Here is a 288358-nt window from a genome sequence, read left to right on the forward strand (position 1 = left end):
ATACTGTAAGGTTATCGTCTTAAATACACTGTAATTTTAAACAATATTGCTATTGAATTTAAGCTATAGTTTGCTTATTCTGTCTCTTGAAATAAATTAACAAAATATTTCAAAGCAATAAGAACAGAAAAGATAAAAAATACCAACATTATTTTAAAGAAAACAGTTATCTGGTCAGTTAAAATCCAACAAATATATTTGTGAAACTTTTAACAACTTTATATCTGTTCTTCACAGTTGTCTTTGAACATTATGGTAATTGTTACAACTATTACAAAAAATGACATTATAATAATGTCTATTAACACACTGTTCATTTATTCACTTATTTCAAAGAAGCACAAAAGGATAGACTTGAGTATTTAACTCACTAGGTTAATAAAAGAAAGTTCATAAGTCTGTAATGTATGCGCACAAACAAAAATATTAAAATAACAAAAATAGAATAACAAGCATAATGTAAATATTAAATTTGTGCTTATTGCTTTTCTTCTATTGGAATTTACTTTTCTACAAGATCACAAAAATATTTTGAGACCTCATTTTTCTTGCCCTGTTTCATGTATTCCTTGACCACAAATCTGTAGGATACACTGAGGTTTTGTACATCTCTCAAGTTCTCCTCCAATAGCTACCACATTTTATGAAATATAAGAGACTTAAGATTTCCAAAGGTATTATAAGCATTTTTTTTCCTAGCCCCTGGGATATAGACTGGCACACATAATGTAGCTCTGTCTTAGTATATGAATGGGTATATCTAAATAGATAAAACAGAAGATGACAGCAGGAAAGATTAAGAGAACATCAGTTCAGAAAAACTATAACCTGAAGGTTAGAAAACTGCTTTGAAAAAGTGGAAGCCGAAGCGCAAATTTCTGTCCAAAATCAAGAAATGTTTCTTGAGTCTTCTACATTTGGGCAAAAATTTCAGCCCAAAGGGTTAGAAGTGAGCTTACTTCTTTGTACTAAAAGACAATTAAAAGAAAACAAAAACCCCAAAATATTAATACAATAGTAGAAAAGATGTTTAATATGCATACCTACTCCAAAGGTTACAACCTACAATGAATTTATTTTTAAAGTCTTTTGATCATGGAACCTCACATACTATATGCAATACCTAATTTTGGCTAATTGCTTGCCTACATAATGGCTTCCTATTATTTTGAGACAAAAAATATTTCCTTTCTTTTGTTAAGTGTTGAATATTAGTAGTTACTGTTAAACTTACTTAAGCTTTACTTCATTTGAGCAGTTCACCCTGGCTAATATCTAGATTAAAGAACCAAAACACCCAAATTAAGATGTTTACCACTATTTTTTTCCCTATAGATAGATGGAAACTGATGGCTAATAAGGAATGAGAGTCTTCACATGATTTAATTAAAAACAAAAACAAAAAATAAAACCAAAACCAACCAAACACACAACAAAAAAACAACCCAACACTTTATACATAAAGGCTCTGTCTTCTGAATGCCCTGTCATTGGAAGTATTCAAGGTCAGGTTGAACAGGGCTTTGAGCAACCAGTCTCATGGAAGACTAGATGATCTTCAAAGGTTCCTTTGAAACCAAACCATTCTATGGTTGTATGATTCTATAATTATGTTTTTAACAAAGGGTATACTATTCCTTACACATCCTACAAGAAATGATTTGCAAGTAAATAACATTTCCAGTCAGTCTAAACATTGATCTTCCGGTTGTCGGACTCTCGGCTTCCTTGCATTGTATTTATTTCTGTATAAGAGCTATCGGATCAAATCTACAGCTGTCTGAATTCCTGTACGTCTAGTGTTACTTATAATGACACAGAAAATAAGGACAATTTGCAGCCCTGGCCTTTAATATCTAGAGGAATAGAGGGGATTTCCCCCTTTCTTCTTGATCTGATAATAGTTTTATTAGTAAGTAAGAACTGGGGATAATTGTTCCATGCTCTTAATTTGTAGCAACTCTTCTTTTCTTGGGGTTTATTAAAGCAGATTGGCTTGAACTCTAGATCGTGGGGGTTTTTGTTTGGTTTGGAGGTTTTTTGTTGGGTTGGTTGGTTGGTTGGGGTTTTTTTGGTGTGTCTTGAAAGATTTCTCAGCTATTTCTTGAAATCATGATGCTTGGATTAAAAAAAAAAAAAAAAAAAAAAAATACCAGTCAGGGACAGGTTTTGCAAAATGACTCAGATTAATAGAGCCAACTTTCCTATTTGTAAACTGAATGATAAGCATTGTACTTTATAATCACACTTCACAGGTGGATCAATTACTCCCTTACTTCTAGAGACAATAGAGTAAGCATATTAAAAAAGCCCTAAACACCACAATAAAAATCTCTTCTAAATAGCCTCATTTCTATTTGCTAAAACAGCATTAAAATGAACATGGAAAACAAGCTACATGAACTTCAAACAAACAAATTAAAGAAATTCTTTTTTGTGTGCTTTTGAATACATCAATCTATGTATCTAATTACTACAAACCAAATTCACTCAATTACTACAGAAGACAAAAAACATATAGTTCAATCCTTCTTCATGTCGGATGACACTGTGTGTTAGGGAGAGTTCTTTCCATTAAACATCAGGTTATGTTCATCTCATCATGCTGTCTTTCTCCTATATTTGCTTTAGGCACATAAAGCTCTAGAGTTGAGCTGGATCAAGGGGCAAATACACCAAACTATTCTGCCCCAAGGGCTGGGCATAGATAGGTTGCATTTCATACCAGAATTGTTCAAAAGCACAGCTGAGTCATATAATGATTTTACTATCCATTCTCTTCAGATCTGAATATTGATTGCCCTATTTGCAATATTTTTCCCTCATTTGAATCTGTTGGTTGCTACTTCTATGTTGGCTGTGTATGCACCAAGTTCTGACCCTGTTAAAGTGTGTGTGAGCTTCTTTGAATACTGCGTAGGCTTATGCAGATTCAACATGTTTCCATGGATTGCAGCCTTTTTTCATTTTTTCTTTTGTGGTACACTGTGATAGATAACCAAAGAGAAAAGGTGAAGCAAAGAGCAGTACTCCCAGCTTGTGGATAAAACAGAGGGGCAGAGAGAAGAGGGAAGGTTAAAAAACCCCACACAAACAAACAAACAAAAGACAACACAGGAGGCTCGGAGAGGCTAGTATATAGTCAATATTTTTTAAAACATCAAAAAGGATGAAAGGAAAGACAAGAAGGGTTATAAAAAGGAGTATATGATAATGGGGAGGAAACATAGTATTTCTACTGTATACTACTCATTCCACAGTTTGAGATTTCATGGTTTAGCACAGTTTTATGGACATTTCTGAAGTACATCACTTGAAACATATGTTTCCCTGTCTTCTTCTGTATTTCCTTAATGCTGCAGTTCTGGAGGAGCCTGAAGACCTAAATCCAGATTATTACCTGTGTTACTAATTTAGCAGGTCCAATTTTTTTAGGTAACTAAAAGCTCTTTACTCACCTGCAGTCATGGTTAAAAATGGATAAGGAGTGGTATCTATGCTTTCACACAAGTATAAACACAATTCAGACATCATGTATTGGCACGTTTCCTCTTGTTAAAGCATGATTTTCTCTCTAGTTTTACCAAAGTGCCATTCTGAGCTTGCCATCTGAAGGGCAGCTCCATTAATAATTACTCTTTGAATCTAAGTTCAGAGTTGAAAACAAAGTTCATTAGCTAAGATTGAACCAGATAGGCCATTTTTAACATCTTTGAAAACAGTTTATGCAGATGTTATTTCCTTCTCTGTTCATTTGAGACTCTGAAGTGCTGGTCCCTTTTGTTAAGGGTTAATTGAATAGGCCATATGGGAAATAGCTGAATTAGAGATCCATTAAAAATTGTTAATTGTGCAGAAGTTAATTGTTCAAAGTTATGACTTTATTTTAACATCAAGTTCTCAACATTTTACACTAGGTGATTATCATTTGTCTCATGGTACTTGCTAGTTATAGTATTCTCCCATGGTTGGAAAGAAACCTAGTGGTAGAAAGAAAATAACTTTGTATTCAGAGTATGAGTTCAGATTCTTTTCTTGATGTGAATCAAGGATAAATTTTTATACAACCTGGGAAAATACTCAGAGAATTTAAAATCATCTTAGTGGGATTTTTCTTTCCTCGGGATGTAGGAGGAGTATGATAAAATCCAGAAGATAACAAAGGGTTAACAAAGGGTTGACAAAGCTGAAACAGGTTGCCCAGAGGAGCTGAGGATGCCCCAACCCTGCAAGTGTTCAAGGTTAGGTTGGATGGTGCTTAGAGCGACCTGGTCTAGTGGAAGGTGTCCCTGCCCGTGGTAGGGGAGTTGGAACTGGATGATCTTCAAGGTCCCAGGAAAAAGTATTAAAAGTTGAATAATAACATATATAAAAGAAGCATCTCAGCATTACAAAACAACCCCAAAAAACCACAAAAATCAAGGTCCACCCCAAAAAAACAAACAAAAAACCCAACCAACCAACAACAACAACAAAAAAACCCAAACCAAAACGACAACGAAAAGTAACAAGAACAGAATAGAAAGCATGTGAAGAATCTACTATGTAAGAGTAAAAACATATGATTTCCAAGACAGGAAATCTTCTTTACATCTCCACTATTAACTACAAATAATGTATTTATGGGAGAAAGAAGCAAAAATAGAAAATATGTCACAACAGAAAACTCTAATTTCCTAAATATTAAAACCCACCATTTAATTAATAGATAGCTCTGGAAAACAATTATTATCAGTTTTTTCTATGAAAAAAACAATAGATCAACTGCAAGACTTACTATTTTAATCTTAGCAGTGAGTATCATATCAAAGCACTATTCCCACATAGCAATGTTGACAACAGTAGTGGTTGTGATTCTATTGAACTTCTCAGTTTAGTCCTAAATAAATCTATAATTTATTACTTCTTTTAGTAGTGTTGTAGAAGGGAAAACTTAGATTACTTGAGGAAACAGGTATTGAGGTCAACATAAATGGAGACTGATTAATATGATCCCTTTTGGAAGGGGTAAACCAGAGCAAATTAGGCTTTGAAAGTTGTTTCTCTTTCTCAAATTAAATGAGATCTGATCTTTGAATTTTTGGTACATTATACATCAATCATACTTTTTTTTCTATAAAATTCTTTCAATTCTTTTTTCTGTCTTAAACTTTTCAAAATGCATACCTACTTACTCTGCCATGTATGACAGTATTTCAGCATAAAGAATAATTGCTTCTTTCTATTGTTAAAAATGTCTTTCAAGAGTTTGGTGATAAATCTTCCTTTAGTTTTCATCAGTTACAAATATCAGAAAGAACTATAACGTTGTCCTACCTTAGATTAGATAAAATTGCTGTTGATTAAAAATTTAAAAAAAGCGTGAATTGAAAAAGGGTAAGACAAGTAGGTTTCCTACTTTCTAGCACCCTCCAGATATAATTTTAGGAAACTCACTAAAAGTCCCTATAAATTTGGAATACTATGACACTAAGGAAAATATCTTTGCTTGTTTGTTTGTTTTTTAATCTTTTATCTTTAAAAATCTCCTTGTGGCTTATAGTTCTGGATAGCTTGTGGTCTCTAGGTAGGTTAAAAACTCTTAAGTTATTTGCTTGTCATTCCACAAAATTTGGTTCCATAACCCAAATGACCTCTGTTAATCTCATGTTGTACTTTCAAAAAATGTAATATGTTGAAAAAACACAAAAGCCACAATCCCCAAAATAGTATACTCTTTATGAAACAAAAGTTACGCATGATGTTTGACAGTAATGTATTATTTACATTAAAAACTCCTGAGTTCGTGTCATGAATAGATATAAAAGGGATTAATCTAAGAAAGAAGAGCTGGTGTTTCAACTCAGGTGTTACTTTATGTTATTTTGAGGTGTTATTTTAAAATTATTTGATGGAAAGACCAGGAAAACTTCCTGTCTCAGATAAAGCAGGAAGACCAAGTGCAATCAAGTAATTGTTCACCCAATACCATCAACACGTAGCTAACTTTGAAAGGTGAATCTTATGAAAATGCAGAGCAATTTTATTTTAGAGTTTAAAAAGAGTGCCAGGCATGCATAAACCATGATTCTTGTGAAGTATTTAAATATTAAAAAGTCAAAATCCTTCGTTTGACAGTGTCTGACCTTTAAGATTATCTGCTCCTAAAATACATCTTACCTATCAACCCAAACTTTAATCACTTTCTCATTTCAGATATTGAAAGAAAGATTCCATTTAAATCAAGCAAAGGTCATCTTTATTTGAAATATATATTACTCACCTGCACTTTTTAAAGAAGTGAAGACTCAGGAGAAGTAACTCTGTCTCCACAGTGACAAAGTACTGAGTCAGCAGTAGAAAGGATTAAACATAATTACGCATAACTCCCAGAGACTGTAAGGTCTGGCCCAGAAATGAAACGCAAATCAGTTTCAAAATGTATGAGCTTCATACAGTGAAAAAGAAATAAAATGTTATATTCTTCAGCCTCGTTAAATGACTTCTTAAACTGCAGTTTGGCTAAAATGGCACCAGAAACATCAAGAGATAAAAACAAATGGGTAATTTATCTGAAACCACTTGAGATGAAGATGTTTTCTAACCTCTGTTTTATCACTTACATGCTAAGTAAATTACCATCTTGTCTTAACTCTTATATACACATTTTTACTAAAGTATTGTAATACATTTTAATGCTTCACCCCAAATACCTGCAAAATTCCAGCATTTCAACTGTATTCATGATGTGATATCTGTGAGTGTCTGAATGACAGAACTGAACATTTCATCGAGAAAAATAGCTTCTGCTATCTAGTCTTATAAAACAAATTGTAGCAGAAGAGCTACCTCTAGGATTTACCCACATCTGAGAATCTGAGTTTTTAGTTTATTTGAACTCATATATGTGAACAAGGTTATTTTAAATAACACGAAAACTCTAATATTAACATGTTAAGAATTATAATATATTTGGAATAGTAATTTGCTTTTGCTTTAATTTTGCACTGTAAAAGCTATGGAACACAATATGAGAAGGTGCTGTAGAGGTAACTGACTTCTCTAGCTTGAAAGAAGGCTCTCCATACTGCCTACATTGCTTACAATGAACATTCTACAGTGATGGGTAGCAGACAGTCATTCCCCACATTTTCTTGATCAATGCAATATGATTGGAATGCCAATTTGAGAGTATATTGGACTTTTAAAAGTTGGGTACTGATGCACAAGACAGTCTGTTAGTCCAAAATTATGAATACTAAATAAAATTTCTTTATACAACTCTTACAGAAGTGTCTCTCACCCCCGCCCCGCAACACTGTACTACCCCTGTTCTCAATCAGTGCTGTGATAAAAACTCGGAATATAACCCCTTTTAACTTGATTTTTAATTATAATTTGTTCCCAGTTTTCTAGAATGCACAATATAGAGTCACAGAAACCTTTGCTTCTAACAATACAAAGAAATGATAAGTTTGCAAAATTTACTACTTAATTCAGTTTGAAATTAAATAAATAATCTTATTCCAATATTTGCAAAAATATACTCAACAAGGAGTTAATAGTTTCAAACACTTCAGAAACTACTAGCTCAATGAGAAGAAACATGAATAAGACAGGATTTTTAAAAAAATGATTTATCTGTAGAACAGTTCCAGTTTCCAGTATTTTTCTTAAGTATGAATGCTACAAAGTGTTTGTGGAAATACATCTAATGAGAAATAGCATTTTATAGCTTTAAAGAATGATAATTTTTCTTAGAAAAATATGTCTTCTGACAGAGTATACAAATCTGAAAATGTTCACTGTTTTTTATATAGAATAGACTGGATTCTTATAATGCTGGGGCACATAAAAAAACATAGTATGTCTTCATATATTCAGAATTTGTTATTTCAGATAAAAGATTATATCTCACCTGATTCCAGAAGTCATCATGTGTGTTGTTACTATGGATGTTGAACAAAGAGTTCTAGCTTTAAAGACTGTTGGTGATAGCATGGTTTACATCCTCTATAAAAGATCATATACAAAGTAGAAATCACAATAATAGAAAATATAAACAAAAATGATTGAAAGATAGAAATCTTAACTGCCTTTTTGTATTTTTATTTTCCTGTTCAGGGCAGTAAAACCTCGTGTGCTGTTTTCCTCATCTCTGTCATTGTTATAGAAAGTATTAATTACATTTGAAGTTTCAAGTCAGCATAGGTAACTCATTAAAATTCATTAAAGAAAATAAGCCTGTGTACAATTAAACTGTCCAACACCACAGGTAAAAAAAAAAAAAATCAGTGCAGAAATCTCATCAATATCAATAAAGCCATCAGCAATAGACTATTAGTGGACATTTTTAGACAAGAATAGACATTTATAACAGCTATTTTTGTATTGGTATTAAAGTTCCAAAGCCATGAGCAATACAAAAAAAATATTACCTTGATCTAACTTTCCTAGGCTAAATCAGTATCCATAAAAACTTTCTAGTTTTTGAGGCACAGTTTAACTGAAAAAACGTGACCAGAATCAGTATTTCCAGAGAAAAGTTTCATTTCCATTGTGGTTAGTAGTTTCTGTTACCATTGCCCTCCAGTAAGGATGACTTGAAATATATGCAACATATGACTTGGAGTTAATCCTTTACTATCTAAGCATATTGGCATTATTACTGTATTGCTATCTAACATTTATCAGATCAAACATCAGTTTAGAGTCCATGACCATAAACTGATCGCATCACACTTCCTCATTGGAGATGATCTAAGCACTGAATATATACATATCCTTAGTAAATCTGAACATGCTAATGTTTCCCAGCATTAGTCCAAATTATTTAATCACTATGTTAATGCTGGAATTTGATTGAGTACGATTCTGCTCTGAGAGATCTTATACTGTGCATACATGCACAGAGTTTGGGAAATAAGGACTGAATATCATATTCCATTATTTGAGTACCAACAGATTGTCATTTAATTATGGACTAGTCATGAAGACAATGACTAGAAGTTCATTTATGTAACGTTAATTTTGCCATTTTATGTCTCCTGAATGTCAAGTTATACAAGTTATTTCTTTTTTAGCATACTGTTTTAATAATTATGTAAATAAGGAAAAATGTAAATGTTGGATGCATGCATTATTTTCAGCTTGCAAATTGTCCAATTTTTCATCATCCAAAATGGATAAGAAATATGCAAATATTTAGTAAATAGAACTATTAAATTAAAGGAAAACAAATCTTTATCACACCATGGAGCTCATGAAGTTCACAGTATGTAGAATTCTTCTGTTAATACTGATACATTTTGGAATACTAATACATCTGGTACTGGGGGATTTTAGTCAATCACAGCAGATGAACCAAAAAGTATTTTGCAATTATATTGGTGAAGTTGCTTTCTTATGACTTCACCAGTTTGTTATTTTTTTCTTTAACTTTAGAGAATAGAATTATTTAAAAACTAAGAAATGCTTTTGTCTTTCTCAGCAAAACATGAAATTTTCCCTACTTCTGAAGAGTTTCCACAGTTAGAACTCATAAATTATTCTGATTATTAAAAAGTATGTGAGCTACTCTAAGTAGCTACTCTAAGAAGTGTAACTTTATACTTATCCAGGTAAAGATATAGTTTGGTCTTGATCTAGATGTCACTCATATAAAATACTTAAGTATAAGCACAGCTACATAAAAATGAAAGTAACCTACACAGGGAAAATATAAACCATGTGTCACTGAGATAAGTCCAAGTGTGACACCACCTTTTCTTCAATAGCTACATGCCTGTTGTTATGAATAGCTAAAGGGTTTAAAATAAGCAGTGTGTATAACCTGACTGTGGAGGGTTGACTCCAACCAACAGCCAAACACCCACTCACTCACCTGTCCTGCAGGCAAGGAGAAAATATAAGTGTATGGGAATGTAGCGGAAGATTTGGCGAGGGGGTTAGTTAAATGTAAATACGCTCAAGTGACTTGCACCTGTCTGTAGTAAAAGCACATACATCACACTAATTGTTTTACTGACCTTGTGTGCTTGATGAGTAGAACCTCTGTGTTAGATAACATAGGCCTGTGAGAAACTCTAGGCACCTTATCACTATGTCTGAGATTCCTGCTTTGTTGTGAGCAAGAGCGGGAGGCTGCGCCTGCCTGAAGCCTTGAAATACAGGCGGGCTCAGCAGGCCCAGCGATCTTCCAGCAGGGCTGAACTCACCAGCGCCTGCATCCCTGCTTGTGTTACCTCTGCCTGGGAACTTAGGTGCGACTTCGGAGATCCCCCAGTAGAGAGGTAACTAAAATAAAACTTGCCCTTTGCAATGCATTCGTGGCCTCTGGCTCTTCTTGCTATGTGCCTGTGTATGTGTACACAATAAGGAAGGAAAGAAGACTCATGGGTAGAGATAAAGACAGTGTAATAACAAAAGCAAAAGCTGAGTTCACAAGAAAAGCAAAAGAGGAATTCCTTCACCATTTCCCATCAGCAGGAAGATGTGCCACTTCCTGGAAAGCATGGCCAAAACATGCAAAACAGTTGCTTGTGAAGACAAATGCCATAACCGTTAATACTCCCCCTCCTCCTCCTTTCCCTGAGCTTTTATTGCTGAGCATGATGTCATGTACTATGGAATATCCCTTTGGTCATTTTTGGTCAGTGGTCCTGGCTGCATTTTCTCCCAACCTCTTGCATGCCCCCAGATGACTTGCTGAAAAGAGTGATGGTGGTGGGAAGCTGATGCTGTGCAAGCACTCTTCAGCAGTGACCAAAGCACTGGTGTGTTATCAACACTGTTTTAGCCACAGATCCAAAGCACAACACCATAGAGGCTGCTATGAAAAAAGTCAACTCCATCTCAAACAGACTCAGTACACTAGTGAGTGAAGTAGGAATGGGAAAGAACATTTTTCCCTGTATACTTTAAGTTAATGTTCTGTGTCAAGTTTCAAGGGAGTCTAACTAAGAAGGATGGACATTCAGAACCATCTTTGTCTTTGTTTAGTCTCAGCCTAAGCCCCAGCTAATAAACAAATTACTTACAGAGGTCTCTAGCTACTTCAGTCGGTCAGTCAGCATTGGTTATCAAATGAGTAATGCTGAGTACACCATTCTCTAGTCATGGCCTACCACCCCAAACCTAAAGAATGATGACGTAGCTGTCTTCATAAGCTCTTTACCAGGCAGAGGTACAGGATGTCAGTAAAATTTCTTATATAGGCATCTCAAATAGACTGATGAAAAGTAAACAATGTATTCCCCTGACAAATTAGAAACTGTTAGTAATATGCTTAAGAGTCAGGAAATCTGAGTTCTGATTATACTGATGTTAGCTTTCTAAGAGAAATTTTCTGTATTATTGGTCAAAGCATTAAATTGTCTCAGAATCTAAATTCCTGGAATACCTCATGAAATGTTTAACCTCATAGTAAGAAAATTATGGTTTGTGGAAGTCAAAATTATCATTTTTTTATTAGACCAATATTTTTCTTTTTTTTTTTACTGAAATTTTACTAAAATCTGTCTACTTTGGATAATTGTTTTATAGATGTGTCCATTTCTGGGCTACCCAGCTGATCTTTCTTGAACAAGATCATTGTACTAAATGACCTGCCAAAGTCCCTTCAAGTCCAAACCACTCAGTGATTCTGTGAAATACTTCTTTTCAACATTATTTGTGAGGTAATGTGAAAAATTTCAATAAAAGTAAATCAGTCCACTATTTTCACTACACAAAATATTCACGTTCCCATTTTCCATACTTCTTATTGAAATAATTATGCTAATAAAATTTTTGTTAATATGAAGTCATTTAAAATGGAGTTTCAGTTAACAAAAAAGGTAAAAAATATATTATAATTTTGTCATTTAAAGTCTCAGTCATAAAGAATATTCATTAAAATACACATTAAATTAGTTTAGACAAAAAAAGTATTTGCAATTGTGTGGTAAAGTGCAACATTTTCAAAGATACAATTCATAAATAAGACTATCTTCTTCAGGAATTCTGTCTCATTCTGAAGAAATATTTGTATATTCAAACACAGAGGATCTTACTGTCCTGATTTTCTCCTTTTTTTCTGGGATATAAAGCTTGTGAACTGGTAGCATATTTTTATAGCAAGTGGCCTTGAGCCATGAGAAAAATAGGATATAGTGAGTGGCTGCTCATTACATTACCTTTACAAGCAGCTTGTAGCAGAGCTTTTGAAGGAATGAATTACACCAATCCCAATAAAAAGAACAGGAAAAAAAGAACAGTAGTACCACATATCAGTAGGCTAACATCATTTTAAAATCATAAATATGTAAAGAATGAAAAAAGAGATAAGAATTATTTTCTCCAGACAACAGGTATCTCAGTTGTATTTTTCCATCTTGTTTGTATAAAACGTATATATTTTGCAATGATATTTATTATGTTATCTATAATGTAATTTTATAGCAGTTAATTAGAACACACATAATTTTCCATATTATCAAGCAATAGTGTGAAACTAGTTTTGTTAAAATGCAAAACCAAAAATGGGCATCAATGTCAAAGCTCTATTGAATTGAATGTGGAACTATGGCAATTTACATAAAGCAAAGAACTCTCCTAAGAGGCAAAGGTCCTTAATTCAGCAAAATCATTAAAAACAACCAGGTGTGAAGTGAATGAAAAGTTCTATTAAATGTAAGAATTTACAATCCATTGCTGAATGTGTGTCTGAGAAAAGAACAAGCGTTGACAAAATACTGTAAGAAAGAACAGAGAATTGTGACAGAACGATCACGGAATAAGATAGAAATCTTTACCAAATAGATGTATTCTCCAAGAGATATTTCCACGAGAGTTGTTTATTTTCCCCCTAGGGATAACTGTAATCTAAAAATCCAGTATACATAATTAGATCTTGAAGAATACTTCAAGATATTAAAAAAAAAATAGAGAAAATGACCAATAGAAACATTAATATCACAAGTGGGGTAATTACTATGCACTGGGCTTATTGATTTGCTTGGGAGAAATTCCTGGCTGAAAAAAAGCCAAACAAACAAAAAAACAAGTATTTCTGTTATATAAGATACAATACCTTATAATTTTAACAGTATTAAAATAATCCATTATAATATATAATCACATAAAAAAACAATGTTTTTTTCACCAGATCCTCTTTTTCTTGCTCTGTCTATACAGGCTTATACAGTTAAACACACAGTTTAGCTCATTTCTCTCTATCTAGCACACACAACAACTGATTGCCCCTCCTTCCATCCATCCTGAGAACTATTATGTATATTCCAGTATATATTATGTAGTATGTAGTGTATATATGATATATAGTATATAGTAGATACTACATATAGTAGAATACACTACCCTTTTGAGAGCAGTGTGCTGACTGGTTGTTTTCTGTATGAAATATGAAGTGAATTACTTTTCCTTGCATGTTCTAAAGATGGTGGTGTGGCTCCCATGTTGAGATGTAACACACACAAATTACATACATAGTTTGTCAGCACAAGAAAGAGACACACTGAAGCCAAACAGAGACTGTATTTGGTATTCTGACTCACTTGGTGGCTTTACCACTGATATTAAAATGTGCTGAAATCTTTAGCTATGGAATGAAAAGATTCCCAAGAGTGTATCATTACAGTGACCTGTCTTGATTCTTTGCTATTAGTTTCATCTTGTGAGAAAATTTAGTCAGTGTATTTTATTCTAAAAGTACAAATTACGATATTTATTATTTGTTCTGAGCTTAGGTGACTATATATAGATGTGACTATATATGTACTTTGTCCACCTTTTCAAATGAATATTGCACTGTAGTCTTAAAATAACATGAAGTATGAACTGATTAGAATTTAGTCTATCTTCTACTTCAATCTAGGGTATTTATATATCTTTAAGTTACTTTATATTTACAAGTATTGAACAGAAACCTGAAAACAATAATAGCAGTAAAAATAATTAAAAAAAATTATTCACAGAAAGGCTTGTCAGGCATTGGAACAGGCTGCCCAGGGAAGTGGTGGAGTTACCATCCCTGGAGGTGTTTAAAAGGCATATAGATGAGGTTCTTAGGGACATGGTTTAGTGCTAGAGTTGGGTTATGGTTGGACTCGATGATCCTGAGCGTCTCTTCCAACCAAAATAATTCCATGATTCTGTGTTTCTATGAGCATAAAAAGGAATCATCCATTGCTGTTTAATCTATTATTTCAAAAAGCAACCGATCCAGTATTGTATTTGTCACAGCCGTTGCTGAAGTCTGCTTTTTTCTTGTGTTAGCAACTGATGACTGCACAGATAGTCAATTAAAGTTTCAGAATACAAAATTAAGAATAGTCCTGCTACAAGTGAAATAAATTTAGTCTGCTTGCAAATACAGAGATCTTTATCAACGAGCATGTGCACACTGGAAAATGTTTACCCTTCCAAATCGAATTTGTCATCTAATATCTGAAAAAATCCCAAACTAATTACAAGTTGAGCTACATAACCCTAGTTTTCTTGGTTTAGAATCAAGATAAATAACAAATGAACATAATTGGCAGCAGGAGGCAGGGAAGAGGGAGGGCGTTTTTTTCTTTTATACTTGTTAATATTGCATCTAAACTCCTTTTGCTTTGAATAACATGTAACCTTGTTGCTAGACATTTTCTGTTGCCTGTATCTTTTCTCAGAAAAGTTTCTCAATTTCTTTATTCAAAGTACTGGGAATACAAATCTCTCTGTTTCACAAATCACATACTTCAATATTTATTACAAAACCAGCTAAGAGACTAAGAAAAACATAATTGGAAACCAATTAACTTCTGCAGCCAAGTTTCTAGAGGCCTACAAATTGAAGGGCGGACCGTTCAAAGCATTTGAGGGCAGGGCTACCATCCAGGAGAATCGAGTCAGGCTGGTGGAATGAGCCGCCCGGTTTGCAATCAACTTAGAAACTAGGCATGAGTCAGCAGTGTGCCCTGGCATTAAAGAAGCACAAGAGCAATCTGGGCTGCAGTAATAGGAACATGGGCAGTAGATTGAGGAGAGTGGTCATTCTTCTCTCCTTGGCTTTTCTGAAACCATGTTTAGAGTCCTCCATCCAGTTTTGGGGGTCCCAGATAGAGAAAAGATGCTAATGAACATGGGTGAATTCGGTGGAGGGTCACCAAGCTCGTTGGACTGAAGCACTTGCCCAGGGAGGAGAGGCTGATGGAGCTAGGCCTGTTCAGCCTGAGGAAAAGATAGCTTGGGGTGGATCTAACAGCAGCCCTCCAGCTGGGGAGAACCTTATAAAGAAAACATTATGAAGAAGACAGAGAGAGGCTCTCTACACTGGTACATAATGAGAAGATTATAAAGAACAGTCATAAATTGAAATGAGAGAAATTGAGACTGGGTTCAAAAAGAAACCTTTTCTCTTTGAGGACAGTCAGACACTAGAACAGACTTGCAAAATATTTGTGCAGTCTCCATCCTTGAAGATTTTTGAGATCCACACATCAAATCCTACGCAGCTTCATCTGATCTCGCAGATGATTGTGGATTGGGAATCCTGAAATCCTTTTCAACCTGAGTTTTCCTGTGAGCTTATGTTTTTTTCCAATATTTTGCCTTAGAATGCATTGAAGGAACAGACCCTCCCAGCATCATTTTAAGAGGAAGAGGAAAAGGAAGTAGGATTGAGAATGATTGTGTGTTTCCTCTCAGTGAGATGAATTGCAATGTCATTGCAGAATGAACTGCAGCAGTTCATCATGCTCCTGAGGTCTGTATGAGGACTGTACGAGACCTTCTTGCTGACTGGTGGAACTAAAGTAGAGATGAATCTGAATAACAAAGCCTGAATAAGATTCTAGCACATGGAAAGGTAAAGGTAAACTCCCCATTGACTTCAATGGAATACATTTTTTACTTTCTGCATCTAAATTATAATTCAGGTAGAGTTCAAGTGAGAAACCTAGATATGAAAACAATTCTAACCTGTATTTCCCCACAGTTTATTTATGTATAATGACCTTATAAAAAGTTAAGAAGGCTGTGCTTTTAATAGAAGAAGAACTTTAGGAAAGTAATTATTTTAATACAGGTTTGTTGGGTGTGTAAACTTAACATTTAAGCACTTTAATGACTTTGAATCTAACACAATGATTTTAGGATATAAATCATACTTTGGATGTTTGTATTGGCAAAGCTATCTATACCCCATCAATGCTTATTTTCCCCTTCTAAACATGGTTTGTAACATAGTCATATGGAACATACAGCAAGTATAACTTATTTCTCAAATCTTTACTGTGATTATTTGATCATTTAAAAAATATGTAATGTCTCTATTTACTTTTCATTTACATTATTATGTAAATGGGAAAATTTCCATATTAACATTCTTATTAATACTTCTATTACTCCTAATTGCTCAGTCCATTCATAACAGACAGCATGAAGTAAAATAGTTTTTGACAAAATGTTTATTTTTAGAAGCTTATGAGCGAGAACATGGATTGACTGAACAATCCAGAACCACTTCCAGATTTCTATGCATTTCTTCAAGTTCCGAACTATCTTTAAAAGAGAAAGGATGATTTAAACAGCAGTTGTGATTTTGACAAGTGCAGCACTGAATATCCAATAAAATATTTAAAAACCTATGCCTCTAAAGAAATATAAATATTGATAATATTTTTTCTTTTTCTTTTCTACTTTGTTTTTATTGATAATGGTGATAGCAAGCAGTTAAAAATACTTAAATGCCATAAAAAATAATTAGAAATAATAAATAACTAACCCTCAAGCCACCAGCATCTCAGAAGCTGAAACAGTTAACAAGATTAAAAAATGTTTGATTGCCAAGAACATTATCATCACTGCTGTTTAAAGGTAAGAGTATGGTGCCATGGGATAGGATGAGTATTTCAGATTACTCTGGATGTCAAGGAATGTTCCTCCTCAAAGCTAAAAGAACATATTTTACCAATTATACATGAGTATATAAATACTTTTAATATAAAAATACTCAGGTAATAGATTAGTTCTGTAAGTTACAGCATGTAATTTCAAATAATTTTCAGAGAGCATGCTATAATACTGTCCAAGACAAAAGCACTGAGGTTTGCTCTGGACTTTTTCGTCCATTCCCTGTTCACCCAACTGTCTCTTCTACCTTGCTGTCCGTACTCATTCACTCATTCACAGAAGAAATCAAGGAGATATCTACAAGAAAGGTAGGAAGAAAAGATTAAAAGAGAAAGATTATATGGCAACATAAATGTTGAACCAAAGTCCAAGCTCCTCAAATCAGTTGGTGATGATGTAGAAGAAAGACTGAGAGAGTGGAGGTTGTTCAGCCTGATGAAGAGAAGGTTCTGGGGAGACCTTATTGCAGCCTTTCAATACTTAAAGGGGGTTTTTAAGGAAGATAGGGACAGACTTTTTAGTAGGGCCTGTAAAAATGGGAGATGAGGTAGTGGATTTAAACTAAAGGAGGGGAGATTCAGACTAGATATAAGGAAGAATTTTTTTTTACAGTGATGGTAGTGAAACACTGGTAAAACTTGCCCAGAGAAGTAGTAGATGCCCCATCCCTGGAAACATTCAAGGCCAGGCTGGATGAGGCTCTGAACAGCCTGATCTAGTTGAAAATGTCCCTGCTCATCGCAGGGGCTTTGGCATAGATGACCTTTGAAGGTCCCTTCCAACCTAAAGTACTCTGATTCTAATATGCTAAATGTTGCTGGGTATAAGAAAATTGTGTCTCACACTAGAGTTTTCTTAGATGACAATGATATATTTAGATCACAGCATACCTACAAATATTAGTTCAGCAGCATACTCTGGATTCTTGTTACTTCACAGTGTTGTTTTTTTTTCTGAAGAAGGATTTAATACCAAAGATGGATCCATTATCCTCTATTATTTCTCAATGGTATCATATTCATAGTCTAATCTTTATTCAACAGACCACTGTTACAGGGCTGAGTATCCTGCTTTGAGCAGCAGATTAGACCACAGTACCTCCTGAATTTACTTCCAAATGGAATCATTTTTTGATTCTAAGAACTGATCAAATTTTAGTATTTTTAAGGAGATATGGAGCCAGTGCTCCAGAGTGATAACAGGGCCAAATTTCCTGCACTGTATAATTATGTTTCTCTAAGACTGATTCTCAAATATGTATACACATACACACACAAAGTTATAAACAAGCATTGCTATGCATACATATGCGTAGGTACATGTCTAAAATATATAAATAATTGTATATACTATATATAATTACATCTCATAAAAATGAGTATTATATTGTAAAATTATTATTAGTTGTTGACTTGTTAAGAAAAATACCTATAATGCTTTTAAGTTCTAGTTATGACAAAGCTTATATTTTTTTCTTGGTTTTGAAAATTGTATTTCCTTAGCTTATCTAGAACGGAATTTGAAAATTCTGAATATAGTCACAATAAGATAATCCCCAAATTCTTTGTTAAATGGTTTGGGAAGAACAAAAAACCAACCAAACAATAAGCATTCTACACTATCTCTCCCCTTATTGTCTCCTTCCACATGTTTACATTTTCATCTGCTGTCTGATGGTGCAATGATCTGATTCCTGATACCAGCAAAGAAGATACAAAAAAGTGTATGTCTCCTCTTGTGCCCACCAGTGCAGTGAATGTTCTTATATTAAATGATGCATTTGCTAGCTATATAGCATCTCCATTCAGATAGATATTGCATCTGTCCCTACATGTAGTAGATTGAACTATTTTTGGTTTACATCATTTTGTGACATACACATAATAATTATTTTTTATTTTTGATAGCAATTCTTCACATAGCGTGATACCACAAATACCCTGTAATCCAAATACACATCATTACAGTTCACTAAAATCATATCAAAGCTTTCTGTGAATTTACAGTAGAAAGAGACCAAAAAAAAAAAAAAAAAAAAAAGAAGATAAATACAACTCCCCATACCCCTACCCCACTTCCTTAAAACACGAAGAAAAAAAAACCCATGTTGTTTGGCTTTGGTAGTTCTTACCCTGAAAATCTGCGGGGTATTCTTCATCCATTTCATTTTTATAAATCTTTTGCACAGCACTCTACCAAGTAATTATGACTCCAGAGGGCTGATGTTATTTTAGGACTCAGTTCTTAAGCAAGTATTCTAAGGATGGTACAGTTAAGATACCTGATTCGTAAATAAGAAAAGCATACACGTAACCAAATACTTTCAGTCTCTTGGAAGGACCTCCGGAAATAAAATCTAAGAATAAGAAAACAAAGCAATAAAAATATTCTTTACTAGTACAACACTTTTAGACCATTAGTATTAACTATTACATATATTTCTGTTCAGGTAAAGAATTAATTATAGAAAACATGCACAAATTTTCTGGATTTAAAAATAATCTGTACTATTTACAAGTCCATAAGACTTAAATTGATAATAAAAAATTTGTGAACAAAAATAAAGAAAAGCACACACCAAGGTATGATCCACTGTAGCAGTCTAACAGTTAGACATCCAGTTTAGCCGAGGCTGTGGATGGCCAGCTGTGACTAGCCTGTGGTCTGGCTTTTGTCTGTGTTTGGTAAAAAAAGAAATGAAGAGAGAAGAATATGCTCTCAAAGAACTATCTCAACTTCCTGAGATGTATATCTTAGGATATGAAAAATTATGTAAAAATCATATTTTTTATCCTGATGCAATGCATATCCAACATACATACATGCACATAGAGTTCAGCATTCCATTTCTAATACTAGGAAAACTTCTATTTCACAGCTGGAGACTGACGCTATCTGCAGAAATCATGTTCTTTCAATTTCTCTGTGTTGCATGAATAGGCTTTTATCTCTAAAAAAGGTATTTACCATAGATACATCCTATATGGTCATCTCCATGTGCACATAGGTCTCTCCATTGAACCCCAAACCAATGGTCTGACTTGGACTTGCTGGCCACTCCAGTAGCCAACTCCTAGACTGTGTTGTCTCCAGTATCCAGCCCAGATTTGTAGTCATTTCAATACAATGGTTCCTAAGCCTCTTATCTTGCTTGCCAGCTACCCCAGTTAGATTTTTGATAGTGATTACATACTAACATCTGCCTATACAATATGCACATACCCTGATCATGACAAAACACCATAGGCATGCAGGCCCTCTGGCCTGTGGTCTGACTCTTGTCACTGGGACTCAGACCTCCATACATGCATCTGCATACACAAGAGATCCCCTCATCCAGAAAAACAGTTAATAATGGAGGACAGACTGTGATGAAAGGTGCAGGCATGGCCAGACGAGCATTCTGATCAGCAACACTTAAATGCAACACAGTCCTTTTTATCTCCTTATCCATCAGTTTCACCGTGTGAGCTCCTCCTCTAACCACTTTGATCCCTCCTTTTCCCCACCTTTGGTTCATCCTTTAAACATCCCATAACAAGTCTTGTGCAATCCCAAGAGGCTGTTCCCTTGCATCTCATAAAAAGTCCCACACCACCAGAAAGTGACCTCCCTCAGGCTGAAAAGCATTCCTGAGAGCTGCTCGCCTTGATTCACCCGGTGGGTTTCACTTCTAGCCCATGGGGCTCACGGCTCCAGCGTGACACCCCAATTGCTCTGATTAGGTTTTCGGGTTTCTCCAATCTGCTATTGTTCTTTTGAGTTTTGGTTTGTTTGTTTGTTTGTGGTTTGGTTTTGGTTTTGGTTTTGGTTGGTTGGTTGTGGGTTTTTTTGTGAGTTTAAGAGGGGAGTTTGTTTTTTGGTTTGATTTGGTTTGGTTTTTTTGTTCATGTGTACAATTCTTTAATCACATAACAAATGCAAAACATTTTATTTCATAAGCATTTTTGCAGTAAGCATATTGAGGTAGATTTCTTTGTAAACTACTAAGTTTTGATCACAAATATCATGCATATATGTTTTTCAACGTAAATAAAATAATTTCAGTTAAAAACAAACACCTCTTTGGAGGTGTATTGCAGTTTCTTAGTTCTTAGATTTTATTGTTGAAAGAATAATACCAACCAAACATTTTAGATTCTGAGCCATAGAATAATATTGTCACACAAATTACAACATGAAAATGCTAACAGTATACCATGGATTTAGGAATGTAAATAGTCACACAGAATTCAGTAGTACTTATTAATACATTTAAGCTAAGTGCATGTATCTTCTGATCAGAGGTGTCAAACTCATTTTCACTGGGGGACATGCCAGCCTCGCAGTTGCATTCAAAGGGCCAAATGTAATTGGTGAAAATGAGTTTGACACCCCTGTTCTAGTGTGTTCTAGTGTGTTTTTCTAGTGCGTTACCAAATATTTTTCCAATGTGTCACATCATGTATAAGATCTGTAATGGTCGTATAGATTAATAAATCTCTGAAAGGTTAAACAGCAAGATTGACTCCCATATATTTTAGACCGTTAATACACGAAAAGGTGGTAAATATTGTATGTTATATCTACAGAAGATATTGTCTTTAAAATCACATCTAATGCCCACATAGAAGCTGCAACAAACCTTAATTGTGAACAAAGAAGGCCACCAATATCAAAGATGATTCAAATGATATTTCTTCTTCTTTTTTTTTTTTTTTAATGTGTTTATCTGAGTTCTGATTTCATCAATACAAGTCTTGAAAATAGCAGATTTGCAAATATGTTTTCCTCTTTTTTTTTTTTTTGTAGTCACCTTCAAGGAAACAAACAACTCTAACAATGCAGAAAATAGAACAATATTGACATCACTGTACCAAATACAATATTAGCTAAATTAAATAGAAACCAATTAATCAATTTTAAAGCAGTGCAGAGTAAACTGTTACATTTCATATCGATGATTTTTTTTTATTCCATATTAAGTCATACTTACTTGAAACCCTTTTTTAATTTGCATGCTTTGTATCATGCTCTACTTTTTGATTCCTATCTGATACTTTCACCTGGAGTTAATGTGAAGCTACTGCTCTCTTCAGTGCAAGTCCAGTCCTGGTGTAGTGCAAGGAACCTATTTTTGCCACTACTAGTAAAAGCCACAGGATTTGCTGTGACCTGACAGTGCCTGAAGAAAGACCAGAGGACTCAAAGAGACATTTACAAGGAAGACTCGAACACAGACAGTAAGAAACTTTAGTATAAACATATGGATGGTGGTATTACTGGTGGTTTTCTGTATTAATGAGGTAGTCTACTACAGTGTTAGAACATTATCTGGACTATGAGCATATTCTTTGCTGTATGTATATGGTGCATTCTCTTTTGCCTGTAGAACGATTTTGTATGTAATACCAGTCACAATGTAGTGAGCCTAAACAACATGAGAATTCTCAAAACCAGGAGAAAAGCCTTAATAAAAGGTGCTGTAAAAAGAGACCCCAATATTTTTTACATGTAAGGCAAGAAACTACAAGACAGTAAGTTTCAAGCAAAGCTGTGTGACTGCTGACAGTACTGAGAAGAATCCTTAGCCTGTCCAGTCAACATTAAACAAATTTTACTCTCCTACCTGAGCTTTCTTACATTCTCATGTATGACAGCACTAGGCAATGGTAATTTCCATTAATTTAAATAAATTTAAATAATTTAAATGTTGTGATATCTATCTATTTCAACAGCAGGCATGGAATACTGACAGCATTCAGGAGAAACTTCCATGAATAGACTATGAGAAAACACAGAGAGGGTTCCACACACGTGGTCCAGTGTGCACTGTAAATACAGACTAAGTACAGCTCAGTACCAAGATTTTCTGTACATTTGCTTTGTGTTAGGAGGTACTGAATGAAATTACGTACATAAACACACTTAGAGAGAATAAGGTAAGCACAAGAACAGTTTATAAATTTGAGCTCAATCCAGACTGTTGAATACAAGACAAAACCACAATGCATCATTAGAACACAGGCATATCTGCCTATGGCTTTGAGTGTAAAGGCACACACTCTAAGAAACTGTTATGTGACTAAAAGATAGTCAGCCAATTTGGAGATCTAAGTGCTCAGAAGAAAGAAATAAATTTAAATAGTTTTCCACTAGAAACTTTGAGTGCCACGCACAAATTCTGAAACTCCAGAACATCTGTGGAGTGGATGCATAAAAAATGAAGTCACACAAGAATCTTCCCTCCTTACTGCTTTTCACTAGCAACTCACTTTCCTTATGTTTCTTGTGGGCATGGCTGAGTATCTGTATCCATCTCAATATATTTTTTTCTCCTTTAGAATTAACACTGTTTCTTCTCCATTCTTTTATTCACACAACTATAACCAAAGCATTCCTCCACAGAGCAATCTGCACATTAGGCGAGAATTTGAATCTGAAAACTTATATGAGTTCATATTTGGGCAGTACTTTCCCATTTCATGGCTATGTCAAAAAACCCCCAAACTAAAACCAAACCAAAATAAAACAAAACAAAAAATCCCAAACCAGCAAAACAATACCTTTAAAAAGTTCCTCTTCTTTCGTTCAATCTTGATGAAAAACATTAACTACAGGCAGCACCTTTCTGTGAGATGATCCTGTTGTTCAACTTTCAGCACAGTGATTAAGTTTTTAATTGGCAGTAGGAAAGTATATCAGCATAATTACTAGTGCCACTTAAAAAATATCAAGCTAGTCTGAAAAATGAACACAGCTGTAGAAAATCTCTTATATGGTTAAAAAATGCAATTATTAAAGTTGTTTATTTTTACCAAAAGATCCCTTTTCACTTAGAGCTCTAACACAATGATAGGATGGCATGTAAAGAGCAAAAAGGTAAGATAAATTTGGAAGGCTGTATAAAGAAAAAAGATACATGTTTAGCAAAATCTTTCTATTCCTTTCCAATTTGTTGTATTTGTTGTTTATAGCACCAGGTAGAATTACCTATTTTTTAAAAAGTGTTTTCTTGTTTGCTATCTACTGAGTTACAAATTTTCTACTAGCTTTTATCATCTTTACTATCTTTTTGCAGCAAAGTACTGTGTATTTTTTCCTTAAGCAGACCTACCAAAAATGTCTGTGGCAGAGAATTACAAAAATTTACCTATGACCTCACTTTGTAGAAAAAGGCAGTAAGCGGTCAAATGACTGTTGTTGAGAAGAGAACAGCTTAAAAGGTACACTGAGACAGAATTTTCCTACAGCATATACTTCACAATCTCTTTTATAGGACACTACACAGAACAGAAAAAGATGTTCTTTTTCCCATTGATCAGAGTGCCACATGCAACATTTCAAATACAGTGGACCTCAATAGTTCAGGAAACTTCAAGCTGGTATTAAGTGGTTGAATCCAGCCCAAGACTAGGTCTCTTCACTAGTGACCTCAGTCATTGAACTATGCAAAACTGAAGTATTTCAGCTGTCCAGTGGGAACATTTACGAGTGCTTTTGTATCCAAAAGGAACAACTGTAAAATGTAGTTGACTCCAAAAGCAAATTGCAAAATAACTCAGCAGTTTTAGAACATGAATATGATACACAGTTCAAGGGTGGTTTTATTTTTTTCCTTTTTGTTTTCTTTTGGTTTTGTTGCTAGTAGAGGACCTGAAAAATACAGATTTCTTGGTTGAAGTTCTGCTATTTCTGTAAAACAACAAGTGTAGCACAGAACTAATATGTCTTAAAAAATGAAATGTAAGATAAAATGTATCATTAGCAGATGTTACAGTCTTCATAAAAAACAACAGCATATACTAGTTTGTAACTTAAAAACTCTTTGCTTAGCAAGGCTCTCTGCCAGTAACTATTATTTATGTTTTGAATGATTGAAGTCTATAATAATAAATGATGACATACCACAGTTTTGTCAGTACAGATGTTATTTTGTTTCCCCCATTTGGATAACAACTAGGTTTGTAAGAAAAGAAAAAAAAAAAAAAAAACAAAACTAATTGTTTCTAACAGAAAGTTGCCTGTAGGCATAGATAATTTAAAAATTGAAGTGGTCCTTGACCAATGTCATGTGATGCTTTCTTACAAAAGGTAAGGTATACAGTGAAAACAGATGTGCTATGAAGGGAAATGCAAAATGAACAAATCCCCGCTCCCCCAAAAAACAAATCAAAAAGTAAAGTAAAAATAAGGATCTGAGTTGGCACACTGGGATCTGGAATTACAGATCATACTCTGCTAATCTTGAAGCACTGTATATCATATTCATGTACTGTACTATACTATAGGATAATTACCATTAATGTGTATATTAATAATCTACAAAAACCTAGGAGAGCATGGCTACTGAAAATGCTCATTGACTACTGATCATTTTGATGTAGTTTTTACATATTTCAGTACAGCTGGCTCGGAAAGACCTGCTTATCAGAAAAAATGAGGACACTTTTTGATGTTAAACTGATTAGTCAAAAACTGAGGCAATTTATAATGTCAATCATTATTAATACTTTAGAATCTATAGTATCAGTTAGTTTTGGAAAAAAAAAAAAAAATTTCTTTTATGTCCAAAAGATAACATGGACATAGCTATATTTTTACAATCCCTAACTCTTTCAAGTAATTTTATATAGCCTCTCTTATTGCTTTTCTTGTCCTAAATTGCAGGCCTTTTTTTCTCTTATTTTTAAGCTGTCTGTTATGCCTGTGATTTCTCTCCCAGTGTCTCTCTTTTATTCAAAATAAAATTTCTACACATTAATCTTTTATTTGTCTGCAGGGTTTTTTATTTCTGGGATAGGCAGGTTTCACAAAGATAAATAGTCAGATAGGTTTTCCAGTATCTGTATGGAAAAATCTTTCAGATTGTTTTCATCATTATTAGTTTGATTCCTGAATTCTGGTTGTTCCCTTTCAAAACTTTCTGCAGATTGTCAGACCTATGGACCACATGACTGGATTCAAAACTCCTGCAGAACATAAAACCAATTTGCTTCCTGCCTTCCAGAGCTTTTCATTGTGTTCTTATTTATATATTCTGCAGCTCAGTACTTGGGGAAAAGAAAAAAAAAACTGAAAATAGCTAAGATGTTAGTGAAGTTCACAAAAACTTATTGTTTTCAGAGAGATGCATCAGAATAATTTAAGATGAATTTTAAACCACTATAGGTTTAAGCCACTGATTTGAGACATAATGTGGACCCCATATTTCAGTCTAGGTTAATTGTTTATAAGTCTGAAACGATAAGAAAATAAAAAACGTGCTCAAACAAAAACTATCTACCTAGCAAGCTGAACTTGATGAACAAGACTGGTTTTAAGCAGATACAAGTTAACATTATATGATTTCTCAATGCAAACATCAGCTTCTCCTGCCTTGAGTGACCACCATAACTGATGGAGCCCAAGTCATGGACATTTGGATGCACATTTGATGCACATTCATTCAATGGGCATAGTCCATAGACAAAAGGAATGATAACACATCAAAGGACAGGGAAGAATGTGATGATACATGTATTGGATAGTGCAAGACCTGAGAATGATACAAATGGTATGAAATAAATGGTGAGAATTGAACTGAGACTGACTGGAGTGGAGTTAGTTTTCTTCTTAGCAGCCTGTATGGCAGCGTTTTGGATTTGTTAGCAAAAGTGTTGCTAACAAACCAATGTTTTGGCAATTGTTGAACAGTGCTTTCACAACGTCAATGCTTTTTCTTTTTCACACTTTGCTTCCCCAAACCTCCCTCCCCTCCAGTGAGTAGGCTGGGGGTAAGCAATAACTGGGAGGAGAAACAGCTAGGACAGCTCATTTGAACTGACCAAAGGGATATTTTGTATCATATGTTACCCTCAGCAGTGAAAGCTTGAGGACATTCACAGTCATCATGTTCGTCTTCCCAACTAACTGTTACATGTACTGAGACCCTGTTTTCCAGGATGTGGCTAACATCTGTCTGCTGATGGAAGGGATAATAAATTCCTTCTGTGCTTTGTTTGCACATGTAGCTTTTGCTTCACCTTTTAAACTGTCTGTATGTTAATCCATGAGTCTTCTTGCCTTCAACCCACAGGAGAGGGAAGTGAATGAGTCATTCTGTGGATGCATGGCTGCTGGGTGAGGACAACCAACCACAGCAGCTTTGTAATAAAAGCAGCAATTACTTTAAATATGGGAATGTGGGATTTTATAAATTGCATTTTCTAGTATAGAGGGACCCAAACATGAGAAAGTATATGAGTAAATAAGTAGTTTTTTGAATTCGTTCTTGCAAAAGTCCCATTTAAATATTGCTGAACATTAGTCTTTGAAAGAACCGAACTAACACAGTTGACTTCTTTGGGGACCTCTACAGCAATGATGATGCCGAATCAATAAATTAGAACCCTTCACTACAGTCCCTGATATAGTTCCAGGACAAGGCAGGATAGCAAGTTACTGCAGGCAAACTTTTATCAAGTCAGTTTCTGTAATTGTGTTCTGTCCTCAAGAAAACAGGATGCTTTTTACATTATTACATTTCTTTAAGGTTGATTAGGTTTTCTATTAGAAAAAAAACAGCTAAAGACAATTTTTTTTCAGCTTTCTAATAATAGCCTAGATAAGACTGGACTGTGCTATCCTAGTGAAGGAATAACCTTGTAAAAGGTCTACTATGTCTATACTGAAAAACTGTGTGACCCAGGTAACAGAAGGGAGATCTTCTCTTCCTGTCCTCAGAATGTTTTCATTTCTTGGTCTGTTTAAGCAAAGTGTCATCACATTACCAGTAATATTACATGATCACATCATGTTTGGGGCTTGAAGTACAAAACTTAAAGAGAAGTTGATGTGCTTAGCAGAAAACTGGTCTTCAAGGAAGAATGTTTTAAGACTCTTGAATCCTTCTTATCTGACTGCAGCTGGTTTCAAGCAGGCCCTGAAAGCTTTCTTTATGATCATTTTTCTTCCATTTAATCAAGTTTAAAATACTGAAATAGTACCCAGATACTCAAGGTTATTTTGTTTATATTTATTTAAGAACAAATAAAGCTATTACCTCCAACACTGAAAAACAGCAATTCATGACCCTGAGAGTTCCTTAAGCTTCACTTTGCAAATATGGAGTTACAATGTAGTTTAAAATAGAATCTTCCCTGAGTCTATAGGCCTAAGGAATATCCCCACTGCAAATGAGATTCAGAATATCATGCTCCACTCATTGCTGCAGGAAATTTATATTTTTAGAAATCCAGGACTTTAAGACATTCATTTTAAAGAAGTTTTTAAGAAAAAAATGCCTGTGAAAAATGAACAAATATTTCCCTCAATCTTTTCTCATATGAAACTTTGGAACAAATCATTGCCTCTTTTTTTTTTTTTTAACTGACATTTTCTTCCAACTCCTTGCTATTAATCAATAAATATTTTTAGTGGAATCAACTCTGCAAGGAGTGTAATCAGTCTTGATAACAGAATCATTTGCTGTGCCACTGTGTAATAATAACAAGCAGAAATTACAGTGCAAGGCCAAGTGCAAGGTCCTGCACCTGGGTCAGGGCAACGCCTGGTATCAGTACAGGCTGGGGGATGAATGGATTAAAAACAGCCCTGCCAAGAAGGACTTGGTGGTACTGGTGGATGAAAGATTAGACATAAGCCAGCAATGTTTGTTTGCAGCCCAGAAAACTAGTCGTATCTTGTGCTGCATGAACGGAATGTGGCCAGCAGGTCCAGGGAGGTGATTCTGCCCCTCTGCTCTGCTCTGGTGAGACCCCACCTGGAGTCCTGCATCCAGCTCTAGAGCCCTCAGTACAGGAAAGGAATGGACCTGTTGGAGGGGGTCCAGAGGAGGCCACAAAAGTGATCAGGGGGTTGAAACACCTCTTCTATAAGAACAGACTGAGATAGTTGGGGTTTTTCAGCCTGGAGTAGGGAAGGCTCTGGGGAGACCTTATTGTGGCATTTCAGTACTTAAAGGCAGCTTACAAGAAGGATCGGGACAGACTTTTTAGCAGGGTCTGTTGCAACAGGAAAAGGGCTAATGGTTTCAAACTAAAGGAGAGGAGATTCAGGCTAGACATGAGGAAGAAATTTTTTGCAATGAGGGTGGTAAAATACTGGCCCAGGTTGCCCAGAGATGTGGTAGATGCCCCATCCCTGGAAACATTCAAAGTCAGGCTGGATGGGGCTCTGAGCAACCTGATCTAGTTGAAGATGCCCCTGCTCATTGCAAGAGGGTTGGACGAGATGACTTTTGAAGGTTCCTTCCAGCTCAAACTATTCTGTGATTCTTTGATTCTACTGCTGTTCAAAACAATGTATAAATTATGTCTTATTTTTGAGAGGTTTTAGCAAACTTTTATTAATCATTGATCTAGTAGTGTGTTGTGTGGCACTTTTGAAATGCCGTTACTAAACTTTTGTGAACTGTTGCATAGTACTGTACAAAATCCTGAAGAGCTATGACTACAGACTAGTCTGTTGCTATCAGATTTTCACTTGACATACATATATCATGACGCAACGCAACAAGGGAAAGAAATTAATTTTCCTGCAGAATGTTAGCTTTCATGATCTGTTACTCTCATAAGAATATCAATTGATAACAAATTAGAAACCTGATGATTTAGAATAGGAAAATTCTACAAAATGAAGCCCATATATACAGTTTTCTGGAACAGTGGGGCCTCTTTAAAATGTATCATATCTAAGAGACCCCTACTGATATTTATTTGTTTTCTGCTGCTTTTAGTACAGTCCTTGTGTGATTTGCTATAGCTCCTAATTCCTTAAATGTAACTGTTGTAATGATTCATTCTGCATCTTCTTGCATGATACTAATTTCAGTATGTTATAGTTGCCATTAAAAAAAAAATCATCTGCTACTGCATGTCTGTAAATCTTCTATATACTGGACAGGTTTACCAAAGGAGCAAAATCCTGCTGAGATGGGAGCTTTGCTCTTATTCTTAAAGAGTGAGATTTTCATTAAAAAAAAAAAAATCAAATAAAGGCAGAAAGAGAAGATCCTAGACCCATGCCTTTGTGATACACTGCCTACATATTGCAATCATTTATATGGATCACTGATAGTTCACTTACCTATAGTACCAGTAGGTAAGGCAAAATTTCAACCACTGAAAAACAAGGGAAACAAAAACTTAACTAAACCACCAACATCTGGGAAAGTATCAAATATGGTGTTTATTAGTAGTGTTCTGTATGTTTTGCACTGTAATTGTAAATCAGAAGAGAACAGCTACAGAATGTCGGAGACAATTTCGATACCACATATCCAAGAAGTTTAATTGTTCTGGATGATGTCCAAACTTTGGTAGTAAAATTGAATTTAGATGTTTTGGGGTAATGATATCACAATAAAGATTCAACACTATCTCAACAAAAGAGATGCTGCCTACTTATTTTTTATTGGATTGTAAAATATGATGATATTTCCTAACACTGCATAAAAATATTCCATAAATTTAAACTCTTTGATATCATGACTTTATAATGATATATTGCAGAAAAAAGTACATTTATTGTAAGCATTATGAGCTCATACAGGCAGAAGATAACAATTACAAATAAGCTTTGTTGCTACAGCTGAAAAACATTTCCTAATTTCTTCAAGGAGAAAAGAAACATTCCATTATTTAAAGGTGCAATATATCTGTCTTAGTTAATGAAAAATATAACTGTTTACACTTCATTTTTCTACCATGCTGGTGATACCTAAATCAAACATACTTTAATATTAATAGAAATCATAAATATTTCTTCTAACACAAAGCCTTAGTTTCTAGATGAAATTTGCACTGTTTCTGCAGACTCCAGTCAAACATTTAGGACTTGATTTCACTACCTTCTTAAGTCATGTGAAGAATATCAAAAAGATTCCTGGAGTGTGTAGTTCCTGGAGTGTATGGAAGACAACCTCCTAACACAGGTGGTCAGTGAGCCAACTAGGAAGGAATCCCCTTGAACCTGTTTTTTGTGAACAGAGAAGGACTTGTGAGCTACGTGATCACTGGAGGTAATCTTGGGCATAGTAATCACAAAATGATAGTTTTTTGTTCCTGGAGAATTAAGGAGGGGTGTCAGCAGAACTGCTACCATGGACTTCCAGAAGCAGACTTCAACCTGTTTAGGAGGCTGGTTTACAGAGTCCCTTGGGAGACAGTCCTGAAGGGCAAAGGAGTCCAGGAAGGCTGGTTGCTCTTCAAGAAGGAAATCTTAGAGGCGCAGGAGCAGACTGTCTCTGTGTGCCAAAAGATGAGCCAGAAGGGAAGAAGACCAGCCTGGCTGAACAGAGAGCTTTGGCTGGAACTGAGGAAAGAAAGTTTATGATCTTTGGAAGGAGGAGTACGCAACTCAGGATGGCTATGAGGATTATGTGAGGTTACGCAGGGAGAAGATATTCATTCGAAGTGCTAAAACTTTGGGGGGGAATTTTCAAAGATTTAAGTATATTTACTTCTGTATGTTTACTTCTGTTAAGCCTTCTTTCTTAAAAAAATCTCAAATTACGAAAATATTTTTAATAATTTGTTGTGGTTTTAAACAGTAACATGTTCTGATGGCATGCTTTCCACAACTCATGTACATCGAGACTGAGTAATTTGGATTAAGCCTTTAAGTTTAATTTCCTGAACAGGCATTTCTCGGGTTTTTTTGTTTGCTTGTTTGTTTTGTTTTGTTTTGTTGTTGTGGTGTTGTTGTTGTTGTTGTTTTCCTGATTTACTTTGAACTTAAGGTAGAGCTCATACGTCATTTTAGGATTGCACAGGCCACCTCTGTAGCTCAGTGAAATGTCACTAAGAGGCCTTGTTTCTAGCTCTAAAATCTATCTAATGTCATTTTCATATATATTAATGCTTTCCTCCAAGACCATTTCATCCACCCAAGTGAATACCAAAGAAGACCACATTTAGGGAATCTGGACCAACCTCCACAGAGGATATAAGAAGAAAGTTCCTATACACTGTATACATGTGGGAAGCTAATCTGATTCTCATGCTGTCACAGCAATTTATCTGGATAGTACCTATATCTATATAGTCCAATGCAGTCACTTTGCTTTCTATTGTTTACTAATGGTGCACATCCTCAAGTGCAGATGAGAGTCAAAACCTTAATTCAGGTTAAGCGGAGGATGCAAAGCCCTGCTATTTTCTGCTAGTTTGAAAAACTGCAAACAAATGTCCTTAACTGTCTCCTCCAAATAATGGGAAGAAACTGTTCTGCTAGGAAAATGTTGTTTCATATAAGTCACTTCCATAGTCTTGTAAAATATAATTAAAAAGTTTACAAGGAAGGACTTTCAGGAACATATCCACCTCATTGATACTTTTAATTATGACCACATTTCTATTGGTAGTTCTTTAAAAATGTTAACTCCTGACTAGGTAGATTAAAAATCTGTTGAAACAAAGTTATTTTTGTCTTTGGAGATTTGTTGGTTTTGATACATTTTTACTTCTATTTCTTATTCACCAATCCAGCATACTTATGAAAATATATCTGCTTCTTTTTGCAGAACTTGTATATATTAATTTCTAATTTAGCTCAGGATCTTTCACAGTGCTAATAAATATTACTTTATAATTTCCGTGTTCAATAACGTGGCAATTGAGCTGTTAAGCTGATTCATGCTTATCCTAGCAAAAAAACTCAGTAAGTGGCTTTGAATCTTTCGGTAATGCTGCAGGAAGAATTCTAGCCCAGCATTTGCTCCCTACCTCTTTCTCATCCCCTGTTATTTTGTGTCATGATGCATCATTACAGACTGATGTTTGTCTCTGTACAAGTCAGCAAAAAAAAATTACATAGCCCACACTGGCCTCCTTTCTTTGCATTAACTGTCTCAGTTTTGATTTGTTATTTTTCAGAATGTTTCAGACACTGCCAACGTGAAGGATTTTATCTTTATAGAAAAAAACACCTTTTTTTTTTAAATTTGGGGGCTGTGTTAAATTTTTATTGTCACTTCCAGAAAAGTGAAAAAAAAAAATTAATTTTGCAATATTGATCCTTATCAAGAACATTTTATGCAAGATACTATGAGATAGCATGTCCTATGCTTGGAATACAGGTTTTTCATGAGTTTATATTCAGCTTTTCTCATTATAGATAGAACAGCTGAAGATCAGTGCTTCTCGGTTTGTTTTCAAACAAATATTTAAATTTATTTACATGGAATGTTAGTTGACTGAAATGTATTTAGTAAAGAAAACCCTGAGATACATAGTATATATATATGAAATATTTGATTTCAGTCATGTTAATAAATCTGGCTGTGATAGTTAAATTTCTTCTAAGTAGCTTGTATGAGGCTGTTTTTTGGATTTATGCTGGAAATAGTGTTGATAACACAATTATGTTTTAGTTATTGCTGAGCAGTGCTTAGACGGAGTCAAGGCCTTTTCTGTTTCTCACAGCACCCCACCAGCGAGTAAGCTGGCAGTGCACAAGAGGGGACACAGCTGGGACAGCTGACCCCAACTGTCCAAAGGGATATTCCACACCATGCGATGTCATGCTCATCAATAAAACCTGGGAAAAAAAGGAGAAAGGGAAGGATATTCAGAGTTACAAAATCATAGAATCATTTGTGTTGGAAAAGACTCTTAAGATCACTGAGTCCAGCCGTTAACCTAACACTACCAAGTCCACCACTAAGCCATGTTCCTAAGCATGTTTTGACATTTGTCTTTCCAAGGAACTGCTACATGTGATGCAGCTCTGCTTTTCTGGAGATGGTTGAACATCTGCCTGCCCATGGGAAATATTTGATGAATTCCTTATTTTGCTTTGCTTACACAGCTTTTGCTTTACTTATTATACTGTCTTTATCTCAACCAATGAATTTTCTCACTTTTACCCTTCCAGCTTTCTCCTCCAGCCCATTGAGGGGGAATGAGCAAGAAGCTGTGTGGTGTTTGGCTGCCTACTGGGGTTAAACCACAACTTCTGTTCGTTATAGTGCTTAGGTATAAGTATCTAAGTAAGGTAGGACTGGCAGAGAAAATACTGAACTTTTTTTTTTTAATTCCTTTCTAAGAATTTGTCTTGTTTGGATTTTTTGTATATGGAATAAAAAATTAATTTTTATTAAAAAAATAAAATTTGCTGGTTTTTTTTAAATCAGAGTATCTCGAGACGTATATTAAAAAGTCAAAGACTGTGAAAATACACCTTTCTCAATAAACTTAAAAAAAAGTGGTTTTGGAATCAATTCCTCTTAGGTATGAATGATCCCTGGCGAAAATTAAAGGAAAGGCCTCTTAGAGGGGAAGAGCAGGGGAATAAATCCCCGTATTCTTCTTGCTGAGTCTACCAAATGGAACATAGTTGTTAGTGTTGCAGTGAATCTCGAAGCGCCTCACAGACGATGCAGAGTCAGTTGGACTTGTGATTGAGGCATGTGAAACATTTGACATTAATTCTCCAGAAGAACTAAAGCTTCTTAGAGTCATTGAACTTTTAAAGACTAGCCAAAGCACCTAATTTAATTGCATGGACTAGCATACTGAGGAAATGGTGATGTGCCTGAGGGTAAAGATTGGGTGGGGACCGCAGAAGAACATCAAGCCTGTTGCTCCCTTGCAGTCATTGGTGTTAGGTGTTTCATAACAGGCTAAGTAAGATGACTGTAGAAACAGATATCTTATAAGTCTTGATAAAATTTGTCATGCTTTAGAGACATTGGCAGTTGAGTACTCCCTAATAGAATCCTCTCAATGTATTTAAACTTGCCAATCTCTGATTTTTTGTGGAACAGAGACATTTTTTAATCTGACACACATATTATGGATTCCTGTGAATTCTAACTGATAAGAAAAAGGAGGATTTATGTTTTGTTTATTTACAATTTTGTCCTTCACTTCTAATTGAATGGATTGTACTGGGTTTTTCTGAATAAAACATGAGGACTTTTCCTTTGTCATCGAGTTTGTAGTTACACATTTATATTAATTACATTAATACTAAAGATCTCCTTAAAGAGCAATATTCATATAAGTTCATACTTAGCTTACAGCTATGCGGAGTGTGGATGCCTTCTCTTTTCCAGTTCATATTATGCTTTCTTTCCCTTCAATAGAATTAAACAAGATCCTGTCTAGAATTCTATTTCAGGCAATCGTTGCTGGATAATTCAGAAAATGCCTTTGCTTTTGTCACTGTTAGAATCAAAGTTATCCTCTTCTGGCAGCGAGATTTGAACATAATACTTCAATACTCATCTTTTCATAATGAGTAAGGAGAGAAATAAAAAGTGCCTGTTTTCTTTTTTATGTCTCCATTACATGTCAATTCAATTTTAGCCAAAATTATTTTCTCTTATGAAACAGATTTGCAGTTAAAGCTTCTCAAAAAGGGCTTTCCCTATCGCCTTTTTTGCACTGCCCTCCCCCCCGCCAAGTATATTGACCATCGTCCCCTATTTTTTTAGAGTTTTAAATTATGGTTGTGATGTCATGATAAATTGTTTAAGTAAGAATGCAGCAAAGACAGGTTGCAATTTCAAGGTGACATTCTTTCAAAGTGATAGGAAAGATGGAGGGTGGGTGGCAATCCAAGATTGCTGAACCACCGGACAAGTCATTAGTAGTGCTTTGAAAGAGAGAATGAGTTTACAGAGAGAAGTATCCAACATCTCATTTTCGTGGGCAATTTCTTAGCTGTCAGTACTTTCTAATAACTATTACTTGAGGTGTATGTTAATGGTTATTTTATGAGCATGTATAGTTACAAGCTTCTTGTCACTAAACATGTATTACCTGAATGTACCTCAATACAGTTTCTCAAGTTTTTATCCTTTCCCTGTTGAAAATCATCAAATATGCAGAGCATCTTTGCTATGTATTTTGGAGTTACTAAATTATGAGAAATATTTTGGTGAGAGAAGCATCTTCCACAGCAGATGAAAGTCAGAAAGCTCCTGATTAGATCTGGAAGCTGATTTAGGCATCTAACCATTCTTTGATTTTGATGCACCATGACAGTATTTGAGTAAGGTGTTCAATAAACTTGCTCAGCTGCATTTTATTCAGTATTTCTGACGATCCTGTCTTTTGCTATAGATAGAAACAGAACCTCTGTGTCTGTGTAAGGCTTTTCAGTCTTGCAATTTGGTGGCTCACATCAAAAGATATTCAATCACTTTATTATTCACAGTGGCAGTTGAATAGAAAATTTTATTTCTTGATGTCAGTTCACTCATTTCATGCTTGAAGTACTCTATACTTTAATCTTTGAAATGACTGTACTATGCTTGGACGAAGCAACACAGGCTGCATGGTTTTAAACTCACTATTTAAGACTTTTGTTTATCCTTATATTAAAAATTTTTAGTTCTTACCTAATGCAGTACAAGTGAAGTCCACCTGGATCTACATCAGGTATAAATGCTGTTACATGGTTTTTCTTTCTAGCCAGATGGATGGGCTACATAGTCACTTTTTACCAACCTCTTGTGCTGAGCTAATTTTGAGACTCTGTTCATTCAGATTAACAATTTTGTCACATAGTAAGTTTGAACTGAGACTTCATGTTTCCTGTCTAAAGCCGTTGACCCATAGGTTAACAGAGCAAACAAGATCCTCAGTAAGTAGAAAAGAGAGTAGCGAATGTAATTATAACAATGCTTTTCTTACCTTTGCAATGATTAACCTAGCAAGCAAGAATCAATGCCAAAGGGCTGCAATGAGTAGTGTCAGATTGTGATGAAAAAAGTGAAACGCATTAAAAATAAAATATAATCCTGGTGGATCTTACAGAAGTTAATCATTTTAACTTGACTGTGCAACTGCCAGTATAGAAGAGACAGCCACTGTCTGAAAATCAATGCCTACATCCCAGCACAGATACAGAATACATGCTGCTGTTGCTTGATTTTCTCCATCACCTTTTGAGATTCAAAATAAATAGTCTAAGGACCTTAGAGGTTCACAGGTCAAAGGTTAAAAATGTTGACCTCACTGGTCACTTGGCCACCAGCCAGCTGTACAAACAACTTAAAACCAGCTCAGAAAAAGGCAAGCCCAGACCAGCCCTGGGTTCCCGCACTGTCAGGTCGGTACAAAGCCTGTGGGCTTTTACTAGTAATGGACAAAACATTTACAGGGCTACATTCTTATCACTGTCACTGATTTCTAGAATTTGTTCCTGAAATTCCTTTTGGGCTGGGAGCTGGAGGGTGGAAGAGGGCAATGCAGAGACGGAGGTCTTGTTTGTTTTGATTTACACCTAAGTTGTCTATCCTTAGGGGTTTTTTTTTTTGTTGTTTTAGTTTTGGTTTCTTTCACAAAATCACAGCAATATTTTTTGGAAGAAATCTCAGAAGTCTTCTGATCCAATGTCCAGCCTGAAATAGGATTGTTGCCAACCTGAGGTCTGGTCACTGTGACTTTGGTTAGTTGAGTCTTAAAAACCTCATAGGATGCAGATTTTACACTACCCTGTGTCAACCCTTTCCAGTGCTAGAATACCATCCCAGTAAAATATATTTCTTTTCCTAAGATGCAACCATAGCCTCTCAAACTGCAACTTGTGGCCATTGTCCCTTGCTAAAACTATGCTGTGCTTGTAATTACTCCTCACATAGCTGTAGGTTCCTAACAGTGTACTCCTTAACCTCATCTTCCGATTAAGCAAGGCCAGCACTCTCAATCTCTATTTTTAAGTTGTGTGCTCAAAGCCGCTAACCATTCAGATATGACCTTTACTTGTTTTGTTTTGGTTTGTTTTCTTCCTTCCTTTTATTGCCTTTTTTTGGCCCTGACAATGCTTATCCCACATACCTCATGGTCACTGTTTCAGAGCAGGTCTTGAACTCTTACACTTTGAACTAAGCCTGAGTGCTAGGGAAGAGTTGTTTCTTCCCACGGAGGCTCTCTAGTATCTCTCACTTGAAGTTACAATACCTAGAATTGGAGTATTTGCATTTTTCTCTGGTATGATAGCTGCCTAGTCTGTCAAATTGTCTACCAGCCTATCAGTTTAGTGATTTTCAGCAGAGCAATTTAAAAAAATATTTTAAAGCCCCTTAATAATGAAAAAGACTCAAAATAGATCTCAGACTACAGGTATTGCTATTCCTGAATTCCCAAAAGGAATTTAGCACTGAAGTTTTGAAAACTGGCATTTAATTCCACATTTCAGTGTGAATAGAGTGTAACCTCAAAATGGTTGTTCAGATCATTAAGAATCAAATGGTACGAGTTGTAGGAGATTTTACATTTTAAAAATAAAACCCACCTTGCTTCAAAACCAGCAATTTTTTGCCTTTCAGAACCATTTCATATGTTTATTTCCTTTGAATATGCTACTTGGACTGCACATCAGTTTTCATCCAATTTAAGAAATTTTACAATTTGAATAATATATCATTAAATTTAACCCTTTTAAGATTCTAAAACGAAAAGAAAATAGCTGGATATTTAAAAATAATGTGAATTCAATGACGATCCAGTAAAACTGTAAAATTTTAGAAAAATATGTGCCCAAGTGCTATACTAATAGTTGTGATATATGATAGAACAAAATATTTCCAGATTTTTTTCTCTTCGTTGTAATACAAATGGAAAAATAATAGTTTGTGTGTAATTCCTTTTAAAATGCTTTTTCTTACCTTGCTGCTATAACAGCATAATTGTCAAAATAAATTATGTATCAATGTCTTTCGTTTCTCAGCATAGCTTTTTTTTCCTTTTTGCTCTCTACTAGAATGGAATAGCATACTTTAATGAAGTCTATCTTAAATGAGTGCCCTAGGCAAAATGCAATTTAAGTACAAAGAATAAAATAAAACCTTAATATGTGTCACTAATCAAGAATGTACAAATGAATCCCGATTTTTGACAAGAGCTGGTACAAACAGCCTGTTGTCTCAGGAAGATAGCACTCTAACCTAAATAATTTTAGAGAACTGTAGTGTCATCAGCATGACTATTTTATATCATATGCATTTTCATTCTGAACTCTAGAGGCGCAGTTCAGCAACAGGTAATGCTGTTGCATTCTCTATGTTTTTTTCTCCCCAGATTACTGGATTAAAAAAGAAGTGGAATTATACTCAAGTATGTTTGCACTCATGTTTATTATCACTTTCACCCTTTGGAGTTTATTGTCTCCTCTTTTACATGAGAACATTTCAGTTTGGTAGAAGAAATCCCAGGGAAGGAAAAAAGAGAAAGCTGCTCACTCTTCCTAATCTAATGATAAAGACCAAAACAGACCAGCCTTGCTTTTGTAATACAGTATTAACAAATTGCCCACCATGTGAATTGATACTTCGCTAATGACCAAATGAGTATCAATTCCCCAATATCCAGTGGTTCTTCATATCCAGACAGTTAGTGGTAAAACTACTTTTTTTCCTTTTTTCTAAATATCTTGAGTGCCAAGAAGTTCATACTCATGCAAAACTGAAAATAAAATCTATATTAATATTCCATACTTTGTGAACACATTTTTTTGTCTTAGGATAACATACATAAAGCTTTATTGTATTATTAAAATGAGTAGTTAATTAGTCTTTTGTTAAATGGCAGATAAATTAAAAACTGGGGTTTTTTCCTGCACTTTTTTGCATTCCAAACTACTATACTGTTACGTTTTGAAAGGTGTTTCAGTAGTGTGAATACCACATGCTGCTTCCCAGTAAGAAATTTGCTAATGGAAGGTGTATTTCTATGACGATACATAACAAGACTGTATCATCACATATTCAGTGATCACGGCAAATCGATGGTTGAACTCACACAAAAAAACCCTTTTTATTTTTAAAAGTTCTAAGTCATATTTTGCCAAGCTTAATTTTGGTGAGATTATTTACGTTTTCATACTATGGTTTCTATTCGCTACTAACAGGAAAACAGAAATTCAAAAACATTTCCAGAAATAAAATCATATACATTGTTTATGGATTTTCTTACATTTTAAATTATAGATTCATATTATTTTTAAGCAGTTCTGGATGGTTTTATGTCTCTTAATCTGAGTAGCCTAAAAGTAATATGTTGGACTTTAAAGTGGTAAACTTTAACAGAAGCCTTTGAGTTTTAAGTAAGTCAACAAAAATAAATGTAAAAAGTGAGTCCCAACCACATGAATGTGTCCTTTAGGTTAAAAGGATTCAGGAATTAATAACTCTAAAAGTCTGAATATTACAGGGGTTTAGGTGTCTTAGCCTTATAAATTATAATATGTAGCTTACATATGATTAAATCTTCAACCTGTCTTTTTCTGCCTATGTATACTTCTGTTTATTAAATTATTTTTTATCAAGTAAAAGAGAAATATCCTTAAGTATAAAATAGGATTAATACTGACAGAATGTTGAGAAACTCCAACAACAAACTTTATACACTAAACATGAAGAGAAAATGTCATACTGCTTTCCACTTCAAACAATAGAATCAATGTCCTTTTCTTTAATAGGAGAACATTGAAAATATATCTGAATGACTGAATGCTCAGCAACGTGAAATTTCTGAAACTTTGCCATTGCTAGAATTATTTCAGAACCATTTAGTATATTTCCCTTTGCAATGTTACTTCTTCACAAAATACATTTTACTGACACTTGAATTATTTCTGCTAGTTACTGGGTTATGTTCAATCTGTAGTATTGACAAAAAGGCCTAAAGGCATTATAATGATAAAGAATGTATTATAAATGTTGATGTTATTCATGTAGTCAAATGTATGGCTTGTTATGTTTTTTTTTATGCTAGAACAACTTATCAGAAAACATGAAGCTAAACAACTTCCGACAAATCTTTAGTGAATATCTTCTTTAAAGGCTTACAGGAAACATGAGTGAAACTTATTAAGCTCTCAAGGAGGTGGTGTATGAAATATGTAATTTACATGTCAAACCACAACAGGCTGAATGTCCTGAACAAAGACGAGATACAGTGTATAACTGTTTACTTAATCTGAAATACCTATTTGAAGATTCAGCCATGGATGCAGCTGTGGATTAATTCATTGCCTTGAAGTTAGGATAGAGTTATATTTTTAAGTGAGGTAAGGGGTCTATGCTTTAATTCCCTTTTTTTCCTAATGAGATATAGTAGAATCACAGAATGGTTGCAGTAGGAAGAGAACCCCTGGAAAGGTCCCATCTAATCAAATCCTTCGCTCAAAGGAAGGTCAGATATAACAGGCTGTTGAAGGCTGAGTCCAGTTGGGTTTTCAATATCTCTGTAGATGGAGATTCCACATCCTCTCTGGGAAACCTGTTCCAGTGTTTGACCACCCTCACAGTTAAAAAGTTTTTTATGTCTAAGTGAAAATTTCTGTGTTTCAGTTTGTGCCCGTTGCCTCTTGTCCTGCCACTGAACACCGTTGAGAACAGTCTGGCTCCATCTTCCTGACTCCACCCCATCAGGGAATCAATAGTCCGAAATACTATCATGTTGCATAGCAGTGTAACACAAGTAATATAAAATGTGAATAGCAGAATCTAGCCTTGAAAAAGCTATGTACTTATTTTATGCTTTTTTTAACTAATTTTTTATTCCTTCAGAAGTTAAATGCCTATTCATAAAGAATATTATAACATATTCTTTGCATTTTTCTTCTTTCACTTTATTTTCTTGTTATTCTGTGTAGATGGAATTGCTCTTGGCATTTCTTCTTGTTGTAAAGGACTGCTGCACATTATTGGAGAGTATTAAAGGTGTAAATAGCTTAAGGATGCTCAATTGTAAACAGACAATAGACTACTTACAATTCTGGATTTTGTGGAGGTGTGCCTGTATTTTAGTTACTAAATTTACTTATTTCACATGTATTCTAGACCTGAAAACATTTTTATGACATTCTCTTATTTGTAATTCTGTAACTTACTAATAATTCTGTAAGAGTACTTATATAGCTCAGCTGCTGGTAAGTCAACAGATGCACTCATCTGACCTAAATGACCAGGCCTGTTTATCATCACTTCTTCCAAAATTTGAACAAAATTTCTTAAATCCACTACATTATTAGTATTAGAAGAGTAATTAACTTCACCATAAAGTTCAGATCATTAATTTACCCTAAAAAAGATTGCTACCTCTTTTCAATCCACACATACAGCTGTATTTGATGTCAATGAAATTTGATGTCAATGAATTTGATGTCAATGTCTTGCATCTGGGCAGGAACAACCCCAGGTTCCAGTACAGGTTGGGGAATGACCTATTAGAGAGCAGTGTAGGGGAAAGGGACCTGGGGGTCCTGGTGGACAGCAGGATGACCATGAGCCAGCACTGTGCCCTTGTGGCCAAGAAGGCCAATGGCATCCTGGGGTGTATTAGAAGGGGGGTGGTTAGTAGGTCCAGAGAGGTTCTCCTTCCCCTCTACTCTGCCCTGGTGAGACCTCATCTGGAATATTGTGTTCAGTTCTGGGCCCCTCAGTTCAAGAAGGACAGGGAACTGCTGGAGAGAGTCCAGCGCAGGGCCACAAAGATGATGAAGGGAGTGGAGCATCTCCCTTATGAGGAAAGGCTGAGGGAGCTGGGTCTCTTTAGCTTGGAGAAGAGGAGACTGAGGGGTGACCTCATCAATGTTTATAAATATATAAAGGGTGGGTGTCACGAGGATGGAGCCAGGCTCTTCTCGGTGACAACCAACAGTAAGACAAGGGGTAATGGGTTCAAGCTGGAACACAAGAGGTTCCACTTAAATGTGAGAAGAAACTTCTTCTCAGTGAGGGTGACAGAACACTGGAACAGGCTGCCCAGGGGGGTTGTGGATTCTCCTTCTCTGGAGACATTCAAAACCCGCCTGGACGCCTTCCTGTGTAACCTCACCTAGGTGTTCCTGCTCTGGCAGGGGGATTGGACTAGATGATCTTTTGAGGTCCCTTCCAAACCCTAACATTCTGTGATTCTGTGATTCTGTGATTCTGTGAAATTTCTACTACAGGCTAGAGTTGGAAATATGCCAGAAGTATTAGGAATCATAACTGGAACATATGCCAAATGATCTATCTTTTTTATTGAAAAGAATCAAGAGTTAAAACAAAGATATGCAGAAGCCAGTGTCCTTTATATAGTATTTGTCTAGGATTTATCCAGACATCTAAGCATAAGTTTTTGAATAGACTGGTTTAAAAATAAATCAAGACTACAGGGAGATACCACAAGGAAGGATCAAAAAGCTTGGTGAGGGGGAAAAGATACTGGATTTTGTGAAAAATTATTATATTTCCTGAAAAAGAAACAAAAGTGAGGGTAGAGAGGCCTGGGAAGGTATTAGATTCTTGTTCAAGAGCCTGTCTCTGCAGAAAAGATTTTAAAGATCTGAAATCTTTACTGAGATAGGGAAACAAAAGCTCAGCACCAAGTGGTGGTTTTTTTGTTGTTGTTGGGTTTTTGTTTTGTTTTTTGTTCTTGTTGTTGTTTTGGTTTGGTTTGGTTTGGTTTGGTTTGGCTTGGTTTAGTTTGGTTTTGTTTTTTTCCTGGATTTGATTTAAAAAATGGATGGTATTTGAGAGCTAATCAGGGCTTTGGTTTTGAGAAGCAGAGGAAATATTGTTGATCTCAAAGATCCAGATTTCCTGAAACAGTATTAGACAGCTGATAAAAGAATTTTGAGGAGAAAGAAAGAAAGAAAGAAAGGAAGAAAGAAAGAAAGAAAGGAAGAAAGGAAGAAAGGAAGAAAGAAAGGAAGAAAGGAAGAAAGGAAGAAAGAAAGAAAGAAAGAAAGAAAGAAAGAAAGAAAGAAAGAAAGAAAGAAAGAAAGAAAGGAAGAAAGAAAGAAAGAAAAAAGAAAGAAAGAAAAAAGAAAGAAAGAGAAAGAAAGAAAGAAAGAGAGACGGAAAGAAAGACGGAAAGAAAGACAGACGGAAAGAAAGAAAGGAAGGAAGGAAGGAAGGAAGGAAGGAAGAAAGAAAGGAAGAAAGAAAGAAAGAAAGAAAGAAAGAAAGAAAGAAAGAAAGAAAGAAAGGAAGGAAGGAAGGAAGGAAGGAAGAAAGGAAGAAAGAAAGGAAGAAAGGAAGAGAGGGAGGAGGGAAGGGAGGAAGGGAGGGAGGAAGGGAGGGAGGAAGGGAGGAAGGAAGGAAGGAAGGAAGGAAGGAAGGAAGGAAGGAAGAAATAATTCCCTCCCTACGAGCATAGCAGAGAGAAAGATGCATTAGCATAGTCGGACATTTTAATTGAAGAGATATTGTCACTATATTATATTAGCAAAACCAGTATTGTTTTGTTTTGTTTATAATCTTAATTATGCTCTTTAAACAGCTTCTTGACACTACAGAATAATTATCATCTTAGATAAACACCCAAAAGGTCACATATAATATGAACATCTTATGCTTAATTAAAAAATCCAAAGCCCAATAAAATTGTGTTGACACAGATCAAATACATCATGTAACATGTCCACAAAGTCTACCAGTTAATTTATTCTAAAAATGTCTTTCTGCCAGTTCATCTAATGGTAGTTTCTCTCATCCTACTTCATAGAGAAAAATTATTTGAAATTAGGAATGGGCATTTTTCCATTTCAACAAATAGTATTTGTCAATGAGCATTTTTGTTAATAATATTATTATGGATAAATTTTTGTGATGTATTTGACTTTGAAACTGGAATATCTTTCAGGAATATCACAACAAATTATTATTTGCAATGTGATCTATTTAAAATACTGCTTCCACAATTCAGCTCGACTGTTTTAAAGAAATGTAAGATAAAATGTTGGAAGAAAACCCACAAAATGTGGTTCAGAATTCCGTTTCTATGTAGAATATAACATTCTAGGTATTATAGGTAATATATAGAAGACATTACTTTAGATATATTCTGATAGTAAACATACTGAATTCAACAAAAGTACATGTAATTTGCCATAATCTGGGATGAACTAACCCTTTGAAACAGTATAGGCCTGGAGATGAATAACTAGAAGGCAACTTTGCAGAAAAAGGTCTGAAGATTGTTGTGAATGTGTTGAATACAAATCAGCAGCATGCTCCTGCAGCTGGAAAGGCCAATCTCACAATGGTCTGTTTTAGAAAGAGTGTGTTCACCTCTGTTCACCACTTGTGAAACTGTATGCAGAGTGCTGTGTCCAGTTTTGGCATCCCCAGTGCGGGAAAGACACTAACATACTGGAGCAAGTTCTGTGGAAGACCACCAGCACGGTCAGAGGGCTGGAGCACAGAATGAACAAGCCTAGAAACTAGACTTGGAACATGAGAAAATCTGAGTTGATAAAAAGAAAACATCTACTGTGGTACTAGTCATACATAGGAATAGGTTTCCTGAAGGGGCTGTGAATCTCCATCCTTGGAGGTTTTCAGAACTAGACTGCACATTGCTCTGACCAGCCTGTTCTAACTGGATGTGTTTTGTGCTGCAGGTAAAACTATACAATTGCTGGATTTCCTTTCTAAAGTACATGATTCTATGATTCAATACAGTATGAATTAAACCTGGAAGGTCAGATTTATCCCTGGTGTCTTGCATTCACAAAATCACTGAAATTAATTTGAGAAGAGGTATCCAGGTATATTGCAGGCTTACACTAATTAAAAGTGTTACCTAGATGCAAACTCCAAGTGTGGTCTATCAGGTAGGCTCCCCCCGTGGGGACTTTAACTTCTGCTGTAATACAGTTTATTCGTTCTGTTGTTTTCTTTAGTTCCTTTAGAAGAGACACAATAAAGGAAACATGTTTTATAGGTATGTTTTAAAAAATCTTGTAGAAACTGGAAGAATTTAATGGTGAATTTATATAATTTGGGGTAGATAAAATGGATAAGAAAATCCCTATGCTGAAATGAGCTGCTTCTCAGTGTGCTGCAGGTAGCTTCCAAAAAAAAAAAAAATCTCCCAGCACAATTATGTTTTCTAAGATTTAAAAGGAATAACATTCAAAGTTTCTATTTGCCTTAGGCACTGCAGAACTTGAACAGCAGTAAGGCTTCAAATCCATTTTCCTTACTACTTCATGCAATGACTAATATAAATTTTTCCTCATCTTTTCACAAATATCTGCTTTGCTGCAGGTTAGGTCTTGCAATAGCGGTATCAGAAGAGTGAAGAAATACTTTAAGTTCAGTCAGTGAGGTTATACTGTGGACCAGTCTTCAGGTACAGCAAGCTTCATTAAATAATTTGCACAAGCCCCCAAACATTAGGTCCTACTCTCCAGCTGCTGAAATGCATCTCATGCTAAGGGTTGTTCTCTGGCTTTCCCAGTTGTCATGAACCAGTATCCTCAACACTGACACTTGTAATGTTCCAGAGAAAAACATCTACCTTGCAAAATAATGCATTTGTGAACTCCCTAGAATTATATAAAAGAAAAAGAAAAAAAAATGAATTCACCTAAAATTTCAGTGTGCTTCAACTTATTAAATATACTCAGCAGTAAAAGACACTGTGGGCGATCCTGGCCAGAGAATCTTGAGACCTTAAACCTACAAGGCTAATGACCCAAGTGAATAGAGTCAATGCATCTGTTTAGGCGAAAACAAATTAAAACCTTATAATTAGAACCAGTTAGAATAAAGGCTCTTATTTTCTTTGAGTACCAACCAGAAGAGAAATTAAATGAACTACTTTGCAGGGGGATCTAGTATATATTTCTTTTTCTTTCCTTTTGGAATTTAGATATTTGTTTATTCTAGAATGCAAAGTTACTCTAAGTGTTTTGATTACTGAAATGGCAGAAGGTTTGAAAATAATTAAAATTCTTATGTTTAAATATTATTTTCAGTCAAGTGAAATTAAGCACAGGAAGAGAAAGTACTATGCCACTTTATTTCAGGAAGATTTATTAGAATAATATAGATAAAAGATATAGTTCTAAAACCATTTATTGTAAAAAAAGGATTTTACTATAATGTACCTAGTTTATGATTCTGAAAATAGTTTCAGTGGCTAAATAATGTTTCTGATAGAACAGCTGAAAGTACTATAATATACTTAAGCTCCAGTTATTATTCTGGAAGTGAAAGAAGGATAAAGTAGATATATGCCAGGAAATATATGGAAAAAAAGGATGAAGAAGAGAAGGAATGTAGGGTTGCTACATAAGATAGAAAAAGATGTCACTAGAATAATATTTGACTAATTTAAATGAAAACAAACAAAAAACCCCAAAAAAACACTTTTAAGAGAAACCAGGAATATGTATATATACACATTGTAATAGAATCTCAAAAGTGTAAAGACAGGAGGAAAAAAAAAGGATTTTCTCCTGCCATCTGTATGGGTAATTTCTTTCTATGGAAGAAATCTCAGCTACTTCCCTCCATGAATAAGCATAGGCATACAGAAATAGTTTTCTTGTATTCTTATAATATTTAAGGATATTCTTATTTTCTAAGTTTCATGAAACTATTAGATGTTTACAACATTTCATATTTTGAGCGGTATTTATGGAAGTACTCTAATTTGGAGAAAAAATCCTCAATAGAGATTAGCCAAAATCACCAATCACCTTCTGTACTCAATATGGAAAAAGTATAGGTCAGAGACAAATCTCAGCTTAAGTCTCTAGTTTCTCAGCACAGGCAGCATTAATGTATTGTTTTAATTCTGGAGATTGTCACATCTAATTCTAGAGATGTCAGCCACCACAAGGGTAACTCAAACCATTAATATGTATTATATGTAGTTTCTCTGAATATTAATTGGCAATAAATGAAGTTATTTTTCTCGAACTCAAGTTTGGCCCACTGCAGTAATTGGTAAGTTACCTCTTCATCTTTATCTCACTCCACAAGCTTTCTCATCCCTGTTCTTCCTACTCTCTCTCCATTCTAGCTGAGGTGAGGGGAATGAGAGGCAGGGTCAGTGCTTAGCTGCCAGACAGGATCAATTCATCATAGTACTGTTCTGCAATTTCAGCTCCCTCCGAAGAGGGAATACTGTGGAAGACTATGAAATTCACAATGTAAGTAAAAAATGCTTACAGGAAAAGTCACTAAATAATGAGAAGTGGTAGTCTATAAATGGAGAAATGCTAATCATAACTACTCCAGCAGCTCTTCATCTATGATTTCAATACTATGCATCTAGGAAGGTTTATCACAAACTTCTGAAGAACAACTTCAGACTGTAGCTATCCATCATGTCTAGTAAAAACAATGAAAAGAAAAAAAAAGTTTCATCAACCTAATAGGTTTTTACCACCACATCAAGTAGCCAGAACTTAGGGAGGCACTCCTGAATTAATTTTGATGCCCAAGAACAAAATTTAGCCATTAGTATGTTTTCATATAGAGCAAACTCACTGACTTCAATGGAATTACACCCAGTTTACCGTCAGGTGAAAATCAGATCCTTATTATATTTTTTTTTAAATTCACTTCCATTAGTAATATATTGAAGGGTATTTAGCATATTGACATTATTGATGTAAGTATGGTCACATGCTTTCAAAATGACAGAATATGGGCTTGATTTATCCCTACTAAAAGACTTTTTGAGACTGTGACTGAAAGCGTAGGGCAGAAAACTACATTTCATACAATGAATGCCTGGTGATCTCTGCACTTTTATGGTATATTTTTCTAGGCAGCCAGAATGTGAATCCATAAACACATTCCTTTATCAAGAGGCAAGTTGTTAAAACTAGACAACATATTTGCATAGACATATAGTGCATATCTTTGCTGTTAAAAACCAATATTTTTATTGAAAAGAGAAATCCATCTTCTTCAATAAACAACGCATCTAATCTCAGAGACAACACGTGTAGAATAGCCAATATGTCTATATCAAAAAAGTGAAGAACTTGTTTCAACAAGCAACATTTCTAATTTGATAAGAAATTACTTTGGTTTGTTAGTTGACACATGGTATCTGTCTCAATATGAAATCTTTCTTATTTACAGGTTTGAGCAGATGATACATGTAGTATGTTCTGATAGTCAGCATATATGTTTCAATAAGAAACATAACTGATTCAAGTACAATGTATCTGATTCAAGAGGAAGACCATGTCATGTGATGGATGTCTTTCAAAAGATGATATATCTATGATCTATATCAAATTTACTGAACAATGCAATTTTTCAATGTGTGGTATGTAAGATTTTCTTGATCTCAGTAACTCATGTTTTATATTTCTGACAGTGTTCTAACATATCCATATCACTTGTACTTTTGCAAGTGAACAAAAAATAGATGTTATAAGAAACAAAAAGACACTACAAGTGCAATAAATTCAATCTCAACTCCATTTCCAAATCAACTGTGATACTCTGATCTCTCAATTAACACCACAGAATTGTACTACCTGACTGAAAGCAGTATTAGTACTTTTTCAACTTAAGCACTTTGCAAATATTTACTAGTTTTATAAGGTAAAGTATATGTTAACGAATAATGTAGAAAAATAAGGGAAATAGTGTTCCTAAAAATATATATGCTTGTATTAAATTTGACCAACATTTGCTCAAGTTTTCAAAGCAGCCTTAGGCAGTTAAAGGTCTGTCTTCTACATTAAACTCAAACTTTTTAATAATTCAGGGAACAGCTTTTATGATCTCACATATTAGAACAATGGTATCAATCAGTCATTTTAAAATTTGTCTTGGAGAATATTAGTAGGTATTTATAGGAACATTTTAACTTTGAAGTTAAAGAAGATCGACTCTAGCCCTTGGTGGGTGATTTTGATATCACTTATATTGATCTGAGGGGACAGTTTTGCTACCACTGAAGTTGAGTGCAATGAGAGGAATACCTTATTCTGAGTTTAAATGACAAATAATTTCTGGTGACATTTGAAAAGATCCTCAGCATGTGGATTCAGTCTGTACAAACACTGTGTTGTCAGAAATTGATGGGACAGTATTCAGTCTTACACTCAGAACAAAAGGCAGACATGGATTTTCAGTCACAGTTTGCATAGAACAGTCCCAATTTTAAGGAAAACTGAGCAGTCACAGAAAGGTACAGATACCATATGACCTGAAAGGAAGTAAAAGTTCAAAGCTTTTAAAGTAACACGTAAGTCTTCTTCCTCTTCTTTTGTTGCTGTTGTTATTGTTCTGTTTAACTTGTTTCTCTTAAGAAGCAATAATGTCCAAATTTCAAAAGAAATATTAAACTCACATGGCATCAGTCATGGTCACGTGGCAGGCTGTTCTTTCTGAGCCTCTGTTCCAGATGCCTGAATGTATTTCAAGTGAGAGTTCTGGTCACTAATTATTTTTGTGATGGGACCTTATTGTTTAACTAGCTGTTCCAGACTGGGCAACTGGATTACCTGTGCAGTCTTTAGCAGTCTCTATAGGTTAAACAGATCTTAGAGTTTCCTTGAAGTGTCTAAAGAAACAGGACACAAGTGGCAGCAGTAAGAAACAATGGATAAGTGGGTGAATAGCAGGAATAACATCCAAGCCTGTTGTTCTAAATAACAATAGTCCTTCTAAATGGTAAAGAAAGAAAAAAGGTAGCTGTACCTCAAGGAAATTAAATCATGACCATCTGAGAGTAGAAGAAGAAATCATTCCATAGAGGTTTATCAGGTTGATGAAAAAAACCAAGAAGACAGACAAATGTTTTAGAAAAAGACAGAAACTTGGTTTTCATGGAAAAACTGTGTGCTCAAGACATAATATAATTTATTGGGAAATAAAAACCTAAAAATTATTGATGAATATAGTAGAAGTACTTCTGTAATATCATAGCTTTTCATAACAGTTTCTTCTCTTTCCTGCTTGTCTTATGTTTATATTTCAGCTCCCAACACAAGAGGCTGGTTACAGGAATGACAGAACTGCCTCTTGTTTTGCGCTGAGACCTGTGAAGTCTTCTGTGAATTAAGACTTACATTGTTAATCTACTGCTGTTCCATCTTAGGCAGTGAGTTGCCTTACTTCTGAGTATCAAACATCAAACTGCTCAATTTCTGGAAACCCTGTCTGATTAGATACTGAAGATTCCCTGTTGACAAGTTTCTGTTTATCAGTATGTGTGCAAAAGCTGAAGAAAGTAACGTAAGCAGCAAGCTGCCTTTATAGCTTATGTTTTATCTGTACTTGAAATTCATTTTTTAGTGGTAGTGCTTTGGATTATTATATAGAGTACTGACATGGGGCTAGTGAGGTTTTCTAAAGTGTCTAGAAAAAATTTAAAATGGAACAGCATTAAAATGTTATCTTTTCCACAATTTTTATACATGGATCTACTTTCAAAACATTAGCTGACTTTTTTTGGGAATAATTTGGATTTTTTGGAATAATTTTCCTCCAAAGAGTAGTTTAGTGTAAAAATGCTTATTATTAAGTATTTTTAATAGTATTTGAGAACAAACATTCAAGCAGACTCCATTTTTAAAAGTTTGCCATGCATTTCAGTTACTAAAAGGCATCAGTAACACATAATATGACACTAGTTCTTAGCAAACTACAATGAGAAAATGACAGTGAACTTTTAATTATTTCAAATTCTAAAATTTAAAATTAATAAAATGTTTTCTTATTCAGAAGACAATGTACATAATTGGTTCTAAACCAGAATACACACATTTAAGAATGTGCATTAAGCTGTCTCACTTAATGCAGGAGTGTTTCTGCCATTAGAGCTTACCTGCATGAATTTTATAATATATAGCTCATCAAGGTTTCCTTAAAGGACTGTGTTCTACTTTTTTTTTCTGAATAGCCTGGATGATGAAGAATGAAAAAACTCAAAAAAAGGAAAAGAAAAGCTGACTACCAACAATTTTAAATAATTTCGTATGCAGGAATAGAAATAAAAAGCAAAGCACAATTCCTTATTAGCCCAAAAACTATAGTAATCTTTGTAGACGGACAATTATCTAATGAAAAAATATAAATAAAAAAGTAATTCAGATGATCAGCCAAAGCCAGTATTAAACCAGGAATGAGTTATTACAGTATCTTCAAGCACCTTCTATATGTTTTTCTTTGTTTACTTGTTTGTTTTCATTAGGATATCATGAATTTCTGTAAAAACAAATAATAAGCACATAATTCACCAAATTTTTGACTCCTATGTACAATTCAGAATTGAAATCCATGGTCTCAATCTATTAAAAAAAAAAAAGTAAAGAATTGAAGTATAGAAGAAATGCCTTCGATTTCTGTTAAATATGAGCTGAGTGACAAAATGTCGGGGGCCCGAAGGTACTTCCAGCCCTCACTGTCCCTGCCCAGCCTTCTGAGCACTCCACACCCTGCACATAGCCCAGGACTCCATTTTAGTCCCTATAGGACAATCAGTCCCTGCCACAGTGTTGCCACAGAAGGGGTCATTTCCAGCTCCCCACAGACCTGGCCCTTAAGAACCTCATCTGGTTGAATCACCATCCCTGGAGGTGTTTAAAAGATGCATAGATTAGGTTCTTAAGGACACGGTTTAATGGTGGACTTGACAGTGTTAGGTTAATGGTTGGACCCAATGACCTTAAAGGTCTTTTCCAAGAACATGATTCTATGATCTACGTGTCTTTTAAACACCTCCAGGGATGGTGACTCAAACAGTTCCTTAGGCAGCCTGTTCCAATGTCTGACAAGTTTCCATGAAAAAATTTTTTGTAATATCCAATCTAAACCTCTCCTGGCACAACGTGAGGCCATTTCCTCTTATTGCTTGCTACTTGGGAGAAGAGACCAATACCCTCCATGCTACAACCTCCTTTCCGGTAGTTGTAGACAGCAATGAAATCTCTCTTCAGCCTCCTTTTCTCCAGGCTAAACAGCCCCAGCTCCTTCAGCCACTCATAAGATTTGTGCTCCAGACCCTTCATCAGCTTCATTGCACTTCTCTGAACTCTCTCCAGCACCTCAATGTCTTTATTGTAGTAAGGGGCCCAAAACTGAACCCAGTATTCAAGGTGTGGCCTCGCCAGTGCTGAGTACAAGGGGCTGATCACTTCCCCACCCCGCTTCAAAAACAATAATTAACACTATGTCTCAGCTATCTCCAGTTCTAGAAATAGCATAATTATAACGTAAGATGTCAATACAATTGTTTGTATATTAGACAATGTCACTACATCTGAATGAAATATATAATCAGGCTCATTGAGATACGATTTTTGATCAGTTATAATCAAGAATAATCAGATTATTTTTGTGGAGGTGAAAGTATTAACTGAGGTGACAGAAACTAATTGAAAATATTGACACAAGCATGCAGAGAATAATTTATTAGCTGAGGGTTCACTCTCCTACACATACACAAGACACACACACACTTTTGCAGCAAGCAAATCTTGATAAATAACTGAAGAATCATCTCCAAATCACCAAATACTTGCTGTTCTTAGAGGGAATCTCTTTTCCTGTTGAAAATTATAAACTTTATATAGAATATTTAAATTATATCGGTGCAAATCAAGAAACAAGATGAAGGAGAGGGGAGGGAAGGAAAGGAGAGGAAAGCAGAGGGAGAGGGAGAGGAGAGGAGAGGAGAGGAGAGGAGAGGAGAGGAGAGGGAAAGGGAAAGGGAAAGGGAAAGGGAAGGGAAAGGGAAAGGGAAAGGGAAAGGGAAGGGAAGGGAAGGGAAGGGAAGGGAAGGGAAGGGAAGGGAAGGGAAGGGAAGGAAAGGAAAGGAAAGGAAAGGAAAGGAAAGGAAAGGAAAGGAAAGGAAAGGAAAGGAAAGGAAAGGAAAGGAAAGGAAAGGAAAGGAAAGGAAAGGAAAGGAAAGGAAAGGAAAGGAAAGGAAAGGAAAGGAAAGGAAAGGAAAGGAAAGGAAAGGAAAGGAAAGGAACGGAGAGCTATTGAATTATGCAGGACATCATGCTAGCTTGATTTAAAAAAAAACCAAACATTAGTGATGTCTTTCTACTGCTAAACTCATATCTCTTTATGTTCATTTGTGTAACAATGTCCATTTTAATATTATATTGCTGTGTAAAATATTTACATGAATGTGATACATGCAGAACTTTATCTGGTATAGTAAGGGAAGAAACATAAGTGAAGCTAAATTAGATCAGAGTAAAGATCTGCTTAGTTGAGTTTGCTCATCCATTTTTGGCAATGGCCTTGCAAAAAAGCCAAGGCAACTATGGAATAAAAAAACATGCTGTATTCTTTCTCAGAATGCTTTCCCAGTCCCTAATACGTTGCAGTTCAGATATTTTTCAAGTCAGATGTTGTATGCTTGCATTTAATAGTCCCTGAGAGACTTTTCCTTTATTAATTTATTATTCAGTAAATTTCTGAACATATGTAAACTTCTGCATTCAGAGTATCCTATGGTATATTAGAGGTGGTTAAGCCTACAGTAATACCTCATGCTGTTTCACAGCCTCACATTTTATGTGATGGATCATGTTTCTTTGTTGTTTTCTTTTTTTTTTTTCTGAATCTACCTCCTTATAATTTCATTTTATGCTTCAAAATTCTGTAGTAGAAGAGACAGTGAACAAAGACTTCTTCCTGTAAAAAAGGTTTTACTATTGCAATTAATCCTTCTAGCATCTCTGTAATGAGAAATACTAGTTCCTCTTTTTGAGATTAAACATAACAACAGTGAAGAGAAATGTAACTTTCCCAGTTTAGGTAAATAAGAACATCAAAAAAGCAATGATGGATGTCACTGACTATGTCCACTTTGCAGAGTATAGCCATACCAGCTGCCCTCAGGGTTGACTCCTGTGTTTGCAATTTACCATTTTTATCTGCACATCTGCAAGGAGTTATGGGTACACATCCTCCACTTCATGGAGTTGTATTTACTTTGGAAAGACAACTATATGTGCAGACAGACAGGGAGTCAAGTATTTCCCAACAGGACAACTAGGAGATTGTGACAGTGTATGCATTACGGATGGTACCTGCTCTGTAGTAGATAAAAGTACTGGTGGTGGATTGAACTTTTTCTTCCAGACACCCACCCGTCTGCTCTTTCACTCCCCCACCTCAACAGCACAGAGAAGAAAATAGGATGGAAAAGCAAATGGGTAAAGACAGGGAGATCACTTGCCAGTTACCACCACGGGCAAAACAGACTCAGCTTGTGGAAAATAAGTTAACTTTATTGCCAATTAAAACAAGACTAGAATGGTGACAAACAAAGTCAAAAACTCCAGTATCTTTACCCCATCCACCTTTCATCCCAGTCTCAACTGCACTTCATTCCCGACTCTCTGTTTCCTCCCCTTTCCCCAAGCAGTGCAGAGGAAAGGAGAATGATGGGTTGCAGTCATCCATAACAGTGGAAGCCAAATATTTCTCTGCTGGTCTACTAAGGCTGGAAAATGGGTGAGGCAGGTAACAATGTGCTTCAGCACTCTGAAGGTACACTGACATCTGACCCCTTTGTCATAGACTACATTAGCTCACATTGCCCTACATGAAGCTGTGCCCGAGATTGCTTGTATATCATGGAACTCTAGACGCTTCGTAAGCAGCTATAGCATGATATGAGTGATGTAATCTGTGACATATCAACAAAAACCCCCCACCCCAGACAGTATCTGGTATCGGGAAGCGATGGAGGGAAGAAGGAGTCACAATTATAAAATAAAACAAAGAGGACTCAAATGCTTCAGAACTGTCCATTTATGTTTCATGATCATCCCTATTTTGGCAAGGGTTTACCAACCAAGGAGAGAAAAGGATGAATTCAAGATGTGAGAGCTCTCCTACAATGTCACCTTCATAAAGCAAAACAGAAAAACAGATAAACATGCAACCTTTTTTCATCTAAGCTACTTTTTCCTTTGTTATTGTGTTGTTTTATTTTGTTTGAACAGGACTGTTGATTCTGAGATTTTGCCCATCCTGTAGCTTAACTTGTTCGATGAACAATTTTTGGGCTCTTAAGTCATTTGTCTTGTGTCCCCCAAATAACTTTTTAGATAACCTTTCTACATTAACTGCATTTACATAAGTTGTTTCTGCCAGCACTGCTACATCACTGAAAGATTAGGTATTTAAAATCATGACACCAGAGCTATGCTGCAGAGTAGAACTGGGTGTATGTTCATTGTGTCAACTCTAATAAATGGGAATACAATTGTTTTGATAGATTGAACTAACTGCTTGTTTATGCATACGCACAAAAACCTGTCTTGCACTTTTTCTCATAAATTATTCAGGATTATCATCTCGACATGACTTTCCCTGTCTGACACACCCAATCTTTAATTTTTCTCCAATGCATGGGATTGATTCACATTTCATAGGTCTGAAACAAAAAGCTCACTCTACTGTGTGAATAAGAACTCCAGTTTCTTGTATTAGTCAACAGTGTATCATTGCTCTAAAAAATCCCCCATAAACGGAAATCAAATGCCTGAGACCAGGCAATAGAATCTGTACTTGGCTGAAAACAGTGTAAGTGACTAGAAATCCTTAGTTTTTGGACTGTTAAGTCCTAAAAAGAAAATCCAAAATGTTTTGAGGTTACACAACAAGAATTTGTTAAATTCTTGATTGTACAGCTAAAGTGAAGATGTGTTATTGTAGAAAAAATAATTGTGCTTGCAATCTTCTTTTCAGTTTCAGGAAAGAGTTTAAATGTCTTTTAGTTCTAGTCAAAATAGAAAAAAAATAAGCCAGATAGTTATGTTAGTTTGTTTGGGGTTTTTTTTAATCAAAATTAATTATGCAGTCTATAAGCTCCATAAACACCAAGTTGCATCAAAGAAACAGAGGCAATTATTTAGTCCCTAGATACATAAGAAATTTGGAAAAAGAAAAAAACTAAACTTTTGGAAAAAAAATTGATTGGAAGTGGGCACACATCACTAATGATGTTTCAGTGTGCAGCCTGGAAATATGCTTCAAGGGAAGAACAGGGGTACATTTTTCTTTGAAGCCTTTTAGGATGCAGAATCCAAATTAAAGATAGAAGAATGCAACACTTCTAGCTGTCTTTTATACGTTCCTTGGAAGGGAATACTTTGCAATTTTAGTAGTGCAACAAGCAATTTAAACGTACCTTTTTAGCAGGCAATAATGCAATTTAGGATTAAATTTATTTCAGTGGAAATACCTTTCCTAAAATAATATTTTAAATGCTTGGTAAAGTTATTTGAGAGGAGGGAGAGGTGGAAAACTAATACAAATATTATATAAAATAGCTTATAGATTGAGATAAAAACAGTTTAATCAGTGAAGGAAAGAGAATAAACCCAAAGTGATGCAAAGGTAACTAATGACCACCTTCAACAAGAAGACTGATGCCCAGCCAGCCTTCTGACAATAGCTACTTTGGAAAGACTACCCCCAGTTGTGTCGCCATGCATGACATTATATGGTATGGAATACTCTTCAGTCAAGCTGGGTCTGCTGTCCCAGCTATATCCACTTCTAACCTCTTGCCAACTCCCAGCCTACTTATTGAGGAGGCAGAGTGAGAAAAAGAGAAGACTTTGATGTTGTGTAGGCACTGCTCAGGAAAAATCAAAACATTGATGTGTTATCAACACTTTTGGTCACGAATCCAAAACATAGTATCATACAGACTACTGTGAAGAAAATTAAGTCCATCCCAAGCAGAACCTGAACACTTATGTAATACAATCTTTATTTAAATTGGCAGTTCTAAAACCATTTAATAAATAAACCTGAAAAACAAATCAAAACAATTAAACAAGTTCTCTTCTGATCCAGTATCTCTAGCATTTTGAATTAATAAATTCTTTTGGTCATTTCTCATGACCTTGTAGCTGTGATATGTATGAAAACTAAATAGAAGTGTCACAAAGCCATTTAATCTACTAAAGGTCTTTTTCTTTGTCTCCCCACCAATAAGGTTATCTTAAAAAAAATCTGTATTGTGAATCATGTTCACTGAACTGTTCTTCCCACATCATAGCTTGTGTCTACTATGATTATATTCTTTAGCGCTCCTCTTTGGATAATTTGCTGCCAAAACCTCCGTTGTTCCTGCTTCTGACAATCACCATGATAGCATATGAGATTTGACCTGTCCCGTGATGTCACCTACAATAGCCCTTAAAGAGTAACTATTAAATAGAACCCCTAAACCCCACAGAAACCTATGTTTAAGCGGAAATCAAAGCTGAATCTCCAAGTTCCTTTTGCTAGATGCAGATAACAGTACATAAGAAACTTCTGCTTTTGTTGTGGAAAGCTCTTGTGGAAAAGGAAGGCACTGTCATGAATAAGAGCTAGGTGACCAAATTCTGCTCTATGAGTTTAGTTACATAGAGGGTAGCTCTGTTTTTTCAAAGTCCTAAAGTCCTAATGGTAGCAGCAGAATGAAATGTACTATTTTAAAGTTTCCAGGAAGGAAACTATACAGAGGTGTATTTTTGACATTCTGACTCTAAATGCCATTCAGAAAACTGAATTTTCAAACAAGCTGAACAGTCTGTCCTTTAAATGGTGACAAAATTCAGTAAGAACACTCATATAAAATATGATGTACAGCATATTTTGAGCTTGGATGCAGTGAATTTCTCTTACTGTTTTTAGAATTGTACATTGTGGAAACTGTTACACCATATAGTGTTCTCATACTTAGAACATTGATTATGCAAAAGACAGAATTTAGTTATTTTTTAAAGATTTTTACTCAACTAAAACTTTACTTGTTAAAAGCAATCATACTCTTCTTGGTCATGAACAGATCAAAATTTAGTCAGTCCATTTTTTGTTGTATTCAAGTTATTTTAAGGACAGAATGTTCTAAATTGTAGGCAGAGGTGAGCAAATACATTAATTGCATTTTTCCTCACTCAACGTGGAAGAATTGATTAAAGGAATATGCTGCATAGCCTGCTTTAAGAGAACTGTGATGTTACAGAGACAGCAAATGACACGATTATCTCTAATAATTTTCAGTAAATAGGGTGGACAAGTGTAATAATTTCTTGTGGAGCTTTGCACTACAGTAATCCAGTGGCTATTTCATAGTTGCAGGATATAAAAGTTTTAATTAAAGATTCATGTATCGATAGCTAAAAACAAACCAAACCAAACCAACCAACCCCACAAATTCAAACCCCCACAAAGTATCTAATGATAGACCATAGGTATAGAGATTGTACATATGTTCTTAAGAGGTCAAATCAATTTATAAGAAAAGATTATTGAATATAAAGGTTTCCCTATTAACCTCTTACACTTTATGTAGCTCATTGAGACATTATTTCAATTATTGATTGTAGACATAGAAGTGTTTTCTTTTAGCTTAGCTATGTGAATTCATATGCTAATTCCAGAATCTAGAAGAAAAAGTGAAGTAAGTTACTTACAGAAATGTGTGAGGGAAAAGTTTCAGAACACAAAGTCTCCCTAAATCTGCTAGGGTTTTTTGTTTGCTTGTTTGTTTTTGGTTTTGTTTTGTTTGTTTTTGGGGGGGGTTTGTGTGGATTTTCAGGATTTGTGTGTGTGTGTGTGTGTATTTTTTCTTTTCTTTTTCTTTCTTAAAGGAAATTAAAACAAACAGAAAGGCCTCAAAGACAACAAAAATCCCATGGAAAGACCTTTCAATATCTTTTTCTGGCAACTTTCTCACATTTAATACTCAGAAGAAGATAGTGAACTTTATTCTGTTTCCAGTCAGGATTACAATTAAGAAAGCACACAGAGTTAATGTGTTTTCATGCTCCAGGCTACATGCATTTTAATGCAGATCAGTAGAGAAAGAAGAAAACAATCAAAAACCAACCAAGCAAACTGAACTTTCAGTGTTCTCTTGAGGGGGAGAGAGGGAGTGTTGATCGTTAGGGGTTTTTTTTGCTTAGAAAGTTAACTTTACTGAAATGGCATTAAAAACAGTACAAATTAGAAAGCAATATATTTTAAAAATAGAAGGTTTGCTAACTTTGATTTAAAGAATTACTTCAAAGTTACAGCTCTGTGCAATCATTTTCAGATACAAGCTCTGCAACTTCCATTCTCAGTAAGTGCAGGATTTGTGAAGAAACTTAGAGCTTGTTTTCTCACCACTTCAATAAATACAATTCTAAAGTAAAATCTAACAAACAAGAAAATGAAGACTACACAGTTAGAAATGCCTTGAGTGATATGATTAACATCAATTAGGTTTTGTAACAATTTCCAGGATAAAATCCAATTCTTCAGGTACAAGGAGGATGAAACAGTCCAATAAAGACAATTAGAACAAAGATTAAAATGACTTTCATTTGATAATGCTAAGGGGTTTTTTTCATGTCATTGTGATTGTGATTTATGATGTATTTGTGATGGATTTGAGACTATTTCATAGAAAACGAATCTGTAACACTTAGTCTTGTTTCTCTTTCTATAAAGAAAATTCAATGGATTTCATTAACAATAAACTTAGATCAAAATTAAAAATATGTGGTTTTCGGTGAATAACACCAGAATCAGCCACTTATCATTAAAGTGAATCAGAGGTAATGTTGCATATCTGAGCATCAAATACTTGACGATAGTGTTTTCCACAATAAATTAGTTTGAAAGTCACCTTGTCCAGACAACACACAATCTCTATCCCAAGATGCCTTATTATACATTGTTTGAAAATATTTTAAACTCATAAAGTAGTACAGTTTGGATACAGTACATTTCTAGAACTATTCACTATTATGGAAGTAAATCCTTTTCCCCTAGTATGCAACACCCTACGGTTTTGGTATTTTCTTTTTCTTTCAAAAGAAAATACCATGTTACAACAAAAGAGGCATCAATGACAGAAATTTTCACCAGTACCAATATCAGAAGACTAAAATAATCCAAGTCTTATTTATAGTTCCTATAATTATTCATGTGATTATGTGAGGATTCTCAACTACAGCAAAAAATTAGATCACGATGTTAGATATTAATAATCCTATCTTTCCCATTCTTCTTCTTTTACACTGCTTTTAGTCTTGAACTTCAGGTATTGTAGTGTAGAGTGCTATCAAGAGCTCTTACAGAGATACTGTAGAAACTGTCCACAGCCATTGAAAACAGTTCTGCTTCTGGATTCTCTGAACATCTCACAGAAAAAAGAAAATGCTTATGGGAAATACTTTAAGTGGAGTTTTGTTCTGTCTATCTATCTATCTATCTATCTATCTATCTATCTATCTATCTTAACAATTTACTAGTGAAGTTTCACATAGCTATGTGTATGAAAACTGTAAGCTGTTCCTCTTTGTGCAGTTTCCATTTTCTTGAAAATCAGCACATATAAAACGAACAGGCCATCTTCATGTATGACCGTTTTGTTTGACACTTCTTTGCATCATGTTTTTTGTGCATCTGTACTACAGAGGTCTATTGGCTGCAACGGTTTCTGACATTGTGCTAAAGCTGTTGGGAAGTAAGTTTAAAACAGAATGTATGGGTTTATACATCCCTTTACTATTATCAGTTGCTAACATTCTTTTAACTTTTCCTAACAGTAAAATCTCCCGTGCATTTGAACTTCCACAACAATGAAGAAAATGAAACAAAACCAACATAGGTAGCTTTTATGAGACTAGCAACACACACTCAATCTTGTTTCCAGCTTTCATATTAATATTGTCCTGGATAGATAAAGAAACCTGCTAGAGGCTTGGCATACTGAGAATGCTGCACAAGTCCTATGCTTAGCTCCAATGACAATAAATGCAGCGTATCATTTTGAACGTCCCCTTCCAGAGAGCCTACAAAAAGAGATGGCAAGCATCATTACAGGAAAATAACTGATAATTTATTAAAGGGGAAACTGACCCTTTTGAAGAGGATCCTAATAATGCTTACATGGAAAGGATTGTTAAGAAGTCTGAAACTGATCTCATGTCAGATTTATTTACACTTCTTGCAAGACAAAGAGAGTATTAAACTTTCATTAAATGTATAATATTTTTGAGGTTAGGGGAACAGATATACTTTAGATGTTTTTAGTTTGTGGTGGATTATTTTTTCCAGAAGTAGAACACGAACACATACTAAGTAGTATTTCACAAGTGATTACAGTTTTTGAAAACCTGTTACCTGTTTTTGGGGGGTTTTTTTGGTTTTTTTTTTCAAGTGAGAATGGAAAGCAGAAATTAGAGGGCAATTCCATGTAAGGGTAAAGGGAATCAATTCACTCAAATGCTAAACAGCTGCTCTTCTCTTGAATGGGTAGATATTGTGAATTAACTAAAAAAACATTCTCATCTGAGGCTAGACATGAATTTTTGGAGGGTGGGTCAGGAAAGGTGTGAATTTTTGTTTGGTTTAAAACATTTTTTAAGGCCTGTAAATCTCTTATAATTAATTTTCATTAATTTTTATTATCACACCTTTTATTTTATTTGCACTCATTCATTTGCTACAGTTTTTTAATTATTTTTTCTTCTCTTTTTTTCCTCTTGTTTGTTTATTAGTAAACCTGTTAGATCATCTGAAAATTTTGTTTGTTTAATATCAAGCAGCTTTTATTTTTTTCCTCAGCTATAGGTAATCTAGGTGTTTTCAGAGACTTTTTTATCTTCTAGGCTTTCTCATTTGCTTCTGTTTGAAGTCCAAGGAGCTTTCAAAGTGCTTAGTTAGTAGCATACTTCGGATCTCCAGATCAGGTCTGGTATCCCATGGCCATTATAGAATCAAAGCTCCATTTGCCAGTTTTCCTGTTAGCTGATTCTATGTGCCACCATCAGCCAACAAAACTACTGAATAGTTAAAGAATAAATCATTAATGATCATTATATTGAGACTACATTTTCATATTTGATTGTAATATTTTAACTGTGTATGCTTTAAAATTTGTTTTTTAAAAATTGCCAGAGAGATATTCTGTTGGATGGCTTCTGGTCAGCATTCCTGAAGAAGAAATTTGTATGCATTTAAGCCAGATATATCATTATAAACTACAGGAAAGACTACGCTTATTTAAAGTCTGTCCCTTCAAGTTGTCCCTTCAAGTTATCTCAGAGCTGATGATTTTGACTATGAAATGCTAATTTGTTTGTTTTACTAGGGCTTCAACAGGGTGACCCAGCATTGTGTAGGTCAGTGATGCCTTGGCTTTCAGCCTCTGCATTTTATATGCCTCTAAATCTGCCTGTCAAGAGAAAGAACAGAAAGGTAACAACTACTAGTTAAATCAAATGATTTTGACTAAATTTGACAAATTTGGTTAGCCTCTGAGGCACCCTGGCCCAGGTCCATGTCAGCAAGAATGATTGTGTTCGATCAAGGATAAGATCACGGGTGAATAAAACACAGTCCAAGAATACCACAGAACATGATTGCTGTAAGCACATTTTTATATGGACAAAAGAATGTTACTCAGACTTAATGTAGAGATGTGGCTGGAAACAAGCACTAGGATTTTTTCGTTATAATAAGTATTAGAGAAGAGTCTAAACCAAATAAATTTAAAAAAATCTGCTTATTTTAAGCATGACTTTCAGATTTTCAGTATATCAATCTTAAATTTATATCTCTAATATTTTTTATTTTCTTTGAAATAAATATGTAATATTAGCAGAAATACCCAATGTAGTTTGATCTAGAAATCACGGTTTCGTTGTTTTAATATAGGCTACCAGTAAATAACATTGTGTTTATCAGTACTTCTAATCTTGCACCTTTTCATCAGTATTATAATTCTTGTAAATAGCTGGTATATTAGCCATGCTGAAAGCAGGATTTCCCACTGTGAGGACATGATCTGTTTAACAGAGTAGTTACACTTCACAACGTTTTACTATAGGCATAGGAATGAAATAGGTATACTAAATTTAACTGATGGTATGAGTGAAAAGGAGACATTTAAGTTGACCTAGTTTAATAATTTCAAAACAAATTTAATTCAGACATGATTTTTTTTAACTAAGGTTTTAAGATCTTTTTTAAGTTTCTATATAAATTACACTGCAGTCCTTTAAAACCAAACCAAACCAAACCACAAACAAAAAAACAAAAACAATGAAGAAATAACAGAAATATGACACTTTAAAACAATGACCCATGATTAATAATCTCATTTTTGTTATCATCTTTCTTTCAAGCTAGGCCTTAACCTAGCTCTGTTCAGTCTTGCCTTGCTGTTCAGAGCATACAGAATCTCTGACAAGACTCATTTATTATACTTGCTGAGCCACAAGTCTTCTGTCTTCATGTGATACAGTTTTAATGTTAAAAAGGTAACATTTTCAGCTATGCAATGATATGATTACCATGGCATGCAATACAGCCTAGAATCAACTAATACAGAAGTATGTGGCTTGCTGAATGTTAGAAGACCAAGCCTAGCATACATTCAACCTCTCCATCTTCTTCACCTACAGGAATGTGCACGGAGTCACATTACAAAATAAAATTTAAAAAGAAAAAAGATAAACACAGGTTTATAAATTAGCAAATCAGGAAAAGATCATGCATTTTCCATAGCAAAAAAAGAGTGCTAATGAGCAGGTCATAGTGAGTGTACTCTCCACACGTAAGAAGGCATGAGAAGTTAATACTCATGTTAGAAATCAATCAATATATAAATAATATTCAGTGGATCCTTTACCTTTCCTAAGATCCTAAAGCTTTTCTAACACCATTGACCTTTTCCCCTACTTTGTAATGCAGAAGCTTTTCATAGGTATTAGTGATGACATTAAGTGTCTTTCCTCCAAGACTGCAGTTCATCTACCTTGTGGGTTATAGGTCTGACAGAAAGACAGTAGTGACCAAGTCACAAAATTGCAAGCCTGTCCTCAAAATTTTGTTGAGACCCCAATTTTGTATTCCATGTAGGTCAGGGAGAATAGAAGCTTTGCTTGTGACCTCAGTACCTTCATAAATGTTTTGCAAAACCCAGCGAGCACTTGGAATAAATGTGTAGAAGACAGAGTACTGGTTGTTTAAGCCAGCAGCTAAAAATAATATCTGTGAAAGTCAAATATGTCACGAAATAAAAATCCTATAAAATGTCACAGAAAAGTTCAGTAGCAGTTATAGAAAAACAGCCTGTTTTAATAAAGAGAGATGTTATGTAAAGAGCATATGCAAGACAGTTTGAAGTGGTCTATTGGATGTCCATGGCAGCGGGGGCTGCAGGGGCCTCTGTGAGGAGCGGCCAGGGCTGCCCTGTGCCAGACACAGCCAGTTCCAGATGGTTCCAATGGACCCACTGCAGGACACAGCTGAGCCCCTCAGCTAAGCTGGTGGTTCCTCTGCAAAAACATTATTAATAAATCAAACTTTAACTAATAAATCAAAAATCCATTAAAAAGGAGGTTTTAAGAATTGCCTGATTTAGCTATTCTTGAGCACTCAATCAAGAGCATGTTTTGCTTTTAATTTGCTGTCCTGCTTTGGAACTTTCAACATATGACCAGCAGAGATATTCCTCAGACAATCTTAGAGAACCTGGTTTGTATAAAACTAGTTCCGTGATCTGCTGTTTTTTTCCATGAACTGCTTGAGGAAACCAGTTGTTCTGGTGAAAGGCTTGTCTCTCTGGTTGTACTTTCCTGATTTATTTCTCTTGAAGAAATTAGATGCAGAAAACCCACGTAATGTTCAGTTCTCTTGATATTTTCAGTTGATGTTTTGATCATAAATAGAATATGTATGCTGCAAAAAACCCCACTGGTAAGTTGGAGGAAAATAAATGAGAACTGTTTCTTAAGTGAACACACATACAAACACTTGGTATACAAAAAGAATAAACATGACATGCTGACCTTTGGAGAGTTGTTTATGATATTTTTAGGAGACCAGCTACAATGCTCCGACCTTTCAAAGAAACCAAGCATGAATACAAATATTTAAAGAATATAAATTGATTGGAATGTTTCAATTATTTAAAAAATAAATCATTCCTGAATTGTCAGTGGACCAGCTAGTGCATAGATCACTGTATTAATATGTATTTTTACCAGTTCCTAAACATTGAAGATGTACATCTGGTAGATCTTGTTACAGAGTATGTTTTTAAATGCAGATTCAGCTGCTCAAAATAAGATCATGTCATAATGACGGGTATTTGTGCACTGATATTAACCTTGGTACACCCACAGGGTTAATAATCTGAAACTTAATATTTGCTTCCTGTATAATTTTCTCCAAGATGCAAGGAGAACATCTTGTCAAATATCACCCAAAAGACTGATGTGGACTAAAAGGCAATGTGATCCCCAAATAAGAAAACAGGTAAACCACTATTTCCATGTCACATTTTTCAAATAATTTGTTTCTCAAATAAAATCTGCATGTCTTTTAAACCTTCTCCTTTTAGTTTTTTAAGTTACATAACTATTCTAACGATGAACTAATCTGCTGATATTTTAGAAAGCATGTTATTAAAGAGAGCTATAAGCAATACCAGTATTTTTTCTTCTATGAGCTCCAACAAAATTCATAAATATTTTGCATCTTATGAGATGAAGCAAGGAGTGAGATTAATTCCTTGCTGCTGTCATGCTATGAACAGACCGCAAACGTAAAACATTCAGAAGTACAGTTGAAAGAAATTAAAAAACAAAGACATTCTGTTATACTTTACCCATCAAATAAACCCTGTATTTTATGTCAATGTACACAGGGTAATTACACAGCTTTCCATCTCTACATAAAGCATTACAGTTACCATTTAGCCTTGAATAAACATATGAACCTAACAGGGCCATAAAAACCCCACAAAATTTATGTCAAGAGTATCCCAGGGATAACACATACTATCCAGTACAGAAGTTAAATGAGCCAGTATTTATGGATGTTTTATAAAGATATCCACTTTAATCTTCTGAAGCTGTAATTCAGAGATCGTGGAAAAAAGTTTTAAATCTTCCTCATTTTGTTTGCTTTGCTCCAGAATTGAGATCTTATGTTTTCCAAATATACTAGCATTTGCCTTGAACAATACTATTTAACTCAAGCACTTCAAATTAATATGAAAAATGAATCATCAAGTTCTATTTCAGAGTACCAAAGCAAATCTAACAGGAGCTGTTCCCTTTCTACAGCTCCTGTTTTCATTTTGTTGTTTTTCCTTAAGTTTCTGTTATGTTTTTACTCATTGAAATAGCTCTGATTGCCATATCTAAACCTATTTATTTTCTCTATCTGTTTAACAATAAAATAGTACTATAAAAACCAGGGTATTTTTCACATAAAGACACATTCACATCTGGCAAAAAACTAGTCAGCCTTCTGCTTTTTAACAATATCTGAAGGCAAATTGATCAAAACAACCTGATATATGCTAACAATTACTTTGGAGACATCCTCAGGAGACCATTCTAAGCTATGAATCTTAAATGGACAGGAGGTTGCTACCTTGGAGCTTCAGGGTACATCAGCACAATATCACTGTGGTTGGTGCAGCTCTAAGCCTACAATAACAAGCCCTACTGAGAGACAGAATATAATTGCATAAACTTACTACAAACTTTACATGCAGACACGGTTCACTTTGTAAGTCCAGACCCAGCTTTCTTCTGCTGGCAAAATAACACACAGTCTACCTTAATAGGAGATCTTCAGAAGCTGGCTTTGCTTCACCCTCCGTATTGTGTGAGCACATGCAGCCCACTACCATATGTGCTGCTGTGTGTTTCCACCATGATTTGCTTAACTCTCCCTAAATCTAGTCGAAACAATCCAGATACTTTTCCCGCTCTTTTAGATTCCAGTCCAGGTATGTTCAACTTAGACAACACTCCACAGAATAGCATACCACTTCAAAATGCAGGCGGGGACCAGGGAGGGTGGGTGCAGAGCGGAGCTTCCTCCACATGACTGAGGATGAAAAGGGACTCAAAAGAAATTGAATGTTCTGAAAATAAATAGGTGCACTAGCTTTACAACACCACATAGTAGATCTGCCTATAAAACTTGTTCTTAAAAATTGGTCTTATTATTTTACTTTCTTCTTACTGTTCTGCCTTACTGCAAAGATTTTTAATAGCAAAATTAACCACCACGCTCTGTATGGCAACAGTTACTTACTGTCTACCTGCATGAATAAATCAAAGACTGTGTAGCTGTCTGGCGCCTATTGTCAGTCAATGACAAGGAAGAGGTTGAAAGATTCAAAAGCTTGTAAACTCCATAGAAAGATATTGGAAGCAAGGTATGATCATTTTTGTTTAAGCAAGCATCTAATTAAGAATGTGTTGCTATACTATACAATAAAGTAATATAATATAGTACTTCCAAACCTAGTGTGACATGAAAATGCATTAGCACAATATTTTGTCCTTTGCCAGTATTAGTTCAGAGTGTACTGCATTATGGTTCTTGCATTATTCCCATATACATATAAATATTCATTTAAAACATTTTTGGTTTAATGTTTTATTTGTAAATATAATTCTTTATAATGAGATACTGTTATGTTACCAGATTGCTCACATAAAATATTTAAATAATTTATTAATAGCTTCTCAGCACATTCTTGAGCAAGACAAAAATGTGGATAAATTTAAATGTCTGATTCTTGTACAAAGTAGTATAGAAGCTCTCTCACTTTTTGTGGTTTTAGAACTCACTGTCTATTTTCCATATTTTTTCTCTCTCCCACAGCCACCTCTGCATCATCACTTTATGAATACTGAAACACAACATTGAAAGAAGCAAACACAGTTTAGCAAATGTTCCCTAAGCACTGAGCCGGTCAAACATTTCTGATCACAGTTCTTGCCAGCAGTCAGCCTTCAGCTGTTGAAAAGTGTAACACACAATTTTCAACTCTTCTCTGTATCTTCTCACATCACTTTTTAAGGTTAAGTTCAGAACAGAATTATAAAAGTGATTTGAAGATGATCCTGCCATTTTTTTTCATGTAACTAGCCCCACACTGGCTTGCAAGACCAAAGCTTAAGAACAGTGTTCTTGCAAGATAAAATAACTACTATATATGTTCGCAAGGAAATTTCAGAAGATACTGTCTCTTTTCAAGTAGATGTGGTCACAGTTCTTTCTGAAGAATAAATTACTTAGATTGTTTTCTTTAATATAAGGTTTAAATTACAGACTTTGGAAGATAAATAAGAGTCTTTCAGATCACATTTGATAGTATTATTCAATGTCTTTATTTAATCGCATCTCAAAAGTAGGTAAAAATTAAGCATGTTAAGACACACCACTTAGTTTTTCAGCTATTATTTTGAAGTTTACTTAAGTTAAGGAGTATTAACAACCTTCAGAAGAAGACTAGCATTGGATAAATATTTCCAAAAATGTAAATTCACTTTAAAAGCCACGCTTTCTAATTTTTAAACATTTTTTTAAAAATCTGCTTCTTGCCCCTTTTTATGTACCCTGTGAATCTTCTATCATTAGATTTTATTTAAATAGAATTAGGTATTTTTCTTATTTCCAGTTTGACTAGTCTGAGGAAAAAATATTTAATATTTTCAGTATTATAACTAGTTTTTTTTAAATAATGTAATTATTGTTGAAAAATGAAAATGTCAATGAGAAGTTAAGCTAATTTATTATTGTTTCCTGCTTTTTTTTTCCCCAAAAAAATGGCTTTGCATAAAACAAGGGGCATCTAATTAGAGTTGAGTTTGAATTGCCATTTAATAATTGTAATTTTTATTTGTTCCTGAATAACTTTAACATTGAAATTGTTTATTGTGTGTTTAAAACTTACTTAAAATTATAAAGCAGAAAATACATGTTGGTGACATTAATGTCTACTCATTTTACAGCATTGTTTCACCATGGTAATGTACATCAAAAAATTGAAAAAAATTTTGCACCTATAGGAAGAAGACAATGCAAACATTTGTGCAGTATGTATATGTTTTATTCTAATTTAAAACTGTGGTTTTGTCCTTTTTATCATAGTCCCTTAACCAAATAGCTCTTGTGAGGTTTGCTTTTTTTCTTTTCCTAGCCGTATTAGCAGATACAGATATTAAAGAAGGAATTTAAGGGCAAGAAAGCAAATTTGATGAGCTAGTATGTTTTCATGTGTGAGCTGAGACAGAATATTTAATGTCTAAGGCCAGAGTGAAACTAGATATTTAGAGATGTGGAAAAACTGATGGTAGTAGAGAAGATTTCCAATTAACATGAATACCATATTTCTAATTTATAAAAATGCACAAATACAAAGAATATATACTTTAGCCCAGAAATTTCCTAAAATACAATTTAAACACTCACAAGGGACTACTGCTAATTTAAAACTTGAAAAAATTGGTTTTGCTTTAAACAGTCGGTGTATAAATACATAGTTTTTCAGTGAGAACAGTTACTTGTGTATCTACAAAAATGACAATGTATGCAGTTGACAAATGCAGTTTCAGGCAAAAAGAAAGTGAAATACTGAGGTGTCTGTCCCAATAGAAAATAAATTTTACACATTTACTCTGAATAATTTGTAAACAGCCTAGAGTGTTGTTTGCTGAAGATACACGGCTAAGTCCTAACCATGAATTTTTTGAATCTTTAGAGATATACTTAAAGATAATTTATGCACTGTTAGAAGCATAACTGAAATTAAATATTAAATTATGAATAATAAACAAAAAGCTGACATTGATAATGGTGAAGAACAAGAAAATAATTAAATACATATGTTAACCAACCCTAGTTGTCACAGAAGTAAAATAAAAGTCAGCAAAACCATTTGCAGACAGGGAGGCAGACCAGGCCAGGCGGAGAGGGTGCTAATCAGTGTCATGAAGTCCAGTTGAGACCAGAAACTAGTTATGTATCTCAGAGGCCAATAATTGGTCCAGTCCCATTCAATATCATCAATAATAATCTGAATAATAGACAAGTAGATGAGGTGGAGCCTTGGTTGCAATTACCATGAGACAGGATGTTTTGAGATCCTGCAATGTTTAAGATCCTGAAGTGAAATGAGCAAGTAATCTAAACCCCTAAACAAAGACCCCTGGCTTTGTGAGGGTGGATCTCCACTTGTTCAGGCAATTGGCAATGAAGTTCCTGTGCATGGCAGCTCTAAAGAACAAAGGAGCCTAGGAGAATTGGTTAGTATTTGAAGACAAGTTCCTCCAAGCACCAATTCACCTTTGTTCATGAAACATGGTAGAAGGCCAGCTTGTCTAAACAGGGAAGTCCTTCCTGTACTCAAACACAAAAATGATGCATATGGGAGGTAGTAGCAGGGACAGACTATCAAGGATGAGTACAGATGCAATCTCAAGCATATAGAATGAAAATACAGCCGAAGCTGAAACTGAAGAGATATGTTAGGTGTAACAACAAACCTGTAGAAGCACAGGTATGTCAGTAGCAGAAGGAAGACCAAGGAAAATGTTGCCCTATTGTGGGATAGAGCAAATAATCTAAAGACTAAGGAGACTGAAAAGCTGGAGGTGCTTCATGCCTGCTTTGTCTTAGTCTTTATTAGAAAAGTCTACTGTCAGACCTCCCAAGTCTCCCTGCTAGTCGCAAATTGTGAGGGACAGGAATACTATTCATGAGAGAAGAGGACTGAATTAGGGTGACTTAAGTAAATTGAATGCACACTAGTCCACGGGGTGAAAGAGATGCATCTAAAATTGCTGAAGGAGATGGGTAATGTCATTGCAAGGCAGCTGTATACCATCTCTGAAAGGTTACGTGAATTGCAGTGGTCTCTGAAGTCCAGAAAAAGACAAATGTATCAGTTGTCTTAAGGAAAGACAAAAAGGAGGATCCAGAGAACTGCGGGAGGGTCAGTCTTGTCTCAGAACCTGGGAATTTTATGGAGGAAGTCCTCACATAACCCATCTCCAGGCTCATGAAGGACAGGAAGGTGATTATTCTATGATCTGTGGTGTATTGGGAACCTTGCCGAAGACATCCTATTTGAGGATCTTGTGAGTTTGGGCAAGTCAGGTCTATTGGACCCTTTACTTAAGGCTTGAGAAATCCAAATGTTAGCATGAGTAATTGCTGTTTAGCTCCAATGCTGTAAGGGAATATGCTGGAATGCCCCATACTGCTCTGTGCTGTGCTCCAGTGCATAGCATGAAAGTGATAGCATTTCTACCAGTCAGAAGATATGTGGCTTGGTTTGTTACATAAAATAAAAGGCAACAAGGCACAGGAGAGAAGTAGAACCTCTCAATGGATGGGATTTGCACAGCATGCCATGGGAATTCATTTGGATTAGGCCTGATGCTGTGTAACGGAGGGGCTCCCAGAAACTGAGGGCACATGATTTACTCACTATCTATATTTTTATTTCTATTTTCATCCTATTAACGCAATTCTGGTTTTCTATTTGCTGTCAGGCTTTTCTTATTGAGGTCTGGAAAAAGCTCTGCACTTCATCCAACCCATTGGTGCAGAACACATGTTCACAATCAGAATTTTTTTCACACATTTATTAAATCAGTTGTTAAAATTAGCACTGCCTTCCTTCCAACTACACTGATTTTTTCAAACCTTTAAGGTGCCTAAGACTATCAGAAATAGATAATAAAGCAATAGAGTAGTGCACTGTTGCTAAGTTTGTTAACTGCTAACATAACTTCTTAACATATATAGCAGAAGAAGTAAAAGAATAAGAAAATTGGAGTTTGAGTAGAAATTTAAAAATATATATATTTTTTTAATCTGAGTCATTCAGAGAAAATCAGAATATTTCTAAAATATAACCTAAAATCTGGCAATCTAATAAAAATTAGATTTGACACATTTTTTGATGAATACTTTTATATTTGTATTCCCTCCATGAAATGTGCAGTGTTAGCTACATCTTACTATTGCTAGAAACAAATATTTGTAATATTGTGGAATGTCTAATACTTACACAAATAACATTGTCTTATTCAAATAAAAATATCTCAGTATGGATATATTTATCTGTATTCTTATTTTAAAATGTTAAATGAATCTTGTTGATAAGAAAATTGATTGATGATATATTTAATAAGTTTAGTCTTTGAATAATTTCTTAATCGAGGATACTGTTATCTTACATCATTATCACATCCTCAATATTACAGCAAGGTTCCTGCAGGCACAGCTCTGTTGCTGTGGACATATGGCACATATGATGAGCAACACGAATGCCTTAAGCCATTTTTTAAATGCCCATTAAAAGCATGGTGAACGGCTGACAGGTAGGCCATTGAAGTCTTGTAAGGACATGCTTAAGGCAAATCCTCAGCTGTCTGGTACCAGCTCCACAAAGTCGGAAACTACAGCTAAAGACCATCTGTTATAGCAAAGAATGTGCACCATTGCCCTGTGAGAGCCTTTGAACAAACCTGGAATGACAGAATGACTCTGTGTCGTACTGCAGCTCTTTAGAAATGCAGACATAGTGTGTTTAGAAGAAAACATCTGTGGCATTTGCGACTGCTAACATTCTGTGACAATCTGACTGCTTTTTCATCAACCAAGCTACAAAACAAGGAATCCTCAATTATTAAAAGAAAAATATACTTATTTTATATTTTTCACAAAGATTTTCCCATTCTAAGCAGATTAAATTACCATCCACTGTGTTTAAATAGAGCCCTATCTAGCAGTCCTTTGCAAGCCTATGTCTCAGAATTTCAACTGAGTTCTACTCATCAAGCACCCTGAACATAAACTGAAAGAGCTGAAGTTTTGAAAACAACTGGAAACACAAGTATTAGGTTGAACATCTTCAGTTAGTCAGGATGTGTACTTCTTTACGGTCACAGTGGATTATATGCCATAAAAGTTTGTATTTGAAATTATATTTTCAGATGGCATTATTATCACTGGTAATTTAACTTATATAAACTGCCTTTCAAACAACTGAGTATCCATCGACACTATTCAAAAATGTTTATAATTTTGAACATTTTAAAACTAGATTTTTATCTAAGGGAAGATGGGCTGATTTTTTTCATAGATTCTATGATTCATGTATCTCTTTTCTATATTGAATATCTTTCAGCAAAATCCAGAAGAGTGAGTAAGCATGGCAAGAACCATGTTTAGGTTTAAATTTTCAGTCTCTTAGATCCCAGTGAGAAAAGCAGATGAAATTTTCCCCTCATGGAGCAAATAATTAGTGATATGAATACAGTAGACAGAAAGAGTGAAGGTGATCATTGTTAGCAATCAGAAAGGGAGGTATGTATATGATGGAAAAAAAAATCCTTAAGCACTGACTTTAATGGAATGCCATTCAAGAAAATAATGTGATGCTATTTGAGAAAAGATTGTATACGTTAGTGTACCATTCCAGCAATCCTAATTTATGTTGATGTATTGTGCAGTCAGAAAGGCTCAAAAAAATATATCACTTTTCTTTCATGTCTCGTACTTATGAATGGTCAAGATTCTAATTTAAGATTGAAACTTTGCAGGAAAGTCTGTAGGCTGGGTTTCTGAATTGGATTTTATTAGATTATTAAATCTAATGTTCGGACATTGAATGCTTGGATTTTGTTGAAATGTTTTACTGCAATCAGACAGATATTACCGGTTAGAAAGGTACGATGCTTCCAAGCAACAATTTTGTGGAGTGTCTTGGCAGCTGAGGGGATATATACCATTTCTGAAAGAAGCATGAATAGAATAAAACACTGGAGAATTCTTCCTGATCCAATGGATTTTTTTAAGAATTAATTTTATTGGAAATTTAAATATGGAATAAGATGCCTCTAGTAGTCAAGGAATAGTTATAAATTATCCTATTCTGATTATATACATTCAGAGGCATAAAAGAGAAGCAATTGCATATATTGTATGTATGTTTTTCCAAACCCTTTAAGTAATATATAATTACCACCACCTCAGCTCTCTAAAAAAAAAAAAAAAAAAAATTAATCTCTGTCTCACTAACTAGTGACAAGCCTGTAGTAGCTGGGGACCTAAAGAGGCAAAAAGTAAGATTTTACAGGAAAATATTTACTGAGTGCAGTACCCTTTCACATCAGTGATATGTCACAGAGCAGTTCACCAAGGAGTATAATTTTGAGCTTTATTATTATTATTATTATTATTATTATTATTATTATTATTATTATTATTTTCCCTGTGATTCTTATAGCTTAAAGAAGGAAGTTTACAACTGCTTACAAAACCACAGTTATTCTGGGCATGACTATTTATTCCAAGTCAGTGCTAGACTAGGTAATTTCCACAGGGCCTGATTTATTTCAGCTTGTTTGTCACTATTCTCGAACTAGATTGATTCTCCTTTTAGAAAGCAAAGCAGATCTCATCCTCAAGTTAAAGCTCAACTGTTTTCCATAAAAGTAGAACGCTTTGGTAGGCTTCTTCCCCATGGACAATCAGTCTGCTTCAAGAGCAGCAGTCCAGACAAATAATTTATGAATAATATAAATAAAGCAGAAATAGAGGAAAATATCTCAAAAAAAACCCCCTATAACATGTCTTCACTACTGCACCCTGGTTGGTTTATTCTATCTCTTGCAGAAGGTCTACAAGCTGTTGCAGTTGGCTATCTGTGGGAAATCCTCAAGCTGTTCATGAAGAATTCAGGTAAGTAAAATTAAAAAAATTGTTTTTCCCCTTCTCACTGGTTAAGATGCTTCCACAGAGATTTGCTTAACTACCTGTATATTTTTTTAATATTTGTTGGTGATTTTACAAGTATACAAATATGGTCTTCCCCATAACAAAGAAAAAATATATTTGTGATCTAAATTCACCTGTCTATCCATTAATCTCATTCATGCATAAATATGTTTCCAGTAAAAATAACTTGTATACAATTTTTTGACAGAAATATGGAAAAATATTTATTTAAATTGCCTATTACTTTCAGCTAACTAAATTTTACAGAAATCATTCATCTTGAGCAGATTTATTGCTGATTTGAAGTTTGGCTGTTTTCTTCTCTTCAGTATTTTGGCTATGATAATATTTACTTGCTTAGGAACCAAGCCAAAGTGTCCATCAGACTATAGAAAGTGACTTTGTGCAGTTTTTGTTTGTTTGTTTTTTCTGTTTGTTTGTTTTTCATTTTTATGGATTGGGATGCCCAAAGATTGTCCTAAGCAGATCGAATAAACTTGCCAAGTCATTCAGAGATGATCACAGTTATGTCAACTGCATTAAATGACACAATATTTGGAGTGATGTTTATTCTCTGTCCTGGTCAGTGAGTCATGTCAAATGATAGACAACCTGATTTAAAATTTCCCACGTACACATATCAGATTGTTTTGATTTCAAAAAGTATATTGTGAAGTGATTACCATGTTGTCTAAAGCTAAGAACACCTCACAGTCACAGAGGTTTTAGAGTGATTTCTGCAAGGGACCTACATTATCTGGTCAATGGCTATGACTTATGCAGTAATTTGTTTTCGCTCTCCATTTCCCCTTCTCCCAAGTTCCCTTTGCCTTTAATTTCTACTTATTTCCCCAGACAATCTTTTGTTGCTGACACAGCAATACATACGCAACCAAAGGACTTAAACATAGATCAATTTCTTAAGAAAGTGAATCCCTCATATTATCTATTACGTCAAGAAGGAGAAAAACAGTACAGAACACAAGTGCTTGAACTGAATAGGCTTATGTTAGAAAATGTCAGTCAGTCTTCAGTAAAATGCAGAGTAGGTGGTAGCAGGATTAACTGTGCTATGGCTGATGGCATTGCAAAGTCACTCTCGATAAACGTTGAATGACAATGGCAATTAGGAGATGTTGCTGAGGACTGGAGTATATTGTGTTTGAGTGGTAGTGGGGGGGCTACAGGGGTGGCTTCTGTAAGAAGATGCCAGAAGCTTCCCCCATTTTTGATAGAACCAGTACCAGCTGGACCCACCACTGGCCAAAGCTCAGTCCATCAAGAGACAGCAGTAGCGTCTCTGTGATAACATACTTAAGAAGGGGAAAAAAACCTGCTGCACAACAGCAGCTGGGAGAGAGGAGTGAGAATATGTGAAACAGCCCTGCAAACATCAAGGTCGGTGAAGAAGGAGGTAGACGAGGTGCTCCAGGCACCAGAACACAGATTCCCCTGTAGCCTGTGGTGAAGACCATGGTGTGGCAGGTGTTCCTGCAGCCCATGGGGGTCCACAGTGGACCAGATATCCACCTGCAACCCATGGAGGATCCTATGCTGGAACAGTTGGATGCACTCGAAGGAGGCTGTGATCCTGTGGAGAGCTCATGCTGGAGCAGGCGCCTGGCAGGACTTGTGTCCCCGTGGGGGATGCGCACTGGAGCAATCTGTTCCTGAAGGACTGCACCCTGTAGAAAGGTTATATGCTGGAGCAGTTAATGAAGAACTGCAGCCTGTGGGAAGAACCTGTGTTGGAGAAATTGCTGGAGGACTGTCTCCTGTGGGTGGAACCCCATGCTGGAACAAGATAAGAATATGAGGAGGAAGGAACAGCAGAGACAATGTGTGATGAACTGATTGCAATCCTCATTCCCCATTCCTCCACACCACTCAAGGGGAGGAGGTAGAGAAGCTGGGATGAGTGGCTGATACACCATTGGGTCATGCTGCCATCCACAGGGAGGCTGGAGAAGTGGGCTGACAGGAACTTCATGAAGTTCAGCAAGGGGAAGTGCAAAGTCCTGTACCTGGGGAGGAAAAACCCTATGCACCCCACTATGCTGGGGACTGACTAGCTGGAAAACAGCTTTGTAGAAAAGGGCCTGAGAATTCTAGTGAACACCAAGCTGAACCTGGTCCAGCAATGTGCCCTTGCTGCAAAAGTGGCTAATGGTATCCTGGGCTGCATTAGGAAGATTCTTACCAGCAGGTCAAGCAAGGTGATTCTTCCCATCTACTCAGAAGTAGTAAGGGCAGACCTGAAGTGCTGTGTCCAGTTCTGGGCTGCCCAGAACAAGAGAGACGGCTATACTGGGCAGTTCCAGGAAAAGGCCACTAAGACGATGAAGGGCTTGAAGAAAGACTGAGAGAGCCAGGTTTGTTTAGCCTAGAGAAGAGAAGGTTCAGGTGAGATCTCATAAAATATCCAATGGGAGGGAGTAAAGAACATGGAGCCGGGTTCTTTTCAATGGTGCCCAGTGACAAGGCAAGAGGCAATGGGCTAAACCTAAAACACAGAAGGTTTCATCTCAACATCAGGAGACCCTCTTTTACTGTGAGAGTTACTGAGCACTGGAACAGGTTTCCCAGAGAGGTTGTGGAATCTTCCACGGCCAGTATGAAAGTGCAGGGACTTCCTTTTACTGAGCAATGCTACTAATTTCTCATTCATTTCTGCTTCTTTGAATTAGCCCACTAATTTGAATACAGGTATTTAAGAACATAATGTAAGTATATCTATAACCTTTCACAGTAAGTATAGATGGTTTTCCTACACTTTTGCATAAAACTTATTGGATAGTTTCTCTACCCCAAAAATAGATAATATACTTTCATTATTTTCTGCTTGTTATTTACTTTCTGTTCTACCTTTCTAGAAGGTACTTTCAGTTCTTATCTTGCTGATTTATTAAAGGTTTGGTTTAGAGACTTGCAGCAAACTTTGACAGAACGTTCAATTTAAGCTCACTTGAACCCTGTCATACTTCTGTGACTTTTGATATTTCCATCATTGCCAATGAATATGTGATTTATTTCAGAAGTTACTTTACTGCATCAGAAATTTTAAAAGATTTGGTGAGGAAATATTTTCTTTAGCTACCTGGAAATGAAACAGCTCAATAAAACACAGTAGAAACAAGGCGGAAACTGAATTTTCTATGATTTTTAAATGAAAAACACCTCAAACTTTTTTCAAAAGAAAAAGAAAATGAAACAAAACCAAATGAGAGCTTTTGAAATTAACCAAACTTAGCAAGTAAACTAACTTTTAAAAATATTTACTAATTCACATTTTCCTAATCCAGCTACTCACTAAATAACACATTTTGTTGACATTCACCACATTAATTCTCAATGTCAGGCAAGAGTTTCCAAGAGGGAACATCATTATATAGCTTGGCTGCTAGGATGTTTTGGTGGCTTGGGAAGCCCTGGATTTCCTGCCATCCTAACTTTGCACTCTCCTAGGCACATGCCTTGATTATACTTTACAAAGCAAGTAATTTGTTTCTATGGTTATTGGTCATTGCTAAAGGCGATATATTGTAATAACTTTTGATCCCCAGGTAGAAGGAATTGGGTAAAGAGGGCAAGAGGCTGGCATGGCTGACTCGAGACCTGCTGGTCAAACTAGAGGTCAAGAAGGAAATGCACAGGCAGTGGAAGCAGGGACAGGGATCTTAGGAAGAGTATAGGGACACTGCCTGGTTGTGCAGAGCTGGAGTTGGGAAGGCTAAGGCATAGCTGGAGCTGAACTTGGCAAGGAATGCAAAGAAGAGCTTCTACAGGTATGTCAATCAGAAAAAGAAGGTCAAATAAAGTGTAGCCCACCTGATGAACAAGACCGGCAAACTGGTAACAATGGACCAGGAGAAGGCTGAGGTACTCAACAACTCATTTGCCTCACTCTTCACTGGCAAGCTCTCTTCCCACACTTCTCAAATGGATGAACTGCAAGACAGGGACTGGGGGAGCAAAATTCCACCCACGGTAAGTGAGGATCTGGTTCACGACCACATAGGGAACCTGAACGTATATAAGTCTATGGGACCTGATGAGATGCATCCCAGAGACCTGAGGGAACTGGCTGATGTAGCTGCGAAGCCACTCTCCATGATATTTGAGAAGTCGTGGCAGTCAGGTGAAGTGCCTGGTGACTGGAAAAAGGGCAGAAAAAAGGACCCCGGGAACTGCCGACCTGTCAGTCTCACATCTGTGCCTGAGAACAGAACCTCCTAGAAGCCATGCTAAGGCACATGGAGGACAAGGAGGTGATTTGAGACAGCCAGCATGGCTTCACCAAGGGCAAGTCCTGCCTGACAAAACTAGTAGCCTTCTATGATAGAGTAACTACATCAGTGGACAAAGGAAGGGCTACAGATGTCATCTATCTGGATTTCTGTAAAGCCTTTGACATGGTCCCCCACAACATCCTTCTCTCTAAATTGGAGAGGTATGGATTTGACGAGTGGGCTGTTCAGTGGATGACGAACTGGCTGGATGGTTGTACCCAGAGAGCAGTGGTCAATGGCACAATGTGTGGATGGACATAGGTAACAAGTGGTGTCCCACAGGGGTCTGTACTGGGACCAGTACTGTTTAAAATCTTCATCAATGACATAGACAGTGGGATCGAGTGCAGTCTCACCAAGCCTGTGGATGACACCAAGCTGAGTGCTGCAGTTGATGTGCCTGAGGAATGGGATGCCATCCAGAGAGACCTGGACAAGCTCAAGAAGTAGGCCCATGCAAACCTCATGAGGTTCAACAAGGCCAAGTGCAAGGGTCTGCACCTGGGTCGGGGCAATCCCTGGTATCAATACAGGCTGGGGGATGAAGTGATTAAGAACAGCCTGCCAAGAAGGACTTGAGGGTACTGGTGGACGAAAGACTGGACATGAACCTGCAATGTGCGCTTACAGCCTAGAAGACAAATGGTATCTTCCGACTCAAACTATTCTATGATTCTCTGAACTTTCCAACCAGCCTTCTAAAATAAAAAACCACCTTTTCTTGTTTTATTTTCCAAGTTACCTGGGTAATTCCTTACTATGAAGTCTCCCTCCTGTTTTAATTTTAAATATTTTGAAAGACTTCCATCTAACGGTAAAACCTGTTGTATTCCTCACTGGAAATCTGAAAAAGCTTTTTTACCTTCAGTATTCTGGTTTGTCTTCTAAGGATAAAGACTACTGCCTCATATAATAACTCAACACTTCAAGGTGCTCTTATGGGCTATTTTGTCAATGATTCACAAATTAAGGTCTCCCTAAGAAATCTTTCACATGATAAGATATAACAGGTACAACAGAGATATTATGGGCAATCACGTCAGCTAACAGCAGTGCTCCACTGAAATTTCACTGGAAAAAAACAAGAATGAATCCAATGAAATATATCTGATTAAAAGCAAACAAAATAACTAGAACTTATTTCTAGCTTCACAGGGAGGATATGCTTGTCCTGGTACCCTCCAACTGAACAGAAAATATCTCAACTCTCATCATATCACAGAATCATAGAACGACCTGAGTTGGAAGGGATCCACAAGGATCACCGAGTCTACCTCTTATCCCTTCATATGACAACCCGACAGTTCACTGGATAGGTTTTGGGACTGGCTACTCAAAACTCTCTCTGAGAAAATAACTGCAGCTAGAAATGAATACTCTGGAACATCTGGCTCTCAAATTCCTTATTTATAAACCTGAATTTTTGCCCTTTGTTTATGCATTTTCACAGATAATCAGTTCACCTCAAAATGAATTATTTCCTCAGTGAAGAAGAGAGCAAACAGACAAAACCAAACCAGAACTTTCTTTAGTTATATGACCTAAATGCACAGATCTTTTACAAATGGATGAACAGCTTTCACTGAAGGATGTGAGCCTTGGCTCCTTAGAAGGACTTAGACCATACCACTGTCATCTGCAACCTAAGCTAGGAAATACTAGGTTGGTGCAAAAGTAATTGTGTTTTTTGCATGGTTGAAATTTGCCATTTGATATTGGAATACATTCTTAAATAAATGTGTTTATATTATACATCATTTTGATGTGCTTTCCTGGCTTTATGTTTTTTTGCTACTGACTTACTACTTGCAGTTTATTTTATATTTATTCTAGACTATGGAAACAATGTTAGACAAAAAGCAAATTCTAGTGATTTTCTTATTCATGTTCAAGATGTGTCCTAAAGCAGTGGAGAATACTTGCAACATCAACAATGCATTTGGCACAGGAACTGCTAATAAACCTACAGTGCAGTGGTAGTTCAAGAAGTTTTGCAAAGGAGACGAGAGCCTTGAAGATGAGGCATATACTGGCCAGCCATTGGAAGTTGACAACAACAAGCTGAGAACAATCATCGAAGCTGATCCTGTTACAACTACATAAGAAGTTGCTAAAGAACTCAGTGTCAATCATTCTATGGTTGTTTGGCATTTGAAGCAAATTGGAAAGGTGAGAAAGCTCCATAAAGTGGATATCTCATGAGCTGACCAAAAGTCCAAAACCTGTTATTTTGAAGTGTCATCTTCTCTTATTCTATGCAACAAAAATGAACAATTTCTCAATCGGATTGTGACCTGCAGTGAAAAGTGGATTCTATACAACAACTGGCGATGACCAGCTCAGTAGCTGGACCAAAAAGAACCTTGAAAGCGCTTCCCAAAGCCAAACTTGCACCAAAAAATGGTCACGGTCACTCTTCGGTAGTCTGCTGCTGGTCTGATCTACTACAGCTTTCTGAATCCTGACGAAACCGTTCCACGTGAGAAGTATGCTCAGTAAATCTATGAGATGCACCAAACACTGTAACACCTGTAGCTGGCATTGGTCAACAGAAAGGGCCCAATTCTTCTCCATGACAATGCCTGACCACACGTCTCACAACCAACACTTCAAAAGTTGAACGAATAGGGCTATGTAGGTTTGCCTCATCTGCTATATTCACCTGACCTCTTGCCAACCGACTACCACTTCTTCAAGCATCTTGGCAACCTTTTGCAGGGAAAATGCTTCCCCAACCGGCAGGATACAGAAAATACTTTACAAGAGTTTGTCAAATGTCGAAGCAATGGATTTTTATGCTACAGAAATAAACAAACTTATTTCTCATCAAAAAAACTGTGTTGATTGTCATGGTTCCTATTTTGATTAATGAAGTTGTGTTTGAGCCTAGTTATAATGATTTAAAATTCATGGTCCAAAACCACCATTACTTTTGCACCAAACTTACAAGTCAGTATGTGAGCAGCACCCTTCTGCTTGCTTTTCTCACATGCCACTTAGTAATTAACACATTCTAACAAAGTGGACACGTGCAGACTATCTTCCAAGTACTAAATATTTGATCAGTCTTTTAAGGGATTTTTATTTGCCACATACACATAAACTTCTCTTTCTATATACGTATACAGAGGTTTGTGTTAATGTACACACTTATCACAATGCAGTCCATAATGCTTGCCTCAGATGTGTGGAAATTTTGGCAGCACAGTGTTTTCCTGACTTTGAGGCAGGGAGGAGGAAAAAAGGTTGAGGAGGAAGGGAGAAGAGATACTGAAATAAACAGAGTCTTTCAACCTATGTTAGCCAAATCAAAAAGTTGCTTTTGAAAGGTCCCAACATAGCCAGGAGTTTTACCATCTACTGACAGTATCTGTAAGCAGGTGTGAAAAATGAGGACATTAAGAAGAATGGCTTATTAAAAAAAAAAAAAAAAGCTTCTAAATTCTATAATTTCCCAAAGTTTTCTGTTGTTTCATGGGATAAGTGCAATCTGAAATCCAATTCCTTTTTATTCTACCCTAAGAATTGGTTGTTCCCAGAAAAAAATTCTGAGTATTTGTCCTAACACTGATCTATGAATTTCTTGTTTTAGAATAATTGTATGAGAAAATAAAAGATAGAAGTCCTTCTCTTCAGAATGATTCGTTACATTAATAATTTAGTCTGTAGTATTGCAGATTTGCAATTGTTAGATCTGACAGGATATTAGATATTAGGTTTATATTCCAGTTTCTGTAAAACATGACCTGTCGTGTAAATAGTTGTATGTTGAACCTTTAGTCTTCATGTAAATATTATGTAAAGATTTTTAGTCATGTTCTTCTCAAAATCTATAAATTTGATATTTAGGTGTTATAATCTGTCACTATTCCTTGCAGTTAACTACTGTAATTACTGTCAGCTAGAATTGTTTTTTTAAATCTTTTTTCAAAGCAATGGAAGTTCCTGTTTGTCTTTGGACCAAACCCATGGTACTTAGCACTGTACTGTTGTAAGTGTTCCAAAACCAGATCGCTTTGTAAATGAAATATCTTTTTTATTTTTACTATGAAAATATCTAATTCAAATTTGATGTGTTTATCACAAAAACGTGTATTTCTCTGATTTATTTGTTTCAAATTTTTCAATATTTCTTACATCATACAACCTAAAATGTTGCCATAAATTATCTTAATTTCTTGTTCCTCAACCAAAATAAACAATTCTTCTCATTTCTTTTTAATAACTATAAAATTTTAAAAAGTATGTCCCATGCCATTGTTACCTATTTGATACTTGTTTCAAATTGTACCCATTGCTTAGGTAAATACTTTAAGTACATTTTTTTCAAAGTTACAAAAATTTTTAGTTGTATCAAATCTATGAGACACTTGAAAGTTCCTTAGATTTCATTAATATCTCCCCTCTCTATTGAGGTAAAGGAATTCCAGGGCTTTTGGAAAAGAATTCTAATAAAATACATATAAATGAAAAATGAAATCTGGTAAATATTTTATCATTCGTATATGACAGAAGACATTCTGCAACTCTTAATATTTTCTCTGAATATATTAGAAAAAATATGAAAGCTGTTATATAAACAAAGAAATAATTTGATTACATAAATTAAATGCAATTTTATAATGAAGGAAATAATTTAAACAAAAATCATGTAGGGTAACATTTGAGCTGCTAAAAAGGGAGAGAACAAATGACACTGCAGGACTGGGGGTGGTGACTGCAATGCTCTTCTACAGAGACATAAGTATGCGATCCCAGGATGCTATTTCTAAGAATGAAATGTTTGAGTTCTGTTTAGCTGTATGAAATTTCCTACTGGGGAATCACAGTGATGTCATGAAGGAGAACTTGTTTTTCACCAGTACTATGTGTTCTGAGGATCTGTACTTTAACAGGTGAGATAATATCAAAAACTGACTCTGGATGAGTCAAAGTTCCATGCTGCCAGACTTCCCTGATAATTTTGGTGGAATATATGATTTTTTTTTTTTTTTCACTCTTAATATTAATCAAACTTCCTAGGGTAAACAAAAAATTAGTAACAATTTCCCTGAATCTATTCAAACAAATAATTACTGAAATGCACCAGCCCAGTTTGTGCAATCTTCTTTAATTCCAGAATTCACTCAGATGAAAATAAGTCAACGCCCAGTCATTTACAGCTTCAGTGTACAATATATTGAATCCTGAATGTAAAGTTTATATGTGTACCTTTGCACAAATTTATGTGTGGGACATATTTACTTGTTTAAGAAATATGTATTATATCCTTCCACAGCTCTGAAGAACTCATGAAATGGGTGAGGTGGCTTCTGAAGTAAATGAGTGTGTTCAATTTAGAGCCTAAATCTATGGTCCTATGTGCTTAAACATGTTAAGAAGCAATGCGAAAAGCAAAGCTGTTTTATATTTCTCAGCATTCAAAAGTGATGGCAACGAGTCCTTCAGCTTTACTAATTTTTTGTCCAATGTGCACCCTTACATCACAAAGTAAGAAGGTTCTTTGGGATTAAATCTTTCAAATAATACACACAGATGTTCAAATTGCCTCCTACAATAACATCAGGTTTCATATGCTACAAAATACTAATTACAGCCCAAAGGAATAATTCTTTAAAAATTGACCTCATAAATTCTACTTAAGGGTTCGAAACTAACAATCCTTTGTAGTTTATGATTAACTGTATGCATAAATGAATAATAATAAAATGGTTACATATTTTCTGAGGCTTACCAACATTACTATACATGAAGAATAATGCATTATTCATCACTTCTGTTCTGCTAACATAGGGCAACTCAGGATACAAAATTTGATTATATTTCAAAGGAATAACATTATTGCTTAGAGTTAAATTCTTTTACAATGCACATCCAAAACTTCTGGGTTTTTGTATTCCTTTTTGGATAAATATATATTAGGATGAAGAAGAACAAGAAAATTATGTGATGTTATTAAAGACGTAGCTTTGGATTATTATAATTTTAATGGGCCATCCAGAATACTTTTTAAAGGTAATATTTCATCATTATTAATGTTCTAGGATCCATCATGCTATGTGTAAAACTTTTAAGGTAATATTATTAGACAATGAATGGATAAAAGGAAAAAACAAAACAATACTGTTACGACTATCCTTGCAGCACTGTGTCTTTAGTATATGTTGTTAGAATAGCCAAATTGAGATTGTTAAATAAGACTATTTTTACCATGGTTTATTTGAAAAAATATCCAAATGAAGCAGTTTTCCTTCCTTCACTGTCTATATTGGATGGGTGAGTTAAATAAATAGTACTAACTGGGTTTTACTAACAGGGTATCATTGAGATGGTCTTAAAAAAATTCTCTTTTTCAGGAGTGTCCCAGAGGCCCATTGTCTGTTATCATTGAATTTCACAAGTCTCATTCTGCTCTAAAAATATATTTTAAGGGAAGAGGGAAGAGGGAAGAGCAGAGAGGGGAGAAGGGAGAAGAGTGGAGAGGGAAGGGAAGGGAAGGGAAGAGAAGGGAAGGGGAGGGGAGGGGAGGGGAGGGGAGGGGAGGGGAGGGGAGGGAAGGGAAGGGAAGGGAAGGGAAGGGAAGGGAAGGGAAGGGAAGGGAAGGGAAGGGAAGGGAAGGGAAGGGAAGGGAAGGGAAGGGAAGGGAAGGGAAGGAAAGGAAAGGAAAGGAAAGGAAAGGAAAGGAAAGGAAAGGAAAGGAAAGGAAAGGAAAGGGAAAGGGAGAAAAAAGAGAAGGCTTATTAAGCATGTCATCAGAACAGTCACTACAGAATAAAATTAATAGCCATAGCTATGATAGCTGCATTATAACCTAAATTAGAAATAGCATGTTTATAAATGGAGAAGTTGTTTTTTTCCAACTTTCCCAATGCCATTGTTTGTTTGTTTGCTTGTTTGTTTTCTTTGGGAACTAATTTAGTGAAAAATAGTTCTGGCTAAATAGATGAGCGTTTTTATTTTTTGAGAGATCTGCTGGATTATATTAACATTTTTTCATCTTTCTCTTAATTGTTTGGGATTTTATTAATGGGATCTTGAAATATAGTAAAATAAGATTATTCTATGCTTATGGTGTTGGAAAGAAAATCAATAAACCAGTAATAAGTAATAATTACTTTGTCAATAGTATTTGAAATTAAGATTAAAGTAATATTCATAGTAATACAGTTATGGAAAAAGGTGGGAAGGGTGTGAATGATTAAGACTGATAACTTCAATGATACAATTTGGTGTAGGAATCTAATTTATTTAGAGTATAGAACAGTGAGAGAGAAGGAGACAAAGGGAGCAGTAGAGGTTTTTAAGAATGTTTATGTTAAAGTCCTGCTCTGTTCAACTGATTAAAAAGGGCTTGTTCGGGAACTTTTCTCCTAATTCAGGCACATAACTTAAATATGTGGAATTATTTGGTATAAATATTCATGAACATATTCATCTTGTAAATATGTTATTCTGCCTCTTCATATTTCTAGAACAAATTATTTATAAACATTAGAGAAAACAAAATGTGTAATGTATTAAAGTAATAGAGGTCTCGAAAAAAAATGAGTATTGTATCTTAGAGATATTACATATCCACTTACCCATTTGAAAATGATAACAGAGATTAGTGACTTAATATGACACCTAGGGATAAAAGTACAGCATAAAACTCTTAAAAAAAAAAAAGAGAGAAAGAAAGAAATTAAAGACAGCAAGCTACAAAACAATGGTGTAGAATGGTGATATAGAATGAATGCTCTTTGTTCTTCCTCTTTTGTGACTTATGACAGAAAAAAATGCCCTTCCTTCAAGTGCTCGCTGGCCAAAAAAGGAGCTTTATTTTGGCGTGTCTTTTAAAGAAAGGAGGAATAAGCTGTTTATGTCACTATTTGTGTGTTCAACTATTCTTCCGTTTCACTAAAATTGTGTAGTTCAACCATTTTAGACTAGTGTTGTCACTGCCAATGCGTGTGTGAAAAATTCCCTGTGATAAAACTTGAGAGAACTGTCCTCTCTCTTGTACTGGTCCTTCTTGTCCTCACTCATGTTGTCAATGAAACTTTCTTTACTATCTCTTTTTGTATCATAAATGCATTTTTAATATATTCAAGAAAACTTTTTACAGCAAATGAAGCGCTTAGTGTTTCAGATTAAAACATCAAAAAAGATATGCTGATAAACATATTTCTTTCCTCCAGGAAATTAGCTTTTATACTTGACCTAGCAACAGGACACCAAATTAATTGTTTTCCATAAGGGCTATTAATCACAACTGTGACAATTTCCCATAATACACTGCTACAGTAATTGAATATTGCCATTCACTTTGAATACAATTTAAATCACAGAGCAAAGTTAAATGTTGCTGACAGAAAAGAGTGTAAGCTTTTGAAGATGATCTGTGTACTAATTGCTAAGCTGTGATGGCATCTTCATTTATTATAGGTTGCTCAACCATTAATTGTGTGTGGTGATACAGTTCACCGGAGTTTCTTGTTGAATAAGTTACAAAGGTTAACTGCATTTGAGTTTAAAAAAAAAAAAAAAAAAGTAAATTGAAAAATAAATAAATTACACAGTAATATTAACTCATTGACAAACTATACATATAATAAAACTACAGAGATTATTCAGTACTCTGTAAAATTGCCCACAAACATTAAATAAATAAATCTGATCCTTCATGTCTGATATACATAAACCTTTTAGATTTCTTTCACAAATATTTATTTCGCAAGCTAGTGCTCAGAACTAAGTGACAGCTAGCCCGAGTATAACTCTTTAAGATTTCTTTTGGTATGCTACTGAAACCCAATGTACTACATTGCTTCATGCTAGATAATTTCCTAGTTAATACCTGTTATTAAACATAAAAGTATATTAAAAGCACCCTGTCTCCAGTTCCTGAACCTAAGATACTTAAGGTACCTCAAAGATATTTGTGTACTTTGAAATATGAGGCATTCTGTGAGAGTTTCAGCATTGTAGTTTTAAGAATGATTACTGATAACTGCATTTCAGATCATTTAATTTGTTTAATATGAAACAAATTCTAATGCCAGAATAATGCTAATATTTGAAATTCATGATGTAGTCTATTTGTAACAGTGGAACAAAATTTTAGAAGTATAATCTTTGTTTTTATTTATGCATAGCTGAATAAAGACAGCTGAATAAAGACAGCTATCAAATTTCATAACTGACCATAAGTATTGGAACATTGTTTTACTTAATGCAGTGATATATAGACTTTAAAAACAAAACAAAACAAAACCTCTGAATCTTTTGAGGCTATTTTAAACATGATCTGGGATCTTGAATCTATTTTATTCTAAAAGAAAATACGTTCATTTTTTTAAAACTTTGAGGTGGTCATATATATTTTTAAACCTATCAATTTTAAAAATGCACTGAGCTAAAGTATTCATCAACACAGACAAGCAAAACTGAAAATAAATTATATGCCGAAGCGAATGTCTGTGACTGCGGTTTAGATCAGAAGTAACAATGTCAAGACAATCATGTCTAAAGCATTAGAAATAACTCAATACATATTTCAGCTTCAGTCCTACCTTTGCAAACATTTATCTGTTGACTTCATAAGTTTTGTAGTTCCTTCTCTCATTTATATTGCCTGAATCATGAAGTCGGGATGATTTTAACTTTTTCTTTTTTTTTTTTTTAATCTTTCAATAGTAAACAATCTTTTGGGGTTTTAATACGCGATATGTGCCTATATCAATTATATTGTCTACTTGTTCCTGTTTACCACAGTGGTCTACTATATCGAACCTGTCTCTTGAAACCACTGACCTGACCCATCGTGTCTCTTCTGTCTTGTCATTGAAGCTGATATTCTGCTCTCTGCTTTCCTGTGTTTCAGTCTTCAGGGTTATTATTTTAAAGCTCCTTGTAAAGCCTGCAGTGTACAACAGTATACTAGCTCATTCCACCAGCCAAAGTGAAATTACAGAAACATAGGAAGTCATGGCTATGAATAGAAAATATCAGGAAAATCACAAAACTCAGGACTCTGGTGACAGCTGTTGTGACAAGTATTCATCCTTTTTGATGAGGAAGCTCTTTCTTACCTTTTTTAGCATAGTATTGAGTCTGTTATATACAGTATCTGTCATGAGCTTTTATGTGATGGGAATAAAATTAATTCTTGTCACACTTTATGTAGTGCTGGGCTTGATATTCAAATCTAGTGTGTTCTTCACCAGTTGATTATGAACTGTTTATAATATCTAGTAGTGACTTGTAGAAGATGCTAATTAAGTACGTTAGCCCTGACTGTCCTAGCAGCATTAAATCTCTGAGTACCTGCTTGCTGAGTAAAACATTTCACAGATGTTTCCATTACAACAAGGCTTTCAGAATGAGGCCTTAACTGCAGTACAAAATCTATTCTCACAATAATGTCAGGTGCTAGATGTGTGAAGAAACAGGTATACATCTGGAAAATCTGTATTCAAAAAAGGAATAATACCTGTTTTCTAATTCAACTTTGTTTTAATTAGATATAATCATCAGTTACTGTAAACATTACCTGTGATATGTAGGAGGTTAGATTAGTAAAACATAACAAGTCTTCCAGTTTTATCTAATAAGCTATAAAATGTATATTCTAGATATGCCATTGTGAGGATTATATTTTCATTGGGGAAGAATCAAATAACAGCTGAAGGTAAGAACAAATTGACTGTAACCTAGTAGGCACATAACATTTCTTATCAGTTTTCTCACACTCACACATAAGTAATGGCACTCCATAACCTTGAAAGTATGCTTTGTAGATCACCATATGGTGAAGCCCCTTTACTGTTAGAAAAAGGCAAGATACTATAGAGACCATTGTATCTCCAAAAGACCAATGCACATACTGTTTGAAAACCTATTGACTTACGTGTCTAATCCTAATAAAATTTGCCTTTTCTATATGTAATGATTTTTTTTTTTTTTCTTTTTTGCTACATCTTTATATGGTGTCTACTTTTTTCAGATTGAGTATTTATGTAGCAATGCATGGGATGGGGAAGGAGTAGGTTTTGGTTTTACAGAAATGTTACATATTAGAATAAAATAAAACCATTTCAGTATTTAGCCCCAGTGAAATGAAAGGAAGACCTCCAACTAACTTCAGCATCAATAATATTTCATTACAAAAAGGCTTAGCAATAGTGGACTTCGCCAGCCTCCATCATAAAGCAGGATCAGCTCTGAGATCACACAAGTCTGGTCAGGGCTTGGTCCTGTTGGATCTGAAAACCCTCCACGGATGGAGACTGGACAACCTCTTTAGCAGTCTATTCTACTGCTTGCCTGTTCTCTTGCGGAAAATGTTTTTCCTTGTATCCAGTTAGACTGCCTCTTTTTTTTAAATTTATGCCAACACCTTACATTCTTCTGCCACCCCTCACACCTTTCTTCTCCAGGCTAAAAAAGCCCACCTCAGCCTCTCCTGATAACCCTCTGCTACATTCACCCAGCCTATCAATGTCATTCATGACTGAGGTGCCCCAAAACTGGGCACAGGATTCTAGATGCAACCTAAAGAACAATGGGGAAAGTGGCAGAATCACTCCTCTTGATTTCCTGACTGTGCTTCTGTTTGCACAGCCTAGAAGCCCCATGGTCTTTGCTGCCTGAGCACATTGCTGGCTCAAGCCCAGCATCACCAGGTCCTTCTCAACAGAGCTCCTCCCCAGCCAGTCAAGCCTCAGCTTGTGACATTGCAAGGGAGTTTCTGTCTACCCAGGAGCAGGACTTAGTCTGTGCTGAATTCCATGAGGTTCTTGAAAAGCCATCCCTTCAGCCTGTCCCCCTACATGGCAGCCCTGCCATAGAGAGTATTGACTGGTTCCCTTCCTTCTCCTTCCTCTTTCCCCTACCATTTTGTTGTCATATGCAAATGATGAGGGTACATGCTGTTACTTCTTTCAGGGCATTGATAAAGGCAAAACCCTCCAACATTTTATGACCTTTAGGTAGAATAATACCAATTAACCATTTTGCTCTGAGACAAATCCTCTGAACTGTTTTTTTTTACCCATTTAGCAGTCCACCCATCCAGACCAGAACATTCTATCTTGGATGGAAAATTATCTGGGATTTAAGAACAATAACTTCTTTAAGCCAAGTACATACCAATTGAAGCTAACTGGAACTGCAGAAAAGATTAGCAAAACATAATAGTGTCAGGGAAAGACTGCAAGAGAAAAAATAATGTGATTTTCATCTTCTATCTGAAAATATTAATATGGAATAGTTTAATCATAATGGCTACCTAAAATAAAAAACTAAAGCCTCTGAAATATTGCAGGTTAGTAGTACAATTACATATACTGCAAAATTACTTATATTTATATATTTTTAAAGATAAATTTATTGGTAATAAACCATAGATCATAATACTTTTATTGAAACTTAACATTTATCAGACCAAGGATATTGTTCATTTATGCGGTGCAGAATAAGTAAGACGGTCACTTCCCTAAAACAAACACAAAACGAAATCATCCCATTGTCTTGGCTTCTGAATTCAGCAGAAAATTTTTTAGGAACCTGAACCATCTTTTCCTGTGTTATTTGGCCAGAACAGAATATTTCAAAGCAGTCACTGATTTAACATCGCATACTTCCATAGCCTGTGTTATTCTTAAAGGGTTATTTTTGAAGGACATGTGGTTGGGGCCTTTAAGGTGCCACTGCAAACATATGGAAATGCAAACATTTGGAGACAGAATCTTAGACCAGAGTTTGCAGTATGAAATGCAATTTGGGTTTATTTACTTAGGAATTTATTGAGTTTCATTGATTTTTCACGTGGAGTTACTTCCAGTTTTGAGAAGAAGTGAGATGATGTCTGACCGCAGGAGAACAGCATTCAAACTTCATAGTTTTGCCATGCAACCAGATGAAGCTCAGTGCTTTTGGCCAATTTTCATTTTGCATTTTTATTTTTCTCTGAAAGAGAAACTCAAAGTGAACCTTGAAGAAAGAGTGGAATAGAAGGTGCTAACCCACATGGATCAAACCCTAAGAAAATATTCACACCAACATCTGTGAAACAAAACTGTAAACTTTCACACACAGCTGTCTGCAGAATACATTTTGTCAAGGCACAGAAGCGTCAAGCTTTTTTTTTTTCTTGGATTGCATTTAATGTCTCTGTGTCATCTTTGTACACTTCCTGTTATCTACTAGAGACAATTAGGCAGATTTAAAGGAATCTTGATGTAGTTTTGAGAATAATGTTTTATCAAAAGCAAAATAATAAAATCTAATTGAGTTCACACTGAAACTTTTGAAGAAAACTTGGCAAAAGTTTGCAAAAAGCTAATAATTTGAAAAATATTTTTGAAAGTCAGATGCCATAACTGTATTTTTTTCTTCACTGAATCCTTTCCTTGACATAGAAAAGACTGGAAACTCTTAAGTAATTAATCTATAACATTATCATATTGTCAAATGAACATAGACATACTCACTTTTACACAGACTGTTGGACTTTTGCAATCAAATGCACCATATATATCATATATTGCTTAAACAAGGGCATTGTCATATTTGAGCAAACAGGTTTATTTACAGATACTGCAGATAAAGCTAATCATGGTGCTAGGGAGTGCAGAAAGGCAGAAAAAAAAGTTTACAGGTTGATTTCAGATGTAAGAAAGAAAGGATATGATCTGGAAACCACACAGCTTTGTTAATCAAGTGGTAACAGAAATCTCAAACATAAAAAATCTTGTCCTCTTAAAAAGAAGGCTTTGGCTAAAAAAAAAAAAAAAAAGAAAAAAAAGAAAAAATCAGAGAAAACTAGTTTTGTGGAACAATAACTGAAGTAACTGAAAATAAGTTCATTGTCTGCTTTTTGATAATTACAAGATTTAATTGATTACTGAACAAAGGCTCCAGTGGGTTGCTTCTTACTTTTTGTGGCTTAGTATTTGATTTGAAATATTTAATAAAATTTTAGTTAGAGAATCTGTGATTAAACAAAAAGCAAGATTAAGAGGTGTGAAGTCTTTAATAGTCTAGAAGTGATTAAAACTCACAAAGTTTTCTGTTTAGCAGTAAATTAACTGGGATTGGTTTTATTCTTTGTCCTTATTAATGTATAATCTCTGGGTTTTCTATTTCATTATATTGTTGCTAATTTATTTATCAAAATACGAGAACTTAGATCCACTTAGAATCATTAAAAAATAAAGCTTTAATTGTCCCTATGTTACTGTACTTCATATATGACAAAAATATTGTGAATTTTATCACAGTTGTTGCACCTCATTGCAATTATTCAGAATAAATCTTCTTACATTCACTGTTTGGTTCTATTTCCTATATTAGCAGCTCATTACTTGTATCCATATATATAATCTTCAAAATACTAGATGCAGGAAGCTTAAGTAAGTTCACAATATAATCTCTTAGGTTTCTGAGTTATTCGCTCCTTACACATTTAGTTGTCTGCAAGTCTAGAACACCTTTGTATGGAATCCAGACTTAATATAGTTCAAGTCACCTCTGGTTAGATTTTTTCTAATTGCTCCAACCCAGTCCAAAAGGGGATTTTTGTATGATAGTCCTGAGCCCTGAGATGTTTTTCTTTTAGCATAGCTGACATATCGGAGCAAAGCCTTATCAAAGCCAAGTACCTAAGTTTAGGCTTAGCAAACAAACAAAATAAAAACAAACAAGCAAACAAACACTAAGAAGAGAGCCTTTTAGAGACCACTATGTAAATAATGAGCTAAGTCTTGATTAGCAAGGAAATGTGAAATACTGTGTTTTAAATCCTTTTTATACTCATTTTAACCTGACTGGCAGGGAAAGGCATTGATCTTTATTCGTTTTCATCAGAAGTTAAAGAGAAAGAGAGAGTTTACAAGAAGACTAGAGAGAGATGTTTTTCTTCTTTCTGAAAGGCTTGTATCCAACACTTCACACCTGTAAACATCTGTCATAAAAAGAATTTGTAGATAATTTGTCGAGACAAGCAATCTTGAAACCAAAGATCGACTTCAGGCTTAGTCACTAAATCTTTAGTCTGCAGCATGAGGCCAACAATATTCCAATTAAGAGACTATTTCCGCATTTTACTTTAAAGCAGGAATAAATTAATTGAATACAGGCCTTCAGAACTGGAAATGTCATTATTATCTTCTCTTCCAGAGTCATTTAAAAAGAACTTGATAGCTACCATTGCATTTTTCATGGGTTCAACTCATTAAGCTTACTTGAACACTCTTCACATCAAATGTTTTAGAAAATAGAGATATAGGAATAATTATTTTCAGAATCCAGTGACTATTTGGCATGAGTAAAACATTATGTTGTCGAGGTGTGTTAATACCTCTGTTCACAAGCAGTTACTTCTGTAACTAGACTCTTTTTACATGTGAGCACCACTGTGTAATACAGAACTCCCAAAGCAAATGTAAATGATCTCCAAAGTAAATTGGAAATTTTGGGGATCATAATTTCTAATGTAAGTGTCCATGTCTCTTTTTGAAATATTTTCTTTCCTCCTTTTCTAAAATCAAACCTGTTTAACACAAATTTATTTTAAAACATTTTCCACCTTTATCTCCTCCCACATTTTTTTTTTTTCCCCAGAAATGGAGGCTTCGTATAACTGTAGTCAGCCTAATCATTAACTAACCTGGATTTTTCAACAACGCCATCCTTTTAAACATTTTATCCTACGCTTACGCTTGCACTGTGAGAGAAGCACAAAAGAGCCTCAAGGCTCTATGACTATTGCTGTGAAAAAGGCAATTACCATTTACAAGTGGTAGTTCCTGCTTAGAGTCTACCAAGGACTGAAATGAAAGAAAATAATTCAAGTCTGAAACCCACAAAGGTCACTAAATAAATTAAATTTAGCTTTTTCTCTTTGAGTAAACTAAGAGAACAGCATTCAGATCACAGCTCCCTCCTAAAGCTAATGCTAATTTAGGTGAATTATCCCTGAGAGATTCAGAGGAAACTGATTCCACGAACTTTAGAACTAATAGAATACATTCTTAATGCTGATATAAATGCACCATCTTCCTGGTTCAGCTTTGTCCTTTTCCAGTATAAAGGTCCTTTTATCACCTTTTGGTCTCATAATCCCAAACCATGCTGAACACTTAAACCATTCCATTAATTCTTGCTGTCTTTTAAATAACCTGAAATTGCTGATTGCTTGTCTCCTTCAAATTCTGTTTTGAAAAAAGCAAAAGGGAAGTTGGGTGATTTGCCATTTTAGGTGTTCGTTGCTTATATTTTTGACTATACAACCAATAAAAAGCATCAAATGTGTAAAAAAATTTCCCTGCAAAATGTGAATTAATAAAAATTAGAACATGCTGAAGCTACACCAATTGCTTAGCAAAAAAAAATGTACTTGTTTAAGAAAAAAAGGGGGTTGTCTGCTGGATTAGATTCAGATTCTGTATCAAACTTAGTTAATTCAACACTTTCATTAAACATGTGGTTGATATAAACTGCTGTTATCCAACCTTCATAATTTCCTCAAAAAAAATAGTTTATTTGAAATGGAAAATTTTCATTATTAATCCCAAGAAAGGAGTTATGTGGTTTTTTGTTTCGTTGTTTTTTGGTTTTTTTTTTAATTATTATTTCTGAAGTGTTCATTTTTAATTATTGGAATTTTAACAAACTCAGTGAATACATTTTCATACTCAGGCTGAAACATTCTGTGGTAAATTTCAGCAAGACTGAAATCTTATGGAAGAATTAAAATTCTCTGGTAATAGAGTTTTATAATGAAAGTACTGTCAGATCCTAGATTATTGCTATGCTGTTGGGCACATAATGAATATTGTATTCTGGAAACTAAATAATGACAAATATACTAAGCAATGGATGTTTCTATGGAGACCATGTCGTACTTATATGGTATATTAAATAGCTGTTAGTACAATGAAGCTTAGATTAAAAAATATACTTAATCATCATTCTTTAGAACAAAGTCTCATTGACCTGTGACCTCCTCAAACAAAGCTAATAACAAATCCATGACAAAAACTATAAAAATCCCAATTAAATATGTAACTAATGCAAGTTTTCCAGACTTTTAGCTGTTAATTTAACAGTTTCCTGTAACTCAGTTTCAGTGCTATTAGGCTCTGGGGAAGGGGTGGACACAGAAGTTAGGGTTTTTTCCTGTCTCTGAGACTGTACAACTACATAAAGAAAAGAAACTTATAGAAAAGTTCACTGTGAAGACTACAGGCCATAGATGCTCACTGTAAAGAAAATAAAGTTTTTAAAATAAAGTGTTTCAAACCGAGGTTCTTCACCTACTCAGTCATCATCTTTCTATTGTGCTTAAAGAGCATGTGGACAGACCAGGTCAGATGTCCTGCCAGCAGTTCAGGGGTGAATGCTTGAAATCGTCTCTGAATTTGTCTTGAATTTTTGCCCCTAGAGGCTATGACAATGAAAGCACTTCTAAAGTATGTGATGGAGGCACCCCAAAGTCAGTTTTAGATGGACAACAAGTTCCAAAACTGACTTTATTTTAGCCGGAAAAGCTTAGCCAATAAACCGACTAGAAACAGGGTTTATACAGTTATTTAGCATTCCAACAACATAAAATACAGGTTCAGATACCAGTTGAGGAGATTATTGGGATGTGACAATGTAAGAATAATGAGGATCCACAACGTGCAGTCATAAACTCACAAGAAACAAAATTGGAGGCCTCTTGCTCCAGGATATCCACAAGAAATAATGACTCGCCTGGGTTAGGCGAGGGCTTACACGTGCCTGGGTTAGGCAAGGACTCATTCAAGGATATATCCAGCAAAGGAAAACAATCACTCACCACCAGAGGAATGAGGCGCTCTCAATCCTGAGAAGTCTCATTAGACAGCATCCCAGTCTAAGGGGAGGGCTCCAGTTCACAGACCCGCTGCTCCCAGAAGACCTGGCTGTGGACATTACAACACGGTCCAGAAGCTTCTCAGCTTCTATGGGCACCTCCGTTGTTGAGGACCCTGTCAATTGACTGAGGGTCCCACCCCTCCTGCCCCCCCAGCTGGTGGAGGTGAAGTCACCCTGCCCCGGGGTAGGGGAGGATGTGACTGACAGCAACTTGGCACCACTTTCAATGTGTAGGTTGGGACAGTCACAATGGGGCATAAAAGGTGCTAAAGAGCCATCAACTGTCCTATTGAATGCTACAGATCTCAGGGGGATGTGCAACTGACACAAGGTGATAAACCAAAGCTCTTCTTCTTTGAGCATTCAGCTAGTTAACAGGAAACATGAAGTTCTCCACATCAGATTGATGGATTGATGAAACTCAGTCATAACCTTTCATAATATATTTTTTATTATTAAGGGAAGCATTTAAGTACATGCTTACCATTAAATTTATCCTAAATTTCTTTAAAGAAAAATGAGAAGAAGACATGCTTAAAATTGAATAGTATTTCATGCAGCTTTGTAAAACTGAGAGAACACTGAAAAGAATCTGTATGGCTTACAATCACACATATAATATGAGAAATTTTATTAGAAATACAGTGTTTGTAGGTAGTCTTTGTGATGATACATCTTATCTAAAATTCTTAAGTTCCAGCATGGGAAAACCAGAGTGTAGTTTTAAATAAATTTAAACAACCAGTCACAGAAGTGAACACATGAAATATGACATGTTTAGGCAAAACATGTAAGATGTTCTTCTATGTAAGCCAGATATTTACTATTCTAAGCACATAGATTTTCTTTAACTGAATTTGTCTTCTCAAGGACTGAATACATTCTGTTAATGTTTGAGTTCAGAAAGGTTATACATTCACAGAATCACTGAATGGTTGAGGTTGGAAGGGACCTCTGGAGGTCACTTTGTTCAACCTTCATGCTCATGCAGAGCCACCTAAAGGTGATTACCCAGGACCATGTTCAGATGGCTTTTGAGTATCCCCAAGTTGGGAAACTCCACAACGTTTCTGGACAACATTCTGAATCAGCACATAATCATATCTATTATTTATTGACTTAACAATTTCAACCACATATATATGATAATGTGTTTTCAACACCCTAAAAGGAATTCTATACTAACACTTAGGTTTCTCTGAGTAGAATCACAGAATCACAGAATGTTAGGAATTGGAAGAGACCTCAAAAGATCATCTACTCCAATCCCCCTGCCAGAGCAGGAACACCTAGATGAGGTTACACAGGAATGTGTCCAGGTGGGTTTTGAATGTCTCCAGAGAAGGAGACTCCACAATCCCCCTGGGCTGCCTGTTCCAGTGTTCTGTTACCCTCATTGAGAAGAAGTTTCTTCTCAAAGTGGAACCTCTTGTGTTCCAGTTTGAACCCATTACCCCTTGTCTTATCATTGGTTGTCACCGAGAAGAGCCTGGCTCCATCCTCATGACACTCACCCTTTATATATTTATAAACATGAATGAGGTCACCCCTCAGTCTCCTCTTCTCCAAGCTCAAGAGACCCAGCTCCCTCAGCCTTTCCTCATATGGAAGATGCTCCACTCCCTTAATCATCTTTGTTGCCCTGCGCTGGACTCTCTCCAGCAGTTCCCTGTCCTTCTTGAACTGAGGGGCCCAGAACTGGACACAATATTCCAGATGAGGTCTCACCAGGGCAGAGTAGAGAGGAAGGAGAACCTCTCTCGACCTGCTAACCACCCCCCTTCTAATACACCCCAGGATGCCATTGGCTTTCTTGGCCACAAGGGCACGGTGCTGGCTCATGGTCATGCTGCTGTCCACCAGGACCCCCAGGTCCCTTTCCCCTATACTGCTCTCTAATAGGTCATTCCCCAACCTATACTGGAACCTGGGGTTGTTCCTACCCAGATGCAAGACTCTACACTTGCCCTTGTTGTATTTCATTAAATTTTTCCCTGCCCAACTCTCCAGCCTGTCTAGGTCTCGCTGGATGGCAGCACAGCCTTCTGGCGTGTCAGCCACTCCTCCCAGCTTGGTGTCATCAGCAGACTTTCTGATAGAACACTCTATTCCCTCATCCAAGTCATTGATGAATATATTGAATAATACTGGTCCCAGTACTGACCCTTGAGGCACTCCACTAGATACAGGCCTCCAGCTAGACTCTGCCCCATTGACCACGACTCTCTGGCTTCTTTTCTTCAGCTAGTTCACAGTCCACCTCACTATCTGATCGTCCACACTTCCTCAGCTTAGCAGCAAGGATGCTGTGGGAGACTGTGTCAAATGCTTTACTGAAGTCAAGGTAGGCCACATCCACTGCTCTGCCATCATCTATCCACCTCGTTATGTCTACATAAAAGGCTATGAGGTTGGTCAAGCATGACTTCCCCTTGGTGAAGCCATGCCGACTGCCCCTAATGACCCTCTTATCCTTGATATGCCTTGAGATGGCACCAAGGATAAGTTGTTCCATCACCTTCCCAGGGATGGAGGTGAGGCTGACCGGTCTATAGTTACCCGCGTCCTCCTTCTTGCCCTTTTTGAAGACCGGAGTGACATTTGCTTTCCTCCAGTCCTCAGGCACCTCTCCTGTTTCCCAAGACTTGGCAAAGATAATGGAGAGTGGTCCAGCAATGACCTCAGCCAGCTCCCTCAGCACCTGTGGGTGCATCCCATCTGGACCCATGGATTTATGGATGTTCAGATTGCTTAATTGGTCCCTAACCCAGTCCTCATCAACCAAGGCAGACTCCTCCATTGTCTTGCCTCCCTCTGGGGCCTCAGGGGTACGGGGCTCCTCAGGACAGCCTCCGGCAGAGTAGACAAAGAAGGCATTCAGTAACTCTGCCTTCTCTGTACCCTCTGTCACCAGGGCACCCACCCCATCCATCAGTGGGCCTACATTGCCTCTGGTGTTAGTTTTATCTGCCATGTATTTGAAAAAGCTCTTTCTGTTGTCCTTGACCCCTCTTGCCAGGTTTAATTCTAAGGAGGCCTTAGCTTTCCTAGTTGCCTCCCTACATCCTCTAACAACAGCCTTATATTCTTCCCAAGTGGCCAGCCCCTCCTGCCATGATCTCTAAACTCTCCTCTTCTTGAGGAACTTACCCAGCAGTTCCCTGTTTAACCACACAGGTCTCCTGGCTCCCTTCCTTGACTTCCTACGTGTCGGGATGCTCTGATCTTGAGTTTGGTAGGAGCAGTCCCTGAATGCTAACCAACTATCTTGGGCCCCTTTACCTTCAAGCAGCCTTGCCCATGGGATTTCCCCTAGCAATTGTGTGAAAAGGCCAAAGTTTGCCCTGCCAGGGCAAACCTGTCCAGGGTTGCAATTCTGCTTGGTATTCTGTTCCAGCCACACGAGATCCTGAACTCCACCATTTCATGGTTGCTGCAACCAAGGCAGCCCTCCACCTTTACTGCTTCAACCAGACCCTCCTTTTTAGTGAGGATGAGATCCAGCAGTGCACCTCTCCTAGTCGGCTCCTCCACCATTTGCATCAGAAAGTTATCAGAATCTCCATTTATTTTCTGTTGGATAATCTGTGATTTAAAAAAGAAAAAACTAAAATAATTAAAAGTTGTTCTGTTCTCTTTTAATGTGGAAGATAAAGAGTTATTTCTTATGCATAGAAGTGTAAGCTGCTTATGTAATAGACAAAAAGTTCAGAATAACTTTAATTTTTAAAATGTAATGTTGCAGTTGAGAGAACAACAGGCTTTTATCAGTTAACCTCATTTACAATTAGTATTTGATGACACTTTTAAAAATCATACATTTTGAATTATAATAAAATATACATTTATAGATTAGCTTTTTTTTATTTTCTTATTGCCTATGCTTTTTCTTTCATTAAAACATAAAGAACTGCATCAACATACTTTTAGACATTTTTCTATTTAAATTGTTTTAAATATCTTATTATCCTCAAAAACATTGCAAACACTTTATAAAAAATGAATTATGAGTCAAAATTTTTGTCTTCAAAGAGCTTTTATGTTTACATTATTCTTACTTTGTCTAGGTTTCTGTACAATTTTAATATGTGTTTATTGCAGTGCTTGCTAGTTAACTGTCAAATAACAGTTTAGTGGACAATTAAAAAATGTATTCACATAATCTTACATGTCTGTGTTCAAAATTGTTATGGCTAGATTGAAAAAAATGTGTTTAAGAGACACGGTCTTCACAAGCCGTACTTTTAGGCAGCTAACTACCGAAAGGGATATCCCTCCCTAGTGTGTGTGTACAGAACACCAAAACCCCTGCATGAATATTGAAGTGTTGCTTCAACTATTGAATAGAAAATCATAAATAGAAAGGTACACCTTAAATCCAGTCCCTTTCTGAGACTTATTGGCCTTTCCCTAGGCTTTGGGTAAATACCAAACTTTATCAAGGCTTTGAGTTCCTATAATTTTAGCCACATTTGCTTTTTCTCACAAATGGAAGCCTGACACGATTCTGTCTACTTTCTAACCAATATCCCACAGGCTATTATTTTCCTATGAGGAAGTAGTTCCCCTTCGCATTCCTTCCTGTGCATGAAGGATTTGAGCAGATCCTGGTTATCTGTCGATGAATTCTGGAGGATGATCTGTATCATCAGCATGTTTGTGTATACATGCATACATCTTCAGTTCAATTTTTACCAAAGTTCAGCAGGGGTGCTAGAATCAACGAAAAACTATATCTTCACACCATGGTTACAAATTGAAACTTACTCCTCTTAGTTTAATATTTCTACAGATACTACTCAAAAGACCATTTAAGCCAGTATCTCTTGACAATGGCCAGTAACAAAAGCTTAGAGGAAGAGAATAAAAGAAAAAAAGAGCATGAATAGGATTATACTTTTCACAGAGATAACATCCCGAGAGTGAAGTAGACAGTGGCCTAGGGATTTCCTGAGCTGAAAGTTTCATCAGGCTGTTCTGTTTCACAGTTTCTGAATGAAATGTTCTCAAAGATTTTTTAAAATTATCTATGGCAAACAGTTCCCAGCTCAGAATTTTTTTTTTAATATTTCTAACCTAATGTCTAATAATTTCATTGAACAGAAATGATCTTTAACTAGATCTTAAAAAATAGTTTTTATTTACCTCTTTTCTGTTCACAGTTTTATGCACTTCTGGTATATCTGGTCTTTATTTATCCTTTTCACAAGGTGAAGAGTTCTAATCTACTTAGTTTCTCTTCCTCTGGAAGCCATTCCTCTGGAATGTACTCTAAGTTGTACTATTATTTATTGTTATTATTTCAGGGTTTGCTGACTAAATGACATATAAAAGTATAACCTATCATGGATTTTTAATTTTTTGCCAACTTTTTCTTTAATTATCTTATTTGTTTTGTTTTCTTTTCAGATAATTATTTAATAGGTTTTTTATTTTTTGATCGATAGTTTCCTCTTTGCCCTTGGCTTTATTTTTTGCATGTCTCTTGCAATGTCAGTGAGGATATAATGCGTCCCACTTCCATACCCCATTCCCTCACATATTTCAGAATGGGATTTCAAAAGGCCACGAAAGTATCTAATTTGTTGAGTACAGTATATTGTAACTGAAATTTTATTTGCAATCCAACCCTTGCTTCAGTTACCAGAAATATGAAAATGGTGGTTCTGTTGTATTAAAAAACATCAGTACATTAAATGAATGAAAACAATGTTGGAAAGATCATGCAAGCTGTTCACACACCAAAAAAAAAAAAAAAAGAGAGAGAAAATAAATATAAATGTATCATACTTCTTTCTTTATTCTCCTTTTGCATGGGTAGTTTTTGATGATGTGACCATAATGCAAAAAGTGTATTTTTAAAAAAAATTTCAAGATACCAACTGAAAACAAGTTTTTTAAAATAGTAAACTTAAATTCAAAAAGAACAGATGCCAGAATGCTGCAATTAAATGAATAACTTTAAATTATGTTCGTTAATCTACAGCCTTGATTTAGACTGGGATAATCCTAGGTTTCGGACTTAAAGCCAAAGAGGCTTTGCAGATTCATATTAACCTTCTAAAGGGCATTTCGCAAGGTCAGAACCATGTCACAAAATGAATGTTAGTGTAAGTGGAAGCTGTGGAATGAAGCATTGCTGTCATTGATTTATTGAGAACATCACTTAAAGGAGGCCTTATTGGAAAAGATATAGCAAGTAGTTGTTAGTGCACAGCAGGAGCTAGAGACTCCATGGGGACCAGGATGCTGGGAGCCATGGGGGATGCTCCCAGGGGCAGCAGGGCTGGACCTTGACAGCCAGGTCTGGTTCTACAGCTCCAGACAGGGAGCAGGGCTGACCCCCATGGGCAGGAGGTCGGTCCTGGCCACAGCCTAACCCTTTGGGCACCTGGGAGCCTCTCCCCTCAGCAATTAGCAGGATGGGACTGCCTATGGCTGCACTAGTGCTGAGCTGGCTCCCAGCCCTGGCACACAGGCCCCCAGCGGGAGGGCTCTCAAAACCCTTACTATAATAAATACAAGATTTTACACAGACAAACTGCCTCATGTTACATCATATAGCTGATACACAGGAAAATTTGTGACCAGAACTGAACAAGAGCTCACTGTCCTCTCCACGGCTTCATGAATGTTAGTAGTTCTTTCATGGAATAACATCATACACATCAGAAGTGGGAAAAGAAGAAAAAATTAAATATCTGGCAAATGTGTAAGATAAACATGTAACCATCATCCTGGCACTATTCTGTTATATACAATATCCCCTTAGAAAAAGATTGCTATTATTCTAGCACTGGAAGTTTTCAGTTATCAAGAACTTGTTAAAAAATTAGAGTTACATAGGTATTTAAGTGAATACTAAAATATTCAGAAAAAAATCATAATCTTGTATTGTGAGTATTCAAAAACTTATATTTAAAGACCTACAGAAAACCTTTGTACAGTCTTTGGGTCATCAGATCTTAATTATCAGCCACTCATTTGATGAAATACTTTCAGTATCTAGTAACTTGCTAAAAACAAATGTTGAAATTCACGAAGTTTGACAGTAGTCTTTAAACATGAGAGTGGATGTGAAAGTAACACATTCAAAATTTAAATCCTGAGAATGCATGTATTTTAAGATGTTGCTGGACTAGATTTCTTACAGAAAAAATATATTGATTATAAGTAAAACAACAACTATATGGATCTAAGTGCATTTTTCTTGTGGAAGCTTGTTAAACCTTGGTAATTTCAAAAGGGCTGGGCACCTCACTACTTTTCAAGATTTTGCCCTTAATTTATTTTCCAGGTTCCACTATTAAATCTGATTCTGATAAAAATAAAAAGGAGTACCAGGGAGCATGAACTGGCTCTATCAGTTCTTTGCTTTAATTTTGCACTACAGTGGAACACCCTTTACATAAACTATTACACTATGCTCTCAATTCCATCACTTTTACCTATGAAGGGGTGACGTACTGTTATTTTTGCCATATCCTTCCTATGCATTTGTGTCCCAAAGAAAAACTGCTCAGTTTAGGTAGTTTAAATCAAATCAAAATCAAAACTTTTTATATATTTATTAACAATCCATAATTAAACAGGAATCAGTGAACCACATGAGAAGGATCAGTATCAGTATTAGAACAGATATATCACAATACTAGCCACCTATGAAATGTTAATGAACACCTGCAGATCTCTACACAGCCTTCTATAAACCCTTCCAGTGAATTCTAATCCTACACAAATATTCATTCACATTGATGTGGCCACACACACACTCTCACAGGGCATGTGGGCTACAAGCTGATGTCCCTCTCCTGGGACTATGGGGTCCCCTACTAGCACACACCTCTGTTGGAGAAGTCAGTACTCCACCTTTATATGTACCCATGCTGCTCCCCATACTGCGGTAATGTGAATGCCAGTGACAAAGCCCCACAGAAGGCCACATACAGCCCCCCCAGGCTGTGAGTCCCCACACGCTGCAGCCAGTACCATCACTCCAGAAACAGATGCAGGCTGCTCACAGCACTTGATGGAGAGGCTGTTCTCTTCTGTCTAGGCAGAAGTTCTGGTAGTATCAAACCAGCTTCACACTGCTGCTCTTTCCTCTACATGGTCTCTACTCCCATGTTACTGATTTACATGTTTCTTTTATACTGCCTTTCATATTTACTCTCAGTTTGTTTCAACAGTCTCCTCAGTATTCACTGGTTACTGTTTAATCTTGATTGTCATTTTCCTCTTAACAGCATCAGTTGGGGGCTGATGGTCATCTTGCTTTTTAACCTGATCAGTTTTTGGTAAACATCCACAAGACATTTTTTTCTATATGATCCACATATGCACTACGTACATTCACATTTCTACTTTTACAGATGTTGTCTGAAAGATGTTCTAGATTGGGAGGGTCAGAGTCTTAGCAATTTTAAAACTAACATTAATTCATTGAGGATTAATGGCAGTTTAGTGTAGGCAACTCTTCAAGATTTTCTGACATTCATTTCTTCTTTTAAGTAATAGTTTCCAGCTAAACTTATGCAGACCATCCTTATTCATGGTCAGCTGGCAGAATATAGCCTTATGGAAATACCCACCAACATAAGGACCAGTTGAACTGTCTTACTTCATATGTGAATATGACTAGGCTAGTAATTTTAGTCTTCCATGAATGTATGTTGCTCTCTAATCCACAATAGCTGCTTACATTAATACCGGTAACTCCAGTGCTGACTGTCCGTTGGTATAAATTGCACTATTTGGCAACTTGTCTTTCATGTACAAGCCAGTATCAGTGCTTCATGGAAATACTGAATCTAGATCCATTAAAATCTCATTAATTTGGCAAATAACTATACTAAATGAGGTTACTTTTTCACAGTATTAATCACACAGAAATGTTTTGTAAATCCATTTTGAGGCAAACCTGCAATTGTTGGAGAGTACATAGGCTCTGTCCCATTAAAAAAAATCAGTGTTTTTTTCTTTAAACAGCAATTTCACACAGCAGCATCAAAACCAATAAAAGCATTTTACTGCATCATTAGCTTGGATGACATGATAAGAGTGATGACAGAGATGCACAACTAAGCACTCCTAGCTACAAAAAAAGCATAGTTACTCTGACAGGTACACCTCCCACTCCCCCCCTCAAAAGCATCAGAAATTTCTGGGACCATGGATGTGTATGCACTCCTTGGCTGACAGATAGGGCCCTTGACCAATGAAATGCTTTGGTTGAGAGAAGTTTCTAGACCACTACCATAAATAACCACAAGCTCAGATTCAATTATAGTATAAAAGGAGCTCACCAGAGACCATCAGAGTTAGTGTTCCTTGGAGTATTAGATCTGGAGTTGAAGACTTTCTTATTCTGTATCATATATAAACTCCAAAATGGCTGGGGGAATTCCTAGGTTGTCACTATATTTCTAGGGCTCAGACTCTTAAAAATGCCCAAATATGATAGCTTTACGTATTTAATAACAAGGTTGTTTTACTGGTTGCTATCTACTCTTTTATTAGACTGTTACCTCACAAAATATGTTTCAGTGAGGGAAGAAATATTCAATTTAAAAACTAGGCATATAGGGGTTTTGCCTTAAATTTTCATAAAATATTTTTTTCTTTTTGTTATTTACTTCACTTTTATTCTTTCTTATTCTTTTATTCTATTTTTGATCTTTCTCTTTTTAGTACTTCAGGAGATTTAAGTCAAGGGCATTATTGTCTGATTTTCCTCTTCACAAGTAAATGACATTATTTTGAGCTTGTTTTCTTCACTCATTGAGTCCTCATCTAAGTCTGTGAGCCAGATGAAAAGTGGCACTTCAAAGATTTTAGTGTGGTTGGAATTTAAGCCATGTTTGAAAATCAGCAACAATACTGCAGATCTGCCTGTATCCCTGAGAGTCAATAAGCATAAGAGTTTTGGATGTAAAGTTACTTAAACACTGAAAGTGTTGCATTTTTTGAAGTCATTTTGTCAGAGTTGGGCAGCTCTAGATCTATATTTCATCTCCAGCCAACTAAGTTTCATTGGTTTGAAAAAATATGGCCATGGCATGTCAAATGCCTCATGCAAAATACATACCTTTTTACTTTCAAGACATAAAAGAAAAAGGATAGAAACTTAGTATGCTAAATCAATAACTATTTACTCAGCAGTATGAACTTTCAGTTTCTTTTTGGTCTGAAATTATATCAGTGTATATCGAAAAAGAAGCAGTTAATCACACATAGGCAAGGCTGAAGAAGAAATTGTTCTTTATCTTTTTGTTGAAGTTGTTCCACTGTGCAGGAAAAAAAAAAAAACCATAAAATTTCTGTGACAGTTTGAAATCTAAGTGTCCATAACTGGCTTTGAGAATTCACAGGGCCAGGCAGAGAATTAATCATTATGAGACCAATCATCTTCATGCCTGGGAGTCTTTGTGAACCTCATCTCCTAGCCTTTCACAAAAACACTTACATATCTTTATGTATTTGATCCTGTCTTTCTGAAGAAAAAAGTAAATATTGTGCCGTATATAAATGAAGATACAGAATAAAAAATGCAGGACTATCTAAGTGAGCGTTCTATACTGAGGTTGCTTCAAATATTATAGCTAACATGTAAGATAATTCCTCGATTGAACCCACATGTTAGAATGGGTTTATTGTCTCTTTTAGGAAGCTTTATTTTTCAGTGTTTTAATTTCTAGCCTGTGTGGGCATTGATTAAAATGACGTTTTGTTGGGCTTTGTCTTTCAGCATTTTGCCGTTGTTGAGTGCTTCCTTAAATAATGTTACATTTGAACTTTTGTCTTGTAGGGATCACAGACATCTTAAGGAAACCAATTCTAAAAGTCCTTGGTAAGCACACATTGTATATAGCTTCTTCAGCTCTGTGCTGTGATACTTACGATATTTCATAGGAGGGAGCCTACCAGTCATTTCAGATATCTCCATAGAGCACTTTGTAGAACACTCCTCCAAAACTACCCCTGGGGAGAAAGAAAATATATTTCCACAATGTCATTATCTTTACAGTTTGATTATAATGACTACAGCTATAGTTCTATTACTACTGATGCTACTATTACAAGTGTAATATACCACAGCAAAGTGTGACATTTCCTAGGCTATTGTAAAGCCTCTAGAAGCCATCAAGGATTTGCTTAGTGTACTACAGAACATGTCTGAGCAATTAATTTTATGAGACAAGGCACTACTGTGAATAAAACCACCTCCAGCTTTCAAAGTGAATGCTTTGTACCCAGTGTGATAAAGCAAGAATTTAGTTTAAGCCAAAAGAATATCAGGAACACTTTATTTTCCCACATACCACATTTTATTACCACAGACAAGAACAAACTATGTAAACTGAGAATAAAAATTATCAGTATGTATTATGGGTATGCCAAACTTTTATGTCTGGAGAGTAAATTTGGGGTAGGAAAAGAAACGCTGCTGTGCAATTCAGTTTTGTACATGAATTTACTAAAATTATGTAGGATTGAAGCTTGGACTTCTATTTTGTTAGTACTCAGTTTGTATTTCTTTTAGAAAAAAAATTCTGAAAAAATATATATTAAAATGGACTGAGAAAACATCAGTTAAAACTGATCAAAAATAGAAAAATGGAAAGGACAAGAAAACAAAATATTCATAACAAACAAATTGAGGAAGGGACAGAGAAACAATGAGGTAATCAGCATAATTCAAGTCTAGGTATACTTGCAGTTCTCTACATAATTTCTAGGTACAATCTTTATACTTGCATATTTAAATTAAGATTGCAGTAGTACATGAACATTAGAAAATTCCAGCCTTATGTCTTTTTTCTTTATTTTATTGTTTTCTCTGAGTTTATGGATTTTACAATACAAAAAGTATGTTAGGACATTTTGGTTTGATTTCCTGCATTATGTGGGCTAAGCAATCTGATTTAAAAACATACTGGTTAAAGAATTATGACTTTATTTCATTATGGATTAATATTTAGAATATGGAAGGGAGTTCTAAAGAAAAATAATCCAGTAAAGTCTTTATTTTCCTTTTTCCCACTTTAAACTTTTCAAGAAATGTAATGTCTGAAAGGCTGTTTCTATCCCTTGCAAGATAAACTAGAACATAGTTACTTACATGGTTAGAATAATGTTTTAATTTTCTTGAAGAAAAATAGCCTTTACCCCTTAATGGAAAGTACCATAAATTCCTTTAAATACAAAAATCTTGGAGAGTGAAAATAATGTCTCTTATCATCCATGGAAAGGAGACTTACAGTGAAAGAATACCTTTTGTTCGCCTATGAAAATGTTGAAAATACTCTGAATGCATCATAGTTAATTCAAAATAATCCTTGTGATTGCTAAGAGCAAACATAATCAGTCTTTCCATATAGCATGCTCACATCAAAATGTGGTGCAAATCTATAGTTTTGCAAGGAAGTTACTGTAGCTAGGATTTTTTTTTCTTCTTTTTTTTTACTGTGTTGTGTGGTTCACCATCTGTGCAAAGGGGCTGTCAGTCTGGACTACTCACAGACTATGCTTTTCATGTAAAAATAAAAATTTAAGGTCTACATATCTTCAACCTCTTGAACTGCCATTTCTGTAACATGTTAAGAGTCAAATATAGAATGTATCCAAATATATATATACAAAAATTTTGGGTTTAGATTGAGAACATTTACTTTTACTGCAGTAAGAGGTATCCTATAAGTAAGATATATTGTAAAGATACATCTTTAAAAACAAGCATTCAAGATGTGAATATGGAAATAAACTCTCGCATACGAATTCCTTACAATTCTTTTTCTATAAACTTTGAATGGATCATCTTTATGTATTATGTGTTTTCCCAAAGTGATTTTTTTTTTTAATGCTATCACTAAATGCATGGTAAGCAAAATATGTCAGAAGTGTTATAGGTGAAATTAGTGTTTACTATTCTTAGCTGTTATTGAGGACAAAGTTAGTTTCCCATATTATTATTTCTAAGCCATCTGATATTCTGAATCAGTTGCTCCCAGAGCTGGTTTACCCAGGAATGTGTCTAATATTCAGGTAAGGACACCAGATACATGACTGGAAATTCAGATCAGCAATATCTTCCAACCAGTGTAACAAGCCCTCTTTGTTGCAAAACATTCCCTAAGGAACATATGACTTTCTTGCCTGCATTGGGTGGCAGTTCAATTTCCCTTCCCTAGAAGTTAGAAAAGAGATCTTTAGTTCCATTCATGTTTCTTATGCACCAAAAAAAGTACAAGATATCTCATAATATTAGGCATTTCTGCTTCAAAAGTGTATAGACAGTAATCAAAACATAACACCATCTTTTGAAACCTACTGTTTTGTTCAAATAAGCTTATTTCCTAACACTATTGGTATTCCTGTGGATAATACTCTTAAATAGTCCTGGAAAACATGTCTGCATTAAACAATGCATTTCCTCTTACACTGAACAATGCATTTTCTCTTTATTTTTGCAACCTGCACTTAAAGAAGTGGTTTCATAACCTCTGTGTGGTGAAGTCAAAAGCTCTTGAGAGCAGCATTGGGAAGTCTAGCATAACACTCTACTTCTATGCTATTGGTTTTCAGCCAGAACAAAAATGTGTCTGCAGTAGCAATTCCAGTCAAAGGAACATAACAATTCATTTCTTAGTAGTATCTTTAGAAAAATGAATGTAGTTATAACACATTGCAAAAAATACAAGATAAATGGCTAAATACATATTTATCACTATTTTATTTATTGATGAATAATAATTATCCAAACCAACTAATTAAAATACATTAACATTTGTTTTTTGCAACAGTCATGCCCTAAGAGAGAAATGAACAATACTCTGTACAAACATACAACAACCATTAACAGCAGCAAACGTATTAATATTGTCCTCATTAATATTCTTTTCTATTTCTGTGATTTATATCTAAGCTATGAAAATCTTGGACTGTTGTTTCCCATATCCTCCTAACAGACCAATAATCTAAAACATTTTCTGCAATAACTACTAGAGCTTTGATCATGCTGTGCAAAATTTCAGAACCATTGCATTTCTATTCCAGAAGTATTTGGTAGCTGCCCTGCATTATTATAACTCTAGGCATTTGCAGATATTTGGTAGTTTTACTAGCATTAATTTATTTTAATTGCATAAATCATAAATAATAATTTCAAATAATTGTAGAAATTGCTAGCTAAAACCTATAGTCTATAACATGCAAAAGTTTGGGATACAGCCGTATATGAATCTGTGCTTCCCTATTAACTTTCAGATTATTTATTCTGAAACAATCTTTGACTTAAGTATCGAAAATGCCAGAGGGAACACATTGCTGGTCACAGTGCAGATCCGAGAAATAAAAAGATACTTTGGTTTAACTGTCACAGTTAGGAGCAGCATTATTGTTGTACCTAAAAAAAAAAAAAGGAAAAATGCATCAGATTTCACTCTGATAAAACAAATAAATAAATCTGATTATGAGGGTAAGTATTTATGGAAAAATAAATACAAATATCTATTGTGTTATACAGTTATGAATAGGAAACTAAGTGGATAAATAAATGCCTATGGACTGCAAAGAGTAAAATAAATACTTGTGTATAAGTGAAAGACTGAAAATTGAATTATCTGGGAAGTTTTCTGTTAAGTTTTCCATAACTGTAAGTTCATAATACTTTCAGGCTAATGGTCTACACACTAAAATTTCTAACAAGCAACTTGACTGAGCAGCTCATCCCACAAATAAAAGAGGGTATCATCAGTTGTTACTTGGAGGCCACACAAAGATATAAAAACCTGTACAATTCTCAAGCTTAATCAACTTTATGAGCTTCTCAAGTAGTTAAATCTCCCGCTGCAGCGTCAGCAGCACCTTCATTTTGTTTCTCATACAATTTAAGTCAGTTGACAGAATCAATGCTTAAAGAATCAATACTAGTACTTGTTAATAATAATAATCATCAGATTCAAAAAACCAAAAACTTCTTACAAAATTCTATGATGTTCATGAAGACAAACAGTGAAACACCTAGATGAAATGCTTATTAAACTTACGCAATGCCTTCTAATCTGTTGCTAAATACTAGAACTGGTAGAACAGCAATTTAAAAAAAAAATCCAGTTGGGATTTTGGACAAAAAAACCCCAGTGAACCGTGCATATCAGCTTTATTCCTACAAACCGTACTATAAGAAAGAAAAAGTGTTGAAATATTTTTTTACTGTGTGCTTTTGGAAGTTTCTTCTGTTTGTTTATTTCCTTGAGAAAATAGGAAAGCAAAAGATTAAGAGTTTCATTCTGATAAAATTATATTAATCAACATCCTCTGACTATGATTTTATTTGTAGATGGATACTAGTTCAAGGTGAGTATTAGTGAGACAAGAAAGCTTTTTCCATAATTTGGTCATGTGAACTTAACTGTTTTTACACCCTGAGACAATTCTTTCATTCTTTCTGTTATCAGTATTTTAAAAATATTATCTTTCACTGACCTTTCATACCTCACATTTTTTATCTTCTGCTGGAAATACTCAATATTTAAGATTTGAAATAGTGAAATTATCAAAAATTGTGACCAACTGTTTGACAGATCCATGTACCAATTTGCCTTTTTCAGACTTTTATACTTTCTCACCACAAGGGAATTATGTTTTGACCAGACAACAGCCGCTACCAGTAGTCAAGTTAAGAAATAAAAATAAAAATAAAATAAAAGACTGAAAAATATTTCATGTCCTCCTTTTTCAAAAATTCAGTCATCCAGAATATTATTTTGTAATGCCCAGTTCATAAAGAAAAGGGACTTATCTCAAGGGAAAAAAGTAAAGTAAAATAAGAAAGTAAAACAAGATAAGTAAAATAAAATAAAAAGCCCTTCTCCAAGGTTTCAGAAAGAGACGTTCTATATCATTCTTTTGGTGGGTGAAAATAAGTATTTATCAAATTAAATATATAGTACATAAAACTGCTCTGTTGGTCCACTTCCTGTTCTGACTCTATAATTTTGTACTTAGGTAGCTTCAAACGTAATGATCATTACAATGTTATCACGTCTGAGAGAAGAAAAATCATAGTGCTTTTTTAGATTGCTTTTTTTCAATATAAAACTTAATGTAATTAAAGTATAGTGTTCTAGAAGAACTTGCTAATAATCTCCTTGCTAGTTATAGTTTCAAATATTTGTCTGGTTTGTACTTCTGTCACTCTCCTACCACAAATGGACACAGGTTATGAAACAAAATTTAAAAGAGTCAAGCAGCTGCAATCAGAAGAAATGTTTTCATCTGTGTTCCCTGGGACATCCTTTTGTCAGGTACAAAGATTGCAATTACACTGCAGATAACTACCTCTTTTAAGAACACTGATTTTTATACTAAGACTTCGTGATAAATTGTAACAATGAGAAAATTACAGCTAACTGGAAAAGAAATCTTTTTATGTAATTTCTAGAAACAAGACATACTATACCACAAATTAGTCTGGAAAAGGCAAGAAAGACACCTGTATTTGGGTTTATTTTCTTTTTCTCTTTGAAATTATTACAGGTTTTCACCATGAGTAGATAACAAAAAGGCCCTATTAATATCTTGCAAGAGAATCTAAATGATCTAGATTTGCTGCAAACAGAAACCAGCATTTTCAGAGTTCAGACTCTGAATGAGATAATGCACCAGCATTGAAATGTTAAACGTGATCCAGTGAAAAAAAGAAATTGTTTCATCAGTGTAATATTTAATCTTTTGTATCATTTAATGATAGCTGCTAAAGAAATGTCCTTACTTAATAAGATTTTTTTTTTAAGTTCTGAGTAAAATGTATTAGAAACTAGAAATCAACAGAACTGATTTCAAAGAGTGCAGGATATAATAACAGAATGTATTACAGAGCTTTAATAATATTAAAACATTTCCCTTATGTTACATTATGAGGGAAACTGCAATAACATTCTAATTAAAAACACCAACCCAACAAACAAAACCAACCAACTAACCAAACAAAAAGAAACCAGAGAAACTGACTCTAAACTGGTTTACTACAAGTAGGGGATTTTTTGCAGGTTTTATTTGTTTGGTTTTGTTTTTCAAAAACATGCAAGTATTTCTTACTAACGCAGCAGAAAATTATTTCATCTCTTACTTCAGCAGTATAAAACATATGAAAAGCTTTTGGAAAGAATGCCCTGCTATAGGGAAATACTTGCTGGCACAAATCTTACAGAGGAAATTCTGTATCTCCTATCAGCACAGCCTCTGAAGTAAGATGGGGAGAAGGAGATGAGAAGATAAGTGCAGTATAGTATTTTTATCATAGAATCAGATCTTTCGGTAGTAAAGAAGCTGAATAAAATCTCTGAACTCAAAGTGATGTCCCCAATTTCTTCAAAATACTGATGCTCGTCCAATGTATAGCATGTTTAGCTCTATTTTAGATACTGAATAGTAAATAGTACTCTTCCTCAACTAAATATTGACCTACATAAAACTTTTGGTACAAATTTGAGTCTCGATTCAGAGAATATTATCATCCTGCAAGTGGTCTTTACTTACTGATATCATCACCACAGAGCATACAACTGATCAGACTGGAGCAAATTACTAGGCAAGGTGGTTGAGGAGTTGGGAATGAGGGAGTGAAGTTGAGCCTGGGAAAAGGTCAGGTTGGGGAAAGGTCTTGTTTTAAATTTGGTTTTGTGTCTTACTATCTAAATCTACCATAATTTGCCCTAAATTCCCCAAGTTTTCTGTTTGTCTGTGACAGTAAATGGTAAGTCATCTCCTTGTCTTTATCTTGAGACATGACCTTTTGTATCCTTGTCTTACTGAGGAGGGGAATTGAGAGTTTGACTAATGGGTATTTGGCAGCTGGCCAAAGTCAACCCATCACAAGAACTGGTGTGCATTGATCAATGGCAGAGGGAAGAAGATGAAGATATTAAAAATTGGAAGTGTCAGAAATATATTTGAGAGGTTGGAGGGGGAAGAGGTAATGGTAAATAAAAGGCAGAGTTAGCATTTATCAGTGCGCAGAAGAAAGGTCTCCATGGAGACAGTGTTGCAGCCTTTCAATATATGAAAGGGGCCTATAAAACAGATGAAGAGAGAATTTTTACTAGGGCTTGTGGTAACAGGACAAGGGGAAACAGTTTTAAAGTGAAATATGGTAAGTTTAGATTGGACACAGAAAGAAATATTTTGCAATGAGGGTGGTGAGACAGTGGAGCAGGCTGTCCACAGAGGTTGTGGTGCCCCATTCCTGGAAGTGTTAAAGGCCTGATGAGGCTTTGAGCAACCTGGTGTAGTAGAAGGTGTCCCTGCCCATGGCAGGAGAGTTGGACCAGGTGGTCTTTAAAGATTACTTCCAATTCAAACCATTCTATGATTCTATGAATAACTTAAAAAGAGCAGTTATGTTTACCAAGCAAGACAGAGGGAAAAAGCATGAGTGTATATCTATGTATATACAAATATATATGTTCCTATTTTTCAAACAAATACATGTCAAATAAAAACGCACAGTTCCTGCAACTTCTAATAGCCAACTTCAAGATTTGTTTTCTCAAAATTTTTGAAATAGACTGTATCAGGAAGTAATGCAAAAACTGACAAAACCTCATGGAAAGCAATTTAGTGACGTGGACAGTATTTCTTTGAAGTCTGAAACATGGTAAATATTTTCTTTATTAATAACTACAGCAATTTAGCCTGAGATATTCTGCTTGTGAAAATCAACACAACTCCATTGACCATATTGCTTTTGGAATACAGACCTCTTCTCTTTTAGAGCAGATAAGAGTTCAATACTTTTAACATTGTGCTCACATTTTTCAAATTGAAGATTTTCTCAAGCATCCATATATAGTTAGACAGACTAGCTCTGGAGGTTTATACACGTGAAAATTAAACTGCAGAAAACTGCAGGAAGAATAAGAGAGTCGGATGTCTCAAAGGTAAGATTGGAAGTGTTGGCTTTGAATGGAAATGTTTTCCCCACAACTGCAGACATCAATTGTGAAAAGGGGAATTTGCATTTCCACTTACCTTAGAAGTTTTGTCTTCCTACATTTTCCATCAAGAAGACTATAAATGTAGATATCTTTCCTGACATTTTACCATCTGAGATAAATAGCTTGTGAACTATCAGAAATGGGAAAAAAAATCAAGTTTTGGAGCAGACAATTTCAGAAAGGAGCAAGAAAGTGATGGGACTTAACAACAGTGTTGTTATTGTAACATGTAACAAGTAGTCCCACAAAGACATATTACAACAAGAACAACAAAACAAATGCACAAACCCCAAAGGAATTGAGAATAATTCTGAAGAGTACTGTATACTTTGAACATGGTTATCTTGCATTTTCAGCCAAGGAAATAAACCAAACGACTTTTAAATACTTTCTTGTAAATGTTTTTTCTTCTTCACTCTTAATCAACATTACAATATATTCATTACTGTATGAAAATTAACATAATATTGACTAAAGGTTGCTCATTTTTCTTTTAGGTACAATGCATATTTTGTTACTGAATTTAATACCATATTATTTGTTTGGAATTTACAGGTATTTTATAACTGATAGTAAAAATATTCAAAATTAAAGATTTTGATACACTTTTAACTAAATACTTTCTCATTTCTCATTCATTGATTTAGCAATATAATACTTTGCCAAAGTAGGAAATGTATCAAAAATAATTAATAATAGTAATCAAAACTTAAATGGCTCATGGAAACATGGTTTTGGCTTAGAGATAGATGGGTATTTTTAGAATTATCTGTTACTCTGATTATGCAATGAATGTGCTCTGAAAGCAGTGTGTGCTAATGCACTCACTGAACAGTACTGATGAAAGTAAAAGTTCCCTCATGTAAGAGAGAACAAAATAACTGTTAATTAGAAATTGTAAATATAGTAGAAACCAGATAAATAACTGCACAACACTGGAAAAGCTGTTAAATAACATATTGAAAGTTAACATATGCTTACATTAAAAAGAAATCTTGTAAATCATATAACCTTTCTACAAAACATGTGGATAAACATGGACAGTTAGAGTCATTTGATCAGAGGTTGCAAAAGTGTGCCTAGAGGTTCTACAGCCAATATACAATTAGATTGAAGCTTCGTTATTCTTTAACGTGTTATGTTTCCCATTAGACAGGAATCAGAGAAAAAATACTAAAGGAGATCTGTTGGATGCAAGATTGACTACAGATTGATTCAGCAGTGCAATCACTGTTTGGTGCTATCTCAGCAGGAATGGAGTCCCCAGAGAGCATGTTGCTATCTGATAGCACTACAGTAAGGGAAAAATCAAACTCATTTAGAAAGTAATTGTTTTGGGTTGCTTTACACAGGAGAGGATATCTCGGATTGTCATTCTTCCTGGCATCCAAAAGTAGGGTTCTAAAAACGTTTTGGTTTCAGCTGTACATAAAACCCAATACCAGAAGTCTTCGGTTACTCTAGCTGAGCCATCAGAAACAACATATTTATTTGTGTTATTGTGATAGATTCAGTTAATAGTTTTTCTCGTATATAACTTAAAATATCTTTATTTTAATTTTTGGTGCATCTTAATTTTCCTTGTATATAGTTATTTCCTGTTTTCCTTCTTGATTCTCCATTACCCAATAAAATCTCGTATCTGGAACACTTACTTAGACATGAATTATTTGTTCCAAGCACAGAAGTGACTGACGTTGTAAGGCACCAGTGTAAATTATCTGCTGTTATGAATTAGGAAGCATCCTCTGAATCAAATTCTACAGCTCTGTTAACATCAGACATGTATTTTTCGTTTAAAGCAATAGTAAGCAAATTAACTCCAGGAATATGATTCCTCAATAACAGCTCCTACATTTTGAGGTGTAGAAGTCCAAAGTTTAAAATTACGAAGGAGCCTTGAAGCCCTTTGGCAGTAGAGTGCTGGCAAATTAATCTCCTAGTAATGACTCTCTTAGAAAATTTCTATTTCCTTCAGAAAGTTATAGACATTTTGAAAAAGAGGGAAGAAGAACATTTTCTTAGAAGTTTGCTCTTTTTTTGTAGCAAAGGTTTGTGATTGAATGCTGTACTATACTTTTCACTGCATTATGGCACAAGTTCTGTGTTTAATTCTTTAGGCCATTACATGTAATGCTCAAAGTGTTTTACAAAAGTAATTATATTGATTTCTGTACATTTTGCTTGTTTTGAATGAAGCTGTTTAAAAATCTGTGCTATAGAACTATGCACTTTGTTTCTGTATTCTTAACACTCGACTCTGTAACCCCAGTTTGGAGAGAAATGAGGGAGAATGAAAGAGAAACAAAAGCTGCCACTGACAGATCTTCAATCAGTGGAGAATGCTTAACATCTGCACTGTTCACAGACGGTTGCAGAAAATATATGTCCCATTTTTACTTCCTCAGTGTGTACACATACGCAGGCACATGGCAAGAAGAGCCAGAGGCCACGAATGCATTGCAAAGAGCAAGTTTTATTTTAGTTACCTCTCTACTGGGGGATCTCCGAAGTCGCACCTGAGCTCCCAGGCAGAGGTGACACAAGCGGGGACACAGGCACTGGTAAGTTCAGCCCTGCTGGAAGATCGCTCGGCCTGCTGAGCCCGCCTGTATTTCAAGGCTTCAGGCAGGCGCAGCCTCCCGCTCTTGCTCACAACAAAGCAGGAATCTCAGACATAGTGATAAGGTGCCTAGAGTTTCTCACAGGCCTATGTTATCTAACACAGAGGTTCTACTCATCAAGCACACAAGGCCAGTAAAGCAATTAGTGTGATGTATGTGCTTTTTCTACAGACAGGTGCAAGTCACTTTGAGCGTATTTACATTTAACTAACCTCCTCGCCAAATCTTCCGCTACATTCCCATACACTCAGTAAGAGAGAAAAGGAATGGCAAATGGGGAATATAATATACAAATAAAATGCAGCATCCATTTGAAACTACCCTTTAGCAGGAATGTATAAAATATACATTTTAAGAAGAATGTCATCAATAGAATTGAACAACTAATTGAAAAACTCCATTGAATTGAGAGGGTATTTAGTTTCCAAACTAGCCTTTTATTTTTAAAAATACATTTGATCTCAATAAACAGCTTACCTTTTAGTTGAATACAGTATCACTTACTAAAGCACTTTTGAACATTTTGCAGCATCAGGAATACTGCAGTGACTTTGCAGTTTCTGCCCTTTTCTGATAAACAAACCTTAGTATGCCATTGTGAAGAGCTCATATTTACTGTTGATCCTACTTTTAATTAATAATTATATAATCCAGTTTACAGACTATTTTATCTATTATTTATGTTAGTTTTATAGATTGCTTGACAAGGGATACTTTTTTTTTAATCTTGTGGTATTTATATTAATTAAAAATACTTTTCTTTTTATTGTTTTTCATACTTAATGTATGTATGTCATCAAACACATATGTATGTATAGCATGTGCTATGTATAGCATCAAACACATCAAACCCATCAAAAACACTCACGTTAAAAGGAAAAGAAGGGTAGTTGTCATAGGTGATTCCCTTCTGAAGGGAACAGAGGGTCCAATATGCCGACCAAAACCAACCCACAGGGAAGTCTGCTGCCTCCCTGGGGCCAAAGGAAGAGATGTGACTCAACAACTCCCTAGGCTGCTAAGGTCCTCAGACTATCACCTGCTATTGGTTATTCATGTTGTCAGAGAAGAGGTAACAAAGAGAAGCCTAAAGGCAATCAAAAGGGGTTTCAGAGCCTTGGGGTGGTTGGTCAAAATATCAGGTGCTCAGGTAGTTTTTTCTTCAAACCTTTCAGTAGACCACAAGAATATAGAACTGAACAGGCAGATCCAGCTGATCAACACATGTCTCTGAGGCTGGTGTCACTGGCAGAAGTTTGGGTTTTTTGACCATGGGATGGTCTACTCTTCACCAGGTCAACTGACATCTGATGGGACACACTTCTCTCAGAAGGAGAAAAGGGTTTTTGCTCAGGAGATAGCAGGACTGATTGATAGGGCTTTAAACTAGATTGGAAGGAGGAAGGGGGCATTACCAGGCTAGTCAGTGACAAGCAATGGGATGGCATGCCAAAGCTCGAGGAGCTGTGTGCTAGTGAGATCCTTCAGACTGCACCATGAGGCGATGAGCACGATGAATCACACTTGAAGTGCTTCTACACTAATGTGTACTGCATGAGGAAAAAGCAAGATGAGCTTGAAGCCTTGGCCCAGTCCCAGGTATATGATATCATTGGCATTAGTGAAACCTGGTGGGATGAGTCCTGCGACTGATATGCAATGATGAATGGTTACAGGCTGGAATACATGGAGCTTGCAGTTGGTGATGGCAAAGTTGAGAGCCTATGGGTAAGGATTAAGAGACAGACAAATAAAGTGGATGTTGTCGTGGGAGTCTGCTGTAGGCCACCCAGCCAGGATGATGACACTGATCAATTATTCTTTAAGGAGCTAAGGGAAGCCTCTAAGTCGTCTGCCCTCGTCCTTATGGGGGACTTCTATTTGCCAGATGTCAACTGGGAATATCACACAGCTGATACAAAAAGGTCCAGAAGATTCCTAAAGCATCTGGATGATAACTTCTTGGTACAGGTACTAAGGGAACCAACCACAAAAGATGCCTTCCTAGATTTGCTTCTCACTAACAGGGAGGGTCTTGTGGGCTAAATGGCAACTGGTAGCTGCCTTGGCCACAGAGACCACAAAGCAGTCAGGTTTAAAATCTATGCTTACAGGAGGAAAACTGCCAGCAAGACCTCAACTCTGGAAATGAGGAGAGCAGACTTCAGGTTGCTCAGAGAACTACTTAGTAAGGTCCCCTGGGATAAAGCTTTTGAAGCTGCTGGGGTCCATCAGTGTTGGTCATTTTTTAAGTACCACCACCTAAAACCACAAGAGCAGGTAATTCCAGGGTTACCCACCTAGTTGAGCAAGTGAACCAGTCAATGTGATCTTTTCGGATTTCATTAAAGCCTTTGATACTATCTCTCACAGTATCCTCCCGGACAAGATGTCCAGCATACAGCTGGATATATTGTGTGAGCAATTGGCTGATGGGCCAGACTCAAAGGGTTCTAGTACATGGGGTGTCACGGAGGCACCCCAAAGTCAGTTTTAGGCAGACAACAAGTTCCAAAAGAGACTTTATTCTAGCCGGAAAAGCGTAGCCGATAAACCGACTAGGAACAGGGTTTATACAATTATTTAGCACTCTGACAACATAAAATACAGGTTTGGATATCAGTTGAGAAGATTATTGAGGTATGACAACATAAGAATAATGAGGATCCACAACGTGCATGCATACACTCACAAGAAACAAAACTGGAGGCCTCTCACTCCAGGGTACCCACAAGAAATAATCACTCGCCTGGGTTAGGCGAGCGCTTACGCTTGCCTCGTTAGGCAAGGACTCACTCAAGGATATATCCAGTAGAGAAAAACAGCCCCTCACTCAGATGAGGAGGTGAGGCACTCTCAATCCCAGGAAGTCTCCTTAGATGGCGTCCCAGTCTAAGGGGAGGGCTCCAGTTCACAGACCTGCTGCTCCGAGAAGACCACTCCAAGGGGGTCTTCGGCAGGCACCCTGTTTTATAGCCTGGTCTAATCTGGCTGTGGGCATTATAACATAGTCCAGAAGCTTCACAGCTTCTCTGGGCACCTCCTTTGTTGAGGACCCTGTCAACTGACTGAGGGTCCCACCCCTCCTGCCCCCCCAGCTGGTGGAGGTGAAACCATCCTGCCCTGGGGTAGAGGAGGATGTGACTATCAGCACCTTGGTACCACCCCAGATGTGTATGTGGGGACAGGTACAGTGGGGCACAAAAGGTGCTAAAGAGCCATCAACTGCCCCATTGAAGGCTCCAGATCTCAGGGGAGTGTGCAACTCCCACACATGGGGTTATGTCAGGCTGGTGATGAGTCACTAGCAGGGGTCTTCAGGGATCCATCTTAGGGCCAGTACTCTTCAATGTCTTCATAAGTGACTTGTACGTGGGACTTGATGGAATATTATGTTTACTGAAAATTGGGAGGAGCTTTGACACTCTCAAGGGCAGAGAGGCCCTGCAGAGGAATCTGGACAAATTAGAGAACTGGGCAATCACCACCCGCATGATGTTCCAATAGGGCAAGTGCTGGATTTAGCATCTGAGAGATGACAACCCTGGCTGTACATACAGACTGGGGAACAAGGTGCTGGAGAGAAGCTCTGTGGAAAGGGATCTGGGGGTTCTGGTCGATGGCAAGTTGACCATGAGCCAACAATGAGCCCTGGCAGCCTAGAGGGCCAACTGTGTTCTGGGGTGTATCAAGCACAGCATTGCCAGCTGGGCAAGGGAGGTGATTGTCCAACTCTGCTCCGCTCTGGTGCAACCTCACCTGGAGCACTGTGAACAGTTCTGGGCACCACAGTATAAAAAGGACATAAAGCTACTGGACAGTTTTCAGAGGAGGGCTATAAAATTGACAGAGGGCTTAGAAGGGAAGCCATAAGAGCAGTGGCTAAAATCACCAGGTCTGTTCAGCCTGGAGAAGAGGAGACTGAGAGGAGCTGTCATCGTGGCTACAGTTTCCTCACAAAGGGAAGGAGGAGGAGTAGGTGCTGATTTCTTCTCTCTGGTGACCAATGTTAGGACCTGAGAGAGTGGCAGGAAGATGTGCCAGGGGAGATTTAGGTTGGGTATTAGGAAAAGGTTCTTCACCCAGAGGGTGGTGGAGCACTGGAACAGGTTCCCTTGGAGGTAGTCACGGCCCCAAGCCCAATTGTATTCAAGAAGTGATTGGACAACACCCTCAGACATGTGGTAAGAATTTTTGGATCATCCTATGCAGGGACAGGCATTTGATGCAATGATCCTTGTGGGTTCCTTCCAACTCAGGACATTCTATGATTCTATAGATATCTGAAAGAAGAAATTATAACTTGCATCTACTAAATATCTTTAATATCTTTATCCATGATCTGGACAAGGAGATCAAGCGCAGTCTCAATAAGTTTGCAGACAACACTGAATTGGGCAGAAGTGTTGGTCTGCTTGAGGGTAGGAAGGTTTTATAGATGGATCTGGAAAGGCTAGATCAATGGGCTGAAGCCAGCTGTATGACATTCAACAATGCCAAGTGCCGGGTCCTGTGCTTAGGTCACAACAACCCCATGCAACACTACAGTCTTGGGGAAGAGTGGGTGGAAAGCTGCTCAGAGGAAAACAACCTGGGAGTGTTGGTTGACAGCTGGCTGAATATGAGCCACCAGTGTAACCAGATGGCCAAAAAGGCCAACAGCATGCTGGCTTGTATCAGAAATAGTGTGGCCAGCAGGACTAGGGGAATGATCATTCCCATGTGCTCAGCACTGGTGTGGCCACACCTCAAATACTGTGTTCAGTTTTGGGCCCCTCACTACAGAAAAGACATAGCAGTCCTGGAGTGTGTCCAAAGATGGGCAATGAAGCTGGTGAAGGGTGTAGAGCACAAATCTTATGAGGAACAGCTGAAGGAACTGGGGCTGTTTAGCCTGGAGAAAAGGAGACTGAGGGGAGACGCTATCACTCTCTACAACTACCTGAAAGGAGGTTGTAGTGAAATGGGTGTATGTTTTCCCAAATAACAAGTGACAGGATGAAAGGAAATGACCTCAAGTTGCTCCAGGAAAGGTTTAGATTGGATATTAGGAAAATCTTATGCACTGAAACGGTTGTCAGGTATTGGAACAGGCTGCTCAGGGAAGTGGTTGAGTCACCACCCCTGGAAGTACTTAAAAGACATGCAGATGAGGTTCTTAGGGATGTGGCTTATAGGTGGACTGGAGAATGCTAGGTTAATGGTTGGACTCAATGATCTTAAGGATCTTTTCCAACCAAAACAATTCTATGACTGTATGTTATGGGAAACTCTACATGTCATTGCTTTTTTTTTCATTCCTCGGGAGAGAAAAATGTCAACATTACAGAATAGCTGCTGAAATGGAACAATCTGTTTCAATGCCTACCAGCCAACCTTTCCCCACCTAGATACTTGTAGAGTTAGGCCAATATACTCAGCTAGACATAAGTACAACTTTCCAGCTTGTGAAAAAGCAGAAACACTTCTAAGCCACATGAGAAACAGATAGCTTTCCCTTACTCAGCAACATAGCTGGGTAACTAACAAGGAAGTCAGACAGCTTGGGATTCTGAATAGCAGGACAACTTAAGGAACCCTTTGGACTGTTGAGAAAAGCCAGCTGGGCAGGTGGTATCTTGAGGAGCTAGCCAGGTTTCACAACAGCCAAGGATGACAGCTGGGTACTAGGCAAGCTGGGAAGACAAACATTCTGGATGATTTCTAGCTAGCCCTCCAGCGTGGGGTCCAATTGGCATGATAGCTGGTGAGCATACTGGCAGAAAATCAGATAAACTAGCAGCTGTCTGCTTGGTCAGCCTATCATCCTTTCTGATTTTCATTGTTATTTTTGACACAATGTACATGTTCCCAAACAATAATTCAGTTCAATTTAGTCAGCTTTCTTCCTATTAAAACCTGTTCAAAAATTACCTCACCAGGTCTAGCATTTAGTAGAAAGAGTAAATATATGGTGAACAATATTTTTATACCACCACATGATCACATCCAAATAGTTTATTGGAAATCTCCATTAATTCTTTCTTTATGAGATTTCCAGGTAACAAGGATAGGTGAATTCCTCATCTGTCAGAAAATGTTTGGTTTAGGCCTATTCTTCTGTAGTAGCTTGTATTTTCAAAAATAGCGGCTATATTCTGCCTACTTTTAATCTTCCTGAATTCCTTAGTGCTCAGAGTCTTTCTGTAATATAATTTAAAAATTTCTTTTTACTTTTTTTCTTCAGGGAACATATTACTGGAGATGGATCTATCACATACCCCTCCAGCACCTTAGTATAAGCTTCCACCAAGTTTTTATTTTTCGTATATTGTGACTTCTTTTATCAGGTCACTAAGATACTTCACATAATCATTTAACAATCTATGTCTGTGCCAAATTTTTAAATATCATTTTAGGATATATTGTAGCAAACATCTTAAAGTGCTTCCTTTTCAGTTATGACTCTGAATTTTTACAAAAACTAATAAACTTAATGTTATGTTTTGTTATTCTAATTATGTTGCCAATTTCAAGTTTGACTACAGCCAAACTTATGTTTTATTGTCAAACTTAGAGAAATTTTTTCTCTTATGTAAATTATTGAGAAAGGAAACATTATCTAGACTGAAAGGAATCACCAGCTGAAAAGAGTAATGTATTATTGGTAGGGAAACCTTTAAACCTTTAAAAGGTATTTTTGTTTCCTGGATTCTCCCAATTTCTCATATGTTGGGATGTCATTCCATTGTTATATATAAGTGGTGGATCATATTCACGTTATAGGTTACTTAATATTCATTAAGAATACACAACACCGAGAAAGTGAACTGTGTATATGCAAATATCCCATATATTGTTTCTTGCTTCTCCCAATAAATAATATAAATATGAAAATTATATTCCTAACTATTACATTTATTGTTTTTATGAGGTATTTGTTAAATAATATATTACATTTTTATTATGTAGATGGTCTAGTGCAGCAACTATAATAAAAGTTCCCATACACCTGAAGAACGTTTTGACTGCAAAATTCTCCCAAAGTTTTGTGAGGTGGAGTTATATACAGAATTATCTAGCCATGACCAATGGCTGTCAGCCTGGGAATTGACTTTCTTAGCCAGAAATGAGCTCCCACAGTCAAATGGGTGTAACAATCCCATGATAAAGCACCATGATACAGTACAAATAAGTGAACAGTACTGAGGTATGCCAGGATACTTCTTTCAATCAGATCAAAAGAGATCATACCAAAGAAGATCAAATAGATTAGCCTTAATTTGATTAAATGAGTCACTGTCTGTGTATTTTGTTCAAGTACTATCAAATAAGATTGCTGTCAAGGAAATGAGAACTAGAAGAGCTATGTAGGTGTGGCTTATTTGGATTCAGGATTGTGGCCAAACTTTGGTAGCATTACAACTCATTAGGAAAGGCACCACTGAAAGAATATTCACCCAATGCTTTCATGGAATAAAAAAGTTTACCATACCCACCAGATTCAGTTGAAGTCAGTGTCACTGTCTCTGTTGTAATTGAGTAAATTTGGACCACAACTGAAGCCATTTCTAAAGTGTGAGAGAGGTGGACTAGGAAGGGATAATGCTGTACACATCAAGCTAGAAGATTTTACAGAGAGTGAAATAGATCTGGGGGCAAGCACGAGGTCTCTGTTGATTGCATGTCTTTTGGGGACATAAATTTGTGACTGAATAAAAGAATAGGAAATTACTTGCAAGCCCTTAAATAGTAACTTTTATAGTAAATTTTATGTGAGAACTCCAAGGCCATCCTGTTCAAAAAGAATAATGACATACAAGCAACTTGCTACAGATTATAATCAGTTTGCAAAATCTTAGAATCTTGTTCAGTGGTGGTGCACTGCCCTTCAGACTACATCGGAGAAAGAGATCTAAATCAGGGGTGTCAAACTCATTTTCACCAGGGGCCACATCACCCTCTCGGTTGCCTTCAAAGGGCCAAATGTAATTTTGGGACTGTATAAATGTAACTACTCCTACATTTATACAGCCCTAAAATTACATTCAGCCCTCTAAATAGCTGATGTGGCCCCTGGTGAAAATGAGTTTGATATCCCTGATCTAAATGTTGGTATTTACTTATTTGATCAAAAGACTTAACAACCAAGGGAAGACTTGAAGACTTGGACCAAGTTTACTTGCTGAGGTTACACTGTTAAGTGTCACACGAGTGACAATTTGGAAAGGAAACAAAATTTAAACTATCAAGTCTTTTTTCTAATATCCCAGTTATAAGCAAAAAGCCATAGGAAAGGCCAGCACCTGGTAGCAATATGCCTTAGCTTGATATTAGAGTAAATTTATGAATTACAGTTTACAACTTTACAATTTACAAATTACAAGAAATTTCATTCAGATAAGTGGAAGAAATTCTTGAAACACAAATATTGTTTCTTTTTTTTTTCTACTTTCCTTCAAGTTTCCTGCTTCTCCATCACTTCCAGAGAAAGGGGAAAAAGAACCTCAGAGAACTAAAAAATAATCTCGGGTTTCCAAAAAGATGTAAAACCTTCATGCCAGACATGGTAAGGCTGGTTGCTACAGAAATGAAATAAACAAGTAAATGGTAATATAAGTGTTCTCTCCTTGTCTTTGTCTTTTAATAGATGATGACACATTACAAAACATTTTTCCCCTGTAAAGAAACTACAGTTTTTCTTCCCTAATAGTTTTTCTCATTAATTTAGTTTCTTCCAGATTAACACCCAACTTGACACAGTTATTTAGGTTAGATACCTGTTTCTAACTTTGTGAATTATCCTACTGATCTTATTGGAACAACTGGCATAAACAGACGTACATAATTATATGAACTGCAGCTGTAGATATTTAAGATCTTTCATAATCTTATTTGTCCAAGAATATATTTACATACAACATTTTATGTTTTTCTTTTAATTTGTTAGAATTTATTCCTTCTAAAATTTAGGTTTGGGAGGGTGTTCTCTTGCTGTCTTTGATGATTAGAATAGTTTATTTTACTTACAACATTCATCAGTCTATGAATGATTTGCTCATATACTTACTGTTGATGATTTTTTCTCTTTTCTCCATGTTGAACTGATTTTGTGTGTTTGGCTCCCTCCTTTTAATTGCTATAGCACAAACTATCTAAAATGTGTACAGTGTATTACTAACATAAGCAAGCTTCCTGTTTCACAATAAAAGTAACCAAACCCAACCCAGCTAAACACACCTATCTTACATAAAAGCTCTTATTAAATGAAAAGCTCTAGCTTTAAATCAGAACATAGTTTTCTCTTGTTCTCAATCTGTAAGCAGTTCTAAACCACTCTCACTGCGTTCTAATACACTGAAATGTCCACATGGCTTAAACTAATTAAACTTGTCTACTATGATAAAATGGACATGTTTGAATATGTATGTGTGAATATGTCTGTCTTCATTATCTGAGTCACCTTCTTTGAAGCTTTACAGATTTTTAAAACAGATTTCATGGGTGAGATTATTGGTTTGTTTGGAATGCTTGGAGTTTTTTAACCAGAAATATGTAAACATCTGCTAATAGAACAAAAAAATGGATTTAAAAAGTCTACAAAATGAACGTGAAGCAGAATGTGCTGAACTGGTGAGTAGCAAAGAATAAGACAAGCTAAAATAGGCAATTATTCATTCAGTGTCCAGGAATTCAATACTTTTCTGTTTGTCTCTTCTTCTATACTATGTACTCAGAAGAAGTTTTGTTACCTATGCAATTGATAGTATACTTTTATTATTGTTAATCTTAACATCCCAAGTAACACAGATAAATCTTCAATAGATGTAGAAAGTCCTCAATGACGGGAATTTTCTGTTAAGCCAGGACAAATACTAGAACCCTAGTTAAACAGCTTCAGGTGTTAGGGTCCACATCAGCATAACAGGAAGAATTATTTTTTCCTGTTTTCCTTTTTTCCCTTTTGAAGAAAAAAAACCTGCTTTGTGTAAGGCCAATAAAAATGCACAGGTGATGTGACAGAAGATAAACAGGTATCTGTCACGTATGTGATGTATGTAAGGTGTTAGGATATTTTGTTATCCATCCTGAAATGAACAACAACAAAAAACTGTTCAAGGAGGTCTGAGGCAAAACTTGGTGCAGCTTTTACACTGTTAGAACTACTTCAGATTCTAGTTTGTGACAACATTAAAAAATAACCAAAGGCTATATCCCTCCCTCTGGCTCTGTGAAGAGACAATAGCCAAACCTACTAGAATTGTTAAAATGGGCAGAAAAGAGGGAGAACAGTTAATTAATAGCATGTTCCTACATTCATTGGGACTCACTGAGAGCCTCTCTAACAGAGTTTCACTGGATCATTGGATTAAGAGGCAGGTGGAGGAAAAAAAGGTAGAGGAAAGAAACAGGCGCTCTCTGCAGCTTGATCCCCTGCTGATCCCACAGATAGAACAGCAGATGCTTGTGCTATTGCAAACAGTTATAAAGAACACACGGATTTTCTTGGGCCACCTCTGTACCACTCTATTGAAATGGTAAAATTGACTTTTTATCTCCCACAAAACTTATCAAAAGATTGTATGACACATTAAAATTTAATAAGTTCTCTCTTTTTCTGAATCAGGACAATTATTTTAATGGAGAAAATCTCCAGATCTCTGCCCTGTCATAACTCAGATGTTTGGACCATTGCACTATTCACCCTTCTTCTATAAGGCTGTCTCATGGGAACTTCAGTCTTGAGCTTGAGGTGCCTTTCCTGGTGAAAAATTTATCAAAATGCATTCCTCTGAAAGACTATATTTTTGACTATGTCATATTTCTTGACCAAAAATCATAACTCCTTGAAAATTGTTTGTCACCTCTGGTAGTACAACTAAATAACTTGTGCAGTTTCTTGAATATATAGTTATTCAATATATAGTTATTGAATATTTGACTGTTCTAGATACTTGTTTTATGATCAATCACTTATTTTTGTATTATTTAATTCCATGAAGCTAAACAGAGACAACTACTTGTTTTTATTTTATTCAGCCTCACAATGATAAATATTATATAAATGCAGGCACAAATATTTAAATGCTGATAGTGCATTCATATGTGTTTTTCTTCCTGAAAAAAGAAACATTCTCCCAGCTGTTAATTATTTACTTTTTTTTTTTTCACTGAATAGAAATTACTGTTCCTTCAGAGTCGCTAACTTTTCTTTTGTGTGAAACTTCCCAAGATTTAGTCAAAAGAGCCACATGACCTGAAAGTGTTTAAATATTGAGTGTTTGCTAACCTTTGGAAGTGTTTGACTGAAGTAAGTTAGATTATCCATGTAGCTGACCTAGAAAATTAGAAAGGTAATCTAAGTGTATTCTTTGACTCAGCCTGAAAGGGTATTATGGCCGCCTTCTCTGACACTTTCACTTTGCAGTAGCATTACAGCAGTGCTTAAAGCTGAATATTTGCCAATACGGGTCCAAATCAGAACCGGAAGTTTTAATGAAGAGAGAATATTTGATTAATGGGAGGATTCATTTGAAATTCAGAGATTCAATTTGATCTTTGAATAGTTTTTATTATTTATGTGAATAGATAAGCATACATTAGTATTACTGGCAAGTTGCAGAATAAGCAAAATTGTTCTCATGCTCCAAGTTTTCTGTGAGATCTCACCCCCACTGAAAACAGCAGAGTCAGAACTCTCTTTATTTCTACTGATATTGTTCTCTCTTACTCACCATGAGAGAGTTTCTTTGTTTCTCTAATGGGAGTAAGACTAATAAAAATAATGACAAAAAAATTATGTGGAAATCCTTTTTTACTCTGAAAATTCATTTATAATAGAAAGAAGTTGCCAGCAACACTTATTTCAGATAGATTTGAAGGGAAATTATGTAGTTCAGAAATATGAGAACAGAACCACAATAATTAGCCCTATAAAGTCTCAAATTTATTAAGTGGGATGCATGTAACATGCGGATATAAAGATTTATTTTAAGATATCTATCCAACAACATAGAGGTGCTGCACAGAATACATACCAGTCAGGACATCCAGTCTGGTTGTGACCAGCATAAGGAATTCAAGGAAAGACTAACAGTGAGACATCACAGTAACCCCATCCATACATCTCAGTTCTATCTCCAGTTTAGACAAATAACAAACACCACTACCAAGAACCATTCACAGACAATTAGTTTTCTCCTTATTTAGACAATTAGTGGTCATTATCTGGGCCAGTATCACCTGCTGGATCCTCCCCCAAATGCATTAAATATATGTAAAATTGCTAATAGCTCATTTGTGCTTCTTTCCCAAATACACCTAAACTATTAGAGAGGGCAGATGTAGTCTAGAGATTTCAGATAAGCATCCCACACAGTTATTACCTTTTCTCTGATTGCTTTGCCAACCCATAACAGGATAATCCAATGAATTAGAGCTGTGCAGATGTAGTTAACATCTCATTTTATCACAGAAATACTGTTGGGTAGGTGTCATGGTTTGATCGTGGGGAGACAATCAAAAACCGCAGCAGATGTATTTTCCTTAACCCTCTTCCCCCCTCTCGTTTTCCACCCCCCCCCTTCCTCCCCCTTTTTCACTAAGGACAGGTGATTTTGAGAGGAAAGGAAAAGAAGAACAGAGAGAAGAAAGCTGGAAAAATTGAAAACGTTTTACTAACGCTACTAAATAAACATAGAAAAAAATAAAGCAGAACCAATATTATAGAACCAGTCTTGCAATTCCCAGCAGCTGCTTCGGCAAGATCCTTCAGCCAGCCAGAACTAGATTCAGTCTGTCACGAGGCCTCAGCTTGCAGGGACAGCAGAAAAACGCAGAGACGAAACAAAGCAGCAGGAGACCCAGCAGAAGAGAGAAAGAGTCCCTCGGGTCCACCTTTTGAATCCGGGAGGTTGTGAATGGGATGGAATACTCCCATTGGTCAATTTGTGGTCACCTGACTCAGACCACCTCCTCTCGTTGCCCCCCTCAATGACCCAGGACAGTAGGTTTTACCTGTGAAAAATTGAGAGGACTTATTTGCTAAAAATAACGAGTTCAAACTAGTGTCTTCCCCTTTGCCACTCACTTCAGCAATATTTTGAACAAAGAGAAGATTAGATCAAGACAGTGAGTGTCAAATCACAGTTTATCTGAGACTGTAGACTATGGATGAAAGGTGTTTTAGGATTTTTTTAAATGTAGTCACTGTGTTGACAACTTTAATAATGAAGGAATTGGTAGAACAACAAAAACAAAAAAATCACTACTTTATTCTCTGTGGGTAAAATAGCACAGAAGAGCAGAACTCATTTCATTGATGTCCCTCATTATTTTCCTTGAAACAGTAGGATAATCTGGGTTAGTTTTCCACTCAGATGGAGAAATAATACTTTATCTCTTGTCAGTGATAGTCAGCAAAGTCAATATATACTACCCTATCCTAGAATATACAAAATACGTATTTCTCTAACTTATCTATGTGTTTTCATATCTGAAAAGGCTTACAGGGGCAAAGAATGCATTATTTGGCATTGCCTTCTACAACTTGGCATACACACTTTTAATACTTCTAACTAGAAGCTTTTGTTTTATTGTGATGTGGGCAATGTAAAACTTCTACGGGCCAAGGAAGTTTATTAATGTCTATGTATTAGACCATTTTTAGGTGAATGCATTGCAAGTCACTGTTGTCAAAAAAAATAAGAATCATTGCCTGGGGCCTGGAGCAAAAGGTAATAATATATTCAGTAATAAGGAAAAAGCTGCTTGTCAAACAGTAAACAAAGAACTTTGACAGAAAAAAGACTGAGTGAATTTCAGCTGCGCTGAGCTGCTGTGTATGCACACTTGTGTATATACATAGCCCAGATAAACTAAAAACATTTTCATTTCCTTTGATGACAATTTATTAATGCTTCAGCTATCTCTATATAGGAACTTAATATATTGATTGAAATGTTGTAATAGATTTTCTTTGCTGACCTCTTGTATTCTGATACCAGTTTTAGCAGCAACTTAACCATCTTCCTTATTGTGTCTATAATACTGCAGAAAATCAAATGTCACTTACACTATTTGTCACCAGTAACACGAAATCATAACAATCCTATTCGCTCATGCATATTATATTCATGTATCGATCTCAAAATAGGTATTCTCTTTTCCTCATCATCAATGCTGACACTATCATAGCATTTCCAAAGTATATTGGTATAACATTTAAAAACTGAAGCAGCAAAGACCTAAATAATAATACATTACTGTTATTCATAACATAACTGTGTGTAATTTTTTTTAGCATCAGTGTCTTTATCCGTCTAGTAACTTATTGCTGTGACAGTTACTGATACATGGCCTGACAGAAATGAAATTTTCTAGACAGCCTGACAGAGCAGTTGAGCACTCAACAGTTACTGAACGGAATGTTTCCTCTCCAGAATAAAGCCATGGGGAAAATAGGCATAATCCCTGTCAAGATCCAGCCCTAGTAGTTTATCTAAACAGTGTATTATTGGCACATAAACCTGCAATCTCAGATACTAGTTGGAGTAAAACCATTGTGTTAATCTTTGAGCCAGTTAATTGTCCCTTATCACAAATTTGTGCCATTTTTTTTTTAAGATAATACAGATGTCACATTAATTAGAGGTTTTTTATAACATTTCATAAACACTTTAAAAAATCCATACTGGTTCTTCAAGCCATTCAGAAATGAGATGGTGAATTCTGGGAACTGGTGCAGGATACCAGAGATAAGTTTATTCCTGCACAGTTCTGGTATCCTGTTTCTTAAAAAGTTTTATTTGGAAAATCAAACAGTATCTCGGACTTTTATATATTCCATATCTATTAGGACTATTCAGACCAAATAAAACTTAGTGACTTGTGTGATCAATCAATCCCTACAACGGAAGAAGGCTCGGAGCAGATGGGCACAGACGATGTACTTACAAAATAGCTGTATAAGTTGAGTGGATCAACTGACTATATCAGATGAGTGGATGACCTGGTTGTGTAAACAATGTTCCCTGAATTAATTAAAAAAAAAAAAGGAACAGTGAATGTCTTTAGTGAATGTCTTTCTGAACCAGCAAGACTAGCATGGGCAAAATGTATACATCACTCAGCTCAACACAGAATATAAAAACTGAGAAACCAACAACATGAACTTTGTAGAGAGTAATCAGCTTTAGTTGGCTTCAACTCATATATTCCTTCCTGGTGACTGGGGACACCCAGTCTCATGCTGGTGAGCATATTTTAGACTGACAATTGGAATCAGGTTTGTATTGTGATCCAATGCATATTGTGCGTGTGTTGTGATTTTTAGCACATTGCTGAGTCACCCTGATAAATCAAAATCTTATATAATGTCCAATACCTTCAATTAAGTAAATTTTGTATTAAGACATTAAATCCTCCATGAGTGGAATATCTAAAAGAATTTGTTCAGAGAGTTTTGGACACTGACAGGTTTTTAAGAAATTGTTGCCAAGAAAATCGCTGAACTACGTACTGTTGCATGTATTTATAATGTGGTGTCACAATTTTGACAGACCAGGGATGATAATTGATTGTTAAAACTAAGGAGATTAGTGGAATGGCCCAGATTTATATTAATGGACTTTCAAAGTCAGTCCCGAAAGTTTTTTTCTGAAGTTTTGAGAAACAACTTCTTGGAAATAGTCAATGATAGGTATTACAGAAACCTCTCAACAGACAAAAAATAAGCCATCTTTTGCAGCAACAAGGACCTAGTTCAGTTAGAAGACTTACTGAAATTAAAAACCAGCCAACCAAACAAACAAACAAGTAACAAACCAGTTGATATCTTAAAAGTAGGCGGGTACCTAAAAACTTCAAAAAAATAGAAACTCTAAAGAGACATGTATTTACTGGTCTGTAATTGTTGTGCATTCTTCCCTAAATGAAAGGTTAGAAATTTTATTTTGATGCCTTCAGGAGGAACTAAAATTTAAGTATATGCATAAAAGAAAGTGCTTGAAAACATCAGTGCTCCATTGGTGTTTTATAGATGGAGGACTATTAACTCAATCATCATCCAAAACCACATCTACTTTGCAAATAATGTAGAATAATAGAATCACTTAGGTTGGAAAGACCATCAAGATCATAGAGTTCAACCATTAACCTAGCACTACCAAGTCCATCACTATACCATGTCCCTAAGCACTTCATCTATACGTCCCTCCAGGGATGGTGACTCAACCACTTCCCTGAGCAGCCTGTTCCAGTACCTGACAATAACAGTCAATAAATTTTTCCTAATATCTGATGCAACCATCCTCTGACATGTATTGAGGACATTTCCTCTAATCCTACCACATGTTACTTGGGAGAAGAGACTGACATCCACCTCACTACATCCTCCTTTCAGGTAGTTGTAGAGAGCGATAAGGTCTCCCCTCAGCCTCTTTTTCTCCAGACTAAACAGCCCCATTTCCCTCAGATTTCCTCATAATGTTTGGGCTCTAGATCCTTTACCAGCTTTGTCGCCCTGCTCTGAACTGTCTCCAGTACCTTTATGTCTTTCTTGTCGTGAGTGGTACAAAACTGAACACAGTATTTGAGGAGCAGCCTCACCAGTGCCACGTACAGGGGGATGATCACTTCCCTAGTCCTGCTGGCCACACTATTTCTGATACAAGCCAGGATGCTGTTGGTCTTCTTGGTGACCTGGGCACACTGCTGGATCATATTCAGCCAGCTGTCAAACAACAAGCCCAGGTCCTTTTCCTCTGGGCATATTTCCAGCCACTCCTCCCTAAGCCTGCAGCATTGCATGGAATTGTTGTGACTCAAGTGTAGGACCCAGCACCTGGCCCTGTTGAACCTCCATACAATTGCTCTCAGCACATTGATCCCACCTGTCTAGCCATCAGTATAGCTGTTCCTAGCCACATTTTGCATATTATCTAAATTATTGCATTGATACAGAAAATGGAAAATAGCCGAGACTTATTTTAGCACTTAGTAGCTATATACGAAAGAATATTCTGCTAGAGCCATGCTGTCTGCTAGATTGAATCAACAAGCTGATGAAAACGCAAGAGCTGCAGAGCCATAATGAAGACAAGGATGAGGGAATATACGTCACTAAACCATTTCAGCACTTTTTGACTGCGCTGAAATGCCTCCTCAGTGAGGCACTGTGAATGTCAAAGGAGGTATGAAATATCTCTAGTGCTCACCCTTACAGGATGCATGAGAGTGATTAGTTGATCGAAATCCATATACATTCTTAACATTTTCTATCTCTCTGTTTAGCTAATTGCTCTCTAATATTCCCTGCTTCACATATCTGTGGCAAATGTATTATGGAACAAGAGTCACTTTAAAATCAGTATATTATGTTAAAAAACTTTGCATGTTTTCCATGCTGCTTCTGTGCCTGATTCTACTTTTGTCTGGCTATGATGTGGTAACTACAGAGTAGAGCTTATGCATTATTCTTTAATTCTGATGGGCTAAGCTTCATCTCAACTATTAGCAATTTAAAAGCGAGTCACATACCTCTGATTAATCATACTGGCTCCTATGTTCACTGTTGAATGACACTGAGAAGGTGACAGATTCAATCTCAGACATCAGTCTTACAATGGGATGACTTGCCTTCTGAAAATGCTTTCTCTCTCCCTCTCTTTTTTTCTCTCTCTGTACTAACTAGAGAGGATGTTTTTAAAAGAAGAATGAGTAGCTTTGACTGCATTACATAGAAGGATGTTTCAGGAAATAAGATGGAAGATGACAAGTCAGCAATGGGCTAAGAAGAAAATAACACATGCATATTAGACTCCAAACATCATATATATATATATATAAAAAAAAGAAAAGTGAGTTAAGTGGTAAAATCAGGCTAGATGTAGAAAATCCACTTAATTGCAACTTCGGTCTTGGAATAAGTCGCACATTCTGCTTTTGTTTGATGTTTGTTTCTTTCTTTTTTGGAGAGTGGGCTACTATTTGTTCCCTTAAATTGAATGGATATTTTTACATTTTCTCTTCATTTAGCTCAACACTGATAGGTCAGGCAGAATGTCCTGTATGTTTGCAGTGCAATAGGCACAGGCACAGGCTGGTGCTTCCCAGGTAATGATCTACTCATTTCAGCTTTGTGACATTTTATATGAACAGTTCCACTTCACCTTTGCCATCTCCTCTTCCCCCACTGGAGAAGTACTGATAGAAGGGCTGTGCCAAGCTTTCTTCCTGTGCAGAGGGTACAGACACCACCAAACTCCCCAATGCAGCCTGTACTCTATTTCCTGTTTCCACCCTAGTTTTGTCCAGCCTAGTCAGGGTCTGCCTTCTGTATCAAAGAGATCCTGAAAGGACAGTGGTGTCAGCAGCAATTTTTTATAGGGATCAGGATAAAATATTTACATATGACAGGAGCTTCTATTTTTATCACAGACCCATTTTTTTTCTTATTGTATTTTGTCTCTTCCCCCTCCCTTTTTTAAAGGAACAACAACAATAACAATAACCAGTTATTACATATTTTCCCAAACTTTCATTAATAAGAATTAAGAACTGTAATACTCTGAGGCTTTAGTAATTATTATATGTTTACTGAGACTGGTGCAGATAAAATAGTTTTTCAAAGTTCATTACTTTTCAAAGACAGTAACACAGACAGACTGCTCCTCTTTATGTTTTATCTGCTCTTTTCCTATATAACCAGGAAAAAATAGATTAATTATTCAAAGATTCAGAAAAATGTTTATAAAATGTGTCATATGTCCTAGTGGTTATTTATAGAAATCATATCAATACTAAAAATCATAGACATGCAGAATCCTAAATTAAGACCAAATAAGGCATGATATCATATAGTTTGAAGTAAATGAATGATATTTTTTTTGTGATCAATGACTGATATATTCTGTGATATAGCAGCGTCTACAGTTATGAAATTAGTATGCAGTACCCGTTTTACTGAAGAGCTGCAAAATATACCCATTCTCTCTCACCGCAATGTACTTTTAGGAAAAAGTAACGAACAATAACTAAATGCTTTTAGAAGGACCTTTCACCATTTCACAAATGCCTTAATTGTATTTAGATTAAAAAAACCCCAAAACAACAAACCCAAAAAACAAACAACAAACCCAACAACTTACAAATGATATTATAGGATGACACAGGAGGACTTCTCTACTCTTACAACTCAGATCATTATTTTAAGTGTATTTTCATTTATGATTGTCAGAAATAACTAGGTTGTTTTGAAAATGCACTGAAAACAGATTTCTTATATTACCACTTTCAGCTGTTTTAAATTCCAGCTGATTCTAAGCATAGGCATGAAGCATAAAAGTGGTTATTTTAATTAGCTTTTAGGATAATTTTTGCTATAAGATAATCTAGGCTATCAAAGCTGTAATGAAATGTTTCAGAACAATGACTTTTTATGTATTAGGTGATAGAAGCCTGTGTCGTCTCATGCTCATTAGATAAAGCAGTTAAGGAAAACAAAAAAAAAAGTAGTATGTCCTTAGCACCTCCATAATGATGTATCTTTTCACCACTACCGAAATGCATCCACTAACTGCTTAATAGCTATTCTAATACGAAGGTAAACAAAAGCCAATTAAAATTTTCAGCTGCATTTCTTAACATCAAAATATTCTTAATTCAATATAAAATGTGCAACATTGATTTTCCTTAAAGAAGTATGGAAACTTTGTGACCCAATTCTGTAAATATATCTGTTTTTCATTCACTGGCTGCTCAAAAGACTGAGTGCCTTGGAGACCTCTCAAGTGTATTGATGGAACACTCTCCTGAAGTCTAATGTAAGCTGCTGCATGTTAGACCAGACAATGAGAACAGAAAAGAAACAAAAAGATAAAAATTTATGTGGAATTCAATTTCAGATTTTTAAGCAGTTGGTTTTTACACAGTACTTATTTATAGTAAGTATTTATAGCATAGCACTAAATTACTAACTAAATATTGAAATTATTTTGATACAATATTAGTAAGTATTGCTAATTATTTCTTTACAAGAATGAAAAATAAAACATACAGCAAAGATAAGTCAGTAGTACACCCATCACCTGTACATATGCAGAAGTAATGACACAATTCTTCTGAGGACTTGACTGAGAATATGTAACATAGTCTTTCAAGCAGCCTACTGTACCTGTTCTGACTTCAGCTCTTTCCAGTAGAGTGATTTTAAATTATTTAAGAATTATTTAAGAATTATTTAAAAGTTTTAGAAAGCATATCCCACTCATTTTATCTTTATATTCCACCTTCATGAAAATTATTCAATCATCTTTGATACTATTTCAATATAAGCAAAAGATGACACTTGCAATATAGTTTCCAGCAAGGTCACATTGGCTCATGACTGTAGACACTGAGGGTTTTTACAATGTTTCCAATACCCAGGATTTTGTGGAGATTAAATACCCTGGTTTATGGAGTCAAGAGAATACATAATTAATTTTTAATTTGTATTTTAAATAGGTTTTTATTCATATTATTATTGAATTAATATGATTATTGAAGGTACAGTTGAAAAATAGAGTGCCCCTTATCAAGATAAAACCAAAGCCCTAAAGCCTAAGTTTGTAACATCACTGGCAATAATATTATCATTGCCTTTGAGTCTCTTAGAGTACAATGTTATACTCCCCTCATTCACAGTTGACTTCCTCAAACCAACCTATTGATTATTTCATACCCTTGAAACTCTAACATTCTACAAAAAATTCACTAGCATTTTTCCCATGAGAAAAAAGTGACTTGATAATTTCTGAGCACCTCTAATTACTTATTTGGTCAGTAATATGTTTTCTTGAAACTGTTGCACTTAAAATCTTGATATAGGCAAAAAGAAACATACCATATATGGAGTTAAGAACTTACTGTTGACCAATATATATTTTTTTAAAACTTAGTCTAGTAGTCCAAATTATTGAATTCAGATGGAAAGCTTCATTCACAGTAAAATGAAATTGTCATACAACTCCCTCTCCTTCCTAGTATTTATGTCTGTCTTGTAGTATAATGGTCACTCTCGCAGTCTTCCTCTGTCTCCCAAGGCTGGCACTTCAGTCTTTCTCAAGCAGACTGGCAAGGGGAGATTATGACAAGACAACACCATCTTGATGTCTTCACTGAAAAGAATATGATGTTCATATGTAGGGGTTACTTTCTCCTCTTTCCTGAAAATAACATTTACTTCTTCCTTAGTCTAGCAGTCTGCTTATGCCTATATTTTCATTTCCTTAATACATTTTGCTTCATTCTCACCATTGCTCAATTTAAAAGTTGCACAAGGTCCCCAGCCTCAGTTGACAGAAAGGATATTTGTTGTGTTGAGTTAGTTGGAACTTTACCATGGATAGTGTTCACAGAAATTCAGCTAAAGCAGATGAGGCCATAGTCACTTGACATGGATTAAGTTATTTGGATAAGGTTATCTTCCTTATATAGGATATTCAAATAAGTAACGTGAACATAATTTCCGAGAACTAGATTCTACTCATGTTATTAACATGAAATTTTTGATCTAGAAAGGACTAATTAAAAAAAAACAAACTAAGGAGAACAAGAATCTGTAATAGAATAAAAAAAAGCTAAATGTTCATGATCTGGTGGACCAAAAGAGAAGCCAAAAGGAGCATGACTCTGCAAATAACTGGACTGAGTTTTTTCTGCTATAATGGCAAGTTTTTCTCTATACTCTATATGAAATGTGTCAATCTACAATATGAACAATAACAATCTAGAATCAATCACTTAAACTCTCTGGAGAAACATTCCTTGTTACTTCCTTCTTTCTAATCTTTTGTGTGTGTGTGTGTGTGTGTGTGTGTGTGGTCTTGTTTTACCATAACAAGTACAGAGTAATTCCTGTACACATCTCTTAACTGATTTTTGAATGAAAGGAGCCCTGGATCTTTTAAGAGGTAGAAAACTGAGATTTGAGACTTCTTAAATTGACATTCCCTTTCACTCAGGAGAGATATAAAATGAAATCAGGATTTATAAAGCACTCGACTCAATCCCCTCTTTTGGTATTCTCATAGGAGTTGTAATTACTGCACTCTAAAGAATTGAAGTTGTAAATCTATGAAGACATGATAGTTTCTAAAATGTGTAATGAATTTGAAATGCCAGAATATTTAAAAGAAAAATATTCTTATTTCTAGATCTCACCTCTACATAGAATAGTGGTAGATGTCAGCTACTCAATCTGAGTAAGTATTACACCAAAAAAAAAAAAAAATCCTAGATAGCTCATATGCTTAAGATTCAGGAAAGACTGATTTCAGTAAACTAAGAATTTATAGGGTTAAATATTACTGAATGTGACTTGGTCTTTCATGTGTATGTGTTCATGAAATCTCTTTTTGTTTGGTTTGGTTTTGTTCTTTATAAACACAATTTTGACCTTTAGATCTATATTCTGTTTTAGACATTAACCTCCTTTAATGGGTCTACCTTTAATTAAAACATTTGAAAAATAAACTATTAGCATGTGTTCCTCATTTTATAAATGAATGTCCTGTTTGAACCCTGAATCAAAAAATTGTCATCTGTAGCTCTGCTTTGAATAATTAATATGCCTACTTAATGGTAAGTATTGTTCTGGAAAAGTATATTCTACACCTTCAAACTAGGCATTTGAAATTAGGAGATATTTATTAAAACAAAGTGTGGTAGAAATTAAATCCTTCATGTTTTTGAGGTATGTTAGTAATGAGTGCTACAAAAAAGTCCAGGCAGAATATAAACTTTTTAACAGTGATTCAAGGTTTTAAATATACAACTCTTAAACTATGCCTGTCTAGGTATAATCAATCAGAGAGCAAAAGAACTTCACAGAGGATTCAATTTTTTACTTGTTTGTTTTATATAATATTTCTCATGAGTGTTTCAGACTCTATTCCCAAATTTAGTCAAATATTTCAATATTGTGGACAATTTAACTCATAGACTTCTCATTGTTAAGGCAAAATTCTTTCCTTTTTGAAACTAATGCTGCATTTTATGGCTTTTTATTTTTTAATCTGGCTAATTTCTATAGTTTTCTTTAGCATTCCATGTGCTCCAATTGAATATGGCAAACCCTAGCATGCCTGATTCATGCACAGAATTGTAACTTTCCACATGTATACTAATGACATTCTGCTCATTTCTTTAGAAGCTTCCAACCCAGAAGTGCGCTTAGCATTGCCTGGATGTTTTTATAACAGCCATATCTGGATATCTTCTAGTATTCTGCAAACAATCAGTAAACATGGTAAAATAGAAGGTGTTTTATTTGTTTGTTTGTTTGTTTCAAAATGATGTTGTGGCTACATTATCTTTGTTTAAAATACATTATTTATTTAGAACAGTAAATGTGCTATGTCACCATGGCTTTTTAAATGTTGAAAGTTCTCTCTTTTAAAGTAAATTCCATCCTACTGGAGATCTTGAGGTTTCTGGTACTTGTTTCTGTCCCATCAAATGAGTTCTCTGCCTTAGTAAGGAGTAAAGCTATTTTTTGTTGTTGTTTGTTCTGTGTTAAGCTCAAATCCTAGTTCTCCTTTTTGTTATTACAAGTAGGCTGTGATACTGCCATTCTTTGAATAATCGACTATTAAATATATTACTATTGTACTGTTTAAAAATAGATAGTTTTATTCATAAGATACAAAAAAATAGTTGTTGGAAGAGTAAAGCAACAAATTCCATCTTCACAAGGTTTTTTTTGTTTATTAATCCCTACTGGGGATTAAGTGTATGATTACCATGTATAAAATATATTTTCTTTTCTGGTTTTGTGGATCTTATTGTTCCATCTGTAAGAATGGCATTAATCATCCTTAAGAGGTGGCATGCACCTGGTGTCCCAGCTGTGTCAGAAAGCTGAGTCTGTTGGATTGCTTGACTCTAGGGTTCGAGACCTCAGTGTGGCTGTGTGCACTAAGGCCAGTGTTCGGTATGGTATGAATCTCCAGAGGGGTGGGGCCGGATGCACCATTGTGTAACTGAGGCTGGGAGACAGAAATATGCCTGTGGGCCTGGCCAACACCAAGAGATGCAAGCGGGCTCAAAGGAGCCCAAGTGGCCTAGTGGATAAGGCACTGGCCTCTCTGGGGCCAGGGCTAAAGGCATAAAAAACTCACTGCCCTGGTTAAAGCCTCAAACTCCAGATTTAGGGATATGGTTTAGTGCTAGGTTGTGGTTGGATTGATGAACCTGAGGTTATCTTCCAACTGAAGTGATTCTGTGATGTTCTATGAAATTTGCCTCAGTAATATCTCAGTGTTAAGCTGTATGTTTACCCCTCATTCCTTAGTCTTTCATTTTAATAACATGAAGATTTTTCTGATTATGAAACAGCCATCAGAAGATCATGAGAGTACAAGATGGATCATTTTCATTCTCTCGGGGTCACACACAACAGAAAAGGAACACGTACCCAATTAATTACTTTTCACAAAATTTGTTCAATGTGTTGTTACTACTTCTGAAAGTGCTATGGAGATGCCTTTGGAACCAAAGCTCTGGAACCTGAGTGAACTGGTGAGTAGAAAACTTCAAAGAATCATCTTTGGATAGGGAGTTGGACTATCAAATGCTGATCTCTTTAGGGAATGGAATGATTCAGCCTTCCCACAAGAATTTCAATGATGTGTAAGTGTTCTGGGGAGGATTTCGTTCTCCCTCACCAAGGGATAAAAAAAAGTAAAGGTACTGAGAATGTGGGGCTGGCAGTCAGAGGAGCTCTTTCAGAGTTTTGTCTCAGGTAGCTGCAAATATTAACATTTACAATTTGGCTTATGGGTTTTTTTTTTTTCCTTTTTTCTTTTTTTGCTAATAAAATGTATTTATCTTTTGGTTACATTAACATGAACAAATCTAAGTTAAACCATCTGTATTCTAATAAGTACTCTGTAAAAATAGTCATGTTGATTTGAAGAGTGGCAAGTAACTGTAAATGGAATTGAAATAACACAAACAATGATAATTAATTGTTCAATATATCTTCCATATCAAATAGTAAAATACGTCTATGAAAACTGATTATCAAAGATGCATTCTACAGTCTGTAGTAAAGATAGTGCATAAGCTGTGAATGTTCAGACTTAAATCTAGATAGGTTAATAGTGAAGATTCCTAAGAATGTTTCATTATAACACGAGACATCTCTGAAAAAGATATCACAGTTACTCAGTGATTCAGAAGCTCATATAGGTCTTGTATGTTTGTTTCTTCCATTTTTTAATGTAAAGGTTGCAAAGAAAAGCAATGATCAAGGTCACTATTCTCTGTGAGAAACAAAACAGACTATAACAATATTTTATCACACATGGAAAACAAAATTATTTGAGAGACACATACATCATTAGAGAAAATATCAAGGGGTTTGTCTGAAAATTACTGGCAAAAAGTATTTTGATCATCCCATACTTCATTTATACACCTTGACAAGACAAGCAGAAGCAGCAGAATTAATCATACAAACCAAAACGCAATCAGTGCTTTCAGAACTAGTTATCAGTATTTATTTTTTTCATGCAACCCTTCCATAAAAGTATGTCTGCTAATTTCTGCATCACATCTCTCTGAATTATTAGCATGCGATGCAAACTGCAACCTGAAGGCTAACAAAGATGTATTAATGACATATGGCATCTCATAGAAAGCAAATTACAAATGGAAATACTAATGAGAAAGATGATAGATAGTGCAGTGACCAATAACTTGCTTAGATATAAGCTGAGAAAAGGTAGATTACTTAGAGTAAAACCTGAAAACTTAGGATGATGTTAGTTAGATTATAGACATGATTACAAAGTTTAAATGTCATTGGTTAGCAGAGGATTACACTAACTGACCCAAGGGGCACTTTAGGGCCTTATATTCAGTTCTGTCCACAGAACTGATTTTCCATTAAATCATACACTACACAAAAAGGTTCTCTTCCTTTTTCTGTTTGAAACAATGATCTAGAGTTCAGTCTTCTTGGTGTCAGTTTGTCATAATATTTGTACAGCTGTCAAGGAGGTATGAATACATCTGAGAGGTTCTGAGGGTACCATAGACTTTTTTTTAATCTAATTTTTCAATAAAGTGCTTTATCTACAAGTAAGGGACATTAAGACTTTATATACAATAATTCTGTGTATTAAAGTAGCGTCGAGTTACAACACTGTTGCTGAAAGGTTTTAACTGAGCTCTTGAAATCAGGATATATCATAAGAATTATGCTAGAGGAAGAGAAAATGAGATTCCTGGTATCCAGCCAAAACACACAAACCCAGCATCTAAGTAGTTAAAGATTAGATTCTACAGAGGACTGAAAACTTCAGGTTCATAATTGTTCACACAGTCAGCACATACTGCTGTACAAATGGTAAATACTAGCCTTTTTCTTTCTGATCATACATGCATGGCCACTAGTGTTATTTACTAGTAGGTATGCCAGAAATAACGGATAAAGAAGACTGCAATATATTAAAAAAAACCCCAAAACATAAGTAAATTAGGAAACTTTATAGATCACCACAAAATATTTTATTCTTTAAAAAAATACTGAAAATTTATCAACAAAAAAGAAAATAAAAAAAAAAGAATAGGATTGAGAGAGAATTTATAACTCTCAAAACCAAGATACAATATAGGGATTTTTTTTCCAGGTATTTAAATATTCTATTGGCATATGGAGAAAAATATTTACTTCTGAAGTCCAAAACCAGACAACGATCAAGGAGAAAGACAATATACAAGCAAATAAAAAAGTAGCAACAATTCTTACAGTGATAGGGATCAAGCACTGGCTTGTTAGTTCGTTTTCCTTTCAGTCTTTCATTTATTTATTCATGATGTGCCATCATAAAATACCAGGAACCTTTTCCTGCTGCAATGTTACTGCTGCTTTTTCCTTTACTAAAATCCAGACCTCCGTACACAACGATACCTGATTCTGCCATCATCTGCCATGTGCTGCCTTGAGCACCTGACAACCTTACTTTGTTTAAAACTGGAAGAAATCTCTCTACTGCATAGATCTTCAAGAAAACTTGTCCTGACTTTTTGACTTCTAATCAAAAAAAGAGTGTAGATTTCTGTCCTTGTATCACTGACAGTTTGATAAGTAATCTTTAACTTGCAAATAAGCTAATTGTTTTCCATATTGCAGATGCTTTTATAGAGTCATAAATTTCAGCACTGGCATGGCAAAAAACTGCTCTAACTTAAGGTACTCCAACAGTTCAGAGTCCAACATTGCTAAGATCCAATATCCTTTTCCCCTATCCTTACTGGCAGTTCTGAAGAAATTATAAGAATAGGATTAAAAAACTGCCAAAGTTTTAGCTTTATTCTATAAATGATTTTACTTTCGCTCCTAAAAGGCTTTCCTTCATGACAAATTCTCCTGTAAACACCATACAAAAGTCTTGTTCATTTGTTTTTAAATATAGTTACATTCCATATTCTTTAAAATATATTCCAGGTTTTGAACAAGAAAAAAAAGCAATACACTATCTTCCCTCCTTTTTAGCCACAGGGGTCATACTATGCCCCTCCTCATGTTCTTAACTTCATGGTGTTGTCAGATATAACTAGCTTCACCAGTTATTCAAATTACTTACAGATAGTTTGTTACATCTCTAGCATCGTAAGAACATCTGTCACATTATGCTGCACAGAATTCAACACTGACTTTGCTTCTAATACTTACAGTTATCTGGTAAATTTTGTAGCAACTACAGGCTGATTATACCCCTCTAACCTTTGTAAAACCCAAGTTTTGATTTAATTCTGTTAAAGAATTATCAGAAGGAGGATGTATTTAGGGTCTAAACAATGTGATGCACTGATGATTCAAATTAAAAGTGAAAAAAAAAGAAAAAATCCCTATCTCTTAAATCTGTAAAAATTGCAAAGAAACATTCTATTGTAAAACTCTACCACTCCCACACAGTTTAGTATAGATTATTCCAGCTATTATGTTCTGTCATCTGAAGGTGCCAGATAACCTTTTAATAGAAGAGAAGGACATTTAATACACTAGTCATGTATATTATAACAGTGTATGTTTGGAAAAAAGTGGAGGACAGAGTGACACAGAATTATCAGCTTTTATATTCAGATATAATATGCTCTTGAACATATGGTAGTTGTAGTGTGCTTTCATAGTCTGCAGAGTTTGTTAGTATGACAGTAAGCATATGCCAGTTCTCTCAACCTTTGAAGAAGAACTGGCTTTAATTTGAAATAGATAAATAAATAAACCCATAAAGTCAGTGTTTATCACTACCTTCTCTCATAGTTTTAACTGTGTTTTCTTGTTTGATACTGCTTGACAGTCAGAAGAAGGTTCAGACAATTTTAGAATCATGTTAATTGGTGGAGAAAGAAAGAATGAAAAGGCTTTCATAATGCATATCAGAGTCAGAAAACTGTCATGTTGATTTATAAGGTCTACTCACATCTCTACCCAGTCCACCCTCTGTGTAAATTTCTCAAGTATTAAAACAAGTGGTTGGTCACTAGAGGGCATCAAATCTGTGCCCTGGGAAATAAAAATAAAAGCTGCACTATTTTAACAAAACAAAGATAATTTACATCTTTGTAGTGCAAGTGCTGTGCTTCAGGTCATAAACCAATTCATGCATACATTTAAAGCCACTTTGTGGTAGGTGTTATCCACCTCATAAAACTGTACAATAGGAAACCTTTAAGAAAAAAAAAAAAGAAGAAATAAGAAAAAATATTAATATTAAAGATCTGATTCACAGCCTCCAGAGAAAGGTAAGAAGACCAAGAGTATCTTCCATTGCTGTTTACCTCCAAGTCAAGGCAATTTCTGAAAGACAAAAAAACATGGGCAGAGAAACACATACCTTTCATATGTCTCATGTCAGGTTTGTTTGGTGTCTTCTAAATATAGGCTTCTCTTCAAGGCCACTAAATCTACTTTTAAAGTACCTTCTACCTGGACTCCCCTCTCATGCATATCTTTGTGTCCATTCTTTATTCACTGTCATATGTCTTCTGCATTTTAAGAGGTACTTCTCTTCTGGAACTGGACATCCTTTCATGTACTACTTGTATGTATTTGCAGGGGCCTTAGTGCCTAGAAAAAAAATTCTGCAGAAGGGTTCATAACATCTAGGTAATAAGGAAAAGGTCTCGATCATGAAAGAACTGTGAGGTTAGATGTAATAATGTTTTTGTAGAACAGATATAGATCAAATAAATTAATATTGCAGGTTAATTGGGTAATTTTAGATGCTTTGCTTTTCCTAAAATTGATGTTTGTCAGATTTTAATAAACAAACATTAGTTAATTAACCAATAAAACTGAGCAATTCCAGTACTCATAAGAAGTTTTTAGCTAAATTTAAGGTAACATCAATCATATTGATTTGATATTGTTTGTTACTACAATATACCTAGTTGGATACACAGCTGCTCATTTACAAAATAAAGATAATAGTTTTGTGTCCTGTTTGTTGTTTACTTGGCATATTGAATTTTAACCCTGTAGGGGCTCACCATGCAAATAATGACTAGTTTGATTTGAAGTTCCAAGACATAAAATTATCTATAGCTTTTCTGCATCCAGAACAGTTCGAGAATAAAAAATAACCTTCCAGGAAATGGTTAACATAAAACCAGAGCAGAAGGAAATAATAATAAAAACTCCCAGGCAATATAAGATTCTTGAGGAGAAAAAATATAAAAAAATATTGTGAAACCATTTCCTTTTCTGAATTCTTTAGGAAAAGACAGTACATACATTACACATGGGATATAATTAAAGAGGACTCTGAGGTAGTAAAAGGTGACTTTGATAAATAGGAGGTATAACCCACCTCTTAGGGTTTCATTTTTGTCCTATATCTCTAACTGTCAATAGAATACAAGTATTTCAGAAAATCTTAAGGGAGGACGTTATTCCTTGAAGTTTTAAAAATTATTATCCAGAAGAGAGGAGAGCTGATAAATGCACTCTGTTTCTCCCAGATTACTGCAATGGTTGTAATCCTTTCTGAATTACTAGGACACCTACAAGGGTACTAACCCTGTCACCTTTTCAATAAACTTTCATTCCCAGAATTTTGCCTTGCTCTGTAAAGTTTAGAAGTCAATACTTTAAATCAAGCAATACACTAAGGGTTTGATGTTTTTTCTTGCTGCTGTTCCAAATGTGAATATAACAGCACATAGAACTGCCATCTCATGGTATTTTATACTTAACATTGTAGTTTTCACCTATCAATGAGTTCATCATAGATGCCAATGACAAAAAGCCATACTCATTCCCCTTTTCTTATTATATAGGATTCTATCATTTGATTAATTTTGAAGTAGATTTTGGTTAAAAAGTTATCCAAAAGTCTATAAATAAAGCACAAGTGTTTTACTATTTAACACTGATAAGAGTAAATTGTAGATATATTGTAAATAAATAAAACTTTAAAAAAGAGATGCAAATTCATCTTAGAAAGTTCAATAAGATTCAGCTTGTTACATATATATAGTAATAAGAAGACATCATATAACGCTGACAGCTGTTAGAAAGTGTTGCTCTTCTCTAATCTGAAGCAAATCCTCTTGATAGACTGCTTTAACACTTCTATTTCTGACTTTTTCATCTGACCAGATGTCGTTTTCCATCTGAACAGCAGAACAGTATATAGAATACCTTCCAAAGAAAAGAAACTAGGGTCATAACTGAAATTTTAATGTCAGCATTTAGTTTAGCTGTGTGGGTGTAATTTATGTATTGCTCCAAACAAGACAACTCTTTTAGACTGTATTGATCATCAGATTCCATGTTTTGAGTTCTCAAATACTTATTTTGACTTGATATTATTTTCTTCTATTTTCATTTGCAAAGAGCATATAAGCTATCTGGCTAATATTATGTATAATTTTCAAAATTTCAATATGAGTAAGAAGAAAGGCAGAAAATCTGTCAAAGACAGCTAGACAGAATGAATTATTAAAATAACTTGTAGATGTCCAGAATTAAAGTTTTCTTTATTTTCTTCTCTAAACACCTAAATTTAGACAGACATTTTCTAGGTTACAGCACTGCTCTGTAAACAAGACCTATCCTTGAGAATGACAGAAGAAGGTACAGCTGAAATTGTGGTCACCCCGACTAAACGGTCACTCACATTTTTGCTGAGTCTATCTAGATCTGTCAATTATTTTGTAGACATCTGCACCCTTCTTCTGGAATTAGCCCAGGAATTCATTTTGCAAACAACAACACCTATCAGTTAATATTGACTTTTGACCACTACTGACCTCAAATGTGGATAAACGAGTTCATGCAACATCAAAAACTTTGAGCCTCTGGCTGGAGAAAATGCCTAAATATTTATTCACAAAACCTGTTTGGTTCTGTGCCATTGATTAATAAAATATGTCAGTGGAGTTGCATGATTTAATAATTGCCAATGAAGGAAATAATGGAAAAATGTCATTTTAAACAGGTGATGACAGTCTGCATTCACTTATTTCTGTGTTGTCTTCTAACCTGATCCTATCATTAAGACCATAAAAACAGAAAAAAAAAATTACATCAGAAAATAAGTAAACAAGTTAGTACAGAACAGTTATTGAAGTACAGAATTTATTCAGAAAAACACAATGTTCATATCTCTCTGAGTACAAATTAAAGACCATCAAAATTTAGTGTACACAGGCATCTTGACTCCTTGCTGAGGAGTGAGACTGCTAAAGAAAACATGAAAAAGGCAGCTGAGTATACTCGGAAAAGCTGCATTTAATTTAAGGCTTAATGCTGAAGAGTTTGCTCTGTTAAGCTCTAGAAGGCTGCAGGATCACAGTTGGATGACATAAATTTGCCTGATAAGATTCAAAGATTGTAGAATTTGTTTTCTAATTAGTTCAGTCAACCTGTTAGAGGAGTTCCTGACCACCCACCTTAAAATGAAATAAAATTTAAAAAAAACCCAAAAAAAACCCCAAAACGATGGTTTCTTTAATTTGTAATTCTATTCCTTTGAATCCAAAGCCTCATGAACTGTATTGGTAAGAAGATGCTCAAAGCACTTATAAACAACGGCCATCAGTAGCATCCTGCCCAGGGAAGGACTTCAGGCCAGCCTTACCAACCCTTGCCATTTGTAGCATGGTGATTGTGGAAAAATGCAGGAAAAAAGAACAGTCACTGAACTATAGAATTACATAAATGATGATTGAAGGGATTTCTGGAGATCCCTGGTACAACTGGCTCAAAACAGGATGATAGCAACACTGATTCAGGTCAACCGTGCTGTTATCTACCTGAATCTTGAGTCTTGCCTAAGTAGAATCTGCCTAACTGGAGCGCCCTAAAGGATCTAAATTCCCCAGCCTTTCTGGAAAACCTGTTCTGGTGCTGCCCCAATGTCCTGGTGAAAAAGCTTTTATTAACTTCCCAAGATGCCATTCCCTTATTTGCCCTATGTGTACACTCTTGGCTCGTATTATACTTAGTGCCTACGGCCACCCCCAGATCAAACAAGGTGATGATTACACTACTTATTTCCAGTCCTTTTTTATAGTCAGGAAAGCAAAATTTTATCTTATCTTGGAAGAAAGATGTTGAGTGTTGGATGGATCATTCTCTGTAATCTACTGTCACACCTAATGGCTCATTATCATTGTGGTTTTTTTCAGATCGTAGCTCAAAATGAGCATTATGATTTTATCTGATACATCTGTATCATGTGTACTCCAGCTATAAAGCTGGAAACACTTCCCACTGAGAGATGAAAACCGATGCTGTGAATCTATTTGCAGTAACATAACCTGATAGTTCACACCACCAAAAGTGAAGTGAAAGATGAAATTTCCTCTCCTATCTTTGTCACCTCCAGAACTGCTTCCCTTGTACCATCCTACTTTTTGATGTTTTACTTACCTTTTTTTTGTCTCTGGTTTCTTCAATCCCTTTTCTAAATGCATTCAAAGCACTATTCAAGAAAAAATTAGGCATCCTTTTGGCATTTTTTTTCTATGTTGATTTTCTGCTGGGGAAGTGAGTTAAATTCAATAAATGAACAAAAGATAAATGCAAGACATATTAAATCAGAAATGGAAAAGTAGGTTAGAGAGGGGTAAAAGGCAGAACTGTGTCTTTCTGATGGTGATGAACTGCTAGATTATGTCCTTATCTAGTGAAGGTGTGATCTGTGTCTTGAAAAGTACAAATGACTTCAACACCTACCACTTAACTTCACAGTGACTTCAACAACAATCACTTCAACAACCCATTTGTTGAAGTGGAAAGTTTCCAGTAAAACAGTAAGTTACAGGAAATATAAAAAATACATTTGAATATAAATAAAGAATATAACAAAACTATCTTTTAAATAAGAATGAATGAATAAAACTGAATACAACTGAGTACAGGTGTTTGGTTGCTCTAGAGTACTTGAGAAAAGGTTCACGTGCATCAGCATCATCCTCCAAAACAAAAATTTTCCTTGCTAGACGCTGTCTCCAAACACAATCAAACAGGGCAGATGAACTGGTCTATCAAGGCACAGCCATTAAATCAGCAGTGCTACTTCCTCCTCCCCTTCTCTCAAAGTTATGCCTCATTTCTTGTGCAGGCTGACATTTGACCTCTTGGTGAGTGGTTCCAGTTCATTACATCAACAATAAACTGCTACTTCTTTAGTTTTTTCTGGGTTAGTTTCTGTTATTTTAGTGAGTGGAATTAGCTCATTGGGAATCAAAGAAGTGTAAGGGATGACGCCGGGACTGTAGAGATGCAGGAGCAGCCACTTCTTTCAGTAGCAATGAACTATGAAATCAGCTCAGTTTATCTCATTGAACTCTACCCTGAAGTGACTTTGGTAAGTTAGAAAAGTCTATAGCAAGTCAGCTGGATAAAAAGGAATATGTTTTCTCATCTAATGAGTAGATAAAGCATTTTTTCACCAATGCCTTTATAAACATCGCACACTATTTTGCCTATACTATAGTTATCTAATTGTAAATTTATCTGAACACATCTTAAGGATTCACAACAAAAAATATATAGTAAAACATTTTTTACTTCCAAAGACTGTGCCAAGTCTGGTCACTATAACTTAATGAAAAGAGTAAATATCATATTTCATGGAATATCCAAGAGGAAACAAAAGGCCTCCAGTAAAGAGTGAGGTTGCAGACTTGGATGTAAGGATAAATAAATAAATAAGTGTTTTACAAAGACTTGCAGTAATAAGAAGGATTCTATGACTTGCAGAAAAATAATGGGGAGTTTAATTTAATATTAAGAATTTTGATGGAGTTTCCTTGTGTCTTGTAGAGGAAAGGAGCAGGTAAAGTAAAATATCCTATTATCCCAGACTGTGTAATACTCTCAGGTATTTTACTAGAAGTAGGAAAGTGACAGAGCAACCAATGAACACCTAACACTTCAATAACATTGAAGACAAGTGATGTTTATAATCTGTATTTGTTTTTTATTAAGAAGACAATTTACAGCTAACATTGAATTATTGTGTTTTCAGTCTTTTTTCTAGCCTTAGAAGTAGTGAATATTTTTCTCTTAGGGATGATTCATCAATGTATTTGCATCAAGTCCCCAGAAAGTAATGAAAATGTGTCATAAACATAAGACATAACATATAACATAAGTACTTCAAAAATTATTTTATATATTTTATTCCTATATACTAGATAAGTTTTTGTTAAGTATAAATAAACATTTTTTTACACTATTAATCTATACAGATATATCATGCTTTTTGAGCTATTGTCATAATGCTGATCACAGTGACTAAAATTAAAACTGATAGGACTCAGGGATCAACGATCTTCAACCACTGTCATACTGTTTGGTTACAATAAAAGAGCAGTTCACTGGAGTCCTGTTACTGAGATTACCCATTGCTAATTCCAAACTTCTTCCAATTGAGTAACAACAAATACAGTGGCTGGGCAGATAAAAGTTCATTGTTGAAGTTATGTTTGCCATGACATAAGAATGATTATGCATGACATAGCTCACAAGACCCATAAAAGTTATATTGGAATTGAGATGGATTTTGGAAACCTCTTTTGCAATAGATCATTTTCCATGGCTTGTGAATTTATATTTTTTTACTGGAAATCACGTTTTGTGATCTTTTAGTGTTTACATCTGTGGATTTTTACAGCATGTTTTGCTGCATTTATTCAAGTATACTGTGTTTGTATAATAATTGTCTTATATTTTTTGTGTAACACATGCAACTATACTTATGAATTCCCAGAGCCTCTAGATGAAGTTCTTTATATAAGCTATTAAGGACACCAGGTACCTGTGAGATTCCAAGTGGTTCTTCAAGTTCGAAATTGTGTGGCAGATAGACAGAAAATAAACTGCAAATGTTTTTCCTTAGTCAAAGGTTATCAAAAGGGCAACTCAGAAACTATAATGGTACTAAATTGTTTAGTGCAGATTAATTGTAATACCAGCCAGTAGGCTATGGACAGGAAAGTGTAAAAACTGTCAGATGAAAAATAGCTTTTAGACCTCCCAAAAAACCCTGATTATTTCTAAGAATATAGATAAATTTTCAAACAAAATAAATTATCATGCTCATCGGCCAAGAAGTTGGCAAATGAAGTTCAGAACAGAGAGAGAGTTTTCATTTTAGAGTGCTCTTTTACCACCTAAAGCAGGAAATGTCCCTAAATATCTTATGTCACCATAACAGACAACACAACTAAAACAAATAATACTACCTTACTACCAAGTGTGAACATTTGATGGTTGAATTACCATTTAAGTGCGACCATTAAATTATATTGTCAGTCTGGTAATAAAAGTTGATGAAGAATTTATATCTTTGTGAATAGAATAACAAACTTGACTGATTTTGATCTGTTAAATTCTATTTGCAGCTTCAAAAAGGTGCAATCTCCTCATCCGTGTTTATGACTTATATTGCTCGTGTTTAGAATTAATTATACTTTTCATTTGCTAGATAAAAGTATTAGGGAAAAAAACCACACAAACAAACAAACAAAAAACCCAAAGAAACAAAACCAAAAGCAGTCCTTGATGTTATTTTAATATGTATATGTTATATTCAGTTTTGATTATTCTGAGAGTATAGGTCACCTCTTAAATCTTTTAATTGATTAACAAAAAATCTTGGGTTTAGTTTGTCATCAAATAGACCTTTCAGTCTTTAATGATTCTGACAATAATTTACTTTCTGTTCCATCCTACCTCAACCCTCAGATAGGCTTTTCCTGCAGTGCTGGGCGTATGGTCATTCAGCTGCGAACATACTGCACTGCAGAACATGTATACAGTGATTTATAATAAAGCCTGTGATAATAACTGGAAAAGAGCAGGTAGCATTATTAGAAATTACTATTGATGTATAGTAAAAAATGAAGAGATTAAAAAAGCAACATTTTAAATTGTTCATTTTGTTTCTCAGTGTGTTGAGTCATAAGGAATCTAAAATGTATTCTATTAAATCACACTGCTCTAAGAAGAATCATAAAAGGAACAGAAACTGTAATAGTATATATATATGTTAATAACAAAATATAGGAATTATATTTTATTATCTGTATTCAGACTTATGCCTGGGTTTGAAGAAATACATTGAAACTTACTGGGAATTTTGAAATGAAATTAGATTTTATTAAGATCAAAGTCAGAGAGATATAATTTTCTCTGACTCTCTTAAATTTCAAGTTAGAAAAACTAAAAAAAAAAGGCATTGGCTGCGCTTGACTTCACTTAAATTGCGTATTAAAAAAACTCACCAAAAAAAAAAAAGCAAAAACAAAAGCAAAAGCAAAGCAAAACAAAACAACAAGAACAAAAAACAAAACTAAACCCAACATCTTCATGTGTAGAACAAATATGGAACATTTCAAGTCAGTTTCATTTTGTGTTTCATCTCACAAGCATGCTGTATCACATAAATGCCTGGGCTCTTTTTGTCCATGTATCTCAATATATGTCATCATATAAGGTGGCTCCTACAGTTTTGAAAGCAGGTATATAAACTTTAATACTTTAGTCTAAATCCAAAGTCCCTTATGCATTATTGTGACACTGACAGTTCAGGATAAAAGAATTTAGACAAAATGCTTGTCATCTTTGCCCTTTGTACCATTGACATATGGTTTCTGTGAACAGCAAAAACATCCTAACATTGTTTACTTGATAACATAAATTTTTACAGTGTTGTAAAACTCTGATATTTAGCTATCAGGTAAATCCATTTCATTGAATATGAATGTACTGATGCATCAGCAGTGTAAACTCCAGAGGATTCACACCAAAGGGAAACCAAACCCCACAGAGCAAAACTGGAAGGGACTGTAGTCATCTCAGACTTCTTTGATGAAAGCAAACTACCATTGAATCTTAACTTGTAGCATTAAAACAATGAAAACATCATTACACATTTTGAAGATTGAGAAGATGGAAATATTGGAGTTCTTAATGAGGTGAATGTGGTCTAAGAGAAAGCTCATCAGACAAAATGAAGACAGCTAATTTCTGAGGTTGCTTGTAGTAAGATTAGCTCTGGTAGATACAAGACCATGTTTTCATGTCAGCTTTTATAACCTAAAATTCTGTAAGTGATGGTGACAGTAATTTTCTGTACATTAGACCTTAAAAAATAAGGTTCTCTATATGGTAGCCATACCAACACATGCATCTCCAATTGATTCCACTGCTTGGTCCCGCACTTTCTCTGCAGTCCCCCGCTCCCTAAATAGTGCGGGTATAACATATATATTTTATATTCATAGATATATAAATAATGCCATATATTCATACGTATACATGCATATCTACATTTATATATACCAGTCTCAATAGTACAATATTTATTCATTCATGCAATGAAATAGTTTCTGAAAACTGAATTACTAAGGGTGGAAAACCCATAAACACACACACCTCAAACAGAAAAACAAACAAAAAACCAAACAAGATCAGTTCCATAATGAAACTCACAGTGTAGCCTCACAAAAGGATATTACAGCAAAGTTTAAGAAGTGATACAGAAGTGGAGAAAAAAGAGTTGTGAAGAAGGAAAAGATGGAACAAGTTTGATTCAGCACTGTATTAAAAAAATGTATGAAGACCAATAACACTGGTATGTATTTTTATTGCATTGTGCTTATATTTTTTAACTTCTAGTTTTTTCATAAGACCACCTTTTTTTTTTTTTTTTTTTAATAAAACATGTATTGTTCTCATTGCTATGCTTGTCTACAATTTCCATAGCTGGATACATTTGATTAGTCCTGGGAACTAATAAATCAGTATAACAAACAAAATGCGGAATACTCTTGAATAATTAGAATGTATTAGGCTCTGGTTAACAACAAATTTTTGCAGTCAGTTTAAAGGTTAATATTGTCAATGACTATGTCTTAAGTAGAAATCTTCTCTGAGTGTTCATCATGAAGATAAAAATATCTTATTCCTACAGCAGATTAATTTAATCCATGAAAAATGAAGCCCAGCCACAATGCAAGAAGTCAATCTAGTCCATAAATAAATGCATACATAATAATTAATTCAAAATTTTCAAGAGATTCCTGAGATTTATGCAAACATCAACCAATATAGTTTTGCTAAGAAACTGCATTTCTATTATGAATGTCATCTAACTTGCTTGTTTTTTGTTCTTTAATGTTCTGCTCTTTGAATTCTATGATCATGCAATAATTGCTTCCTTGCTTTGAAAAGTAGAGTCCTGGGTACTTTTCAAAGCAGGTGCATGGATACATGTAAAGAATGAAAAAAAAAATAGTTATTGTTTTGTTTTGTTTTGTTTTCAGTTATGGAAATACCTTGTAAACAAAAGCCAAAATTAGAAGATTCGGGCCATCCTCAGCCTACATATCCACAGGCTCCTGTTAAATTCTTAGTGATCCGTAACTGGCTTCCAGGCCAGTTTTGGGATCTATTCACATTCTCCTGCATGAGGGTCAAAGGCTAGGGAGAAAAATATCTCCTTCCATTATTACATGTAAGAACACTTTCACTTTTCATGTTTATCTTACCCCAATAACTTTCCAATTTTAATTTCTCAAAGAAATAGAAAACTGTGATCTTTAGTGAGTTGTTGCAGTAAGTTTTCACTGGTTTAATGGTACTAATCATTTTCAGTTTATTTTATGGACCATGAGGTTATCTATAGATGTATATATTTTTGTGATAGGGCATATTTCATTGGCAGGGAGTGAGAGTATGTGTATAGGCAGACAGATATCCCTGATTATGTCTTCTAATGAAAATATGCTATTTAGCATGTAAATGCTAATCTCTTCACATTATCGACTACCCTGTTTTATGGATGTCTATATCAAGACATTTTGAACCAGTTCTAATCTTATAACAGTTTATTATCTTGAAAGGACAGGTTACATTTAATCAAGAACAAATCTTAAATCTTTCTGGCTTGATGATTAAACTGTAACTTTTAAGAATTTTGGACATTTTTCACACAATTTTACACTACATATCTCAAGAGGATTGATTTCTTAATTTCTGTCTTGCCATTCAACTCAGATTCTCTTTGCCAAATCCTGGCTCAGAATAACCAGCTCAAAATATTAATAGATAAACACAACTCTGAGCAAGGCAAACCGAGTCTATACCTGAGATCTTGCTCTTTCTGGTCCCTGCAAAGTCTAATGGCAAGAATCATATTCTCTTGCCTACAGTAGAGACCTTCTTGATTATCTCAAACATATTCTCTGTCTTGGTAGTTTGCTAAAATCAAGCAGAGATTTCTCTGAGCTGCCAGATAAATCAGACTTATGGAGGAAAATGTCTGCTTAATTTGGTAACAGACTTTCTAACTATTTATTAACACTTTTATATATTATGTTAAGCTCTATTTATCCTGGGCAGGGGAGAGGGGAGGAAGCACTTTGTTAATCTACTGCTCGAAACATTGATTTTGAGCAGGCATCAACTCCTTAGTTTAGTAACCTAGTTTTGCGTTACTTGGTCCCATGTAACTGCAAATCCTGAAAGTATAACATGGCCTTATCTTACTTTAATCAGAAGCAGGCAAATCGTCATTTGCCCATGAGCTCAAAGGCTGATCTTTCTTGAGCTGTTCATTATTCATGCTTGCCATCTGTTTCTACCAAATGAAACTAACCAATTTGCTGTTTAAAGATATATTTCTGGTCAAAATACTTATTAGAAAAAGATTAAAAATATGATCCTTATAGGCTCAAGCTTTCAAATATTAAACAAAAATTATTAAAAATAAAATATTAAAAATAAAATATTACAAGTGACTGAAAAACCAGTAAGACCTAAATGTCAAGTTTATTTTATCATGTATCCTGATTCTTGCATATTAGTAATTGTTTTATACACACAGAATATTTATACAATCACATTTTACCTCTCTCATACCACCACTCTATTCTTCTAGGCACTTATGCCCATAGATTTCAGTGGATTTTGATTATGATTATGGAGAATCCCATAGCATTTAATAACAATGAACAGATTGGACAACCAGGCTATTGGGTGGGTGAATGGAATCTTGCTTCTATTTCTCACAGAGGTGACAACCTTGGGAAGACTTCAAATTTTGCACTAGAACACAGGAACAGGTCAGGAAAAAAAAAATCTCTAAATATTAGGCAAAGTAAATGACCTACTAATTGTTGAAAAAAGTTCTGGGGTTTTTTTTGACTTTTTGGGAGTTAGTTATGTGCTAAGAGGTAGCTCCAAGATAGTATTTATTTCACTGAAAGCCATTTTTGCTTCAAATTCCAATTTTGTTTCCATTCATATAGAAAATTATTCTAAAGAAAAATATATCTTAAACATACTTGTCATGGTGGCTAAAAATTGTCTATTTTATCTTTGAGAGAAAAATCCAAAGTAATAGCAAGAATAGAAACAACTCATCACCTTGATCACCAAATATCCTTCCTTTTCCTATTAGATACTGATACTGAAATCTGTGACTGTACATTCTGACTGTCCTGTGCTATGCTTGTCTCTGACAAAAAGCAGGCAAAGCACTTTTTAGTAGATGACATTTCAAGAATGAGCAAAGAAGCCAAGTTTGCCAATTTCCTTTTTGTTTTGTACTTAGTACACTTTTCACCTAGAATGAGATCAAGACATAACACTCTTCTCAAAATATTACTTTATATTTATGAATCTTTGTTGAAATTCCCTACAGGCTCAGTTGAGCATTTTTTATCTGTTTTCCCTTCTCTTGTTCTTCATTGTGAGCCTAGTAGTATATTCAGTTTTTTAATACAAGGAAGCTAGCAGACTGTTATTGAGCTTGGGTATTTTGACACAGTTATATGCTGAAAAAGAACATTTCCCTATACCTCTATTTGGCAGTCATTTACTGACCTGTTTCCTAACTCCATAATTTGAGTTCATAGGAAATTGCATCCCTTTCCACATACTGCTCCTCTTCAAGGTCAAGGTTCCAGAAGTCTGAGTTGCTAAGAAACTGCAGGCGTAGTACACAAAAAAACCCTATAAATAAGAAATGAGCTATTTTGTTTCTAAAGTAGAAAAGTACTGCTTTCTTTTTTATTACTCTTTGCCCTCCCATTTATGTTGTGTCCCCTTCTATACACTGTGTAGGCAATACATGGTACTGTTCTGTAGTTTCTTGACTTGGGACATAATATTCCAGCAATGAAAACCTCTAGCTGATGCTTGCAAACTAATTCATTTCAAGTATTTCAGTAGTCTCGTTATTAGTAAACCTTTAATCATAGCATCATAGAATCATAGCATCATAGAATTTGATTGGAAGACAGTCCAACCGTAACCTAACTCTAGTACTAAACCATGTCCCTAAAAGCCTCATCTAAAAGTCCTTTAAACACCTCTAGGGATGGTGACTCCATCACTTCCCTGGGCAGCCTGTTCCACTGCTTCATAACCCTTCCCATGAATAAATGTTTCCTAATATCCAAACTGAACCTTCCCTGATGCAAGTTGAGGCCATTTCCTCTCATCCTGTCACTTGCTACTTGGGAGAAGAGACCAACACCTTCCATTCTACAACCTCCTTTCACGTATTTGTAGAGAGAGATAAGATCACCTTTCAGCCTCTTTTTCTCAAGGCTAAACAGCCCGAGTTCCCTCAGCTGGTCCTCATCAGACTTGTCCTCCAGATACTCCACCAGTGTTGTCACTCTCCTCTGAATTCTCTCCAACACCTCAATATCTTTCCTGTAGCAAGGGCCCAAAACTGAACACGGCATTCAATGTGCAGCCTCACCAGTGCCAAGTACAGGGGGACAATCACTTCCCTGGTCTTGCTGGCCACACTATTTCTGATACAAGTCAGGATGCTGTTAGCCTTCTTGGCCACCTGGGCACACTGCTGGCTCACATTCAGCCAGCTGTCAATCAACATCCCAGGTCCTTTTCCTCCAGGTAGTTTTCCAGGCACTCTTCCCCAAGACTGTAGCATTGTGTGGGGTTGTCATGACCCAAGCGCAGGACCCAGCACTTGACCTTGTTAAACCTCATACAATTAGCCTCAGCCCAACGATCCAGCCAGTCAAGATAACTTCTGTATGGCCTTCCTACCCTATAGCAGATCAACGCTCCCACCCAATTTGGTGTCATCTGCAAATTTACTAAGTGTGTACTCAGTCCTCTCATCCACATCATTGACAAAGGATTAATCAGAACGGGCCCCAATACTGAGCCCTGGGGAACAGCACTCGTGACTGGCCACCAACTGGACTTGACTGTGTTCACCACAACTATTTGGGCCAGGCCATCCAGCCAGTTCTTTATTCAGCAAAGAGTAAACCCATCCAGGCCATGAGACATTAGCTTCTCCAGGAGAATGCTGTGAGAAATGGTGTCTAATGATTTACTGAAGTCTAAGTACACAACATCCATAGCCTTTCCCTCATCCACTAAGTGGGTCACCTTGTCATAGGAGGAGGTCAGGTTGGTCAAGCAGGGCCTGCCTGTCATAAATCCATGCTCACTAGACCTTATCACTTGTTTGTCTTGTATGTGCCACATGATGGCACTCAAAATGATTTGTTCTATGACAATCCCTGGCACTGAGGTCAGACTGACAGGCCTGTTCCAGTTCCTCCTTCTGGCCCTTCTTGAAGGTGGATGTCACATTTGCCAGCTTCCAATCAACTGGGTCCTCCCCAGTTAGCCAGGATTGCTGATAAATAATTACAAGTGGCTTAGTGATCACCTCTGCCAGCTCCCTCAGTACCCTTGGATGGATCCCATCTGGTCTTATAAACTTATGTGTGTCTAGGTGGTGTAGTAGGTCGCCAACCATTTTGCCTTGGATTATGGTGGCTTCATTCTCCTCCCCGTCCCTGTCTTCTCATCTTTCAGCAGATGGGGACAGCCTGCTCTTGCACCTCTAAGATTTCCTTCTTAAAGGGCGACCAGCCTTCTTGGACTTGTTTGCCCTTCATGACTGTCCCCCAAGGGACCCTGCCAACCAGCCTCCTAAACAGATCATAGAATCATAGAATGTCCTGAGTTGGAAGGGCTGCACAAGGATCATCGAGTCCAACTCCTGTTCCTGCGTATGACAACCCGACAGTTCACACCATGTGTCTGAGGGCGTTGCCCAGTCTCTTCTTGAATACTGGCAGGCTTGGGGCTGTGACTACCTCTCTGGGGAGCCTGTCCCAGTGCTCCACCACCCTCTGGGTGAAGAACCTTCTCCTAATGTCTAACCTAAACCTCCCCTGGCACGTCTTCCTGTCATTCCTTCAGGTTCTGTCATTGGCCACTAAAGAGAAGAGTTTGGCGCCTACTCTTCCCCCTCCCAAAGTCTCCTGTCAAAGTTTGCCCTTTGGAAGTCCAAAGTAACGGTTCTGCTGACCGCCCTCCTTACTTCTCCAAGAATAGAAAACTCAATCACTTCATGACTCCTATGCCTAAGGTGACCTCCAACCAACACGTTACCCATGAGTCCTTCTCTACTTGCAAACAACAGGTCCAGTGGCGTGCCTTCCCTAGTTGGCTCACTGACCAGCTGTGTCAGGAAGTTGTCTTCCCTACACTCCAGGAGCCTCCTAGACTCTTTCCTCTCTGCTGTGTTGTATTTCCAGCAGACATCTGGTAAATTTAAGTCCCCCATAAGAACAAGGGCTAGTGATCATAAGACTTCTCCCAGCTGCCTGCAGAATATTTCATCTACCTCTTCATCCTGGTTGGGTGGTCTGTAACAGACTCCCACCAGGATATCCACCTTGTTGGCCTTCCCCCTCATTCCTACCCATAAACATTCAACCCTATCATCACCATAATCAAGCTCCAGACAATCAAAACACTCTCTAACATACAGAGCTACACCACCTCCTCTCCTTCCTTGCCTATCCCTTCTGAAGAGTTGATAGCCACCCAGTGCAGCACTCCAGTTGTGTGAGTCATTCCACCATGTTTCTGTGATGACAATTACATCGTAGTTTTTTCTGCTGTACAATGGCTTCCAGCTACTCCTGTTTGTTGCCCATGCTGTGTGCATTGGTACAGACGCACTTCAGCTACACTCCTGCCACCTTTTTCTGGTGAGAAGCCGTAATTCCTTTGTGGCCATTCTCAGGTGCTTCTGCAGTATCTAACATGTCTATAACCCTTGTGTCTCTTCTACTGCATGACACTCCATCCCTCACTGAGACAAGCAGACCGACGAGCCTTGCTAGCACCCCATCCTTTAAATGCTGGTACAACACCCTTGGGTTTGCCTCTGCTGCGCCTGGTTTTCTCCTCCCTCCTCCTTCAAATCTAGTTAAACACTCTTTCAATGAGCTCTACTAACTCCTGCCCAAGGATCCTTTTCCCCCTTTGAGACAGGTGCATCCCATTTGTCACTAGCAAGCTGGGTGTCATGTAAACTGACCCATGATCAAAAAACCCAAAATTCTGCCAGTGACACCAGTCCCACAGCCAGGCATTGATCTGCTGGGTCTTCCTGTATCTTTCCTCGTCATACTCTGCAACTGTGGGGACAGAGAACACTACTTGTGCTCCTGATTGCTTGACCAGTCATCCCAAGGCCCTGACATCCCTCTTGATTGCCTTTGGATTTCTATTTTCAGTCTTATTGCTGCCTACCTGAAAAATTAGTAGAGGATAATAATCTGAAGACCTAACCCGGGCAGAAAGTTTTCTTTTCATGTTGTGGCCCCAGGGAGGCAGCAGACATCCCTAAGAAGTGGGTCTGGTCTGCATATAGGGCCTTCTGTTTCCTTTAGAAGGGAGTCTCTAATGACCACAACCTGCCTTTTTTTCTTTACAGCAGCTGTTTCAATGGAGAGTGCAGGGTGACTTCTCTGCACCACCTCCAACTTAGCCGAACCACCTTATTCAATACTGAGTCACCATGTTCCACCATGCGGAGAGAGGGTAGGGAGCCCTTTGTACCATGTGCCCTGTCTGCCTGCTGGATCTGCCTCAGGAAGGCAAGGTGCAAGTCCACTGGCCTATCTCCCTCTCACACTAGATAACTACGTCCATTATAATCCCTGTTTTCGGTGATTTGTAACCACTTCCCATCTTTATATTCTTGGATAATTTTTCTCAGCTCAATGCCACTTGAACTTAGATATCTTTTGATAAAGATTCTATTAGCAAAAATACTTTGCCATTTAAATTGTTTCTAGAACATCACTTAAAACATCTCCAAACAGAAATTATTAATAGCTAATATTGTAAGCTTAATTTCTAACAAAGAATGGACCATCTATGAGGAGAGCTGTTTTCTGTAAAGAAATCTACATTTGTTTTCAGTTGTGCATCTTTGAAGTTAGGTACAGATTTCTTCCTTCTTATTGCCAGTAGAAAATGAACTTTAGAAAGGATATATTGCAAATCCTCTTACTTGAACTCTACTGGAATCAACTTTAGAGAGAAAGCATTTTTGAATACTTACTTGGGATTTCTGGAACTGTAAATATTGTGACTGCTCACTTCACTTTCTACTATACTCATCCAATTCACTGTCTTTATGAAGTGCACTGACTTTAAAGCCTATCTAAGTCTACTTCTAGCATATTCACTTTGGATATTTTCAGCACACTCCTGGTGGGTTTTCATTTTCTATTTCCTATTCTGTAAATACTCTCCCACATACCAATGACCAAATGCTGGCCATAGCTGCACTTCTATGCACTGCCCAGCTTCACTGAAGAGTGCACAGAGTACAGTTGTGATGGCTTAGTCCTTGCATATGTAGTAGTCTTATTTCACTTAAAAAGCGAGAAATTCTTCTGTGATCACCTGTTCCTCACTCTTCTGGAAGGGCTTTGATAGAGAGATTATCTGGATTTTTTTTTTCCTGCCTGGACAATAGTTTATGATATTACTATCTTTTTTACGAAGTATAGAACCAGTCCATCCTAGCCCTGTTTATACATGTATGTGAACATAATTAAACACAGAAATGAAACACTATACTACATAGGACTTAGAAACCAAACCTTAGCCAATATAAGTGTTCTGTTAAGCTAATGACATTGGACTGGGGTAGCCTAGCTAGATCAAGTTCAAATTTTTATTTCTTTTGAATACATTACTTATAGTAAACTGTGACCTCTAAAAGCTCAGTTTCAAAAAGAATACATATACTTAAAAATCAGACTGGTTAATATTGCTGAAAACTGAGTTGTAGGTATGAATATAGCATTTAACTTGCAATGGCCTAATTTGAAAGTGCAATAATAAAGCATTTGATCATGAAAGAAACTTCGTTCTTTCAGGCACAAAAACTAAAATGGAAGCTGTTGGGCCTAGGTGCCCTACCTTTTCTCTTTACTTCTTTGTTTCTATCCCTGGCTTTTTTTTTTTTTCTTTTTAATGATTCATTTGGTTTAAATAAGTCTTTCAAATACTTAATTAGCTTCTGTGGAATGACATACTTATCACCAAACATTAAAAGCTACCCACTCAAATCCCCAGTTAAAATGATAACTTAAAAAGGAGTTTTAAGCAGCCTACTAATTTGTCGAAAACCTAAACACATATCAAAGCTGCAAAGAGGCTTATACTGTAAGTATGTTAATTAAACAAAATAGAAAATGATCTAATTACCAGTATTACTCATCCTAACTTCTTAATAGTCTCTGTTCAGAATTAGCAGGCAGCCAGTGTGGTGTTCCTAAATCACTTCTTCCATTGGCTTCATCTCATAAACACTTTTGGGCTATCTACATGTACCCAATATACAAATTTTCTTTAGATTTGTGATCTACATCATATTTATTCGTGTAATATCCTCTCATCAAGTAATTTACAGTGTCATCATCTTGAATTAATTTACTGGTGGAAAAGTAAGCATAAAAAGGTATAATCACATGCACTTTGAGATAATGTTGTCCTTCAGTAAGACCTATGTTACCCATTAGCATCAATCAAGCATCTCATTCCCTAATATACTTGAAGCTCTATTAGTTTGTAAAAGTAGAGGGATCAGCGTTCCAGAAATAAAAATTCTGTACTATGTTCAAAACACTTGAGACAATGTTTTCATTTTTTTTAAAGAAAAAAAAAGTCAAGAACCTTTTAATTCTAAGCATGTCTTAGGCTGGGAAAAAAAACAGTAATAAGAAATGAGACGGAACTTGAACTCAGGTTTTCAAACACTTGTCTCTTTTTCAATAGGCAACAGGGAAAGGAAAAAAAAATCCTAAGGCAATTTTTTCTCTGAAAGCATTTTTTCATATTCATGCTAAGATGTATGCATAATAATAATAAAAGGTATTTAAAGTTTATGCTTTTTATTCATCATCATAATCAAATATTGTGAAGAAAAACATAACTACAGTATCGCTAATTTCTTATATTAAATGGCTGGCAACTCGAAAGTGTTCATGTGTTGTGTTATATACATAAGGAGAGTGGCAGGCATTACAAGACAAGGCGTGTTTCCTTGGAGGAAGAAAAATAGTTCCTCTATTGCTCCTGTTAATAAAGAAGACAATTTCAGTTTATTCTGGGTGTTTTGATTGCATATAGTAGAGTATGGTACAGAGATCTCTCAGAGTCCCTGCTGAACTGACAACACAGTACGACATAGTCTTACCAACTTAAATCCAGATATAACTCTACACATATGTATAACATAAAATTTCTGCTAATAATAATCTACTACAAAGTGGGTGCATTCAGGTTTAGGTTGCTACTACCTTCACCCTTCTTTCTCCCCCCATCCCCACTTGTATTACAGCAGCCCTCTTGCTATTGGCAACAAGGCTGCGTGAAGAGTGGACAACACTCATTTACTTTGTTTGCACGGCCTTTTACCACAGTGCTGAGGAATTTTTACAACTGAGGAATTTCCGATTATCTCATAGGAAATATTGCTGTTGGCCAGCCAGTACTTCTATTGTTTGAATAGCTTCCTAAATAATACATCTTGGCACATACAGTTTTCTACTTGAGAAACAGGTTAATTAGCAGGTTTGATATCAACACGGGAGGGGAAGAAGGGAAAAAAGGTCGCCTTTGAATATAACCTTGCTCAGTTATGCCTGAGCAGATGGGCTCCTCACCTTTTTATTGTAAACTTTCAAAATCTTTTCATTAAAGTTTCTAAAAAATGGTACCGCCAAAATTACTGGCAAAAAGACAATTTACAGCTTTGAATAAATAATTTCATAGTAAAACCTCGAGGGGCACCCTCCTACACACACCTGCTACCTCCATCCCCCCCAGGACAAAAAAAAGTACCCAAAACACTCAACTCCAAACAGAAACAAAAAACAACCCTTACCATCCCCAATAAAAAGTCCTTTAAAAGTCTATTTTAATCAAATCTCTTTTAAAGACAGTTTAGAAGAGGAAACTGACCCACTAAAGAGATGTCAGAATTTGCTTTCCAGACTGTCCATTCTATAAAAAATCATCGATTATTCTACAACTGAATTTCAGCTTTATTTATGCCTGTCATGGAAAAAGCTTCCTGATGTCACGTCTGGCTGGGTGTAGGGCTGTGCAGGGGGATCAAGCTGTGCTACTGTTTAGGATCCCTGCCAAAAAAGTGATGTTTCCCAAGAACATAAGCAGAATTTTAAGAAGTTGTCTTTGTCCTTCTTAAACAGTAGGGCCAAAGGGGATCAAAGAAGAAGAAGAAAGAAGAAAGAAGAAAGAAGAAGAAGAAGAAGAAGAAGAAGAAGAAGACGACGACGACGACAACGACGACAACTTAACCTGATAGGGGTACATGGATGGCAAGAAGGAAAACAACAAAGCTATTCTGAGCAGGGAAAAATGTTCCCTTTAAGAATAAACTATGGAAATAAATAGTTTGTCCTTTGTAAATGGCTTAATTTCCTACTGCAAAGTGTAAGGTAATTAGAATATTTTTGAAAATAAGTATTTAAATATTTAGCAACACTATTAAAACTGATGAAAAGGCAAGACTGGATTGAGTTTGTCCTATCTACAGTGTGGATGCAAGGACCAGTGACTCAACGGGGAGAAAACCAACAAGGATGACACCATATTAAAAGACCTAAAACTGACCTGTAATTTGCCTTTTGAATATTCATAGCATAATTTAAGTTTCTGGTGTTTTTTTTTCTATTAAAGAGCTCCAGTAAAGGTGTACTTTGATTGAGACAGACATTAGCTGTTTCCTTTATATTTTTGGTTTTGAAGTGAATGTAGCTGAAGTAAATTAGTACCTAAGAAAGGACAAGACCTTCCTGCTCCAGAGCTAGTCTTTGACCAGAAATAAACCAAACCAAAACAAAACAAAAAACTTGAATGCAAGGGGTTATTCCAAATTTGCTGTTGTCAGTAGTTGATAAAGTATTCCTCACCTCATGTTACCCTCTCTGGGTTCCTATATCAAAACCCAAAATTGATCATTAGCTTATATATCCTCACATTCCGCATAGTGGAGAATAGCACTACTGTGCTTCAATCCTGCATGAAACTTAAGGAATAAAACATTTCAATATGTAGAAATCTAAACTGTGTGCCACTGGCAAAAAAATGGAAGAGAAAAAAGTTTAAAAATAAAATTTCTATTTGAAAGGAACCAGAAATTCTGAAGGGGAATATTAATTCCATTCCAGAATCAAGAGATTGCTCCTCTCCCCAATTTTGTAAGGAAATTACAGAAGATAATTAAAAGTTGAAGAATAACAAAGGTATTTAATCTTAAAACTTTCAAAAGGTTATTAAAAACTGAGTTTCTGAGTTCTGACTATTCAGCTTCCACAGTTTTTGGAGCATATTTAGTATTGCTACTGGAACAAAATTTTTTATGAGACGGTTTTGAAAGCCGAGACCTTGTTAGCTAGAGTTTGCATCCTCTAAGAGAGGAGTCCAAAGAGCAGTCTGGAGACTAACAGCACTGCTTAGAGTCTAAGAGCTTTTAGAGTCCTTAGAAGAGAGCTAAAAGCTGATGTTAGATAAGTCTCTGGATCATCAGAAGAGCTAGGCCCCTGTCTCCAAAGCACAGAGCTCAGTATCTCTTCCTCAAGCTGCAGCTCTCATTTCTAGATTGTCCTTCGACTAACTTTTCATGTCATACACAAAATTAAGAATCCCTGTCACAAAGTAGGGACTTAAGCCTGAACTGCAGTCAGGACTTCTAATTTCATGACTTGGAATGTTGATCTTGTAATAGAAAGGACACTTTCACATTATTCAGTGTCATATCATAACATGTATCTATTATCTACACATCTTTTAAAATGGCACTTTCTGAACTGAAGATGAGGCACAGTATATTGTGCTTAGAAACTACTGGTCTGCACAAAGACCTATATTCCTTGCCTGTCCTAGGCAGATATTGGGCTCAGTCTCTCACCTCCTGCTAGGTGTGAAGTCCAAATCCTACGCAGAAGTAAATGTTCAGCACATGGCTCACCCCCACTGAGCTGGGATTGCTATGGTCTTTCTTGCTGAGCCTCAACCACAGGGGCAGGCTGTGCACACAAATAAGAGTACAGTTGTTCAGTGCATGGATCTTCTCCTTTCTGGAAAAAGACAAACTCCACATGATAAAGAAAAAGGGATCTTTCTGCAATAAGAAAGCTCTCAGAAAACAAATACATAAAACAAAACAGCAGAACACTAATTAAAAACCTCTCTGTCTTTTGGTAGGAAAAGAACTGTTAAACCTGTTAATGATATCAAGATGTTGAAACGTTGTAAATATATACTATTTTCAGAGATCTGTTTATTATGTTATATTTAACAGCATTAAAGAATATGTAAAATGCTAGGTATACATATTTCTAATATTTGAGATAAAAAACTGGTATAAGAAAATGTTCTATAGATTAGATTATGGAAAGTAGAGACTGGTAAGAGCAAATAAATATCCTTAAAAAATTGAGATCTTATTTCAGGCAATTAAGGGCCCAGCTCTTAATTGTTTTGTGTTTAGTGATGGTTTACAGTTATGAGTCCTGCAAGGTTAGTCAGCTGGTGTCTGATAATCCCTCAGAGGATGTAATTACAAGTGAAATAATCAAGACAAGTAAAACAATTGCAGTTATGGTTTATGGAAAAAATGCAACTCCCAAAAATAGTGTGTGAAATTGCTGTTGTTATCTATTTTATCAATGTGTATTTTGGGGGAAATCTTTTAACAGACCTCAGCTTATGAAACACTACTAATAGTGAAACACCTTTTATGTGAGGCTCTTCCAGGTAAGTCAAGACTAGGGCTAAAATTTTAAATGAATCATCTTTTCATGTATAATTTATAATCAAGTAGATTGTAAATGAAAAAATAATTCACTAGCTTATTCAATATTAATTGAGAAGGAATTAAAGGTTTTGTAAGTAGACAATGTGAGAAATTTTCACTGAGTCCTATAAAACAAAGAAAATAGATTTTAAAGAGATGCATTAAAAAGAATTTAATCTAATTTTATATATTAATGTCAGATCATTAAAGGCCTCTCCCTACCTTTCCATTTAATTTGTTTCTTTCCTGGGCACTTTTTCTAGCATGTGACAGAAAAGATTCTCCAACTTTAAAGCACAATATTTCCCTTTCAAACAACTGAGGAATACGAACAACCAAAATATATAATTATTACAAAGTGGTAAACTTTGGTAAAATTAGTGTCACCATGCCTTGATGATCATTTCAGGTTACAGAAGAAGTTCTGTACAGAAGGGTTGTTTCTTTTGAGAGCAGTGTAGTGGATTCTTCGTTTCTTCTCTTTTTCACTTGCTCAAAATAAAATAGATGAAACAAGATTAAAGTATTTGAAAATATATCCATTGAAATTAAGAGGCAAGAACAGAATGTCACTTCTTGCTTCACTAAGAGCATCTTACAATATTCTCCTTCCATAGCATCACTAGACATGTAGGACAACCTTTTTGGCTCCTCTGGATGGATTTTTTCTGCATGGATTTAATTAGTTGTTGTCATCCATTCATTGCTTCAACACTTTCACGAACTGTATCAGGACATCTTAAGTTCATGAATTTAAATAGTTCTAATAAATATGTAATCAAGTAACAGCAGTCTATTCTACTGCGGATCAAAGACTCAGACTACTCTTAGAGTTCAGGTTTGACTTTTAAGTTGTTTGTCTTTCTGAGATGTTCCTCTCTTCATAAAAGAAACACAACAAAGGAATTTTTTAATTAGATACCACTTATTCCTGTATGTTTAGTTTCTATTTAACAAATCATTAGTTTCAGGCAATTCTTAAAGTTACAATGTTATGTCTTAGTTACCTTTTTTTTTCTAACAAATAAACTTCTAGTGGCACAGACACCAAAGAGCACATGAAGCATAATTTGTTAATGTTGTACAACCGCATTATGAACACATCTCTCTGGACTTCTACTCATCAGGAGAGATGAAATGAAATCCACAAAGTTTTCCCAGAAGATTTTTCCTGTTTTGACAGAGGCATGTGCATTAGCGCTGATATATTTATTTGTATTTAAAAATAATAATAATTATAAGCACCAAAAAAAAGGAGTTTAGAGAAGAGTTTGACAAATCAGCAAGGCCCACAGCTGGATGGACAATGTTTTCTGTGTATTTTTTTTATTTGAGTTGAAGTACTAAAGTAGAAAGGATAAAAGGATAAAATATGGAAATAGTTGAATGTATATATAAATATGAAACAAATAGAAACAATGGAAAATACAAAATTCAATTAATGTAATATCTAGATTACTGCAACACTTGACACATTGGACAATAAAAATAACTTTGAAGAATGTGTCTTTTATTATTAAAAGTAACATTGATTAGTATGGGCAACTAAGCAGTTTGTTGATGAACGTAAAACCAGAAATGAGTTCTTGACTCTTCTAGCCCCATTGCAAATTAAAAAGATGTTCGAGACAAGATAGAAATCTCTTTATTTTGAGATACAGGCTCCAAACACCAATATAAGTTTTGAAAAATACAGTCAGCTTCTTTTGTAATTGCTAACTGTAAATTAATTACTCACCTACTTTCTTGTAATGAAAAATTTGTTAAGATATTCTTGAGTATGTGGATGTTCTTACTTTCAAAAAATACATTGTCAGTATGTTTCCCATAAAACATCAAGTTTGATGAGATTTTGAAAAATAATGTACTATGTATTTTAGCTTTGTTTTTTTTTATTATTCTGGTAAAAGTGATAGGTTCTTTTTACAAGTAAAAGCCTGATATTGTACTTAAGAAAAAGAAATCCACAAACAGTTACAAGGCTTCAAACATGCTATTTCAGATCGTCTTTCTTAATGTTAAGAAAAATACGTAACAAAATTATGGATTTGCTTTTTCATAAAATGTAATGCATTCATTTTTGTAAAAGAAGGTGAACTTCAAAATTTACATTTAATAAAGAAAATAAACCTACAGAGTCTAAGTCAGATATTGAATTTCATCTAGCAGAACAGGGCCAGAAGAAGCCGCATATTGTATACCTGTATCATCTCCACTTTATTGCACGTTATACTTCATAAAGAGTGGACGGCATACAAAATCAGTTATAAAACTGATCTTTGTATACTATCATTCTTATTTCTTGTTGTTTTCTCTTTGTAAAAATTAAAAGGATTTAAATATAATTAGAGTAAAAAGAAGAATAAAACAAAAATATAAAATTAAGACATAATTAAAATTGCAAATAGAAAGGACATTGTTGAGAGACGTGTTAGAAAAAGCAGAAGTGACAGGTTTCACAAACATGAGGTTGTCTTACAGATGTGGTAAACCCACAAATCTTTCAGTGCTAATACAGACCCACAAAAAATGTCAGGTTTTACTCAATTTAATAAATAAAGCATGTTTTCTAGTTTAATTTTAGGAATAATCATACCTAATTGTCACTTAGACACTTAATAAGGAATACTTCAAGGAATCTGTAAACAACTGAAGATCAAATACATCTTTGTTTAATTATTCTACCAAACTGTGGTGAGAGGGCAAAGTCATTTTTATTCATGGCTAGAATCCAGTCATTCTAATTTAGATGGACCTCCATTTTAAATTCTTGACCTTAGAAGAGAAAAGTAGTGCTATTTACTCAGTTAAAGATCCTTCCTCTAATTCTCTCCCAGAGGAAAGGACAGAGAATCTGTTTGTATAATTTATATTCTTTTACTCTCTATATTTTCCATAAGGAAACTGATCAGTACTATCCTTTAGTAGTTTCTTCTTCTTTCATTTAAAATATCAAAATAACAGTTGTATATTCCTGATGCTTACTTTACCTGACATCAGAATATTCTCAAGAATGGGAGCCCAAAGCAACAGAACTGAGGACATCAACGCTAACCTTTTCCTATAGTCCCAGCATATACATCTGGGTCATAACCACCAGGAAAAATGAACCCACAGTCTTGACATATACTTGAAGTACAAATACCTGCCATACAATAATACAAGTACAATAAATACAAGTATTTACTTTCAACTGTGTCTTAAACTCAGAATGTCCTGTTCGTTTCAGGAGATTCCTGTCTTGCAAAAATCCAGTAAGTTCAATTAAAATATAATCAACCCCTACGCATCTGCCTTTTTTATGTCTATCAAAATGAATTTTATTGCCAGAATTACATAGCTGGGTTTCAGTTCTCAGCAGAGGACAAGTGTGGCAGCCATATGCCTTTGGTTTCAAAATAAAACCACATTACACAGCCTTCACTGCCACCATATCTGATGGTATTAGTTGCCTTTTAGCATATAGTTAAGGCAATACTGGAGACTTTCCTATACTTTCTATCTCTGATGGTTTTTGGGTTTTGATTTTTTTTTGTTTTGTTTTGGTTTGGTTTTTTTTAGTCAGTTATTCGTCTATCTTTATACTTCTCAGATAACTCAGCTGAGAGAGACAGTGTGCTCAATGTATATAAATACCAATTCCTAGATATAATTAACTTTTCTAAAGGAGACTAATTTTTACTTTCTTCTTCAGAAAATCTCCAGCATACATTTTTGTTTTGTTTTGTTGCATTTTGCTTTTTTCAATTTTAATTATTATATGCGAAGAAGGAAGGAAAGAAGTAGTAGTTTCTTTGATATTATATCCAGATCAGAATATCCACTTAATATTATAGTACCAAAACAAAACCTTTCTAAAGAAAAGATGTTTTGAACCATAAAATCATCAGAAGTTATCAAAGTTACCTTTGAGGCATTTAATAAAAAGTAAGTGAATATAAAGTTACTGCTAAAACTTTGACTTAAAAGTTTGTCGTTGTGCATAACTCATGGAAAAAAAAAAGATATTGCAATAAGTTAGTAACGGTATAACAGTAAATTAATACCTAGTAAAAAAGAAATTTACTAATACCATGGTCTCCCTTACTTTTCTGGAAGTTAACCTTTTTACTCCTTCCTCTTTTGCTCCTCTATGTGAAATTTAACAGATAAAGTAGAAAAAAAAATATTTACTTGATAAAGTGGAAAAAAAAATATTTAATTGATGAAGTAGAAATAAATTTTGAGGCCCTGTGCTGTGTTATCCTTTTAGTATATTTCTACCTGTATTTTTTTGTTTTTATACTTAGTCTTCTTGAATACATTATCTTCCACTATGGATGACTCCTCTGAAACATCTGATTCTGTCTAGTGGTAGAGTAAGGATTCTGGGGTTGGTAGTGGTGTGGCTGATGGGGAGGAACTTTTTACAAGGGAGTGTAATGATAGGACAAGGAATAACAGTTTTAAACTGGAAGAGGATATATTAAAATGAGATATTAGAAAGAGATTATATATCATGAGGGTCATGAGGCATTGGAATGGGTTGCCTGGTGAAGCTGTGAATATCTCATCCCTGAAAGTGTTCAAGGCCAGGCTGGATGGGGTTTTGAGCAACCTGGTTTAGCGGAAGGTGTCCCTGCCCATGGCAGGGGGCTTGGAACTAGATAATCTTTAATGGGCCTTCCAACAAAAACCATTCTATGATTCTAATATTTTCTAAACTAAAACTAGGCTTTTAAGGCTGATTACTTCTCTTCTTAGCAGTAATATTAGGACATCCTGTCCCGCAAATTACATGAATGAAGATATAGTATCGACAATGAATAATGTAAAACAAATGTTCGCAAGAATATTCACACCATGTGTGGGGTAAAGTATGTATGCACAAGTACCTTGGTTCACAATCACAAGTGCACTAATGCATGAAAATAGTGAGATAACATACACACACATACACAAGCTTGAACTTGTGCAAAGAATCATCATATTTCTTTATTAACTCACTCTGTTCTAGATGGTGGCTTTGGTAATGTTTCTTCACTTCTACTGTGAGCAAATTCATCTGATACTGAGAACCAGTTCTGCCTTCTCGTTGTCTTGAGATTAAAAAAAGGAAATAAAACAAACACAAAACACAATAAATACCTACTTTTCCATCTCGTCTTCTAAAACACTTGTGGCCTGATTGTCCTTTACTATAAAGCACTATCCTACTAGTAGTTTAGGAAAAAAAAAGTAAAAGCTGAAGTGTAACTATGAATCAGGGTCTGAACAGAATGAAGATACAACATATTTCAAAATATTATTTTATTTTACATGTATTTAATAATTGATCCTGAAACATGCAATTCTTACTTTTTTTTTTTCCTTGAAACAATGACTCCTTTTAGTCCTTTGTCCTTAGTTGTTTTTTTTTTTTTTTCTTTGATTTCTATATCAGAAAGTTGAGTGGACGGACACAATGATTATGATAAGCTAGATTCTAATTGCTTTGGACATCATAGCCTCTACTTGGTTAAATAATTATTTTCAGGAATATACAGGTAATTATTTTCCTTTACTTTTTAAGTTCAAAGTCAATAATAGGTTAAATTGCTTCTGACTGCTCTATGGATTTAATTTACCTGAAATTACTCCATGGCTCCAAACGATGAAGTCTGTGTTCTGCCTCTTTCTATAAAGCATTCACTGATACTTCCAGAAGGACTGAAATATAAAAATATTTATTCTGTGATGTACATATGAACTGTTTATTGTATTAGGTAAAAATGTCAAAACCAAAGTCTTCTATCTGAAGTGACACTTGATATATTGTATAAAAACATTTATCAAAAGTATAGCAGGATTTTAATATTCAGCAGAACTGATTCGTTAAAATTGATTTTTCCAAACATAAAAAACTGTTCTTAATATTTGTTTGCTGTTATACAACATAGTTAATGTTAATTGAACAGCTACACCTCCTTTATTGCATAATTTAATCTCAGAGATTGTTCCAGGATCACATGTGCTAAAGTAAAAAATCTTCATTGTTTCAACTAAAAGAGTTAAACTTTGCAGCTAGAACCCCTAACACAATTACATTATTTAGAGATAAAAAAGGAAAGGAACAGTTATGTGGGTTACAGTTTCTGCGATACAGATATCTCCTGCAGATATCATTTGTCTGCTCTGAAATACAAAGTAGTACATACTTGGGATAACTGGACAGCTAAAGTGACCACAGGGATACTCTCTTAGGAAATACATTATTCTCCAGCATTTTTAAACACTAGTATGTTACGAATGCAGAAAATTAACTCTTCAGATTCTTTTAAACTAATGAATGCATATATTATTCCCCTAAAAGGGATAAAACAGTTTAGAGCAGTATCCAGAGGTACAGATGAACTATGCTAGAATGCTTTATACTAACAGATATGATCCTAAATTCCTATGTAAACACAAAAGCACGAACATAGATTTACAATATTTCTAAACCCGTGAAAGTTTCTTTGAGTTCAATACATCTGTAGATGTTGAAAAAACTGAAAACTGAATCACTACAATTTTTGTGCATGGATGTGTAACCTAACTGTAGGCACAAAGATTTAAAGTGTTAACTTACGTGTCTAACCAGAGACACATATATGTCTCAGCAGAACCTCTCACAAAAATGAAGTAGTGTTAGAAGACTATGAGGACCTGAAGTATTCAAAGTTATGTTCTTCTCTAGTTATCTTTTAAAAAAGGTTGATTAGTATCTGTCTACAGAGATATTCAGCTAAGCTCTTCATTATAGGCAAATCTCACTTTTTCAATTTCATTCACCAAGATGCTCAGTCATATGGAAGCTTAGAAAACAAGAAAATATAGCACCTAAAACACGCAAGTAAGTAGTGAGTCCTAGAGGACATAATAGTTCAGGCTGTGATTCCTTAACTTGAATTACATGACAGTTTGCCGGCAATTGGTAGAGGGCTATTGATTTTAATCTGCCAGTAGTAGGCCTTAAAAAAGCTTCTGTCTTTCTACAGCCATCCGGGTATGTAACCATAACCATAACAAATATAAACAAGCAAAACCCACAACAAACAAACAAATAAACAAACAAAACCAATAAAACAAGAAATGAAGCACCAAACTAAACTTAAAAAAAAAGAAAAAAAAAAAAAAAGGTTGATTTGACATCAGAGTTCAAATATCCTGTTGGAAAATGAAAATGTAACAACAACAACCAACTAGCTAAGCATTTACTATCAATATACTGCTGTGTAGGATTATAAGAGACAGTTACAGGAATTCCAAACACAAATATTAAACTGACAGAAAAAATAATATCACTTTGACTTGTTGGTGCTAACTATGGACACAGCCATCTGAAAAAGTTCAGACATTTAAGGATATTTGCTAGAAACCCATGGCTTCTCAGGTATTAGATCCTTATATTTTGTTTGAAAATCACTTAAAACTGCAGGCTGTTTGGAGATGAGCCAGCAATGTGCACTTGCAGCCCAGAAAGTCAATTGTATTCTGGGCTGCATAGAATCACAGAAATATTTAGGATGTGTTGTGGTTTAACCCCAGCTGGCAACTAAGCCCCACACAGTCACTCACTCACTTCCGCCCCGGGAGATAATTGGAAGAGTAAAAGTGAGAAAACTGATGGGTTGTCTCAAACACAGTTTAACAGGTAAGGCAAAAGCTGCATATGCAAGCAAAGCAAAACAAGGAATTCATTGACTACTTCCCATTGGCAGGTATGTCTTCAGCCATCTCCAGGAAAGCAGTGCTCCATCACATGTAACGATGACTTGGGAAGACAAACAGCATAAGTCCAAACTCCCCCCCTTCCTTCTTCTTCCCCCCAGCTTTATATGTTGAGCATGAAGTCGTATGGTATGGAATATTCCTTTGGTCAGTTGGGGTCAACTGTCCCAGCTGTGTTCCCTCCCATCTTCTTGTGCACTCCCAGCCTTCTCACCAGCAGGGCAAAGTGAGAAGCAGAAAAAGCCTTGACTGTGTGTAAACACTGCTCAGCAATAATGGAAACATCTCTGTTTTATCAATACTATTTTCAGAACAAATGCAAAACACAGACTCATACTAGCTACTATAAAGAAAATTAACTCTATCTTGTCCTACCACTTGGGAAAAGAGACCAACACCCACCCCATTAGAACCTCCTTTCAGGTAGTAGTAGAGAGCGATAAGGTTTCCCCTCAGCCTCCTTTTTTCCAAACTAAACAACCTGAGTTCCCTCAGCTTCTCCTCATAAGACTTGTGCTCTGGACCCTTCACCAGCTTCATTGTCCTTCTTTGGACATGCTCCAGCACCTCAATGTCTTTCTTGTAGTGAGGGGCCCAAAATTAAACACAGTATTCAAGGTGTGGTCTCACCGGTGATAAGTACAGGCCACACTATTTCTAATACACACCAGGATGCTGTTGGCCTTCTTGGCCACCTGAGAACACTTCTGGCTCATGTTCAGCCAGCTGTTGACCAACACCTCCAGGTCTTTTTCTGACAGACAGCTTTCCAGCTACTCTTCCCCAATCCTATAGCATTGCATGGTGTTTTTATGACTCAAGTGCAGGACCTGGCACTCAGCATTATTGGAACTCATATGTTTAGCCTTGACCCATTGATTCAGCCTATCTGGATCCCTCAAGCAGATCAACACTCCTGTCCAACTTGGTGTCATCTGCAAACTTACTGAGGGTGCACTCAATATCCTCACACAGATTATTGAAAAAGATATTAAACAAAAGCGGCACAAAAAAAATGTGTGGCCAGCAGGACAAGAGAGGCAATTCTCTTGCTCTACTTCACTCTCAAGATACCCTACCTGGAGTAGTGCATCCAGCTCTGGGACTCCTAGCACAAGAACGACATAGACATGTTGGAGTGGATCCAGAGGAGGGCCACAAAAATATTCAAAGGGCTGGAACACCTCTCCTATGAATAAAGGCAGAAAGTAGGAGTTGTTCAGTCTGAAGAAGGCTCCAGGGAGACCTTATTGCAGCCATTCAGTATTTAAAGAGGACTTGTAAGAAAGACCGAGAGAGGCTGTTTACCATGGCCTGTAGTGACAGGATAAGGGGCAACAGTTTTAAACAGAAAAGGGTAGATTTAGGTTGGATATAAGGAAGAAATATTTTACAGTGAGTATGGTGAAACACTGAAACATCTTGGCCAGAGAAGTTGTGGATGTTCCATCTCTGGAAATGTTCAAGGTCAGGTTAGACAGGGCTTTGACCAACCTGATCTAGTGAGAGATGTCCCTGCCTTTGGCAGTGGGGCTGGACTAGATGATCTTTGAAGGTCCTATGCAACCCAAATAATTCTATGATTCTTTAGGCTCTCTAGGTGTCCTGCGCAGGTTCCCCTTTGTCTTTCTGTTCATTTGAATAGAAGAGACAGTATCATTTTATAGAAATGTTATGAACATAAGCATAATAAAGTACCAAGACATCGTGAAGATTTTACATAGTTCAGAGAAACAAGGTGAAAATAAAGATTAACAGAAAGAAGCCTTATTTTCGAAAGAAGTATGACCTCTATGTACAATCCTTTCTGAGAAAGTAGAAGAAAGATAAAAAATACTACCTAATAAAATAAAAAGGTCATATCACTATTTATTTTTTTTCCTATCACCAGCAGCAGCAGCAGCTTCTTGTTTAAGGTAGCCAATCTAACCATATTAAGGATAGTAAAGAGACAGCAGAATAAATTCATTTTCCTACCGTAAGGTAAAAAATTTCCATATGTGTACTATTTTGGCAACACTGACATCATTTTTTTTGCTCCAGTAAGAAAAAGTGACATTGTAACAATTATTTCCTTTATTGTCAGAGCTTGAAATTGTGCACAAGGCATTTCTTCAGTAATTGTGTTTGATCACAGCTAAAATACTAGCCTAGCATTATTTTGTTAGTGCAGAATGCAGTGGGAGAATTGAAGGACAGAAAAGGAAGAACTAGACGTTGTGTAAGTATTCCAGTTATAACTCATTAGAGCTTGCAGCTCTAATTTGGAAAATTATATATTGTTCTCAATCATTTGAATGTTTTTTAAATATTATGGTTATTTAGTGGTGAACAGAAAAAAAAAAGCCCCCAGACTATGAGCAAACTGGTAGCTCTGACCACTGTTTTAGATGCCACAGAATTTCATCAGTGAAAGAATCACTAACAGCTCCCTTAAGAGTGACTACAGTTTAGAAGGTACAATGATCATATTCTTATGAGTTCCATAAAGTTTTAAAAAATATATAGTACATGCTAAATCCCTAAAAGTGCCCTGATTGTCTTGCTAGTGATAATATGGATATGTACCACTTTAGAAAGAATGTACATGTCACAACAGAACTGCCTGGCAATGAAGAAATATGTAAATTATCTCAGGTATGGATACCTAACTAATACTGGCATTAGATGTCGGCAAGAATAAAAGTAAATGAACTTTCACTGAGAGCTATGCATCTGAGCTTAGATTCTACTTGCAGCTAATAGATTGTTCAGATCTAGTTTTAGTTGGTCTATATAGCACTACAATACTGCAGTTGTGCAGATAAATACTAAATGAGAAACTACTCAACTACAATGTGTTACTGTGCTTCCTTAATGGAATGTGTTTCAGTCTATAAGCAAGATCTTGACCTTAAGGAAGCAGGGGTTGAGAGGTAGAACAAGTAGTATTTCAAGGGCTATCACAGAAGCATATGGGAACAGAAACAGGGGTATCTTACATTAGGTAGAATGACACTGAGCAACATTCCTACCTAGATTGGAAATCTTCCTGGAGAATTCCTCTTCTCCTTTAATCTGTCTGGCATGCAATGAACTCATACCAAACTTCAAAATATGTTCTGCTTGACTTCTGAGTACTCAGCTGCTGCCTTGGCAGTGAATCACATCAGTTCCTGAAGAAAGATTTCCTCCTTTGTTTTTTGAAAGTGAGGTGTGAAAACACAAAGAACTACCCTTCAATTAAATTTCAAAGCCTACATTTAATCTAAAACAAATCCTAAGGAAAATAAATCAAGACCTTTGAAGCATATAAGTTGAAATCTGTGACACTAGAATAAAGGAATAAAACCCCCCTATAATTAAGTTAGTTTTACACAAAAGGCAGTATTCAATAATAGTTAAAGGATCAAATGCACAAATACAAAAGGACAGAAGAAATAATTAACTATAAAATAACATGATGAATGACAGCCCTCAAGCAGTAACAGTGTGTACAGAATCAACTACTAATTGTAAGTGGATGGACCCTAGCTGCAGAGGTTTCTGGTTCATCTTCAGTTACAATATTTTCATTTAAACATATGTAACTTGATTAATAATTTCCATTTTTTCTCTGTTTTCTTTATTTTATTATTATGATAACAATACTTCTGCTTCTGAAGCTGTCTGAAAAGGTATACTGTTTGATTTCTTACATCCACCGGTATATCTTGGTATTAACTGAATCACAAAATCTAAGAAACAGAATTGTTGAGGATCTCTTGAAGTCATCTTGTCTTCCCCTCATTCATGCTAGGTCACCTAGAGCAGACTGCCCAGGAACCTAAATATGTATATATGCCACAAAAAAATGGTAATTGTTACTGTGCTTTAGAACTTCAAGAGCCTTGGCAGGGAGACAATCCAAGAACAAGTATGCTTCATCTATTGGAAAAAATCAAGGAGTGACCAAGAGTGTTTCTTGGCATGAGGAAATTGCTGTATCATCATACTATATCATCACTTCAAGGAACACTTCAGAAACTTCTGTAGCTTGATTTTGGCCAGTTTCAGTTTACACTCATCCTATTCAGTTCTTCAGCATGGGTTATCAGACATAACACTCCAGAGTCAATTTCCAATAGTTGAGTTGTGTGTAGCTATCATATTTTGGAGTTTAAGACAGGATATTAGAACGTGAATGTGTCGTTTGAGGCCAGTAGGGCTCAGTCTGAGGAAGAATTTACATTTCACAGAATCACAAAATGGTTGAGGTTGGAAATAACCTCTGGAGGTTTTGTGGTCCAACTCCCCTGCTCAAGCAGGGCCACCTAGAAGAACCAGTTGGTCAGTACCATGTGCAGATGGCTTCTGAATTTCTGCAAGGAGGGAAACTCTTCAACCAGTCTAGGTAACCTGTGCCAGTGCTCAGTCACCCTCACAGTAAAACAGTGTTTCCTGATGTTCAGACAGAATGTCCTGTGTTTCAGTTTGTGCCCATTACTTCTTGCACTGTCACTTAACACCATTGGAAAGAGCCTGGCTCTGTCTTCTTTGCACCCTTCTATCAGGTATTTGTACATATTGTTAGATCCCTCATAAGCCATTTTTTCTCTAGGCTACACAGTCCTACCCCAGCCTTTTCTCTGCACACCTTGAATTCCTTTGGGTGGCCTGCCTACAGTCACAGGCAGATGGAGCAAAGATATGTTCCCTCCACTTGGGACCTCAGTTCTCCTCCACCTCAACAAGAGAGACTTAACACAGAAAGGGACTTCAGCGCATGTTTCTGCTTACTAACATCCCCTCTTTTTGACTGTAGAAGGCTTTGGACAAGAGGCACATCAGGTGTACAGTTCTGCACATGCTGGACTGACAGAAATATGGCACCTATGTCGGTGTTGGCACATAGGTAGCAAGGCTAAAGAAATCTTTTCAGGTGTCTGAATCTCATGGCATGCACTCATGCCTGGCATGACACACTTCTGGTAGACACAATCTATGGTGGAGCACTCTAGCATGGTGTACAGGGAGCTCTCCTGAACTGGAGAAACCTGGTCTCTGCAATATCTGGCCTTCAAACCTGTGGTCTCTTTGATAACTGGCTCCTAGACCTTTTATCCTATTCTCAAGCTACTTCAGCTTGAAGTTCACCAGTGCTATACTCACCCTGAGGTCACTCTCAGCCTCAGAAACAGTTCAGAACAGAGTTTAATAAGAAGGTGACCATCAAACACAAGACTTGTGTAGATAAACATACTGACTTTTTTACATATGTTCACATGGAATGTCACTATATAGCAATGTACATCTATGTAAGTTCAGTCACTGCTGTCATAAATTCCCCATTGAGCTGTCATCAAATGTCATTTAAAATCACACACCTCACTGAAATGTTTTATTTTTATAATCAGTTTGTAGAATTCCTTGATGTAGCTTACAGATTCTTTATGTACCAAACTCCATAATGGAGCCCTGAATCTTAGGTCAGCTCACTTCTCCTTCAGAAAAATGAACTGTACCCATCCTCCAATAGCTGGCAAGATATAATTAGATTACATCTTCTTAGAGAGAGTCAGACCTAAGTTGTTCAAGAAACCTTCTCCTCTATCACGTAAATTTTGTGTTTTGTCTTGTTTTGTTTTGTTCGTTTTTTTAAGTACATTTTTTATCTACTTAGTGAATAAGACGTACACTGAAAGTATCCTAAGATTATACTTCTGCAATCTAATTGTCCTCTTATTTGTGGTATTTTGTAGTAAAGTCTCTTAGTTTTCCCTCACTATTATCTCTCTATAAGGTATAATTCCAGAAGAATTTTCTCCGAGATATGTTAGTTTCAGTTTTATCCACTAAATTTTGCCGCATTTAGCATACCTCACTTTAGCAATTGATTTACTATTACCTAATAAACTCCTATTTACACACATTAGTCCCCACGACTAACAAAAAACCCCCCAAAAAACAACCAAACAAAACTCCAATCAAATCAACCCCCTAAAACATTTACTCATTATTAAAACAAAATACTGAGATTAATGCTGTTTAGATGCTTTTTCTGTATCTTTGTAGCTCCAAAGCTGTAATACTCAGGTAAATCTATGAATCTTCACATGGACTTACATATCTACAGTTTTGTCTGTTTAGGTTTTTAATCCTTTGAAAATTAGTCTCTTTATCATCAAGTCAGCTTTCAAAAAAAAAAAAGAAAAAAAGAAAAAAAAATCTTTGAATTGGTGGGTAAGTCAGAGTATTTTACCTCATTTTGTATGCTTCTATGTATTTTATTTTTATACTTGTACTGGTTTTAGCTGGGCTAGAGCTATTTTTCTTCACAGTAGCTCGTGTGGTAATACGTTTTGGATTTGCAGTGGATTGATAATATTTTAATGGTTTTGATATAGCTGAAGAGTGCTCGCACAGTTTCAAGGCCCTTTCTACTTCTCACATTGCCCAATGAATGAGTAGGCTAGAAGTGGGCAAGAAGCTGGGAGGGGACACAGCTGGGACAGCTGACCCCAACTAACCAAAGGAATATGTCATATGATATAAGGTAAAATCTGGGGAAAGAAAAAGAAGTGGGAGGATGTTTGGAGTTACGGTGTCTGCCTTCCAAGGTAGCTGTTACGTGTGATGAAGCCCGTCTTTCCTGGGGATGGCTGAACATCTATCTGTCTGATGAGAAATAGTGAATGAATTCCTCTCTTTGCTTTGCTTGAGCAGACAGCTTTGGCTTTACCTATTAAACTGTCTTTATCTGTATCCACAAGTTTTCTCACATTTACCCTTCTGATTTTCTCCCCCATCTTGCTGCGTGTGTGTGAATAAGTGAGTGGCTGTGTGGTGTTTAGCTGCTAGCCAGGGTTAAACCACGATGTCTCTTATTCTATGTCATGCCTTGATATTTTTAGCATTTATTTCCACTTCTGACTATCTCAACTGCCAAACTCTTTTTTAGTATTTTCTTCTTCACTTCACATCATCACATATTTCTGAGTCTCAGATGCTCTATTTGGTTCTTTATGTTTAACATTACTCTAAAACCAGAGTAATTTGATTACTCTAACAACAGAATAATCAAAGTCATAAGCCAACCTCCTCTTAGACTTCTAGTTTGTAAGTAAGTTAAGCATTGTTGCATCATTGCTAATTTCAATTTCTAGGTTTATTTGGGTTTTATATATTTTCTATCATTACCACAAAGCTGCAGAATTCAGTATTTTTATATGATAATTTGGAAAATATTACCTATATATATTTAAGAGATTCATAGAAGAGAAAATTTGTTCTGCTTCTGATTATGCTATTCTTTTTTAGCAAGAACATATATGTTAATAAGCGGGATGGTGTCTGTGCTTTTACTCTTTCTAGATGGTGTCTTTATAAATCTAAGAATATTTTTCTACTATGCTCTATTATAATACTGTTTCACCAGAAGAGAAATAGATTTTTTATTTAGCAACCTACCATTTCAGTAACACTTGAGAAAAAAGAATTCAAAAAGTATGTAGCAAAATTCACAAGTATTTTTTCTTTAAATATAAAAGGTGTCAAATGATACTTACCATTTATTTTTAAGGTAAAAGAATAAATCAGAAAAAGGCACTGTTTATTATGAAAGAAGAGGTTTTGACTAAGCATAACGGCATGAGAAAGCAAAGGAAAAAATGATGCTAACATAGAAGATGGAAGACTATTTTCCCTCTCTTTATGAGAAAGAAATATTCCTAACTGATAATGACATAAAATTCTAGGCATAATTTCACCAAGGCTGAGCAAGAATATACAGAAAACAGAAAAGTGACATAATCAGGATAACCATTCCTATTTTATAACTATCCTTTTTTGTAGGGAAAATAGTCAGAAAAGTATACAATAGAGTTGACAGCTCCAGCTTGGTTTTGCTTGTTTCATTGGTTGTTTTTGGTTTGTTTTGTTTTTTAACACAAATGCAAAAAGAAGGTATCAGATACAGGAACAAGTAAAACACAGCAGAGCAGTCTGGATAATGAAGAATAGTTACAGAAATAGCAAACATTGTAAAGGTAAGAAAATAGTCAGGGACAGCAGGAGCAGTCAACACAGATATACAAGAAGCCCATCATAGTCGACCATCCTAAGGCCTTCTGTGATGGTGGCAGTGTAGTGTGCATTCCTTGTGTTTTTTCAAGATTTGGCTAGTTAAAGCCATGGATAACTAATTTATTCCTGGTCATAGTCATGAAATAGAAAGTTGAATGCAAGTGACCTTTGGAGGTCCTAATTTCTATGATTCTGTGACTATTAGTATTGATTTATTTTGATGATTAAAATGATAAAACTTATATAACTGATGATATATTATTTTTAGGTAGATAATACTTTCTGGTTCAGCTTTCTGTAAGTTATTCAGTTATGACTGTAACACAGGTACTGAACTGGTTTATTATTATTTTATTCTTATATTCTATACCTTAATAGTTTCTACAAGCAGATTAATGACTGGATTCAGTAGAAATTATTCAGTTTTTCATTCACTTTAGTTTAATTTCAGTCAGTTCCACAGAAAAAAAATAAAAAATGTTCTTGTCAGGCCTGAAATAATTCTTACTAACTTTTTTTAATGTGTTGGAGTGTATGAATTCCAAGTGTTCTTAAATGTTGTAAATTTTGCTTCCTAGCCAATAGCATTGTGTCTCTTTTAACTATTAAGGTAATATGTGAAACTATCCCATCATGATTCTCCACTGGTATTCTCTCTATCAGAGTGAATTTGTACTGCTCATAGTGGTTAGTATTATAACTTGCTTGGCCTCTTGAGAGATTCATTGATTCGTTTTCTTTTCCCAGCCTGTTCTCAGATTGTCAGTATTGTTTCTTAATCTAGTTCATATGGACAATGAAAGTCTCTGTGGTTTAGCTTACTCACACAAAGATATGTACAGCCAGCCACATAAGAATCCAAGGAGAATTATTTGCTCAGAGCTACAGATGCTAAAATGTAACCTGGTATAATGGAGACATTGAAACCAACTTTATCTACTTTACTGCTTTATAGCCATTGACACTGGAGTTCCTTTTGTCTTTACATATCTAAAGTAGTGCCCCCATAACTAAGAATGAGAATTTAAAAATGTGATTTCACCACAAGCTAGCAATTCAAATCACCCATTACCTTTGATGAGAAAAATTAAAACTCTCGACAGTAGGATGTAGAATGCAAATAGACATTCTGGCTGTGGCTTTGTCTACTTTACTAAGTAGCACAATAAAACAGGTGGGGATCTGTAGAGCAAATGGTTATAAGGATCTGACATCTACGATTGCATATATTTTGGAGAGGCTTTACTTAGGATTATGTGTTATAGCCCCAGTGAAAGTTGTTGAAATGAATATTTCAGACTATTCCCATCCAAAAGAAATGTATTTTGTTTACCTCCAATCTAAATTATTGCTTGAAGTTCAAATTTATCTGAAAAAATCCAAAAAAAGTTATTGTTAGATACCTTCTAAAAACAAACAGACAAATCATTATTACCACTTGTGGCAAATTATTATTCCCACATGTTATGGGATGTAGATGATCTCAAAGAGTTTAAAGCCAAGATTGGAGCTAATAGTATGCGATATTAACATGAAAAATCAAATCCAATACCTTCCACTCCAACTTTTCACTGAAAGTCCTTATTATCTGTTTATACCAGATGTAAAGATGTATGAAAATAACTAAATTAGAAGTCTGAGGATGTGTAAGAAAATGAGTTAAATCCTTTTTAAGGTTTACTTTAATGTTTGTTTAATGCATATATGATAAATACTCGGCTTTGTCTGGATATTTGACTTCTGCATGCATGAGAATAAAGATGTGAAACACTATAGTCACTATAGTTGAGCTTAACATGGTATTTATTAAAGTATCCCATGTTGGGGTTTTTAGCTGTTGGGGTTTTTTGTGGGTTTTTTTGGTGTTTATTTGTTAGTTTTGGTTTTGTTTTGGTTTTGTTTGTTTTGTTTTCTGAATTTGACTTCAGGTATGAATGTTCAGCTCATATTAGAAGGGAACTATGAGACATCATCTGAAGGAATGGACTTATGGAAGAGGAAATTTATCACTATTATAACGATCTTGATATACCACTATGTTTCAGTGTGTCCTGGTGGAAGAATCTGAAGTAAAAAGATATATTTGGAAAATGAGGGGTTTTGGCTAGAGAACATTTTTGCATCTTGCATTCCTATGAAAATGTCTCTTAAGTCAATAATGTTAAGGCAATTACTTGAATAGTAACACAAATATTTGACCCTGGATCACGGATCATGATCTATCAAAGAGAATGTATGTTTCTCAGAAACAGAAGAAAAATAGGCTGAATTTAATTCCTATGAAGTTAAGACATAGCTAACATAATATATACATTCTTCCATCAAGTTTTCTTTGTCCTTGCTAGAAGAACAATCCCAAAAGCCCAAACTAGATTATTTCATAATTTTGTAATTGTAAATTTAAGCAAGTATCTCTACAGTACCAAACTTCTCAGTTATATAATAATCAATATTTATGCCAAAATATTTCAAGTAATAAATCCAGGAAAATACAATATTAACTATCTTGGCATGAACTATAGGGCACATTAGAACATAGCAAATGCCTATTTGCACTCTGATTTGAAGAAACAGTTGGAAAATATTACACACATGCAATTATTTTCTTAGTGAACAACCTCATTTTAATTATTCAGTTGCAGCTTTTGATTTAGGTAAATAAGAATGTTACTGCAGATAATAATCCTAAACTATGTAAACCCTAGAAGCTGTATGTGCTGTGTGATTACCAAATTACAGACTTCCCTTCTTTGGAATAAGGAGTTTCATTTGAGAACTCTGAAACATTTTCCCTGACTTCATGTCAGAGACACAAATAAAACAAGGATAAGTAGGGTGATTGTGTATCACCCCAAACACAATCACAAGTATTGTGACAGTGTTCACTCAGAGACCAGCTCCTGTGAACTCAGCAGCGTAGCTACTCAGAAGTGAACATCTAACCATAATAAATTTACAGTGGATGTAAACAAAAGATCTCAACCTGTTTCTTAGACACAAACATGTACAAGTGCAGTGTTCTTCTTTGAGGCTTAGCAACATCCAGAAAAGCTTTAAGTAACAGAAACTTGACCAGTGAATTCGTAGGACCTTGATTAACCCTGTTAGTATTTAATTACTGATTTACTTCAACTATCTCATTATGTACCTATGTGCAATAAATTAAAGGACAAGAAAAGAACAAGATTTAAATAACAAGTCTTGCTTCAGAAATATGATTGATATTTTAATCTAGTAAATAATATAGTTGCATGCTGATGAGACTAAAATAACTAATTTGATGATAAACAAAGAAGAAAGGTTAGAATCTCATAAACAAACATCACATTACAATGCATACACAGAGTTAACCTTAGTTTCATATTTCCTGAACTCTTTAGCCTGGAAATTTTAAAATAGTTGCGTTATATTGGGACTTGAGAGAAAAAGAAGACACAAATTTCTTGTCTATTTCAATACAACAGCTATTAGCTTGTTCACTCTTCTACACACGGACTGACCTCATTCTGGTATAAACTGATGATAAAGTGCTGTAGAGGCTATCCATCTAAAAAAAGCCAAAAAAACAACTAAACCAAAAACCAAAAACCAACCAACCAAAACAAAAACCAAACCCAACCCAACCAACCAACCAACCAAAACAAACAAACAAACAAACAAACAAAAACCATTTGTACATCAGCTGCACTAAATGTCTGATTATTGAGGAAGACACCCTTTGAGGAAGATCACCACTGTTAACAGCAGGGATGCAGAGAGATAGTTCGAAGATATTAAGCCTGTACTGAGTCTATCCCTGTCCCTGAAATCTGATAAATTGTTGTATCTGGAGAAATCCTACAGTACTTGCTGCAACTATCCTTTATCATTGTGGATATATAATATATAGATCTTTAAATCTGAAACTAACAATAAGCGGTAATATAGTTTATCAGATTTTGTAGATTAAAAAAAGCCCAACAATACATCTCTCAATCAGGTCAATATTTGATAACACTAGCAATTATCCTAGTTTATTTCCTAGAAGCATACCAGCTAAAACCCATCTGTCCATCTTTGGATTGACATTGTGCTCATTCAGTATAATTATAATTGCAACTTAAGAACAGATTACTCAAATCACAAGCCACATGTCAGACCAGAGGTATGCACCTCTTGCGTAGCTTGCTGAAATCTATGGGTCTTTCTCCTCTAGGCTAGCTGGGACACCATGATATGTATAATTGCCAAAACTGAAAGAAAATAAGCTTTCATGATGCTATTATCAGCTTTTCTCACAGCACTGTAGGATCACATATGCCATTGACCTTTGTACAATATGCTACACTATACTGTTTTATCCTATCATGTAATCAAAAGAAGCGTGGCCAGCAGGTTGACGGAGGTGATTCTGCTCTTCTACTCTGCCCTGGTAAGGCCTCACCTGGAGTACTGTGTCCAGCCCTGGAGCCCTCGGTACAGGAAAGATATGGACCTGTTAGAGAGGGAGGGCCAGAGGAGGATCACCATGATGATCAGAGGAGCAGAACACCTCCCCTTTGAGGAAAGGCTGAGGAAATTGGGGTTTTTCAGCCTGGAGAAGAGAAGGGTCCAGGGAAACCTTATTACAGCCTTTCAGTACTTAAAAGGGGCCTACAAGAAAGACGGGAATAGACTTCTTAGAAAGGCCTGTTGCAATAGGACAAGAGGTAATGTTTTTAAATTAAAAGAGGGTAGGTGAAGGCTAGACATGAGGGAGAAATTTTTCACAATGATAGTAAAACCCTGGAACAGTTTGCCCAGAGAGGTGGTGGATGTCTCATTCCTGGAAACATTCAAGGTCAAATTGGATGGGGCTCTGAGCAACCTCATCCAGTTGAAGATGCCCCTGCCCATTGCAGAGGGGTTGGACTAGATGACCTTTAAAGGTCCCTTTCAACCCAAACTATTTGATGATTTTATGTAATAATATAATTCTGTAAAAATAAAGTGCCAGTGTGAAAGTTGAGGAATCAGTAGTTTATGCTAGGAATCACAAGTGTAAAATTGGAAGTTTACTGCATATATTTTTCTCCATAGATATTTCTTACATTATGCATTAGCTGTACCATAAAATAATATGAAATAACTTATCTGATCCTATAGGAAATATATCCTGCTGTACTTAATCTGCAGTTTTTACTTAATTTTGAAGTAGATTTACAAAAAGCTTTTGAAGAATAGCTGTTTATCTGTATAAAATGTTTCATAGTGATTTAATCAGGCTCCAGGCAGTGCAAATACACGTCTTTCAAAGTCAGGGGCTCAGTTGTGCTGTCATGAAAATGAGTGTCGAGCTGATGGTGAATCTGTGGTATATGCTTTGTCCTGACTACAGGATCTTTTTTACTCAAACATTGTCAAATGTATATCAAGTAAGGAATGTTGAGCCATGACCAATTAGATACGTAAATGTTAAAAGGTAAAAGTTAATAGGTAAAAGTGGGAAAACACTTTGAATTTTTGCTTGCCTAGTCATCCTTTTTATTTGCTTAATTACTTATTTAATATTGAAGCTTGGCTGTCATAAAAGTCATATAAGTTCATTTTCTCTTCCTTTTGGAAGTATAATTTCCTGGAGAGGAATAAAAGTGCTCAAATTTCAGGAAAAAAAAATCAGATATTGTTGGAAAGTGCATTATTTGATGCATTGAACTGTATGGTGTGCAAGGGCCCAGGTGCTGGCAGTTGGGGCGTGCAATGGTGGCCACTCTGAGGAGTGGCCAGGGCTGCCCCAGGCTGGACACAGCCAGTTCCAACTGGGCCTATTAATAACATACCCACCACAAGGCACAGCTGAGCCGTCAGCCAAACTGGTGGTGCCTCTGGGAAAACACATTTTTGTGAAGACTAAGCACAAGAATAAGGAGTTTCTGCCACCAAACTACTGAATGACAGTAACTGTCCACGTAGAATTTCCTACATTATTGCTTTGTAGAATTTTGAAAAATGTTCATTCACTCAATGCATAATATTTTACATTTGCAGAAGGTATCTGCTCCCATTTAGTGATTCCGGGCCTATTAATTTCCAAAATCACTTTTCAGTATTCTGAAAAACACTACCAGAATCTAGGCAAACCCAAACAAATTTCTAAAGTATTTGTCTGAGTTTAATTTAACACAACTTTAATAGCCTTAAGTTTAGATACACTGCTTAGACTAGTCTTCTTGTATGCATCCAAACACAATGGAAGAAGACACTATCCAATGGAAGAAGAAACTATTCAACATCCTTATTTTAGGATGCGATGAAAGTGTTTACACTAATTCAGCTGTTCTGCACTATCACAATTCAGGAAATGTTTCCACAGTCTGTTTTGCTGCCTGAGGTTCCAAGGAAAGCAACCTTTAGCTGGTTAATAGTAACAGCAGGTAACATCTTCAAACTTACTTGTTAGGAAAAATATATGTCTGTACTGAAAAGCAAACCTCTTCTCTGGTTCACAAATATAAAGAAGGAATATTTTTCAGATATGTGGCCTATTTCAGAATGAAAGATGTATGAACAAGTTTCAATACGTGAATGATTGCACCTCAGAGAGATGTTAGAAGCCCCAGACTTGGAAACTAACTTACAATGAAAGCCAGTCTAAGCAAGAAGATTTTAGAATTCAGCATAAATGCAACCTGAAACAGAGATCTTCATCACTAAGAGTCTAGATAAGGACTGGTCTGTTCAGTAGAAAGGTTAGACTTGCACTTTATATAAGATTTTCTTTTCCAGTCTACCTCAAATACTCTGGTTTTATGACAATGATGTTTACAAATATGGGCTTATTTAGTTTGGAAGCACCATACAAAACTGCTGCAAAATACTCATTTTTGTAGAGTTTCCAAGAGAGTTTTCGCTCTCATTGAATTCCAAAGCTTTTGAGCGTCACTGAGAAGACCAACAGATAAAAGTAGAGGTAGTGAATGCTGAGACCCAATTCATGGGTTAAACCTTTCTTAAAAGCACCATTCAGATGAGACCTTGCCTACCTCTGTGCAGCTTGAACTCCTAAGAGTTAGATTACCATTCTGATATGTGATGGGATAACAAACAAAGCACAGAAAATTCTTATGGAGATGACCTACTCCAAAGCACTGGGCTACATCTGCCCTGTTGTAATGGTTTAGATATTTACAGGAAGCAAACCAACCTCAGAGGAATAGTTAACTTTTTATAACTCTTGCAGCATATTTGAAGTGGAGAGCAGAAACTGCTAATGATACAGGCAACGACCAGTATTTGTCTATAACTATGGAGAAAGTCAAAGAAATTGGCCTGGGGAGACATGACAAACAAGGCTATTGGTGGCATATCCCAACCAAATTACTATCCACCTCCTTTTCTCATCCTATCTAGTAACTAAATCTTGTGTGTCACTATACCTGTCGCATTTTATGTCAGTCAGTAGAGGGAGCAGTGACCAACACCTTTAAATTCCCCCATGATACAGTCATTATCAGAAAATATATTCTTTGTAAAAAGTAGAAATTTGAGCCCTGACACCAAATAAATAACCTTCCAAATTGTAAGGGTCAAAGCATACCTCTGGAACTCTAACAGCATATTAACGAATTAAGTATGCAGTATAGATCTTAAAATTTCTGTTCATTGAGGTTTGTATTGTAATTCTACTTAAGCTATTTCTGGATCTTTGCTGAAACTAGAAAAAAAAAGAAAATTTGGGTTCCAACATGGGGAAATATTGGAAGGAAGGTGACACCTTGTATATAAAGAGGTTGAAACATGAGAAAATATATTTCCAGTGTAATAAGCAGGAAAAAATTGGTGAGTTTCACAACTGATCTTCTTAAAGAGAATATTAGGTATGTTTAATATACTAGCAAAAATTTTCCAACCTCCTTACCTTGGCATTCTTCACACTTAAAAATAAAGCAGCTTAGAGAAGTCTTGCTTGTCCCACATTTGCATGGCACTTTCTCATAGAAATTAGATTACACACTAGCTTGAAGTAAATTCATGCAGTTAATACATTTATCTTTAAAGACCAGATGGTCAATTTAGTATTTAATGTGCAGGTTTTGAATTTAAATCTTAAATGAATTTCAGTCATCACTATTTGGGTTTTTATGCCTTATAAATATTATTTTAGATGTAAAATAATTTATATTAAGTTCACTATAGGTATTTGAAAACAAAAGAAAAAAACCCAAACAAACTGTATATTGTGTTCTATCCTTCATGTTTCTTTCTTATCTCTCCCTTTTGTAAATATTTGGAGTATTTAAACACTGTGCCTTGCAATAAATTTGTTAACAGCAATTTTATTGCATTCGGATTGCATCATTATTTATTTGCTACAAGACAATATGTCTGTCTTCCACCTTTCCATTTGCCCTTCATTGTTGTTTTGTTGTTGGGGTTTTGTTTATTTGGTTTTGTTTGGTTGATTTTTTTTTGTTTTAAAAGAAGAAAGAAGGGAGATATGTTTTTCTGTCAGTACCATTATGTTTTTACCTTCTTTCTTACTACCTGTGTGAAACTGATTTACTTCAACAACGCTTCTCAAAGAAAATGTATATATTTAATGAACAGTTTTCAGTATGTATAAGCAAACAGACATGCTTAGCCATACTAAAGGGTGTTATATGGGCACTGGATAAGTAATTTGACAGGAATAAGAGCTTACTTAAGCACTATGAAGTTTAAGGGAACACTTTAGACTTCACAGATTAAAAGGTCTTTGAAGTATACTTCTAAGATCACAATCTTTCCACATATTTTTGCTTTTTGTTTACTTACCTTCCAAAATTTGACAGTGATTGTTTTATTTGGGCTGTATTCCAAGAGTCTCTGACTGAATTGAGCTCTCCTTGTTCTGGCAGCCAAATGAGTGGGACACGGAGAGGAAAGAGAATAGTCTTCTAAATGGATGTGCTTTTTCTCTAAGATTAAAATGAAGAGCTAAAAAGTATAAGAAAGGCAGAACACAAAACTAATTTGTTTTGTCCTTTAAAAGGAAAAATAAATGGATTAGAAACGTATTTTAAATAACTATCTCTGCTTCTGTCCCTTCAGTCCCTCATAATACCCTTCTGCAGTGATCATCCATGTCCTTTTTGAATCTGAGTTACTTCTTTTCCCTGAACTTATAGTCAGTTTATCACAGCCATAGTCCCTCAGGACAAGTAAGGGAACATGAAATTCTTTCTGGAGCTCATGGGTACATCTGAGAGGCTCCATAATTATCCAGAAGGGTCTACCCTTTAGTGTGACTGCTTGGCACTGTTTCTGCAGTATTCCTAGGCTAGTCATTTTTAAGAAAACTCCTCAGAAGTTTGAAGAATTCAGGAAGTCTGTCTTTTCAAACAAATTCCCTTATGTAAAGCAAACTCCCCTATCTTCTTTTTTTGAAAGAAAATTTACATCAATTATTTCCTTATAAGGCAAACAAAATGCAATACAGTTGTCAGAAATATTATTGCTCTTGGATTCACTCTATGGTTTTAAAGCAATTATCTTTTGAGGAAAAAGACATTCTTTAACCTCCTTTCCTTTCCTTCCTTTCCTTTCCTTTCCTTTCCTTTCCTTTCCTTTCCTTTCCTTTCCTTTCCTTTCCTTTCCTTTCCTTTCCTTTCCTTTTTCTTTTTGTGCAGATTTCTTTCCTTTTTTTAGCTGTTAAAATACTAATTATTCTTATTTGTTTGTTATTTTTGTAGTGAGGCTTTCTGGTCTACTGGAGCTACCATTTATACCTGACATTCAGTCCTCACTCCCTGAATTTCTCTCTGCATCAGATTCCGAATGAAGCTTCTTCCTGGAAACACTCCACATGTTTTGTGATTGTCAAATACAGCTGCAACAACAGGGTTCCAATTTTAGAAATTCACCATGAAATTCAGCATCCTTATTTTAGTCTCTCATGTTCTTACATAACTGCTATTCAAAAACTGAGTGTTCAGTTCTCCATATATTCTTATTAAATCAAATAACGGGTAAGCAGTTTAATATAGTAGGAAGGTAGTATGTTAGTAAATGGCAGTACTTTGTAAGATTCATTGCATTATCCTGTTCACCATTTGCTCAGTAGCAATGTTTTCTTCTATATTTGTCCTGTGTGAAGACAGTGTAAGTACAGTAAATGATCTGCAAAATACAATGTTTCTTTTGTCTTGGTTGGTTCCTAGAGTGGAAGATTTCTTAAAAAGAAACTTCTAATGCTGTTCTTGTCAAAGTTTTACAAAAAATAAAAGATAAAGTTGGAAAGAAAAATCGAACCCTGAGGGACTAGAGTGAAACAGAAAATGGATGAATGAGAAAAGAAAGTTATATTTTAAAGCACTATACATGTTAGAAGAAAAAAAGAAAAAAAACCTCAAAGACCGAAAGCTAGAAATTTGAGCGAAAGAGAAAAAAGTACTATTTTTATTAAGTCAGAAATACAACATGATGTATGGATCTACTTCAGGTTTGTAGATATGGAATCAATCTTGAAGCTGCATCATTGCAGTCTTTTCTTTGAACATGTATACAGCTCTTAAATTTGGTGTGATTCTGGGTAGGCCTAAAGACAGAAAAATGCATTTGCGTGAAGAACTAATGAACAGATGTCCAGTAATCCAAATAAAATAAAATGCCTTAAATGGGCAGTTTTTCTGCCCAAAAAATGAAACTGCAGTCTTCCTGTCTGCAAATTCCCTTGGAACGTGCTTAAAAGATTCAGGTGGAGAAGTACACAAGTAGCTCACAAACAAAAAGCAAACAGAAGTTCTACTAGAGATTACAGTCTCTTATCTAATAGCTTAAGGGCTGCTATTATGCCTGAGATATTCTCTACAGCCCTTGAGAACCTGCAAATCCCACCCCGCACTTCCAAGGAGATCAATAACCAGCAGCAGTAAGTACCACAATATGGGAAATTAAAATGTGGAGACTTCTATTTCTTAAATTAATCTCGTTTTAGGATTACTGCAATTGTGTCCTGAACATACCCAGCCTAGCTACTAAACAGGAAGGCTATATGATCTGCTTTAATGACTATTTATATATTCTATGTGTAGATGTAATTTCAGTCTTCAAATGTATTTTGACAGTGGATAATATATGAGGGTCATGCACGTAATCACTCTCTTCAACTTTGAATATTATCACAGTGATACTCTTTAGGGACAGAAATAACTGTATGCAGAATGAGTACAGGAACCCAGTCTGAGTTACTGCTGCAGAAGCAGAAACCAACCATGGCACAAAGGACCTCTACCTTCTCACCACCAGGCTGTAAGGGGCAACCCAGAAGATGGGGGAGAATGGAAAGTTACAGCTTGAAGCAGCAGGCAAAGACAAACACACCCTCAGCCTGACCCACCTTCCCAGGTGCCTTTATACAACAGGTATGAAGCCCTGGAATTGGATGGGCAAGCAGCTGATGCTGCTGATGAAGACCCTTCTGGGAAGGAGGGCTCCTCTAAGCAACCCACGCCCTGTATGAAACCCAGCAAACACATTAAAACCTCACATGTAAAGAGAAAAATAAGAGTAATTGTCATAGGCGACTCCCTTCTTAAGGGAACAGAGGGGCAATATCCCAATCTAACCCAACCCACAGGGAAGTCTGCTGCCTCCCTGAGGCCAGGGTAAGAGATGTGGCTCAACAACTCCCCAGGCTGGTAAGATCCTCTGATTATTACCCACTATTGGTTTTTAATGTTGGCAGGGAAGACATAAGCAAAAGTAGTATTAAGCAAATCGAAAAGGATTTCAGAGCTTTGGGGCAGCTGGTTAATGGTCCAGGTGCTCAAGTGATTTTTTTCCTCTACTCTTTCATTTGTAGGCAGGAATACAGAATGGATCAGGCAGGCCCAGCAAATCAACACATGGCTAAGCGACTGGTGTAATCAATGGATATTCTATGATTCTATGAAAATGCAGGTGATCGCTTCTTCCTGCCTACTCTGTGGAGGAGTTTGGCTTAGGAAACATTTACTCTCTTAGGAAAGACAGCACTGACCAGCAGCTCTCTGGTACTTCATCTCTCTCCGGTGTGAGAGCTCCTGACACCCATCTCTAGCTGGATTACAGATTCAGCACAAATATTGGCCCTTACTGCAGTGAGATCTTTTGTTTTAGTTCAGAACTCAGCAGAGTTTTGAGGCTGTCACCTTTCACAGGGCAAAAATTCACCTGATTATGTGTCACTGGCATATTTTCATTTCAAGTTTGGTAGGAGACAGAAGACGTTCCCTTATAGGGAGGTAAAATCTAAGTTGTATCTGGTGGGTGAGCCTTCTTGTGTGGAAACCTGGCCAGAAAGGCAAGATGCCACTTGGCATTAAATGCTAAGTGATATCTTGCCTCTCTATAAACCACAGAACCATAAATATAAGTAACATACCTCTGTTTCCAGCATGGGTTGCAGCTGTGTAGCTAGGGTATTATTCCGAGAGATATGGACTGATACTCCTTCAAACAAAAAAGAAATCACCTAGATTTCTAGTATTCTACTTGACTGTTATAAATGTTATACAACAGATGTGAGTGAACACCAGCAATTTTTAAATAAAATTCAGCTACTGACCTATTTTTGTAAATATGTGTCTTGTTTTTTGTTTGTTTGTTTTTTCCTTTGCTTTTCCTACTAGCCCTAGGAAATTAAATATGCAGTTCGTGTCAGTTTGGTTCTATAAGAAACAGACTTCTTAGTTAAAAAAAAAGGGTGAAAGAAGGAAAAAATGCATATTTTTTTACCTTGTGTCTGGCATTCAGAACAAAGCATCAATCATTATCACAGCTGTAAAAAAATATTTGGACTAGACATGTATGGTTAAATCCTACCATATAATATCAAGGAGAAAAACACAAGGAAAGAAAAATCAGTCACAGGCAGGCATTCAAGATGGAAATATGAGTCCAGTGACTAAACTTTTGTAAAAATAAGCACATTCTTATAATAGAAACACACCATAAATCTACATATCAATGTTGTTTCAAGGACTGTCCCAAAACTAGAATTTCAGTTCCAGAACTAAAATAAAGTGTACATTCATTTTAGTACTCAAAAATAACAAAAATTGAATTCTTATGAACTTTGATGGGAGAAGAAGAAAGAAAGTAATATAGATGTAGGGATGTTTCTTGAAGATTTGCACCAAAGCACAGTTCTCTGTGCAGTACTGTTGTGGTTTTAATTCAGTAGGAAGCTGAGCCCCACACAGCTGCTCCCTCCACAGATGGGGGAGAGAATCAGAAGGGTAAAAGTGAGAAAACTCATGGGTTGAGATAAACACAGTTTAACAGATAAAGCACAAGCTGCATGCCCAAGCAAACAAAAGAAGGAATTCATTCACTACATCCCATCAGCAGGCAAATATTCAGCCCTCCCCAGGAAAGCAGGACTTCATCATACATAATGATTACTTGGGAAGACATATGACGTGGCTCCAAACATATACTTTCCCCTTCCTCCTTCTTCCCCCAGCTTTTATTGCTGTGCATGATGTCATATGCTATGGAATATCTCTTGGGTGAGTTTGGGCCAGCTGTCCCCTCTGTGTACTCTCCCACCTTCCTGCCAACCACCAGTCTACTTGCTGGTAGGGGGTGGGAGAAGTAGGAAAGACTTTGACTCTGTGTAAACACTCTTCAGCAATACCTAAAACACTGGTGTGTTATCAACACTGTTTTAATCACTAATCCAAAACATAGTACCACACAAGCTACTATGAAGAAAAGTAATTCTGGCCCAGTCAAAACCAATACAGATACAAGCTCAAGTTTTTGGCCCATTTACTGGGCTGCTTGTTTTCAGGAAGATCCTCTCTTTAATGTACATCAGAACTTTCATTTTCAGCCTGAGAAATGTTAAGTATACTGATGAATCTCTGTTGAACTATTTTGGAGATCAGGATCAACGTTTCCTGAAGAGAGGATGTGGAACAAAACAAAATGGCAACAGATGAAAAATGTCTACAATATGATGTATGTATTATTTTTCACTGTGTATTTTTATCAGGGTTTTCAATAATATAGTTCTTTGTTTTAAAACATGACTCCAAAGGAAGTTGTAAAACAGCTGAGAGGACCATAGAATTTAATTCCTGTCTATTTTTCCTTAATTTCAGATGATTGTACAGCTCAAAATCAGTTACAGAAACATGGTTTATTGAAATACTCCAGAACTATCAACAGCTATGGACAACCTGTTTAAGGGTTGTGACTCTCTAGCAGGAGAATAAATTAATTTATGTCAGAAAAGTGTAACCTTATGTCTTGATTTAGTAGAATGTAAGACACTATTCTGATTTATCTAACTACCAGCTCAAAGTTTCATTCTTTAGAGTCAGTATAATTTCAGCATAACTGAGAGAATCAGAGACAAGTCATCATTAATAATTTTGCAGTTTGAGATTTGAGAGAAACATAATTCAATCTAAAAAAAACATCTACGGAAATCTGTCTTTGCATTCCTTTGCTGAGTTTCCTTTCATTTGCATATAGAGTACATAAAACATAAACTTCCACAGTAAAAACAATCATGTATAAATGAAGACACAGTCAAAGGAAAAAGTTTGCAAACAATCAATAGGAGGAAATATGATCATATAAAAAGTGTGCAAACTGCTTCAAATTGGGTACAAATTCATATAAATTATAATTTTTTTGTGGCTAATTTGTAACAAAAGAAAGGATTACATTGCAAATTAATTAAAAATTTGTAATTTGTCTCTACATTTTAATGAGGGTTTTAATGCTTTTTAATTTAAAGTCAGAGAAAAAAACCTGTGAGCATCAATAGGAGTAAGAATGGGCTTTTAGCCAGCTGGGGTGCAAAGAGAATCTGCAAACCCAGAAGGTAACATCTTTATTTAATAACAAGGAGCTAGTGTCCAGAACTTGTGAAGATTTGTTGGTAAGACAAAACTCATAAACGTATAATGAATCCTTTTCCTGACTCCTCCTATGAACTCAAGTTGCTACATACAGGAGGTACAGAACCACTTGAGAGACTGACAATGTGTGTCCCCTGCGCCCATTCTAATTTCAACTTCACAGCGTGGTTAATCTTCTTCAGGTGTCCTTACCTGAGTATATTTATTTCCAACTGACCTTGGACCACTCTTGAAGATTAGCATTGTGATAAATAATTATGTTTAAGAAAGAACAAGCACAGTCAAAGGGAAACATTTAATTTCTTCTTACCAGTTGTATTAGATCAAGCAACGAGCACAAGTAAAGAAAAATACAATAAAAGAACATGAAACTCAAAACTTGGTCAAATTTTAAAAACTGAAGGATACTACATGACTTTCTACTGCTGACTTCCTTTAAGCAGGGATGACAAATGCTGTGGTCTGAGGTTATAAGCACATCTATCTGCTTTTGGCTTAATGGAAACTGAAAGTGTTCTCAGCAATGAAAAAGAAAATACCTCAGAAACAAACAACAAAAAACATAAGTGGAGAACATCTTTAAAATCACAATAATAACTTAGCACAGGTTACAAGATGTCATTCATTTATACCACATCTCAGGCTTATAAATGTGAATATAATGACATCAATCATTTGTTAATGCTAACAGCAACCCTTTTAAAATCCTATACCTAAATTCAAATGCTGCATATGTAAAAGAAAAAGTTGGTTTCCATTTAGAAAATGTAGAATAGATTTCAGTTTTGTTTCTATAAAAATTACAAAAAGACCTCATTCCTGTGTATAAATATTCACAGGAGAGTTCCATAATTGCTGCCAGGCTTTTCAAAACCCAAGAAGAGCTGATCTGGCTCAGCATAGCCTGAAGGTTGGAAACCACTGCTCTAGGCAAAAGACATGATGGATGTTCATCCGTTAGCTCAGCCTATGTGTGTGTGTGCATATAGCAGGCTATGCCATTTTTAGCTGAGAGAAAAATAAAACATAAAAATTCCAGATACTTTATTTTTAGTCTAATACTTGAGGGTTGGTTTCTAGGTTTAAAATTATTCAAAATAGTTCTTGTTTGTCAAAGAAGAAAAAATTGGGCTAGAGATGTATAAATTTACCCTCATCTGAATTTCAGTTAGCAGATTTATATTTATTAATGTAAAGAAATATATTATTCTAAAAACTTCATAGTAAAATTACTAATACTCCTTGTTTCTAGTAACCTGAATTTAACTTTCTAAATTAGCTTGTCATTATTTATAATTATAAAATTAAGTTAAACCAAAGCTTTGGGGTGAATTCCTTAAGTGAAAGCTCAGTAAAAGCTAATATTTATGGACAATAAATCAAAGCAGTCAGGGAGAAGATGAACTAAAATATTTACTTTTGTACAGACATAGGCATCCTTGTTGCAAATGTTTGGGAAAGCTTTCAGTAAAAGTGGTGATTTAATGTAGATATTCACAAGTTAGTGAGACAACTCGTGCACCTAGTGGTTTTGTTTTCAAATTTGTGTCCATAGGTAAAGGAAATGTACGAACAAAGATGGAATGACGTTGAAAGAGAAACGGAGTTGCTTTTAAGTCTGAGACCTTTTTCCCTCGACAAACTGCAAGGAGTTAAGGAAAGCTGCAGAAGAAAGAGGTGTGGTATTTTTTTCCACCCCATTTATCAGTTAAATTCGCATGAAGTTTTAGCTTAGTTTTATCTGGCAGGCTAACTGGAGTGGAAATGGTGAATCTGTCCTGTCTTTGACAGACAGGTATTGGCTAACCTTAGTAAGAAACACAGCTCTTTTCACAGTAAAGAAAAAATCCGAGCACAATTTCAGAAATAGCCACTCTTAAGAATTACTGACAACAGCCCTTGATTACTCATACATGTGTCAAACACTCTTTTAAGACATCTTATCATCATGTAACAATAGTGGTTATAATTTGAATATTATAGGAGTTTGTCCTTTCTATAAAGAATACATTCCAGATGGAAAAAAATGTTATTTCATTTACAAGTTCTAGATTCTTAAAGTGAACATTCAAAGTTCTGTCTTGTTTCTTCCCAAACATTACCAGATTACGTATAACTTTTTTTTTTCTTAATTAGGACTCTTATCTGACAATATGTACAATCATTACAGGTATTAAACTGTCCTATATTCCTAAGATTACTGAGGTGGTCTTGGTTCTTGCTTTTATTCGTTATCTATTCATCCTCTGGAAAAAGAGAAATCTGTTTTAAAATTGATTTATCTGATTATTTAAATAAAAGGAATAAATTTACACATTTTTGTTCTTGATCATAATGCACAGCATTTCTTCAAATGAAACTAGTCTTTTAGAAAAAGAAACTGCAAAAGTTAAACATATTATCTCCTTTTTACAGAAATGTATAATAAACCTCTCAGATTTTTTTTTTCTCCATGAGCCTTTTTACTTACTAATATTTTCTTTCCTATCTCGATCTTTTGTATTTCATTATTACAGACTATGTTAGTACAGTTAATTGTTTACTCATCTATCAGTGAAAAGCCTTTTCTATTAATAATATTTTATAAATTTCCCCTTAATGTATTTCTGAAAGAAACATTATTTTAAGTGTACAGGATGACCTTTCATTTTTAACTAGAAAGATTTAATTCTGTTCATTACATTTGGTTTATCTAAAAAAAAAAATTAAAAAAAATAAAAAAGGTAGACAAATCAGCATTTTGCTGACAGATTCAACTCCTAACCCATTGTGTTTAGAAGCAATGAAATGATAACTTATATACTAAAACTACAGATACAGACCTGACAAGCATGATTTTTTTCTATATATGAAGTGGTAAAATTTCTTCCATTTCTTCTTCTTCATATTTTTTCCTTTGAATCAAAAATTTACTTAAAACTGACAATTGAAGGAACTTGAAATATAGTCAACTCTGCAGCTGCTTCTTACACATAGGTTCTACAAATGTCCTGTGGACATACTTTATAGATCTGTACATTGTATACTTGTATATCTTCTGTGTATGACTTTTTGAAAAGTAATGACAGATTAGAAGTGCATTGTAAAATTGTAAGATCTTTGAGCCACTCAGTAGAGTAAGACCTCATGAATTTCTTCCTGCACACACATGTGCTCAATACAAACTTCTGCTGCTGATCATTTGGTGAGTTTTGTTTTACTATTGTAATTTTTTAAAAAAGAAAAAGTACTATTTCATGATTCAGTGTTTGTTTTTTTTTTTAACCAACATTTTTGGTCATACAATCTTCATATTGTAAATTGATGCTTTACAGTAAAACTTTTCCTTGTAATCTTAGTTATTCTCAATAGCGTGCATATAAATGCAGTTTCAGTTTAGTTTATGTATATATTTTGCATGAGTATTCAACATTAGCCTGATACAAACCCCGAGTGTGATAGAGATGACAGTGTTGTTCTTGCTGTACCACAACATAGTTATACAGGTGAACAGCAGCAGGAATTTTGATACCTCTAGAATTTAAAGAAGGCCCTAGATGTTTTGAGTCTCCTCAGGCTCTGCAATAGCCCATTGAAGGTTTTGATTATCTAAGTTTTGAATGCAGTCTTCAAAATTATTTGTATTCCAAGACATCAAGTAAGGTCTTTAATCAAAAGAACATATAATCCTTATCTGACACTTAGGTCACAGGTTTTCATTCTTTTTCACTATGTGATAATATTGCTACCTTTAGAATCATAGGGTAGTTCAGTTTACCAGGGACATCAGGACATCTCAATTCCAACTTCCTGTCCTTGCCAAGGTCAGCTGAGGTCAGACCAGGTTACTCAGGTCTTGATCCAGTTGGTTCTTAAAAACATCAAGGAAAGAGACTTCACAACATCTTCGGGCAGCCTATTTCACCGCTTGACTGTCCTCTTTCAGAAAAAAAATTCTCTCATTTCAGTTTATGTCTGTTGTACCTTGTCCTCCCACAATGGAGCACTAGTGAACAGCTTGGCTCCATTGTCTTGATGACTTCATCATCACTTAGGAGATTAGAACCATCTCTTCTCTGGTTTGAACAATCCCAGCTGCTTCAGCCTCTTCTCATAGGGCAAGTGCTCCAGCTCCTGACCACACTGTTGAATCCCTGCTGAACTCACTCCAATTAACCAATGCCCTTAATTAACTGGGGGGACCAAAATTTGACACTGAACTCTAGATACAGTCCTACAAGTGTTGAGGAGAGGGGTGTAATCACTTCCCTTTGACTTCTTGATCATTCTCCTGTTAGTACAATACATCTCAGGAGATTCTTGGCCTCCTGTGCTGCATGGGCACACTGCTGGCTCATGCCCAGCTTGCTGTTGGACAGCACCTCCAGGTCTTTCTCAGCAGAGCTGCTCCCCTGCTAGTTAGGTCCCAGCTTCTGTTACTCCATGGGACCTCTTTCTTCCCAAGTGCAAGGACTCGTCATTTGTCCTTATTGATGTTGACGAGCAAAAATAATCAAATTTTGCCTTATATTTAGATTATTTATTGCCCTTCAGTTTACGATCTTTTGCAGATTTAAGAGAAACCACTGGGCTAATATGTACAGGATTCAGACAGGAAAACAGTCAGGATATCTGAGCTGTGACTGCAGCACTACATACAAGTAAAGGAAATCCTTTTCTGCTTGGTAACATGGCTTTTCTAAAGCAATTACAGAACTTCTGGACTCAAAATAGTAACTGTGCTCTGTACAAATTGTTCTCCATTTCAGCATCATTTGCTCAGCAAGCCTTTCCACAAGTTTAACGGCATCTTCTCTGTGGTCCTGAACAGGATCTCTTGCCCTACAAGAAAAATATGCAATTGTATTTTCTTCATGAACCATACTGGATGGAGGCTGAAGTTTTTTGAGATCAATACACTGAATGAGAAAGCAGAAAATGCTAATGAATAAACCAAGGAAACAAGTGGAGATTCTCAAAAAAGTGAAAGTAAAAGTGTAATAGCTGTGATTCTCATGCTTCTTGAGTTGGATCAAGACTAAGGAGTAAGCATTACTCTTTTATTCTCCAACTCCTCATTTGTATGTTCAGGTAGCCATCTAACAAAAGTTGTTCTTTTATGTTCTTTCCTCTTTTGAAAGAACTGTAACAACACTGTCCTTATGAATGCATAAAAACCTTTCCCACTTGCCCTCTTAGTTGCTTATATTTAAATGACTTACAGGTAGTCACAATGCATTTCTTAAATATTTATAGGTAGCTGAAGCAAGTCACTTATAAGCAAGCTCTTTGTATTTGCTACCCTGCGGAATGAGCTCTTGTTGCTGATTGTGGAACTAAATGGCTTTGAGTTCTTTTCCCCATTTGTATATGTTCATGTTTAAATATCTATCTATGGCAGGAGTCGGGGTGGGGGGGGAGGCTGTATGTGTCTTTATATAATAACTTGTATTTTTACGTTTGCTTTTTTTTCCCATGATTGAAACAAGCTTTAAAATATTTTTTTGTTAAATTGCTTCTGGCTTTTACTAATAAAAAAATTTATCCTGAAAGAGACAGACATACATATGTATGTATGTGATTATTTATTTATAGGAAAAGTGGCTAAAATAGACATGAATATAACCAAATATTTGAACTTAGAATGAGAATAATAAATTGAAAGCAGAGAGCAGTTTCTGTGCTGTATCTCCTGAGAGATGCAGCAAGGAACAATAAGCTTAAGAGAGAAAACATGTCCTTATCCCTTCTTGTAATGAAATGTCCAATTCCCTTTTATATGTATGCAGATGAGCATACTGAATAATCTGTAGCTATGTGTAATAGAAAAGTTCAGTACCATCATCATTTTAGTGTGTGCATATGTATGCAGACTTATTTATGTCTGCAAGTGTGTTTATGCATGTGCATACTGTGCCTGTCGCTTGTCTGTTAACTAGAACACAAATACCTTACATTGAATAACAGAAGAATATAAATTAAATAAGAAAGCTTCTCCCTTGAAAAATAAATGAATGTGTTTTGTGAATATTTAGTTTTAATATCAGGACCCATAGATCAAGCTATGAGCTAATGCCAGATTCCTGCAAGAAATTATAAATATACTGCATAGATAAATGAATGGACATGAAGAACCTCAATTCTGCTGGCATTTTTCTCAAGAACAAATAATTATTTTTTGTTCTTTAAAGCAATGTGTTACATATAAATAAAATAAACTTATGTTGTTACTAATAAGAAAAGACTAGATTGTGTTTTCTGTATTTAGTGATTTTTCTTTTTTTTCAAATTGTATTTTTTTTTAATTTCTTAATATTCAGTGGAAGGTATGGGGTTTTGGAGGGAGGGGGTTTGTTGTTTTTTTGGGGTTTTTTTTGATTGGTTGGTTGTTTTTTTCTTTAGTTACAGTAACATTCTTCTTCAGACTTACCCGATTATTAAATGAATAATATCTTAATAAGACAAAGAACATTTGTCTTAAACCTTGTGAAGCAAGAATGCTAAAGTGATACAATAATTACAGAGAAGATTTACTAACACAAGACGGACATACTCAAGTCAAGGAAATGATTCCTAGTTAATTATTGAAGAAATGGAAGCGGACAAATGAAATGAATTTTAAATATTTTATGGGATCAGACAATATCATGACCTTGTGGTCACATTTTCTAAAATTATTTATTAAAAAAATGGAAACTTCCTATTCATATCACAGAGATTGTGCTTATTTTTAAAGACATTTTGTTTGAGTAACATCATTTTTCTTCCTTAAATCAGACTTTTATTTTTCTTATAGTTTTTGCTTTGCGGTAAAACTTGCTACTAAATTTGGCTTTAGGTCAGAAAGCACATCATATTGTGTTCTATAAAAATATCTGCCTATGGTGTTCTCGTTTCTTGTGCATTACTGACTCAAATGGCTAACTAGTCTTTTATTTCCCTCCCTGATTTTTGCAGGTTTTTTTGGGGATTACTTTTTTTTTAATGAATTTTACTTAGTTTCATGCTAAGTTTTTTGATACAGTGTTAAATTTACTCTTCACTTAATCTGCTGTTATCAGGGTTGTCCAGCATATATACGTAATATGCAAATATATACACAGGTAATACATAACATATATGTACATATTTATCACCATATATAGTTAAATATACACTGAAGTTGAAAGAAAATGAAACAAAAAATGTAATAAAAATCCCTGTAAAACTACAGGTGGTATTATCTAAAAATTTTTTATTTATAATTATATATTTAAATTTATAGAGAATTCTGGTGCCAAAAGTCAGCCTTGTCCCCAGACAGAATAATTTATTGCAGCTTCTGCCTTTTGTATTCTTGTCTATCACAGTTTACATACCATCTGTTGTTCTCCACGTGGCAGACTAATATGCAAAACTTTACCTACTGTATATCTCCTGATGTCTAATGGTGGCTGTCTAAAGCAGAGGAAACGGATGAGCTTTCAATTTTCAGTCTTTATGGTAGATACCACAGACAAGACAAAGCAAATGAAATAGCCACCAGATATTAGGTAAATCTTAAATAGTTAATGTGATGTAAGATAAATTGGAAATATACTCCATTTTTAAACATATGCATATGACAATTGAAATTAATACAGTTTGTCATAAGGTATTGTCACAAATTATGTAAAGCTCAAGTTTAAAAACCAAATCTTCCTATTATTTCTTTCATCTTTGTATAATTTATTTCTGTAAATTTAAGCAGTTCAATTAAATTCCCCATAGTTAGGTTTTTTTACTTTACCAAAGAGAAAGTTATTTACTTTCTAATTTAAAAGGTTCAAATTTTTACTGAATTCAGTACATATTTACAAGTGACCAGAAAGTCAGTGAAGTCTAGTTTGAAATTAAAATGTCCAGTATTGATGTCTGAAGCTCTCTGGCAGTTCTGTGAGATTTATTTCTATAGAATTGAACTTGGTCAGATAGAAAGCTTAATCCTTTTTCACACAGGGCTTACTCTTCCTGCCACAATTTAAGATCAGATGAAAGCACAGAGAATAGAAGGGCTCAGATGCCAAAGCACTTTAGTCATAGACTTACACAATTTTACTAATTGCATGACTTTCCTTCTCCACATAGAAGAGGACACAGTCCAGGAGACAAGCTGGAGGGGCAGAACAGTTGTTGGAGCTGCATGCAGTGTAGCCCTGGAGCAAGGCTGGGGGTCCCAGGGACAGGTGTGGGTAGTGGTGTCTCCTTCCTACTTCTCCCTACTGTCCTGATCTTCACCAACTGCTACATTGGCAGATCTCTTTATTTTGCTCAAGGTGCAATCATCTCTCTGAAGTTTCGAGATGATGAACCCTTATTACTGAATGCCTTCAACATGAAGAAAGCAGCACATTTTACTCAACATCAATAAGTTCTTCCCTCCTATTTACACTGAGTTTATACTAATAATACGAACAGCTCCCTGGAGCTGTTTATTGTGTATATTTCACAGATGAAAGCCATGGAACAAGCTATCTTTAAATTTCAAAATATCTTCCAATTTACATCCCTGTTTATTTCTTGATCAACAAATTGAAGCGTGAGTAAAAAAATGGATTAATATAGGATACTTCGATTTATAAATGGAAGACCACAAGAAAGCTTCAAGGTGCTAGTTACAGGTGGTCAGGACAGAGCTGAGGATTATCTGGGTATGTAGAGGCACAGACATCATAGAGACTCTAGATATGTGATTGCTTTGGTCATTTCATGGCAACCCTAAGGAATTTTTGAACAGAGAATTTCTTTTGTGTTATTTTCTGATGCATGGATAATGGCTATGAGCTGAAACTATACAAAATTTTTCTTCTTGTAACACAGACAAGATTTAAGCAAGGTCTTCAGGGGTGAAAGTAACTTGTTAGTCTAATTCACAGCAATATTTTGCCCTGATGACATTCAGAGTTAAGCTATATTCCAAAACCTCAGCAGATGGTGTAGAAATTATTTTCAAATTTGGCATGGGTAAGGAAAATTAGGAATTATCTTCAAATTACAAAAGCCGTTAATTTGGTTTAGAGATTAAGGAGGTAAGGTCTGAATCTACCTAGAATTCTAAATTCTAGTTTTGTGTAAAGAAATAAGAGTTCGGAAACTCTTGTGTTCTACATTAAAAAAATGGATCAGACAATAGTGTAGCTGAAGAAAATGTGCTGGTGATGTTAGGTTATACATATTATATACGTTAGATGTACTGAAAGGGAAACTGAAATTGTAACTGCTCAGCAGTGATAATCTGTGACCAAGAAATAATTTGGCATGGAGGGCACAAAGGCCTGACTGCAGAAGGAATTAAGCTGGCTGGAACCAGAGATGCCAGAGACAGAAGGGCTCCCTGTAAGGGAGTGATGTTTCCTTTTTTGTCCAGATAAGAAATAGCTGCAGCATTGTCTGGTGGTAATCCTGGAATGTGAGCTCTCAAGGGCCACAGAACTGGTGCAGGGAGATAAACCAAACATCCCAGATCCAAGGCACCCCATGATGGTGCTCTCAAGATTGGTGCTAGTGTAAGCGTCTAAGGAGTCTATTTGTGACACATCTTTGGAGACTCCTTGCAGAGCTGCGCATGGTGGTAGAACTGTCCAATGCACTGTTCATTAGCAATTATTCTTTTTAATATTTAAGCACAAATGTGTTTAATTGATCTCAAGAGGTACAATAAAAGTTTCTTAACAGTACCAAGTTTTGAAAAACAAATGTACTATGTAACAAAATAAGAAATAAGAAATAAGAAATAACACAGGATCACTATGTAAGTTAACTAATTATTTTTTAACCAAAGAAACCACCTATTAAGACGTTATTATATTAAAATACCTGTGTTCAAAAGTTATACTGAAAGGTCTTTTTTTCTAGACCATAGTTAAACTGCATGAAAGAACAATAATATGAACTTTACGGCAGTATATATAAAAGGTGACAAAACAGTGTATTTTTGTAGGATATCCACACTGTTCTTCTTGCCATTTATCTTTGTCATAACTGCTCTAACTAGGCCTGAACTGACCATAAGGAAAGTAGTATATACGAGTATAGATACGTAAGTACCTGACACTCTTTAAACTTAGTGTGCCATTTGTAATGATACACTGCACCTGAATTACAAATAAAGCATTCCCTTGCACTTCCATAATAGCATATTAGTATTTAAGCTATTCAGGGGGATTGGTTGGTTACTCAGCATTACTCTGAATAGATGGCAATATTTCTTAGTTCATATGATTCTTTTTAATTCCATTTACTGTTTTAAAATTAATGTCAGTTTTAAATAATGCTATCAAATATGGCTCTGATTCAAATCCACCGAAGTAAATGGGAAGGTTCCATGGATTTTGAAAGTCTTTGTACCAGATTTCATCTGAAAATCAATCAAAATATGATTTCCAAAAGATAAAGATATCAAGTGCAGTCTGAGGATATTACTGAAACATCTTGAAAACAATCCAAAGTTCAATTAATTTTCTGGGTTTGATGTTGGCTTCCTATACTTTAGGCAGGAAACAGAGGAGTAGTACAGATAGCTTGCACTTCCCTTTGTGATGTTTGTGACAGCTACCATAAGTTATTGAAAATGCCACCTCAAAGTGAGTGTGACACTCTATGTAGGCTTTCTTATTTACAGGAGTTATTTCCAAAATGTTACATAAAATGGGTATTTTATTCTGATATTTAGTGTAAGTGTACTCTCATCTGATGCTGTTCTAGCTTTTCATGTGCCCTTTTCAGAGAGATTTTTTCCCTGTACTTAAAATGGAATATGTGGTATCACTCATGAAATAATACATTCCCAAATAAAGGAAACACATTAGTCTTCTTATAACATCAACATTACTTTTGATAATGACAAATTAAAATAAACCTGTGTAAACATGCAGAACTAGTTTTATAACTATTTTACATTTTATACTAGTGCTGCTTGTTCTTGGTCATTGACATTTTTTTTACTTTTTCCCATAAGTACAGTACAACATTGGCAGATACACCTTAAGTGAAAGTGAAATAATTTCTATAAAAATAAAATAAAATATAGTATAATATAGCATAATATAGTGTGACATAACATACTGTAGTGTAACATAACATCATATCATGTCATGTCATATCATAATATTCTCAACACTTTGAGGGGACATGATTTGCAGATCTGTGCAAGCAAAGGTTTGTTTTGAATATTACAGCTTTCCATAAAACAAAGGAATTGAATATTCATTTCTAGAATCAAGAACAAAAATACTTTTTAATCAGTGTTCAAGGAGTAAAGAGTAGGAAATGAGCAATGACTTGCACTGCTTTACCTGTATTAAATAGATTACCACTAACAACTGTCATGATCTCTTTTTGATTATAGATTTTGGTGAAACTACTCAGACATGGTTTTAGGATCTGTGCATGGTTCATACACTGATCTGAATTTAATCTCAGTCTGTTGTGATCACATAGCTGCATTTCTATTTTATTACAGCTTCTAGAAGTTCAAGAAATTTTACACCAGCTGCAATAAGACAGAAGACTCAAGGTAGCGTTAGTAGGAATAGAACATACTCTGACAACAGCAGATTCAAACACCAAAACTTCCTGTTAACACATCACACTTTATTAAACAACTTGGAACTGGCAAAGGTTAGTTGGTACTGAATTAGTGCTCTGTGTAAACTTGCACTGGGATCCCAGTGTTAGATCTTTCACTGCTGTGAAACCACAGCCTAGTGGATAACATTTAACAACTTTTTTTTTTTTCTTCTGACAAGAAAGCTGATCTGATATTCTGTTCCACATTCAACCTCTGCATTAGCTCTTTTCCATCTGCTATAGAACGTCTTCTGTATATGCAAAATTTTCATAGATAATCAAATCACATTTTCAGTCATTGCCACTTAACACATTATTTCAACCATACACTTCTCATAACTGCATTTCAGCAGTACACTTCACATATTTCAACTTACATTTCAAGTAACCTTTCCAAGCTTCTAATTTTTTTGTCATTTTTAATATCACAAATCTGTACCTCCTAATTCTTCTACCAGATGAGGAAGTTAATTAATTATGTGCAATATTTGTTCATTTTAATTATGTGTAGGGAGCTTTTATTGTAATATTGATAATAGGTAATTGTTGGTGATCAGTGTTTTAAGCTGAACTATTTGTTCAGTATAAATTTTCAAAATTTGGCTGGTTACACATGCCTATTTCTATAGACAGGAAGATATATATATATTTTAAATGCATATCTGTGATAAAAATCTGTACTTACTGACCTTGTTTCCTTACTTTGACTAATCTCTTCCTGGCTTCTCTAGGTACTGCATTCACCAACTACAAACCAAGATGGGAAACAAGCTTACACAGAAAATTTGTAAACTGAGGCAACAAGCATCTTTTTATAGGTTTGTGATAAACTCAATTTGACTACAGAAAACTCAATCCTATTGAAATAAATGAGAGATTTTCTTTAAAAAGGATAAATTAATACATTAAAAAATACAGAATTATTTTTTTCCCTGAATTCCTCCCATTGCCTTATGTTATTGACTTTGTTTTCATATAAATCATTTGACACAGGAAAAGTGAAAGAAACAATAACACACCTCTTCCTAGTCTCAACTCCCCTTGTTTTAACCACACGTTATACTCAGTCCCACCTTGGTGAGGTGAGGTGAGGTGAGGTGACAGATGGTGCAGGAGGTTGAGGTCATAACGTAGAGGTTTCCTTTTGCTACTCCTCACTTCTTAGCTATTTTCTTCTGCTGCTCCTTACTTCTTGCTGCTCCTCTACACCAATGTGGGTCAGCCATGGGCTGCAGTCCCTCAGGGAAAGCCCTGCTGTGGCATGGGTTATCCATGGGCTACAGTCCCTCAGAAGTGTCCCTGCTGCAGCATGCAGGGATGACAAAAGGTAGCTCAAGGTCTTATCCCATAGACAACACCCTGCAGCCATTGCTACTGAAACCCTGCCTTTTATGTCCAATACAAGACCATAGGCTATTTTCAACTACTTAATAACCTGGTGCAACCTGATCAGATCATTGTTTTGGGAGGAAAAGAAAAGAAAAATAGAAGCTGGGTCTTTATTGTATTCAGGAACACTGGTGATTTGAAAATATAATTAAACAAACTTCTCAAATAAGAGCTATTTGTTGGGTTGAGTTAAAATATTTTTGCATCATCTGTTTTTCTACATAAAATATTGTAGAATGTTTCTAACATCTATTTTCCCTTCACATTGTAGGCTAATGAAATCCTAGGAAAATATTTTTTTAGATCAATTACCCTCAAAGAACTGGAGAAAAAATGTAGACAATGTATATATGTGTAAATACACATCTGTTCTCACAATCCTCAGTTTAATATAAGAGAAGACATAATTATTTCTATATTCTATATTATTTGGGGTATGTAAATTCTTTTAATAGAACCATGCAGAAGAAGACATGTTCAATACTTAATGCTATGGCACTCTTAAAACCACATGAAGAATGTGGTTAGACTAATGAATACCTCTGACAGACATGTAACAGTGGATTAAAATTGAATGTCTGAGACATGCTGCCCTTAGCACTCCTCCATGCCTTCCTGACCAGTGCTGCCTCCATGGAGGCAAAGATGTCCAATTCGCTTGTAGATAAGTAGAACAACCACAGCCTTCATTCTCAATATTACATTAAACTGACTCCAGTTTTGTTTAACTTCTGTATGACAGACTGGAAATGAAGGTGGCGCTGGACCTGATTTGTGAGTGGTTGGGAAAGATGAATGGGGTTGGTAGGAGCTGCAGCTGATTGATTTATATCTGCTAATTCATGTCTGTTAAGAGCCCTGAGAGGAGGAATGTCTTCTTTGATCACTTCCCTCCATCTTTATTCTGTGTTCTTCATTTCTCTATTTACCACAGAGTTATTGTTCTTTTTCTATGTGGAGAAGATCTTTTTGATTGGAACACTTCGCGGTTGCTCAAAACAGCAAATAATTGAAATATAATGTAATCAGAAACTTACAAGGTGCTGACAGACTTAATTTTAATTTTTGTTGTTAACAAAGAAAAATTCTCAAGAGAACACTGAAATATAATTCAGTAAATTCTTCTGAACAAACTGGGGATCTAAGTAGTGAGAAAAGTTGAAAAACACACATGTTCATTTCATATAATGGATAGTAAATGTTATGATAATAGCTCCCCTCAAATTCATTTTGTACTTGCATGAACATTATGTAAGTTTAGCAGTACAGCATACACAGGACACTGAGCTTAGTTTTCTGGGCTGCGTATAGTATCAGTAAGATTTCCAACATAGAACTTTTTTTTATAGCAGACAGAATAGAATCTCCCTGAATCTCAAAAGAAAGCACAGACTACATTTCTAAAATGCTGTGTAATTCCTACACAGAGCCACTCCTGAAGAGTAAGGGCAATTTAATTATCTAAATAGTAATTAGGAAATTAAATGGAGTTGAAAGCTTACATTCCTTTGAGGCCTGGGACTTGGCAAATATAGAAAAAAGTCAAAAGTTTCTCTCCCTAATCATATCTTAAGGAGTATGCAGTAATGTACAACTTTAGAAGAAAGGCTTTTTTTTTCCCCCAAGACTATTAAGGGTCCATATTTTACTTTTGCTGTGATGATAAAAAAAAAAAAAAAAAAAAAAAAAAAAAAAAAAAAAGTTCTATATGGATGTAGGTAAGCTTGAAGACTGAAGTTGGTAAAAGGGACTTCAACTTTCATAATCATAAGCAAAGACCAAATGTTGTTCACAAATACCTTAAACTCCAGCTCCATTAAACCCAGTTACTTTTCCTGTGTACTGTACCTTTAATCATCTAAACTTGAATTATGTTTATTTGCACAACAGGAACTAAGGAAGAATCCTATTTAGGAAGAATCTTAAGTAGTTAGGCTGTAAGGCAGCCAGACATTCATGATAAATGTATCTGTGAAATTGTTCCGAAGATAACGACAAACAGAAAATCCTTTAATTTGTATGGAATACGTTGTCTGCAATACATGGAAGCAGAATTTTTTTGAAATTTCCTCAACCCACAAATAATTTAAATAAGGAAGGATATTATTTGTAGCATTTACACAATACTTCATCAACTATTAATGAAGATTATTAAACTACTTATTAAATAGTCCTTATTCACCAGCTAGTAATTTAAATACAGTTGTTATTTTATGATACAACCATATATCCATAATTTAAAACTTTTCTCATAGGCTTGCTACTGCAGTGTTATAATTAAATTTAATACTTGAATGCATGCTGCAACACAGTTGCACCATGAAAAAAGCACTGATGTTCTGTGTGATGCCTCTTAAGAAAGATCATCTATTTCCATATTTATATTGCCAAAATTTTTTATGTGCTGAGACAATGGTGATCACAGTATGCAACCTAAACCTAATGTACCCTAATTAATGAAAGTGAAATGAGCCTTTTGGAGCATCCCTCCACCAAAGACTGTTCAAAGGTCTCAGTCATCTTCACGACAAGCCAGTGGTCTTGAATGCTGAGAGGGAGTCATTGAAGTTAAAACCAGGAAATGTTAAGTGCTTTGCACTGTGCATTTGTGAGACTTCACTGGGATTCTGACAGCTGATTTTGAATGGAGAAACATAAATGTTTGGGATTCATCATTCTTAAGGGCTGGAAGATGAAGGAACAATAGCTGAAATGACAGCAGCTTTTTGGCATTGTAGCCTGGTGTCAAAACAAACAGCTGAGCACAGGAGAGAATTTAATTTCCTCCTTACTTGCACATCTCTTGTATCCTAAATGGACAAATTATGGATTATGCTAAATTCTGAGAGGCCCATTTTTTAATCTCACCATAGAAGCTAGTTTTGGCAGTGTAAAACACAGCTGTAGCAAATAGTCCCTGTACTGGGTGCACATGGCAAGGTTGTGGAAGTGGGACAGGAAGAATGCGCCTACAAGATGTGTCTGTAAGAAAAGGTCAGGGGCTGCACTGTGCTAGTTCCAGTCTGTTCAAGCCAGCCCTGCCATGAATCCCTCACAGGACACAGCCGAGCCTGTCAGTGAAGTTGCTGGTTCTTCTGGGAAAACACATTTTAAAAAATAACAAAATTCCACATAGGCAGTGAGCAGTTATGAACAGAAAGTGTGAGAAACAATCCTGCAGACACCAACATCACAGAATAAGGAAGGCAAGGAGGTGCTTCAGGTGCTGGAGCAGAGATTCCCCTACATCCTGTGGAGAGGAGCATGCCAGAGCAGATATCCATGCTGCAGTTCGTGGAAGGCCCCACACCAGAGTAGGTGGGTATTTTGTGAAGGAAAGATCGTGGAGCACTCATACTGGATCAGGACAGAAGTGTGAGGAAGAGGAAGTGGCAGAGAGGCACTGTTATGAGCTGACCATGAGCCCCCATTCCCTTTCCCTCCTGTGCCACTCAGTTTGAGGGAAAGGGGAGAGGAACTGGGATTAAAGGAGTGAAGCTAATTGATAAGTGATGTCCTGCCACATCTCAAGGGTTTTTTAATCTCTTTTCCTTCTCCTTCTTCTCCCTCCTCCCCCTGCCCCACCCAAGAGCAGCTGGGTGGGCAGCTGGCAGTAATATTTTTCTATTATAGAAAAAAAAAACAGTGGAAGATGAAAACAAATTAAGGACATTGGCAACACATAGCTGAAACTCTGCATTGGACAGAGTATGGGGATTACGGGAGAGTTTGAGGGACTTTTTTTTTCTTTTCCAAAGAAGAATGTTCTTCTAAGCAGATCTTCTAGCTCCATCTTAACAGCACCTCTACTAGCTGACATGATGCTCTATGTTTCTTCTTGAAATTGACAGATACAGAACTTAATTTCTTTAGACTTCTTGAAAGACACTGAGAGGTTTTAATTCCAAGGGAATTAAAGATTTGTTCCAAGGCAATTCTCAGAAAGAGCTGAAAAAAAATGATGTCAAGATATCTGATCCTTTTCTTTAGTATTCTTTTCACAAAGAAAACACACTGTAATACTTCTATAGAAGAGTCCCGTGAAGTTGTGGTTTGTTTGTTTTTCTTTTTTTTTTTTTTTTAAATTTTTCTTTCCCTTTTTTCCTCGATTTCTTTTAAGACCTGACTCTGTCCATATGGGAAGAGCCCCATTTTGAGAAGTGAGAATATATTGATGGAGAAAGATAGTTGCAAAATGTGGAAGCAAAACTTTTACTCTCTGCCTTTATAAATAAACATCTGCTTTTTGATACAAGCTAGGAAACATCCTTCCTTTTTTGCTATTTATGATAATCATCAATAATTAAAATCCACGTAATCATATGGGTGTTTCTCTTTCACGTATATGAGTATCTCATAAAATTAATCCTGTTTTAAACTTTCTGAGATAGTTTTGTTGAAATTTCCTTATTCATGAATAACAAATTCTTGCTTAGGCTTCTGTTGGAAACCTGACCTGCTCATCTGCCTCTTCCAGATTTCTTAAAGATGGCAGGGGGCACAAAAGCCTGGGGAATTTCATTGACCAAGTTTATAACATCTCTGCAAAGACTACCAGGATCTACTTCTCAAGAAGTAGACTTTTTGGAGGAAGGATGTGTAGAAGTCGAATACTGGAAGGTAGGTGAGGCAGAGTATGATTTGTATATGTCAGAATGTAAGGGAGGGAGTTCTAAGAAGGAGACAGGCTAGGGAAGGATGAGGCACAAACAGATATACCCTATATGAGTAGTTCACCCTTGTTTCAACCAGAATACAAGTGAGCTTAGAATATTTTAGTGAAATCTGATGATAGTGTTAAACAAATACACTTTCTTTCCTGCTCCTCCCACTACTGCCCATACTACAGATGTTGATCCTAATCCATGGTGTTTCTATGTGTACCACACAATCTTTAGTAATTTTGTACAGCTTTCTTTGTTTTCCAGTTGTGTCCACTTACTGAATCTCATTCTCTTTCTAACAGCAGTGATTCTATATAGTTCTGTAAAGCTATTCAGTATGAAATGGTACAAGAAAAAAGATAAGACCATCTACAAAATATTTTTAAAGGAGTTTGGAGTATCATTCACTTTTCATGAGTAATTTCATAATATTTTTCATTTTCAAATGTGACTTAAACCTTGAAAGCATGGCAAAATTCTGAGGACTCTGTTGAGCTATTCCAATGAGCTATGGATTCTGTTTTCTGTAAAGTCTTGAATTTTTACCTGAGGGGCACAAATAACAGATAATTTGCCTGCCTCCCCAATGTTGCACGTAACACAGAAAAAATTCTTGATTTCTCATGGAAATAAGACTTCTACTTCATCTCTTCATCTCCTGGCTAATAATTTATGAGCTCATTGGTCAATTTCTCTCAGATTTGTCAGAAAATTATAGATCTCTATTTAAGTTCTGACAGTTTCCACAGCAACAAGAAAAATAATACATCCTCAAAGGCTGTCTTTAGCAGTAATCAACAGAATATATATATAAAAATGTATTAAATATATTTACATATATATACATTACGTGTAATAGCTCTATTTGATTTGAGCTACTTAAATTGTCACTGACCTGAATAGAAAGGCCCTGATTAATTCCATGAGACTAATTCTATAATTAGCAGTCGTCTTCCGAAAGCAGATCGGCTTTGGCTGAAACCTCAGATTTGCTTACCCTTACCCTAGAAAAAAAGCAGTTCTGAGCTTAAGGGTCATGTTCAAAAAATGAAATTCCACTAAAAATGATAGATTTCAGAAGAACATCAGAAATGCATCTGTGACAAGACTGATAAAGCACTTTGCGTTAGAAGAGCCAACAGTTTTGTACATGAAAATGGAATATATGTTTATATGGTTTTTTACTTCCTGTATACACAAAAAGGATTTACAGCTAAAGTTTGTACAGCTTCCTCATGTCCCAGTTTCACAAATCTACCCTTCTGCTTATTAATTCCAATAGAGAAATTAGGTGTGTACAAAGTAGGTTCTATTGTCTAGAGTCTTTACATAATTCATGGAGAGACTCAAGCAACCCAATGTCTTAAATTCAAAATATTGATTATACAATGCATTGAACTTCGAGGTTAAACCTTCAGATAAGAAGCTCCAACAAAGAACTTTTACATAATCTAAATTTTAAAAATCATAGAATATGTACAGACCTATGTAAAAATCCATAAATGAAGAGTGCTTTTAAATAATCCTTAATCAAATTATATATTAGCTGGTGTTATATAAGGGTCTGTGCTGGGAGAACAAGTGTACAAGGGAGTTGTAGTTTCATTCAATACCTAAATGATGAAATAGAGAGTAAGATTATTAAGTTTGCAGATGATAACAGTCTGTGAGGGAAAACAAACACGTTAGAGGAAAGAATTAGAATTTAATATTATCTTAATAAATGGAAGATATATTCTTAAAACTGTTATGCTATACTAATCAAAATGAATGAGCTCAAGATAATACATTAATTTGCCAGGTTGGATGAAGCTTTGAGCAACCTGTTCTAGTGGAAGGTATACCTGCGCATGGCAGGGGAGTTGGAACTAGATGGTCTTTAAGGTCCCTTCCAACCTAAACCACTCTATGATTCTAAGTCAGAATAACTAACACACAGATTAAATAACTACCTAGCAAAGTACTCTGTAGAAAAGTAACCTAAATATTGTTGAAGATCTGTTGGAAATGAGTCAACAAAAAGCTGCTGTTTGTTTATATCAATACACAGCCTAAAAACAAGTAAAATGATCTTTATGTTCTATTCATCATTGGTAATGCATCAATAGAGACATTATGCCAAGTTCGAGATATAAATAACATTTCAAGATCAATACAAGACAGCATGAGTGTCAGTTAAAAGAGGTGAAGGAAAGGAGATCAGAGAGGTGGTGTCTTGAGGTATTTTGTAGGTTACTGGTTCCTTGAGTCTATGTTATATTCCAGAAGAAAAAAAAACAAATAAAATAAAATAAAATGTTTATTTTAGTTTTTGGTTGTTTGGTTTTTGTAGTTTTCTTTTTGTTTATTTGGGTTTGTTTTGATTTGGTTTGGTTGGTTTTGGTGGGGTTTTTGTGGTTTTGTTTCTTTCTTTCAGTGGACAAAGTATTAAAGTATTAAACCTTCTTTGGTTTTGTCACAGAATGAAATGCCTATACTATTCTGTGAGCAGACTAGTACATCACACAATTAAACCATGACAATGTAAATTCCTGAGAGACAAGCAGGGAATGTTGTGCCAAATTTCTTCTCTATGTATTAAAGTCATCTAAAAGTCCAAGTTACAAAATAATTAACTGATTCACCCTCCAGACACAACAGATGGCAACATTCTGATCCTGCTTTGTTGCCTGAAAGAGAGCTGATAACTTTGTTCACTTTTCTCAACTCATTTCTATTTATATTACACACTTCCATGGTCAGCTTTTAAAGTTTCATTTGCTCTATTCCAAAAACTTTCTTGATTGCTGAGGAGAATCTTTTCTTTAGCAATCTGAAAACAGAAGTGTGCTAATTGAAGTTTACAGAAACAGTTACAGCTCCTCCTACTGGGTTACAAGCACTGTAGCTTACTTATGTGTCTACATATTCAGAAGTATAGAAATATTTATCATTATCTCTGAAACATTAGATTGGTAGAACATCTAATCTCCTATTCAGAATTAGCATCTAATCTACCTAATCCTTCTCGCTAGTGTTTCTTATTGACCAAGTGTCTGTGAAGGCCCAAACTTGAAACATAAGATAACCAAATTTGGGCTTCAGGTGTTATACTGCTTTCTAATTTTATTTTTGTACCAGGCAAAAACCCAACCCAAACCAAAGAAAACCAACCTCAAACAAACGAATACAAAATTACCTTCACATCAGTTGCTTCATCCTAATTCACACCACCGAGCTATGTGGCCTAATGTATTATCCCAAATGAAAGTTTTAATAACCTAGCTTTAGTCTAACTTCCAGAAAAAAATCTCTCCAGTATCCTACAGACAGGGGCCCAGGTTAGCTTAGCCCTCTTAGAAGCTCAACATCCTCAAAAAAGTCAGAAGAAACTGTCCTTTCCTCCCTGTTATCCATTTCAGAATATTGCTAGCGTCTGTGTCATTGGAAAAGTATATGGATCTTGATAGTATTTAGCTCTATTTTCAGGTTATCCATGTGCTGGCATTTCTATCATAATTTAGTGAGCAGTGACTGTTGGCATCAATAAATGGATGGGAAACAGTAGAAAATAATTGTGATACAAAAGCCTGAAGATGAATTCATGACACCTAAAGCTTCATATTAAATGGCTCAAAATGAGGTATTCACATGAAATGCTGGCTCTGCTAATTTCTCCAGACAAGTTAAGGTTGCAGCTGTTTCTAAATGACAGGTGGAAATGATATCACTTCTTTGTGGGAAAGATGCCTGTTGTACAGGCAAGACAATGTTTAGCAGGGAAGATAGTACTGGGTCTCTCAGGTCCGAAACTAAGTCCTAAAGTGTTTAAATTGTTAGAATGAATGTCAGAAAACTGTTTGGCGAAGACAGGGACAAATGAGGGGTGTAAGGGAGGAAATGTACTCAGCACAGTTTTGAACATTTTTTTTTCTGTATGAAAAAGATGTAATTCCTGGGTGGTCTGAGGATAAGCCACAAAAATGTGTTTCTGGAAGGATCAGGGAAAGAGAAAATAAGGTTTTCTAGTGAAAGTCAAAATAATTTTCTCATTTAGAATCAGGCTCACTCAAACTCAAAATCTTGTTACGGGTAAAAGGGAATATGTTGTGTATATGGAGTGAAGAAATTATGATTACTTAAACTCCTAAAATCTAATTGAAATACAGAAGTTCTTCAGCTACAACAATGCTAATACTCGTAGCCCAAATTAATATAGAAAAGCATCATAAGGAAAATTGTTATACATGAACTTACCATTAACAATGCTTTTTCTCTGGTGTTATACTCACCTTCCCAGTATTTCTTTCCATCTTCATCAAAGAGATTGGAGATGGAGAGTTTTATGAAAGCCAAAACTATCCCCATTTCTTTGATTAAAAGGCATGTGATACCCTGAATTAATTTATTTTTAATTTATTTTTTCTTAGCACTACCTCTTCTGTGTTCCTTCTTGTTACCCAGGTTTCCCAGGTACTCAAGCTTTTTTTTGTTCGTTTGTTTGGATTTTTTGTTTGTTTGGTTTTGTTTTTCATTATCTCTAAAACTGGTTTTATGTGATGTTCAAGGTGTCACTTTCTGCTAATGACCAGTGACTGATCACAGTGATTTGTCTTCACAGTTTGAGATTTCTGTCTGGTATCTGCAGTCTTCCACAGCACATTTTATTATAAGATCACACCTACACTCTTTGCAGCACATTTTATTCTGAGATCACACACAGTGCAATCCACACAGAACAATTACTTTGTTTTCCTATAAGCTAAAACTAAACTAAAATTTGTTTGTTTGCAGCTACCCAACAATTAAAACTAGTTACAGAATCACAGAATGGTTGTGGTTGGAAGGGACCTCTGGAGATCATCTAGTCCAACCCACCTGCTAAAGCAGGTTCACCTAGGGTAGATTGCACAGGAATGCATCCAGGCGGGTTTTGAACATCTCCAGAGAAGGAGACTCCACAACCTTTCTGGGCAGCCTGTTCCAGTGCTCTGTCAGCCTCAAAGTAAACAAGTTTTTCCTCATTTACGAGATCCTCTCTCAGCCTTCTCTTCTCCAGGCTGAACACACTAAACTCTCTCACTCTCTCCTCATAAGAAAGACACTCTAGGCCACTAATCATCTTTGTAGCCCACCACTGGACTCCCTCCAGTAATTCCTTGTCCTTCTTAAACTGGGGGGCCCAGAACTGGATGCAGTACTCCAGATGTGGCCTCACCAGGGCAGAGCAAAGGGGAAGGATAACCTCCATCGACCTGCTGGTCACACTTTTCTTAATGCACTCCAGGATACTGTTGACCTTCTTGGCCACAAGGGCACATTGCTGTCTCACGGTCAACTTGTTGTCAGCCAGAACTCCCAAGTCGTTTTCTGCATTGCTGCTTTCCGGTAGGTCTGCCCCTAACCTGTACTGGTGCCTGGGGTTATTCCTCCCGAGGTGCGGGACCCTACACTTGCCCTTGTTGATCTTCATTAGGTTCTTTTCTGCCCAGTCCTCCAGCCTGTCCAGGTCTTGCTGAATGGCAGCACAGCTTTCTGGTGTGTCAGCCTTTCCACGCAGTTGGATATCATCAGCAAACTTGCTGAGGATGCACTCAGTCTCTTCATAGAGGTCATTGATGAACAGGTTGAACAGGGACAGACCTAATATTGACCCCTGGGGAACCCCACTAACTACAGACCTTGAACCAGACTCTGTACCATTGTTCACAACCCTCTGAGGTCTGCCATCCAGACAGTTCATGATCCATCTCAACATGCATTCATCCAGCCCGCACTTCCTGAGCTTGCCTATGAGGATGTTATGAGAGACAATGTCCAAAACCTTCCTGAAGTCAAGGTAGACAACATCCACTGCTCTTCTTTCATCTACCCAGTCAGTCATACCATCATAGAAGGCTATCAGGTTGGCCAAACATTTCCCTCTGGTGAACCCATGCTGACTACTCCTGATAACCTTCTTTTCCTCCACACGTTTAAAGACAATGTCCAGAATATAGAATGGGATATAGCATATAAAGTCTTACAGACATCTGAGTAGAAGATATTGAAAATGTTTATGGTTAATCACCCTCGGAAAGTGTCTACCTTTCCTGATTTTAGGAGAACCTTAGGTGGTTAACTGAGACTAAGTGCCTGACCTTTTCATAGCTTAAGATGAGTACTAAATTTTGCAGGCAATTTTTTGTCTTCTCATTTGGCACTTTTTTTTTGTGTCTTCTGAAAAATTTAAGATGAGAAACAATCTGTTCAATCATTGTTTCCCAAAAAGACTTTTTTCTCATTCTTGCATATCCCCCAAAAATGCAGACAGTCTTGGCAGAATATTTTCAATGGATCTAATGTGTTCTATTTTCATGAAGCCCATCATGTATTTGCTGGGCAACTGGTTTATTCATTAAGCTCACTTAATAAACACACAGTAGGATCATTTTTAATTTTTTATCAGAATGCAAACATCCTCTCCATTCCTGGGCATCACCGTTTAATCTCAGACCCTGTCTCTATTTTTCCTGTTTCTAGATTTTTTTTTTTTTACATTAAAACTTACACCCATTTTAAAAGGCACTGTTCATGTCACCCTAGACATTTAGTTTACATTTTCTGAAAAGACAAAGAGGAAATCCAGTATTCACCACAAATTTATAGAAAGAAAAATCCAAAAGTACATTGAATTTGTCCTAAGAAGTGGACCTTTCCAGAAAGTCTTGAAGAAATGCCACCTAGCCATTCTGTCATGTGTCAGATTTTCTTCCATGGGGAGGAATACATAACTGACGTCTTAAATGGCAAAGAGCTTGCAGGACAGAAGTTCTGTAATTTTTTTTTAGTCTTGCATAATCAGTGTTTGTTCATTTGCCACCTAGCTCCAAAAAAGGTTTTTTTTTTTAATGGAAGTTGAAATGTTAAGAGGAATAGTAACAATATTAGCACACAGTAGTCTACCTATGCACAACAGATCTTAACTGTAAAAAGTAAAAAACACAGATTTTTTCAGTTTGTAGAGGAGTAGGCAAGTCAGCTTGATAGTCTAAAACCTAATCAGCACTATGAAGAGTGCAATTACTGAAAAACATTATAGAAAGCTGAAAGCTTTGTTTAACTGCTACTCCAGAAGAGATGGAATAGCATTTAATGATTTCTCATGCTCCTAGTGAAATATAACTTTACAATTGTTTATTGTGGGCCAAGTAGATCTTCATGGAACAGGTTCAATATCCTATCAAACAAACAGAGACTGGATTTAAACAATAATGCTTCAATTATATCTACAGTATTTAATTCCTGGTTAATCAAGATGATTTTTCAATCATTGATTTTCCTGAATAAATTGTTGAGACGAGGAACACATATCACATAAAATAGCAAGAAACAAAGAAATGAGGTACTGGATGAACCTCATGGCCTACATAACTTAGACACGAGTGATGAGTTGACCGTTGTCAGAAGCCAAGCACCCAGCCTGCCTTTCACTCACTCACTCACATCATGCCGCGAATGGGAAGAAAAATAGCAAGAAGGTGAACAGACTCATGCATCAAGAGAAGGCCAGTTTAATCAGAAAAAACAAAAGCTGTATGTACAAGCAAAATAAGGAATGCATTTACTTCTTCCCATCAGCAGGCAGATGCTTAGCCATTTCAAGCAAAACAGGGCCTCAGCACATGTTAATGGTTACTTGGGAAAAAAAACCTGCCATAACCCTGAGTGTCCCTTCCCCGCTTCCTCCTTGTTTCTCCTGGCTTTTACTGATACGCACCATGCCATATGGTACAGAATATCCCCTCAGTCAGGTCAGGTCAACTGTTCTGGCTGTGTCCCCTCCCAGCCTCTTGCTAACCCCCCAGCCTACTCACTTTGGGGAGGAGTGGGGAGAGAGACAAAGGAAATCTTGATGCTGTGCAAGCACTGTTCAGCAGTAGCCAAACCTCTGGTGTGTTGTCATTATTGCTTCAGCCACAAATGTCAAGCATGGCACCATAGAGGCTGCTACGAAGAAAGTTAACTTCATATTTTCATCCCAGCCAGACCCAATACAGTATGTGTGCAGAGAAAATTCAATAGGAGACTGAAAGACCAAACCAAGGCATCATGAGATGCTGGAAAGCAACTCTGCAGAGAGGGATCTGGGACTTCTGGTCAACGGCAGGTTGAACATCAGCCAATAGTGTGCCTTGGCAACCTAGAGGGCCAACCACGTCCTGGGGTGCATCAAGCACAGCATTGCCAGCTGGGCAAGGGAGATGATTGTCCCGCTCTACACTGCACTGGTGTGGCCTCCCCTGGAGCACGGTGTGCAGTTCTGGGTGCCACAGTGTAAAAAAGATATAAAGCTACTGGAGAGTTTCCAGAAGAGGGCTATGAAGTTGGTGAAGGTTTTGGGGAGGAAACCATATGAGGAGTGGCTAAAGTCACTTGGTTTGTTCAGCCTAGAGGAGACTGAGAGGAGACTTCATGGAAGTCTACAGTATCCTCACAAGGGGAGGAGGAGGGACAGGCATCGAACTCTTCTTTCTGGTAACCAGTGTTAGGGCTCTAGGGAATAGCAGGAAGCTGTGCCAGAGGAGGTTTAGGTTGGACATTAGGAAAAGGTTCTTGACCCAGAGAGTGGTGGAGCACTGGAACAAGCTCCCCAGGGAGACAGTCACAGCCCCAATCCTGGCAGTATTCAAGAAGAGACTGGACAACACCCTCAGACACATGATGTGAACTGTCGGGTTGTCATATGCAGGGACAGGAGTTGGACTCGATATCCTTGTGGGTCCCATCCAACTCAGGACTTCCTATGATTCTAAGATCACCTGTAACAGGAGAGAGAATTAACTTTTAGACCATTCTTTCTTTTACATCTGAAGTCAGATTACTCATTTTCTACACAAATTAAGTGTTCTAAGTTTAACTTTAAAACACCAGCAATTCCTTCTTGTCTTGTAGGTACATGAATATTATAATTAGATAATGAAAAAGTCTATAACTTTTTTCAGCAAGTATTTCTAAAGGCAGTGCTGTTTACATTCTTGAGCACAGATGAATGCTGAGACCTGAAGAAAGAATCACATAATACATATGAGATTGTTCTGAATAGTAACTCTCATTTTTTTTTTAATCCAGTACCTCACTGACTTGAGCTTTACAAAGGCACAAGACTACTTACACTGACCTTTCTGCCACTTGCAGTTCTGCATACCCTGCTTAAATAGCAACAAGATCTAGAAATAGTGTATTAATTATTTAAAAACTAATTAAAAACATTATTTGTTGCTAATAAACATTTCTATATATGTATTAATAGCTCTCTAAACATCTGGAATGTTTGTTCCACTACTAGAAAACACTTTCAAGATGTAAGCTGACTTGAAGTACAATGAACATTGTGGCCCAATCTCTTATCAAGGCATGTCAAAGTATCATATTTGTGCATTATGCACAGAATAAAAACTGTATAACTTATACAAATAAAAGGTGTATTAGTTCAGATAACAGGCTTCTATTTCAATTGGAATGATAAGATGGATACTTTGTTGGGTTTGGCCCTAATCCTTCTAGAGCATACATAAGATGTTCAGCACATTATAGAATTGAAACATTATCAATGGGTGTATTGTCTCAATAATACTGTCAAGATGACTCCATTAAGATGCTGTTGCTAAAATTACTTGAAAACGAAGTATGCAAACCAAGTAGTATATTTTAAAATCTGCTAAAACTTAAAAATAAATAGTTCAGATTGATTTTTTATTCAAAAGACTAATACTATTTTGCATGTGGATTAGGGCATCAGACCTCAGAATACCAGTTGAAGTTTAACTCAAGATAAATTTTTAAGACATTAGGCTTTGAACTAGTTGATAGTTCAATTTTAGTTTGACTTCGTGCAAGAGACAAGTGCTCTTAATCTTTAAACATTATAAAGTTGTTCACTGAGAGGTATATGAAGAATAACAACATGATTCTGTTTGAAGTTTAGATTTACATGAAACTCAAATAAAGCCAGGAACAAAGAGCAGTGTATTTCTTCTTTTAGTGAATTCACAGCCTCACGTTTGGGCAACAATTTATCTTCACTGTGAAAAGCAAGGTTTTCACATCTCTCCCTTTCTAAGCAGCATTCCTCATTGAGAGTTCTAATATTCTCTATTTAATGGGTTGATAATTTAGTCTCAAGCAGACTCTGTAGAAAAGGAAAAACAAACAAACAAACAAAAAACCACAAAAAACCTGAATAACAGAAAACCCCACAGTCAAATAACTCCAACCCTGGCATCTATGCTGAGAATACCCACTCCTAGAAAATGATTATTTAGCTATTGCATTAAGGTTCTGCTCATCTCCAGAAGCAGAGGTTCTTTAGTCAGGCTTTTAAAAACTTTACTAATAGCACCTTTAAAAACTTAGCACCTTTAGTCTAAATTTTCAATTAGCACTCTCTCAGGCAGCCTTGAGAACATTTTCAGAATATTTTTCTAACTAGTGCCTTCATCCTGAAAAAAGTCTGGAATGATCTAATTAAGCTGCATCTCAGTAGCTCAGAGACAGTATTCTTACCAGGAAAAACAGAGACATCCATTTACTCTAGTTGATAAAGCTGTTGACACTGTAGGAAGAGACCCAGAAAGTAATCAGAAAGTAGCATTTATAGATTTTGCATCATATATATTTGTTGCAAAGTACTTTCAAGTCTTCGGTGATGTGAAAAAGAAACCCAAACTCTTATTATAATTTTAATGTTTGCAAAAATATGCATTAAAAAAAAACCCCACCTAATAGTATTATCTGTGACCTGATCCACTTTTTTCTGACTTATATGATATCAACATTAAAGAAGATTGAACAGATGTTAACTTTATGCCATGAATAACAAATTGACAGAGCAGTTACCTTTTGTCATTTCCATTTCCACAGGAAATACCAAGAAACACACCCTACAAGACCTACGAAACCATTGAAATAACCCCCTTTTTCAGTAACAAAGCTTGAAAAATTAGTTTTGATGATTTGCACACAGCTGCATATTTGTTTTACTCAAAAAAAAGATCTGCTTTGTCGGAAAATTTTGAATTTCAGCAATTTTCTAAAAGCAATTCTCTAGTCACAAAGAAAAAAAAAAATAAAACACACCAAAACCCCAACCAAACGAAAAAACCCACCATCAACATCCCCCATAAATGCACCAAACAAGATTATAGATTATGACCACCAGAAAAAAAAAAAAAAAAGGGCAAGAATTTTCAGCAAATTACCAGGATATTGTTTAGTATTGAAGTACCTTTTTCTGCATGAGTTTTGGAAAACACTTTTGCTACTGCTGAATTGATGCTGTAAAACACGGGATGTTCAGCAAGGACAGTCTGAGAGTGCAGCTGATTCAATGCATCCATTCTATGGAGGAAAAAGGAATGTGAATAGAAAACAGTCTATTTATGTTTGTTAACTGTCAATTAAATCTTATATTGCTGGTATTGATACTAAGAGCCTGTAGCTTTAAGAATGGTTGAAATCAACAAAGTAGTTCAACTATGCATAGTAAAAGATGTACACTAATTAATGAACTATTTCCTTCATGACAGAACTACTGGGCAATAGATATGACTACTATATCATTGTTTCTATGTCTCTGGAACAACAGAACAACATGGCAAAGCTACAAAGAGAAATTTAATGCAGAAGAGGTTTTGTTAGTGTGGAAATATCATAATAAATTTTAGTTCCACCTTTCAATTTAATATTTAATATCTTTCAGAGTATGTTTAAAGATCAATAGTTTTCAAAGGCAACTTTTGAAAGCAATTTTGGGTGTTGTTTGTCTTGAGAGTCCAGTTTTATATAACTTGCAGGAAACCTGAATTTCAGCGACCTGGTGATTAATTCTTCCTGAAAACCTTGGTTCCACTTTCCCTACTCAGCTTTAAAAACTGAACTCAGAATAATATTTTAAAGACATTTAAATAAGTGTAAGTATCTGGTTGGATTTTTGGAGGAGTCAAATGCCAAGGTATTTCTAAAAGTGTTCATTAGTCCTTTCTGCATCTTTAAATACTTGCTTGGAGAAAACATTCTTCGCCACTTTGTTTGCCTATGCTGAATACACAGTATAACAGCATTTATGCTTCTACTTTACAGTCCAGCTGCTTAAAAAACAAAACAAGAGAAAAAAAAATATACTGTGACCGGACATTGCATGCAAATAAGAATCTGCAAGGAAAAGGATTTGTTTGGGTCAATTTTGCAACATGTGGTACTTTCTGCAACATTAAATGCTTGCCTATATTTTTTCTGTACAAATAATGTGATTATGTTAATTAGTTATACGGTCCAGGAAAGTGCCTTCCACCTTGTGCTACAATTTGTCTCTTGTCATGTTCAAAAGGTTAACTCATGAAGACTTGTCATGGATACAGTAGCTAGTTCTCCCCCAGAAGCACTGAATACACTTAACCAATTACAGTAATTTCCTTAACTGTGCTGAAAATCAAAGGTCTGTTAAATCCTATGAAGAGCGCTTAAAATAAATGACCAGTGGACAGCAGCTTCAAGGAGAATGTATTTCCACTAATGAGTGAAAAAGATGACAAGTTTATAAAGAGATTTGAGTAACTCAAACTTGGGGTTACAATAATTAATATCTAACTTGAACTGTAATTATGTTCTGTATATGTTTAGTTCACCCAGGGTGTCCATGTTCAGTTGATTAATAAATTTTGCTAATGCTTCTGTGGTTAATTCCTTTAACAGAGCAGCTTTTCTTTACTGAACTATTGTAAGCTGTGGTACAAAGTAACACAGACAGACACCAGAGCACATAAATTTGACAAACAGCAAAGAAATCATAAATAATTAAACCCGTACTTTTTATGTTATCCCTCTCAAAATTCATACCTTCATCATAAGGATCTGCTAAGGTCATCAGTTTTGGATAATGTACAAAACACTGTCTCTTAAATTGTGCAACGTAGCAAAATATATTTTTTTAATAATGCATCAGTAATTATAAGGTGAATGAGCACTACAGAAGTTTTAGTTTCATGACTACATTGACTCCAATGGACACATGACGATTTATGCCTGGAGAGAATTTGTCCCTTATGTTTAATACTTTTTTTTCCCCAAAATATACCACGTTTCTGTGCTAGAAAAACAATGTACCTACTTGATATTGTTTAGATTTTCAACTTAGATTTTTTACAGGAGAGTTTGAGTCTCAAGTAGTATATAAGTAACCTTGAAACAGAGTAATATAAGATTTTAGATTAGAAACCTAGGGATATTTTTCCCTCCCTCTTCTGTTCTGGGGAAAAAAATACTGAAGATATGAGTATAAAAATATTTTTAAACAAACTGCATTTGCTTATAAATGTAGGAGAGTTTGACATCAGGAGAGCAGAATAAATAATTCTTGTGGATTGACCCCAGCCAGCAGCCAAGAACTCACAGAGCTACTTGCTTACCCACCCATGGCAGGATGGGGGAAAGAATCGGAAGGAAATACATGGGTTAACAGGCTAGGTAAAGCAAACTCTGCATGCACTAACAGAGCAAAATAAGGAATTTTTTCACTGCTTCCCACAGTCAGACAGATGTTTATCTGTTTCCTGGAAAACAGGGCCTCAGCACACATAATGCTTACCTAGGAAGACAAACCTCACAAGCACAAACATCCTGCCTTCCTCCTTATTTCCCCAAGATTTTATTGTTGACCTTGACACCATATTCTGTGGAATATCCCTTTGGTCAGTCTGGGTCAGCTATCTCAGCTGTGTCTTCTACCAACTCCTTACCCACCCCCAGCCTGCTCACTGCAGGGGTATGGAGGTGGAAGTGAGATGTGGTGGGTATAGTGGAAAAAAGAAGGCCTCAGGGCTGTGCGAGCACTGTTCAGCAGCAGACAAAATGTTATTTCAACATTGTTTCGGCCACAAATCCGAAGCACAGCGCTACACAGGCTGCTATGAAGAAAATTAACTCCATCCCAGCTGGAGACAGCACAGCAGTGAATGAGAGCAATACCTGAAGAAAAAGTGTCTTGAGCAGTAATATGAAACTGTCAGATATACAAATGATTTGAAAGCTAAATATACAGACTTGGAGAGAATAAATAAAGCAACACCAGATACATAAAGGCAAAAAAAGACAAACCCCTCAGTTTATTTTAATTTTTTAAATTTCTTAATTTAAGTCTTTTATATATTTTTTTTTCCCCTACAGCCAGGAAACAGCACTGAGGGAAGTAATCATGAAATCCAAAATTAGGTTCTATCCTGTAATCACATACTTCAGCATTCCCCACATGCACAGAGAAGAGCATACAACTTCTCAAGCAGCCTAGTAGCAGGGGTGCTCTCCTTCTTTGCAGGAAGAAAGGTATCAAGAGAGAGAGCTTCCATTATAAGGTTAACCATGGAATTAACTTTGAAAATAGGAACAAAAAAAACACTGAGAGAGAAACTGCCAGTAAATACTACACATTTCCCTTAAACTGGTATCTGTCCCTTTCTTGGCATGGTAGGATTTTTTTTTTTTTTTTTTATGATAGTGCAAATAGCCAGGTGTCAAAGAGAAGCTTATCAGGTGCATCTCATGATCTCTTACGTCACTAGAACACAGAGAACAATGTTAACTCCAGTCATAGTCACAGGTTTACCGAAAGATTTTCATAGCTCATATTTTTGTATAATGGCTTCTTGAAACACTGCGGAATGTCTGGGACATAGAGATTTCATTGCTACATCTCTTTTGCTTTGTCTCATCCTGAATACTGACCTTTTAAAAGATGATCACAATATTAATAGTCTTCTATATCAAGGGGTATTTTTCACAATCTTTCATGCTAAAATATATCTCTGCATGTCTGTGAGTACTAACTGGTCAAAAAGAGAAGCATCCTGCAAGGTTTATGTTTTCATTTATTCTTGAAGAGTTCTGAAACCCTGTCTGTTTTCCAGATATTATGCATAGTGTATATCATGCCTCGTGGAATAGGTTCAAAAGCACAGATATGTCCAAATAATTAACCAGGCTTTAATAATCTGGCATCAAATATGTTTCTATTAAGGTTAGTGTGTTGATACAATGTACTGCATGCTGCAATAGCTATAGCATTTAAATGCCACAGTAATGATGATTCCTCCTATTTGAATAAAGGTGTGGAATGAGGAAGAGATTCTGGCATAAAGGTGTCTTGAGGGATTGTCAGTCTCTACAGTTTAATATCAGCAGAATTTTTGCAGAATAAACCAGCTAAATATTACATCAAATAATTGAGCAATGCTGCAACAGCCAAAACAGCAGTTACAGTCTTCACATATCGTTCACTGATTCCTTCTCCATATGCACTTCGCTTTCTCACCAGCTTACCATCCCCACCCCACTACCATCTAGAATGAATTTTTTTCTAATAGCCTTCAAGCAACTCACAGTTTGAAAAGTGAATTCTAGGTCAATGGTTCATGATGAATAAATTCTGTAACAGATCACCTAACTTTCAATGTCACAATGGTATGAAATTATACTAGTTAAAACAACAACAACAAAAAGGTGGAGTTAGAGACCTTACCTCTGGCATTGTTTACTTTTTATTTACTAGTCTTATTTTACCTGCATAGCTCTAATGAATTAAAAATGTAACTGCTAATTTACCCTGGTGTAAGTGAAAGCAATTTTAAGTTATGAGCTTAGACAAGCTACAATACCTTTGAAGTACATGAAGACAAAGCTAGGTGCTTCCCAACTGAGACTGAGATTTAATGTGCAAATCTTATATAAATGCAGGTATCTGTTCAACCATCTCTAAGTTCCCTTTGTTATCATCACTTTTGCTAAGAACTACTAGAGTGAAGATACCTACAAAGAAATTTGCAAGTATTCCACTTGAGAACCTCTCAGAAATTGCGTATTTATATCAAAAATTTGGGTGTTCAATAGCATGTTTTTAATTCTATTATGATCATGGTTATACCTGCTTTATTTTTTTCTTCCATTGTAATAGATCTTGAAATTGGATAGTATGTACTTTTTTTTTTCTTTATTTCAATTTCATAAGGAGAACTTATAAGAAATTTTAAATAGTGTAATGAGAAAAATATATTATAAGAATTATGTCCCAAGTGGGTAACTACAAGTTTTGCAGAAACTGTTCATTTCACTGTGTGAGTTTCACCTGGATATAAACAAGAGAGCATTCTGATTATTTAAGTCATGACAAGTGCAAAGATATGAATGTTACTCTGTTCTGGTCTACCAGACCATGATCTGTTCCATCATCTGGGTCCACTAACAAGGTAGAAGGATGCACCTTACTATGTAAATTTGTTTGATAATAGTAGCTGAAAACAGAACCATGTACCACCTGATGATGGTTCATGATGTAGATGCGAAATATAATAGCAAAGGTTCCTGAAAGAACAGCCATGTCTTACTGTTCTAGATAAAAGTTTTGAGAGTTTAAGTTCTCTTGTCTACTATTGTGTTGAAAATCCTGGAAGGAACAAAAAAACCTATGTTTATGTATCGAAATTATAACATATGCAACTGAATAAGCTAAAACATTAGTAATCAATCTCCTTTCTGTAAAATGCAAAGTATTTTCATCAAGAGACGCAAAAATATATAGCATCCTGTATTATCTGGCTTAGGATCCAAAATATTGAATATATTTTAAAGAAAATAAAATATTGAATATATTTTAAAGAAAATAAAATATTGAATAAAATAAGAAAATATTGAACATTTATATATTCACATATAAGAATACATTACCTACAGTTGTAGGTAATATAAAAGAGAGGAGCATTAAATATAAAAAAATCCAAACAAACAAACCCCACAAAAACAACAACCAAACAAACCAACACAAAACCAAAACCACTACAAACTTCCAGTTCCCACATAGCTAACAAGATTAAAACAAAACCAAAATCACATGCAAAACATACTTCATGACAATGAGATTGGATTTTTTTTTTTTAAGGGCTCGTATCCACATAAAATCATAAAATGAAACATGTCATGTAGCTGTTCTTGTGCACACACAGTTGGATAGTTTTCATTCATATTCAGAAAATTTACAGCCCTAAAACCAAAACTTTTATGGAAAACTCCATTTACAATTTTAAATGCAAGATGCGTATTACTTTAAACCATAGATAACACATATTGCCCTGTATTTTTCTGGTTTTGTTGGGTTTTGTTTGTGGTTTTTTTGTTTCTTTTAGTCCAGGGAAAAAAAAATATAAAAAAGTGAAAAAGAAGACTGTCACTCTATAGTGAAAGATTCTGCATAGATCAGTCTTTAGTTTTGTAAAAGCAACATCAGTTGGATAAAATGTCCAACACACAGCTGGATCAACGCACAGCACAGTGAGTGAACAACTGGCTGACAGGCCGGGCTCAAAGGGTTCTAGTAAATGGGGTCACAATGGGTTGGTGACCAGTCACTAGCGGGGTTCCACAGGGATCCATCTTAGGGCCACTACTCTTCAACGTCTTTACAAATGACTTGGATGCGGGACTTGATGGAGTGCTAAGTAAGTTCACTGATAACACAAAATTGGGAGGACCTATTGACACTCTCGAGGACAGAGAGGCCCTGTAGAGAGTTCTGGGCAAATTAGGGAACTAGGCAATCACCAACTGCATGAAGTTTAACAAGGGCAAATGCTGGATTTTGCACCTGGGACACGGCAACCCTGGCTGTACATACAGATGAGGGAAGAAGATGCTGGAGAGCAGCTCTGCAGAGAAGGATCTGGGAGTCCTGGTCGACAGCAAGTTGAACATGAGCCAACATTGTGCCCTGGCAGCCAAGAGGGCCAACCGTGTCCTGGGGCGCATCAAGCACAGCATTGCCAGACGGGTGATTGTCCTGCTCTACTCTGCACCAGTGTGGCCTCCCCTGGAGCACTGTGTGCAGTTCTGGGTGCTGCACTATAAAAAAAAATATAAAGCTACTGGAGAGTGTCCAGAATAGGGTTACAAAGTTGGTGAAGGGTTTAAGAGCAGAAACCATATGAGGAGAGACTAAAATCACTTGGTTTATTCAGACTGGAGAAGAGGACACGGAGGAGAGACCTCATGGAGGTCTACAGTTTCCTCAGAAGGGGAGGAAGAGAGGCAGGTGCTGATCTCTCTGGTGACCAATGTTTAGATCCAAGGGAATGGCAGGAAGATGTGCCAGGGGAGATTTCGGCTGGATATTAGGAAAATGTTCCTCACCCAGAGGGTACTGGAGCACTGGGACAGGCTCCTCTGGGAGGTAGTCAGCCCCAAGCCTGACAGTATTCAAGAAGCAATTCGACAATGTCCTCAGACACATAGTGTGAACTGTGGAGCTGTCTTACATGACAGGAGTTGGACTCGATGATCCTTTAGGGTGCCTTACACCTCGGGACATTCTATGATTCTAAGTGATGTCTCAGTTACAGTTTATAAACCCATTTCCCAGGGAACATTCTATTAAAAGACACCTCAGTTTAACAGAGCAAGGTTTAATAAAGTTAAAAATATGTCTGGAAAAGTGATTATTCAAATTACCAAAATGTACAGTTGCTTGCTTTTCAATTCAAGAGGCAATATCTTTCCAGGAACAAAATTGCAAGTTTGGGACTTAGGATAAAAATAACCACTTCCCCCCACACCCCTGTCCCCCAACCTCATATAGTATATAGCAGGTCTATATAGTTTAGCGGTTCATATTGGCAAGTCCTTCTATCAAAGTTTTACAAATGCTATATTGGGTTTATACAGCAAGGTTTGGTGTGGGGGGGTGAGGGTGGTGTCAGGGGTTGCCCCCATACCAGACACAGCCAATTCCAACTGACTTTGTAGTAGACCCACTGCAGGACTGTTGTGATTTAACCTGAGCTAGCAATCACAATCACGATAGCCACTTGCTCACTCCCTGCCCCCACCCCCAACTAGGGGAGAGAATCAAAAGGGAAGGGAGAAACTTGTGGATTGAGGTAAACACAGTTTAATAAGATAACAAAATAATACTAGCATACCACTACTACTACTAATATATGTATAAAATGAAAAATAGAACATAAAATAAAAGACACTCACTGCAATTCCTCCATCCACACTGAGCAGCAAGTCCGAGGAAGAGAAAGAGCACCCTCATCCCAAACAGCCAATCCCAGAGAGAGAGAGAGAAAACGCCAAAAAGGCACACAGACCCAGAGGCCAACTGCAAAACAGCAGAATGGCAAAAGACCGAACTGAAAGAAACTCCTGAATGGAACTCAGCTGAAATGGTGGAGAACTGGAACAGGTCTCCATCTGCCCAGCCAGAAAACCCAGCTCTGCTCCTAAAAGTAAATTTCCTTCTGTTGGTATTTCTAGACAGTTATCAAGTCATATTTTAACTTTCTTCTGTGTAAATAGAATAGGCTGAGCTCATTTAGCAGTGCTATTAAGGTAGTATTATAAATTTATTTAAAAAAATAACACATTTATTTTAAATCAATAGGTAGGATTCATCTTTATTAAAGAGCTTTAATATATTTTGCATATTTGAGAAAAGACCATGATTTCAAGACCAAAAAAAAGAAAGTTATTTCCTGCCTGGAAAAAAGGACAATGCCTTGTAGTGACACTAACAAAATGAAACAGATTTGTCAGCAATATCCTTATTCTAAATCATTCATTATGTTTGAAAAGCTATGTGCAAAACTTAAAATACTTAGAAAGGTGTCTTTTGTTAAATGTTAATCATGTCTCAAGAGATGACAGGTGAGGTCCACAATCTGAGAACTACATTTTACTTGTCACTTACAAAAGCAGCCACTAGAACCTTTAAATAATTAAACTAGGGGAAAAATGTAAAAGAAAACACAGAAATCATGCCTTGCCTTCTTGTTGAAATCCATCTCCTTATTGAACACCTCCTTCTCTTAAAAAAAAAAAAAAAAGAGTAGATCAGATTATCTTCTCCTGTTACTGTGCTCTTTCACCTTTCTTCCTTAAACAGAAAATAATTTGTTCCAGATTCTTATTGTCATTGTACTACTTCAAAAGTGCAAACCCAGTTAAAAATGTGGTTTTTCTTAAGTTTCATTCTCTTTCCAAAGTGCTGTATGAAACAGGAAAACAAAATTCAGGTTTTGCATTTTTACTTTTACTTGACTGCTTGCCTTTCCCTGTCTAATCTCCTTTATTCCTGCTCATTCTTCACAGTAATACAACAGGAAAAAAACAAATGTAAATCTTTATATGCATATTTGTGAGAAATAAAATATTTCACTATAGTTACAGCTTCCCCCCCAAATCATAATAGCAGGACTGCAGTCACTTCCAGACACAAAAGTACAGTGACAGTCCCCATCCTGTAGAGATTTATGGCTGACATTAATTATGATGTGTTTTCCTTTTCAGAAATGCAGGATATAATCTATAACTTCTGTCTACATTTAATTAAATCCTTTATAAACATACTTGATCTAAACTACATTAAGCTCCTTTAAAAGTTATAGTAAGAGTACTTCAGTTGAATCTAGCATTACAGGGGAAAAAAAAAGCTAACAAAAAAAAACCCAAAACCAGCCAACCAACCCACCAAACAAACACACAAAAAAAACCAACACAAAACAAAACAAATCAATTTATTCGCAAAACCCGCATAGAAATACTGGTTAATTCTGTTACATAGAAATTCATATCACAAGCCAAGATATGGCAGCTCAGTAAAACTGCAGCCCAGTAAGTACAACTTTTGCCATTGCTAGTCAGTGCTTTTACGGCTTTATAGGGTGTCAGAACTGGTTGTGAATTCCCTTACTCTTAGCTGGTTTTGACCACTGCTTTTGGCCATAGTGGGCCACAGCAGAAGACAGAATAATAAGGAGATAAATATTTCAAGCAGAATTTAGGCAGAGTATAATTATAGGCCTTGATGTAAACAGAGCCATATGCTACCATGAGAAGCTATGACTGCCTTTACCTCTTTCATATGGATATGTATATGAACATACTACTCTCAGTGAACCTCAGTGATCCATTGATGAATTTAGCTGACTAAGTGTAATAAAGAAGACTGTATTTGGCTCCTGCCCAATACATGTGATGCCAGCTACATCCCTTGTTTTATCCTGAGATTAAGCAGCATATATACATGTGACGTATCTGACGTTAGATATTAAGAACGGAGTTGAACACTTCTAAGAAAATCCTACAGGAGCTCTAAAGACCACAACACCAAATAACCTCATCATAAGACTGTCCAGTCATGTGTTTTAGACACAAATTTCCCCTTCCCTCTTCTCCCAGAAAACTAACCTAGAGGATAACATGAAGGTTAACTAACCTCCACCTGTAGGCCTGTATAGACACTATATGCCATATTGATACCTTCTGATTTTATTTATGTACTTTAACTACTGCTTGAATGTTCAAAGCTTGAAATACTGTAGTTATTTTTATAATTTTCTTACATCACATACAGATTAATATGATTCCTACCAGAAATATGAAATATGCATGTTTATTTCTATCCTACCCTCCCTTTCTCCCCCATAGCTTCATTCATTCCTCTCTGGAGATAGTCAACATCAGTAATTCATAGTTAATCACATTTTCTTTAACCAATATCAGAGAATCAACAAGAAACACACGCTGAATTGCAGATGTGCAAATAGATATTTTATCCTGGAACAGTACTCCCTCATGACTAAGGCTCTTTCTAACCTAGAATTCCTATTGAAGGACAAAAATAGCTTTTACTTTCATTTCAAGTGTTCAATGGAATTTAAGACTTACGAAAGCAGATAAACAATTTGGTTAGGTAGCAGAGAACCTTAAGTGGTCCTTCTCCTTGTTTGGAATAATTTCCACTTTTCTGCAAACAGTAAATAAAATTGAAAAGTACTAATAATGAAGTAATGCATTCCATGGACTGCCCAAGACAGATAAGCAACAGAGGCAAAAAATGAATTTCATAACATGTTGAGAAAAAGCCTTTCTTGTACTAGAAATTGACAACTTGATAAACATATCCCATAGTAATTCTTAAATATAAATAAAATGGATTTAATACTTTTGTATCTGGACAACATTAAAGGGGTTGCTTACTAAATGAGTGGAAGACTGCACTTGGTTTTGTCTTTCTGACACATAGAAAAAGAAAGTCCTATGTCAACTGCAATAAGAAAATTGGTTCATTGTATCAGGAATATATAGGATATTAAAATAATATTATAGAAGTGATTTCAACTTAAAATCTGGCTTTGGGTTAGCGAACCTAAGGTATAACACAATCAGTTTAAGTCAGATGCTTGTATATTTTAACTGAAAATCATGACTAAAACAAAATGTGAAAGTACTAAATATAATCAAAGGGTAATTAAGGTCCTAATCCTCAGCTCATGAAAAATAACTTTTTTCTTTTGCCTCAGCAAGTGGAAGAGCTATGCTTTAAATTGATTGAATTTCCCCCAACAAAACTTTTTTCATAGATACTTCAAGATCATTTCAGAGTAGAAATACCATTAAATTGAGAGTGTTTCTACTTTACTTTTGAAAAACACTATAGTTAATATATATTCTTGAGTTGGAGTCACAAAAAAATCCAACAACAACAACCAATGAACCAAACGAACCAAACACACCACAAAAAAAACAAAAAAGCCTCACAACCAGCTAATCCACAAAAAACAATAGAAAATTTGTTTTCTTGACAGGGATTTTCCTTTGCTACATTATTGCTATTTTGGGCTTTGAAATGGAAGAACGGAATTTATTTTTTCTTTTTTTTTTTCCTTGTTTTTTTGGAACCAAACATGCTGATGGACCAGAATTGTAAAAAACAATTTTCTTTGGTTCTTTTCATCCTAGGAATTTGGATCATATTATCAATATTTGACTTTATTTCTGGCTCTGAAAACTTTAATTTTGGGGTCAAATGAAAGAAATAAGAGCAACTGATAAAAATTATATAAATGAATATCTATAAGTAGTCTAACATCCAAGTAGTTCTTCATTTTTAAAGCTTTTTTTAGAGAAAACATTTTTATGTTTATCTTCCGTTTTGCAGCACATTTCCTTTATTTGACGGAGCATGTATAAAGGAATTCAATACAAAAGGCCTTTAAGCACAGTTCTCACATATAATTTGTTACAGTAATAGTTTGATGGCAAGTTGAGAATGCCTTAGAGAGTTTCAAAGTACGTTCATTTACTGCCTTTGATTGCATCCCCCTAGAGTTTCAACATAGAACAGAATAGGGGAACAGTTTGAAAGAAATCCACATGGATTCAAAATAGGTAATTATTACCCAGTGTTCCTATTCATATTCCTAGATAAATTCAAGGACATGTCAGAATGAGCAAAGACACTTAGTAAATTCAGATTATTATGTTATGTAATTTCTTTGTGATGTTGCTATGTCTGAGAGCTTCATTAGTTTTTCCTATTAAAGTGATTTTTTTTAAATTTTCATTTCCCTCTCTTCACCTCCCTTCAATGATCTTTAAATGTTAAGCGAATTAAATGACAAATATTTCCTAGATTTTTCACACTGCTGAAATACAGATCAGCTGACATTATAAGCAGCTAGGCATAGCCATGACATACGGGACCTCATGTCATGTTCTCTTTGCTTATACTCAGAAAAATGAACTTATTGGAACTGTTACAGAGGTTCTATATCCTTGGGGATTGTGCCTGTGCAGTCAAAGTCTCTCAAAGGTGCAGTTAATTTGCTTCCAGGATTGTACTATGAAGAACTGCTGTAAAGCAGCCAAACTGAGTCTGATATTTGGATCTCCTTAACTTCAAAGGAGAAGCTATTAAAGTACAACAATTTCCTTTTGCAATTGTGTTTCAAATGTATATTAAAAGGAAATTATACTTGCCCCAAGCCTCACTTCAATCTCGTTTTAATTGATCGTCATTGTTTGTATTAGAGAGTTGCATGCAGATAATGAAGTTACAGCCATGAAAGTCTGTAATGGAGATATGTTAAGGCATAATATGGGACTTATTTTAACTATCATCATCATCATTTATTTGGAGAACTAACAAATATTTCTTCAGAGATGAGTTGAACTCATTTCAGATAAAACTGCACTGAAATTCACTACCTATTGAAATGTGAATTGGAGAAGTCTTTCAAGCACTGGGCCAGAAAAGAGAGACCTAAGCAAAGAATAAAGAGATTTTTGGGGATTTATTTTTCTGGTTTGGTTCTAAGTAAAGTAACAGATTTCTAACTGTAAATGTCTACTATAAGGAAACACAGCCATGTGGTCAAGAGGAAGGGACTATCAATGCAAACAATGAACAGGATTTGGACTGGACAAGAGCAGAAGTGCAACCAAGTATATTAAAACACAGGTAGAAAACCTCAGTTCAAAACTCTTAACTAACCATCGAGTATCTTGGTCCTTGTGAGGATTAAAGAAGACACATGCTTACTCAAATTTGGGGTTATAGATACCACTCCACTTCCACATACTTACAAAGCTCATGCTTACGATGCCTAAACTCCCTGGATGTTCTTTTCTTCAGCTATTGATAATTGGTTCAGCACACTGACTAAACACATTTCACTGGTTCTTCAACAGTCTAATATTGGTTGTACACCCTGAATAGTGTAAAATAAAGCAAAGAGTAGCAAACAGCATTCATCATTAACAATGTAACATTAAGCTTTCAATCGCCACAAATCCTTAAATAACCACTTGTGGTTTAGAGATTGAAAATGTCATGAGAGAAATTTGTTAGAGACAGAACGGATCTGACTGGTCCTGACTTCTGTTTTTGTAAAGAAAGAAATTAATGCCTTTTTTTTTCTTTTTTAGTAAACAACAAACACATTTTAATCTCTCTCTGGGAAACGGAAAAGCAGTTATAAATACACTTTAGTTACTCAGTTCTTATTTCCCTCCTCATGTCTTTCTTCTATCTAGCTTTTTTTTTTGATGGGTGTACATCAAAGTGGTATTTTAAAAGAACTATATTTGTCTTCAAACAGTAGTGATTTCCAAGTGGCTGACATGAACAAAATAAAATAGGAGTAGTGACTACAGTGTTTTCACTTATTTGACATGAGTTTTATACATCTGCTTATTATGATATGGCTTTAAATAAATTAGCTATGAGGGTTTTTTTCACAAAGTTAATTCTGATGCTGTTTTGTTTGAAACCTCAACACTTGAAATTATGTTTTAGTATAATTATATTAAAATACAATTTTTATAAAAACATAATAAATATTTTCTATGTTCAAAACAACACTGAACAAAAACTTAGTACAAGGAAACCATAAAAAACCCTATAATTTTCCTCTAAGTAATTTTAGAGCCAAGATATTCAGATTTTCACAATCTTTAAGAAAAAGAAAAGCAGGAGACTGCTATTCTCTCCAAGGAATTTCTGTAATGCAGATTGTTTGGACATGTGTTGTTATCTCGGGTATCCTGTCTGTTTACTGAAACGAAAGGGCTTTTGAAACTCAGCAGTAGGTAAGTGGAGTGAAAGTTGTGCAAAGACATGTTTCAGAATGATTAGAAATTAGAAACAATTGGACATTTCAGAGCATTTAAAGATATGCTTTTGTCAAGAAGAAACATTTTTGCATTCCTTTATGTTTGATTTAAGAGAAAACTGATAAGTTCCTTATCTTCAGTTTCAAGACTTCTTCTTTCCATTTCTCACACTCTATAGTAATTGCATATTGATATTTGAAATCCTTGCAGTGGATAAAAATTTATTATCAATAATATGATGACAATATTAATAAGAGTAGTAGATGTCCTCTGAAAATCCAGAGAGATGTCTTAGGTTTTCAATCACATTTCTCTTTCTGTAAGAACAGCTGTTGCTACATTAAGACTACTGGATACAATACTGCATGAAGTGTCCCTTGGCAAGGCATTGGCGAGCTGCAGAGGCGACTTCTCTGAGATAAGGCCAAGGGCTGCCCCACACCAGAGACAATAGGTTCTGCAATAAACACCAAGCTCAGAGAAGAAATTGGAGAAGAAAGCCCTATGTGGCAGAGCAGGTATTCCCTGAAACCCACAGAAAAGCCCTTGGTGGAGCAGTTGGGTATTTCCTGACAGGAACTGTGGCCCACAGAAAGCTCATGCTGGAGCAGGATTTTCCTGAAGAGCTGCAGCCCATGGGAAGGACCCACTCTGCAAGAGGTGTCCACACTGCAGCCCATGGAGGACCCCATGCTGGAGTGGCTGGATATTTCCTGAAGGAACTGCAACCCATGCAGAAGACCCAGATTGAGGAAAAGTGTGAGCGGCAGAGAGGAATTGTTATGGACTGAGGATAAAAATAGAGTGGTGGGAGCTGTTTTTTTTTTTTGTTTGGTTTGGGTTTTTTGTTTGTTTGTTTTCTTTTTTTTTTTTTTTTTTAACCACCCTGGTCTGTTTTTAACTGGCAATACATTATTTGTACAGAATTACAGAATGACTGAGGTTGGAAGGGATAGTAGGGGTAGAGGTAGTTACATTTATACAGTCCTAGAATTACATTTGGCCCTTTGAAGGCAACCGCGAGGCTGATGTGGCCCCCAGTGAAAATGAGTTTGACACCCTTGTGGTAGCGGCTTCCTCAGGCTTTTCTGTGTTTGTTGGCTTCTCTGTTAGCTTGAAAGCTATTAGCTATCACAACCATTTTTTTGCCAAAGTTTGTCTTGTCTATGACAGTAATTGTTGAGTAATTTTTTGTTTCTACCTTGACTCACAAGCTTTTTTCAATCCTCTTGTCTCCCCCTGCCCTGCTGAAGACGGGGAGTGAGAGAACAGCTGGGTGGGTGTCCAGTCAAGATCAATCCACCACACATTGTTGTCCCACTGTACTCTCCCACTCACATATTGGTATTCATTGTGCCTTGTTCTTCAGCTATACATTCTTGTGAAGCATAAATCATCAACATAGCTTATATCTTAATGCAAGACTAGAGATACTATAAATTGGGTTTTGCTCCTAACACCTTCGCACTTGAGGGTCTATGCAATCCCAGATTGTTGTACATCTTTCTACATTGCACTGAATTGCCATTCATCTTGACCTTCATTTCCTAGACTAGAGACAGATGACTTCAGTCTGTGAATCTCTGGCATCACTGACTAGAGAAAAGGCCAGGGAGCAAACCTACTAGTGAAATACAGCTTGTGAGTATGTTTTTATTAGGAGACTCTCAAACAAGGAAGTAAGCTTGAGCTTAACAGTCTCTGTTACTGAACCTAGGGCAAAGAAAAATACACATTAACTTCTCTAGCCAGTTTGCACTAGCCAAATTGTTCTAACACTAATCACACTGCAGAACCACAGCAAGATTACATCTTCTCTTGTAAACTGAGAAAAATTCCTACTTGAGGAGTCTTAAATGAAATGTATAATATGCACACACACTTTTCTGGACAGTTCTTTCAATTTTTATTCTACAGTTTCAGGAAATAATACATCTATTTCAAATGACACCATAAATGAGACAGTGCCTTACTATACTCACATTTCCACTTCTTTGTGGAAAAAAGCCCACACTTATTGAACAACTGACCAGTTATTTAAAAATATCATCTTAATTCATTAAGGCCAACTGCATTTTCTTTATAGGTAGGTATTTTTATACTACATCTAATAATAAAAGCAAACTTTGAAAATGTATTGACATTTATATTGGAAAGAATTTGGTCCAAATGACATTTTCATATCTGTTAATAACAATAGAGATAAAACAAAGTTGACTTTAGCCTCATACATGTTTTTTCTAGTGTTTTACCAGTTCATTAATGAAAAGAACCAGGATATTGATTTAATTTTAATACTTCTAGTCTCTTTCTTATAAGCAAAATGCAATGGTCATACAGAATTTAAAAAAAAAAAAAAATCAATTAAAGTCCTGGCTTGCCCTTTAGAAGGGTAGAACAGGCATACATATTCCAACATGCTGTGTTTTTCTTGTATTTGTTGCTTCACTAAAACATCACAAAATATAATGGTGTCAGAAGTCTAATGTCTGATTTGCAACATCATTTCTAATTTGAAATAACTGGCATATTTACATTGTTCATGTACAACAAGTCAATTCTTCAAGTTTCTTCATGTCTTTATTATTATTCCTAAAGTACTTATAGAGGCTTTTCTGGTGGATATTATTTCAGTTTGTACAGGGAAAAGATGAAAAATAACACTGGATGAGATTGTTGTTTCTATTTGTGTCACTATCATTATGCTGACTTTCCAAAATATCCAGAAAATGAAACTTACACATTTATAGTTGGGGTTCATCAGATTCAAGCATTCCCTTTCACAATGCATGGCAATCACGCGTGTAAATGTAGTCAAGAAAGTTATAATTTCTCAGATGGGTGGTCACTAATTACAAACAGACAAATTGCTTAAGATAAAATAAGGCACTGACCTGCCCTCTAAATTGAAAACAAAAGTTAAACTTTAACTTCTAGAAAGTTCTTGAATGTGTCTTCATTATTCTTGTCTATGTTGTTCTTCTTTTGTGGAAAAAGCAGGTCTAGGAGTTACTCTTAAAAAAACCCAAACACAATCTTGTTCATAATGTACTTGTTATGTATTTAACTTAATGATATTTTCAAATTATATATTGGCTATCGCACATTTGTCGTTATATTGTCATACTCTTAACAAAGCCAAGGACTTGTTCTATGATAATAAGAATTACAACCACAAGTTTTAGTTATTACATGTTGCCCATAATAGAATTCAACATCTCTATTCTGCATTCAGGTCTTCATAAAATTAATATATAGTGTGAGCTATTTAAAATGGAAAGCAAACAGAAACATAATCCATGTGCACTTACCTGTATCTAGCCCTAAGGACATCAGTATATTTTAAGTTACACCTTTCCTACACATTTTATGGAGCTGTAACACAATACCTGCAGTTTCCATAATTAATAATATTTTTCTTTTAGCAGTTCCTTTACATCAATTCCCTCAAAATAAGATGATTTTATTTGAAAGTAACAGTGTATAAGGACCTACTTCTTACATGCATCTACATGTAGTGACAAATTTTAGATATCTGGAGAATATTTAGATATCTGGAGAATATCTGGAGAATATTTGGTTAAAACAGAAGTTTCAGTATTTTGAAAGTAAGCAAGAATAATATTTTGTTTACAGCTTTGTCCTCTTCTGGCAAAATTACCCATTCTCTTTTGGGAATTAACTAGTGATAAAACATAAATTATTCTGTCTGGAAAAAAATAGCATGTTGATTTTCAGGTTACTATGTACAAATATAAACTATTGTATTAATGAAAAAATGATTAGCTTTTCCTTCTAGGCATTGGAGATGTAGGTACAGAGGACTGAATCCAAATTATTTTGGAGTTAGACTAAAACATTGTTTTCCTTAGTCTGAGTTGTTATCCAGAGAGAATAAAGATCTTGCCCAAAATTAAGCCAGTTTTCTGACATCCAAGTATGATTCTATAAATACAGGCTATCCTTCATGTCAGCATTGTGTTATTCTAATTTAGAGGTACAATACAGAAAACAAGTATAACAAAAGCAAAACATTATAAAGTCACAAGCAAAGATTTCTGCTTACAGATGGTGGAAAGTTTGAAAAGTCAGTATGCCAGTTCTCTTGTAAATATGTTTGCACCTTCTGTGACTAGATTATGTTTTTTAGAGCAGACATATATTAAATTCCAGAGCAAAGAGTTAACACTTTAAAAAAAAAAAAACACAAAACAAACCAAAAACCACAACAACACCACAAACCAAAAAAACACAACTTCTAACTTATGTATCTAAATGCACACCTTAATTCATCCCAAGTATTGTATGGTCAATTCCTTAGGAATAAACATTACTGGTTCCAAGTCCTAGAACATCTACTTCATGTTTTCATGATAGTCCTTTTTTTTAGCTGTTTGTAACATTAGATACAGATACTACCAATCTTTAAATGGTAAATTGAATTCAGCACTGTAATCTAGTTGTAAAGATGCAAAACTGTTGTCAGTTTTTAAAGACACTTAATAAACTAGCAATAATGTATGTCATGTATATTTCAAATAATATATGAATTTTGGTGTTCATAGAAACTTTCAGTAGAAATGATGTTAGTAAGAGTGCACACTTTAATCTTGTGGTCTTTAGCAATCATACTTTATGTTAGTATTAGATAGAGACTCTAAAATTGAAGTTATGAACTGTGTTTATGTAATATCTTTGTTATCACTATGATGACTCAGATATACTCCTTAACATACCTGATCCCTTCATTCTTCTACAACTGGCCACGACAACTCTTCTGATCTATAATTATCCTAAGAAAGAGGCCAGTTATACCACATTTTAAAATGTTGCTTTAGACAACTGGCAAATTTAGTCCATATCTTTGTTCATGTGGGATAGTGAGTATCTGGCATGAATTTAAGAATTAATATCTAATCGAGCAAGACACCTGAAGCTGAACAACTAACAGATGTTTATTGAATTGGCATCTTAATGGCTCACCAAGGAATAGAGTAGCATAAGAGTACTTATTCCATTATTTCAGTCAGAGCAGATGTATTTAAACAGAAACATAACTGTGTAATAATTAGCTTAGTTGGTGTGACTAGTAGCAGTTATCAGTTCAAAGGACAGAGGATACAAAAAATAAGGAAGTTTTCATAGAATACATGAATCCTAATAATTATTCCCAAGTTAAATATTTTCTGTCCTGATGAAAATACCTCTAAATACACACAAAGAATTTAACTGTTTACTATGTATAGTGTATTTGTCTTATTTCATCACTGGTCAAACTACTAATTACTCTGCATTGTAAACATCATACATATAACTGTAACTCACATTGTAAGATCTGTAACTTCAATGCAGTTGAAAAGGATTTTAAGGTTGTTGGGTAGGAGGCTGGGTAACAGCACTGGGGTGCAAAAAAGAAAATATTCTTGTTTTCAGGAATACTCAAATAATGCTTATTAGAAAAGGGAATTTCGATAAATTGATATCAGGTGCAGAAATCTGATCTATGAATAAAAGCTTCTGTACTAAGTTCCACTCTCACCCTTCTTTGTTTTTAATTCGAATGGGTTGTCCATAACATCTTGTTTATTATGTTTTATGGACATGATAATTATTGGGAGAAAAGAAAGAAAAAATAATCCATGTTATAATATGATGTGGACTCAAGTTAAAATAGCATGCATTTTTCCATATATTATTGTGTTAAAAAGTAAATGATGGTTCAAGCTTTCCCCCCCCCCGCCAACAGTGACAAAGTACATGTAAGTATTATTAATCAAGACGAAATTAGGATGAAAGGTTGGAGGAGGAAACTATACTAAATTAAAAGTTATGAAGTATGGAAAATTGATAGTACATTTAGGAAAAAAAAAGATCCTTTGTGGGGCTAAGAACTATAAATTTTAAAAATAAATGTTAAGAAAAACACAAATAGGGGAATATGTAGGCTTGTTACAAAATTTAGATGATATTTTATAATGATGTAAACAGACAGATCACATTTTTCTGTTTTGGAGGAAAAAAATCAAATTTGTTTTGTGAAATGAGAATAATAAGATAGCTTTCACTCGAAGAACTGGAAAGGACATTAAACAAGTTCTACTAGAAAAAAGAAAATTAAGTACATTTCAAAATACAGAATATAAATTAGGAAAATTACAGTAGAACTTTGTATAAAGACAGGATGACAAATTTTAGGAAATTTACAAGGAACCAAATACCTTCTAAGTAGCAAAATGCCAGTAACTTCTACAGAAAAGACAATGGACATACCATTAGAAAACAAACTAGTAAGTATTTATGTGATCCAGGTGTTGTTGTGTTGTGTGTTGTTTGTTTGGGTTTTTTTCCTACTTTATTGTTGAAAAAGCAGAAGAGGTCAGATAATAAAGAATATGATTCACATTATTTTAATGAAGATAAAAATAAAAAAGACATTCTTCAAAGAAAAGAGAGACAATTTCAGGAGCCAGCAATTACTAGTAGATGCAGAGATTAAAAATACCCCCATATTTTAATATTTGTTTTGCTATTCTTGAAGTAAAAGAAGAAATACTGGTCTTGCTAGAGTAGAGGGGCAGAACCACCTCCTTCAACCTGCTGGCCACACTTCTTTTGATGCAGCTCATGATACTGCTGGCTTTTTGGACTGTGAGTACACATTGCCTGTTCATGTCCAGCTTTTCATCCACCAGTACCCTCAAAATCCTTCTCTGCAGGGCTTCTCTCAATCCCTTCATCCCCCAGCCTGTATTGTTACTGGGGTTTGTCCTGAATGTGTGGGAATGATGCAAAGCTGCACAAGGGGAGGTTCAGACTGGATATTAGGAAACACTTACCGAGAGAGCAGTCAAACACTGAAACAGGCTTCTTAGAGAGGTGGTCAATGCCCCATACCTGTTAGTGTCTAAGAAACGTTTGGACAATGTCCTTGAGATCATGCTTTAACTTATGGTCATACCTGAAGTGGTCAGGCATTTTGATTAGTTGATCATTGTTGATCCCTTCCAGCTGGAGCTGTTCTATTCTATTCTATTCTAACAGTCTTCCTTTATTGGCTCATTAAGGAAAGGACAGCTTGACTGATGAAAAATGCTGAACACAACAAAAAAGGAATACCACCTGAGTATTACAGCGGAAGAGAAAGCCTGAAGAAATGTTAACACTATTTCTTATCTATACTCTGCTGTTATTCAAGAGAATTGATAAGAACAGGATATAAGCACTAAATGAAGTAGAACAAGAACATCTTTGCTAAACCGATCAGCTATCTGGAAGCGTAAAATTTTTAGTTTATAAAAGAAAAAAACCCAGCCTTTTGAAGGTAATTGCATGGATAGTCATTGTGTATACTTTTAAGAATTTCGGAAACAAGAAGCATTTGGAATTCTGACAACACCATGAGTAACAATAAATAAAGAAAATACTAAGAAAAATAATTCTGTAGCTTAAACATAAGCTTCTAGTTTCATCTGAGATACCTTGAGATGTGAGACATCCTCATTGTTCTCTTAGACATGACACAGGACCTATGGAAAACCCATGCACTTCTAGAGTGGCACCTGATGGCAAGGCAGAATACCCTTGTTACCTTTTTTAGGTAACCAAATTGCATCTCTTCTGACAGTAGTGATATCTCTAGAGACTGATCAATATAATCAAATGAAGGAAGTTTAAAATGTTTTGAAAATGCTGTTGGAAAACAAGGAGTCTGTCAATGATGAGCAGAGGAACATGAAGGGCAAAACTGGAAATAAAGCAAGTAAACAGCACAGAGAAATAAGAAGAACTCAATATGTATAAGGCAAATAAATTATCAATCAACAGACATTTGGTAAATCTGTTTTAGCAAGCACTGAGTGACCTAAATTAAATGTATTGATGATTAGAACTATGAAAAAATCTTATACATTTTTTTTCCAAAAAAGTAAAAAAGTATAAAATAACTTTAAAAATAGAGGTTTCTAATTTACTCACAAAATCTGAGATTTCCCTTAATCTATTACCTTAAACAAGTTAATCCAATATAAACTATTATTTTATCTGGTATGGCTTCAGTTATTATATTTAAAATTGGGAAATCTGAAAATCTTCAGAGACATGTTAATACTATGGAAGTGATTCTGAGAAAATTAAAAAAAATATAATAGACCTTTCTCTTTTCATTTTTCAAAATTCAAACTTCATTAGTTTGGTTTTTTTTTAATTTAATGAATAAAAAAAAAATACCCAAACATTCTATGTACTGGCTAAGACTCCTTCAAGAATGATCTAAGCTTTGAATCAATGTGTTAAATTTAAGAGCTACAAGCAAGAAAAGATTAAGTGCAGTAATAATAGCCATTGTGAGGCTGTTCGATTTGTAGGAATCATCTTTAATGAAAGACCACACCTTTGTTCCTCTTTCACACTATTGCAGCATTAGAAAAGTAGACATTAACCTTAAAAATAAAACAAAAAGTATTGATTTCATAGAACACATTAGTGTATTGTAAGGAATAATCTCAGGGAATTAAGTCAGAAAGTAATCCTTAAAACCCCAGAGAAATGAATTTTGATGACCCATATCTCCTAAACATGAAAAATTCATAGTGTCATGTGGAAAGGAAACTTAAACGTTAGAATCTAGTTTACTGACAGATGGTAAATTCCTCTTTCTGCACTCTAGCCACTTCACTCAGACTTCTTTGTGACTTCACAGAAAGCCACGAATACTAGGAGGATTTGTGCTGAAAACTTACACATACTTCCAGAGTCTCTCAAGATGTTGGTTGCTGTTCAGAGAGCAAGAACAAACTTACTGGTTGTGAAACAGCTGGACCAAGGGAAACACCAGAGAACTTCAGGTCATCAGCCACATCAAGTAAAGTTCACATAGGTAGAGGTGTTAGTGTACCTAACTTGTTCTACTTCCAATGGGACTTAAAGAGTTCACTTCCAATAGGAAGTAAAATAGGGATTAGACACTCACATATCTTTGTCTATAGGGTCTTATGCCTGGTCTTTATCTTAAATCATCATATGTCCTATTAGTGCTAAAAGGGAACAAATGTAAACAAAGAGAACTCCAGAAAAATAGTTATTACTTTAAAGATATCATTCCTTCCCTGAATAAACTCTGTTATACTTAGGAAAGCAGGAAAAAAAAATCCTCTGGTCAAATTACATCATGGTAGTGAAAATGAATTGAGCTGTAACACAAACTGAAGTGATGTTCACAGAGCAAGAACTTTATCCTAAAATTTGATTTGAACTGATCAAATAATTTCATCTGTCACTTGAAAGCTTACTTCAAACATGCATATCACACTTGAGGACAGCAAGTCCTACGCATTAGTTTAATCATAAAAGAAAGTGCCTTTCATGGCAAAAGTAAATGATTATGTACAAAAGGAGGAACAAATTAAACCACTGGAGTTAGTAAAGGGTTTGTGTTAAAGATACTTCTTAAATAAGAAGCCACAAAGTTTGAACAACAAATTCTGTATAGTAGATAGTAATTAATTGTTGAAGTTACATGAAACATTTTTAGTTTAATTTTCAAGGGAATTCAAGTCACACACACACATGAAAACCCCAAAACATTTCTTTATCAGAACATTTTTGTTGGGGGAGTTTGGTTTATTCGTTTTGGACAAAAAAACCCCAACATTCTCCTCAAATAAAATATTTTGAGTTATTTCTAGGTTTCACAATTTTAGTACACAGAATTTTAAAGAGAAAAGAGCTGGAAAAAACAGAAAGGAACACATCTATGTCTCAAATCCCATTAACATGACCTGAAATGTCCTTTTTCAATTTTGGTCTAAAATGTAATAACTTTAGTCAAAAGTCATTATAATTTTAATAAAATCATGAAAAAGCTTCAATTTGCAAAGGTAGTTTGCTTACATTAATTGCTCAGTTGTTAAATAACAAACATATTGTGATTTGTGATTTATTTGTTAAGATTTTTTTTAAAAACAGTCTAAATTAATCTTCCATAATTCTACTTGATGCTAAACTAATGATTTATAATTGCTTGGTAAAGGTACCTAGTATTTAGATTTTGACACATTTTAGTAACATGGTTCTCCTTTTAATAAGTCTTTAGACTCCATTTAGCACCTTTAAATATTGAAAATTCCTCTCTCCCAAAAAAGTTAATTTTTTTTTTAATTATTTTGTGTCATATGAAGAGTAATTTAAAGAGTCATACAAAAATATATGAAAGGAGTGATCATATAAAGATCCGTTAAAAAGTCAGCATTCACTTCTTTGTACTATCTGAATCTTTTAGAGCATTTTTAGAAGGATTTAGAAGAACAATATCGTAAAATAATATAACATAGAGAATATATACCAGAACCTTTCAACTTCTGATGGTTCTGTCACACAGAATACAACATAAAATGGAGGAAAGAACCAGAGGGACAGAAATATGCTGAGAAAAGATTTTTGAGAACTTGTTTATGAGTCATCTTTTCATAATACAGGACTTGGAACAGTGAAAGGAGTAACTTGAACTGTTTAAATACAATGAATGAATTGCAAGCACTCATGAAAGGTAAACAAACAAACAAACAAAAAGACAAAATCCCACTATACTTCTGACAAATTGAAGCCAATTGTGTTGTATTTGTTGTCTCTATTATATGTATGTTGGAACACTTTGCACTGTTGTAACTGCTGTATAGAAATGGAGAAGGGTTCCTTGCTACAATTATTTTGGAAAGCAAATAAAGACAAAGAGTATCAAGTGAAAGAAAGGTGCCTTGATGGATTGTGTTCTCACACAACAAAAAAGTGGTAAAAATATGGAAATATTCATGTCTCTTAATTCCTGCTCCAGTGTCCTATGTACTAGACAAAACTGAGAAGAAATTATTGAGATTAATGCAGAAATAAATATTAATAAATTTTATTTGTGTCACTTTCTTGATAAAGCAATATTTCACAAATATATATTGATTTTGAAAATGGTGAAAAGAATGCAATCAATATTTTTATCCTTGCTTCATTTAAATAACTTTGAAATATTCTGTTTCGACCTTTTATTTTGGTGTAATTCACCAATTTATTTTGGTGTAATTCACCAATTTATTTTGGTGTAATTATATTTTCATACAAGTGAAACACCAAAAACCCACACAATTGGAAAATATTTTTCTCTGCTTTCACAAGGAACTTTTAGAGTGTACCTAATCAGTACTTTGTAAGAGAGATTTTAGGTTTGATAAAAAAACAAAACAAAACAAAACAAGTAGGACTTTGTTCCAATTTACAGTGAAAAATTCAAGGTTGTTACAGTCTCATTGAATATATTTCCAATTCTAGGCCTAGGCAGAACAATGGTGAAAAAATACAGAATTTTGGGGATGAGTTGTTTTATTTCTGAACCACCTCATTAATGACATAGATCTGGAGATTCAGGACAGATGAAGCACTGGTGTTAGTTTGTTTTTAACTCTTCTCATGTTCTTTAAAACACCATCCTGCTGACATTAATATATCAGGTCTAATACAGCCATAATGTATTACAGCTGTGAGATGAGCTTTAGAGGGATAACTAGTATTTGTTATTCAAAATAAAGCTATAGCTGTGGATTGTGGGCATGGAGGTAAAGGTTTCAGGAAATCAAAGACACACTCCCAAAACATAATGTAAGATTAAATTTTCCTATTGTACTCTTTGCCTTATACGAAGTTCTCTATATTTGATGTTGAGGATTCTAAGCTCTTGTAAGATTAGTTCTCACAAAAGGAAAAAACAACAAACAAAACCCCAAATCCTTTTAATCTTGGGAGTGTTTGGCATTAATAGCTAGAATGTGGTGTCCAAGTTTATTCATTGAGTTATATTTTGTTACCAAACAGGAAAATGCTGACTGAGCAGAGAAATTAGAAATTAAAATACAATCATATTTATTAGCAAAGAATGGAAATGTGACACTTGTGTGACACCACCTGTCCAGATGGAAAGACATTGCCTCTTTAAGATAGCTGCAAAAATTCTCACTGAGGAAAAACCAAATTCATTATGATTTAAAAAAAACCAGTTTTATTTATCTAGTGAATACAATGTTCTCTGAGATTTACATTTTAAATGGCTATGATTATACTTAATAATCACTATTATCTGAAGTCTACACATGAATTCCTGATAGAATGTCTTTAAAAGTTTAAAATAAGCCAAGATATAGATCTTAGCATCCCTGTGAATAGCAACAGTTTTTTACCTTATTACAAATACTCACAATGATTCAGCTTAATAAAATTTTATAAGAAAATGGGTATCTTTCTTGTCTCTGAATAATACTTTTGCCTTATTTCAACAATTAAATAACAGAGTTGAACATATAAATTACTCTTTATTATTTCCTTAGACTTATGCCAAATGTTACCTTTAAATGTCTGATGGTTTTGATTTATAAAGAAAATATAGTGTAAACAATTGAAATATTTTGCTCATCCTTAAAGGCCTTCTTTATTATCAAAGAACAGAGATGTTATGTTGTCTTTGTGCCTTATCTGTTACATATTTTGTTCCTATTTTATTTACTTTCACCTGTAAAATCTATGATAAAAATAAATAAAATAACCTATCAAATCTATGGTATTTTTAAGAGTTTCCTTACAGTCTTATGAAGTTGATCTTGAAAATTCATCATCCTTTTATTCAGTTGTAGGTGAATCTAGTAGCACGTTACCTAGTACATGACATGAATAAATGTCTAAATTCAGTATCTTTTTTTACATGTATGGGGGACACAGAACTTAGGGCTGTATGGAGATAAAAATAAATTTGCATTAGCTGTCCTAGAAGTTTGGACTAAGTTGATCACTGAAAAAAAAGTTTATGCTTTAAGTATTTACATTGTTTCAAAATAATACAGTATTAAAATACTTGGTAAGTGATCTATTTTATTGATGAGTTTTGGAATCATAGCCACCATATCCACAATCTTAGTTTGAAATGTATGGGGAAAAGGAAAGGGAAAGAAGAAAAAAAAAAAAAAGAAAAAAGAAAAGAAGAAGAAGAAGAAAAAGAAGAAAAAGAGTCTATTAGAGGAAGAGATAATATTAATCTATTTTCACTATGGAAATACATGAACCCTGTTGTGCTTTTTCCATAGCTCTTCATAGTACTTTTTTTCTCTGTTCTCTGTGAGAATGACATTAGTGCTTTATTCCAGAACCACCACAGAATATCCTTTCTTGCTGCTTTATAGAGAAAGCAGCAAGTAAGTGCAATATGATAGTTATAATAGGAATTGTCAAGAATATTACAATGCCTGTGAAGAATAATTTAGCCTTCCTTCCACAAAGATCTTATAGTGACTGCCTCTTGTTCAAGAAGCACTCTGCTAACTATCATTGCTCACTTTGCAAATCCTGTTAACCCTGCTGTAGTAAACTCATATCTTAAAAAGCTTTCAAGGCTCTGCCTCCTTGACCTTCATAGTCCTTCCTTGACCTGGATTAACATGATGCCTAGAAACACTTCTTTCATGCATGCTGAATGTGTGTTGACATACATCTCTCAATAATTTATTCCAGTTCAACACTTGCTTTTATAATATGCCTTCACAAAGCACGTCAGCCTTAGTATAATTTAATCATCAGTAATACTTAGCAGAACATATTGAAATTATTTAAAAAGATTATGCTTATTCAGCTTCGGTCTTCCATCAAGCATGAAGACGGTGTCATAAGAGAATGCAAATGACTTAATTAAAAAAAGTTTTACATAGATGAGTTTTATAAATGGCTTTTAATTTCAGCAAATAAGTGAACAGGTGGATATTTGCTTAGAATACTGATCATGAAATCAAACCATAGTGTCTCTGTCATATAGGAATAATTTAGGCATTTATAATAGCTGTCAGCCTAAGACACATTTCTGCTAAGGGGTTTTACAAGGCTTCTGAATCTGGCAGGCTCTGGGGCCCAGGTGTTGCTCTGTCCTGGCTGCTGGAGCTCAGCCTGATGCCCTGGAGGCCCGGGAGTCTCTCTCCCGGGTGGATGGCTACAGCTGCTGATCTCCTGCTTGGAGGCTCAGCCAGGAGGAAGGCTGAATGTGTATCCCAGAGACACGCTCCTTCACACGCAGGACACTGACCGCTATGGACACAGTATTGCCTCTAACAGTCCCCAAACATGACACCACCAGGGCTCACAAAAAACCACAAGTACAAAAGCCAAGTCCCTAAAACATAAGTACAGAAAAACAAGTACCTTTACTCTTCTCCAGCTGATCAGGACAGAAGTTCACTAGTGAAAACAACACATAAGAACACTCCCTCTCTTAGTTTTCAAACATTCACATGCTTGTGAATTCCTCAAATACTAGCACAGTCCCTCTGTCTAATACCTCTGCTTGTATCCTGAGCCCTCTTACTCACTCTACAGGTGTCTTACTCACCGGCTGGTCCAGTTTGACCTTCACTAGAAGCACACATTCCAAAGACACCTCATACTTATATATCCTCTCAGATACCACCATGAGCCTTCTCCCTGACTTATACCTCTGCCTGGACCTGGGTCCTCCTGTGCCACCTGGTCCAGCTTAAAGTTCACTAGCAAATTAGACAGACTCCCGCCTTCACACCCACACCTACTCACACCACATCTGGGAAAAATGCACCTTGTCCTCACCTCACCTGCTGACACTCAGGCACATGGGCCCTGTGTCCTACTGTCCCACTCGAGTTGATGGCACCATGGAGGTACATACCCTCTAATCCCTGGTGTCACTCCAGATGCTAGCTATGAATTCACTAACAGTCTCTGCAGTTGCTGTCTGAGCACTCATACATGGAACAGAGAGTGAGATTACACTGAGAGACTTAGTAAGAAGATGGGATTTTACATCATATCCCTGCTATGTGTCTCATGGTTGGTTGTTGTCTTTTTTTTTTTATGCATGGTGCAAATCTCAAAGCAGGATGGAGTTGTGACAAGCACAAAAAAAGGCAAAATGGAACTATGTAAGTCCTCATTTTCAGTTCTTTCACCTAACTGTAGCAATATATGGACAACGGTGGTTTTGCTTTTCTGTTGTGTTGTGTGCTGGGGATTTTTTTCAGGTTTTGAAACTTCTGTCAGATATCAGGACATGAGATTAATGTTTTATATTTTGTTGAACCCTTGTTTTTTAACTTGAAGGTCTATGGAGGGCTTCTATTAAAAAATGGTCAGGATGTATTAAGTGCTAAACACAAAATTTTATAAAGACTAAAAAAAAAGATGGAATATAACATTTTCTTCCATAAAATATTGTTAAGTAATACCATTTAGTTATACAATACAGATGTATTATGTATGGGAAAGCTAAAAAAAAGTGTCTGACAAATTATTCAGTAACTTTCTGAATGTGTGTTCATCAGAACATAGTCACATAATACAGTAGCTTTTGAACACTTTATAGATGGGAGACAAAGCAGGGCTAGGTAAGCTGAAAAGAAGAATCCACCACTGCATTTCAGTTTTCATCTTATAGAAATGCTATTATTTTCATTTTTTAAAAGCAGCTTTCAATTGAAATGTCCAACTGTCTACTTTACCTTGGATATGAACCATAATGTCAGTTTGGTGGTGAATGTAATTCACAAAAATTTTACATTATGTTCTGGAGAAAGAAGAATAAGAACTACTAATGTTATATATTTTAATGATTTAAAGATAATATTTTTTATGTAAGCTTCGTTTGATGTTAAAATCTTGCTGCAAATATGAAGTGGAAAGTTGTAGGATAGAATAGTTATTTAGAAGAGGTTAAAAATAAACTCAAATAATCTTAGAATAAATTTCATCGTGTATATTAAGGTGTTTTATCTTTTTCTGTAATTTTGAATGCTTAATAAGTATTATGAACTTTCATTAGTGATTCTTTTGTGCTAGTTGAGAAAATTATCACCATTTTACAGCTGAAGAGCTTTGCCATAAGTCATGAATCTCTTCAAAATATCTCCCTGATCTTTTGATTCCAAGCTGGAAGAATGTTGTTTATCTTGATCAATACTGTGCTCCTTAAAAAATGAAGCTAAACTAAAAGATGAGACCCATTTATGTTAACTTTAGTCATTTAAAAGTCCAGTCAGTCATCTTTTTTTTCTCATTGTCAACTGAGAGAGACAGAGACCTTCATACAAAATTCATCTTTCCTGTCTCACATCACTAATTTGTACAAGGGAAATTACCCCCTGGATCTTCTTTCCACTGTCTCTGTTGATTGAAGTTAGGAGTCTAAAGTTAACTGAGATAAATCCTACCTTAAGAGACTTATTGAAAATCATAAGATGTCTGTGGTTAAGCCAAAAATTAGTCCATTTGTTTAACCCTACCTGAGAGTCCTTCCCCTTAAGAGCACCCTCCATATGTGATAGAAGGTTAAAAATAATTAAGTAAAAAAGTATTATAGCGAAATAAAGTACAAAGGGATGATCTGAAATGAGTAATTCAGATAGTGAGATGATTGCAAAGGAGACAGGTGTTTCCCCACACCTGCAATTAATTAGCAACTTGAATGAAAACAAACCAAAATTATCATTATGTGATATTTTTCTCATTAGATACAAATGAAAACAACTATGAAACCTGTAATTTGTTTAGGTGGGGGGGGAAATGCCAGTAGAAAAGAAGAAATTGTAACTACTAGTAAATCTGTTCTTCAAAACAAAGAAAGCCTTTTCCCTTTAGTCGCTTTTGAAGAATTTTACAAAAATGGTTGGAATGTGGGTATATGTTTATTGATAAAGGGAAAAAAAAATGTTTGCCTAAGATCCTGTAAAGCAGGATTTTGAACCTATAAATACAGAAATGGGGAGCCTAGCTGTCTGTCATTTGTAGTGCACCATTTAGAAGTCTGTGACTCATAGGTATTATGCATTATGGAACAGGTGGTACTTTAAAAACAACATAAAATTCTGCCAGTCATAAAATCTCAATTGCTCTATGCCTGAATATGTTTTATTATTGTTACTATTGAAGAAATTCTTCACATTGAGAGATTGTCTTAGACTATTCAGATCTAACCATGAGAGATGGCATAACATTTCTCCTGGAGTAAACAGGAAGGACATCATGAATCTCACTTAGATCATTTGTAGTCTTTCTGTGCAAACTGACTGTGCTCTTTGATAATCAAGGACATCTGGTTCCCTCATATAAAGGTGACATTTTATTTAGTCTTCACTTTTTAATTCTTGGGATGCGAGGATGTGAGTATAGTTCTGAAAATCTTGTTATTTCTGACAGAAACTATATTCTTACGGTCATCTGTTTGAAAATGGTATATTTAACTTTTATTTCCTCACTGTTAATTTATAACATCTGATGATGCTATGTTTACCCTGTGGGAGTTTAATATTTACCCTTTTAGAGAAATAGTTACAGGTGAATTAGAATTGGCAGACCACACGCTTTTAACTTTTTTTTTTTCCCCAATGGTAAGCCATTAAGACTTCAATAATTTTGAAACGAATGGCCCTCATTGTAGAGGAAATTAGCAAAGAATTTATTTCTATTGAAGAAAACAGTTAAAATGAAATAATTAATCCTCTTCTGCAGAAACTGGTTGAAAAATGAAAAATATTATTCTTCAACAGACATTAGACTATACTAAAAAACAATCTAAGCTATCTAATTTGTATTCTCAGAAGACAACTTAAAAGGTCATGCTGGTACTTTCTTTCATTAAAAAGGAATAACTTTAGAAAAGGTTACTGTAATTTAGGTTCTCTAGGGTGTTGTTGTTGTTGTTGTTGTTGATTTTGTTGCTGCTGAAAGAAAAACCTTCCAGCCTAACATTTGGACAAAAGAACAATCTCTTACATTATCGATCTCATAGGTAATCTCATAACTGTTCACCTTGTTAAACTGACAACATAGAAATATATTACTTATCACAGTGTAGAACTGAATTAATCTTTCTTGTTTGTTTGTTTCTTTCCTTTTTGTAAGAATTTTTTGAGGAGTAATTAACTGCAAGGTAATAGCAACACTACTGAGGAATAGAACACTGATTTGCAATAGCCAAACACAGCCAGGCAGCCCCTCTGAGAGCCTACAAAGGAGAAGAGAATGGATAATCATATTGATCGTGATCATAGTTCCTTTGATTTAATAACGAATATTATATATATGTGTGTATGTATGTGTGTGCATATGTATCTCTGTGTGTACAGGTATAGACATCTGTATTCATGCACTCATAGATAGATAGATAGACACGTGCACACATATATTCTTGGGGCTTTCCCTGGCTTTAAAATATACATTTTAAATAAATCAGAGTCACAGAAAAGATAGGCTAGTTACTCAAGGTCGATGATTGAATGGGAGTCAAAAAGGGAGGAGCAGTCTCTCAGTTGTTAACTTTGTGGCCAGCATAGTTAGATACTGTTATTTCTTTAGCAATAGAAAGTGAGGATGGCATTGCCATGTCTGTGTACAACTTTAAGAAAAAGGATAGAAAATAGTCAGGTTAAAAACTTTCAGCTCTCCTTTCCAAAATAACCAAAGCCAGAAATGGAGCTAAAAATGATGGTGAATGGCTGTTGTGGTGAGAGATGCATTGAAGGAGTAACTGTTTTCTCCTTACTGTACTCCCAAAGGTACTATAGTCAGAATAGGCAAGCACAAAAAAAAAAAAAAAAGAAATTTCTCAAGTGACTGAAGCACTACCTCTCAGTTCACTAATTTAGACCTACCATAAATGCTTTTCTTCAGTATTCTTGTTTGGTTAAGTAAAAATACTTTAATACTATGGGGGTCAGAAGGAAAATGATGAAAGGTCAGAGGGAAAGTGGTGAAGGATCAGTGAAAGTGAAATAAATCTATATTGGTATGGCCTGACACAAGAAATTAGGATCATTAATCCCTTATTTTCCTGTTTTCTTCTTAAAAAATATTTTCTTTGTGACAGAATAAAAACCTTCATTGACTGGTACGTTAAACTTTCATAATTCATGAACATAATAAACCATATGAGAAGGTTTTAATTGCAGAAGCTAGTGAATCTTGCAGGGGGAAAGTAGAATCCCATCACTCTCTTTGACACTGTGCATTTTGAAGGATGCTATGTAAATAAGAGCAGTCAGCTATATTCAAAAATTTTGTGTCTTGAAGGATATTACAGTAAAAGCAAACATTCTTCTTGGGCCTTTCAAAATTGGATTAACTAAGCAAAGGATAACTAACTATCCATGTGCACTGAAAAAGTTTCATGAAACTCCAGGGGGAAAAAAAAACCTCAGAGTCTCAGGCAATAATTATCTCACCATTTGAATAGTGGGGGTTTTTGTTTGTTTGTTTGTTTGTTTGTTTTCTGAAATAAATCTCCATGTTTAGTTTTGTCATGTTTTCTCCACCTGATAAAACTACTGCCTTTATTGGTTGACATATTCTCCTTTGAAATCTACTTTTCACTGTGGCAATTTCACCACATTCTACTTTTTATAACTTGCTGTCTTTCATTACTCATCTCAGTCTGGAATAAAGGGAACAGTCTCAAAAATTTAAGGATATTTTCACCATATATTAAATAAATATGATTTCTCTCTATGTGACAGTCCCCATGACATCTCTGTCATCTCATATACATTTCAGAAAGTTCTGACTTGAATCAATGCGCATCATCTGTCACAAGGTAAAGCCTATCCAAAAGCACTGTCCAGACCAAGGAGACCATGACTACATCTGTCCAGCTCTGACTAGATTAAGCAAGTATGAGCTGGAAAGCAAAGTAGCAATAAACAACTCTAACGGTTATCATGTTAACGCTTTTTTGTAATACACTTGGGACTGGAGATGGGAGTGTGATAAAAATCCTTGTAACCACAGTGACCACATCTAACTGGTCATAGATATTATTAATGAGAAAGTCAAAGACAATACTGTGACACCATGTGATTTTGGAGGACTTACACTAGCAATCAAATATAGGAAGTAATACACAATGCAAACAGTAGCTCCTGGGGTGATGATGGGGAGCACCGTGTGGAAGTCTGAGTTTGAGGTGCAGCCATCCTTTGGAGTCACCAGCCAGGACCTGGCCCATCTTTAGGGCCCACATGTACTGCCAGACTAAGCCACACCAGAAGGACCACAGATATATACACCCAAAAATTTAGGAAGACTGTCGGCAAAACCATTGTAATTTCTTCTTCCTATGTAGTTTGGGCTTGCACCTGATTTTCATGCTATTCAATTTGTTTATTGTGAGAAAAAGGGAAGGGAAGGGAATGGGAAAATGTTATTGTAGTGTTGACCTTATAGTTATCTTCAATTCTGAAGATCTTCTTGTCAAAAACATATACCATGATGTGTGAGTGAGGTCTTCTTCTAGATCAGATCTTTGCCTGGAATGAAAACATGAAGAAAATGTATAAACTCGTTTGTTTGTTTTTACATAATTCTTCCCTTTTCATAAAAATCTATAACTGGTTTTCATTTCTAGGGCCAATCAACACAAAAATACTGTGGTGCTTTCAGAACTGCTCCATAGGTACATTTTCCATTTACTAATGTTTTTAGTTGTATTTCTTAAAATTATTTAGGCAAGTATCTTCTTAAAACATTGAAGTATTCATTTTATTGTACTCAAGTTGTTTCAATTTTTTCTTCTAGAATGTCCAAACACTAAACCGTAGTCTAAAATGGAACCCGGAACAAAGTCAAATATTTTTTTTTTTCTAATTCAAACTTCTGGTTTTTGGTCACTTTTTACACCATGAATGATTATTGACACAATATTAATGGAAAGCAATACTTCTTCCTCATGCAACTAGTGAAGATTAAGTGTACGTATAGTTTACAGAGATTATTCAACTCTAATTTGGGCAATGCAGAACATAATACTTGCCATAAACACTAATAGGAAAATTTAATCACTTATTTATTCACTGGTTCTAGATACAAAAATACGCTTTTTGTTGCCATTTCTTCACTGTTATCTACTATCTAAGTGATTCTTCTGCTAGTTAATCAGATTATTGTTTGTATTTTCCTCTTGAGTGTGCTTAAAAGTCTCTTAGCCATTTGTCTATTGCTTTAGTCTTAATAGTATTAGTATGTTCAGTCAAAAGTTTACAGACTGCTAGCTAAAAATCTGAAAAGAATTATTAAAGGTGTTTTGTGAGTGCCTGAGAATTACATATATTGATTTCTGGTTTTTAGAAATCTCTTTATAAACTTTTTTTTTTTCTCATTTCAACTTCATGGCCTCTGCTGATTTATATTCAGTTTGTTGCTTCTTTATTCTTATATTAAAACTATCTGAACAGGCAACAGAGAAATACAATTTTGTGATACCTACTTTAAAAGGCTGATCTATATCTGGCAGAAATGTGCCACTAGTTTAGCATAAACAGGCATGAAAGTAGTCACAAGAAAAGTATGGCAAAGACACTGAAAATTGTAAGGTCAATAAAGCAGATTAAGAATAAATAGATACATAAATGAATAAATTCACAAAAGTAAACATCTAATTTAGAGAAAGTATCACTACGTCTTTTGCATTCTTATCCTTTTCAGCATACTTAATTATTACAGTCATGACCTTCTGACCTACTTAATTTATTTTTTTCTCCTAGGATCAATTATTACCAAGTGTAAGGAAAATATAAGGTCGCGTATGGATTCTCCTTATATTAACTTACTAATAGATACACTAGCCTTCTCACTAACAGAATTTAATACCTCAATTGTTCTAAAGCTGTTTTTCTGGTTTTAGGGTATGAATTAAGCAAGAATATGATAAATCTTTTACTACAACATTTTCACATTAGGAATTTTGTTTGTGTCTTTTTATCTTACTGATAGTCTAATCTAAAGATACCCATATAGAGGTAAATCTTTTACAGTTTCAAATATACTCTCTGTTGCAGAGACTACTGCATCACAGATTACTAAAACACACAGCTGTTTCATGACAAAGAAACAATTTAACTTCCAGTTTATTATTTATAATTTGGTGATGTCAAGGACAGTCAATGTTGTACTCATCTGAAATAGAGACCTCATAGAAACACACACTATGAAATACAGATATTTTATGTATCCTGGATATCAGTGTGCACTTCAGAATAAACTATTCAAAAGTCTACCGCATTATAATTGCAACTGTCTAGGGAACTATTTAATCAAAATAGCTCTGCTTAAGTGTGTAGCAAGAGGAAATGTTAAAAAAATTCTTCAGAGGTTCAGAGAGACAAAATAGCAGGAATTTTTCCTTACAAAGGGAAAGGAAAGAGGTATTTGCAATTTATTTCTAGTGTGACATTTTTTAAATGGGGGTGGTAAATCATAGAAAAAATGTTTTTCATTTTCAAAATAGAGTTATTAGAGAATTATAAAATACTCCTTTGCACCATTTCTAATACGTGTATTCCTGTAACAGCTATTAAGACAGCTTCAGTATTATAACACCAGTACTTGTTAGAAAGCAGAAGTCCTCTGATGGTTGATAGTTTTTTATTATAAGTATCCAGAATTAAATTTATGCTTGACTTCCCTCTAATCCGATGAAATCAGGAAAGGGTAACTACGTGAGAAAAAATCTTTACCCTGTTTATTACTTATGATACCTACCACTACACACTCATGGATTTGAAGGCAAAGCACAGTAATCTTTACCCCTAAGTCTGTCCCAATGTAATAAATCTTCTATACTCACTACCAGAAAAAAGAAAAAACAAAACAAAACAAAAAACCCCTCAAAATCTTCATCCTATTCTGAAACAAGTTCCAAACCCTAATGCCTCTGCACAGCCCTATCCAGACAAACCGAGCATGCTAATATTTGACTTGGTAATGAATTAATATTTATGACATCTAAGATCAATGTGTGTGTGCCTATTGATAAAGTCTTTTGTTTTATTTTGAAAATCTCTTTGCAGCACTTCCACCTATTTTTTTGCAACATTAAGCTGGTAAACAACAAATTGAAAGGGAAGACAAGTAAAAAGAATTATTTGAGTAAATTAAAAATCCTCAAATAGCATGACTCTTGGAAAAAACAGAAAAAAAATCTTCCTCTTCTTTAATTTACCAAAAGGTCTTTCTCACATAATCAGAAATTAAACATTTATATAAAATAATAATTAATCTTTTTTTAACATTTGTGGACAAACCTTCAGTGACACAATGAGTTTTCCAAGACATCAGAGACCTAAGTGTAGTGTACTTTGAAAACAAAACCGGTACTTTTAAGTGACTTATGCAGAACTGAAAACAGCAATTGAAAGTCTTGGCTTCTTTTTTCTTGTAGTAAATAGGTGAGTCTGAGGGTATTTTTTTATCTTATAAATCAAACTGTCTCTCAGGCTTTCCTCCTATAGTCTGCATTCCATGGTAGATGCATAAGCTAGTGCATACCTAAAGGCAGCGTATTCAGCCAGACATTGATATCTGCAAAGGAACTGAAAGATATATGTGCATTTCTTCCACATTTTTTCTGATCCTTTCTGTAGGCAAGTTTTCAAAGCTATATGTAAGATAACTGGAGGCAGTCGTTTAAACAATTAAAACTGTAATATCAAGGCACTAAGTAGGAAAATTTGATGTTAACTATTTGAATCAACACAGCCACAAACAGATAGGAAGAATAGCTTGGCCACTACAAGTCAGTGCCACACAGTTCTCCCAGCTGCCATAACTATTTCCATGAGAAAAAATTCTTAAATGATCTGTCTCTTTATGGAATTTCATTGTTACATTGATAGAGAGCACAGTCTTCCTGTGGACTTGGTGAAGACTCTAAGAAAAAGCATGGTATACTTCAAGATTAAAATCAGCTTGTGTCCCCGACCCAACATATTTCAGTAGAGTAGATGTAAGTGTTGCCATAGCAGTTTAAGCTTTTGAGCACTGCTGGTAAATGGTGATTATAAATGCAGGTTATATAGCACACTAATCTGCCTATAATATAAGATCTTTGATTTAGAAAAACTATATTTTGTGTTTCATGCAGAGATTAACATTAAATCACTGATAGAAATACAGAAAAGTAATTAATGTTTTTACTGTAGTTTGTCATTAATGACTCACCTTGCCACCGCTCCTATGCATTCTGAAAATTGTTTTCTTCTTAGTATTAAAAATATCTCTGTCCTGGGTCATTGAGGGGAGCAACAAGAGGAAGTGGTCTGAGTCAGGTGACCATGAATTGACCAATTGGAGTATTCCATCCCATTCACAACTTCCTGGATATAAAAGGTGGAGACCAGAAGGACTCTCTCACTCTTCTGTTGGGTCTTCTGCTGCTTCGCTTTGCCTCTTCTTTTCTGCCGTCCCTGCAAGCTGAGCCCTCGTGACAGACTGAATCTAGTTCCGGTTGGCTGCAAGATCCTGCCAGAGCAGCTGCTGGGAATTGCAAGACTGGTTCTATAATATTTGTTCTGCTTTATTTTTCTCTATGTTTATTTAGTAGCGTTAGTAAAATGTTTTCAAATTTTCCAACTCTCTTCTCTCTGTCCTCCTTTTCCTTTTCTCTCAAAATCACCTGTCCTTAGCGAAAAGCAGGGGGAGGAGGGGGGGGAAGGGGGAAAGGGGAAGAGAGTTAAGGAAAATACATCTGCCGCGGTTTTTGATTGTCTCCCTGCGATCAAACCATGACAATCTCTCAAAATGATACCTTTTTGTGCATTTGAATGTACTTTGTTCATTTAGGGTAACTTTTTTAAAAAGTTAGAGCTGCTGAAGTCACTGAATCTCTGCAACCACACTAGTGATCTATGTGGTTAGCTATGCAGAAGTCAGGCGAAAGGAAACAGTATCAATACTTGACAGCCTTATGTTGGATACTTAGAGAAAGCAAGACTGTGCCTGTATGAGATGTTTGCTTTCATGGTAAATTCTATTCACACCGTGTGGGAATATTACTGTTTACACCATGTTTGATTTAGATTCTTCATTAAAAAGTTGCATGCAGTTATTTTGCTCTAATCAATTTCACTGCATTTTTTGAAATAAAATTGCAACACTTCAGTAACTCTATTTTCACTTGTGTCTCGTATAATTACAAATGAAATCTGTTGTGGACCTAGTAGTTGCTGCTGCAAGAATAGAATCACAGAATCCTAGAATGTCCTGAGTTGGAAGAGACCCACAAGGATCGAGTCCAACTCCTGTTTTTGCATGCGACAACTCCACAGTTCACACCATGTGTCTGACGGTGTTGTCCAGTCTCTTCTTAAATACTGCCAGGCTTGAGGCTGTGACTGTCTCCCTGAGGAGCTTGATCTAGTGCTCCACCACCCTCTGTGTCAAGAACATTTTCCTAACGTCTAACCTGAACCTCCCCTTGCACATCTTCCTGCTATTCCTTGGGTTCTGTCATTGGTCACTAAAGAGAAGAGTCCAGAATCTACCCTTGCTCCTCTGCTTGTGAGGAAGCTGTAGACCACAATGAGGTCTCCCCTTAGTCTCCTCTTCTCCAGGCTAAACAAACAAAGTGACTTTAGCTGCTCCTCATACAGCTTCCTCTCCAAACCCTTCACCAACTTTGTAGCCCTCTCTTGGATACTCACCAGTAGCTTAATATCTTTTTTATACTGTGACGCCCAGAACTGCACGCGGTGCTCCAGGTGAGGCCGCGCTGGTGCAGAGTAGAGTGGGACAATCACCTCCCTTGCCCGGCTGGCAATGCTGTGCTTGATGCAGCCCAGGACATGGTTGGCCCTCTTGGCTGCCAGGGCACACTGCTGGCTGATGTTCAACTTGCTGTCGACCAGAACCCCCACATCACTCTTGGCAGAGCTGCTCTCCAACATCTCATCCCACAGTCTGTAGGTACAGCCAGGGTTGCCATGTCCCAGGTACAAAACCTGGCACTTGCTCTTGTTGAAATTCATGTGGTTGGTGATTGCCCAGTTCTCCAATTTGTCCAGATCCCTCTGTGGGGCCTCTCTGCCCTCAAGAGTGTTGACAGCTCCTCTCAATTTTGCATCATCAGCAAACTTACTAAGCAATCCCTCAAGTCCTGAGTCTAAGTCATTTATAAAGGCATTGAAGAGTGCTGGCCCTAAGAGGGATCCCTGTGGAACCCCACTAGTGACTGGTCACCAGCCCAACATAACCCCATTTACTAGAACCCTCTAAGCCCAGCCCGTCAGCCAATTGTTCACCCACCGCAATGTGTGTTTATCCAGCTGTATGCTGGCCATCTGGTCCAGGAGAATACTGTGAGAGACAATATCAAAGGATTTACTGAAATCCAGAAAGATCATATCGACAGCCTTCCCTTAGTCAACTAGGTGGGTAACCAGGTGGGTAACCTTGTTGCAGAAATTTTGGTTCTTTCCTCTATTCCTCTAATTGTTGTCCACATTTAAGAATAAACATATTCTTGCTTATTTAAGCAAGATCAAATCAGTTATGACTGTATGACTGTATCGATAGTTTTATTATGCTTATCTTTCTATGTTAGCTGCAATTTTCTGTGGACCTGTAAATTTGCACAGAGATCCAGTGAAGTGCAATGTTATGTTTTAATTTTTTCCTCTCCAGGGTGCTTCTCTTAACTATGTAGATTACCTCTCTTGGCTAGATAACTAACAATATCATGAAATAACAACATCAAAAGCTCCATTTTAGAAGCATTTAAACTTAGTATTTAAGTTGGGTAGGTCTATTTATTCAAAAGGACACTATTTTGCATTTTTAGATAAACCTTTACATCTATAAAATTGATGTTTATGCCAAGAAACTTATCCACCTACATTTTGCTGCCAAAATACTTTTTGCTTTCTGTATAAGTAAATTTTACTTCAGTAAACCCTAAAATATAGCTTTTCCTGCAGCTTTTAGGTGATAGCACAGTTTTGATTTCTGGACTGCTGACTGGGTGCTTGTACCTCCCTAGTTACAAGAAAAATGCAATATGAATTCAGTACAACAAAAAAGATGCTTAATGAAGACAGCAGATGTTTCATAAATTGGAGGCAAATTTCTGTCTGTTTTCTGTCTTGCAGGTTGATCTCCACCTGCTGATTCATTGGTTACTCAGAATGCCATCTTAGATCTGTATATATGAGGATTTCATAGGGACTACGTATCTTTAATTTAGGCTAAATGAAGAAGCAGTTAAATCTAAGTCCATATGGTGATAATTGAAAAAATGGACTCTACAAGGATATGTTTATTTCAGTAAGATTATCTGACTGAGGACACTGTCAAAATGGGATGATATGGAAAAAGTGGAGACAAAAAAACTTGCAGAGATACAGACCTGACAGACAGAAATGGAGATGATTACAAGAAATCAATATAGTCAATGATATTAACTGATGGGCTGTCAAGAAACCGCAGGCATCACTTGAAAGAGGGCCACCCTGGACTTAGCAACTGATGAGGGTGCAAACTTGAGGGCCCTAGATATTGGTGGTGTGGATAATTTTGGAGCTATGCAAACTGGTGGGGCAATGTGCAGGGGAAGGTGATTGGGGAAGAACGAATAGACAGAAAGGGATATAAAAAGAACTGTTTGCATGTAGAATGGGGCTGGTCAACACACTTGTTGGACTGAGACCTGTGACTGATCATTTCAGTCTGTCTTCTTAACCTTAAGTATCTCTCTGTGTAATCTCACTCTTTGTCCTGTGTGTGTGTGTGTGGAGGGGTGCTGCAGGGACTAAGTGCTAGCTACTGAGAGGGCCAGTGTGAGTAGTTTTGGGGACAGCAGCTGAAATCAGACCAGGAGTGTGGGTGCCCCTGACCTGTGGTGTAAGTTAGTGGAGCAAGTGTGGTCTCAGCATCAGCTACTGGAGAGAGTGTGGGGTCTTGACTGCCAGCTACTGGGGCAGGAATGGTGTATGTGGGAGAGACCAATGTGAATGAGGTCAGTGAGTGCCAATACTCAGGGGATCTAGCTGGCGGGTGGAGCAGTATCACAGAATCACAGCCTGTGTGCCTGGTGCCAGCTGTTGGAGGGACAAGTGTCTGTATCTTTCCCAAATCAGGCATGCGTGGGGTGTGCTGTGTATTCATTAGCAAACCTCAAGCTGGACCAGCAAGTAAATAGGAGATCCTGGGTCTCATATCAGGTGGGGACAAGGCCCAGGCTTGTATCTGGGGGGATGCACGAGTATAGGGTACTTGTAAGACAAGTGTGTGAACACATGTATATTTGCTGGTGAGCACCAAGATGGATCAAAGAGTGAATGGGGCAGGTAAGAGAACCCAGAATCTGGTCAGGGATGTTGGACTGACAGAGGGTTTACGCTGGTATTCAAGTACGCGTGCGTGTGTGAATCTAGAGAGTGCCAAGAGTGTGCTGTCAATAGTGAGCTTCAATCTCTACCAGCCAAAGGGGAGGAAGGGGACTTGGATGTCTGTGTTCATGTTTTATGCCATTATGCAGGTGTTATTGAAGGTAGTGTCTTGTCTGTGGCAGCCTGTGTAGCTGGCCATGTCAGTGTCTTGTGTGTGTCCCTGTGTGTCTGTGTGTGTGTGCCTCTGGGATATATGCTCAACTTTGCTACCAGTTGAACATGCAAACAGAAAAGCAGTACCCACTTCTGTCAGCCTGGAATGGAGACCCTAGGTATCATGACTGGGCTCCAGCAGACAGACAGACAGAAAGAATTTCTGGACTCGGAGATGCTGGAGGCAGCAGCTGTTTATTGTTATTTTTCCCTTAAAAGAAGCCATCACCCCAGGCATGAAGCATCGTGGACCAGTCTAAGTAAAGGGGATCCATGTGGCCCAGTAGGTTTCCTTGAAGACTACTTGCAAATGCAGACATTGTTTAAGAAATCCGAGAACATGTCAAGAAAATTATAAGGTAAATAGCATAAAAATCATCATTAGGAAAAAAACCAAAAGTACAAGTAAATCTAGCTACAATCTTTATTAACCTTAACCTTCTCCCTCCCCATGTCAGAGATCTACCGAAACAGATGTTCCTTACCGTACAGCATCCTTTTGACAAAACTACAGTAAAAAATGGTCTCCAAGTTCATCACAGAATTTCTTGCCAAAATAAGAGAAATAAGATGTATCACAGAATGTCCTAGAAATTGTTACAGTCATGTATGTGCCCTTACCGAACTGGATAGCGAAAGAACTTTGATTTGTGTGTCTGAAAGCTCTGTTTATTGTTTATGTTCCTGAACTATTTTCTCATTCAGAACTGCAATTTCTTTTTCCCAGGCTTTCAAATCTTGAAATGCTTTCCATCACCCTCACCCCTTTCCCCTCCACCTTCATTCCACACCGTACTGGAAAATTAATAAAAGAGAAATTGAGAGGTAGTGGTGAGATATCTATCTGAAATGGAAGACTTTGAAACTGTGAAAAAGGAAAAAAAAAAAACCTATTTTTTTTCTCAAACTATTTTAAAGGAAACAGGCATATTTACATATTATTTAAAGCATATACATTTGAATCATAGAATCCATTGCTGATTCCCTTAGTGGAAACCACTATTAGCTAACTACTCAGGTTAAAGTGCTAAATTTGGCCAAAACTTTTGCATGAATTCATACTGAAGTTGTACGTTCTATAACGGAAACCAGGAATGCATATTTTTCCTTCATTTTTTAGGGTTGGAAAACCTGTAGTATATAAAAAAGGTTGTATGCAACTGGCACAGCTGCTCTAGCATACACAAAGAGTAATCAAGCAAGCAAGACTACAAAAATTTTCTATCTACTGTTGATAATCACTGGTCCTTTTGTCCCTGAACTGCTGCACTTTATCAGTAATAAAAGTATGTGTAAACTTTATGTGAAAGAAAAAATTAAAGGTGTTGAGTATCTGTTTAAAGTAAAGCAGACAATTCAGTTATCTCTACATTTGGTTCTGAGACTGCAGAAAATTCTGATATTTTTTTCAGATGGCTCTCTATCTGCTAACTGACAAATTAAAAATGCAGGTGAATAAGAAAAAGCTCAGCAAATCAGATAGCAAATTTAGAAGCTTAAGACAGTACAGTTTGTGAGCATCATTTGCAAATCATAGTATTAAAATTCTAGTCAAAGTTTTCAGTGCCAATTATTTTAATGAGAAATGGAAGTGACAGAACTGGGAACCCTCTAGTGAAAATATCCATAAATGAAGGGAAAAAAATGGAGATTTAACCTGATCTCATAAGAGTTTCTCTTGGCTATATTTTGTGGATTTTTATTTTCCCTTATGCCTTCCTCAGAATCTTGAGTTAAATATGTATTTTTCATTCATCTATATTTTTATGAGTTAAAACTGACCTATGTCCATTCACATTACTCCAGTGTCTCCTGGCTCTGTAATTTTAATAGTCTAGATATGTGCCCACAGTAGTATTGAATAAACTATACTTGTTTTACAGACAGCTTAGTATCTAACATGAAATGTCATGCCAGTAAAACTCTCTGCTTGATTTCTTTCGGTGTGACATGCTTTCAGGGTATGTAACCATTTTGAACGGTCAAATGATACTTAACCAAAAAATTTGTCCAGGTTCTGCAGATAATGGATTACATCAGATTGCCTTAGGTGCCTTGTCCATTCCCATAAGACACAAGACTTGCAGGCATTAACTGGCTTGATTGTTAAAGCACAGTCCTAAGAGTATTCTATTAAAACTATATTAAAACTTGCAGAAGTCATAGCCCACATGATATGCACATACACACAGACACTAATATTTTCATATCAGTCAAGGTGAGGATGAAATTCACATAGTGAGAGATATTTAAAAACATCTAGGGTTTGGCTATTAGGAAACATTTGTATAGTTGTAGATATAGATTAGAAAGTCTTCAGAAGACAAGTTATGTGGAAAAAAAAATCTCATTCAATTTTAAGGAAAAGCTATATAATTTTCCACAGAACTAATTTATTAAATAGAATGTTGTTGCACAAAAGATGTTGAGGTAAGTTCACATGCACAAAGATTTCTTGTGAGGGTCCGTAGCTTATGACAGAGATTAACTGTAATGGTGAAAGATACTTCTGGAGAAGTATCTCTGAGTATCTGCTCCAGCACAGCAGGTGGTTCTCTCTCATAATTTTTCCATATCAACTGTAAACTTTAGATGAGGACCTGCTCAAACTCCCTATGGGCTTTTTCTACTTACAACCCTGTTATTGGTGGCTAGAGAATGCTCTGCTCAGAAGCAGCTGCTTAGATGCTAGCAGCTTATTAAGTTTTATGCATACATATTATTAGGTCTCCTGTTGTAAATCAAAAGCTACAGCTGGGCAGGAACAGTGGGGAAACAAAGAGTGATCCCACGCCAGACACAGTCACTTCCCAGGAGACCCCACAATAATAACAGTATTGGGGTTTGCTGGTAGTAAGACCATGAGAACAAGTTAAAAATGCTACCATAGAGGATCTGGAAAATACAGTGCCACAGCAGCTTGCGCTTGCATTTAAGGTTACAGAGCTGCAAGTGAAAGGCAGGATATGGAGGTATAAATTGAGGACTCCTAGCAATATAAAATCTAATTACACTTAAGGCACTGTGTAATGTTCTTGCACAGAATTGTTAACTATTTTTAATATAGTTTCTACTGATTTTTTAGAGCAAAAGATTAATAGCATTATTAATTGTCCATTAATTCAAATAAGACAATTATGTATCAAATTCTGTATTTGTATAGACCCTCTTTTTTCCTGATACTTTCAGTTTCTATCAAATATTCAAGTTTCTCCTAAGGGATATTAATTAGATGACAGCTAAGGTCCTGTTTTCAGGATTTACTAGTTAAAGATAAAAAGTTTATACAAAAATGCTCTACTGTTTTACGTGACATTCTAGTACAGTCCTCACAGAAACAAATATCATATCACTTTCTGACAGAATTCAATATTTCATTACCATATTTTAATAAAATACTTACTACAAGACTGTTCTTTTATATGAAGACTAATATCAATTTAATGCATTAGCTTATGGAAAAAAAATAATTTCTTTTAACAAGTTTGAGGTGAGTATTAGGGTAAAATATTAGATTATTCATTATATCTTCTTGGGTTTCTATCTAGTTTGAAAATTTTTGATATTTCATATGAAAGTATTACCACACTATATCTTTTAATGTTAAAAAATGAAAATTTTCAGATTTAATATTTCACAAATATTTTTTATTGTTTAATTCACAGCTTGCTTTCTGTTATGTTCAATTCTTCCTCAAACAATAAATCAGAATTGTACATAGCAAAACAGATCATATATATGTCTTTTTAAAACTGTAAAAGATAAAAAAACCAAATGCATTCATTTTTTTTTTTCTTTTCGAAATGCTGATTTGTGAAAAGAAATTACTTAACCCACAGAAAATTCCTGGCTAATTCTGCTCAGGCTTTTGGAAACCTTATAACTTTGAGTTGATTGCATGAGAACAGACTTGTCCTGAAAATTTAATAGGAACAACCTTGCCTAGAACAGGTCTTATTAAATTCTGATTTTAATGGGTAGGGAGAGAATTAATGTATCCTTACATGTAGTATATCTTTAATGTATCCTTACAATTAAATGAACAGACTGAATTTTGGGCTGATTATCCTTTTCTACTTTCCAGTACATTTGTTTTTATATATTGAATATGTGCCATAAAGATGCAATTATATATGCTTGCATAAAATATGATGTAACAAACTTTAAGTTTCTGTGGTACTATCATGGAAAACATTATCACATCAATGCAAAGTTAGAGGCAAAGCAAAACAATCAACAAAGGAGATAATGGGAAATCATACCGTTTTGAAACATTGTCTGAAGAGTCTATGGAGAATTATTTTTCAGAACAGCATAGCATATGACCGCTTTGATGAAAAGTAGTATCGTTTCCATGATCTACACAGACAAGTATGGAGTCTGTGGAAAAACAAATGTGTAAACTAATTATGTGTGAAAATACTGATCTGCTTTCAAAAGCTGAACTTTGCAACAACTTTTTCCCCACGTTTGGACAAATGTTCAAGGTGGCATAACTTTTGCCCTCTACCAATGGTGAGGAATTTGCTTCACGTATCTGCTGGAAGATCTTATGCATTTAAAGAAAACTAATCATATTTAGTGGCAAATATAGAGGAAAGATTACAAGTAATATACCCCATCCAATGTAAGGCTTGTTACATGCAGCGTTGCACCTTTTTAACTTTTAAAGCATTTTACTTTGGTTTTGATTTTGTTTGTCTCATTTTGGTTTTTATATACATTAGGTATATCAATAAAGAAATGCCAGGTAGTGCAGCCACTGGGTTATACAAGACAAGCTGTGCAAGCACTAATATAGCTGTTTGTGAGCCACTGTAACAGCTGTGTTCTTTTGTAGGCTGAATTAATTTTGTGAAGGTCATATGAAGAATACTTTTTCGGGGAGGGATAAAGCAGTATCAGTAAAGCTTACCTGATTTTGGAACAAATCTCCAAAGATTATTAGTTGAAGTCTGACAGGCTTTCCCTCACAACATTGAAGAGTTCTTGGCTATATAGAATAGATAATACATCTCTTCTTTTTACTCGATAAAATAATTGACATCATCTTTACCAGCAGTATGTATAAAATTACTAAGCAATATTATTACCCCCAAGAGAAACATATGTAGATTCCACAATAATTTTATTGTTGTTAGTGGTTATATTAGAAGGTGCTCAAACAGTGAAGTGACAGCTAGAAAATTCTAAGATAGGTAAGAAAGACAGATGTTATTAATGTTGTTTAATTTTTCCTTTGTATTGATTGATTGTGTTTATCTGATATATAACAAAATTAATTTAACGTACAGCAAGTTTAGGTTGTGTTAAAAGTATGTCTGTACTCATCTGATTACACTACATAAAAATGACTACTTAGTCTATGCCGGTAAAATAATTAATAGGTACAAGACACAAAATCAGTAATAGAAAATTTTAATAGGGTGAGAGCTTAGTCCAATCTAAACCAAATGAAAAAGTCTTAAGGCATTGAACATTCATGTGCTTCAGTATTTTTGGATAACAAAGATTCATTTTCTAACACCAGGTACGATTGTGAAACAGTATTGTGAATAGCTACAGTATTGTGAAACTTATATCCAAGTAACATTGTGGTTTTTATCCAACATCTAGTGACACTGAGTTTTAAATTACCATTGTGTTTTAATCCACAACATTTTATTTCCCACTGTATGGAACAAATGCTGGAAAGCTCCAGCTCTCCATGGTTAGCTCTTCTGTCACTAAAGATCATTTTGAAAGCTCTTTGAGGCTATGCAGAGATGTAGCCTTTTTCCATATTCTTTCCACGGCTTTCAGCCATAAATAATAGTTTTTCTAAAGCTGAAAATGGTCCACTGACGTTTTTGTACACATCCTTGAATGATACCAGCTGCTTCTTCCTCACTCGAGAATCCACCAAGGGTCATTTTGATGTTTACTCCCATGATTTTATACCTTTTTTTTAGCACGTTGCTCTGCGGCTCCAACTTCTAACTAAATTTACTATATATGGTGACTTCCACAATTTGTAGATAGCATTTCTTTGTTCTCTCTTGCTTTTAAAAGCAGATCAGCATTTCTTTAACCTGTCATGTGTGAGCTGTTTGTGGCTGTGGGACTGCCAGTGCCAGGCCTGTCCCCTACCCCTTATCATGCCAGGCTTGCACTCCTGTACAATGCATCCTGCAGCTCCCCTTCTCACAGCCTCTGCTGCCATACCAGGCCTGTATTTTCCTGCACTGTATCATTGCGTAAGAATTATAAAGCCATGATTGTACTACGCAAAGACAACCAAAAGTAAAAAAAAAAACAAAACCAAAACCAAAACCAAACTGTAGACACCTTCTCAACTAGAAAAATTGCTGCTACAGCTAAACTAAGTAAAATAAAGCTACAGGCAGATCAAGAAATTTCTGGCTAAGGAAGCTGTAGCAGCCTCTATGTTGAGGCCTTGTAAACTCAGAAAAAAACTAATGATATGTTACTCGCAATAGCAATACTGTATTACAGGGATATTCAGCCACAAGTACTAGTCTGTGTGCTCAGGTAAGAGAGGGGCAAATCTACAACAAAGCAAAATACATTTGAAATGCAGAGTGCCTTTTGTGAAGCAAAGGGGGATCTATACATGCCAGTATTACACTGCAGATATTTGATAAACAAATAAAAATGGGAAAGTACTGCAATGCTTTTTACAAATACATTATCCAATATTAGGGGCTGTACTCAGCAAAATGCTAATTTATGTGAGAATGTTCAGCACGGATTGAATAGGAAACCAGTACTTTTAGTGAATATTAAACACCAGCTATATAGGGGTGATATATGTTAACTGGGCAATTAAGACAAGATGATGTAGCTGGGAAACACAAGTTATCATGCAATTTACATTTTCTACAATGGAGTCATGTTTTTTGGAGATCTATCATTAACACAACAGATAAAATGCTGATTTTTCCTGGCCCTATAAGAAACTAAGTGTACAGAAAACTGTAATCCTTGCAGATGACATGTTTCTGAGAATTTAGGAGAACCATGCTTGAGAACTTCCTCTACTTACACAGGCAAATCTCCCTCAAATTTTCCATCTCTCTCTCATTTTCCCCTTTCCCAAAATAATCTCTAAATCAAACACTCGAAACATGACTTGGAAAACTATACAGACTTTTTAAAAAACATATGCAGTAGCAATGAAATATGCAGTATTAGTACGTACTTTCTTTCAAAGATAATTAAATGCACTGCAGTTCATCTACGCCTATCAGTTTGCTGATTTCCATATACATTTTTTTGGTGAATTTGTTCTGAACTTGTACTGAAAATGCAATTCTGGGATTTGTTGCTGAAGAAAAGATGCATGAAGCAATGGCAGCAAAATAACGTGTTACTATTTTACAAATTTGTAAAACATCCATATATCCCTTAACTTCAAAATACAAAACTGTGTAAGGAAATATGTTTTAATATATATGTATCATGATTCGGTAAATATTGTTATGATTTTCATTTATATCCATCTCAAACATTTCCTGAATTTTATGAAACAAGATAAAGAAATCCTCCATTTAAAAAAAAAAAATCCTTTTTTGAAATAAAAGTCTCATCATTCAACAAACACACAGACCTAGTACAGAGTTTGCTTTGTCTGTACATTTAACTGCCCTGAAGGCTATTTACAAATGAAGAGTTTAAGACTGAAGAGGAGATGCTCAGATCTCTGGTAGCTAAAGGTTTTTACAGGCAGTTCCTCTCATGAAAAAGTGGCAACAGGAACCTGAAAAACAGCTGATTCGAAACAAAGATCTGGTACATTATATTAATGGTTAATGCAGCTGCCTTTTGCTCTCTTTCCTTATAAACGGTTCTCATTCTGACTTCATTCCTTGCTTTACCAATACCAAGATATGAATTAGTCAGGGGACTTCATAAAAGTCTGCTCATGCCCAGAGCTGCCGATCTTCACTTTCTGCAGTTCAGCGGCTATTTAATTTTAATTGCTCCCCAAGCTTAGGCCAATTCTAGATGGCAAAAGCAGGGCAAGAATCATTTGCTTCTCCTTTGAAGTTCGAAAAGCCTGTATTCAGATTGCCTCAGGCTCTCATTCTTACATTTATGTGAAAATGTAAGCTGCTGAACACTTCTGTTGAACATCTACAACACTAACATAACAGGAAATATCTTTTTTTCCTGTGGACTTCATGTTAAGGGTCTTAATAAAAATAATTGAAAAAATGTAATAAAATTTAGGAAAATCCACACTAATGGTTTGGATAGGTGAAGATTTCAGATCATATTACACAACTCTTTCATTAAACTTCTTTAGGGAGATTATTACATCTGTATATAGCCCCAAGTGCATACCACAAGTAAATCACAACTATACTTTCTTAGTATGCAAAAATTTCTCACAAAGAAAAAGCAAGAGATATTGCCATGTTGACAGTTTTGCAAAAAGATGGGAGAAATAATTTTTATCCTGTCCCTTCATCTCTCTTTCTTTCCTTGCCAATAGCAAAGTTCAAGCTTCATGAAGGAAATCACTTCGAGCTCTGAGAAAATTGAAAGACTGAATCACTACAGGAGATAAGCTGAAGCTGATGGTGGTGCAGAGAATAACATATTCCCTTGTGGGTGTTTCTTCATGGGGAATGATTTCAACAGGAAAAAAGAAGTGTGCAGCAACACCAAAAAGGTATCTTCTCTTCGAAGAAGAAAGGGATGCATTAAAATACATTCTTTTTGTATGCTTTGGCACTAAATTAAAAGTCGAAGAGGTAGTAAAGCTGGAACTGTAACAATACGAAGCTAAGTTTTCAGTTAAATTAATATAATTATGAGCATTAAAGAAAAAAATAGACTACCAAATGAAATATATGTGTTATTTCTTCCCACACAGTTGTTTGGTATCTGTGCTGAGTTGATCAGACAAAAGTACAGACAAATGAAAAGGGAGGGTGAGGAGAGAGAGCAGAAAATTATTCATAAACATTTGTGTGCCTTAAAGATTGTGCATCTATTTACCAAAGCTTAAAAACACCCCACAAAATACAAGCACTAGGTTCCAAGAAACCAAATTCTAATATGACATGCTCTTACTAATTCCACATTTCTACAAACAAAAGCCTTTCACAAACTTTCTGCTTGGGTTTTCCCCTCACACTGTGACTGAAAGGAGAGAGTTTCCTCATCATCAGAAGTGCTTTGTGTTTGGGGGCTACTCTTATGCTGGTTTGAAATTTGTCTCTACTTGTATTCCCATCATGACGTTCTTCAGAGGAGGCTTTTTACAATGAGAGCTATAGTTGCAAATTGTCCCTTAACATTAGCGAAGTATAAAGAAATTTCTATAGAAATAATTATCTCTTTCTGTTCAGTATATATCAGCAATATATCCTTAGGCAACCAGTCACCAAACTCATAAAGTAACTTTAAATTTCACAACGAAATTCAAATTTACATTAAGTAATATGAAACTCAGATTATGAATATTTTTAAGCTAAACGAGTTAATATTTGAAGTTACAATTCAGTTATTGGGTTTTGAGTGTCTGCAGGTGCAAGAAATAAGCCTCTAAAACCATATCACATTCCACAAAAAACTTATTTTTCAAGAAAAATATTGAACATTAGTGTTTGAGAGAGACACAAGCTTCAAAATATTGGAAGTCATGTAATTAAGTGCCCCAATGTAAAAATAAGGAATAATTACATAGTGTTTTCTAGGGAGGGTTATTCTGGGTTTGAGTTCAGGTTTTGATTCGTTTTCTTTTGTTTTCCCATTTAAATAATAACCTAATTACTACATATTTTTGTCCTCAGGTTCATTCAGGAACATTTCAAGGTTTGAGGAAATGCCGAAGTGTTTCTCAGGTTTATTCTTGTGCTACTAAAGAAAACTTTGGGGTTTGTTATTGTTTCAGTGGGAGCAGAATCATGTCTGCATTTTCATAAAAGAAAAACTACGCAATATTTAGAATTCAGTATTTAGAATTATAAGAGTTCTGGAGACCTGTTAGTAGGTGACTGTCTGGTGATGTATTTTTAATTTCCTTCTTCAGTTTTTCCCACTGACTTTATTTAGGGAGTTTAAGACTGTTCAGGGAGAGAAGGAGAGTTTGCTTTCCTTATTTCCCTCCTCTTCCTTTTTACTTAAAAAAAAAAAAAAAAAAGACTTGTGACTATATTATATGAGGTTATGTGTTTAATTATTTGCCACCTGCTGGGGCTTCAGTTCAAATTATGCAGAAACTTGGCCATTAGTCCATGCAGTTATTTCACGCAAGAGAATTATCATTTTTAATTTGACATAAGTGAACCAGTACCCCAGCATGTGTCCACAACATCCACCTCAAAAGAGCAGTAAAACGAGTCAACTAAGTTGATTAAGACAATAAAGCTATCAGGATAGCTTTGGGGCTAACAAAAATGCTTACTCAATCCCATTTAGTGTTTATAATTGTTTGCATTTTTTTACTTTTTTTCTAATGTCACTAATGTGGACTACTGATTCTAGTAGTAAATTAAAACATCCATAAACTGGTAATGCATCCTATAAATTTAAGAAATCACTCGTTAGAATTCTAATTATAGATATATTTCAGTGTAGCATGTAACATACTGAGCTGCATTTATTCAGGTAAAGTCATAATTTTATCTTTGTAGAAAGCCTTCCCAAGTCTTCCAGGAATTAAAGTAAAATTAAGTTACTCACAAAGTACAGACAACTTTGTAACAGACACTTCATTTCCACTGCTAGCTTCCCTGGAATAGTAAAACCTATAGATATTCTGTTTAATGTATGAAATAATGGTTCACTGGAAATGGATGGATTTTTATACAATTTGTAGTCCTGTGACAGCGAAATGGAAACTTAAAAGATTAACTCAGCAGTAGGACACAAAGAAATGGAATGAAGCTGTGTCAGGGGAAGTTCGGATTGGACTCTAGGAGGAGGTTCTCCACAGAGAGAGATGGTGGTCAGTCACTGGAAGAGGCTCCCCAGGGAAGTGGTCACAGCACCAAGCCTGTCAGAGTTCAGGAGCACCTGGAAGATGCTCTTCGTCACATGGTTAAGTGTTAGGCAGTCCTGTGAAGAACAGGGAGTGGGACTTGATGATCCTTATTGGTTCATTCCAACCCAAGATATTCTAGTTTATGATTCTATGATTCTAAATCTGACCACCATAACATGACATGTTAGATGTAATATCTTTTTGTATTTCTACGCTATTATGTTCCTCATTCTTTCATAATCTCACATCTTGACTACTGCAATTTCTTTCTTTCTTGTTTCATATTGCCTACTAATATTGACTCAGAACACTGTTCCTATATTGTCTATTTAATCTTTCTTCCATCCCTGCCACAAACTATTTCTCTACAGGATCAAACTTCAATAGTTTGGTTTTGATATTAAGACCATCCATGATCTGTTTGCCCCTCCAGCACTTCCTTTATGCTATTGGTTCTGACTTCTGGTGTATCTGTTCTCACTGATTATTTGTTAAGGTTGTTTTTAAAGTTCCTTTGTACCTTTCCTTAAGAAGTTTTTCTATATTGCAGAAGCTCTGTATGCATTTACAACTTGTTCAAGACTTGCTGCTCCAGCTGGATGTACATAAATCGATGGGGCTGAATGGGATGCATCCCAGGGTACTGAAAGAGCTGGCTGATGTTATTGCGGGATTTCTCTCCATTATTTTTTAATGCTCTTTGGAGTCTGGAGAGGTCCCAGTCATCTGGAAGCTGGCAAATGTTGTCCCAACTAAAATTTCAACTACAGATGCATCATAATTAGTAGAAAAGGACATAGTGTATAGGAAACTAGTTAAAATAGTGTAAAGGGAAAAGGCCACCTGAATTCTTTGGACTCAGATTGCTTCAAGCCATTTGTTTCTAACAGAGTGAGTGACATGGGCCATGAATGATTCTGTCACAATAACAGGAGCAAAGGACTATTCCAAATGATGTTTGTGACTAGCTTGTTCCTAGAATGCCCACCAAGACAGCAGTACAAATTAGAGAGACACATTGTGGAGCAGCTAGTTGTATCCAGTGCAGAAATGGATGCTGCGATCAGTTGTAATCAGGAAGCTGCATAGTTGATCAAAGGTTACGAACAACCAGCTGTGTCTCCTTAAGTAAAGGAAAAGACATATTCAGATAAAGAAATAAGTAACAGATCAACAAACAAGATCTTGGAGTCTGTTGAAGTCAACTTTTTGATGCAGCAGTTGAAGAAAGAGATAAACATTTTTGGCTTATTATTATTATTTTATTTTGCTGTATTATTAAACTGCTCTTATCTCCACCGACAAGTTTCTCCTTTCCCTTTCAATTTTCTCCCCTGTTCCACTTGGCAGGGAGGTGCATTGAGTGAACAGCTGTGTATGGTGTTTAGCTGCTTGCTGGGTTAAACCACAACAATGAACCAGAAGTGTGAATCAGAAAGGTCACAGAGAAAAGCAAAAAGAATGAGGCCTGGAAAACAGCACCCACAAGCAAATGTTAAATGTTTATGTTGTATTAGTTAAATTAAGGCTAAGAACAGACATGATAAAATTCTTCAGATGTGTAAAATTGTTGTCTTATACTGCAGTAAGAAAGTATACAGCACAGAAAATCTTTCAGTCTATAAGAGTAATTAAACTGCGGAATAAATTATCTTTGAAGATACTTAAAACAAGATTAGAAAAAAAAATATAAAAACCAGTTAAATGTAAATGGCGTTGAAAAGTAAATGATAAAACACTGTAGACAATTTCTAGGGTTCTTGTTCTTCTGTCTTCTCTAAATGCATGCTTTGAGACTCTAGGAAAGGAAACAAAATATTAGGTCATGAAATGTTACCTCAGGTTTTATAATGCTTTGAGGAACAACACAAAATCAAAACACTTCGTGGGACAAAATAATTGTTCTTTTTTTTCCTTCCTTTTTTTTTTTTCCTAAAATGAAACAATACAATTCTAATAATCCTTAACACATTAGTTATTGGAAGGTGAACAGTCAAAAGGAAGTGATTTTGTTAGGTGTAACATTTAGTACTTTAGTAGAAGAGTTTAACCTCCTTTTAATCTCAGTCTCTGAGTGTGATGGGACTCAGAGGAAAACAAAATGGATTAAATGAATTTATCCATCACTGAACATGATTCATTGTATGTTGGCCCCTTTGGAGATGGTTATAGATTAAAGGGCTTAATCATAATTTTCCAGGGAAAACTGTAAACAATTATCCACTGTTGCAAAATATTGATAAAAGATGAATGAGAAATTTAGCATAATGTCAGCACAAGTCTCAAGACTAGGGAAGTAAAAAATAAAAAGCTTAATAAGTAGATATTTTCTTTCTGCTTTTTCCCATTAAGAAATACTTTTGTCCTAAACACCACTTAGAAACACAGATATATAAACAGAAGTGCATCAAAACATCAAATCAGTGGAAAATGGGATAAACCCCTGGAGGGAAGAGGGGCTCAAGAAAGCTGGTTAATATTCAAGGATCACCTTCTCCAAGCTCAGGAGAGATGCATCCCAACAACGAGGAGGCCAGCATGATTGAACAAGTTGCTCCTGGACAAACTCAAACACAAAAAGAAAGCCTGTGGAGAGTGGAAGGCAGGACAGGTAGCCTGGGAGGAATACAGAGAAATTGCCTGAACAGCCAGGGATCAGGTTAGAAAAGCTAAAGCCTTGATAGAATTAAATCTGGCCAGGGTTATCAAGGGCAACAAGAAAAGCTTCTATAGGTACGTCAGTGAGAAAAGGAAGACTACGGAAAACGTGGACCCTCTCTGAAGGAAAAGGTGTACCTGGTTACCAGGGATATGGAGAAGGCTGAGGTACCCAAAAAATTTTGCCTCAGTCTTCATCAGCAAGTGCTCTTGTCATACTACCCAAATAGTAGAAGGCAAAGGCAGGGACTGGGAGAATGAACAACTGCCTACTGTAGAAGATCAGGTTTAAGACCATCTAAGGAACCTAAATGTGCACAAGTCCATGAGACCTGATGAGATGCACCTGCAGGTCCTGAGGAAACTGGCAGATCCTCATATCTGAGAAGTCATGGGAGTCTGCTGAAGTTCCCAGTGACTGGAAAAGGGGAAACATAACCCCCATTTCTATAAAAAGAGAAAAAAGGAAGACCCAGGGAACTACAGGCCAATGAGTTTCACCTCTGTGCCTGGCAAGATCATGAGGCAGATCCTCCTGGAAACTATGCTAAGGCACATGGGAAAATAAGTATGTTATTGGTGACGGCCAGCAGGGCTTCACTAAGGGCAAATTTTGCCTGACAAATTTGGTGGCCTTCTATGACAGAGTTATAGCGTCCATGAATAAGGGAAGTGAAACTGATGTCACGTACCTGGACTTGTGCAAATCATTTGACACTGTTCCACATGGCAACCTTGTCTCTAAATGGGAGAGACATGGATTTGATGGGTGGACCACTCAGTGGATAAGGAATTGGCTGGATGATCACACTCAAAGAGTTTTGGTCAATGTCTCAGTGTCCAAATGCAGACCAGTGACAGGTAGAGTTCCTCAGTGTTCAGTACTGGGACCAGTGCTGTTTAACATCTTTGTCAGTGATGTGGACAGTGCGACTAAGAGCACCCTCAGCAAGTTTGCTGATGACACCAATCTGCATGATGTGGTCAATACCCTGGAGGGAAGGGATGCCATCCATAAGGACCTTAACAGGTTTAAGCCTCGCAAAGTTCAACAAGGCAAAGTGCAAGGTCCTGCACAGGGGTCAGGGCAATCCCAAGCAAAAATAAAGGCTGGGCAGAGATTGGATTGAGAGCAGCCCTGAGGAGAATGACTTGGGGGTATTGCTTGATAAGAACATGACCTGGCAATGTGCGCTTGCAGCCCAGAAAGCCAACCATATCCTGGGCTGCATCAAAAGAATCCTGACCAGAAGATTGAGGGAGGTGGTTCTCCCCCTCTACTCCACTCTCATGAGACCCCACCTGGAGTACTGAGTTCAGCTCTGAGGCCCCCAACGTAAGAGAGACATGGACCTATTGGAGCAAGTCCAGAGGAAGGCCACAAAGATCATCAGAAGGCTGGAGAGCCTCTCTTATAAAGACAGGCTGAGAGAGCTGGGGTCATTTAGCCTGGAGAAGACTCCAGGGAGACCTTACAGTAGCTCTCCAGTACCTGAAGGAAACCTACAAGAAAGCTGGAAAGCAACTTTTTACAAGCACATGTAGTGACAGGACAAGGGGTTGGGGTTTAAAGGGCTTTAAGCTGGAACAGGGTAGATTTAGATTGTATATAAGGAAGAAATTCTTCACTGTGAGGGTGGTGAGGAACTGGAACAGGTTACTCAGAGAAATTGTGGATGTGCCATCCCTGGAAGAGTTCAAGGCCAGGTTGGATGGGGTTTTGAGCAAGCTGTCTAGTGGAAGGTGTCCCTGCCCACAACAGGGGGGGTTGGAACTAGATGACCTTTAAGGCCCCTTCCAACATAAACCATTCAATGATTCTGTGATTCTATGAAAATAATCGAAAGCTATTCTGTTGTGATGTGTGATACTTTTATTGAAAGAGATTTGATGTAATCTGGCATTAAACAAATCATAAATCTATTTTATAATTGGGGTCATTAGTGCCTAAATCTAGCAGCTTTATGTAGG

The sequence above is a fragment of the Caloenas nicobarica genome, chromosome 4 (assembly GCF_036013445.1).
Source record: "Caloenas nicobarica isolate bCalNic1 chromosome 4, bCalNic1.hap1, whole genome shotgun sequence".
Classification (NCBI taxonomy): Eukaryota; Metazoa; Chordata; class Aves; order Columbiformes; family Columbidae; genus Caloenas; species Caloenas nicobarica.